The sequence below is a fragment of the Schistocerca gregaria genome, chromosome 3, assembly GCF_023897955.1.
Source record: "Schistocerca gregaria isolate iqSchGreg1 chromosome 3, iqSchGreg1.2, whole genome shotgun sequence".
Classification (NCBI taxonomy): Eukaryota; Metazoa; Arthropoda; class Insecta; order Orthoptera; family Acrididae; genus Schistocerca; species Schistocerca gregaria.
The window spans coordinates 698,273,062-698,561,419 of record NC_064922.1 but is presented as its reverse complement, the minus strand read 5'-3'; the positions used below and the strand labels follow the sequence as shown (position 1 = coordinate 698,561,419).

General features: G+C 40.2%; 1 protein-coding gene across 4 annotated transcripts; it reads right to left on the bottom strand.

Moving 5' to 3' along the window:
- Nucleotides 1-88,157: 88,157 nt before the first annotated feature.
- Nucleotides 88,158-268,499, bottom strand: LOC126354709 (cholinephosphotransferase 1). Of its 4 annotated transcripts, XR_007565376.1 has the most exons (10): nt 268,131-268,483; nt 267,909-268,056; nt 267,262-267,384; nt 238,341-238,444; nt 236,523-236,654; nt 199,137-199,295; nt 184,227-184,352; nt 115,414-115,546; nt 110,112-110,189; nt 93,445-93,509 (listed from the first exon to the last, which is right to left on the bottom strand). XR_007565376.1 is itself a non-coding variant. In XM_050004551.1 (9 exons), exons 1-9 carry the CDS (start codon nt 268,365-268,367, stop codon nt 93,418-93,420), a joined length of 1,254 nt encoding a protein of 417 aa, XP_049860508.1. In that variant the 5' UTR covers nt 268,368-268,499; the 3' UTR covers nt 88,158-93,417. The 4 variants fall into 4 exon arrangements, 3 of the variants coding, with proteins under 3 accessions (XP_049860508.1, XP_049860507.1, XP_049860510.1); XM_050004551.1 differs by lacking the exons at nt 110,112-110,189; nt 236,523-236,654 and adding an exon at nt 214,762-214,893 and having other exon boundaries at nt 88,158-93,509; nt 268,131-268,499; XM_050004550.1 differs by lacking the exon at nt 110,112-110,189 and having other exon boundaries at nt 88,158-93,509; nt 268,131-268,495.
- Nucleotides 268,500-288,358: the final 19,859 nt, after the last annotated feature.

Sequence of the window (288,358 nt, the reverse complement as noted above, 5' to 3'; positions counted from 1 at the left end):
GGACGATAACTAGTTTGGACAAGAAGAGAATAGAAGCTTTCGAAATGTGGTGCTACAGAAGAATACTGAAGATAAGGTGGATAGATCACGTAACTAATGAGGAGGTATTGAATAGGATTGGGGAGAAGAGAAGTTTGTGGCACAACTTGACTAGAAGAAGGGATCGGTTGGTAGGACATGTTTTGAGGCATCAAGGGATCACAAATTTAGCATTGGAGGGCAGCGTGGAGGGTAAAAATCGTAGAGGGAGACCGAGAGATGAGTACACTAAACAGATTCAGAAGGATGTAGGTTGCAGTAGGTACTGGGAGATGAAGCAGCTTGCACAGGATAGAGTAGCATGGAGAGCTGCATCAAACCAGTCTCAGGACTGAAGACAACAACAACAACAACAACGCCACGTAGCGCTCTGTATGAAAATCACTGGCTGTGCTGTGTGCAGTCTGTGGCTGGGTGGCATTGTTGTAATATTCGCTATTGTAGTGTTGGGCAGTTGGCTGTTAACAGCGCGTAGCGTTGCGCAGTTGGAGGTGGGCCGCCAGCAGTGGTGGATGTGGGGAGAGAAATGGCGGAGTTTTGAAATTTGTAAGACTGGATGTCATGAACTGCTATATATATTATGACTTTTGAACACTATTAAGGTAAATACATTGTTTGTTCTCTATCAAAATCTTTCATTTGCTAACTATGCCTATCAGTAGTTAGTGCCTTCAGTAGTTTGAATCTTTTATTTAACTGGCAGTAGTGGCGCTCGCTGTATTGCAGTAGCTTGAGTAACGAAGATTTTTGGTGAGGTAAGTGATTTGTGAAAGGTATAGGTTAATGTCAGTGAGGGCCATTCTTTTGTAGGGATTTTTGAAAGTCAGATTGCCTTGCGCTAAAAATATTGCGTGTCAGTTTAAGCACAGTCATGTATAATTTTTTTTAGCGGACGTTTCATATGTCGACCCTTAGCCGAGGATACCTCACTGGAATCTTCTGATTTTTTCTTGTAGTTTGTGTAATTAGTGCAGCCTTTATTTTTTGCTAGCGCTTAATTGTAGAGAGAATTTCCTTTGTAGTTGTAGTTTTTCATTCTTGTACAGTAAAACAGTTGTGGCATGCACGTAGATTTGCACCAAGTATTTCGCAGCTGCGCTTGCAATTAACGAGATATTATTTTCATTGCTATGTTAATGTGTTTTCTTATTTTGCTCTTCAAATTATGGTTTTCTGTGTTGTCGTGTGAAATATTGTGAGAATAATGGCGTGTGAAAAACGTAATACTAGGCTCCAAAGTAAACTGAGAAATGACAGTAAAGACGAAAGCAGTGTGTTAGCGCCACCGTGTAATGAATTAACTAATGTTCAAAGTAGTAATTTGGTAATTGTGCATGGGGAAATGGAACGGGCTGCAAATAATGATGTAGGCAGTGAAGCAATTAATGAACAGGGAAGCATTATCGATCGATCGGTCGGCAACAGCTTACCTCAGGAATCCAAAATGACAGGACACAATCTTGAAAATACTGTAGATTCAGGTTTTTTCTCAAATAAGACAAGACACATTTTCTGCTTTTCAAAATATGAATATTGCCGGTTCAAATGCATTGCCGAATAGCATTGAGGAACATGTTTCAGACACCAGTGCATTGTTATTACAATTAATGCAACAAATGGGACAAAAGCTTCAAAAGTTAGACACAATGGAACAAAATCTTCAAAAGTTAGACACAATGGAATAAAATCTTCAAAAGTTAGACACAATGGAACAACACCAGAGACAAACACAGCAACAGTTAGACACAATGGAACAAAATCAGAGACAAACACAGCAAAAGCTTCCAAAGTTAGTCACCACACTTGAACAAACACGTGAAGATTTAACTACTGAGTTACATAATATTGAATCGAAATGTCAAAAAGTCTGTAATGACGTAAAAACACAAATTTGTGAGCATTTTCAACCTATTTTTTCGCGGCATGAATATGCATTACAGAAACACGAAGCAGCCATAAAAGAACTGCAAACCTTTGTTCATGAAAATCATGAGACCTTGTGGGCTAAAATTGACTCAGTTGCATCTACTGATTCGGTTACGCTACTTGCAAAAACTCAGGAAAGCTTAAAGGACACAGTAGATACGATTTCAACACAAATGAACACTCTGAAACTTGGTTCAGAAAAACACACTGAGGAAATAAGTTCACTATCTAAGAAAGTAGCCTAACTTTCAGATCAGTTCACTAACTTATCTGCAAAGGTAGATGATGATCTGAATGACACAAGAGCTGTAGCCATCACTGGCACAGAAGAGTATAAACAAATTAAGAAATTCAAACAAAATCAGAATCAAATTAATACGCAACACCAAAGAGAAATCCGGGAAGTACAAGATCAGCTGACACAGGTAATACAAGAATTACGTATTTCAGAGGACACTCGCGCTCCAACACGGAAAGAGGAACTTAGAAATACGGAAAAGCCACAAAATAATAACACAAAGCATTTCGGAAATTATGAAAGAAATTGGCACGATGCACCGAATGTTGAGATGGAACCGCCGACACGACGTAACAATGACCGATATGCGACTCGCCGACGCGATGATTTGGACTATAAGCTGTTCATTACTACACGTAAATTCAAAACATTTAAGAATTCTGGCAACGACATTCATCCACAAGTGTGGCTTCGTCAATTCTCTCAATGTTTTCCACCCAACTGGTCATTGTTGTTGTTGTTGTTGTTGTCTTCAGTCCTGAGACTGGTTTGATGCAGCTCTCCATGCCACTCTATCCTGTGCAAGCTGCTTCATCTCCCAGTACCTACTGCAGCCTACATCCTTCTGAATCTGCTTAGTGTACTCATCTCTCGGTCTCCCTCTACGATTTTTACCCTCCACGCTGCCCTCCAATGCTAAATTTGTGATCCCTTGATGCCTCAAAACATGTCCTACCAACCGATCCCTTCTTCTAGTCAAGTTGTGCCACAAACTTCTCTTCTCCCCAATCCTATTCAATACCTCCTCATTAGTTACGTGATCTATCCACCTTATCTTCAGTATTCTTCTGTAGCACCACATTTCGAAAGCTTCTATTCTCTTCTTGTCCAAACTAGTTATCGTCCATGTTTCACTTCCATACATGGCTACACTCCAAACAAATACTTTCAGAAACGACTTCCTGATACATAAATCTATATTCGATGTTAACAAATTTCTCTTCTTCAGAAACGCTTTCCTTGCCATTGCCAGTCTACATTTTATATCCTCTCTACTTCGACCATCATCAGTTATTTTACTTCCTAAATAGCAAAACTCCTTTACTACTTTAAGTGTCTCATTTCCTAATCTAATTCCCTCAGCATCACCCGATTTAATTTGACTACATTCCATTATCCTCGTTTTGCTTTTGTTAATGTTCATCTTATATCCTCCTTTCAAGACACTGTCCATTCCGTTCAACTGCTCTTCCAAGTCCTTTGCCGTCTCTGACAGAATTACAATGTCATCGGCGAACCTCAAAGTTCTTACTTCGTCTCCATGAATTTTAATACCTACTCCAAATTTTTCTTTTGTTTCCTTTACTGCTTGCTCAATATACAGATTGAATAACATCGGGGAGAGGCTACAACCCTGTCTCACTCCTTTCCCAACCACTGCTTCCCTTTCATGCCCCTCGACTCTAATAACTGGCATCTGGTTTCTGTACAAATTGTAAATAGCCTTTCGCTCCCTGTATTTTACCCCTGCCAACTTTAGAATTGGAAAGAGAGTATTCCAGTCAACATTGTCAAAAGCTTTCTCTAAGTCTACAAATGCTAGAAACGTAGGTTTGCCTTTTCTTAATCTTTCTTCTAAGATAAGTCGTAAGGTCAGTATTGCCTCACGTGGTCCGATACTTCTACGGAATCCAAACTGATCCTCCCCGAGGTCCGCATCTACCAGTATTTCCATTCGTCTGTAAAGAATTCGCGTTAGTATTTTGCAGCTGTGACTTATTAAACTGATAGTTCGGTAATTTTCACATCTGTCAGCACCTGCTTTCTTTGGGATTGGAATTATTATATTCTTCTTGAAGTCTGAGGGTATTTCGCCTGTCTGATACATCTTGCTCACCAGCTGGTAGAGTTTTGTCATGACTGGCTCTCCCAAGGCCGTCAGTAGTTCTAATGGAATGTTGTCTACTCCGGGGGCCTTGTTTCGACTCAGGTCTTTCAGTGCTCTGTCAAACTCTTCACGCAGTATCGTATCTCCCATTTCGTCTTCATCTACATCCTCTTCTATTTCCATAATGTTGTCCTCAAGTACATCGCCCTTGTATAAACCTTCTATATACTCCTTCCACCTTTCTGCCTTCCCTTCTTTGCTTAGAACTGGGCTGCCATCTGAGCTCTTGATATTCATACACGTGGTTCTCTTCTCTCCAAAGGTCCCTTTAATTTTCCTGTAGGCAGTATCTATCTTACCCCTAGTGAGATAAGCTTCTACATACTTACATTTGTCCTCTAGCCATCCCTGTTTAGCCATTTTGCACTTCCTGTGGATCTCATTTTTGAGACGTTTGTATTCCTTTTTGCCTGCTTCATTTACTGCATTTTTATATTTTCTCCTTTCATCAATTAAATTCAATATTTCTTCTGTTACCCAAGGATTTCTAGCAGCCCTCGTCTTTGTACCTACTTTATCCTCTGCTGCCTTCACTACTACATCCCTCAGAGCTACACATTCTTCTTCTACTGTATTTCTTTCCCCTATTCCTGTCAATTGTTCCCTTATGCTCTCTCTGAAACTCTGTACAACCTCTGGTTCTTTCAGTTTATCCAGGTCCCATCTCCTTAATTTCCCACATTTTTGCAGTTTCTTCAGTTTTAATTTGCAGGTCATAACCAATAGATTGTGGTCAGAGTCCACATCTGCCCCTGGAAATGTCTTACAACTTAAAACCTGGTTCCTAAATCTCTGTCTTACCATTATATAATCTATCTGATACCTTTTAGTATCTCCAGGGTTCTTCCACGTATACAACTTTCTTTCATGATTCTTAAACCAAGTGTTAGCTATGATTAAGTTGTGCTCTGTGCAAAATTCTACTAGGCGGCTTCCTCTTTCATTTCTTAGCCCCAATCCATATTCACCTACTATGTTTCCTTCTCTCCCTTTTCCTGCACTCGAATTCCAGTCACCCATTACTATTAAATTTTCGTCTCCGTTCACTATCTGAATAATTTCTTTTATTTCATCGTACATTTCTTCAATTTCTTCATCATCTGCAGAGCTAGTTGGCATATAAACTTGTACTACTGTAGTAGGTGTGGGCTTCGTATCTATCTTGGCCACAATAATGCGTTCACTATGCTGTTTGTAGTAGCTTACCCGCATTCCTATTTTCCTATTCATTATTAAACCTACTCCTGCATTACCCCTATTGGATTTTGTGTTTATAACCCTGTGGTCACCTGACCAGAAGTCTTGTTCCTCCTGCCACCGCACTTCACTAATTCCCACTATATCTAACTTTAACCTATCCATTTCCCTTTTTAAATTTTCTAACCTACCTGCCCGATTAAGGGATCTGACATTCCACGCTCCGATCCATAGAACGCCAGTTTTCTTTCTCCTGATAACGACATCCTCCTGAGTAGTCCCCGCCCGGAGATCCGAATGGGGGACTATTTTACCTCCGGAATATGTTACCCAAGAGGATGCCATCATCATTTAATCATACAGTAAAGCTGCATGTCCTCGGGAAAAATTACGGCTGTAGTTTCCCCTTGCTTTGAGCCGTTCGCAGTACCAGCACAGCAAGGCCGTTTTGGTTAACGTTGCAAGGCCAGATCAGTCAATCATCCAGACTGTTGCCCCTGCAACTACTGAAAAGGCTGCTGCCCCTCTTCAGGAACCACACGTTTGTCTGGCCTCTCAACAGATACCCCTCCGTTGTGGTTGCACCTACGGTACGGCCATCTGTATCGCTGAGGCACGCAAGCCTCCCCACCAACGGCAAGGTCCATGGTTCATGGGGGGGTCATTAGAGCACAGATTAGAATTTATGTGTGGCTACTTACAGAACGAACCAACTGTAAGAATGCGATCGGTCATTCACGATTGCCACAGTGAAGGAGGATTTTACCATGCCTTCCTCTCAGCATATTGGTCTCAAGCCACACAAGACCGAGTAAAACATAGCATCATAATGATGAAACATTTCGAACAATCTGAATTTTCCAGTCTTGTGAAATATTTTGAATACATGTTGCACAAGAATCAGTACCTGTCAAACCCATACAGCCCCTCAGAACTCATCCGCATTTGCTTAATCAAACTACCTGAACATTTACGACATATTAATTTTGGCAGAACGTTGCAAAGATGACATTGAAGCTTTTCAGGGACTCTTACAAGAATTAGAAATTGACACTGGCAATCGCGGAACGCGAAAACAGGAACACAACAATTACAGGTCACATCCGTCGCAATCCCGCGATGAAAGAAATAATAACTGGACACAACAAGGCTATTCTCACAACGCAAATCGTGACCAAAGCAGACACCACCCGTATGACAATCACTGGCAGAGTAATAGTTACAGAGAAAGATCGTACTTCCGTAGTAATGAAGATGACAGAGATAACCATAGAAACAGACAATATGGGAACCAAAACAATTATTATCAAGGGAGACAGAATAACTTTAGACGGAACGGTCCAGCGCGCAGTTACGATTCAGGGAGAAATTCTCCACCACGTGACCGACAAGAAAGAAACTATGGAATCTACCGACATGACGACAGACGATATGATAGTAACGACAGATCTGAATTGCATCAGAACTGGCGGGATTCAAACAGGGCGGGGCCCTCTCTACAAGGTGAATTTGTCGAAGTTATGTCTCCAAATCCGAATAACGACACGTGCCAACAAAGAGACAATAGGCAATGACTCATACCGCTGGCAGCCACAAAACGTACTTCTGAAACTGACGACGCAGCTGCCGTAGCTAGTAATTACGTAAAAATAGAAGACATTAGGGACATCTTACTCCAGGAACACGACGTAAAACATAACAACATTGCATATCCTGTGATTCACATTACAGTAAATGACGTAAAATTTACGGCAGTACTTGACTCTGGCAGTCCCATTTCAGTAATTAGTGAAACAGGCTTTAGCAAATGCAACAAATCGAACGATTGCCCCCCAGACTTCCGTTACGTAAGATTAAATTACAAGGTGCAATCGTTGGAAAAAGTGTAGATGTACGCCAACAAACCGACTTAGAATTCTTTTGTGAAAGCCACAGCTTCGCTATGAACTTTCTTATTGTTCCACTATTGTCGACGGAATTTATATTGGGAGTAGACTTTTTGAATGAATACAAAGCAATCTTAAACTTTCACGATGCTGAAATAAGTTTAGAGAAAGAAGGTCAGTCAATAGCTTTGAAATTTGAAGATTGGCTCTCAAACCATGACGAGGAAATTAATCGGCTTTACCTTCTGTTAGACATCTGTTCGGAATTTTCGACGAAACTTGACATTAGCTATCACTTTGAATAAAATTCAAACAATTGAGCATTGTAATGACACTAATCCTCAGGGGGTACTCGCCTACTTTGTGTACCATGTGTTTGGCAAGCACAAGGAGCCCTAGCTAATGTGGTATTTGCTTATCCAACTTTACACATCGGTACCATATTTCTCTAACATAAAAATTACACAGCTATCTGATCATTTAACTGAGAGAGACAAACATGTCTTTTTTACTACATCAGTGACAGATGTTTACGCAATCACACAGTTGGATAATTTCACACTTATGAAATAGTATTTTGCCTGTACTTTGTGAACTGTTCATATTTTTTTGCAACCATTGTGATACTATGAGAGCTTTGAATGTCACATTTGGTATGGGATCGTGATTTTTAAAGTACGTTTGAGGTAGATGACACTATTGATATGAGCAGAGAGTTTTTTTAGGTTTTGAAATTATTGCAGAAAGCTACGACGTTTTTGAGATTTGGCTGAGGTGTTATGGTGTTATTATTACGACGACGATGTGTATTATGCTTTTGAGGTAAGTTTATGATCAAAAGCTGATGCTATATGAGGAATTTGATTATGCTATGTATTTATTATGATGAAATATTGAAGTGTCGCCGCAAGATTGACGTGTCGACGAATATGCACATGTGTAATAAGGTAAGGAATAAGGAGAAGTGGTTAGGGACTCTGATTTATGAAAAGGATGCTGGAAACCAAGAATCGTACTTTAAGAGTTATGAAATGTGTGCATATTCGTGAACGTATCACAATGCCGCCGAAAATGTTTTGGACACTGTTATATTTACAGGATTTTGTTTCTACACATTTGTAACACAAATTTTCGACCTGTGAAATATTTATATGAGACTGTCACTATAGCGGAAACTGCTGTCGTAAATATTTCGGTAAGAAAGGTAAGTGACCGTGATGTAATGTGTTGAGAGCGGCCAGGTGTGCCAGCCGCCCTGAGAAAAGCCGTTAGGTGGAGAAGAAAGAGGCCATTATCCTCGCTATTGACATTTCTTTGTAGAAAGCATCGCAAATATGACACGCTCAAACTTGAAAACATGATTACACTGTAGAGTTCTTAATTTATGATCTTTACTAAAATGAAATGATGAGAAACATTTCACATCTATTGTCTTGCTTGTTGAAAGATTGTTTACTGCATTATGAAATGCCATATGGCTAGTGAATGACGTTTCATGCCTTGATTTGCCTATTTTGTTTAATATCTAGTTTCTAGCTGCACTGCAGCATTGGTTAAAATAAAATTTTATAGATGTACTAATATAGATATTTTCTGTCTACAGATCTAGTAAATAATAATTTTGTGATATACTTCCAAAAAAATGAGGGAGCACAAAAAGACATTTCCCTTCACAAGAACTACATACATAATTTTCTTTTCCAGTACTTGGTAATTTATTTCATAGAATAAGTTTTTGTGGTGTATCACTTTAATGACGTAGATATTAAGATGTGAGCAGACATTTCCCTTATCTGCATTGTTGTCTTTAGTGTACTATTTTTTCTGCTTGAGCTTTATCATGTTTAGGTATAAGTTATTGCATTTTTTGCTACTGTTTGCCAGGCATAGTGCTACTGAATGTCACTTTGAATTACTCTGTTAAGCCAGTTTTACTACTGATTTATTTTTCTTGTTGCTGCTCATTGCCTCATATTAGTTGTATTTGCTTTCCTAATTTCTGTAATGCTGCTTGCTTTGCCAATTTGAATTTTTTGTCATTGCTGTTTGTGTTAATTTTCTTTGTGCTGCTGCATTGCCTCGTCCCTTAGTTTAGAATCTGAGCTCAGTAGATTTAAGTTAGCTAAGATGGGGGAGGCTATATAAGAGAACGAATTGTGATGAATTGGAAGAAATGCATTGAGAAGCTATAAGAAAATGGTTTGGCCAAAAAAAGTATTTTGAAAGAGGATATGAACAAAAAAATAGGATTTTCTTGGAAATAAATGATGAGGTAAGATAATGGAAAATAAATAGTGAGGTAAGAAATATGTGAACATATAAATACAAAAAGCATGCTTGGATAGGATTTTTTTAGTGGAAACAAATGTTGAAACAAGACGAAAGATCTACGGAATTAAGTTTTGGGTTGGACTGCAGTACCAAATGTTACACTGAAAACAAACCCTGTCCTTTCCTCCTGTGTTACTCTGCTATGTGTTTATGTACCCTTGCGTATTTGTCTTTTCCTGTATTTATATGTTTAGCTAATAAGATTTATGTTGTAGAATTTTTCTAATACTCAGCTACATTCACTATGATGAGGAATACTGTTATCCTCAAATATAATTTGCATTAACAATATGTTATTTACTTTGTAAAGATGTTTAGACATTATTTATTCTGTTTTGTTTTAATGCTCACATGTGAAGTTGATGTTTCAAAAGTTATTCTGACCTTTTATGTATTTACTTATGTCATAAATCCTGTACCACTGATGTATATGTTTATTTCTATTGTTTTATAAAGCCTGTGTTACTACAAATGTTATCTGTATTATTATGTTTTTAATTATGTATTTTGTACCTTTGTTATTGTATTCTTATGTTATAAAATTGTAATTGACACCAGTTCATCAAATTAAGTAACTTGTAAGTTACATTTCACTGCACACGTTTCTGTTGGTCATAGTATATGGACAATATGTGAGAAGTAGGGACTGTTAGTGTTTGGACGTGTGTTAATAAGTCAGCAAGGGACTGATTAACAGCATTGCTGGTTATAAGGACAATTCCAAAAACTTTGTGAGTGCACAAGTGGTGGTTATGGACTTGCTATATTATCTGCAAGACTCTTCAATGGTGATTGTGCGCCTGCACATTCAAACAGATGGATGCTGGCCATCTCTACAAGGACTACAGTGGGTCTGCATCTTTGATGACCCACCAATACCATTATTTCTACAACGACTACAGTGGGTCTACACCTTTGATGACTCACCAATACCATTATTTCTACAATGACTGCAGTGGGTCTGCACCTCTGGTGGCCCACCAATAACATAATCTCTATCAGGACTACAGTGGGTCTGCTCTGTGATGACCTACCTACCAATATTCTTCAAAACTTCGACTGACTCTGCTGTGGGTTTGCTCTGTTGTGGCCCATTACCAGTCTGCATGTCAAGAGTCAGCACTGTCTTTCCGTTGGAAGGACAACACTACTTCAAGATTGCATGGAAATCCACTACTTCCGTGTGCATTCTCTTTTACTGCTCAGACTTTGAGAAAAACACTGCAATTTTACTATTATGATGAATGATCAGGACAGTCTTTATGGACTGTGAGAAAATTTTAGCTTTTGACCAGTATTGTATCAATAAGTGTGCGCATTTGGTTTCTTTGTTATTGTAATTATGAATTTTTTTTTCAAATCTGTTTTGGCCACTGCCCAAAACAATTTGTAAATTTTTTTTTGGGGAGCATGGGGGCTATGTAAGTAGGTTGTTTAGGTTTTTATATTGGTAACGCCACGTAGCACTCTGTATGAAAATCACTGGTTGTGCTGTGTGCAGTCTGTGGCTGGGTGGCATTGTTGTAATATTCGTTTTGTAGTGTTGGGCAGTTGGCTGTTAACAGCCCGTAGCGTTGCGCAGTTGGAGGTGAGCTGCCAGCAGTGGTGGATGTGGGGAGAGAAATGGCGGAGTTTTGAAATTTCTAAAACTGGATGTCATGAATTGCTATATATATTATGACTTTTGAACACTATTAAGGTAAATGCATTGTTTGTTCTCTATCAAAATCTTTCATTTGCTAACAATGCCTATCAGTAGTTGTGCCTTCAGTAGTTTGAATCTTTTATTTAGCTGGCAGTAGTGGCGCTCGCTGTATTGCAGTAGCTTGAGTAACGAAGATTTTTGGTGAGGTAAGTGATTTGTGAAAGGTATAGGTTAATGTTAGTCAGGGCCATTCTTTTGTCAGATTGCGTTGCGCTAAAAATATTGTGTGTCAGTTTACAGCACTTTGAGAGAGGTGTGTGGGAACAGTGTAGTGGATCGTAGCACAGTACCACTTTGATTTGCTCGTTTCCAAGAAGGTTGTGTAAGCACTGAGGACAACCCAGGAAGTGGAGGCCATCAAATGCAACAGGCTATACGTCTCAAGTTCTTGTTAATGACGTTTTGAGAGAGTGTCGACGAAAAACGTGTGAGGAAATAGCATAATGAGGCCAGAATGTCCGTCACTTCAGTTTGTAGAATCATAACTGAGAAGTTAAAAGAAGAGAAAAATTTCCGCCAGATGGGTTCCGCATGATCGGAGTGAAAAGCAAAAATCAGGTCACAAAAGAATCACGGAAGATACGCTTCAACGTTATCTAACAAAAGCAGAATAGTTTCCGAAAAGGATTATTGCACTTGATGAACCTGTATACGAGGTTTTGAGCCCAAACTGAAGTCTCAGTCGTCACAATGGAAAAGTACCGACCCTCAAAGACGAAAAAAATTCCGCCGCCAACAATCAAAGATAAAACTGGTGATGATATTTGTGTATAACATGAATGGAATCGTAGCTACAAATAGAGTGCGTCTGTGATAGGCGCGTATTGCAAGCTATTTTTTTGCCATCGAAAATTAGTCAAAGGAGGTCTGTCTTGCTGACATCGGTGACCTCATTTTGCACGATTAATGCAATACCGCATACTGCCCTACCAGTGAGAGAAACGCTCGACAAATGTGAATGGGAAGTACATTTACCATGCATCATATAGTCCAGATATGAGCCCACTAGACTTTGATTTGTCTCCCAAATTGGAAGAACAGCTCAGTGGAAAACATTTTAATATGATTGATGAAGCTACCAGTGAGGTAAAGCGAGTAATCAGACAGCTCAACTATGAAGGTGCTCAATCCGGGATACTGAAGCAGCGAAAATGTGGGAAGCTGTCATAAGCAAGAAGGACATTATATTGAAGGTCTGTAAAGATATTTTGTAAAATAAATTATTTTTTCAATTCTATCTTACAGACGGAAAAATTTTTGAAATGACGCTCGTGTATAATGTATACATGTTTAGTCGTCCTGCTCTACCTAATACTCGTAGTTTTGAGTACGGGCTTCGGATAAGAATACCACTTTGACACTCGGCGTTTACTGTGCGACGATCACTAGTTAATGGCGGCTGGCTGTAACGGTGGCAGCTAACGGTATGAGCCGGCTGGCGATAAATGTAACTGGGTACGAACTGTGACAGGCACTACAACCGTGTAAGCTCACGAGAACTGGCCGAGCGTGTTTGCACATCCACATTTATCTCTGCCCAACAGTATAATCTAGCTTCTGCGATCTCATTTGTGGAAGCAGAAAGTAGTTCGAGGTATTGACGCCCTATGTGGTTCCCAATTTGGAGGTAATTACCCACTGACAGGTAAAATGAAAATTTCTGAGGGGTAAAAGCAAAAGGATTCGATTGTGTTTCGGTCACTAAACTAAAAAAAAAAGGTTCAAATGGCTCTAAGCACTATGGGACTTAACATCTGAGGTTAAGTCCCATAGTGCTCAAAGCCAACTTAACACCTGAGGTCATCAGTCCCCTAGACTTAGAACTACTTAAACCTAACTAACCCAAGGACATCACACACATCCATGCCCAAGGCAGGATTCGAACCTGCGACCGTAGCAGCAGCGCGGCTCCGGACTGAAGCACTAAACGAAATTATTTTTAAAAGATTGTTACTATTATTACCATTTCAAATAGTGTAATACTGATGAAATAAGTTACGAATAGTCTCATTTTTGGAAATACTAGCATTGACACTTGACACATTATGACAGACATTACAGCTTATGAATCGAATGTATGAACAGCTTCTTCCTACATAGTCCAATCACTACACACATACTTTGTACAACGTACATACAGAGGGTGGACAAAACTATGAAAACAAATACAACACATTACCGTGCCTCATACGGTGTAGGAAATCCGTTGGTATTCAAACAGCTTCCACTCATTTCGGAATCAATAAATATAGGTCCTGTATAGTTTGCAACGGAAGCTCATAGTATTCTTCCTACAAAACAGTGGCAAGTTCAGGTAAGGATGGCGGCCATAGTGACCACAGAGGTTCAACAATATTGAGATACGATGGCTGTGGTGTCCGGGGGAGATGCGATGATTCATACACGAGTTCATATAACCACTGCTGGATGATTCGAGCTGTTTAAACAGGGGCCCTGTCGTCTTGTAACGCAGCATCACCATTGTGGAACGAACATTGTACATGGGACGGACCTGATCAACCAAAATGGTCACACAATCCTTAGCAGTAATGCAATCATGCACAGTAGCCGTGAGCCCATGGAATATCACAGAATGGCTGCCCAAATCATCACCGAACTCCCGCGATATTTCACTCTTAGGATGGAAACTCGGCCAGGAGCTGGAAACAAAGTGAGACAAGACTCATCCGAACAAATGACCTTCTTTCTTTGCTCCAAAGTCCAATTTTTACGGCTTCGGCAAGACGTTTTCCTGTTACTGGTATTTGCATCACTGATGAGTCGTCTTTTAATTCCAGCTCGCCTTGCAATTCCCTGATTATGATGATTCCTTGTTGTTGTTTTGGTGCTGACAGGGTTCGCGAGTGCGACATTCAGTTCTACAGTAACTTCTGCAGTTGTCGTCCTCTAACTTTCCATCACGATCCTCTTCAATGACCGTCCATCACCATCACTCAAGACACACTTTCGTCCGCGTTGTGACTTAGTGGATGATGTTTTCCCGCTTTGCCTGTATGCGGTATAAATCTCTTGCAACAACAAACACTTCGGGTACCTTTGTTACGAAAGCCCTCGCCACACGAGCTCCAATGATTTCTCACGTTCGAATGCACTTAGTTCCGACATAATTCACTCAAAACTACACAGTACACGCTTCTGACCACAACTGACACTTGAAAAGTGCTGAGGTACTGTTCGTGGACAAATACGTGCTAAGACAAAAAAGGAAATCCTACGCAGTACGAAGTGGGACGGAAATCGGTAGGCGTAATGTACATGTACTTTGACAAACAAATAATTAAAAATTTCCAAAAACTGGATGATTTATTCAAGAGAAAGTGCTTCTCAAATTAACTGAGTTAATAAATCATTGGTCCACCTCTGGCCGTTCTGCAAGCAGTTTTTTTGGCTCGGATATCGTTGATGGAGTTGTTGGATGTCCTCATGAGTACTATCGTACCAAGTTCTGTCCAATTGGCGCGTTAGATCGTCAAAATCCGGAAGTGGTTGGAAGGCTCTGCCCATAATGCTCCAAATGTTCTCAATGTGGGAGAGATCCGGCGGCGTTACTGGCCAAGGTAGGGTTTGACAAGCACGAAGAGAGGCAGTAGAAACTCTTGCCGTGTGGGGGAAGGCGCTATGATGCTGAAAAGTCAGCTCAGGATGGGTTGCTGAAGGGAGACAAAACGGGCGTAGAATATCGTCGACGTATCGCTGTACTGTAAGGGTGCCGCGGATGTCGCCCAAAGGAGCGCTGCTATGAAATGAAGTGCCACCCCAGACCATCACTGTTAGGTGTCGAGCCGTACGGCAGGCGACAGTTAAGTTGGTATCCGACCGGTGTCTGAGGCGCTTCCAGGGACGTCTTCGTCAGTCATCCGGTCTCATTTCTAAGCGGGACTCATCTCTGAAGCCAATTGTGATCCAGTCAGTGTCGTACTCTGTAGGAGGGATAACTAAATTTGGTGGTCCGCTTTCACCTGTATTCGACGTTAAGTAGTTTTATTGTCTGTAATTTGATGAAACTGCATTCACAATATGCTAGTCTCTGGCAGTGTAATACACATCCTCAGTGGTATTTCGATGATTAATTGAATGAGTATCTCTTCACCCATACTTTGAAAAATCTCGCAAGTACCGAAATGGGGAACTCTGTCAAAGCGTTTCATCTGGAACTTCAAAGTTAACTAGTTCCACTATAGCAATACCTCTGCTACTTGTGGCATCAAAATCAGATGCATTTTCTTTTTTCAAGTAAGATCAGGCAACTAAACTCAGATGAAAATGCGTGATCTGGACTGCGTGAAAAAAAAATTAAATGAAATAAAAAATTAGAAAAGAGAAGCACCCAGAAGAGAAGATGAAAGCGAAATGAAAGGGGGTAGGTGATGTTATTTCAGTGTTTACAAAATCGGGTAAAATTTATTAAACCCTTGGCAGTATGAGCCCACTTACCAGTAAGACCCTCTGGCCTTGATACACGCACTGATTCGATCGGAAACGGTGTCATAAAGCTGTTGTAACCTCTCCTGAGGCAAGCTGACCTACAACTGTTGCAACTGGTCCTCGATATCCCAGTTAATGCAACCGGAACGGAAATGGCGTCCGAGTTGGTCTGACGCATATTCTATAAGGGACTTGCTGGACATCTTGCAGGCCACGAGAGAATTCTACATCACACATACGTGACAAGTGTAGACGAGCATTGTTCTGCTGTAAAAAGGCACCAACGTGCAATCGCGTGAGGGTAATATATGACGGCAGGATGTCCCTGATGTACCAACGTGCCGTCACAGTCCCTTCAGTCACTACAACACCTGCAGTCTTACTCGATGGCTCCCCGCAGCACGAAGCAGGGAGTGACACCGCTTTGTCTCTGCAGAACATTGGGAGAAAGAGTTCTCTCTCCAGGTTGTCGCCATACTCTCCGACGATGATCAACCAGAGTAGTGCAGAGCCGCCATTCATCACTATACACAGTACGGTGCCATTCATCAGCAGGCTATGCTTTCCGGTCACGGAATCACTTCAGAGGCAGTCGTTTGTGTTGCGCTGTTAACACCATACTAGGCGTGGAACAGTAATTCCCTAGCCCGGCTGCTGTAGTCTGCGACTAATGGTGTGACGATGCGGTATGACACAGAACATTGCTGGAAGGAGTCCATTACTTGTTCTCGGGTGGCAGGAGCAGTTGTGAAGCGTTCACGATGTACTTGTACTATGAGGCGACCCTCCGTTGCGGTAGTCATATGGGGTGGAGCCGAACATTGACGAAGAGTATGGGTGCTCTCACGTTCCCAAGAAATCCATCATCGGGCCATTGCTACATCCGAGCACCTCATAAAACTGGAGGCACGATTCAACCAGTGGGCCAAATAGAGACCCACACTGTAGCTCCTTTCAAACTGCGTCAGGTACAGATAACGCTGGCTGCATATCCGTTCAAAAAAATGTTCTAATGTGTGTGAAATCTTATGGGACTTAACTGCTAAGGTCATCAGTCCCTAAGCTTACACACTACTTAACCTAAATTATCCTAAGGACAAACACACACACCCATGCCCGAGGGAGGACTCGAACCTCCGCTCGGACAAGCACAGTCCATGACTGCAGCGCCTAAGACCGCGCGGCTCTGCATATCCGTGTCTTTCACAGTGATCACTCAGCATCTTCATGCTCCTTATATACCCTACCAATCCTGGTAACAGAACTACACATGAACAACACTAATGCACTACCTTGGCCGTTCCACCTGTCACAGAGAACCGTGTCAGGCAGTGCTGTTTTTTCGATAACACCGTACTTGATCGCCATTTTTAATTGATCGATCAGGGAGAATGGGATGAGCCTCAATGCCATTGCCTTTGATTTCGTTTTAAGGTCCTTTACATATTTATGGAAGGAAAAGTGTCGGTCCAAAATTAACCCCAGGAAAGCAATGAGACTCCATGATTTGTTCCTGTTTTGCAATTGTAACGTGTCTCGTAACGTTGGCCGTTTTTCACTGAACTAGACAGCACTTCGTTTTGCTGCATTTTAACTTTTCTTTGTATTTTCGGCGCCAGCGCTTTTGTCAGGTAGTGTGTGCAGGATCTGTTTTTAGTTTCACTTTCTATTCTATTAAATATTTTGATACATTCTGTTTCAAACAGTTTCACTTCAGATCTCAGTCAGCTTGTATCGGGAGCCTTCGGCTAAATAGCATATTTGCTTCAGCGATCGTTCGCCGACCTTCAATATCCTACAGTCCTCCTCCTCTGTCCGAACAGGCCTCGAAAGGTCCGGCGGTACCGACCGACCGCCGTGTCATCCTCAATACAGGCGTCACTCGATGTAGATTTGGAGGGATATGTGGTCATCACGCCGCTCTCACGGCCGTTGTCACTTTTCGTGACCGGAGCCGCTGCTTCTCAGTCAATTAGCTTCTCATGTGTCCTCAAGAGCTGACTGGACCCAGCTTGCCGACAACGCTCGGCAGCCCCCGACGGTTACTCGTCCAATAGCTACCCAAGCCCGACTGCGCTTAAGTTAGGTAATCTGACGGGAAGCGGAGTTAGCACTGTGGCAAGGCTGTTAGCCGAGATCCTACAGTACCGTAGCAATGAACTCCATTGTTCAGTATGAGAGATCAGTGTAGGCGGCAGCCGTATGAACGAAGCGCACTGTCGTCACATAAACGATGTTAGTGATTGATGTCTGTTCGATAATAACGGTTTCTTTATTATGCTACTGGACGAATGATACTGTGAAAATAGCGTGCGTTTACATTTGTCTCTTTTTCTGAAGATAGGGACATGAGTTACAGAACAATCCACGTCCCTCTTTTTGGTTACTTCTTACACCCAGCAATACCAAGGCTTGGTTTTCCAGTGGGGGCGGGTGGTACCTTATACCCACCTTAAAAAAATTAAATTCGTTAATTTTTGTTGAATGGTTATAACAACATACCTACATTGAAGCGCCAGAGAAACTGCTATAGGCATGCGTATTCAAATACAATGTAAACAGGCAGAATATGGCGCTGCGGTCGGCAACGTCTATATAAAACAACAAGTGTCTGGCGCAGTTGTTGGATCGGTTACTTCTGCTACAATGGCAGTTTATCAAGATTTAAGTGAGTTTGAACGTGGTGTTATAGTCGGTGCACGAGCGATAGGACACAGCATCTCCGAGGTAGCAATGAAGTGGGGATTTTCTCGTACGACGATTTCACGAGTGTACCGTGAATATCAGGAATCCGGCAAAACATGAAATCTCCGACATAGCTGCGGCCGGAAAAACAACCTGCAAGAGCGGAACCAACGACGGCTGAAGAGAATCCCTGAGCGTGGCAGAAGTGCATCCCGCCCACAAACTGCTGCAGATTTCAGTGCTGGGCCATCAACAAGTGTCAGCGTGCGAACCATTCAACGAAACATCATTGATATGGACTTGCGGAGCCGAAGGCCCACTCTTGTACCCTTGATAACTGCATGACACAAAGCTTTACACCTCGCCTGGGCCCGTCATCACCGACATTGGACCGTTGATGACTGGAAACACATTGCCTGATCGGACAAATCTCGTTTCACATTGTTTCGAGCGGATGGACGTGTACGGGTATGGAGACAGCCTCCTGAATTCACGATCCCTGCATGTCAAGCTGGTGGAGGCTCTGCAGTGGTGTGGGGCGTGTGCAGTTGTAGTGATATGAGACCCATGATACGTCTAGATACGCCCCTGATAAGTGAGGCGTACGTAAGCACCCTATCTGATCACCTGCATCCATTCATGTCCATTGTGCACTCCGACGGACTTGGGCAATTACAGCAAGATAATACGACACCCCACACGTCCAGAATTGCCGCAGAGGTGTTCCTGAGTTTAAACACTTCCACTGGCCACCAAACTTGACAGACATGAACATTATTGAGCATATCTGGGACGCCTTGCAACGAGCTGTTCGGAACAGATCACCACCCCCTCGTACTCTGTTACGGATTTGTGGATATCCCTGCAGGATGCATTGGTATCAATTCCCTCCAGCACTACTTCAGACATGATCCGTCCTGTTGAGGCAATACTGCGAGCACACGAGGGTGCTACACAATATTAGGCACGTATAGTAGTTTCTTTGCCTCGTCAGTGTATGTGTAAGTAGGGTCCGGAACCCGACAATGCCTTTTAGCACAATTTTAGCAATATCAACGCGCCTTCAGTATCGTCTACTAGCGATATTACAACACCACACAAAAAATTCAAAAAATGCAAATTTCATTCACTGTTGTTGACTTTATTCTCAACACACTTTTTAAAGAGATACTGATGTGTATGTAAGACCCTGATCCAGGAAATACTGAATACGAAATTCATTGGGGAAAGTGACATCCACTTCTGAGACGTAAATTTTTGGGTTAACTTTAACTGAAAATTTTAAAACAGATGTGGAAGCTGGCAGAAGAATACATTAACAGCAATAAATATTTTTCTCAAAATTTTAAAATAAAAAGTAAAAGTAGATGACAATATTTTCAAAAGGTAGGCATGAGGTACGCTCCCTCCCTCCCCTCCCCCCCCCCCTTCGTGTTGAGAGGGTTTATTCTTAAACCATCTTTTTTTCTTGCGCCTTTCTCTGTCAGTTTTGCGACCTCGAGGGTGACCTACGTCGCCGACACCTCTATTGTCAAGAGCTCAAGTTTCTTGTTGCCAATTGCACGCCTTTGAACTAGAGACGCCTGCCAAGCTATCTATCTATCTATCGACTAACAACTTATGAGAACTTATCAGGAAGAGCTCTTATTAATTAGCAGTGTGCCCGAGGAGCTACAATGTTACTGAAACGTACACAGTGCCTAAGCCAGTAATTGGAATCAAATCACAATTACATAGAAAGAAATACACATTAAAATCACTTCACTTCTGGCTTGGTCGCCACATACTCTCACTCTTGTCGTGGGAGCGCAGAATCGCAACAAAGGGAAGTGCACAAATTGAGAGAAATCACAGCTCGCCCGGAAAGACCGAAATGTTCATTTTTCTTGCGTGCTGTTCGAGAGTGGAACGCTAGAAAAGTGGCTTGAAGATGGTTCGATGAAATTAACTGTGAATTTCAGAGCAATCACGTAAATGTAGATGCAGATGTTTAAGTTTACTATTAAATGGCAATCATTCTACCCCATTTGATGCCGGCCGAAGTGGCCGCGCGGTTCTGGGCGCTGCAGTTTGCAACCGCGAGACCGCTACGGTCGCAGGTTCGAATCCTGCCTCGGGCATGGATGTGTGTGATGTCCTTAGGTTAGTTAGGTTTAAGTAGTTCTAAGTTCTAGGGGACTAATGACCTCAGAAGTTAAGTCCCATAGTGCTCAGAGCCATTTGAACCATTTGATGCTGAACAGATTTTATACTGATTCATGTAGTGCAAACTTACGGGACGTAGTACAGAAAAATCGCGTATCGTTCGTTTAACACACGAAGGAAATGAATTAATTACCTGCAACAGTGCGTGCCAGCTATTATTCTGCCGCGGCTGAGTGCCTTTCCCTACGACGACGCCAGACAGTTCATTCCCCTCCCCTCACCGCCCACGGCTGCGCCAGTCGTTACCGTCTGAGCCGGCAGTTCACCCGCCCTTATAACGATCGCCCTCTGTGACGTCGAGGTTGCCATGACAACCGGATGCGCCCAAGGTCAGGGTCCGACCACAGAGCCAATTCGGTGGTTTCTCCGCAGTAGGAAACAATAGGCACAGATCTCGTATGTGAAAGCTATGAGAATCTTCATAGAAATTTTTATTTTCGTCTGTTAGATGACGACGTGACTGCTTTTCGAACCCCCTACACAATTTCTCTTTCGTTTTCTTTCTTTATGTTGACTGTAGGCTCAGTATTTTCTCACATTTAAATGCTTTAATGTTGCGTCATGATTACTTAGCACAAATTGCGAATAACAATTTTATATCATGTTATCCTTGTAAGACCTGAAATGACAAAAATAGCTACCGATGTACCCTACGACTAGGTGAGGACTTAACAGTAATACTGCATTATATATACAGCTTTTCAGATAACACCAAATGCATGTTCGCTATCGTATTAGCGTACTTAAGTTATTATTTTCGTCTAGGAAAAGTAATGTACGTTCAGATTTCCATATCACTGATGCAGCTATCGTACACTAGTGTGTGCAAGTTAAGCGCAATCGCTAAAGTAGTAGAACGGAAAGAAACGAAGATTAGCGGCCAGTGTTAATTTCGTCCTGCCAATAAATCGCAGTTTTTGGTTTGCTTTCCCTATAACATTATTAAGTGATTGTTACAATTTAAGTTATTTGTAACTGCAAGCCCTAAACATTTTGTTGAGTCTACAGTCTTTAGATTTGTTTGATTTATTGTGTGAACGAAACTTAGTATATTCATTTTAGTACACACGTGGAAGACTTCACACTTTTCATTATTTAAAGTCACTTTCACCTTTTGCACCAAACAAATGTCTTTTCCAAACCGTTTTGCAATCGGTTTTGATCATTTGATGACTACAAGGTGGTAAATGAAGCATCATCTGTTAACAATCTAAGAGGGCTCCTCAGATTGTCTCCTAAATCGTTTATGTAGAGCAGGAACAGCAGAGGTCCTGTAACACTTCCTTGGGGAATACGAGATATTACTTCTGTTTTACTCGATGACGTTTCGTCAGACAGCAAATCGTGATCCAGTCGCACAACTGAGACGATACTCCATAGACATGCAATTTGATTAGATTGATCTTTCAAGTTTGTAACTAAGAAGAATGAAAATTTATGTAAAGCAATCATCTCTAAAAATTGCGCATAAAGTAGGCACACTTAGCGATGGAGTTGAAAATTAATGTCAAACTGAGACAGTTACTTGAAGCTGAATTTTAGAAACGTTTTGCCATCGCATTTATGGATTTTAATCAGGCCAATCATTTGTTGACTCTCGTTGCTTAATGGCATTTGACCGCGTGAGTTATTTGACTTCTCAGGTAGTGAGATGTTAATAGAAACATAATCGGACTTCGTTTAGGATGAACGCAGGTTCCTTGTAAAATAGCAGAAAATGTTTAACGGTCTACATCTACATGACTACTCTGCAATTCACATTTAAGTGCTTGGCAGAGGGTTCATCGAACCACAATCATACTATCTCTCTACTATTTCACTCCCGAAGAGCGAGCGGGAAAAACGCACACCTAAGCCTTTCTGTTCGAGCTCTGATTTCTCTTATTTTATTCTGATGATCATTCCTACCTCTGTGGGTTGGGCTCAACAAAATATTTTCGCATTCGGAAGAGAAAGTTGGTGACTGAAATTTCGTAAAAAGGTCTCGCCGAGACGAAAAACGTCTATGCTGTAATGACTTCCATCCCAACTCGTGTATCATATCTGCCACACTCTCTCCCCTATAACGTGATAATACAAAACGAGCTGCCCTTTTTTGCACCCTTTCGATGTCCTCCGTCAATCCCACCTGGTAAGGATCCCACACCGCGCAGCAATATTCTAACAGAGGACGAACGAGTGTAGTGTAAGCTGTCTCTTTAGTGGACTTGTTGCATCTTCTAAGTGTCCTGCCAATGAAACGCAACCTTTGGCTCGCCTTCCCGACAATATTATCTATGTGGTCCTTCCAACTGAAGTTGTTCGTAATTTTAACACCCAGGTACTTAGTTGAATTGACAGCCTTGAGAATTGTACTGTTTATCGAGTAATCGAATTCCAACGGATTTCTTTTGGAACTCATGTGGATCATCTCACACTTTTCGTTATTTAGCGTCAACTGCCACCTGACACACCATACAGCAATCTTTTCTAAATCGCTTTGCAACTGATACTGGTCTTCGGATGACCTTACTAGGCGGTAAATTACAGCATCATCTGCGAACAGTCTAAGAGAACTGCTCAGATTGTCACCCAGGTCATTTATATAGATCAGGAACAGTAGAGGTCCCAGGACGCTTCCCTGGGGAACACCTGATATCACTTCAGTTTTACTCGATGATTTGCCGTCTATTACTACGAACTGCGACCTTCCTGACAGGAAATCACGAATCCAGTCGCACAACTGAGACGATACCCCATAGCTCCGCAGCTTGATTAGAAGTCGCTTATGAGGAACGGTGTCAAAAGCTTTCCGTAAATCTAGAAATACGGAATCAACTTGAGATCCCCTGTCGATAGCGGCCATTACTTCGTGCGAATAAAGAGCTAGCTGCGTTGCACAAGAGCGATGTTTTCTGAAGCCATGCTGATTACGTGTCAATAGATCGTTCCCTTCGAGGTGATTCATAATGTTTGAATACAGTATATGCTCCAAAACCCTATTGCATAATGCACGATTGGAGCAAGATCGTTTCAATCGCTAAACAATCTGGTTTATACTGTCTTTAATTGCTGAACTGGCATTTTTACGGGATCAAAAGGCATGATTTTCATAAATAAGCTTCTTGAAAAATAGTTTAACAAGAATGCTAACTGCTATTCAGAAAACGTTTTGACATTGACTGAACAGTCGGGCGCATGAGATCAGAGACGGCGCAGAAGAACAATAACTGACTACAAGCGATGGGCACTTATGAAGACAATGGGATTAATGTTATTAAGATAGTCGTTGATTGCACAGTGGTGGCTCTTTGTCACACGCCGTATCTTTCACACAGTCTTACACATAGTATTTGTGTTCGATGGACGTATTATAAAGAAAAAATAGCTAACCCCTCAATGTCTTCGAGCCTTTCGGTGTTTCCTCACAGGTGTCGATATATAGAAGTGTCTTTACGTGTTGTACCGTTAGATATACGACGTCTTTCCTCGAGATTATGCAGCATTTCTGCTACGGTTTCACATCAATTAAACAAACCTGGGAACGTCTGCGCAGTGTTTTCTGTAGGCTATACACTCGAAATGGTTAGATAACCTAATTAATGAGGGTGTACTGAATAGAACTGGAGAGAAGAGGAATTTATGGCACAACTTGACTAGAAAAAGGGATCCGTTGGTAGGACATGTTCTGAGGTAACAAGGGATCACCTATTTAGTATTGGAGGGCAGCGTGGAGGGTAAAAATTTTAGAGGGAGACCAAGAGATTAATGCATTAAGCAGATACAGTAGGACGTAGGTTGTAGTAGTTACTTGGAGATGAAGAAGCTTGCACAGGATAGAGTAGCATCGAGAGCTGCATCAAACCAGTCTGTGGACTGAAGACCACAACAACATACACTCGACATCCGACCTGGTACGGATTTCACGCACCTGAGCAGTATTCTAAGGTGGAAGTACTTCTGTTAGTCAGCGATCTCTTCTGTAGACGAACTACTGTTTTCCAGTTCCTAGCGATGAACCGAAGTAGGCCCTATGCCCTTTTCTTAACTTGTAGCCGAGTTTACATCTTTACACATTGTTTTTAACAGATGTTTTATATTACACGACTGCCTTTAGTTCTCACTTTTAAATCGTAATGAAGACTTACAATTAGTAAAGGAAGGTAGCAGAGACGGACATACAACTGACAGTGGGGTAATAGTTATCGTGTACATTTTTGAAATTCTTCTGTCATGATGCTGATAAGAGTTCAACTAAGTCGCCGACTAATTCTAGAACATTAACTGAACCGATTAAATATACTTAGTTAAAATTTAGAACTGGCCCAACATTCGAATCCAGGTTACTGGCTTTAGTACATAATGCGCCACCTATTACGACATCCAAGAATTCTTCACTGAACGACTCAAACCTTTCAACCTGTCACGAGCTTCTTTTCAAACCTTCCTAATTCTGAAGAGACGCTGTAGTCAAGCACGTCCTAGAGAAATGATATTTGGGGTAGTATGACTTTGTAACTTGCTATATGTTTCCAAAAAAGTATAGGTGAGAAAAAAAGGAAGTGATGCGCTGCAGCGGAGATGCTGTTAGATCAAAGAGATGTCACTGTCACTTTTTTGTGACTGTCACTTTTTTTAAGTAGGCAGAAAGAGAGGAACTTGTAGTGTCTTGAGGAAGAGAGGACGCAAACATTTTTTCGCTCTTCCTATTCTAACAGTTTTGTAACAAGATTGGATTATGAGTTAATATGAAGAACATAGAAAGTAAATTACAGTTCCTCTCTGTTTATTTGACAAACAGTTCTCTCACTGCATCGACGTAAGAGGTGACTCGTTCAGCAGTTAGCATCTTATGCAAAGGCTGTATTCGAGACCACCATCGCAGCAGAAAGACTAAGAACATGTACTACTATATATTCTAGAAAGTTTATTTCAGATATGTTTGATGGTTTCTGTTCGGCGGTCGGCCATAAAAACATTTCGTTAATTTCTATTTATGACTTCACAGTAAAAAGTCATAAAATATTTTCAGTTCAAAAGCTCTAATTCATTATCCAGTCAGTAGTAAAAGACAGAATTAAATACAAGTCATAGACGCATCAGGGCTGTTACTAACAATGCTCTGAGTAGAGCATAGGCTGTGACTGTGAAACGCGCCCAGTCAAAATTTGTGTACTCAGTCTCATCCTCCTGTAACAGTGCAATGTACATGTGCATTGTATACTCAAATTCCAAACCTGACAGTAGTAGGACAGCAGTGGGCATTCTACATAGTGGGCGTTGCTGATAAGTACCAGGTTACCCATTTGGGTGACTTATATTCAAGATCACTCCCACTGCCTTCCTCTCTCATTCCACTTCCCCCCCTCCCCCGCCTCACACACACACACACACACACACATACACACACACACACACACACACCAGGAAACCAACAAGAGGAATTGATCAAGCCCCCCCCCCCCCCCCCTTCTCCTGTCTCACACACACACACCAGGAAACCAACAGGAGGAATTGATCAAGGTCACGCAGGGGAATCACCACAAGCCTTAGGCTATTGTGTCACTTGAAATAAAGATGGCGGTAAACCTCTCTCATCCAATGGGAGCCCAAAAAAATACGAAAAACTCCTCCCATGCCCCTGCACCAATGAGGAACAAACACCCCCTCCTCCTCTTCTGGCTCCCCATCTTTATCTTTTTTAATAGGTACATTTGAGTGGGTGGAAGTCACTCAGGAGCTGCGTCCACAGGGAGAGGATCAGCCTGTGTCTACTTCTTAATAGCAAATTACATCGGCCAAGGCCTATTTGTTAATAACATTTTAATATTTTGTGATTCAAAGCACGAGCAGACACCATTCCAAGTAGATATGTAAGTACCCTCGTTTTTCCGTATTTTCCATAATTTTACACATTTTATCCAGTTATATTAGTTCTGTACCATCGTCGCATCAACAGTGCATTGCATCACGTCAAGACATCATGCCATTGTCGCTCTGGGTCACATCAACGTCGTGATGCTCTCAGACAATCACAATGCAGTATGGATCCGATTTACTTATCATTGCTAAGCCACCACTTCATTACTAGGGTGGGTGACATCATAGTGCATTTTTTAGGAACGAGCACATAGGGAGAAATAATGATGTCATCATGTAAATGATGTCATAGCAAATTCTATAAGCACTACCGATTTCTAACCAAAGATAATCTATGTACAAGGAAATTCCAACTCTGATAAACTAATACTATCTCACTAGATTGTGTGACATCATAGTAAAATTCTGATGACTCCATCCAAAGATACCGTGTGTAGCAAAGTGCTACAAAAAATATGCAAATAAAGATAGCCGTTGACCAGTAAATGCAACAACCGCAGGAAAAGCATGTCACGTGTATGATAGCCGACGCCTCAAACTCTGACATGTGGGATGTAGCCCCAAAACCACCAATGGCTGAGAAAACTCCGGTCTAATCCTCTTCTGCCAGGTGTCTGACAAAAAAGCCATTGCTGCTATATCAATTCTGGCCAAAGGATCTACTGTTCGTGATAATAACGCCAAGCAGATCCCAATATTTTGGTGGAAATATCAAGGCCTGCTACAAATACACACCTACACTGCGAACAACCGCCCTCTTGCTGTTACTGGATAATGCAAATCGAAATGAGCCAACTGAGATGATGGTAGGGTTGGAACTCCTTGAGTGGCCGCGGCCGCCAAAGAATCCACAGCCGCCAACGAGAGAGCTACATCTGCCTGCCCAGCACTAAGCCAGACGATCTCCCCAGGCATGGTAGTGAAATATGCAGAATTATTGGTGTAATCGTCTCCAACCTGATGGCAAGCACAAAAAGAAACTCAGTCATTCAGGAAGGGGGCATAGCACCTAGGCAAACCAGTCAAAGCTCTCAGACACCTGCAGGCTCACCACAGCAAATCTGTGGATGCCATTGCAGATAAACCATGTCAACAGTTTAAGCGCCAAGCACTGTCCGTCCGTCCCACTTTCTCTCTAAACCACTGAGAAACAAGATCCGCTTCCTCCCCCCACCTTTAAAACTTGCGTAGGCAACCACAGCTGCAGCCAGGCAGCAATCCCAGGTGGAATGAAGACACGTAATTATAATTACAATATCTAAACAAAATGAGCTCTGCAGTGTTGTTAGTATATGCAACATAACTGTAAGTCTCGCATATTAACTACAGGAAAATCCGAGTATGGTCATCATTATTAGTGTAATTTCGACTGATCCACAGAATTCCAAAGACACACTCTGGACGGCTAGCACACTGTAGTACGTGGCGATGTTATAAGACTCGTAATACAATTCTGAAGACTCGTAATATAATTCTGCAAGAACATTAATTGTTGACGAGATTCTTCAGAGTTCCTTGGCAGAAAAAAAGACATGTAACTCTCGGCATGTTAGCGTACCACATCACTATAAGACTCGTAAATACACTGTCAGAAAAAAAAACATCCCTCTAGAGGTTACCACTTCACTACAGATTTATAGTTGCAAGAGTGTGTATGGAGTACTCATACATGAAATGATTACATTTATAACTCAATAGTCCAAGTGGTTCTGAGGTACCAACTATCGACCCATGCTGAAGTACCCGTATTAGTACGTGGGGCAATGCAGGTGCTGACTCTTGACATCAGGTCCATGGTACAACAGGCGATTACTGTCCTGGGATACGTTATGTCACTCCTTCTCAACTGATTCACATAGTTCTATGGGAGATGTTGGTTAAGGAGTTGCAAGAGTTGTTTCTAATCCCATCATAAACCACCGAAGTCGCTGCACATCTTGCAAAGCTCACTGAGCTCCACTGGCAGTGTGTGGGCGATCGTTATCCTTTCTGTTGTAAGAGTGGCAAAAGAACGTATCTAGCAACATTCTGCTAGTTAGCGTCTTCTCCAGATACACAACAGGTGAACGAGATCGCACCCCAGACCATAAGGGCAGAGTGGGCCCAGTGGCGTCTTGGACGAATATAATCTGTGAGACAGAGCTCACCAGGCCTATGTCGTATGTGCAAACGACAATCGCTTGCGTGGTGGTAGAATCTGCTCTCATCGCTGAAGGCCACAGAGCGCTACTCCATCTTCCAAAAGATCGCCTAACGGCACCAGTCAAGCCATGCATGTCGCTGCTATGGCGTGAGTAGAAGATGGGCTAGAGGTATGTCTGTGTCCATAATCCCACTGCTAATAACTGGTTCACAACATTTTGTGTTGTCATGTCTGGGCTCACAAGGTCTCTTACCCGTGCTGTCGTATCTGTACGATCTGCCACTGATGCCCTTACAGTACAACTATCCTGGTGGACGTCTGTGCTGCGTGGACGTCCTGCACCTCGTCTACGGGTGAGCATTTACGCCGGCCGCGGTGGTCTCGCGGTTCTAGGCGCGCAGTCCGGAACCGTACGACTGCTACGGTCGCAGGTTCGAATCCTGCCTCGGGCATGGATGTGTGTGATGTCCTTAGGTTAGTTAGGTTTAAGTAGTTCTAAGTTCAAGGGGACTAATGACCACAGGAGTTGAGTCCCATAGCGCTCAGAGCCATTTGAACCATTTTTTGAGCATTTACGTGGCCACTGATACCAGCCACTTTGCACAACTGACGCAGCATATCCATCTTGTGTGGCAATTCTCCAAAAGGACCATCGTGCCACTCGGAAGGCCACAATCTGACCCCTTTTAACCATGCTCAGTCGGCTGTATGAAGCAGGAGTGCATCTCCATGTCATGGTTACCTGCTTGCTTCAGACGTCTGCACTGCACTGAACCTTATGTCTGTGAATATTCCCTATTAAAGGGTAGCCACAGATGGCGCTCTGGTAGCTATGCCAATACGCTATCTGTTGGCAGACAATGGTGAACCCATTATCATTACATCTACTATCACCCAGGTGGCACACACTGTCATTGGATCAAAATTGTCGACGTCTTTCCTGGTGCACTAATTTTCTTTCTGGCAGTGTAGATGCAGAAACGATCCAAGGTATATATATCCTCGCCACACACAAATGAGGCTGAGTAATGGCCACAGCGCAGCAAAAAGCTGTTCCTATCTACAGTCAATGACTGACAAAGGTCACAGCACTCTCCTGCTATAAGACAACAAAATGCAACCTCAGAGAAGTGCAGAGTTTGTGCATCGTGTGCCAATAAACCGATTCTCTAAGGACTCAATTGCAGTTAACCTACCAACATGCAGGTTCAAGTTGCGACCAACACACACACACACACACACACACACACACACAGTGTGTGTGTGTGTGTGTGTGTGTGTGTGTGTGTGTGTGTGTGTGTGTGTGTGCAGTGCTGGGAAAAAATGGGCTGCATATACCTGATAACAAAGCACACTCTACCATATTTACAATGAGATGCTGCCCATCTCAGTCAGCACTACCAAGCCAGAGTGCCGACATTGACGCTGCGAACTTGCAGTCAGCCCTGGGAATACTGTAGTGAACAGACCACAACCGTGCATCACTTCCCATATATGCAGCCACCAGTCCCGGAGCCCACAGCCTCAAAATGCAGACACTGACTGACTGAAACAGCTTGGAAAACGGCCTAAGCAAACTGACCCAACTTTCTTGAACTTACAGGGGCGCCGTTTATGCTAAATACATAAATACACTGAGCTGTCAAATGTCATGGGATAACTGCTAATATCATGTCGGATCTCCTTTTGCCTGATGTTGTGCAGCAGCTCGACGTGGCATGGACTCAGCATAACACTGGCAATCCCATGACGAAGTACTGAGTCCTGTTGAACTACACTCATCCATAATTGCGAAAGTGTTGTCAGCACAGGGTTTTGTGCATTACTACTGAAGTCTCGATTATGTCCCATAAATGCTCGATGGGATTCATGTCAGGCGATCTGCATCACCAAATCATTTGCTTGAACTGTCCAAAATGTTCTTCAAACCAATTGTTAACAATTGCGGCCCGGTGACATGGCGCATTGTCATCCATAAAAATTACATCATTGTTTGGCAACATGAAGTCCATGAATGTCTGCAAATGGTCTCCAAGAGGTTCAGTTTGACTAGAGGACCCAGTCCATTTCATGTAAACATAGCTCACACCTTTATGGAGCCATAACCAGCTTACACAGTGCCTTGTTGACAACTTGCTTCCATGGCTTCACAGAAATGGTTCAAATGGCTCTGAGCACTATGGGACTTAACATCTGAGGTCATTAGTCCCCTAGAACTTAAAACAACTTAAACCTAACTAACCTAAGGACATCACACACATCCATGCCCGAGGCAGGATTCGAACCTGCGACCATAGCAGTCGCGCAGTTCCGGACTAAAGCGCCTAGAACTGCTCGGCTACCGCGTTCGGCATGGCTTGGCATCACACCCAGACCATACCAACTGAAGTCGGTACTCATATAACCAGGTCACGGTTTTCCAGTCGTCTAGGGTCCAATCGATATGGTCACTACCCAACGAGACGCACTTCAGGCGATATTGTGCTGTTGGCAAAGGCCCACGCATCGGTATATGTTGTCGTAACCCATTAACCCCAAATTTTGGCGCACTGTTTGAACAGATACATTCGTCAGCAGTGGGACAATGGCGGCGTCACCCAACTTTGCATTGTCGCCACATTTATTCAAGATGGCGGACCCAAAATCACTGCAATAAGTATGGCAACGTCGCAATGACGTTATGGTGGAAAGTTAAAAGTTTGGCGGGAAAATATGTTAATTACGTTACTTCCACTAACATAACCCCCTCCCCTACCCCAGAAAATGGTGGGAAGTTCAAATTTTGGCATGGCAATAGGGGCACTTGGGCTACCTCCACTAACCTAACAAAATGGCGGGAAAATAGGTCACTTGGGCTATCTTCATTAACCTAAGTCATCTGACAGCCACCTCTTCCTAGGAATTTGTGGGAAAAAGGACTCAGCCTGTGCTAGGCTGTTGAATAGAATGTGTATAAGAATTTATTTTGCATGCATTTGTTTATTTAAACAATTTGAGGCAGTAGATGCATCCAGCGTGCTCACCATGTGGTTTGGAGTCCAACTGACCTAGTGCACAGCACTGCTGCCAGAGGGCGCTACATCCATACCATGACATAAACCAATATGGTGGTCTGGAGGGGGGGGGGGGAGAAATGGCGGGAAAAGGAATCAGCCTCTGCTGGGCTGCTGGAGAAAGTATGTCGTGTACTTTACTTATTTTGGAACAATTTATTTAGGGATGCATTTCATTTAGTTCATTTATTGCTCTGATACAAAACACTCGTCCTGATGTGCTTGGGGGATAGCCTACAGACCTGCAATCTGCTCGTAAATTACCGAACTAATGCAGTACACTAATCTACAGACAGGCAAACAGCTCGAAAATTGCCGAAATAATACAGTACACTGATATGCAGACACAAAAACAAATCGAAAATTGTCAAAATAATGAATGTAAAACGCTCTGCAGAAACGATCATTACTCTTAAACTGTCCAAATAATGCAGTACACAGCATATAGACCTGCAAAGTACTCGTAAATTACTGAAATAATGCATAGCACAGCCTACAGACCTAGTCGCAAAATAGTGCGACATACACGCAAACAACTCGTAAATTGTCAAAGAATAATGCATGTAAAAGGCTCTGCAAACACGCTCACAACGCTTAAACAGCCGAAAATAAAGCAGTGCACCAACATTCAGTGGACGTAAAAAACGCTTTCGAACTATCCTCAACCGCGACGTATCAGCGAACTGCTCCAATGCACGTGTGCGTCGACGCCGTCGCGAGCCACCGTCAAACAGATGAACGCAGGGGCGCGAACTATTGCTCTCAGGCCGCTACTACATACAGCCAGTAGGTGAAAGTCGCGTCTATTTTCGGGTATACACTTAGAATTCTTCGAGTGTTATACTGACATTGACGACATACTGACATACTGTTATTGACGAAGCCGTCCAGGTAAAAATAAGCTTCGTCAGTAAACCAAATGCTGCCCACATGCATATCGCCGTCATCAATCCTGTGCACTATATCGTTAGCGAATGTCTCTCGTGCAGCAATGGTAGCGGCAATGAGGGGTTGCCGCGTTTGAATTTTGTATGGATAGAGGTGTAGAGGTGTAAACGATACGTGGACGTTGGCGTCATTTGGACCGCAGCTGCAACACGGCGAACGTAAACCCGAGGCCGCTGTTGGATCACCTGCTACACTAGCTGCGCGTTGCCCTCTGTGGTTGCCGTACGCAGTCGCCCTACCTTTCCAGCATGTTCATCCGTCACGTTCCCAGTCCGTTGAAATTTTTCAAACAGATCCTTTATTGTATCGCTTTTCGGTCTTTTGGTTACATTAAACCTCCGTTGAAAACTTCGTCTTGTTGCAACAACACTGTGTTCTAGGCGGAGGAATTCCAACACCAGAAAAATCCTATGTTCTAAGGAATAAACCATGTTGTCTACAGCACACTTGCACGTTGTGAACAGCACACGCTTACAGCAGAAAGACGACGTACAGAATGGCGCACCCACAGACTGCGTTGTCTTCTATATCTTTCACATCACTTGCAGCGCCATCTGTTGTTGAAAATTGTAACTACTGTAATTTCGAAAGTTTGTCCGACTGAAAATGTACTGTTGTCCTAAGCATATTGCAACAAACGGTGTATTTCTATCGCTGCTCGTTTAGTTTGTATTGCCGTTTCAAATATACCGGTCATTTTTGAAACACCCTGTAAATAGGAGCCAAGTTACCGTCTGGATGCGCACATGCTTACTGTTGCTGGCGTGATGCCTCACTACCCGCAGTAATGCATAAAAAATTTTTAATCTCCAGTGTATGGTAACGAGTAAACGACCAGAGAATACTGTAAGTCTCAGGCTGTAGCGGCATTGTAAGGTCGTTTTGCGAAGGAAGAAGCTATTGTAGTGTAGTTTTCTTGTGAAAACAATTTATTTGCAAAGATCTCTATGTTAACGCAATTGCCGGATAACTAGCCTCGGCAATATTTATTGCCCCCTTCAGAGCCAGAAAATTAGGCAGTAGTAGTCACATCATACAAAGCTAAGACCACTCTTACACATTAAGACTATACATTATGCAAAAGAACGTCGAGGCATTACTATGACATGCCATGTGTGCTATCATAATAGGCCCTAGACTTACAATTTTGAGTACGAATGGCACAGAAAGTTAGATGCATGCCACATCTTGTCTCTTCTTGGTATAATGTCATGGTGGCTGCGACAGAGTCGATGTGACATTATACCACCAATTGGCAATATGTAACGTGTATCTGTCGTGTATGTACTATTCATAGTCCAAGCTGTACATACTTTTATATTATGATAGCACACCTGGGATGTCATTGTAATCCCTCGACTTTCTTATTCATAATCCATAGTCTTAATGTGACACAGTGATTTAAGCATTGTATGATGTAACTACCACTGCTGAGTTTTCTAGCTCTGGAGATGGCAATAGATATCGCTGAAATTAGTTATCCAGTAATAGAGTTAACATAGTACATAAATTGGTTTTTTACAAGAAGACTACAGTAAAAAAATTATAGATCAACTTCTACACTGAATTATCATGTGAGGTAACCAAAAGTAATGTGTCCAGAGTGTCTGAGACGATTGTGTAAGTTTGTGAGAAGTTGGTAGAATGCCGTTGTGTTTGTGCTGTAATGAGGTATGAATAAAACAATGGTGTTCGCTAGTCTTCGACGTGAATGGAAATCGATGTATGGAAGCACCTTTTCATGTGGTCGATGAATCAAGTGGGGAGTAACTTGAAGGAGATTAATGTATGCTGAAGTTGTGGAAGGAGTTGCTGTGGATGAAAGTGGAAACTTTCGCTGATGTAGAAGCACCTCAGCTAGTATAGTGAGTAGATGTGTAAGGGGTTTTGCGTAAGAAGTTTTATAGAAGAACTGTAGAGTATTGGTGTGAGTGGTTTTGTGAGAAGATTTATAATGGAGGACAATTTATGGATTAATTCTGTCAGGAGTTGTGCGGGCTGCCAGTAAATACAAGTCGAGGGTTTTGGATCTGCATACCAGTGTTTAGTGTAGATATAAGTCTACCTCTTGTTCCACTTGTAGCCGGTGGTGGCCTGGTAGAGACGATGGTATGATAACTAATGAACATTAAGTAACGTGATTACAGGAGTAGACAAGTTCTCCATTCTCTGCAAGCGGTGAAATCTGTCATCCACCGAACTCTTGGCTGCCATCCTGACCATGGCTGGCACTGAACTTCTTTTCTTCTAGCACAGGTTCAGTTAACGGTTAACTCAAAAACTGAATTTGACAACATGGGATCCTACAAAGTAGAGAAAAGGCGTTGGTTCTGGTAAAATCATGGTGTATTGTATACTTCCAGTAGCACACAAAAGGAAGGTGAGGTAGTCTGAATTACAAGTACGACGGCACATTTATAAAAAGCAGTTCCCCTCTGTTCTTAATGCAGGTAAAAAATCCTACGCAGGAAATATTCAGCCGATAGTAAACACTAGAAATAGCTTGGTCCGGCACATGAACAACTTGGGAGTGGCAGGAGAGGAACCACGAAGAACACTGATAGCGGGAAGAAAGGTAACGAAAGCCCGGGCGGAGCACTTCGTTCAGTCATCTTAACTAGAGCCCGTCTATGGCGTACCGAACGATAACTGGTATAACAGTAAACTCCACTGACAGAAGTTACTATCATCTCGCGAGCGAAACGACCACGGCGGAAAACAGTGTATTAGGATTGATCTCCGACGTCAAGATGGTGACTGGTTCCGAACCTACGCACATCCGTTCCACTCAGCCTGTTAGTAACAACTGCGTTTCCTTAACGTCTCTCATGAGGAGCCGTCTCAGCTCATTATGCTTCGGCCGACGGGAATACGGGCGTGTAGCCAACCTAACCAGAGTGGCTGTTACCGTTAGCACCCCTGTATAGTGGTCAGAGCCCCTGGCTCAGAGGTTGGTCCTCTTACTGTGGCGGGAATTGTGCACAAACGGTGGGCCTTCGTTCGTCCCTTCCACAATGAGTAGCCTTGGCTTGGATTTGAAGCTTACGGCTGGCTAGCCTCAGCCGATTTTTGCCATCTTGTGGTGTTATAAAATTAATTAAATTTGGACCGTGAAAACTCTTCCGTCCCCACGAGCCTCTAGTCCGCTGGATAGGCAAGCCGACGGTAGTCTCAAGTCGTCGGAGGAAATTAATTTTAGATCGTGTGATTAAAGACTAGTTACATAGATTTTATAGATAATTATTTTATCGGCTAGGGCAACATATCAAATGAAATGTAATTCAAGGAGCAACTCGAATCTCAAGTCAAAATTACTGATTTCATTTAATCTGTGCATTCACCCTTTGTCACTGAGCTGGACATTGCGGCAGTGTAGGCTGGTGACAGGCTATGAAAAGTCTGCACTCTACACACTGTGTTTCTAAGCATTTAGCGAATATGTTGTAGTGTTTATGTTATGGCCGTAACGTAGCTATTTCTCATTTCTGGCTTTCTGTTCTCAAGAACTTCTTTTTCTCGTTTCTTCCTGGTAATAAGGTGTATATGCGTCAGCAGGAAGACCAACCTAGTTGTGATGGAATCGTTGAAATCACGAAAATATTGTGGTACACATCACATCTACAACATTGAGCGCCCGCATCACGTGGTCGTGCAGTAGCGTTCTCGCTTCCCACGCCCGGGTTCCCGGGTTCGATTCCCGGCGGGGTCAGGGATTTTCTCTGCCTCGTGATGGCTGGGTGTTGTGTGCTGTCCAGAGGTTAGTTAGGTTTAAGTAGTTCTAAGTTCTAGGGGACTGATGACCATAGCTGTTAAGTCCCATAGTGCTCAGAGCCATTTGAACCATTTTTGTACAACATTGAGCCCTTCAAAGAGTAACAGAACGGGTAGTGAGACAACAGGAAACAAGTGGCATTTTAGTAGAATAATTGGGTTTTGGTACTCAAAACTAATTCTGAACTTGAGAAACACAGTGTTGATCTAGGGGTGAAAATGAAACGAAAATGTTTGGTTTTACTTGTAGAAAAGGGGAATATGTTTTCTTGAACGGTCGTATGGAATTTTGAGTACGGTATGTAGGAGTATTGGTTTGACTGGCTCTTTTGAGATCTGTCATGTGAGATGGATATTTTGGTCTTGGAGTTCCATTCTCCTGTTGACTATCTTAAGATCGTGGTGATCATATATGTTTCGTGTTAAATAAATGTTATACAAGCACACAAGACGTGATACTGGCCGTGTTGTACTGGTTGTGACATTAACTGAATACCTGTAAGAGGATATCACAGAAGAGGTGAAGGCTTAGTGCAGCTGGACCTGGGTATGTCTAATGGAAAGACATGTTAAATTAATGTGGGCTAGAGCTCTATTTGATTAGTGATGGGCATGAATTAACTCTCCGTTTGCACGATGGAATTTCAGTTCTAGGTTTTTACCTTGTGTTGTCTAGTGAATCAGAGAGAATAGGTTGGGTTAGACACTGGTGATATTTTATGTAGTCCACACCAGATGAGTGTTTGAATCCTTACCAACTATTTGTTGGCCAATGTCACGAGATCGCACGAACTATGTATGTACATTGTTGGGAAATTTATTCAAGATGGTGGCTCTCCTTGAGGTTCTACTGCCTCCTCTCGATTGGGGGGGGGGGGGGGGTAGATGTGGCAACATCACATGACATCATCATCCCAAACTCCTTCCCCTTCCCTCCCCTCATTCAGTCCTCCCCCACCTTGTCATACTTCCCCCCTCCCCTCCCCATCTGGCCATCTGGAAATTGGTGGGAAAAAGACTCAGTATGTGTTGAGCTGCAGGAGAGGAAAGATGTAACGTAGTGTCTTCATTTATTTAATTAATTTATTTTTGGGAGTGGTATACTGCTGAACGATTTCCTAAATTTTTGGAGAGGAGACCGAACTGACAATTACCCTACAGCCTTTCTGCTTGAAATTCAGATATACATAACTGCTTAAAATTGGCAGGACGATAAAAAAACGTTTTCATGAAAAAATTGATCTCATGACAAGGAATGGATAGTAATTCCGAGCAATGTATTGCTTATTTATTTAAACATTAATTAATTTAATTAATCAAATTGCAGGGAAATGTGTTCAACTGATGAGATTTTGGTGTTGCATAGAAAGGAGTTTAATAAGTGTACTACCTATAACTATAAAGCTGAGGACTGTGTCCATAGCTTCATGCACGATGGTTGGAAAGATGAGATAGTGGATGAACATAGGGAAAATAATTTTCAGCAAAAAATGGTGATGCAGCAGGATGGACTGAGAATGTACTTCGAAACTCATAGAGACTACTTCCTGTGTTGAAACAGTTCGTGTCTTTTTGAAATGGCTGGTCAATCCACAGTTCAGGAGACAACTTTGTCCTACTTCACTACCACAGACTAAACGAAACAGAGGTGCTCACCTTGGTGTATGGGCTCAACTAAGGACGCTTGAAATCTGTTTTGTTCCCCTTTCGGGTCACGTGTGTGTATATGTTCTCCTTACTGTGTGTTCTAGTCCACAATATAACTCGAAATTGGTGGGGATTTGTCCTACAGTCGCTGCTGGAAGAATTGCTCCCATTGATCTACAAGTGTATAGCTATTGAGGAAGTTGTACCGAGATACATGGTAAGAAGGGATAAGACAGCAAACTATCACTGTAATGCAAGAAGAGTATCTTCCTACCGATCTACAAGCGAAATGGCTGCTGGGGAACTTGTACACAGATACACGTTCAGAAGGAATAGGCCAGTAAACTATGAATGAAGTGTAGGAAGGCCAATACACGCTACCACAACTGATGGAAAATGCTTTGCTTCTCCAATTACCTATCGAAATTGTTGTAAAAGAAAACACCATTCGTTAACAAAGCGTCATAATCCAACACACACACTGGTAATGGCACCGCAAATGCCGACCCCAAAAGATCTCACCAGGAGAGAGTCCCATCTTACCCCTTTTCCGATAAGTAACGACAGCAGATTGGGACTTCAAAATTTGCTTGATGATCGCGATACTGTGATCAGATTTTCTCCGTGTTGGAAGGTTATATCAGGCTCTATCCAGCCTGCCTGTTTCATTCTCATTAAGAATACTCAACAGAGAGACAAAGAGATATTTTTGTCCTTCATACCAGTACAAACCATGTATTGATATGCAAATGTATCTTGCATGATGATTAAGGAGGTTATTATTCCACTTTAACACAATATCTCTCCATTAATGGTACTTTGGTTGGCACGAGGAGTTGGCTATTGGTTTCTTTTAGTTATGGCGTGGCACTCAGACGGGCATGGGCAACAATTTATTCCCAAGAGCAGAGGGCGAGGAGTCGCCAGCATAGCTGCCTCGGATATCCGTGTGACAAGTACAACAGATGAGCTGGTGGCTCACTCTCTGAATCGCTCAGCCCTGGGGTGCAAAGTATGGACGGTCCTGTTATCGGGAGCGGTGTCGAGCTCTGACTGTGTCCTAAAACTTCCCGTCTTTGTGCGATCCTCAAGAGGTTGTAAATGGGCAGTAGGCTGCACACTAGGTCCGGCTCAGAAGTTTGATCAGATCAATGCTAGCGTGAGACCAATGAGCGAAGCGGATGCTCTTTAAACTTCAAGGCCGCGGTTCTGTCTGTAGATAAGATTGTGCGGTGGCCAGGGATCGCTTTCTCGCGTTAGGGCTGCTCCTGAATTCCACCTCTGCCTCTCTAGGCACACGACGCTTAAAGTTCATCAACCTGCGCACTGGACGCGGGAAGTCACGCACTCGTGATTGAAAAATGTCCTCACAACTAGCCTAAGTGAGGGGTGGGGCGGGGGGGGGGGGGGGGGGGGGCTTGGTGATGTCTTTTGGAGGAGGGTAATTCAAGCGATTTCAGAACGGTCAGAGCTGTCACCGTTTCCCAGGACGCGAGTTTCGCTGTAAAAATGTTTTACATGTAAAAATTAGGTAATTGTCTCAAGTAAACTTGTTGGAAGAGAGATGGAAACAGTTGCTATGTCGCCTGTCATTGGCAGCATTTAGAACATTCCGTCTGATTGTGAATTTAATAATTTTTGCCATCTTTTCCGCAGAGAACTAAGATTGTTGGCCATGATATGAGGAACAGAATTCATTCGGTGTGCAGGTCATGGCACATTTTGGAATAGGTGTCATCTGCAGTTGCTGTGTTCGTAGCTCATCTTCTGGCCTCTTACGGTTGGTAAGTTCAGGCAGCAAAGCAAGGCGAGATGCTAGTGATGAGGCAGTAATAAGTGCATATCAGTTAGTCCACTGGGGATTTTGTTTTAATGGATGCTGTGGCAGTCGCTGACCTAACCATGAATCAATTATTTGGGTTCCTTCCTGCATGTTCATAACTCCACCTGAACAACGCAATAATCATTTTCGAAGTAACCGTGTACTTAATTTAGGTGAGTGTCTTCATGAGTTAGTAACCAGACAATGTTCTTGCCCTCCTTGTGGACTTTGCTGTTTAATTTCTAGTTGCTGTGTAATTATATGAAGTTTAGGTTATGATTTCCACTCATCTTCTATGTGTGAGTGAGCTAGTTACTAAAATTTTTCATGTACTCTTTCTCCTGTGGAATACTTTGTAATAAAAGATAGTCTCAGTTACCGCTTTTTCACTTCAGTATTTATAGATGAACTCTCTGATCCCACATACAGCACTCTGAATTTCAGCAACAACCACACTCTCGACTCAGTTGTTAGGGACATCCTCCTCCTTATGTTTCCACAGCTTATTAAATACATCTGAGTCGTGGGGGACTAATCTGCATATCTAATGGGTTCACTCATTCCAGATCAGAGACAACATATCTATTTAGCCCTAGCTCAGTGAATTTTGCACAATGAATCACTTAGAAGAAGCAAACCATTTCTGGTCTAAATGTCTAAGAGTTTGATTTTCTGGTACAGCTTCTCGCAGTTTCTACCAATATATGACAACTAGCTTTAGTGCCCGCTGCTTCGTTTGCGCAGATGATGACCTGCACATTTTTCAATGTTTTTCTTTAATCGAATTTTTACGTTGTTCGCCAACTGCAGCACTTAAACTTTTGACGCTAATTAAAGTCATTGAAGCAGTGTCTCTTCCGAATGTAGTCTAACGAAAAAGCGATTACGGTAGCCAGAGTCCAAGGCTTTTGTTAATCTTGCCATTTGCGTTCTTGTGTGGTAATATTTCCATAGAAACTGTCATTCCCTAACACATTTCTTTACTTCTAACCAAGAGGCTAAACCTCAGTTTCATAGATTTAGCTTTAAAAAGTTTTTTAATGTACCCAAATTTTTTTTCTAAAAAATTATCTCCTATTTCACCCATTTCGCGGTTGAATTTCCAGAAGCAGTTAAACATGGGTTTTTTTACCTTATAACGGAGAAGCCAAATACAAATTTTCATATATATATGTAACTTTGAAAACGCTTTCACAATGAAATAATTTCATAAAACGTTTCAATCACCTTTTACTCCAAAGTCAAATACCAATTTTCATACATATTGCTTTAAAATTAATTCAGTAGTTCTTTAAGAATGATTTATTTTCAAAATAACTTTCGCCCACTATTTTACCCTCTTAGTTTTCAAAAATGCTGAAGCACGTATTTCTTTCTTTCTGACTGACAAACCAAATACCAATTTTTGTTTTCTAACTTCAAAATGGCCTTTCATCCCCTATTTCGCCCCCTTAGGAATGGAATGTCGAACAATCCCTTCTGAAACGACGCATGCATTGCTAAGATCCACGTCCTTTCCAAATTTCAGCTTTCCGTCCTTAGCGATTTGGGTTGGACGATGTTGAGTCAGTGACTCAGTCTGGCCCTGTTTCACCCGCTTAGGATTTGATTTTCCAAAACCAGTGAAACACGCATTTTTTCATTCTTAACCCAAAAGGTAAATATACTGATTTTCATAGATTTAGCTTCAAAAATGCTTTCATAATGAAATATTTCATAAAACATTTCATCCCTTACTCCCAAACACATTGGACCACGTATTTTTTATTTGTAACCGAGAAGTCAAATATCAGTTTTCATAGCTGTAGCTTTAAAAATCCTTTAGTAGTTCTTTAATAATGATTTCTTTTCAAAACAACTTTCACCCACTTTTCCACGCCCATAGGGGATAAATTTTCAAAAATGCTGAAACGCATATTTCTTTATTTCTGACTGAGAGAAAAAAGCCCATTTTCGGAGGTCTAGTTTCAAAACTGCGTTAATAGCGACATATTTTCAGAAACCTTTCATCCCCTATTCTCCCCCCCCCCCCCCACATAGGGGTGAATTTCGAAAAATCCCTTCTTAAATGACCCCTACAGTAAATGATCAGCACCCTCTGCAAATTCCAAGTTTCTATCCTTAGTGGTTTGGGGTGGTGCGATGATGAGTCAATGAGTCGGTCAGCTGGGGCATTACCTTTTATATATAGAGATTATCAAGTATTTACCTATCACATTCATGTAGCAGTGGGAGGACTCTGTGGCACATTCAGTTGCCAGGAGGGACAATTTCCAAACGACGTAGCAAATAGGTGACTGTGGTTCGCAGAACCACGGAAATTGGTACAACTATTTTGGACTATGGCCGTTTCCCCATTTCAGCCATCTCGGATTCTGACATCATTGATGACGTTGTGGATCGCCATCAGTGCCTTGTACAGTGGCAGCTGACGGCGGTACCAGCGGTGGTTGCAGTCAATGCTGTGCTTCATGATATGCCTGGAAGAGACCCTCTCCCGCGTGGTGTTTGTTTTGATAAAGACAGACGTGTTCTTATCCTATTCCTATGAAACATGATACTAACAAACATACAGCTGCATCAGTAGGCTATGGTAACTAGTTTGGAGGAGAAATTGTTTAAACTGTAATGTCAGAGGGGTGGGAAAAATTGTTTAACCATAGCACAAGTGGACATAGGGGAAATGTAGGCTCCCTTTTTTTGAACGGAAATAATATGACGCTGTATGACATACGTGTTGGCCAGTTTTTGGATTTATCTCAAACTTAAACTTAAGGTGGTAGTTTCTTAAACTACAATGTCAGAGGGGAAAACCTTGTAATTCTATAATTATAATAAGTGACTTGACTGCTATAAATAGCCATACACATCAGAGTGAACATTAGCTTGGAAAAAACATGTTAAGTAGGTCAGCAGACTGGTTACTTCCCGTTGTCCTAACCAGACTGGATCTTTGTCAGACAGGCTTGGACCTGGAGGGGAAACAAATCGCTTGTCTCAGGCGAGTGACGTCAGGGGAAAAAAAACCAGTGGATATTTTGAACTCTATGTTTAGTACTAGTGACCTACTTCCACTAACATGACGATGCACCATCTTGAATTTTCCGCGAATTTATGCATAGGGAAAAGGAACCCTACTTCCACAGCGACATCATAGGAGTGGAGGAGAAAAACTTGTAACACAGTTGGGTTATTTTTGAATTTTTGCCAACTTTCGAATTCCCTATCATTTTATACATAGGTGAATTGGCCTGTGTCAAAGGGATGGAGTACATCTGGCTACAGCGCTTAACGTCATAGGAGGCGGAAATGGTTCGGGAAATCTGATGACTCATTGATGACATCATCAGTACCTTCTTTGGTCCAGAACGCCATCAGCCTACATACTACTTCTTCTATATCATATATCTTGCCTGCCAAATGGAATAGTTTTGTCATGGTATTTTCTCTAGATGATGTCAACGATTCTGACGGAATGTCATCAACTACTGATACCTAGCCCGCCCGGTTAGCTGTACGGTCTAACGCAATGCTTTCAGGGCCAGAAGGCGTGCCGGTCCCCCTACACGAATCCGCCCGGCGGATTAGTGTCGAGGCCCGGTGTGCCGGCCAGCCTGTGTCTGGTTTTTAAGGCTCTTTTCCATCTCCCTCAGCGAATGCGGGCTGGTTCCCCATATTCCGCATCAGTTATGTCGGCAATTTCTGCACAAACACTGTCTCCAAGTACGCGTACATCATAATTACTCTGCCACGCAAACATTGGGTCACACTCGTCTGTTGTGAGACGTTCCCGAGGGTGTCCACTGGGGGCTGAACCGCACAATAACCCTGGGTTCGGTGTGGGACGGCGTTGGGGTGAGTGGACTGCTGCAGCCTGTTGTGGGTTTGTGAACCACTGAGGACTACGACGGGTACGATGCTTCTCCGTCGTCTCCAGGTCCCCAGATCCATACAATACAATACTGATGCCTTGTTTCGACTTACGTAGTTCACTGCTTTTTCAGATCAATTCACTTTCTCATGTGTTATCCGTGGATTTTGTTTATCTATCACTAGAGCTGCTGTTAGTATTAAGCCTTACAGTAAAAGATATTGACCAAAAGGGATTTAGTTGCAACATGAATTTACATTCAGATAAATAAACAATAGACAGTGTAAATAATTCATTTACTACAGTAGACGGGGCGCCTTTGTAGAGTGTGGAGTCATGTGTCGAAGGCAGTTGACATACAGCTTGTCCCAGGAGGAATGGTCAATATTCAGGAATATGACAGGATTATTCGAAGCAAAAAGTTCTAGTAAATATGGGCTCTAAATTATTTACTTTAAGAGCTAAGAGCACTTGGTCGGTAGAAGAGACATGTCTCACAATAGCGAAGATGAACAAGTGCTTGGGCTATGCATCTTGCAGGCGAAATTTACTTGACAGTGTCGAATTAACCTGGAGAGGACGATGTTAAATGTGAGTAGTATGGTCATCTTTTTTGTTTTGTACGTATGCTATTGCGGCAGTAGTGATTTTTGAACACGGAATGTTGTTCTCGACAATGTCTTTAAGTTACACGAGTATTCACTTGGAAACTGCTAAAACCCGAAATCAGCTGCAAGTGATATAAGCAACAGTCATCATATAACAGCCAAAGTGGAAAAGGTAGTTACCATTGAATAAATGTGTGGTTGTGACAACCAAGATGAATAGATTTTAGACCCCATGTTTAACGACTATTTTTCTTGCTTTGATTCATACTACCAACTCTCAAAATACGGAAAGCAAATAGCTTGCAGTAGAGAAGATTTGTTTAGCAGTATTGAAGCTGGAAGAAGTGCTCATAGCTCTTAACGTATGCACTTACGAGCCCATGTTTACTAGACTGTTTCTGCTTTGAATGATCGTTCCTCTGCTATCCATGAATACTGATCATTCCTCCTGGGACACCCGGTACAATTAAGCAGCTCTTTCCGTGCCAGAGATTAAGTTATAATCACGAAACAGAAAGCTGCTGTTGAATTGAGTCTGGCAAATGAGCTTTTCAGTTTGCAACACGCAAGATACAGGACAAAATAGGTACAACAACTATTGAAGAGAAGGGCCACCCAAATAATTCCGCCGATCTTAATGTGTGGCGTTCGGGTTGCAGACGGCTGATCTCAAAATTATTCGTAACTACGCTTCAGCTTTGGCCCCTGGTTACAGAAATGGGAATAAAATATGTTTTGTCTATTTATGAGATCAACACGACATTTGTATACTCCTTATCTTTCAAAAACAGGAGACACTCAAGATACAACTCAGCTACGAAAACGTATTTTTCCTGCCTCTGGCAAGAGATTTGACAACATCGCAGCATATACGAGTATTTGGCACTATTGTGTCCTTTGACTTATTCCTGGAGTGGTGTCGAACTATTATGCTATATTCACTTGATTCTGAGTGATTCTCACCTATCGGATGAGTACCCAAGTTTACGAGGGTCGTTCCGAAAGTTAAGCCTCCTATTTTTTTTGCTGGTGACTTTGGATGTCCGCGCCAAATGTCGATGGTGTAGTGCTAATTCTTGAACCTTCTTCTTGCATTTGCAGGTGGTTCCCTTGTTCTACAGTACTTGCCGCCAGCAGGGTACTGTTCCAAAATGGAGTCTGATGTACATTGCGTATAAAACAGTGATTGAGTTATTCACTGCTGGCGAAATAGCGCCGATTGAAATCCACCGACGCTTGTTAAAGGCGTATGGATACGACACAATAGACGTGAGCAATATGAGGAGATGAGTACGGCGTTTATCAAGGTGGTGAAAGTGTGTGCATGACAAGCTGCCACCCTGTCGACCGCTGCACAGCTGTCATCCCTCGCAATGAAGAGCACCTTGATAAACTCATCCGTGCTGATCGGCGGATAACGACCAGATAATCGCGTGCAAAGCTGAATGTTGGCTGACATGCCTTGGAAACAATGTTCGAACATCTTGATTATCGCAAAGTCTGTGCGAGATGGGTCCTGAGGATGCTTACAAAAGAACACAAAAACTCATCGAATGGAAATTTGTGGGGATCTGCTGAACCAATAAGGACCTGTAGGTGACACTTTTCTGAATACCATTGTCACTGGAGATAATAAGTGGTGTCACCACTATGAGCCAGGATCCAAAAGGCAGTCCATGGAATGGGAACATGCGAATTCTCTGTCAAAGAAGAACTTCAAGACACATCCGTTTGCAGGCAAAGTAATGTGCACAGTCTTCTGGGATAGCCCGGGTGTGGTTCTTTTGGATCTCCTGGAACCTAGAGGAACTGTCAATACAACATGCTACAAGAGGACACTGACTAAGCAGAACGACCGAATTTCCAGGGTAAGGCCAGCGAAGAAGACCAACTTTCACCTGCAACATGATAACGCCCGGTCCCACACCAGTTTTGCGACCACGCAACTCATTGCGAAATTCAGCTGGACTTCCATCTCTCTGGGCCTCTGAAGGATGGACTATATGCCGAATATTTTCAAGACTAAGATGCTATCGTCAGAGCTGTAAGAAAGTGGTGAGCCTCGACTGATCCCGATTTTTACAAGCGCGGCATGCAGGATCTGGTTCAGTGTTGGTAAACGTGGTGATTATGTGGAAAAATGACAGTCGGTGGCTGAAATACTGTTCTATTTAGCTGTGCTGTTGTGGTTTATGCGTCTCCTATAGTTTCCATGAATAAAAACAGGAGGCATTACTTTCGGAACGACCTAACATATATTCGCAGAATCATTACTGCTATCTGTGATGAAGGAAGAGCGTTATTACAGACTGCTCGTAGTAAACAAAACTTAACAGTATATTTTGACCCTCCGTCGTGAAAAGAACAATGGAGCAATGTGCGAACATTGAATTTTGTATCAAAGCGGGTAAGAGTGTCACAGAAACTTCTGAAATAATAGAATGTGTTTCTGGTAGTGAAGCAAAGAGTTTTAAAAACATTTTTAAGTAACGTGCAGGATTTCGTGAAGGCATAGAGACCATTGAAGGTGATCAACGTCCGCTGGCCGGAGTGGCCGAGTGGTTTTAGGCGCTACAGTCTGGAACCGCGCGACCGCTACGGCCGCAGGTTCGATTCCTGCCTCGGGCATGGATGTGTGTGATGTCCTTAGGTTAGTTAGGTTTTGTAGTTCTAAGATCTAGGGGACTGATGACCACAGCAGTTAAATCCCATAGTGCTCAGAGCCATTTGAACTATTTTTGAACGATCAACGTCCATGAGCGTCAGCGACAATTCGAGTCGAAGAAAATGTTCGAAAAATGGCTAAAATTCTTCGAAATGATCGTAGTGCATCTACCAAGTTAATTGAGGAGATCGCTTGAATTTCTAAAACAACTGTGCATCGTATTTTGACTGAAAATCTGGGCAAAAAGATCTGTTCTCGCTTTGTGCCCCACTCACACATGGACGGTCAAAAACATTTCACAGTGAACACTGCATAGACATGAAACAATCGGCCAATGGGGACCCAGACTTATTGTCACGCATCGTAACAGGTGATGAAACATCGTGTCTTCAGAATGAGCCACTTACGAAGCGCCAGAGTTCGGAATGGAAAGGTCCACAATCTCCAAAACCGACAGAAGTGTGAACGCAAAAATGTCGTGTCAAGACACTGCTAACAGTTTTCTTTGATTCCAAACGCATTATCCACAAACAATTCGCTCCAGAAGGTCAAATTGTGAATACACAGTAAGTACTACTTGGATGTTCTATCTCGTTCATGGGCGAGGATTGTTCGGGTGAGATCTGAGTACCACAACAAGGAACATGGTGTTTGTTGCAGAACAATGCTCCGGCGCTGAAAAGCAAGCTCGTACTCCATTTTTTGTCTCGTTGCACTTGACCACCCTTCTTATTCACCGGATTTGGTTTCGTGCGACTTCTGGCTATTTCCCAAACTGAGAATGGCGATGAAAGGACGGCGTTTAGACTCGATTTTCGATACCCAGAAGGCTATGACAACAGTCCAGAAGGCAATTCCAGTTGTTGACCATCAGAATTGTTTTGCGCAATTTTTTCAACACTTCCGCTTGTGTACTGACTCACGTGGAGACTCTTTTGAATTAAAAAAGTATGCACAGTACAAACAACCAATGACGTATGTTTTATTTCCCATTAGTTACCTTTCCTGTGGGACTGACAGCGTACAATTATAAAATTTGTTTTTCAGTCTAGGAAGCTCGTTTCAAACTGAAACTACAACCACTCTCGCTTTTTATGCTGCACACTATCCGTCTTCGCTGTCACTAGGGAAAACAGGGAGCTTAGAGGTAAAGTGTTCACTGAAGTGTCCCTTATCTTGTCTCAAAAAACATTTTTTTTCGAATATTTTACGCTCACCCCATAAATATTTTCTATTTGATTAGCATTACTTTGGAAAAAAATTCCAACTCGACAGGATGACTTTTCTAATAGGTCTTTTCTCATATATAACACATACGATTTGTAACATAAATATCAAATGACAGTAATCAATGTAGTACACCCAAAGAGATAACAGAAAAGCAAAGTACATGTAACTAAACTACGACAAGTGATCTTTGTTTTTGGTCTATATAACCGATAACATTATCAATGTTGGGCTCTCTCTGACTCTGTGAAGCTGATTAGACTCTTGTAATTGCGTTGGGTGTCAGCCTTTGTGTAAACGATTAGTATTATTGAAATAATAATCTATTTTTAAAAATATGTGTCGTGTTACTGATTTAATGTTACACTTCCCATCAGTACAATGATTTTCTGAATACGTGTAAATGTGGGCGTCTCTCATAAATGGTATCGATTCGTAACTTTAACGAAGTCATTGTTGAGTGCCATTTTGCTCAATTTGCGTTTTCTTGGTATTTCCTAAATAGAACCTGCAATATTTAGTGAAAGAAGTCTGATAACCTTTCAGATTAAATTCATTTCCGCAGATTATCATTTAGTGATTGCATGTATATACAGTTTCACAAAAGAGTGGGAACTACAGGATGTCTTCTACTATACAAGCCAAACAATAGACGTTAACCATGCTGACTAGAGCGACAAATTTTGTTTTGGAAATTTAAGATTTTATAGTTGGTTGTCAGTGTAAAAGTTATTGAAGACTGTATAAAATCAGTATCAAATACCTTTTTGCTTTTGAGGATGCGTTTACTATTCGCTTTCTTGTCATCCGGGTAGAGTCTACGATGTTCTTGAACAAAGCATGACACAAATTTCTTTTGTTCCTCATCTACAGTCAGTAGTCTGCGAACACAGTGCATTATTCAACACACCTTCTTATTCCTTAACTGTCCCTTTAGCGTCTAACAAGGAGAGGTCCCCAGCAGTGCAATCGACTATTTGAAACTATCTATACGGTGATGTAGGTTAAGATCCCAGGTATTACACACAGTAACCATTCACCCCGGTGGGCCCTCATTTTCGAGTAATTAACAAAAAATGTCGGAATTTTATGTGATACTCAATAGCACTGAAAGTTACATTACATTGTCTGACTGTGTGGTGTAATGAATAGGATAACGGCATCACATGCAGGATGTTGTGGGTGCGTATCTCGTCAGGTGCACAATTTTGATTTCTAAATCTTTATCGAAATTACTTCGATCATTATTCTTAATCAGTTAATTGGTTTAAATATAATTTTTTATTTCTATACCTTTGTCACATCATTTTCATCACCCTATGAATTTCACTTGTTTCTTCCTCCAATGGGAATTTTTGCGAATATGAATTTAATCATATTTATCTATTATAATATTCAATTATTTGAAAATTCCGATCTATCAGTCAAGAAACAAAAGACTAAATAATCTATTTATGTTTATGCAATGATGTGAAAAATGTATTTTTGTTACCAGACATTTTGAGCTTGGTACTCATCACACAAACATTTAAAACATGACCTAAATACTTATTGCACTATGGACGAAATAATGCAGATAAAATTTTAATGAAAGACGGGTTCATAACTAAAACAAAAGTCAAGCAAAATGAGAAATAGATCAAATGAATGCAATAATGTGGACGAAAAAACAGGGCGATAATACAAAGGAAATTAAGTCGAATTTAGTACATACAGTTAATTAAAAACATATGAACAAAAATTTCAAATGGAGAAAGACGATAGGAAGAAAAATGAGGGCAAATGAAAAAGTAGATATTATGATGAAAATTACGTGACAAAGGAATGGAATCAAAAAACTATATTTCAATCAATTAATTGAATAAAGATGACGAAAGTCATTTCGACAGAGATTTAAAAATAAAAAGTTTAGACACCGGACAGGATTTAACCCATAACCTATTGCATGCAAAGCTGTTATCCTATGCATTACACCACACAACCAGACTAAGTGATGAAACTTATCTAACGTTAGTCAGTGTCACACAAAATTCTGGTTCTTTTTTTTTCAATTATTCGCAGTGTGCTATTTGCTAGAATTGCGACTTTGATCTGTACATCTACTTCCATCATAAAAGAACGATAATGGACATAACTGTTCTGATAAATACTACAAATAATGACTAAATTTCCTTGTAGGAGCTTTCGAAATCGTGGACATTATTTTTCAGATCTTTTAAGATGCAGATACATCTCCACTGCACTGAAGCCACAGACTAGCAAACACGTACAATGAAAAGAGAGACATAGCTCGATGCATTTTTATTTTCAATCAATAGTTCAAGTTGTGATCTTAGACGAAACATTTTTAATCAATAAATTGCTCTTACCATCCATATTGTCTGCCTCCAGTAGCTGAAAAGTCAGCGTGACGAATTGTCAATCCTCTGGGCCTGGCTTCGATTCCAGGCTGGGTCGGGTAATTTTCTCTGCCCAGGGACTGTGTGTTGTGCTGTCCTCATCATCATCCTATCATCCTCATCGACTGCAGGTCGCCGAAGTGGCGTCAAATTGAAAGACCGGCACCTGGCGAGCGGTCTGTCCGATGGGGGGCCCTAGCCATACGATTGAATTAAGAAACCACCCATCTAGCTTGATGCATTGCTCCAGAATGGTATGTTTCCAATCTCCCCCCCCCCCCCCAAAGTGTCCTGCCAAAAGTGTTTTACAGAGCTCTGTGAGTTCACGGTACCAGGTCTTACTGCTGGTTTACCTAATTCACTTTCTCGTAAGTCTAACATTCCCCAATTTATAACTCATTCAAAAACAAACCCGCTATCATTTTGCTGTGAGAAAGTTACTGACATGGAGTGTCAGAACTTCTTGTCACACCATGGTACTTTACATTTAAATATACTTTTTAAAATAAGTTTATACATGTGATGACAGATTGGGGAATACAACACGTAATATGCATGCACCATTAAGACAGCCAGTGGTTGAGGCAGTTGTATCGCTGCAGAGAATCTGTACATGATCATAGTACCTCAGTAGGTTAATTCATTCTAAAGAGTATTCGTCTGCTCTCTACCAGTACCACCCCGTAATTCTGGAAGGCGAATGAGCTATTCAAAGTTCCCAAATGTAACAATAACTGGAGGTTTTTCTTCTTTTGGGTTCCTGACATTCAATGCTAGCAATAATTTTCCATCCCAGTGAACAGTAAGAAAGCCAGGGGTATCATTCCTAACTCCTTCAGACCACTCTCCACTCTTTTTCTGTCTGATACTATGAAGAGAAGATTTATTACTACAAAGGTCTTTAATATTGTGACCAAGTGCATTACTGTCAACGGAAGAATATACACGGATGAGGCAAAACGTTATGGCCACCTGCTTAATGCCCGTTTGTCCGTCTTTGAAACAAAATTTATCACTGATTCTGCATATCAGGGATCCTACAGTTTGTTGGTAGGTTTGTGGAGGTACATATGTGGCATTAGATGTCTACGCACAGGTCACGTAATTCGCGTAAATAACGGGCCACTGATTTGTGTTCGCGGTAATGGCGCCCGGTAGTGACCCAGAGGGGGTTCCATAGAATTTACATCAGGCGAATACGGTTGCCGAGCTCACTAGAATGTTCCTCAAACCACTGTAGTACGGTTCTGGCTCCGAGACACGGACAATTATACTTCTGGAAGAAGATATCGCAGTCGGAGAAGACATCAAGCATGAAAGGATGCGGGTGGTTCGCAGCTGTCAGCGTGTCTTCGATTACTAGCATAGGGCCCATGGAATCACAGGAGAAAGTCTGCCATAGGATAATACTGCTCCCACCAGCCTGCATCTATGGCGAGCTACACCTTTTGAGCCGCCATTCATCTCGATGACGGCTTTTGAGGAGACAACCAGTGTAGCAAAAAGGTAATCCACCCGAAGAGGTCGTTTCCTGATGGTTCCCAAAAATGGTTCAAATGACGCTGAGCACTATGGGACTTAACTTCTGAGGTCATCAGCCCCCTAGAACTTAGAACTACTTAAACCTAACTAACCTAAGGACATCACACACATCCATGCCCGAGGCAGGATTCGAAGCTGCGACCGTAGCGATCGCGCGGTTCCAGACTGTAGCGCCTAGAACGGCTCGGCCACTCCGACCGGCCTGATGGTTCCATGTCCAATGAAATTTTAAGTGACGATGTTGTTGAGTCAACATGTGGGCATGTAGGAGTGATGTGCTGCAGAGCTCCATGTTTAAACCGTACGATGAACGCTGTGCTCCAAAACACTTGTGGGTGCACAAGCATTGTGCTCTTTCGGCATAGATCCCACACATCACTATTTATATCCTACTTTACAGAGCAGACAAGCCTCATAACCCCATGTTCTGTGAAGAGTCGAGGTCGTCCAACCATTTAGCGCCTATTGGTACTTTCACTGCCCTTCTACCTCTTTCCATAGGTGCTCACGACAGTAGCATGTGAACATTCAACCAGCTTCCGTTTTAGAGATACCCGTTCACAGGCTCTGCGTAGAAATAACCTGCTCTTTGTGAAAGTCGCTTATCTCAATGAATTTCCCCATTTGCAGCCCATATCTTCGCTAGGGTGATCGTCCGTCCGAGACGCTGTGCTCACATACTTTTGTTACCGCGTCAACAGGCGGCATCCAACGTCGCGGTGATCATGTTTTCGCTCGTCAGTGTATTTACAGAACCTCTTACACTCAGTTCGTCTCTTTCTAATGTAGCCGCTAAATTTTCAGCATTATAATCTTCTATGCCTTGCAGCATTCTCCAATGACCTACTCTCAGAATACGTTCTAAAAACTCGCCATCGCCATCAGTTTCATCTGAGTTTGAAAATTCCTTATCTGATTCTTCAGATGATGAGAAGGAAAGTACAGCAGAGAACGTAAAAGTGGATGCTGTGATCTTTTGTTTCTCTTCTTCCAGTTTATTCTACCTCACATTTTCATCTATATCTGCAAGCATTCGGTCTACTCTGCAAGGTAGCCTTTACACTCTGGCTCATTCTGTCGAAGTAAAGACATTCTGCTTCTTCCAACTTGATAGTTTATTGTAGAAATAATTTTAAAACTTCTCAGCACGACGCTTAAACACATACACTTTCTTGAGGTTTTTCAATTTTTACCACTCCGAATGCAGGTTAACATTTTTTGTGAACAACGCTGAGTAGCTCTTGTCGGAACTCTTGCTTTCTCACAAAATACAGTACACTCGCGAAACACAAGATTAGCACTCTCACGAACGGTTAATTTTACTTTCAGTATGTTATAAAGTAAACTTCCAACTATTTGGTGGTAATCTGTGTCGAGTTTTTTGGTGTTTTATATCTCCTAGTAAAAACACACGTTTCCTGGCACTGCGTAACTGACGTGACAGCTTACATAGGGTCTAGAAAATACGTGCAACACGATCGCTAATAAACTACTGGCTACACCGCATGTGCATGTAATAAAAAGATGAGGTGACATCAGCAGGACACCGAATATTTGCGCTAAGTCGGCACGGTTACAGTGCTTCGATCACAATTTTTTTTTACACTGGTACGTTTTAGAGTCTTTCAAACGATAATGGCGGGTGAGCGCTCAAAAGAATTAAAGTCGAAAAATAAGGGAAACCCTCGCCAGCGGCTAAGTCCCGTTCAAGGTCACCCGCCTAGCGAGCAAACCAGAGGGCCAGCTTTTAAAAAAATAAATAAATAAATTCACGAGCGGTCTGGTGCGACCCATAACCACCTCAATCAGCCTTTTTTAAAAAAGGAAATAAGGAAAGGAGATAAGGATCTTTATTGTCTATAATAAATCATACAATCGCCGTTGATCTTTATTTTATAATTGCCATTACCAACTTTGGCCCATATAAAGAGGTACTCATCAGCATTTAATTTCTTCTTCTTTCTAGTACTCAAAACAGATGGCATGCTTGGAACTAGAGCTGTTGGTTCAAAGAGACGAGATTTTTACTTCTTGTGTGACAAAGCAACAATCAGGCAGATCAATAATCAGTAAAGGAGTCTTCAGAAAACTCCTCCCTCATGCTTCTTCTAGCTGCATTCATTCAGTATCCTGTAGATCTAAATGAGAAAGAAAAACTAAAAGATTTGCACACTTTATTAATAGCCTGTGAAATTTCTTTGTGAATGTTAGCATTTTGTAATCAGTATTATAATATTAAAGAAAATGTTATGTACTGATAATGTTAATAGCGTCACGTGATGCCACAGACGTGAATCGCTTCCGCTGAATAAGCTTCATTTTTGCACTACTCATAAGACATAAAACACAAAAATAGCTACGACAGTTACTGAAACGGACGGACACATGATAATTCCCACTGTTGTTTGAGTTGCTGTCGGTGCATATTATTCATAACTACACTCCATTGTCTTTTCCAATAAATAATCTGTATGATCCTCAATTAAGGTGTAGCACTGAGTTAACAAATGCGTTATTTGATTCCAGAAACGTGGTTCCACAAAGAATCTATAACGAATCTCACATTTAACATCAGAAATCATCTCTGTGTAACAATCTCTACAGTAATGAGGGCATACTATTGGCAGTGCCGCTTTGCGAAGGGGAAGATGCTTTAAGTTTCTGTTTCTACTCTCGCTAAAGGCCTAAACATTTGGTGTGCTTTTTAATTCTTCTCTTACCCAGCTATAAATATCCAGATCAAAAACACTTAAGTAAATCTTAAATTCACCATCTAAAGTCTTATCACAATATCTACGTTGTCATCGTTATATATAACGGTGAAAAATTTAAGAAATTGTGACATTGTACCCTTGTTAAAACTTGTATTTTTCTGCTTGTACCGGCATACACTTTAGTTTTATGTCAATATTCAGTTCGGTGGCATTGAACAATTTGTTAACTATATTTGCTTGTTCACTCTTGCTGCCAAGTTTATATATTTTCGAGGTAATCCCGAAATGCTTCTTGGGAAGGATACTCCACCTAGATTCAGACCATGTAGGGGTCAAAAGTGCGTAATATATTGCTCATGCGTGATGTTTTGGGCAAATATTGCAAATACGATTTATTAAATTACTCTTTTTTGTAAGGGTATTCTTGTTAAGTTGTAGTTCATTTGTGTTAGAACAGAGCACTTTTCTATTACGTTTCTCTTTCATTTTTGCATTATAACAGAAGAATATCAGACTGAAATTACATTAAGCATCAATATATTCCCTCATATTAACTAAAATCCTCTGATGATACTCAGGCAGTTTCTGAATTTCATGCCCATAGATGGCTAATGGTTTGCAGAAACGATGTCATCAATCCAAGCTCCTGGACAGATTCTATTGTAAAATAGTGAGATTGTAGACGGGTTGTCCTGTACAGTAAGAACCAATGCATGTCGCACTTCCCCTGGTCGGTGCGGCCACAAGGCGTTTCAGTTGTTGACAACAGTTAGCTGCGATGGACACGCCCCTGCGACGCAGTTCTTAACGCTAAACACATTATTTGTGCTACCAGATGCATAACGTTACATTTTGAGGACATATACTAGCCTTTGCTTCAGATATTACTTTCATTTTTGTGAAGTTAATGCACAGTGGTTCAAATTCCCTTCTGGCCATCCTGATTTAGATCTTTCGTTATTTCTTAAATCGCTCAAGGCAAGTGTTGAGATATTTCCTTTGAAACGGCACAATCGATTTCCTACCCCATCCTCCCAAATCGTAGCCATTATTTTCAATAGGCTGTAATCAACCAATAGGAAATGTGAATTCTATTTCTGTGTGAAGCAGCCTTCCTTAGGACAAAATCTTTTAGAATAACTCTAGCTTACTTTGCTTAAGGTCTTGGTTCGATTCACACATCAGACAAACATTTTTAACAAATACTAACAGATCCTCTTCATCTTTGGTAACGGCAGCTGAAAAACGTAGGGCGCCACCGTGGTTCCAAACCAACAGTGAACCATTCGTTACCTGCTGGAAGAGAGTCGGTGTAGGTTGGGGCATCACAGAGCCGGAAGTCGCGGCAAATTAAAACTGTCACCACTAAGCTCAGATGTGTGTGAATTCCTAAGAGACCAAACTGCTAAGGTCACTGGACCCTAGACGTCCACATTACTTAAACTCACTTACGCTAAGAACAACACACATACCCATTCCCAAAGGACGACTCGAAACTCCGACGGAAGGGGTCCGTGACATGGCGCCCCAAACCGCGCGTTCTTTTACACAAAAAAATTTTATTTTATTGAGTCACTCGTCATAGAAGGTCACAGGACACTTATTTCTTACGGCATTTGAATTCGAGATGTTGCAAGTATTGGTACTGGACTGGGATTCCAACGGTATCCTCTTTTGTTGGTTTGAGTCCTTTCCGACGTCACAGTTGCATCGCCTCGTTGTTTGCCCAAGATTGCACACTCTTCAGGATCTCCAGGAAAGGCGCGTATCATGATTCGAATCGTGGTCGGGCACAAATGATATCGTGTCATTTCAAGTTGTAGAATGCGAACGCCAAACTACAGGTGAACAACAATTATGATTTTTAACGCCTCTCCGTGCATTACCAACTATAAAAATCCGTGCTTGTTTCGAGTCCCTGCCAGACACAAAACTTTTCCTCATATCATTTTCGGGTTCAAACATGACACTTCTAGTTAGTGGTAAAAGAGAATCACAGTCAACGTACCTTTGTGTGTAGCCAATAACGATGGTATGTCCAGGATTGCCTCCCAGTCAGCACAAAACTTATCGTATTTCCAGTTCAGACATGTGGACGACTCGCTACTGGTAAAATAAACCGATATTTAACGTCTACTCGTGACTAGACAACAACAACAATAGATCCTGGGTTCGCATACTCGCAGGATAAAACTTTTTCATTTCGTAACCATCATCTCGCTGCTAGCCAAAAATTACGATATCCCACATTTGATTGTGATTAGTTAAGAGTTGCATTAAGCTCCAGATTCCCATCCAACATAAGGCTAAATTTACACTGCCCGCGATGCGATGCCGAGCCGAGCGGAGCGATGAAGCGCTGAAATCGCGTGACAATGGGCAGGCTTGGTTTAACAGTGGCAACAGAGCGGTGCCCGTTTAGACTGCAGGCTGGGCCGAGCGGTGTGATGACTCCGCTATAGTCGCAACCGAGTATGCGTTTCGCGCGAGTGTTTGGAGCGATTGCTTGTTTGCGCTTGCGTCTGAAGTAATTACTTGCTTGCGATGGACATCGAAGGACTAATTAACAGTGTGTGTGAACGCCCCGTATTGTGGGACCAGAAAAATAAATATTACCACAATAGGGATTTTGTTCGTCAAGAATGGAATGAAATAGCTGAAGATTGTGGAACAGACAGTAAGTACAAAAAAGTAAAATAAATGGCTACAAGACTCCAAGAAATAAGTAACACAAACAACTTCGTTTATTTTCTAATTTTAATTGTGTATAGATACTATTACAGTATTATGATAATGAAATGACGTTCACAATAGTTACAGTATTTGATAATTTGGACATGAAATATATTTGCGTTAATGACTGTTGACATAGTGTTTGAAGGCCTCTCTGACACCCCTCGCTCTTCTTGTAGCACTACTGTTTGCTCTGTCATTTTGGAATTTCACGTCTATATTTTCAGGCGAGGAACTGAAGAATAAATGGAAGGACCTACGTGACACTTTCCGCTCTGAACTAAAAAAAAAAAAAAACTCGTGCTGAACGTTCAGGAGACGAAGGTGGCATGCCGCCTTTCCAATCCAATTGGCCGTGGTACGAGCTAGTGACCTTCCTGACTGACATAATGACGCCCCGGAAGACGAAGACTAATAATGTTCATCACAGTAAAAGAACAGCATCGCAACACGAGGATGCACACGACGACGTACCATTTTCACCAGCTGTTACAGAGAGAGAGAGAGAGAGAGAGAGAGAGAGAGAGAGTTTCGTGTTTCACCTGATGAAACCAACCAAGCCAGTTCTTCAAGACTGTCTGTAAGTTCAGAGGGTAGCGTTTCGATGCCCCCTCCCTCACCCACCCACCCTGCACACAAACCAGAACAAGAGATCCAAGAAATCGGCAAACTGAGTTGCTAAATATAGAGAACCAAAAGTTGAAGCTAATTGAGCAACAAATGTCGAAATCAGAAACACAAGATGACAGCTATCATTTTGTAGTGAGTTTGCTGCCAGCAATGCGAAAACTATCACCAGCAGCTTAGTTGAGAGCCAGGATAAAAATTCAGCAGGTTCTTTTGGAAGAATTGAAACAATCAACCACTTCCACTGCACATTCGTTGATGTCACCCTATGCACCTGAAAATCCAGTTGAAATCGTAATTGCTGGAAATCCGCAGAATGAAATGGTCATTTCTGAAATTCAACCTGATGACATTGTTATTTCAAGCCAGCACGATTCTGAAAACTTTGATATTTAGGTGAGTGAACTGTGATGTATTTTACTTCTCATTGTCAACTATGTCAAAATTTATTAAAAGGAAGTTTGAATCTATCACAATTTGTAAATTTTTCATAATAAAATGATTGCTGTAAACTTAATATTGTACTTACCTGATGGTGATCATAACTTCCTCTTCAGGGGGTAATAACCATTCTGAAATTTGTGCTTTGCTCCTGTAATCTATTTGAAACAGACGACACTATATAATCAAATGTCTCTGTACTCATTCTGAAATAACTCCAAAATTTATCCTCATCTTTTCTCAAGTCACTGTACAAATGATGAAATTCTCCAAAGCCCTCCTCTCCTTGTTGATTTCATGCACCCATTCACGACTGCGTTGAATTCTCAGAGCACTGTTCTATAATAAAAAAGAATTTACTGTGTCGAGGAAACACGACATCCTGCCGAGACTGCTCAATTGCTGGCCAGATCGCGCGAGCGCGCTGTATCGTGTCCAATGAAGCTCCATCGCATCGCAGGCAGTGTAAACGTACACTAAAACTTGACGCCATGTCATTCCAAGTTTAAACTGCGCAGACTTGGTTCTTTGTGTTTGAAATTATTTTGAAGATATTTCGTTGCTAGTTGACAGGAACAACGGTTGTTGAATGAGGGTGGGGGTCCCCATCCAGTATGAAAATTTACGCTATGTAATTTCAAGTTGAAACTTGCATTCTGAAATGTCATTTACTGCAATAAATTTGAGTTTACAAGCGCTAAAGGCTGTGTCATCTCTAATTACGTATTTTCTGATATTTGCATTATCGTGGTATTATTTTGGATATGGATTGATAGCCATACCGAGCAGTTGCTTTAGGCATGAAGTTTGGCTCTTACAGTAACAATTTCGTATGATTATACGATTGCACCGCCCAGAGGGCAGACGATTTGCAAGACGGTTACATCGTGCGGGTACAATTCGGGCGAAACACTGTTCAGTTCGGTCGGATATCGTTGAGCATGATAGTACCAAGCGACAAATATTCTTTTGAAATTTAAAAGCGTTAGTTGTCTATTGTTAAATTATTGCTTTACTACACACCAATAATTAGTAAGTGAAGTCTAATAAAGCAGAAGTGCAAGGGGAAGTCAAATGAAAACGAGACTAATGGGGGATAAGTATGTACGTTTATTTCAAAAGTAATCCCCACAACTTTTAATACATTTATCCCACAGTGAGACAAGACCGTCAATGTCTACATGATAAATTATTTGCCATTACCTAAGGAGCCATGTTTGCACGCAGGCGTGCACCTTTCCGTCCGAAGCAAATTGACAGCCACAAGCGTCTTTCGCCCTGACTCAAAAAATATGGAAATCTCATGAGGATAAATTGGAACTACCTGGAAGATTTTTAAGAGACTCCCTGAGAAGCGTCTGCAGCGTACTCGTAATAACCTTGGCAACATGTGGTCTGGCTTATCCTGGGTCTCTTGAGACAGACTTTATGGCGATTTGCTTCTGACGAAGAGGTGCACGTCTGGATACATTCGTGGCACCGTACGCAGCTGCACAAATGTCTCCAGCATGATAATTGCATTAACAGTTATGGCGATTACTTTTGAAACAACATACAGTTTACCTACTTTTTTTCCATCTGCCTCGTCATCATTTGACTGCACCTAGTAGTAGTAACAACACTTCACTCACTACACACACAAACTGGTGATCTCTGGGTCACTTGCTGTACCGCAACTTCCCATTTGCTATCATGAAAAACTGAGTCAGCATCCCTCCATAATAAGTGAGATGTTAGTATAGTGCTATGCATAGCTTGGGATAAGTATTTATGGAAGAAAAAAACATAAAGTGAAGGTGTTGGTTGGTTGATTGGTTTGTGGGATGAAAGGGACCAGACTGCTACGGTCATCGATCCCTAGTGAAGGTGTTATGTGGAATGTTGGATATTTTATAATCATTATTATTATTATTATTATTGGTACAACATTTTGTTATCAAACCCCTACCCTGTTTTAACTAAGTAATCTTTCAATGTATAAAATGTATTACAAAACAGGTACTTTTTAGCTGCCTTTTTAAATAAGTGTATTTTTGCAATTTCTTTAATCACTTTTGGTAATTTATTGCACAGTTTTATTCCTTGGTAGAAAATGCTGTTTTGAGTTTTATAATTTTTTTTCTTGGTAAGTGGAATAATATGTAACTAAAAGACACTGCATGTCACACACTGATGATAGGATTCTAAGGGCATAATATGCCGATGACATTCTGTTTGCAAGTACCTTTGTGTGTTCACACCACTTCAACTGAGAATCAATATTCATTACCATAAATTTTGCATTTCTTACACACCCTATAGATGTGCCAACTACATTAATTTAACATTGTCATTTTTCCACTTCAAACTGAAATTCAGGGCATTAGTTTTCTTTATGTTCAATGTCACTTTATTGCTTATTGACCAATCATTAACTTCCTTGAGTGTTTCATTTGCTTTCTTGCAAGGAGTTCTCTTGTTTTCTCAGTGACTATAATATTGCTGTCATCAGCGAAGAGAATTTTTTCACCGTGAGTAACACTACTGGGAAAGTCATTGATGTGTATCGGGAACAGTATTGGTCCTAATATGCTACCTTGGGGAACCCCTTATATTAATGTATTTTGGTTCTGATAAGTGTTTTACTAAATGATTGGATCTATTTGTAGTACGTGTTATCTCTACTCTTTGTACTCTATCTGTTAGGTATGATCGAAACCAGTCATTACCTACCCCTCTTATTCCTAATGCTTCTAATTTATTTAATAGAATCTTATGGTTGACTGTATCAGACGCCTTAGAAAGATCCAAAAAGATGCCTGTAACACACTCATCTTTATCAAGAGCATCAAGTACAACTTTGGTGAATTCTACTATGGCTGACTTTTTTTTTTTTTTTTTTTTTTTTTTGATACTTCGGAAACCAAACTGTGATTCACTTAAAATATTGTATTTATTCAGGTAATTCATTAATCTTTCATAGTTGCTTGTATTATTTTTGGGAATGGTGACAGCAGGGAAATGGGCAGGTAATGTCCTATGTCTACTGCATTATCTTTCTTAAGCAAACATACAAATCTTGCCTGTTTTAACTGCTCTGGAAATGTCCCTGATGGGAAGGATTCATTTACTTTATTTGTTAAGGGGCTTGTATAATCCCTATGCATTGTTTCAGTACGCACATTGGTACTTCATCTAAGCCTACTGACTTTTTATTTTTTAGTTTTTGAACAGTTTTACTGACTTCATTCTCTGTGGTTGGAAGTAACAGCATTGTATTTAGTGCAACATTATTTAAAGGTGTTATATTTGTTTGGGGGAATTTTTGCTGTAACTTCCCTGCAATACTTGAAAGACGCTTGTTTATATAATTTGCTACGTGTTGTGAATCATTTATTACCTTATCCCCCTCCCTTAGCAGTGTGGTATTCTGTATTTGTTTGCCTCTCCCCATTATCTTTCTGTAACATCTCAGACTGCTTTGCTTTTATTCTTTGCATTATATATTATTTTGTCATTAAATGACTTTTTTGCAGCAATCAGCACCTTCCTATAGATCTTTTTGTAACTACAATACAAATTTAAGAATTCTGGATCATTGCGAATCTTTTTCATGGAACTGAGGTGTTTTAAGTGTTTGGGAGGAGTTCTTAATACCTGCTGTTATCCATGTATTTTTGTGAGATGTTGATACACACATGCATACTTTTGGAAACGTCTTTTCAAAGTTCAATTTAAACAATGAGCATAATTTAGAGAATTTCATATTCAAATTGGTTTCATAACACACTTTGTCCCAGCTTCGTTCTTCTAGTTCTTTTGAAAAATCTTTTATTTTTATTTCTGATAGATGTTTTTAGGCTTGCAGTTTAGGGAATGATGCGATGCCTGATTTTACTGTTGTTGTTTGACAGAGATGGTCTGATAGTATGAGATCTTTTACAGCTACATCACAGTTTTGCCTTGTCCATATTTATGGCCACATGGTCAGTTACTGGTGAACTCATTGTAATAACCCTTGTTGCACTATTGACCAATAGTGACATAACTTCTTGGTGATATAAAGCCCTATTAACTCAATAGCTGGTATTTACAAGTGTTTGTCTTCCTTCAATGTACTGAGGTCATGTCTTGATTTGAAATATGTTCCTTTTCTGATATAAATGCATGATCCTCCACCGCTTGAAGTAGTTCTGCAGTAAGAGTTCGCCATTTCACACAATGATAATACTACATGTTGGACTTCTGTATCTCTACACCAGTGCTCAGTAATACGAAATACTGTGCAGTTCAAAGATTGGAGCTCAACTTCTAATAGTTGTATTTTATTTTTTATTGATTGCATGTTTTGATGGAGGATTGTTAAGTCTGTGAAATGCCCTATGTTACTCTTTCCAATGGTTTGTTTTTCTGTATGACATCTGGTATATGTGATATTTGAGGTGTTAAAATCTGTCTGATTGTTTCAATATTGTTTAAAGTGCTGGAGATACCCTTTAGGCAGGGGAACCTGTTGTCTGGATTTATCCTAAAAAAGATCTACTTTTCCTACCTATGACAATAGGTATTTGACCATGTGTGGCCTGAGATCCACCCCCTATACTTTCATGAATCAGCTGTACCAATCTGCCCTTCCCAGTCCTGTTTAGGTGTAGGCCATGCTCATGAAGCCCTATCTGCTGATAGTCCAGACGGGCACCAGAGAAACATGAGCAAAGTTGGTTGTCCTCAGAGCCATCCCTAACCCCACATTGATTCGCCTCACAGCTCCATCAAGGTGTGGTCAATCAATACGCTGGAACAGCTCAACAAAGTGTACGTTGGTGCCATGAGTCCAGGTCACCAACTATGTCATATGCCCCATCCCTGTCCAAACCGTTTCCCACCCCACCCAATATCACTTGTTGCTGTGGTCTTCAGTCCGAATAATGGTTTGGTGCAACTCTCTGTGCTACTTTATCCTGTGCAAGGCTCTTCACCTCCAAACAACAACTTGTATAGTTCTGAATGTGCTTACTGTTTTCATCTATTGGCCTCCCTCTGCAATTTTTACACCCCATACCTCACCGTCTCAGATTGTGTCCTGTCAAACAATCACTTGCTCAAACAATCACTTGCTGCACTCATGTTGTGTCACAAATTTCTTTTCTCCCAAATTCTGCTCACTATCTCCTCATTAGTTACGTGATCTCTCATCTAATCCTCAGCATTCTTCTCTAGCAAGACATTTCAAGAGCTTCAATTCTCTTCTTGGCTAAACTGTTTATCATCCATGTTTCACTTCCATACATGGCTACATTCCATACTAATACTTACATAAAAGACTTCGTAGCACTTAAAAATATTACTTCAACGATAATAAATGTCTCTTCTTCCGAAATGGTTTTCTTGCCATTGCAAGTCTACATTCTATATTGTCTTCATTTCGGTCATCATCAGTTATTTTACACCCAAGTAACGGAACTTATCTACTACTTTAAGTGTCTTATTTCCTTATATAATTCCCTCAGCATCACCTGATTTAATAAGACTACATTCCATTATCATTATTTTGCTTTTATTGATGTTCATCTCATATCCTGCTTTCAAGACACTGTCCATTCTGTCCAACTGCTCTTCCAAGTAAGTCCTTTGTTCTCTCTGACAAAATTACAATATCAACAGCAAACCTCAAAGGTGTTATTTCTTCACCTGAGCTTCAATCCTACTCCAAATTTTTCTATGGTTTCCTTTACTGCTTGGTCAGTGTACAGACTGAATAATGTCAGTCTCACTGTCTTCTCAAGCACTGTTTCCCCTTCATGGCCCTCGATGCTGTGTGGTTTCTGTAGAAGTTGTAAAAAATGGTTCAAATAGCTCTGAGCACTATGGGACTCAACTGCTGAGGTCTTAAGTTCCCTAGAACTTAAAACTACTTAAACCCAGCTACCTAAGGACATCAGACACATCCATGCCCGAGGTAGGATTCGAACCTGCGACCGTAGCCGTCACGCAGTTCTGGACTGTAGCGCCTAAAACCACTTGGCCACTCCGACGGGTAGAAATTGTAAATAGCCTTTCACTCTCTGTATTTTATCCCTGCGACATTCAGAATTTCAGGGAGAGTATTCCAGTCAACACTATTAAAAATATGCTATAAATGCAGGTATGCCTTTCCTTAAGCCATCTTCTAAACCACATGGAAGAGTTTTGTCATGGCTGACTCTCCCAAGGCTGTGAGCAGTTCCCACAGAATGTCGTCTTTTGATAGAATGTCGTCTATCCCCAGAGCCTAGTTTTGACTTATCAGTGCTCTGTCAAATTATTCTTGCAGTATCACATCTCGCATCTCATCTTCATCTACGACCTCTTCCATTTCCATAACATTTTCTTCAACTCCATCTCCCTTGTATACACCCACTACATACTCCTTCCAGCTTTCAGCTTTCCCTTCTTTGCTCAGGACTGGTTTCCATCAGAATTATTGACATTCATATAGCTGCTTCTGTTTTCTCTAAAGTCCTCCTTAATAACCCCATAGGTGGTATCTATCTTTCCCCTAGTGAAATGTGCTTCTAAATCCTTACATTCGTCCTCTAGCCATTCCTGCATAGGCATTTTTCACTTACTGACAGACTCATTTTCAGACATTTGTATCTTCTTCTGCTTACTAAGGATTTCTGCTAGGCCTTGTCTTTTATCTGATTATCGCTGCCGTCACTATTTCATCTTCTGGTTCTCTCAATGTATCCAGATTTCATCTCCTTAATTTCCTACCTTTTTGCCATTTCTTTAGTTTTAATTTACAGTTCATAACATCTGGCCCTGGAAATTTCTTAAAATTTAAAATCTGGTTCCAAAATCTCTGCCTGACCAACAATCAATCTGAAACCTTCCGGTATCTCCAGGTTTCTTCCACGTGTACGACCTCCTTTCATGTTTCTTAAACCAAGTGTTACAAGCAATTGAATTATGCTATGTGCAAAATTCTACCAGGCAGCTTCCTCTTTCATTCCTTACCCCCAGTCCATATACCCCTAAAATTTTTCCTTCCCTTCTTTTTCCTACTATCGAGTTCTAGTCCCCTCTATCAGAATTAAATTTTCATCAACTAAGAGATCCGAATGGAGAACTATTTTACCTCGGTAATATTTTACCCAAGAGGATGCCATCATCATTTGACCACAAAGTAGAGCTGTATGCCCTCGGGAGAAATTACGGCTGTTGTTTCTGCTTACTTCAGCACAGTATCGGCACAGCAAGGCAGCCTTGGTGGATGTTACAATGCCAAACCAGGCAATCATATGGACTGTGACCCCTGCAACTATTGAAAAGCTGCTGTCCCTCTTCAGGAACCACACATTTGACTGGCCTCTCAACAGATACCCCTCCACAGAGGCTGCATCTGCAGAATGGATATCTGAATTGCTTCACTTAGGCACGAAAGCTACCCCATCAATGCAAAGATCCAGGGTCATGGGGGGTGGGGGCACTGCTCCTTATATTATCAAATACCAGTTACAAGTTCAATATATTTTCAAACTGACGCTATTGGAAACTAAAACCAATTCATTTTAGATAGCTAAAATCATTAAAACAACAAAACTCAATTAATTTACAAATATCACATATTCCATGGTAACAAACCTCTTTGGTTTCAAGGTGGAAGATGCTGCATGAACGATGAAGTATGGCTTAAAAATCTGTATGTTAAGCAACTAGCTTCAGATGCACAGGGCGAAGAAAAAAATGCTGCACTTAAGCGAGGTCAGCATGTGATTCCTCATCCCAGTTCAAGATGGAAGTGTATCTTAGGAAACCTAGTACCACTAATAGGGTTATTAGAATTGCCATTTTAAAAACAACTGGATGCAGTTTGGCCAAGAAGAGGTAGAATGGCAAAAGAACACACCCACAAGTTTACAGACCAATATCCCTAATGTCGGTTTGCTGCAGGATCCTTGAACAAATTCTCAGTTTGAATAAAATAATTTTTCTTGAGACCAAGACACATATGTCCATAAAGCAGTGTTGTTCTGGAAAGTAGTGCCCCATCGCAGACTGTAAAAGAAGATAAAAGTATGTTCACAGATATGTGAGGAGCTCGAAGATTTCATAAGTTATAGAACCCAGTAGTTGTCCTCAACAGCAAGTGTTCACCAGAGACAAGGGTCTTGTCAGGAGTGTCCAAAAGATGCTGATAGGTCCACTATTATCTATATTCATAAATGATTTGGTGGACAGTGTGGGCAGCAATCTGCAGTTGTTTGCTGATAATACTGCGGTGTACGGTAAGGTATCGAAGTTGAGTGACTGTAACAGGACACAAGATGACTTACACAAAATTTCAAGTAGGTGTAATGGATGGCAGCTAACTCCAAATGGATACAGTATTAGCAGTGTCCTGCTTTTAAGTATCTGGTTCTAATGTTGCAAAGCTATACAAGATGGAACTAGCATATGACGATTGTGGTAGGAAAGGCGAATGGTCAGCTTGGGTTTATTGGTAGAATTCCAGGAAAGTGTGATTCATCCTTAAAAGAGACAACATGTACAACAGCAGTGTGGCATATTCTTGAGTGCTGCTCAGGCATTTGGGATCCATGCTAGGTCAGATTAAAGGAAGACATCAAAGCAACTCAGAGGTGGGCTGATCTGATCTGTTACTGGCAGGTTCGAACATTATGCAAGTGTTACGGAAATACTGCAGGAACTCAAATGGGAATCCCTAGAGGGAAGGCAACATTTTTTTCGAGGAACACTATCAATGAAATTTAGAGAACTGGCATTTGAACCTGACTGTAGAATGATTCATTTGCCTCCAGTGTACATAGCACGTTAGGACCACAAAGACAATTTACAAGAAATCAGGGCTCATGCGGGGCATATAGACAGTTGTTTTACCCTCATACTATTTGCAAGTGGAAAAGGAAAGGAAATGACTAATAGTGGTACAGAATACCCTCCTCCTAATGCCGCAATGTAGACTGCGGAGTATTGATGTAGATGTAGAACTCTGCACTGTGCCAGAGATGTCGCATTAGCTCAGTGAGATGAGGCAATGATGTGGGGAATGTATACGCAGACTCATATCGAAGTTTGAGTCAGGTTCGTGGCAACCTCCCCCCAACCCCCCAGTTGAAGCATCAAACCGTATCCCGTTTACACCACCACAATGCAGTGTCTTGAACATTTTTTCTGTTACTGTTATCTTTATTTAAACATTAAGACATAACACAAACTTCTTACAGACTGAAACGACCACACTGTTTCATCCATGACTCAAATGATGCCAAAATAATATAATAGTGGATACAGTAACATCGTCTGTATCCAATGAGATACAAAAGTCACAACAGGCAGGCTGTGCTGGATTGCAAATTTTGTTATGCATAGTAATACACTCTGTATGTTCCACGTCCAAGCTTATTTTCACAGACCCAGTGCATACACTCACGAGCATTGTTCACTTTCGAGCAGGTGTTGGTTAGTTGGTTGTTTTGGGGAAGGAGACCAGACAGCGAGGTCATCAGTCTCATAAGATTAGGGAAGGTCGGGGAAGGAAGTCTGCCGTGCCCTTTGAAAGGAACCATCCCAGCATTTGCCTGGAGAAATTTAGGGAAATTACGGAAAACCTAAATCAGGATGGCCGGACGTGGGATTGAACCGTCGTCCTCCCGAATGCGAGTCCAGTGTCTAACCACTGCGCCACCTCGCTCGGTTTTGGAGCAGGTGTTCAAAGCAGCCACCATGCATCTGCAACGACTTTGTCACTTGCTGGATCATACTTTGCTGGACTCTACGCAACACACCTGCATTCACCATTGCCGAAGCGGCATGCACGCCAGCTATTAGGGTGTGTATCTGTATACAGTATTTTACTTGCCAAAACAATCTGTAGCTGAAGAATTGATTTCATATTTCAAAATTTACAAATGTTGCACAAAATACAACCTCACTCTAACAAAACAACAACAAAAACTTTGGAAAATGGCAGGAACTGCTAGAGCGCATACCTTCATGTGATTCTAAAATCAGTCACTAGGTGCAACACTTTCTCCTACTGCTGGAGTGTTGAGTGTTGCAGGAACTTCAACACCCCCCCCCCCCCCCCCCCTCCCACCTCCATGTGGCCACAAAACCTAAGGGTAGTCCACGTTGTGTAAAGAATGCCTGGCTTGAGCCGAGAAGTTTCAAGTGGTTTCTTCAAAATGCCCCATATATAAGTTGACAATGACTGGAGCAGACAGCTGAGAGCCCACTGATACTCCATCTATCTATTCACAGTACTTACCACCACATCAAAAAATAAGTGGTGGTCAGCTGTAGGTCATATTTATTATGTCAGTAGTATACAGGGTGATTAATTAAAGCTTGTTTCCACATGCTGGTAAAAACACCTGCTCAGAACAACATTGAATCTGAACATAATATTAATGGGTGGGGGGGGACCTTGAGGGGAAAAACGACACTGAATATTTCATCACTAGATGCACCTATAAGTAACAGAAAATGCAAACAGGAGATACAACTGTTCTTCAGTTTGTCTCAATGTGTGATTGCGTGTTGTAAATAAAGCTCTTCTACAAGAATGATGACTGCTCCAGTAGCTCTGCAGAAGTTTCAGACATGCAAGGGTATGAAAGAAGCTGATGGTCTGGTGTCTGCTATAGGTCTGGAGAAAATGATTACAAAACTAGAAAAGAAAGGTTCTTCCTAAGTGCAATGTGGCAGACAGAGGAAAACAACTGATCTGAGGTCAGTAGAATGTGTGGTCACAGCATCAGAGGAGGGGGTGAGCTGTGGTGTGCAAACGTGCAATGCATGGGAAACTGCCTGAATGTTGGACATGCCAGCAAGCACGGTGCGTGACATCCTATGAAACATCCACAAAAAATCACCCATTTTCAGGAAGCGCTTCCTGCTGATGTGCCAGCACAACAAATTTCGCTCTGGAATTTCTTGCTCTCATGGAGGTGGCCAATGACTGGCAACTGAAAAATATGTGGACAAATGAAGCCTATTTCCATCTCCAAGGATACGTCAATGTGCAGAAGAAGGGCAATGGAAAATCTGCACACACATAAACCGGTACCATTCTGCAAAGGTGACTGTGTGGTGCAGGTTGACATCATCATTTACTGTAGAGCCTTATTTTTTTTAAGAAGATGAGTCCTGCTGGTCCTGTTATCTGGACTATCACTGGTAAACACTGTAAGAGTCTTTTGCACACCAATGTCATTGCAACCCTTGAACAGCATGGACGTCCCATTATCCAGGAGAATGACAGCTCCTTCCTCTGGCTCACTAGCCAGAAAAGATACTCCTGCATTATCTGTCCTTGTTTATCTTCTGGATGTGTGAGATAGATAGCTTGTTGAAAACTCAAGGAGTCAGATGAGGATTGTAGTAGCACAATCACACCCTGCCTACCCACATGGCCTCAAGATCGAACATAATTTGCGTTGAATACAATGAATTCAATAGGTTAGCAAATTTTAGGGGCATATTCAAGGAGTATCACAGAGAAGTTGATTCAGTGTCCCCAGTATAGACCCATCAATGTTAACTACTCCAGAGTCACTATGCTTATACAAGCTTTTGCAAATCATGATACACAGGGTGAGCACGAAGTCTTGCCCTGATTATAACAATTTATCACAGAATAACTGTTTGACATAATAATTTACACTTGATGCTGTCACATAGGTTAGTGTTACTTGTTTTTTTTCTTCTTAAGACCACTTACGTTAGTAAACTTCAATGAGTGCTCCCTTGGTAGCTCAGAGAATGCCGAGGCGATATTCCAGTTCTCACCAGGTGTTTCATAACATGTGTTCAGTCACAGTAACCACAGCAGCTTGTATCCTAGCCTTCAGTTCACTGACATCAGCAGCTGCTGTGACAAAGACTCTGTCCTTGATACAGTCCCAGAAAAAAAGTCAAGGGGTGCAATGTCTAGAGTGGGGAGTAATGTTCGGATTGGTGGATTGGAAGGAACAGTCCAACACCCTGGCCACCCTGCTCTCCAGACATTACGCCCCTTGACTTTTTTTCTGGGGCTATTATCAAGGACAGAGTCTTCGTCACACCAGCTGCTGATGTCGAGGAACTGAAGGCTAGGATACAAGCTGCTGTGGATACTATCACAGTACACGTTATGAAACACCTGGTGGGAACTGGAATACCATCTCGACATTCTCTGAGCTACCAAGGGAGCACACATTGACGTTTACTAACGTAAGTGGTCTTAAAAACAAGTAGTAACACTAACCTATGTAACGGCATCAAATGTAACTTATTATGTTGAACGGTTATTCTGTTATAAATTTTTATAATCAGGGAAAGACTTTGTGTTCACCCTGTATATAATTCTGCATTTTCTTATTGACCAGCACAGTGCATGACTAGATTCCAACATTAGTCAAGTTACACAGTTTGCACTTACCACATCCTACCTAATGTAACCTACAGTAGAGTCAGTAAGTACTGCTCAGTGTGAATTTCAAATATACTCGTTGCTCATGTTGATTCTTAACATCCAATGTACTGCAGGATGAGCATTGGTAAGGATTGCCCCAGTGACTGTGGAGTTGACTGTAAGCCATAAGCATGACACACTATGGGAAGCCACTGAATGCCAAATAGTAACTCAGCAGATTCAGTATAGAGGCTGGGAGCTAGGCTGAGCTTCTATGCCTGTTTCATCAGCCTCATAGTGAACAGAATCAGTAAGTTGTAGCTATGGAAGCCTGCCCAAGTTGTAAACTGTGCAGTCATGCTTGACTGAGGACAACTTAAAAGCCTTGTAGAACCGAAGGACATGTGTTCAGTTTCCTCCCCACGATATATGGCTGAAGCACTTTTACATATTCTTGGTCATGCCTTCTGCTTTCAGATCATAAGAATGTGGCAGCCACATAAATTCCTTGTCAAAGGAGTGGCAGAAAAACCTCAGTGATTTTTTAAAATGAATGTTATGTAACCACATGGAGTATGGGTAGGCTAAAAGAGTATCAGAAGCTGGTCAAGAAGGTCTAGTGATGATGCACATTCTTCGGAACCAAGAGGTCATGGAATGAATTCTGGTCAAACCATGTAAACCTTTGTGTCTGCCTTTCACGTCTCCGTAATGTGGGGTTTTGCTAAGAATGACACTTGACTTGGATTCCGTGTTAAAAGTTAGGTCTCCTTCTCCCTTTAAGGCAACTAGGTAACTAGGGTACGATAAGGACAGATGAGTCACTGAATTAGTGAGCAACTGAAAGACACACAAGGCTGTTGTTGTTTTCAGCAACACAAATTATAATAATAACAATAATATTAATAAATAATAATAATAAGCCCACGATAGCAATTGTTTTCCACTGTCATATAACAGTAAAACATTCAACAGAAATTAAAAACTAACAATAAGGTTATGCCAAACAAAAAAGGTATACATACGCAAAAATCAATACTATACGGTTCACTGAAAAACACATCAATAGGCACTTATTTACTAACAGTAAAACAACAGAGAATTCTTCCGATATGATTCAAGCAAACTGAGTGCCAGTAGAGTTCACGAATCCTTTTTATGTAGCTATGTATTTATTCGATCATTCAGTCCCCACATGTACTGTACATATACCAGTTTTTTGAGTCATCGGTCTTCTGGCTGGTTCTATGTAGCCTTCCAGAAATTCCTCTATTGTGTCAGTCTCTTAATGTCAAAGTAACAGTTGAGCCCTATGTCCTCATTTATTGCTGTAAGTATTCCAATCTCTATCTTTCCCTACAGTTCTCTCTACATCTACATCATACTCCGCAAGCCACCTAAAATGGTGTCTGGTGGAGGGTACCTTCAGTATCACTATTTGATCCCTCCAACCCCGTTCCACTTGCGAATAGTGCAACGGAAGAACGACTGTTGGTAAGACGGTATTGGCTCTCATTTCTAGAATTTTCTCCTCGTGGTCAATACACAAGTTGGATCTTCTCTATAAGTCTTACCTAATAGGGATCCCAGACAGATGAACAATACTCAAGAATCAGGTGAACAAGCACCTTATAAGCCACTTCTTTTGTGGATGAGTTACATTTCCTTAAGATTCTTCTGATGAATCTGAGTCTGGTGTCTGCTTTTCCCAGTGTTGGTTTATATGGTCATTCCACTTAAGGTTGCTCTGGATCGTTATGCTTAGATATTTTACAGCAGACGCTGTCTCCAGCTGTTTGTCATCAATAGTGTAGCTATGTATGCTCAATATGTTACATTTATTTATGTTCAGGATCAACTACCAGAGCCTGCACCAATTATCAATTCTCTGCAGGTTGTTCTGCAAGTTCTTACTATCTACTGGCGTTGATACTTTGGTATAGACAACTGCATCATCTGCGAATAGCCTTAAAGAGCATCCAACACTTTCTACTAGATTATTTATATATATTGTAAACAGCAATGGTCCTATCATACGTCCCTGGATACTACCTTTACATCTATCGATTCTGTTCCGTTAACAGCGACGTGTTGAGTTCTACATCTACATCTACATCCATACTCCGCAAGCCACCTGACGGTGTGTGGCGGAGGGTACCCTGAGTACCTCTATCGGTTCTCCCTTCTATTCCAGTCTCGTATTATACAAGGAAAGAAGGATTGTCGGTATGCTTCTGTGTGGGCTCTAATCTCTCTGATTTTATCCTCATGGTCTCTTCGCGAGATATACGTAGGAGGGAGCAAGAAAGTCTTCAATCCAATTACAAGTCTGCTCTGATACTCTGTAAGCTCATATTTTTTCCATTAAATGGAAATGCGAGATGGTGTCAAATGCCTACTGAAATCAAGCAACACACAGCATGAACCTGAGCACTGTTCTCCAGTGCGCTGTGGATCTAATGTAAGAACAGGGCGAGCTGAGTTTTGCAGGATCTCTGTTTGCGGAATCCATGTTGATTTTTATAGAGGAGACATTCATTTTCTAAAGACATCATAATTCTTGAGCATGAAACATGTTCCATAACTTTACAACAGATTGATGCCAACGATATAAGTCTATAATTGTGTGGATATGTCTTATGGCTCTTCTTGAAAACGGGAATGACCTGTGCTTTTTTCCAGTCGTTAGGTAGTTTTCATTGCTCAAGCAATCAACAACACATTACTGCTAGGAGGAGAGCAAGTTCTTATGCATAATCTTGATAGAATTTTATAGGTATCTCATCTGGTCCTGATGCCTTTCCACTACTAAGCGATTGTAGCTGCTTTTCAATTCTGCCATTTCGATGTTTCACGATGATTGAGAAAAGGGACAGTGTTACAATCTTCACGGTGAAACAACTTTGGAAGATTGAATTAAGTATTTCGGGCTTCTCTCAGTTATCTTCTGTTTCGGAGCCGGTGTGGTCGCTGAGAGAATGAATACATGATTTTGACCCACTTACTGATTTTACATACGACCAAAATCTCTTAGGGTTTTTACTTAGGTCGGTTGACGTCGTCTTCCTTCAAAACCAATGAATACTTCTCTCATTGCTCTCCTTATGCTCATTTTCGCTTTGTTCAGCTTTTGTTTGTCAAGTAGGTTTTTACTTCTCTTGAATCTGAGATGAAGTGCTCTTTGTTTATATAGCACTTTTCTAATACGGCTATAAAATTATGATGGATCTTTCCCATCCCTTAAAACCTTACTTGGAACATAAATTTCTAGGGCATATTCAATGATACCTCTGAATTTTTTCAATTTGTTCTCCACATCTGTGTTCTCATCACTAAATATTTGATGTTGACTGAGAAGATATTCTGAAATTTGTATCCTGTCACCCTTGCTAAGGAAATATATCTTTCTACCTTTCTTAACAATCCTTGCAGGACCCATCGTTGTAGGTGCTGTCGCAGCCTTATGATCACTGGTATCTTCCTCTATGTTAACTAATTCGTTAAGTTCAGGTCTGCTTGTTGCCAGGAGGCCTAAGACGATACGCTTGTAAGTTGGTTCTCTATCTGCTCAAGGTAATTTTCGGGCAAGACATCCTGAACAATACCACACGAATCCCTGAATGACCAGTTTTGATGGTATTCACTCCCAATCTATTTCTGGTAAGTTGAAGTCACCCCCTATTACAACAGTATGATCAAGAAAATTAGTAATAATATTCTGCAAGTTCTGCCTCAAACGCTCTACAACTACAGATCCTGACCCAGGTGGTCTATAGAAGCATCCAGTCACCATTTTCCATGGTTCTTGACGCTCAGTTTCACCCACATTAATTCACATTTGGAATCCGTGATAACCTCGCTAGGTTTCATCGAATTTTTTTACTGCAATAAACACGCTGCCACCATTGGCGATTAACCTGTCCTTATGATAAACAGTCCAATCTGAACTTTATCGTTGTCATTGACGTCTGGTTTCAACCAGCTTTCCGTTCACAATACTATATGTGCATTATAACATTCAGTAAGGGATAATAATTCTGGGGCCTTTTGTTGGATGTTCCTGCTGTGTACTAAAATCATATTAATCTTTTCTATCTCTGATCTGCAAGGACCAAAATTTCTGAGGTCACTGTGGCTGATTTAACAGGTAAATCATCTTTGTCCCAAGGGAGAGGTTCTCTAACCTAAAAAAAGCCCCATGCGCACACCAAACGTACTCTGCCACCCTAGTGCACGCCTGACCTATTAAGGGGGAATCTATAATTCTGCATTCGATAGCAGAGGTCGAGAAATTTGCATCTGGTACCGTCGTACAGTCGTCTGAGCCTCTGGTTTAGACCTTCTACTCTGCTCCGCACCAAAGACTGCGATCAACCCTGGTTACTATGCTACAAATATACAGCTTAGCCTACAGACTGTGTGCATTGCTAGTTGCCAGCCGCCAAAAAAAGCCAAGGATGGCCTCATAAGCCGAGTGGCAGGCATCATTCGTGCCGACACGTGCCATTACATGCAGCCGGTTGCACCCAGTGCATTTGATAGCCAGTGGCAGGGCCGCCTCCACCACAGATGAGACCTCCCCGGCAAACATACCAAATACACACTGGATCTCTTTCCTGCCTTGATTGCTACTTCCCTGAGAGGCTCCATCACCTGCCTAACATTGGAGCTCCCATAGCACCTCATACCTGCTGCTAAGACATAGGGAGCCAGCCGCACGGCCTGCTCCCTCTTTCACCTAGTGACACGTGAACCCTCTAGTATCTGCCACTCACTCTGGAGTGAGGACGGATTAGTCAGATGTTGCGTATCAGAAGCCCCAGTGATGTCCGGATCACCAAAGGTTCCAGTGGCACCAGAGGTGTCGCAGGTTTCATCACTGCCGCCCTGACATCACAGCAACTTTGAGCATTAGCTAGAAGCTTGTTGACCATAGCAAACACATCTTCCAACTGTTTTCGGACAGCAGCCAACTCTCCTTGTGACCGCTCACAAAAAGCAGAGTCCCTAGCAGTATCGTGCTGTGAATAAAAAATATATATAATGTCTCAAACAGCACTACTGAGTTTGAAATGTATACAAGATATACAAAGGAGAGTAAGGTAACACTAAATGTTGCTGTGCAGATTTCTCACTGTGCTCTGAGATCCAAAGCTATTAAACAGAAATAAACATAGTAACATGGAAGTTATTCCCTGATGTGTTAACACATCCTATATCCTGTCTCCTCTTCGTTTTAGTGTTTTGCGTAAGTTCTTTATTTTCACTGATTCTGCAGAGAACCTTCCCACTCCTTTCTTATCAGTCCACCTGATTATTAACATCATGCTATAGCACCATATATTAAATGCTACGATTCTCTTCTGTTCTGGTTTTTGGATAGTCCATGATTCAATACTGTAGAATGCTACACTACAAATGCATATTCTTGGAAATTTCTTTTTCAAACTAAGAGTCAAATTTGATACTAGTAGACATTGCTGGTCATGAATGCTCACTTTGCCTGTGCTAACTGCTTTTTATGTCCTTGCTTTGTCCATCGTATGTTATTTTCCTTCCAAAGCAGCAGATTTCCTTAGCTTTGTCTACATTGTGGTCACCACTTTTTATGTTAAGTTTATTGCTATCTCATTAATTTTGTCCTTCTTTAGTTTACTCTCAATCCCCTGCATGTGTTCATCAGTTATCCAATTTTTCTTCTTCTTGTTATTTTCCCCTTCAGGGACATCCAAAGGGGGGATTAATCTGGAATCTTTTTGCCAATGACACTTTTTCAATTGCATGCCCCATGCCAGTGGATACACAGTGTGTCTTTACCGGAGTTGTTTCCATTTCCTTCTGCAGCCTTATAATGTTGTTCATGGTTCGTTCTTTCAACCCTTAGGAGCAGTTTACCACGCCAACATTCCATCACCTTCTCCAACAAGGTCATTGGCAGAACAAGAATGACTCTTTACACTGAGAGTCTTGAACTATCAATGACAATCTTTATTCAGAACGTAAACAGTGGCCAGACTTGAACCTGGAACCTACCAAGTTTTGATTGATATCAAATACACAATCTGATACTTGACTTACGCTAAAACCTCTGGCCATCAGGATTAAAATATCTGTCATACTAATCTCGATTTTGTCTTCCATTACACTGTCCCAGAAATTTATTGTCTATAGCATGATCCTCGTATCTCTGAATATTGTTACAGCACACGAAAATTTCGTGTGTGTATGTAGGTCAATGCACCAACTTCCTCTGTACCACTACTTATTCTAAATTAATACTGTACATAAGGCCAAAAAGTAGTAACCTTGATGTTGCCTGTAGTAAATGCAAACTATACTCAACACATTTGGTACATGACATCTTTGCCATCCCAACCTCCCTCTCTACGTACCTCACATGGTTAAGCAAAGTAAAGGTCTTTCATAGGCATTATAAAACTTTACAGTTAACATACTTCCTTCTTCTGGAGAAACAGGACTTTTATGGTGAAGAGTGTACAACGTTCTACATGAAATCGCTGCAAGTGACAGTTGTATAGATGGCAGAAACTATTAGTATTTTTCTTTCTTGACATATGTTATGAAACAAACTCTCTGTCAATTGTAGTCCTAGATGTATGATGGACCAGATCTCATTTCTGAATACAAAGAGACAAAGATTAGACTTACAAAATAAATTCAATTATCCTCTCTCTTTTTATAATGCTACTCACAAAAAGCCATTGCAGATACTGTTACAGTCTAGCATAGCATTTATGGCAAGTGCTATCTGCAATGGTTTGTTGAAGAGTCATTCCAGCATTTATGTGCAGTGTGGCTAGTTCCAAAATGAAACTGGAGGTTCTTGCACTAAAACACAATGAGTGAGTGGAACACACATCGGTATATGTGTGTGTTTTGTCTACTTCTGGCAAAGGCCACGCTGAACGAAAGCTCACTTTCTCACAGTCTTTTTGCTGTGCCTATCCACAACTCAGTATCTCTTCTACAAGGTATCAACTATCCTTTTCATAATACTGTAACATTCCATCTGGATTTTCCATTCTACAAAGTAATAATTATGATAAACTGATTACTGTAAACTTCGGATCCTTAAGGGCTATACTGAAGTGACTACAACAATATTCTCTAACAGACTGATGGCAATGTTCATCTACATCTACATCTACATTTATACTCCGCAAGCCACCCAACGATGTGTGGCGGAGGGCACTTTACCTGCCACTATCATTACCTCCCTTTTCTGTTCCAGTCGCGTATGGTTTGCGGGAAGAACGACTGTCTGAAAGCCTACGTGTGCACTCAAATCTCTATAATTTTAAATTAGTGATCTCCTCGGCAGGTATAAGTAGGGGGAAGCAATATATTCGATACCTCATTCAGAAACGCACCCTCTCGAAACCTGGCGAGCAAGCTACACCGCGACGCAGAGCGCCTCTTTTGCAGAGTCTGCTACTTGAGTTTGCTAAACATCTCTGTTAACGCTATCACGGTTACCAAAAAACCCTGCGACAAAATGTGCCACTCTTCTTTGGATCTTCTCTACCTCCTCTGTCAACCCGATCTGGTACGGATCCCACACTGATGAGCAATACTCAAGTATAGGTCAAGTGAGTGTTTTGTAAGCCACCTCCTTTGTTGATGGTATACATTTTCTAAGGACTCTCCAAATGAATCTCAACCTGGTATCCGCTTACCAACAATTAATTTTATGTGATCATTCCACTTCAAATCGCTTCGCACGCACACACCCAGATATTTTACAGAAGTAACCGCTACCAGTGTTTGTTCCGCTATCATATAATCATACAATAAAGGATCCTTCTTTCTATGTATTAGCAATACATTACATTTGTCTATGTTAAGGGTCAGTTGCCACTCCCTGCACCAAGTGCCTATCCGCTGCAGATCTTCCTGCATTTCGCTACAATTTTCTAATGCTGCTACTTCTCTGTATACTGCAGCAACATCCGCGAAAAGCCGCATGGAACTTCCGACACTATCTACTAGGTCACTTATATATATTGTGAAAAGCAGTGGTCCCATAACACTCCTTTGTGGCACGCCAGAGGTTAATTTAACGTCTGTAGACGTCTCTCCACTGATAACAACATGCTGTGATCTGTTTGCTAAACACTCTTCAATCCAGCCACACAGCTGGTCTGATATTCCGTACGCTCTTACTTTGTTTATCAGGCGACAGTGTGGAACTGCATAGAACGCCTTCCGGAGGTCAAGGAAAATAGCATCTACCTAGGAGTCAGTATCTAATATTTTCTTGGTCTCAAGAACAAATAAAGTGATTTGGGTCTCACACAATCGCTGTTTCCAGAATCCATGTTGATTCCTACAGAGTAGATTCTGGGTTTCCAAAAACGACATGATACTCGAGCAAAAAACATGTTCTAAAATTCAACAGCAGATTTACGTCAGAGATATAGGTCTATAGTTTTGCGCATCTGCTCGACAACCCTTCTTGAAGACTGGGACTACCCGTGCTCTTTTCCAATGATTTGGAATCTTCCGTTCCTCTAGAAACTTGTGGTACACGACTGTTAGAAGGGGGGCAAGTTCTTTCGCATACTCTGTGTAGAACCGAACTGGTATCCCGTCACGTCCAGTGGACTTTCCTCTATTGAGTGATTCCAGTTGCTTTTCTATTCCTTGGGCACTTATTTCGATGTCAGCCATTTTTTCGTTTGTGCGAGGATTTAGAGAAGGAACTGCAGTGCGGTCTTCCTCTGTGAAACAGCTTTGGAAAAAGATGTCAAGTATTTCAGCTTTACATGTGTCATCCTCTGTTTCAATGCCATCATCATCCCGGAGTGTCTGAATATGCTGTTTCAAGCCACTTACTGATTTAACGTAAAACCAGAACTTCCTAGGATTTTTTGTCAAGTCGGTACATAGAATTTTACTTTTGAATTGACTGAACGCTTCACACATGGCTTTCCTTACGCTAACTTTGACATCATTTAGCTTCTGTTTGTCTGAGAGGTTTTGGCTGCGTTTAAATTCGCAGTGAAGCTCTTTGCTTTTGCACTAGCTTCCTAACTTTGCTGTTGAACCACGGTGGGTTTTTCCCGTCCCTCACACGTTTACTCGGCATGTACCTGTCTAAAACGCATTTTACGATTGCCTTGAACTTTTTCCATAAACACTCAACATTGTCAGTGTCGGAATAGAAATTTTCATTTTGATCTGTTAGGTAGTCTGAAATCTGCCTTCTATTACTCTTGCTAAACAGATAAACCTTTCTCCCTTTCTTTATATTCCTATTAACTTCCATATTCAGGGATGCTGCAACGGCCTTATGATCACTGATTACATGTTCTGCACTTACAGAGTCGAAAAGTTCGGGTCTGTTTGTTATCAGTAGGTCCAAGATATTATCTCCACGAGTAGGTTCATTGCTCGAGGTAATTTTCGGATAGTGCACTCAGTTTAATGTCACTCGATGCTCTGTCCCTACCTCCCGTTCTAAACATCTGAATGTCCCAGTCTATATCTGGTAAATTAAAATCTCCACCTAAGACTATAATGTGCTGAGAAAATTTATGTGAAACGTATTCCAAATTTTCTCTCAGTTGTTCTGCCACTAATGCTGCTGAGTCGGGAAGTTGGTAAAAGGAGCCAATTATTAACCTAGCTCGGTTGTTGAGTGTAACCTCCACCCATAAAAATTCACGGGGACGATCCACTTCTGCTTCAATACAGGATAAACTACTACTAACAGCGACAAACACGCCACCACCGGTTGCATACAATCTATCCTTTCTAAACACCGTCTGTGCCTTTGTACAAATTTTGGCAGAATTTATCTCTAGGTTTCTGTACCTATAACGATTTCAGCTTCGGTGCTTTCTATCAGCACTTGAAGTTCCGGTACTTTACCAATGCAACTTTGACAGTTTGCAATTATAATACCCCAGAATGAGATTTTCACTCTGCAGCGGAGTGTGCGCTGATATGTAACTTCCTGGCAGATTAAAACTGTGTGCCTGACTGACACTCAAACTCGGGACCTTTGCCTTTCCCGGGCAAGTGCTCTACCAACTGAGCTACCGCTGCAGAGTGAAAATCTCATTCTGGAAACATCCCCCAGGCTGTGGCTAAGCCATGTCTCCGCAATATCCTTTCTTTCAGGAGTGCTAGTTCTGCAAGGTTCGCAGAAGAGCTTCTGTAAAGTTTGGAAGGTAGGAGACGGATACTGGCAGAAGTAAAGCTGTGAGTACCAGACGTGAGTCGTGTTTCGGTGCCCAGACTGAGGGGCAACCTCTGGAACAGGACAAGCAGCCATGTCTGGTCAAAGATCAGTATCAGCCTGAGACACAGCCTGAAACCAGTTCGTCAGACAAACTGGAGAGGCCTTCCGTTCAGCCCTCCGGAATGTCTTTCATCCCCAGCTACACCTCAAGATGACCTCCCACACTACCACAGGTGAGGGATCAGCCTCAATGTGGGCAGTATCCGGGGCAGCCACAGTCGTAGTCCAATCGGGGGATGTGTGGGATGAGCTGGCCGTCCCCGACAAACCCCCATCCGGACCCCCACAGTGATGCCCATTGGCAACAGCCCCAAGCTATGTGACCAAAGCCAACACTCCTGAACCTGGGAGCGAAGGGATGCCAACTCAGCCTCCATCCGAACACAGCAGTTGCAGTCCCTATCCATGCTAAAAACTGTTGCGCAAAGAACGTCTGAACTAATCTACAAAGAGCACAAACAAATCGACACAAAATTTAAACAGTTATTAAAATACAAGATTGCCTAGTAAATGTAGTAATGCTGCTACTTGCGCACTGCTGACACACTGCTCGGCAGCGGAAGGAGACTACGCGATTATACACTATTCAGGTACTAAAACGCAATGCTACAACTTTCAAATACTATAACACGCCCGAAATTTATGAACTAAACAATGCAAGTACCAAAAACACGCAACAAAATTAAGAATTAAACTATATAACAAATAAGTGAGCTATATAAAAAACAAAGATTCCAAGACTTGCCAAGCGGGAAAGCGCCGGTAGACAGGCACAATAAATAAAACACACAAACACACACACAGAATTTCTAGCTTTCGCAACCGACGGTTGCTTCTTCAGGAAAGAGGGAAGGAGAGGGAAAGACGAAAGGATGTGGGTTTTAAGGGAGAGGGTAAGGAGTCATTCCAATCCCGGGAGCGGAAAGACTTACCTTAGGGGGAAAAAAGGACAGGTGTACACTCGCACACACACACATATCCATCTGCACATACACAGACACAAGCAGACATTTGTAAAGGCAAAGAGTTTGGGCAGAGATGTCAGTTGAGGCGGAAGTACAGAGGCAAAGAAGTAGTTGAAAGACAGGTGAGGTATGAGTGGCGGCAACTTGAAATTAGCGGAGGTTGAGGCCTGGCGGATATCGACTGTCTACCGGCACTTTCCCGCTTGGTAAGTCTTGGAATCTTTGTTTTTTATATATATATTTCCCATATGGAAGTTGCTTTCTATTTTATTTAAAATAAGTGAGCTAGGCGTATTCGACTTTCTGTTGGCAGCTGCTTATCCAATGGCGGCAGAGAGCATACTGATACTGATGTTCTGGTGGTTGTGATGACTTTGTAATCAATATCCACGTATAGGAAACATGCAGCAGTCCTCAGTAGTTAGGAGGCCTCGGTCAGTTGAAAAAGTCTAACAGAAAGAAGAGGGTTCTGCTGCTATGTAGTTCACACAGTAGAGGTGTGGGCCAGCAGTTGTTTCATGCAACTGTTTCAGCATCACGATCAGCCTAATCTTAATGCGGTTGTTAGGTGCGTTAACATGGACTGGAAAAGGCACTGATAGCAGAGGGCATGCGCCACATTTCAGTGGTGCCAGTTGAGTCTACCAGCAGATGGGGTTTCATTAGGCATGGCCTGCACCTCAATAGGTTTGGGAAGGGAAGGCTGGCAAAGCTTGTAGGTGACAGTGTAGTGAGTGCTGGTGGCATCACTCATGGAAAAATTCCTGTAGTCCTTGGTGACAGAGCAGCATCTTTTTTAGATTGAAGTCAACTGATAGGTATACCTGTTTAAAGAAGTCCCTCTAACTAAGGGCTCACCTTCAGAGGATGTGATGTTTCCAAATAGAGAAGGAATTAGTATATTTCGTCAAAATATAAGAGGTATTAGAGGTAAAGTTAGTGAACTGCTTATAGATGTTGACTCTGAAATTATTGGTATATCGGAGCATCACTTAAATAATTTGACAATTCAGAGGCTTCTTTTATCAGGACACTGATTAGCTGGCTGTTTTTCAAGGAGTTCCTTGCAGGGCGGGGGAGTGGCCATATATGTAAATAACAGTATTCCGTTTGAGTCCATAGATATATCACGGCACTGCACTGAACAGATATTTGAATGTTGTGCTGGGGCAGTTGAATTCAGTGAAACTAAACTTCTAATTGTTGTTGTATATAGGTCCCCTAACTTCAGAGTATTTCTGCTCAAGCTAAAGAGGGTTCTTGATTCACTTTTTGGGAACTACCAGAAATTAGTTATATGTGGTGACTTAAATATTAATTTTGTATATGACGGTGCAAGAAAAATGATGTTGATAGATCTCCTTAATTCATATGATCTGTTGCAGGCTGTGTTTTTTTCAACTAGGGTGCAGGGGAACAGTAGCACAGCCACAGACAATATTTTTATTCATTCTTCATTATTAGATGGGCACTCTGTTGGTAAAAGCATGAATGGCCTCTCACACCATGTTGCGCAAATTTTAACACTAAAAGGCTTTTGTACTCAAACCAATGTCATAATTCATTACCAACTATGTAGGAATAGCAATAGAGAGTTTATTAAACCTCGTCAAGTAACAAGAGTGGCAGGAAGTTTATAGTGCTGATATATAGACTGGCAATGGCAAGGAAAGAGTTTCTGAAGAAGAGAAATTTGTTAACATCGAGTATAGATTTAAGTGCAAGGAAGTCGTTTCTGAAAGTATTTGTATGGAGTGTAGCCATGTATGGAAGTGAAACATGGACGATAAATAGTTTGGACAAGAAGAGAATAGAAGCTTTCGAAATGTGGTGCTACAGAAGAATGCTGAAGATTAGATGGGTAGATCACATACCTAATGATGAAGTATTGAATAGAATTGAGGAGGAGTGTGTGGCACAACTTCACAAGAAGAAGGGACTGGTTGGTAGGACATGCTCTGAGGCATCAAGGGATCACAAATTTAGCACTGAAGGGCAGCGTGGAGGGTAAAAATTGTAGAGGGAGACCAAGAGATGAATACACTAAGCAGATTCAGAAGGATGTGGGTTGCAGCAAGTACTGGGAGATGAAGAAGCTTGCACAGGATAGGGTAGCATGGAGAGCTGCATCAAACCAGTCTCAGGGCTGAAGACCACAACAACAGCAACATAGATTACAAATATAATGCTTTCCTTAACACATTTCTCTTGCTCTTTGAGAGTTGCTTTCCATTAAACATTCTAAAGGGAATACTAGCAGTAAAAGGCAGCCTGAGTGGCTGACTAATGGGATAAGGTTATCACGCAGAACAAAGTGGAAGTTATATCAAAATGTTTGAAATAGCCACAATCAAGCTACAGTAGCCCATTACAAACATTACTGTAAGGTGCTTATAAATGTTGTTATGAAGCAAAGAGCATATCGTATGCAAATGAATAGCTATTTCACGGGATTAAATTAAAACCATATTGTCAGTTGTGAAGGAAGTGTCTGGTCAGCCCACAAAGTCAACGATATGTCAGTTCATAGTAAAAATATTTCTCTTATTGATAAATCTGATATATGTACAGTATTTAACAATCATTTTTTTTTTTAGCACTGCTGGTCAATTGAACAAAAATTTGACTTCTACAGGGACTCATATAACTCTCTTGGCAAACACCTTTATGAGATTGATGTCTGAAATACTCCTCTGTGATACAGACCAAGGGGAGATTGAGTTAATAGTTAAATCACTGAAGACTAAAGACTCTCACGCTTATGATGGAGTGCCTAGCAGAATATTACAGTACTGTGCTGCACATGTTAGCCCTGTATTTAGCCATATTTGTAATTTTTCCTTTAGGAATGGTCAGTTTTCTGAACAATTAAAGTCCGCAGTAGTAAAGCTGCTTAATAAAAAGGGAGAAAGGAATAATGTAGACAATTTTAGACTTATTTCTATGCCATCAGTGTTTGCTAATTATTGAAAAGGCTGTATATGTAAGGATGATTGATCATTTCACATCACACGATTTGCTATCAAGTTTACAGTTCGGCTTTAGAAGTCGTTTAACAACTGAAAATGCTATATTCTCTTTCCTCTGTGAGGTACTAGTTGTGTTAAACAAAAGGTTTCAAACACTAGGCATAGTTTTTTATTTAACTAAGGCATTTGATTGTGTTGATGACAAAATACTGCTCCACAAGTTGTACCATTAAGGAACATGGGTTCACCTCTTACTTTGACAGACAGCAAAAGGTCATTATTCACAGGGTTGAGAACGGCTGTGATGTGGGGTCTGAGTGGGGTACAGTCAAGTGGGGGGTGCCCCAGGATCAGTCTTGGGGCCACTCCTGTTCCTTATTTATATAAATGATATGCCCTCTAGTATTACAGGTAACACTAAAATACACTCCTGGAAATGGAAAAAAGAACACATTGACACCGGTGTGTCAGACCCACCGTACTTGCTCCGGACACTGCGAGAGGGCTGTACAAGCAATGATCACACGCACTGCACAGCGGACACACCAACAACTGCGGTGTTGGCCGTCGAATGGCGCTAGCTGCGCAGCATTTGTGCACCGCCGCTGTCAGTGTCAGCCAGTTTGCCGTGGCATACGGAGCTCCATCGCAGTCTTTAACACTGGTAGCATGCCGCGACAGCGTGGACGTGAACCGAATGTGCAGTTGATGGACTTTGAGCGAGGGCGTATAGTGGGCATGCGGGAGGCCGGGTGGACGTACCGCCGAATTGCTCAACACGTGGGGCGTGAGGTCTCCACAGTACATCGATGTTGTCGCCAGTGGTCGGCGGAAGGTGCACATGCCCGTCGACCTGGGACCGGACCGCAGCCATGCACGAATGCACGCAAAGACCATAGGATCCTACGCAGTGCCGTAGGGGACCGCACCGCCACTTCCCAGCAAATTAGGGACACTGTTGCTCCTGGGGCATCGGCGAGGACCATTCGCAACCGTCTCCATGAAGCTGGGCTACAGTCCCGCACACCGTTAGGCCGTCTTCCGCTCACGCCCCAACATCGTGCAGCCCACCTCCAGTGGTGTCGCGACAGGCGTGAATGGAGGGACGAATGGAGACGTGTCGTCTTCAGCGATGAGAGTCGCTTCTGCCTTGGTGCCAATGATGGTCGTATGCGTGTTTGGCGCCGTGCAGGTGAGCGCCACAATCAGGACTGCATACGACTGAGGCACACAGGGCCAACACCCAGCATCATGGTGTGGGGAGCGATCTCCTACACTGGCCGTACACCTCTGGTGATCGTCGAGGGGACACTGAATAGTGCACGGTACATCCAAACCGTCATCGAACCCATCGTTCTACCATTCCTAGACCGGCAAGGGAACTTGCTGTTCCAACAGGACAATGCACGTCCGCATGTGTCCCGTGCCACCCAACGTGCTCTAGAAGGTGTAAGTCAACTACCCTGGTCAGCAAGATATCCGGATCTGTCCCCCATTGAGCATGTTTGGGACTGGATGAAGCGTCGTCTCACATGGTCTGCACGTCCAGCACGAACGCTGGTCCAACTGAGGTGCCAGGTGGAAATGGCATGGCAAGCCGTTCCACAGGACTACATCCAGCATCTCTACGATCGTCTCCATGGGAGAATAGCAGCCTGCATTGCTGAGAAAGGTGGATATACACTGTACTAGTGCCGACATTGTGCATGCTCTATTGCCTGTGTCTATGTGCCTGTGGTTCTGTCAGTGTGATCATGTGATGTATCTGACCCCAGGAATGTGCCAATAAAGTTTCCCCTTCCTGGGACAATGAATTCACGGTGTTCTTATTTCAATTTCCAGGAGTGTATTTCTGTTTGCTGATCACACTAGCTTGGTAGTAAAGGATGTTGCGTGCTACACTGGCTTGATTTCAAATAGTGCAGTTCATGATGTAAGTTCATGGCTTGTAGAAAATAAACTATATGGTATTATATTTTGGGTAACTCTTTCCATTCTAAAAGGATATTTTTGTCTTAGAAATGGGTGGTTCGGGCAGTAAGTGGTGTAAGTTACGAACCTCTTGTTGACCCCTGTTCATGAGTCTGGGTATTTTGACACTGGCCTGTCAATATATACCCTCCTTACTGTCATTTCTTGTTAACAATATTAACTTATTGCCAAGAATAAGCAGCTTTCACTCAGTTAATACTCAGCTGAAATCACACCTGCATTTGGATCAGACTTCCTTAACTCTTGTGCAGAAAGGTGTGCAATATATTTCTGCATCCATTTTCAGTAAGATACCACTAAAATTCAAAAATCTTAGCAGTAATCCAAGTGGTTTCAATTTTAAACTTAAGAGTTTCCCCATGGGTCACTCCTCCTATTCTGTCAAGGAGTTCCTTGAAAAATTAAGCTGATTCTTGTTGTATTGTTGACTGCATTTACTTAAACTTGTGGCTTGACTTTTTTTGGGTTCATACACATTTTATTTTTATCTGTTATTACTTTTATGTTGTAATTTTATGTACTGACATGTTCGACATGTAAATAAATAAAATAAATTACAGTACCTTACCAGGTTTAAGTAATTCAAAAACTGAAGAAACTTTCATTTGCATGACAATATGTTTCAACAATCTGTGCTTTCATCTTAATTTCTAGTTTTTTTATCTACCTGAATCAAAGCAACATTAATTTGTTAACATTGCACAGATTGTGGAATACATCACTTTGATATAAGATCCATGTTCCACTCCAGAAAGATGAGCAAAATAATATAAATACTTTTTTTAAACATTTTTCTGTTATGTATTTTCAGTTAATTCTCTACATTTGTGCACCGTATCAGTCATTCATTACACCGATGAAAAAAAAAGGATCAAATACCTGTGAATTTTATCAAAGAAAACTTCTGAAAACATTTTCTTCAACTGGTAGTTGACATTGTTTTTATTAAACTGTTACAAACATCACAAGCCAGCAATATTGTCACATATGCTTGATAACACAATAAAGGTATAAAATCACAAAATAAATAGTAGATACAAAATAAAATCTCTCTTGCAAAATTTCCTTAGATGAGAGGACAGAGCAATTGACATTTAAAAGGGAGCAAGCACAGTACATTTGTACATTACTGGTTGGGGATAAATAAATAAATAGGAAACAGGCAACTTATTAAAAAAAATTTCCAAATTGCCTATACAAATATTTTACTTTGCAATGTGTTTGTACAGCACTCTCTACAAACATGACATTGGGAAAAAGTCTTCATACGATAATTCTTACGGTAACTTACAAGAATTAACAAATAGTGAGGAATTTGTTTCTGTTAAGCTTCACACTGCAAAATGTCAAAGGAAGCCCAAGGCATTAAAAGACTGTAAAATGCAAAACTCAAACAGCAGGAAAGAGAAGCTGGTCCACACAAAGAAGACTAGTATGCAATGAACATAAAAGTCTTCGTGAATTATTCCCTTCATTTTTGTTTCCATAAGCAATTGCTAAAGACCTCTCTTTCCAAAGATTCAACTTTTATACATGTCTCCATACTTCTTAAAACATTATTTCCTACAACAGATAAATGCATCAGTGGTACACAAGGAAAGAAACCCTATATTTGTATATACTGGATAAAAATACCTTTTTCAATGTAAGTTTCATGACACTGCATTTGTAAACAATCAGCACATTCATTTGTGCTAGGAGGAGGAGGAGCAGAAATGATGAGTGCCTGACTTAATGCTCAAGTGGGTTGGTATTCAACTATACTAAGGGTAAGTTAAATTATTTTAAATTACTGCTTCTCTTTAATATACCAGTAATTAGGAATGGTAATTTACAAATATATCACCGCACAAAAAACATTCCATTGAAATCTGAGCCTGTAACACTTCATGAATGCATCACTGCTGAAGTTTAAAGAGCTGATTTACATTTTTATTACATAAAAATCTCAGAACATTTAATTTACAGAAGTTAAATCAAGAACACTTTTCGGAATGTTAAAATTGAGCTATAAATGAAGGTGACACGGATGGTAGAAGCCACGTGTTAATAATTAGATTCAGATGATACTGAGAAGTAGAAGGTGGAATACAAATAGTGGAAGGAGTAAAGGTAATCTAATCACTCATCATATAGTCGACACTGAACGACTGAGAGGTACAACACTACTGCAACAATCCACCTTGGTGACAGAATGCTACCATGGGTGTGTGTATATGTATGTTTTCACTAGTCAGTCAGCTCTGAAGATGGACACTGGGTGAAAGCTCAGAAACTATTTTGATCTTGTTAATGTCCATTCAACCACTCATGTTACCTGATCCCTATTTTGAAATATCTGTATCTCCAATACATGTGTCTGTTACCAAGAGTCCTACAATTGCTCCAGTACTTCTAAGTTAATGGAAGACAACATAGTTTCTGAACATATGTACAAAAAACTGTCTGATTTAAATTAGAGGCACGAAAAATGAGGCACGGAGAATGTGTGTGTATGTGTGTGTGTGTGTGTGTGTGTGTGAATGCTCACATGCGCTGCAGGTGTATGAATTGTATAAATCAAAAGTACAATTATCTGTTGCTTATATTCTATGTAATATCCACCAATGATTTGCCTTTCCTTACTGGTTTTATTATCTTGTTCCATGCTGCAGTTTTCATCACTGCAAAACACTTACTAAATACTGTTTCTTAGATCTTTAAACGGTTTCAATCTTTGCACACAGTAAACAACTCCAATAAATGCCAGCTCTTAACAAGCTGTTCAAAGTTCAATTCATGTCTTTACAAGTGTCTTCCCAATGTTTCATTGTCCTAGGATAACCTATTTTTCAAGTAGGCTCTCTCAAGTAGCAAAATTGTAACCATCATGTACATTGTGAACATAGATCATGGCTTGATGAAAGTGATACGAAATACTCTTGTGTTTTCTGACAAAATGATGCCCAGTTTAACGTTGTCTTTAACAATTTTCGTTTTTGTAAACTATAAATCTGGGGAAAGCTCACCAATTTCCATCAAATCACCACTGTGTGCAAGTATAAGCAGAAACTCAATCATTGACATAACAACACCCTTTCCTTATCTACAAATGTGTTGCTCTTTAGCAGGTGTGTTTCTCCGGTGCAAATGGAATTAAATAAGTGGAGACTGTTTTATTGAAGTTGACAGTGGGCTAGGGCTTGAACACATACAACTTCCTTTTGTGTAGCTGTTGTTCTAAGAAAAAGTTGAACTTTTGAAATATTTTTTAAATCGTTATGACACCATAGACTCCAGGGTTAAATATACCTTTCTCATTACAACATTCCGTCAACAGTTATTGTAGACAATGAAACTGCAAAGGTACAAAGGGGGATCAGGCTTGAACCTGGGACTTTTCCCCTTGTGGGCTAGTGCTCTTTTGACAGAGCTATCCAAGCACAATCCAACTTCACAGTTTTAAATTTACAAGTACCTCTTCTCATATATTTCACAGTTTTAATCTGCAAGGAAGTGTCAGATCAGTGCAGACACCATTGTAGAGTGAAAATTCATCTAGGAACTACTGACAGGTTTGCAGTGGTATAACCATGATCACTACAAAAGAAAGAAGGGTATGCTTGAGACTTTATGTACAAACATAAAATATGTGAGCGATAACACAAACCATATTCATCCATGAATTTATCACTGAGAGAAAAAAATGTATAACTGAAGCAGTAGTAGTGGTGGTAGTAGTAGTAGTAGTAGTAGTAGTAGTAGTAATTGGATTCTTGCAGTATACAGATTGCAGGTGAGAGTTGTATCATTTCTTTCTATGAAAAGGGAAGAAGGTGAGGGTTTTAAAATCTGATCAATGATGCCTTTGGACTGAGTACAAACTTAGATTTTGCAACGATGAAGAAGGAAATATATTGCACCATTGTCAAAGGAAGCATCCCAACAATTGTCTTGAATATTTTAAGACAACCACTGTAAACAAAATTTGGGTGGCTGGAGGGTTTGAATCCTGGTCCTCCCAAATGTGATTTTAGTGTCTTAACCATTCCAGCTCAGCTGGTTTTCTTGCAAAATTGAAATAATTAACTTTTCAGTTTTATCATACTTGGAACTTCAAAACTGATACAGGGTTATAAAGTAATGAAGCTGATGGAAATCACATTCACCAAGATCCTTTTTTTGCCTAGAGTTCGCAAATTCTTGTAGATTCCTGGTGTGTATGAAAGGCAGGGTGGTGGAGGTGAGGGAGAGTGGTGGGGAGGGGGAGGGACAGGTGGAGGAAGGGAGGGACAGAGGGGGAGGGAAGGACAGAGGGGGGGGAGAGACAGGGAGAGAGAGACAGAGGGAGGGAGGGAGGGAGGGAGGGAGGGAGGGAGGGAGGGAGGGAGGGAGGGAGGGAGGGAGGGAGGGAGGGAGGGAGGGAGGGAGATATCGTTTATGCAGCACTGCCTTTGCTTTACCCACCTATGACAAATAAGTATCCACTAATAAGTTCATACATTTTTTTTTTAATTTGCTGTAAAAATCTAACAAATGCAAGGTGAAACACCATAATCTGAGATAATTTTTTTTTCCTTTGTTAAGTACTAGCAAGCAGCAAGAACTCATTAAATAAAGGAAAATAGTCACTAGGCTTCCAAAGTGAGCCATCAAATGTATGTGATGTTATTTTCTAATAAAAGCATTCCCAGAGGATTTGATTGAGAATCTTCAAAGAATTTTGTGTTGTTACAGTGAGCATGACACATCAAAACAAATTACTAACTGGAATAAAAAAAGGTATAAACAGTAGGCACTTTGAAATGATATGTTTTAAATGTACACAATGTCTGTGTAAGTATACATAAAAATTTGTCTAAAACTTAATGCAAATTTTTGCAACTCTACTTCAATATAGACCTATATGCAACTGTGTTTAAGTCATTGAGAACCTCCTGAAGTAGACTAGGAATGGGAGAGGGGGCAGGCCAGGAGTTGTAGGAAAAAAGAGGAAAAACTACTTTGCAAAATGTGTGTCACTCAATCTGTGTATGCAGTTTACATTTTGTGAATGATTTAATGTAAAGTAAAATAAAGGTCATAATTTACAATATATTTTTCTGGATATTGTTATATAATGAAAGAATTAATGTTTCATTAATAAACTGTTATCTGGCAGCTTACAGAGTATTTACTTGGTTTACAAGTTTTAGTTAAAAAAGAAAAGTTGTTGAGCCTCAAAGATGACTACACCTTAAGTCTTTATATTATGCCTGTGTCCTTACAACTTCTTGCAGCTATTGAAGCTTATATAACAAAACAAGTCTTCTCAACTATCAGGAATATTATGATAAAGTGTTAAATAAATATAACCATACGGAAGTAACAAAACATTGACTGGATTTCTAAAAACAACACTGCTTTTTTGTGTACCACTGAAATACTTAACAATATTGAAATTTATTCCTAATGAGCAGAAGTTCATTTTGGGAAGAAATGCACAGGTTTTACCAAGCAAACTCAGTTTTATAAACCAATAAGCCGTATCTATTTTATATCTGACCATTTGTTGCTATCATATCATTACACAGAAAACAAATTCAGGATAAAAACAAACATGAAAGACTTCCACACATTTACACACAGCAAATGCAGACAACACACAGGTACTTAATGGGTTCATGCAATCCCCTAGATGTAAGTTTTTGGGCATTTTTAACAATGACAATTGTTTTCCCTTTGCATTCTGCAACTGCTATAAATAATGTACAATCATTGTTAAGTTGCCACTTTTGTGTATACAATGAGAACTATCCACACCATGAAACAGAAGCTTGAAACACCAAAGCAAAGGACTGGGGCAAATTGGAAAAAAAAACTCATCTTCCAATAAAAATGAGTTCTCAAATGCTGGCTATGTGCAACATCAGCAGCATTTGACATAAGGCACATGACCTTAGATATTTTAAAAATACTGAACCATCTATCTTAAAGACAAATATTCTTACCTTTTAGAGCAATCCTGGTAAGACTGCTATGAAAAAATTGCAATAGCCAATTTCTCTCTCATTACTGCCATGCATATTATGAGTCATTTAGCTGTCAAGTTATGTCACTGTTACACTGCGAAAGCAAGAAATTCCTGAAACTGCATGCTGTACTTGAGAACAAACCGTAACACGCACACACATTTCAAGAAGTCTAAATTTCAGGATATTGTATTATCTTGTGCATCTAATAGTGGGTGACTGTCATCGTCACTTGAGCAAGAATCATTTTCTTGAGGCGCCTCTGCTGATGCTGCAATAGAAATTAATAATACCACTAATCATTCACACACAACATTACAGGAGGCAATACACAATGAAACACATGAATGACACTCCTACAAGGTAAATGGTACAATTTCGACACAAGAGACGCATGCACACATGCAACACACTAATTACACTGCCAAATGCACCACATAAATACAAACACTTGTCTTTACAAACACATGCATGTGTCTATAAAAAAGTTACTCCAAAGAAGCCACACATGAATTGGATGTTTCCTTAAGCTACCTAAAAAAAAAAAAAAAAGAATTTATTCTGCGCATATACTATCTTCTAGTATTAAGGTACTTGAAGAACAGGTGTACTGTATTCTCGCACAGGTATGTGATAGATTTTATAAATGCACAGCATAAAGTTACTCCCACAACACATGATATCTTAGCAAATTATCACTCTACAAAAATTATTAAAAAGTTTACAGAAAGTTTTCACAATTTGTATTGATTGACAGCTAACTTGAAATGCAGACAAAGCAATACCAGTTTTACATATACCAACTTGACATAAGTAGCAAGATGTGTGTTCTCATGTCTGAATATGGTCAGTACTGACTGAAGTTAAAAACATGCTACATAAAAAATGATTTTGTAATTGTAATTCGTAAGCAACAGAATAAATTCAGCAGTACTCGTTTATTTGGTGTCCTGGTCAGTGGAAAACACTGCTGCCAACTCAGAAATCCTACCACCTGGTTACACGAGGATCAACAGAGCAGCTCATGATTTGCATCCGGCACTATTGACACAGCAATGATTTGACCAAGTAACATGGTCATGCGTACAGCATTGTATCAGTGTATACTCTAGGCTGAATTTTAACTGTCAGATCAGTATATAAGGATAAGCACCAATTGTGAATCATCGAGTTTGGGCTGTGCTGGTCTCCCAGCTGTGAAATGAAGAAATGTAGTGTCTATGAGTACATATTTGGATTCTCTTGGGATGGACTACTTTCACTGGTGATGGCTTTAGACTATCTACATCTACATGACTACTCTGCAATTCACATTTAAGTGCTTGGCAGAGGGTTCATCGAACCACATTCATACTATCTCTCTACAATTCCACTCCCGAACAGCGAGCGGGAAAACCGAACACCTAAACCTTTCTGTTCGAGCTCTGATTTCTCTTATTTTATTTTGATGATCATTCCTACCTATGTAGGTTGGGCTCCTCTGATTTCTCTTATTTTATTTTGATGATCATTCCTACCTATGTAGGTTGGGCTCAACAAAATATTTTCGCATTCGGAAGAGAAAGTTGGTGACTGAAATTTCGTAAAAAGGTCTCGCCGCGACGAAAAATGTCTATGCTGTAATGACTTCCATCCCAACTCATGTATCATATCTGCCACACTCTCTCCCCTATAACGCGATAATACAAAATGAGCTGCCCTTTTTTGCATCCTTTCGATGTCCTCCGTCAATCCCACCTGGTAAGGATCCCACACCGCGCCGCAATATTCTAACAGAGGACGAACGAGTGTAGTGTAAGCTGTCTTTTTAGTGGACTTGTTGCATCTTCTAAGTGTCCTGCCAATGAAACGCAACCTTTGGCTCGCCTTCCCGACAATATTATCTATGTGGTCCTTCCAACTGAAGTTGTTCGTAATTTTAACACCCAGGTACTTAGTTGAATTGACAGCCTTGAGAATTGTACTGTTTATCGAGTAATCGAATTCCAACGGATTTCTTTTGGAACTCATGTGGATCATCTCACACTTTTCGTTATTTAGCGTCAACTGCCACATGACACACCATACAGCAATCTTTTCTAAATCGCTTTGCAACTGATACTGGTCTTCGGATGACCTTACTAGACGCTAAATTACAGCATCATCTGCGAACAGTCTAAGAGAACTGCTCAGATTGTCACCTAGGTCATTTATATAGATCAGGAACAGTAGAGGTCCCAGGACGCTTCCCTGGGGAACACCTGATATCACTTCAGTTTTACTCAATGATTTGCCGTCTATTACTACGAACTGCGACCTTCCTGACAGGAAATCACGAATCCAGTCGCACAACTGAGACGATACCCCATAGCTCCGCAGCTTGATTAGAAGTCGCTTCTGAGGAACGGTATCAAAAGCTTTCCGGAAATCTAGAAATACGCAATCAACTTGAGATCCCCTGTCGATAGCGGCCATTACTTCGTGCGAATAAAGAGCTAGCTGCGTTGCACAAGAGCGATGTTTTCTGAAGCCATGCTGATTACTTGTCAATAGATCGTTCCCTTCGAGGTGATTCATAATGTTTGAATACAGTATATGCTCCAAAACCCTACTGCAAACCGACGTCAATGATATAGGTCTGTAGTTAAATGGATTACTCCTACTACCCTTCTTGAACACTGGTGCGACCTGCGCAATTTTCCAATCTGTAGGTACAGATCTATCGGTGAGCGAGCGGTTGTATATGAGTGCTAAATAGGGAGCTATAGTATCAGCATAATCTGAAAGGAACCTAATCGGTATACAATCTGGACCTGAAGACTTGCCCGTATCAAGCGATTTGAGTTGCTTCGCAACCCCTAAGGTATCTACTTCTAAGAAACTCATGCAGGCAGATGTTCGTGTTTCAAATTCTGGAATATTCCATTCGTCTTCCCTGGTGAAGGAATTTCGGAAAACTGCGTTCAATAACTCCGCTTTAGCGGCACAGTCGTCGATAACAGTACCATCGGCACTGCGCAGCGAAGGTATTGACTGCGTCTTGCCGCTTGTGTACTTTACATACGACCAGAATTTCTTCGGATTTTCTACCAAATTTCGAGACAATGTTTCGTTGTGGAACCTATTAAAGGCATCTCGCATCGAAGTACGTGCCAAATTTCGCGCGTCTGTAAATTTTAGCCCATTTTCGGGATTTCGCGTTCTTCTGAACTTCGCATGCTTTTTCCGTTGCCTCTGCAACGGCGTTCGGACCTTTTTTGTGTACCACGGGGGATCCGTTCCATCTCTTACCAATTTATGAGGTATGAATATCTCAATTGCTGTTGCTACTATATCTTTGAATTTGAGCCACATCTCGTCTACATTCGCATAGTCAGTTCGGAAGGAATGGAAATTTTCTTTTAGGAAGGCTTCTAGTGGCACTTTATCCGCTTTTTTAAATAAAATTATTTTGCGTTTGTTTCTGATGGATTTGGAAGAAATGGTATTGAGCCTAGCTACAATGACCTTGTGATCACTAATCCCTGTATCAGTCATGATGCTCTCTATCAGCTCTGGATTGTTTGTGGCCAAGAGGTCAAGTGTGTTTTCGCAACCATTTACAATTCGCGTGGGTTCGTGGACTAACTGCTCGAAATAATTTTCGGAGAATGCATTTAGGACAATCTCGGAAGACGTTTTCTGCCTACCACCGGTTTTGAACAAGTATTTTTGCCAACATACCAAGGGTAGGTTGAAGTCCCCACCAACTATAACCGTATGAGTGGGGTATTTATTTGTTACGAGACTCAAACTTTCTCTGAACTGTTCCGCAACTGTATCATCGGAGTCTGGGGGTCGGTAGAAGGAGCCAATTATTAACTTAATTCAGCTGTTAAGTATAACCTCCACCCATACCAATTCGCACAGAGTATCTACTTCGACTTCACTACAAGATAAACCACTACTGACAGACACAAACACTCCACCACCAATTCTGCCTAATCTATCTTTCCTGAACACCGTCTGAGACTTCGTAAAAATTTCTGCAGAACTTATTTCAGGCTTTAGCCAGCTTTCTGTGCCTATAACAATATCAGCTTCTGTGCTTTCTATTAGCGCTTGAAGCTCAGGGACTTTTCCAGCGCAACTACAACAATTTACAACTATAATTCCGACTATTCCTTGATCCAAGCACGTCCTGTAACGGCCAAGCACCCTTTGACATTGCAGCCCATCCCGCACTTTCCCGAGGCCTTCAAACCTAAAAAACCGCCCAGTCCACGCCACACAGCCTCCGCTACCTGTGTAGCCGCCAGCTGAGTGTAGTGAACTCCTGACCTATTCAGCGGAACCCGAAACCCCACCACCCTGTGGCGCAAGTCAAGGAATCTGCAGCCAATACGGTCGCAAAACCGTCTGAGCCTCTGATTCAGACCCTCCACCCGGCTCTGCACCAAAGGTCCGCAGTCGGTTCTGTCAACGATGCTGCAGATGGTGAGCTCTGCCTTCATCTCGTAAGCAAGACCGGCAGCCTTCACCAAATCAGATAGCCGCTGGAATCCAGAGAGAATTTCCTCAGATCCAAAGCGACACACGTCATTAGTGCCGACATGTACCACCACCTGCAGCTGGCTGCACCCTGTGCTCTTCAGGGCATCCGGAAGGACCCTTTCCACATCAGGAATGACTCCTCCCGGAATGCACACGGAGTGCACACTGGATTTCTTCCCCTCCTTAGCCGCCGTATCCCTAAGGGGCCCCATTACGCGCCTAACATTGGAGCTCCCAACTACCAGTAAGCCCACCCTCTGCGATTGCCCGGACCTTGAAGGCTGAGAATGATCTTCTGAAACAGGGCAGGCAGCTGCATCTGGCTCAGCCAGAGACAGTGCCTGAAACCGGTTTGTCAGACGCACCGGGGAGGCTTTCTGATCAGCCTCCGGGGACGCCTTTCGCTGCCTGCCACGTCTTGGAACGACCTCCCAATCAACCACAGGCGAGGGCTCAGCCCCACTGCGGGCAGCAACCAGTGGCAACCACAGCGGCAGACCGATCTGGGGACAGACGGGACGAGGTTGACATCCCCGTGATACCCAAGTCCGGCTCCCCACAGTGGTGCCCATTGGCAACAGCCTCAAGCTGCGCGACCGAAGTCAGCGCCGATTGCAGCTGTGAGCGAAGGGATGCCAAGTCAGCCCTCATCCGAACACAGCAATCGCAGTCCCTGTCCATTCTAATCTATGTTTAACAACAGTTACCGAAACACGAGTCCGTGCCTAGATAACGCAAGTGGAACACGCAAAGAATGTATCAACTAACCTGTACAAATGCCTAACGACTGCGCTACAATCTGCTGAATTTACGATTACAGTAACTAAAACTCGAAATTGCACCTCCTATACGAAACTCACACGCAATTTAAATAAGAATCTACGAAGTAAACACTAAGGCACGATGCTATAACCCTCAAATACTATAATACGCCTGAAATATATGAATTAAACAATGCAAGTACCCAAAAACACGCAAAGAAATTAATTAAACTATCTAACAAATAAGTAAGCTAGGGTTATACGACTTGCTGCTGCAGCTGCTTATCCAATGGCGGCAGGGAGCACAATGACTATGACACACAAAACTTTCTTGTAACCTCTTTGGAATAGATTATGTACCACTAATAAATACATGGCAGAGCATGGGCTACACTGACCTTGGAAAGACAATAATTACAATTGTGCTGTATTTATTGTTTGCAGAAATTCTACATTGGAAATAAATATTAAGCAACTATGTACAATGAGTTTGAAATTTATGAAGAGGTGCTAACAATATCCACAGCTCATATAACAGCAGAAAATGTTATTGCTGAAGCGCCATCCCACAGTACCTACACAAGTAATTCAACCACACGTGACTGTTGCTCAACATTCAGTAACTTCTACCGTTACTCATTTGATGAAGATGATTAATTAGAACATTGCCAATATCCACAGCAAATGTTTGAGATTCTTGTTTGAAATCCTTTATGTTTAGAGTACCAGTGAAAAACTGGTATCAGACACACAGCAGTAGCACCTTATAATGATGTCAGGCTGCATGGGTATAAAAATGATGATACAGAAAATATAAATGGCATGTAGTGATAATTTGTCAAATGTGTACTACATAATAAAATGCAACACTTAATTGTATATAACTAATTTTTAATCATGTTCCTTAATAGACTTTATGACTAAGAGTAATCATCACACACAAACGTTTCACTATTATACTTAGGAAACATGTGAATGCAATGAGTACTGTGATGTCCATAGATGTGTTCAGTGTGGTGTCTGTATGGTTGTGTTTGTGATTGTGTGTACCACCTCTAGTGAAACTAGCTCGGACGCTGGTATAAATAGTTTTCTGTTGCTTATTTCTATGTGCCACGTATCAGTTAGTTCTAAGTGACTGTTTGCCTTTTCTTTATTTTTCGTATTATTCCATCCAGGAATCTACATTTCCTTATGAATGCAATGAAGACAGATAAAGAAGCAAAGAATATACTTCCACTTTCTATTCCTACATTCTTTCTGACATCTATTTACTGATTGCCCCTTTACAGGTCATCCCAACCTTTGCTGATTCTTTCATATGTAGTGAGTTTGGCTTAGTCGTTAAACTTCTGTTCTGTGCTTGTTAGCTGGCAATTTAACTACAGGACCACACTTTTTAAAAATTGTAACAATAACATGTCTCAAAAGTTCAATGAAATCGGTCATTTATTTATGGTAGCTCAAATGCCTTCACCTTTCTCCCTGCATCAATCACATTCCAAAATAATCATTGACATATTTCGGGCTCTTTCAGTAATGTATCTCAAATAGCTTACTCTTACATCAGCAATATTTTTAAAAAATCAGAAAAAAAAATGTTCATACAAAATGTAAGACAGGCACACCAGACAGGTACACCAGTAAAATTTTAAATATTATATATAAGGCCTGCAATATGGATAGCGTCATTCTCTTTTTACTAGGCCTACGGCACTAACAGTTACAAATCTCTGCATCTGTACGTCTTTGCACTCATTGTCAGGAACAACGTTAGAGAAAGTATTGTCAGGGAAGCAATTATGAACACAATACCAGAAGTAAGACAAACATTTATTCCAAGGCACAAACTAGCAAGAACAGAAAACTTCCATGAAGTGAATGCCCTAAAGTTCCTTTCTCTGCTTGATCCACACCATTTAAAAATTTCTAAATAAAACTATAAAACTAGATGTCAAAAAACTATACCTTCATATATTCAATCTAATGGAGTTATACAGTATAGACAATATTGATTTTAGTAATTAAGACTGTGGCTGTACTCTTTCACTGTTATGAACAATATTGATTTTAGTACTTAATATTGTAGCTGTACCCTGGGTAACACAACACTTACATACATATGAAAGGTCTATTTCCTGTAAAATAATCACTGGAAAATAAATAAAGATTAGATTAAAAATTCTCATAACACAACATAAGAGGTGTTACTTATTTCTACATCTGCATTTTCTCCACGAAAACTTCCGTTTGATGTGTGATGGAATGTACCAAGTACAAAAACAATCCATTCTCATTATAAATGTTAATTCGCGATATGTGTAATATTCATACATGAAACTGCTCTGGAATGTAAGGCAGGTATTTACATAATTTGTTTTTTTTTTTTTCATTTTAGAATTTAAATTCTTATCACCCCCTTTAAAGAGAAATTAAGATTATATTATGCTTAAAAAAAAAAAAAAAAAAAAAAAAAAAAAAAAAAAAAAAAAAAAAAAAAAAAAAAAACTGGTCAGAACTTTGTGTTCCCATAAAACGACTCACATAAATTGTGGGGAACACACATTACTCTTGTCTGGCAAACATTCAGACTAACTTCTCCTTCTTCCCCATCCTCCAGCCTTTTGGGGGTCACATCTACCCTCTAGTCCACACCATAATAAAGGGCGAAGGACAACAAATATAGTACTGAAACAATTATTGAAAATTGTGGTATGAATTATATTTTAGTACATAATTTGTACTCTGATAATACATTTGACATGCTCATGCCAAAATTACAAAGACACTAGATTCTGAAAGGCTTACAACTGACTGCAAAATCACAATATTCAGAAAAAAAACCTTTTGTGCATATAATTACTCACAAAACCTTAACATTTATAAATTTGCATTGAATTCAAGGCAAACAACAGTATTTTGCAGAAATAAATAATCTTCCAACTCATAACAAATATAACATACAATAATACACTGATGTGCAGAACTCAAGGACAGAACTAACTTTTGCATCATGTGTCATTGCCAAGAAACAAAGATCGATGAAACTTGGAGAATACATAGAAAGAAGTGTTGCATTAGAGCACAGAAAATAAATGAAATAAATACCATGAGATGTAGATAAATGACACTTTCATTCAAAGACAATAATTACATTAAAGTCACAGTGTTTCATGATGGCCCCTGGAATTCACAAAAGGTGGGACATGATTCTTAATAGGGTGTGCGATCACTGCAGAAGTAATGCACATTATGCATCATGGTTCCATACTGGGCACAAGATTGATAAATGAGTTCTTGTGAGAGCTGCTGGATGGTCCTTGGTGCATGTGGATGTCTGCAAAATGTCTCCCCAACACACTCCACACATGCTCAAAGCAATTTAGGCGGGGGGGGGGGGGGCAGGGAATGGGTAAGTGAAACTAGTCATTTGCCAAATATCCTCTCATTCCAAGAACTCCTTCACCTACACAGTTTGCTGTGGTTGCACATTGAAATCCATAAAAATGAAGTCATAGCCAAAAGCATCCTGAAAAGATGCACGTGGGAAAATACTGTGTCACAGTAGCATTGAAGGGTAAGTGTACCGTGTTCAAATATTTGGAAGTTCGTACGCCTATGCAACATTATATGTGCCCTCAGGTAATGCACCCAGGAATATAGCTGAACATGATCACTTTGGTGGTCTCAATGTTATGGTATGGTGAGGTGTAATATTGCATGGACATAGTGACCCCCAAATCTGGTAAACTCACTGGTCAACAATATTGTGACATAGTACTCCTTCCCCATATGAGGCTCTCCAAGGATATATTTCACTGTAACTTCATTTTTATGGGGGGCAATGCACAACCACATTGAACTGCACAAGTGGAGTACTCTTTGAACAAGAGGATATTTAGTCAAGGGACTGGCCTGGCCTGCCTGTTCACATGATTTAAATTGCAGCAAGTGCTTGCAGGTTGCATTGGAGAGTTGTATTGCAGCATATCTACATGCAGCAATGACCATACAGCAGTCGTCAACTGCGTAGGTAGAGGAAGGGAATACCTTACCATAAGAATTCCCTATCAACCTTGTGGTCAGCCAAGAGCAAAATGCAGAAAATGCACTGCTGTATGTGGTGTTAACACACCATTTAGAACCATGTCCTGCAGTTTGGAATGCCCATAGGACCATTGTAAATCACAGTGAAGTCAGTGCCATTACTGATCTTAAGTAAAAGTGTCATTTGTGGGGTTCATCTTGCTGCATGTTTCTCACATTTAGCTTACATACTACACTGTAGCACTACTTTCTATGCACGGCCAAGTTTGAAACTGGTGCACAAGGGTATAAGTACATTGATAATAACTTAAAATGGTTGCAGAGAAAAGAAGCAGAAAAATGGTGAGCAAAAATTATGGAATAGAAAGAAATAATTATGAAGGAGCGAGGGAAGGAGGGTGTTGGGAAGGAGTGAGAGTTAGGGAGGAGAAAAGGGGACATGGAGAGAGGGAGTGGGGGGGGGGGGGGGGGGGGGGATAGAGAGAGAGAGAGAGAGAGAGAGAGAGAGAGAGAGAGAGAGAGAGAGAGAGAGAGAGAGAGAGAGAGATAGGGAGGGGAAGGGGAGGAGCCTTTGGTACAAATTAGTGAAAGACTGAAATAATGACAGAAAGGAGTGGAAAAGGGAGGCATTAGCTGACATGAAGGGATCACATCACAAGGAGAAAACTGCGAGATGGAGTTTTGCATACAGATGGGGTGCAGTTAAACAGTCGTGTATATATACAATGACCTACTGTTTGTCTGGTAAGACTGTGTAATGTACTGCTCACATTTGTTGTCGGCATCTGTAACACAATTATTTAACCACTGAAATCTGAGCACTTCACAGATTACACCTACAGTTTGCAGAAACTATTTAGAAAAGTACATTACATGAATTTGCAATTGCGAATAAGGACCACCATGAGCTGTACATGATTAGAAAAGTAGTCAACAAGGGAAGGTTGGTTTGATTGGTTTGAAGATAAATGACCTTTACCAGACAGGTTCTATTACAGATTGTCTCCCATTGATTTCCTCTGATCTACAATTTGACTCAACCAGCAGGGTAATTTCAGAACCTAAAATGGAATTTCAACTATGCTACAGTTTTCAACAAATGCATTTTCCCACAGATTAAACTCACATCATGAAGGGGGAAGAACTTACTATGATGAACTACTACTGAAAAGACTGCCAAATCATCAGGTGCAAATTCTGAAATTCACTGAGATACACAACTTTTTCTAGCTCTAATAAAACGTGTGTGTGTGTGGGGGGGGGGTTTAAGGATTTATATCACAAGCTAGCGCATTTTCTTTCTCTTTTGTGTGCACCTGTCCCTGTCGACGAATCAATGCTTCTGTTATTCATGATCTACTTTACTCCTAAATTATTTACATTCTATCAGAACTTTTCTACATAATTTCTCATGGTTTAGGTAAGACTGTCTATTGTTATCACACAGTTTTCAACTTTACCTGCAACTTTCTCTGCTTAATGATAAGTTATACATGTTATTGAAAACAAAGCATCAAATATTTTGAAGGATGGTATAGTACATTCCAGGAATGGTGGCAGTTCACGCATGTCGAGGCACGAATGGGGATTGCATTGTTGACGAAGTGACAGTTGCAGTATGTGCATGCTTTCTGCTTGAAGAAAGCATATATCTTGCTGATTATAACTCTCACTTGCTTATGTAGAATTTATAGCTTACAACCAAAATCAGCAATGACACTTCCGAACAAATAGAGATGAAATTGACTAAACAATTTACTGTCACTACATTTAACGCTCTCATTAGCTACGGCATTTACAGGAGAGTGCTCAGAACACTACTGAACACTCATTGCATGTCGGTGAATACATGACATAGGAGCGCATAACAAACCTAAACTCTGCTGCCATTATTTATGATTCCAACTACAGTACCCACCAAAACATGAAAAAAAATTCCATAAACAAGAGCTCTAAAATGCACTCCTTATGAGCAATGAGCACTTGTTATCTTCAGTACTATGAAACACAACTCTTCTACTGCAAGTTTTTTTACTTCATATATTGGGGAAAGGGGGGAGGTAAATGACATGGACCAAACAAGAAAAAAATGTTGATAGATATACGCTCTAAAATGCATCCTTAAGAGCTATGAACACTATTCAATAGTGAAGATGAACAAGACCTCATAGCTCTTAAGGTATGCATTTTAGGGTCTATGTTTACTGGCCATTTTTTTCTCATCTTGGTCCATGCTATCACCTCCCAAAATATGGAAAGCAAAGAGCTTGAAAAAGAAGAGATGTGTTTCACAGTATCGAAGATCAAGTGCTCGTAGCTCTTTAGGAATGCATTTTAGAGCCCATGTTTATTGGGCTTTTTTCTTGTTTTGGTGGATACTACCACTTTTCAAAGTATTCGATACCCTGTATATCCTACTGACAACATTCAACAGTCCCCATCCTGATGTACTACGATCACTTCATCTATCTGGCATGACAGTCTCATTCTTAAACTTTTCAATGATACCACATCACACGATCTACTCTCAACAAAGAGGTTTTGTTGGAATAACTATAAAAAAACTTGATTCTGGGATATTTCGCATTTACATAAAAAAATAAAATGATTCACTAGTTTCAGAGACTGCCTATCAAGCCACTGTCTGCATGTCTTACCTCTCCCTCTGTTTCTGTTTTCCCCCCTATGTCTTCATGAAATTGGGAAAAAAAGGGGAATATTTAAATTCAGATAACAATGGAACTATGAAGCACATTATTTCCTCTAAAATAGACTGCTGTCATTTAAGGCAAAATATTTAGCATTGTAAATATGAATTACACACACAAATAAATTTTAATTTTCCACAAAAAGATTACACTCCCAGTAGTATCATGGTTCAGCTGTTAACAAGAAAACAATGACTAACGAGTTTATCAGGCACTGATGAACATAAGATTTTCTTAAGGTAATTATTCTTAAAGGCAAAAGCTGGTTCGAACAGCAAAGAGCTTTTTAGTAATGTTCCTACTGAAGAGTGTTACACCTTTGCCAGCCAGTTATTCACATACTAAAAGAATTGTTACAGATCAAAGTTACAGTGTGATAGATAAAATTTTTGAATCAACCAGGGAAGGAACCACTGACCTTGGAAACTGTAAACTGACAATACTGTGTCAACCTACAACATGAAAATACTGCAGGATGTGCGTAGATGAAAAACTACTTTGTACAAATATTTTAGTGACCTAAATTAACATTCTATCGACTTTAAAATGATGTATATACACTGCTGTCAATATCAATAACCAAATATAGCATGTGACACAATAAATCATATCTTAACCTCTTATAGGCCCTCAACTAAAATGAAGGACGATCGAAGTGAGGAAAGGAAAAAGGGTGGATCTGAAGATACGTTATAAGATCACTCCAAAAAGAAAGTTCACATTAAAATGACACATTAATAGAGATACATAGGAGAGAAGAAGATAACAGAAATAAGGCAACCTTCACCAACAGCTGACACATGGAGCATTGCCCGATGTAACAGCATAGAAAATTTCACTACAGTCGAGATGGCATAAGAAGATCCATTGACAGCTCACAGTACTGTTGCTACCTTTACACTGTGAAACGCTTATGGCTGCAGGGAATAATAGCAGCTATCTACAGAGGTGTGACAGTACTGATGTGTTGCTATAGAGGTATTTACAGAATTGTATTATATTACTGACTGAGATAGGCAAGCTAAGCTGCCACGCCCTACCCACTGCAACTGTAAGGGATCAGCTTATGCCAACTCAACTATAGCTTTCAAGTGCAGAGTGGGACATGGTGTGTGGGTAAAAGAAACAGAAGTATGGGAAGTCAGGAGGGGACAGGTAGCTTTCAACAGTGGTTGAAAAATTAGAATTAAATAAAGAAACTGTTGGGGTACAGGATAACACAAATAATCACCTCAGCAAAAAGCTAGTGAAGTTACATTGCTGCTATTTATGTCTCTGCGCAATACACCAATCGACTGGAATATACCAATCAACTGAAATTTACATGTAAATAAAAGGAGTGGTTGCCATTCATGATTGTTTTGAATATGTTAGATATTAAGGCCATCAAGTTAAAAGAAAAAGGAATTTTTATGATGATTCTTTTTTTGTACGTTATAAAGTAGTTGTATGACTTACTGACGGATTTCTGTTTTGCCACTTAAATGTGTGTGATAACTATGTTTGTAGTTCTATCATTAAGTCAATGCCGCAGAATTAACACACACAAACAATTTTGAACTTCACTAACAAAAAAATTGAGTAATCCTTTTTATTCTGTAGAATATTTTATTTTGCACTGAAGTTTCTGTTGCAGGTTGAAGAAGGTGAGTGGAATAAGCAAATAATGAACAACAATGCTTAACAAACCAACATGTGTATTAACCTCCATTATAATGGGAACAAAAAGCATCTTGTACAAATGCCGAAGCAATTACAACAGACAATTTAACAAATCTGAATGTTCTCTTAACACTGGGATTAAATAAATACTGCAAAAATACTGGGGTAGCATTACAAGAGAACACTGCTGCTAAAACGGGAAAAATAACAAAATAAACTTCATAAAATTTAAGCTGTGCATCATGCTCAAAAATTTCTGGAGTGATTAACATATATATATTTATTTTTTGGCTAAATCGCACATTATAGAATTAAGTACATTATACTAATTTCTGAGTGGTGCACAGATTCAGTTCTGTAAGATCTTCAACTGACAGCTTCGAACTGAACAACTGCCACACTAACTTACTGTCTCAATTTAGGAAAGCCTTATCAAATTACAAATACACATATTCATCAAATGTCTCCCATGCACCTCTGAAGAGAAGATTTTACACTGAACTTTACAGAAGCTAAGAATGGCCTCTGGCAGTCTGCATTTGCCACTTATTTGGAGAAGCACACGATTGTAATGAATTTCAATGCTGTTCACTTCATATAATTAGTTTAAAAAGAGTAATTAAAATGAGAACTTTTTCAAATCAGTGCAAAAAATTCCTTTAAAAGAAGTAATGTGAAAAGGATATCAGGTATGTGAAACAAATCTCACATCTGAAACAGAAGTACAACATGGAAATTCATGCACTAAAGCAACCTGCACCACAAATTAAAAGGTGAACAGATGTTTAACACCATATTGCAATGGTAAAAACACACAGCAAAATGCAGAAGAGAAGAAATAATGTGAATGAAAGATAATAATGACAGCAAGAAAACATTTCTTAAGGATTAATGCCAACACTTGTGCTTACAGAATGACCAAAAGTACATACAAGAGACTACAACATTCAAAATTTAACTAGTTACAATTCCCTGGTAGTATTATCAGGGCATCATTTCAATGGGATTATCTCCATTTACACCAAGGAACACATGATAACCCCTAACGAACTAAATTTTACCAAAAGGAATTGAAGGAAAATTAGTGTTGAATGTCCTGTCATTAGAAAGGGAGCTCGACCTCAGATGGGGGAGGGTTTGCTATTAACATATCTCCTTTCTGATGGGAAAAAAAGCTTAAACTGCAAAATAATTTTTTTTACGGGAAGTAGATTTTGATTGTAACACCATATTACAAGGTACAAGCTAGGAATTGAGGCACAGTAAGTCTAGAACACATGACATACAAAAGTGCACAGTAGCAAAAGAGAGAGGCTGTTAATAAGAAGTAGTTGTTACTTAGCTCGCGCAAGGAACTATTTCAGTAACGAGGCAAAAGTTGGACAAGAGAACACCACTAAATAGTATTGTAAAAGACAAAGATTTAGAGGGAGGAGAGATATGAGAGCAACAAGGAAGAATTTGAAGAACAAAGTAAGGGGTATAGCACAAAGCAAAAGTAAACAGTAGAGGTCAGAGAAGAAGGGGGAGGGATACAGCTTGAGTGCTTGCTGTGTTTAAGTGATGTCTGCACCTGTCACAATAACATTCCACCTAATACCCAACTTCTATTATTCAGTGAAATCTGCCCTTTAAGCTGGTTACATGTCTTTCCTCTTCCACTGAACTCTGAACAATTTGAAATATGATCAATGTCTCTAGCTACACAATTAATCTGGATCTACTTCTATGTCTACATATGAGGGGCAGTCCAATAAAAACGAACACCTGCCACAACGGGACCATGGCATGGTTCCAGTCAAGACTAGTCACCATACATGTTAAGATGTTTATTGCCCTAGGAGACCAGATGACCAATTCCTATTTCGTAGAACACAGCCAGCTGCCGACGGATCCACAACCGAGCCCACTCCTGCACTTCATGGTCAGACTGAAACCAACATTCATGTATGTCTTTCTTTAGGTCACCAAAGATATGATAATCACACAGGGAAGATCCAGGCTGTACAAAGGATGTTGCAGTGTTTTCCAACAAAATCACTGAAGTGTAGCCTGCATTTGATTGGCAGTGTGGTGGTGGGTGTTATCATGCAACAGGACGATTTCGTCCAACAGCATTCTGACAGACCGAATGCAAATGGCAAAGTCAACAGTGAAAAGCTGTTCATACAAATTGTGGTAAGGCCATGATGACCTTCTTCAGTTGCTGGGGTTCTCTGCTCATCGAGTTGTTCTAGCATGGAACCACAACCAATGCACAATGCTATGAAGGCACTTTGGAGAAACTGCAATAAAGCCAAAATACCCGTGGACGCTGTCAGACAGAATCATCCTGTTGCATGAAAACGCCTGTCCCCACACAGCCAGTCGGACAAAGGCTATGCATCAGCTATTTGGTTGGGAAACACTACAACACCCTTCATACAGCCCGGGTCTTTCCTGTGAAATTTTCACATTTTTCGCAACCTGTAGGAAGACATGCATGGACGTCGAATTCAGTCGGATGAGGAAGTGCAAGACTGGGTACGGTAAGGATTGATCTTTGCATCCCCCAGTGGGATAAATGTCTTAATACATGTGGTGATTACTTTTGAATGGAACCATTTGACGGTCTTGTTGTGGTGGATGTTTGGTTTTGATTTGACTGTCCTTATACATACTCTGCAAACCACCATACAGTGCATGGTGGAATGTACCTTGTACTATATGTCGAACAACAGCCTAAAGGAAAGTTCTGTGTCAGTAATGCTGCTAGCGATGATGAGTTGAGGTTAGTGGAACCTATTTCTGAGACAAAGAAGAATGTAACAAGTGACATCTAATTAAGGAGTATGAGTTTGGTTCTGACAATGTTGGAAGAGTGGACAATCAGAAAATAAAGAAGAGAGACCCTGAAAGAAATTCTCTCAAATAAGAACGCAGACAAGTATGCTCTTGTGTCATAGTGCCCAAGGAAAAGTAAAACTGTGCTCACTTTATCAACCATGCCTTGAGACCCTGTGATATTTTTTGAACTTCTGAACATATGTGTAACTGAAGTAATCTGCATTCTGAAATTCAACGTCAGTTCACCTCAATTGTCATTAAGGAACTTTTTGGCAGATATTGTCTGGGAAATGATTAAATCTCAGATACAATGACAATTATCTACTCCCAAGTTGCAGTTGAAATAAGGAAGAATACCTGACTGTTACTTGGTGTTGAGGAAGAGGAAATGGTTGATCTTGAGAAGCCATCAGGCTCCAGAGGAAGCTGTCATGCCTGTGAAAGAGGAAGAGGCAAAAGTACATGGAAGAAGTGCTCAATGTAAGACATAGATGTTTGGAGGACATCGCAAAGACGTTTGTGTAATATGCTAGGAATCAATATAGCAGTCATGAAATAATGTCCATTATATTAAATAGAACACTGTAGACAATCAAATGTATAAATTATAATTAACATTTTGTCACATAAATTTAAGAATCATCTTTTAAAAATTATTTTCCTTATCCTAGATACATTTTAATAGTTCTGTGACATCTGTCATCCGCACTAATAATTGTACAACACAAACATATGCACCTAAAAACAGGGTTAATAGACTATACTGTCTCTTCACATGAATCAGCATGGTTCATAGTTATGACTTTCATCAACATGTTCCTACTTCATGACGACACTACTTCTTGCATATTTGGAGCCTCTTTTACATATCAGTTACACAGTTTTATTAATTACAGTGGATGCATCTGATATAAATACAAACAAGATAACATTCCCAGTTAATTACACACACTAAAAATGTGTTAGAAACAGATTATGGAGAGAAAAAAAAAGAATTCGCAAATCATTGAAAAGCTACCCTGCAGATACACTTATTGGCCACAAGGTCCTCCCATATATATAAAGGGACGAAAGATGGTGTGCGCACCCACTGTGTGTGTTGTGTGTGTGTGTGTGTGTGTGTGTGTGTGTGTGTGTGTGTGTGTTTATGATGGTTGGTCTGTGGAGAGTTCAACTGTGCGGTCATCAGTGCCCATACAAAGTCCCCAATTTTTTCACAGTCCAATCTAGCCAGTCATGAAGGATGATGATGAGGACAACACAAACATCCAGTCCCTGGGCAAAGAAAATCCCCAACCGGTAGGGAATCGAACCTAGGACCCTGTGATCTAGAGGTGGCAATGCTAGTCACTAGTGTGTGTGTGTGTGTGTGTGTGTGTGTGTGTGTGTGTGTGTGTGTTGGGATCAGCAAAGGATGTGTAGGCTGCCAATCAATCAAATTAAGGAGGATCTCTGGCACTACATAAGATCTTAATAATCATCTAGCAGACATCACATAACTGGTTAAGATAGAGGTTAAATTCCTCTCAGATCACATGCTTGCTTTATGGCAGAATATAAATAAAAATTAAAGTGTTGTGCACTGAGAATACTATCTCATAAATACTGGACAGAGAACATAGGTATGTGTCAAGGCTATGTCCAATACCCAGGGCAGTGAGGACTAAAGCACTGCTCCTATGAGCCTGAAATTATGTGCATCCTGAATGAATTACCTTCCTTGACCAAACATTGTTTGTGTACACAAACATATTGTGTGTACAACACTGACTGCAAACACCGATATTATGTGCAGGAATTAAACTTGCAAATGGTGAAATAATGGTTACAGTGAATAATATTGGACTACAGCAAGTGAACTCAAGAACATCGAATATCAATATACTCAGAGGAGGGAGGAAGGGAGAGGTGGAGGGAGGAAGGGGGAGGAGGGAGGGAAGGTGGAGGGAGGAAGGGGGAGGAGGGAGGGAAGGTGGAGGGAGGAAGGGGGAGGAGGGAGGGAAGGTGGAGGGAGGGAGGAAGGGGGAGGAGGGAGGGAAGGTGGAGGGAGGGAGGGAAGGTGGAGGGAGGGAGGGAGGGAGGGAGGGAGGGAGGGAAGGTGGAGGGAGGAAGGGGGTGGAGGGAGGGAGGAAGGGGGTGGAGGGAGGGAAGGTGGAGGGAGGGAGGGAGGGAGGAAGGGGGAGGAGGGAGGAAGGGGGAGGAGGGAGGAAGGGGGAGGAGGAAGGGGGAGGAGGGAGGAAGGGGGAGGAGGGAGGGAAGGTGGAGGGAGGTAGGGAAGGGGGAGGAGGGAGGGAAGGTGGAGGGGAGGTAGGGAAGGGGGGAGAGAGAGAGAGAGAGAGAGAGAGAGAGAGAGAGAGAGAGAGAGAGAGAGAGAGAGAGAGGGAGAGAGGGGGGAGAGAGAGAGAGAGAGAGAGAGAGAGAGAGAGAGAGAGAGAGAGAGAGAGAGAGCTGTAAAAGGCTCCTACAGAAGAATTACATCCAAAATTTGGCAGTTACCACTCCTTTCTGTATATGTATATGGTTCCGCACCTCTTCAAAAACATTTGGTGAAAAATGATGTACCCTTAGACAAGATTGTGTTCCATTCTGGATTTTCCACAAACCTAATTGCTCTAAACTATTCTTAACAATATCTTATGATCCTATTTGTATTTGTCTGTATCGACTACATTTACAACCCCCACCACCACACCCAACCTCCGCTGCTGCCCCAAACACACGTTTCTGAATTGTGTTACAATTTACTGATCCTTATCTGTGAACATGTTGAACATCATTTACTATTCCAATGAGAAATTGTTAAATGATATTTTTGTTTTGGATTCTGATGTTCTGTATTCTCATCTTTCTTGAAATACTCACTACAGTACAAATCAAAGTTTGCTATGATACAGATTAAGGAACTGAAACAACTCTAAATATAATCTATTTAATGCAGAATTGTGTAATGTTACTCATACTTCATTAGCCACAACTTTCTGCGGATTAAATAGTACTTGCATGGTACAGGACATCACCATAAATACAGAAATGAACATCTGCAGGGCCCCGTCTTAAATAAAAGTGTTTCAATACACATTGATAGTCTTAAGTGCAAAGCAAAAACACTTCAATTTTATAAAGAGAATACTGACATTGGAAACTGATGTAAAGTATTTGGAGACATTATTTTGTGAAAGTCACTTAACACAAAAATATTTCTTGCTTCAAAGCTCCAAATAATGGTATTAAAAAAAATTTACTCATGTTAGTTGCAAAGATGACAAATTTTGTTAACATGACAGTTTTGCAAAAATGAGAATTTTAAATTACTTTCAGCTTTTCTACCCCAAGTACTGATTGTGTTTTCTAAACAATAGGCTTGTCAAGAAGAATACTACAAGGCAATTATGTTGAATTAAACTTTCAGACAAACAAAACATTGACAATTTATTCTACAATAAAGAATGCTGTTATACCTGGCCTTGAACCATATATTCTTCATGACAACCTGAGCCTCCTTACAGTTAAGCCATGATGAGCAGAAACAGAGAAAATAAACTGAACAACCAACCAAAATAAGTATATACAGGTTGTAAAAAAATTGTGTGTACAAAGTTTTTGAGTGTTTAAATAAGAAAAAGAGGAACACTTTTTAATGTGACAGAAATGTTACAGGTAGACCATTTCCCGACTAGGGGTCCTTGAAGGCTTAGATGCTGGACTTACCTGTCTTGGAGATGGCAAAAATAGTAAGTCAACTCGCGAGTTCCAACATCAACAAAGACTGACTGTAAATAGGTGGGCTCATATTGCTCACAACCATCTGACTGGGCCTTATTTTCTGCCATACATGCACAGTGGAGGAAATCATCATAGCTTTCTGTGTGAAATACTACCAGAAATGTTGGAGAATGTAACACTAGCTGATCAGCAGTTAATCAACCATTGTGATTTCAGCACGACAGGCACCCACCACTTTTTGCAGTTGATGTCAGGCAACTGATACACATTCCAGAAGAAATGGTTGCCCCATAGCCTGAAGCCGAAACCATTATTTGTAAAATATTTGATTGTCTTGAGCTCATTAGAAAATCATCTGTATGCAGATGTTGGATGTGCATTAATGTGAACAGATGACATTTTAAAACAACATCTCTAAAACAATATTCATCACACAGCGGTTTGAACACTGTCACTGAACATCAATTGCGTCAGAACCTTCATGGCCCTGGTGGGGAAACCATGCACCTGTGACATTTCTGTTCACATAAAAAAGTGTTTCCCCTAACGTCTCCTCTAAACACGCTGCAATTTTGTACACACAGTTTTTCTGCACCCTGTATTCACCTTCACAGCAAATTCCTGTCAGTTACATTTATTAAAGCTGTATTTAATTCTGATTGGATACCTGCATTCATATCTTTCTCACTGAAAAGAACAATCAAATCACAAATCGTTTGTCAACACTGTCAGAAAACACAATCTCTCATTACACAGTTTCCATGTTATACACAAAAATAAATGGGGATATTATTTTATCATCATCTATAACCTGGAGAAAGAGTATCACCTTCTGATCTATTTCGTGGACCTGCATTACTGTGATTTTGAAACTGGAGACAGATGAGCAGATTGGAGAGTGATGGGTAGGGTGGCAGTATGAGCAGATACATCTACTAATTCTCATCACAGATTTATTCCAGGCATCAACTGAAAACACAGCTCATCACATGTGTGATCACTTTACTTCCAAATTTTATGAAAAATTTGGGCAAAGAAAAATTCAAAAAGAGTAACTACAAAATATTTAGGCACTCCAATTGAGAAAACAAGTCATCACAAAACCACATTGTGTGTTGTGCACGAGTGCTCTCTCTATTAACCGCTCTTAGTGTACCGACGACACGCACCACAAAATTGATCACCGAGTATATGACAAAGAATACTGTGAACTGATGTATTTGCATCAAGAGGTTACTACTAAATACATTCTTTATAAATAAATGTTCACAAAGATGATTCAACAAGACAGAACCTAACAAACCATTCTGTAGGGAACGTAGTCACACAAACAGGTACAGTAGTTTCATAAATATATTCAAATAAGTAGCAACAAAACTCCTGAAAATAATGGAAAAACAAAATAAAATTTATCGACTTATGATATTAACAGAATCACATTCCCACGCAGTATTATTTTCATTAAATATATAATAGCTCTAACACTAAAATACAAATGTAAGTACTATTTTCCCATGCTTATTGCAAGTTTCTTGAAATATATGAAAATTTTACACAAAAGTAATAAATATCACCAATACTAACAATATTATTACAAAGAAGAAAAACAATACAGATAAAAGACATTTGCCAGAGCTTAGTTCTGGACCATAATTTGAGCCTTTTTCTATTTAAATATTTTAAAAGACAGAGTCAATAAAAATATGTATCAGGCAGTGATATCTGATCAACAATTACAAAAATATAGATTATATAAATTTTTATGTATGTACATTAATATTCAAACCCGTCAAACTGTTTTAATTTTTCACTAATTTAAAATGTGGAAGTTTTGAGCTATTATTTTCTCATTAGTGTTGTGATTTCTTTACATGTCTACTTCTTGATGGTCTAGAAGTTCCACCACCAGTGTTGTGTATGTTTACATTACCCATACCATTTTTCTCCGGAGCAGGTACTGCAGTAACAGGGGATCTTATGGGTATCCTAAAAAGTTGTATCTTCAGGTGGTCACATATTTCTTGGCACACTTGCCTGGAGTACCTCAGTAAGTCAAATGTCACCCACAACTGTGAAAAAAAAAAACAGTGCAGTTACATAGACAAATATAACAATACCACCATAAACAAATGTAAATTTACATAATTTGCTCCCAATATCTAGAAGATCGATTATGCTTCAACTGGCTAAGTTTCAGGTAGTGGTAAATTTAAATGTTTCATTTACTATCAGTTTGGTGACAGGTAACCTATGACAATCAATACAGGCAACCTATGACAATCAATTTTGGGATGTAACAATTCATGACTCAGTAATAAGCCATATGATGTACAATAAAAAAATTACATAGCAGTTTATTTACTCCAGCAAGTTTCCAAATGGTATCAAAAGACTGCTTCATCCATCTCAGAGACACAGCGATAGGTATCAACAATGTAATGAAGAGATTGATTGCTTCTAAAAGTAAAGAAAGTTGCAGCCAGGTGTACATATGACATGTTAAGTTGCAGACTGGGACAATTAAAACAATTAAAAGAATATTACACATTAGCTTTCAGCCACAGAAAAAGACAGAACCACCACACACACACACACACACACACACACACACACACACACACACACACACACACACACACACACACACACACACACACACACACACACACACGGACCGGACCGGACCGGACCGGACCGAACTGCCAGATATGGTGGTCATATGTGCGGGAGGTGTGTTTGCTTGTATGAATGAATGAATCTGTGTGTGTTTCTTTTTCTGACAAAGGCGGCTGCTGAAAGTTAATGTGCAAATGTCTTTTAGCTCTGCCTGTCAGCTACTTACAGCATAATTTTATGGTAAGCAGGAATCTATCTTTTCCTGACACTGCAGATATTTCAACCTGGATTTTCCACTGTTTGATTTTACATTAGAATGGAACATACTTTAACAGCTTATGATTCATGAGAAGATTTATTAATCAGTAGGGAAATAGTAAAATTATTCATGCAGTTGGGCAAATGAATAGTTGTACAACATACCAATGTCTGTCAAGATTATCGTTACTGCAAGCATTTATCCACAAACTACAGAGAGGTTATATAGAACAAATTGGCCATCTTGCATCATCTGATTTTGTTCAGTGTTCCAGAGCTTTTTGCCTTAGATGTTAGAAGTTTCTCAAGTGACAATTTAATGTTTCATAACTTCTTTCATACAACTATAGTTTGTGTTCAGATGCAGATGCTGATTAAGATACTAACAATAACTTTAGGAATACGGCCAGTACATATGAGATTGGTATTTATTATCCTTGCCTATTAATTAAGATGAAATGAGAAAGCAATTTACCTTTTGGATGTTGCAACTGTTTTGTTAAATGTGATTACACTTGTATGGTTTTGCACCTTCAGTTATGATGTATATTACAAATAACACAAACCAGTGTCTTTTCTCTGATGTTATGGCAAATATTTGCAATTTGATTTTTGCAATGTGTAGCTGAACTCAGTCCAAACAAATAATGCTGATTACGTCTTTCATGCACTGTACGGTGTCAACGGAAACCTTCAGTTTGTTTCGCGTTACAACAAAATTATATTTAAAGTAGAATTTTACACTCATATTCAACAGAACAGTCTCGAATTTGGCCTAATGCGATATTTGTTTCATTGATGCGCATTGAGAGGTACAGCAAAATGCAAAACATATCAGACTCTCCAACAGTGACAACACTGTTCTCGCTTGCCCTGACTGCTACTGCCAAGTATGCAGCGCTGCTCAGTTACCGTTGGAGTACTGACTATTCCATGTGTTTTACTGTCCTTGTTAGCACATATTGATAAAATGAATATCACAGTAGATTAACTGGGGACTGCTCTATTGCATGAGTGCACAAAATTCCACTTTAAAAATAATTTTGATTGTAATGGGAAACAAACTGAAGTTATCCATTGACACTGGGTGTCGCATGAAAGATGTGATGTGCAGTATTTGTTTAGGCTGATTCCAGCTACACACTGCAAAAACAAAATAGCAAATATCTGACAAAACATCAGAGTAAGTGCGCCTGACACTCTTTGAAAGGACATCATACACAACTGTGGAGATAATTTTCTTTTGAATTCATGGTGCACTCAAGAGTCAAAAGGAGGCTGCTTATTGATGAAAGATATGGCAGGAGATAGATTTTTCTCAAATGGCACCTTCAATTTTGTACTACCCATTCATTTCATAACTGCACTCAGAGCTGAGCATCTTATATGACCCGTCAGTAACACCACTGTAATAGAATACACAACTGTTCAATCCATTTCCTAATCATTCTTACAGCAATGTTTGTTCTATGAACAATTCGATTACTACTAATTTTAGTCCAAATACACCGTACACTCTCAATCAAAATTATTGTTAGGCAGCTGGCTGGAATCGCACCTGTGGCTAACCCTCAGTCCTACTTAGAAATGCCAATGAATGCACGCTCTATGCATTCAAACAGCTATGGATACGATTTACTTTCATTCCAATTTATCCATAGTGAGGGTCCTCCAGGATATGGAACATGTCAGAAAAACAATAATACATGACAAATATTTACACAACTGAAACAAATAAGCTAATGTATCTTCCACAGGTCCCAAGTGATTCAAATTGGTGCTGAACACTATAGGACTTAACTTCTGAGGTCATCAGTCTCCTAGAACTTAGAACTACTTAAACCTAACTAACCTAAGGACATCACACACATCCATGCCCGGGGCAGGATTCGAACTTGTGGCCGTAGCGGTCGTGGGGTTCCAGACGTAGCGCCTAGAATCGCATGGCATCCAAAGTGGAATGATCACTTTTTTTTTTTTTTTTTAAATGAGCACTAAATGAAAGAACCATTTTACAAACACTAAAAGGATAATAAACATGTAATAGAACTACTACAAAACTTATTTACAATGATTACTGCACTGAAATGATGCAGAAGTTATATATAAGACTAAACAGCCAGGGGACAGCTCTCGCTGTTTGTGACTGGATACTGCAGCTAGAGTGAGAGGACTGGTTGAAATTTCATACAGTAGGACTCACATGAATACTCTCAAATTTCACAAGATCGTAGGTTCCCAGTATTTAACCTATTTTTCCAAAAGACAAAATTCCTGTCAATAACTTCATGCATTATAGTATCAGCATGCAAACATAAAAAACAACAAAAAATATGCCAAGCCGGTTTGGGAGAAGTGTTGGCATTGGAATGGTTGGCTATGCTTCAGCACTGAGCATTTGAGACTGGAGGGCGGATCCAAACATTCCCTAAACTCTTTGAAAGTACATTTTTGCAAAGTAGGAGACTGACATGTAGTGTTAACAAATCTGTAACTCCCTCAAACACTAATTGAAGTACCGGACAAAAAGGGATGATGAGCTATGTTTTAGAATTAAAATTCTTCTGTTATTTTAAATGTCATCACTCATATCATAATTACTTTTTGTTTGCAAAAGAAAGCTGTTTTCACATACCTTGAACTACAACAATTGTGGTTAGTGATTAGTGGTTCACACATTAAAAAAAAAAAAAAAAAAAAAAAAAAAAAAAAAAAAAAAAAAAACCAACCTATTTTCAGTTTCTCAAGCTTTATTTTTAATGACTGTTTCATAATGACATGTCATTATAAACTGCCACCAAACTGCTTTTTCTTCTTGTTTTTACAATCATATTTTGTTTATTATTGAAAGATAACAAAAAAATTGCTCAGCGGGTGCCCATTTTCACTTTGTAATGCACATTTTATCTAAATGTAACCAAGCCAAAAATGGGAAAGTTTTCTGATCCAACCAACACTATGTTCCGCCTTATCAACAAGAGACATTTGATACCTGCAAAAATATCCAGCAACTATCACCTGTAACAATTATTGACTGTAAAACCATTGTACCTTTTGAGGGTTCACTAGTAAATGTACACACACCTTCAAATAGCATTAATTTTCTTTTCTTTTCCTTCTTCTTCTTCTTCTCCAACTTTGATGTATCTGATAAAAATACGCAAATGTACAAGATCGGTATGCTAAATTATATAAATGTTGTTTCCTAAATATTAATTAAAAATGAGAAATTCTGACCGTTAATTACTGCTTTTCTTCTCCCCTCGAAAAGGAGGTTGTGAAATGTATCAAGTATGAATTTCTTATTAAGGCATGGACTTACGCTCTTTGTGAAAGACATACTTAGAAATTCCTTTCAGCCCTTGATATAAGAGGCCTGTCTAAAATGTATCCTACCTTCGGCCAGAAAAAATATTTTTAGTACCTGATGGGGTTGGGACCCTAATGCTCTTCAAAGTAGGCCCCTTGTGCAGAGCCCACCGATCCTTCCACTGCAGGAAACGCATCTGGAAGTCTTCTTTTGGAATGGTGTTCAGTTCCGTCGTCATGTTGTGCATTCTCTCTTCTCTACTCTCAAAACAGGATCCTATCAGTAGTGTTTTCAATTTTGGAAACAACCAGAAGTCGCAAGGAGCCATGTCTGGAGAGTAGGGAGGTTGGCGAATGGCTGTAATTACATGTTTGGCCAAGAAATTTTGGATCAAGTGGGATGAATGTGCGGGGTCATTGTCGTGGTGCAGTTGCCAGTTTTTCACCATACACATTGCGCCGAACTGGGTCACGGAGTTGTTGGAGAACATCTTGATAGTACTCCTTTGTCACTGTTTGTCCTTTCGTTGCGTATTCGTGTTGTACTTCGAAGAAGACAGTCAGCGTCACTTTGATTTTGCTTCGCACCTGCAGTACTTTCTTCGGCCTTGGAGACTCAAGATGCTTCCATTGCAATGACTCTTTTTGTTTCTGGGGCATACCCATACACCCACGACTCATCTCCAGTTATCAGGATCAATGTTGGTGGAGTCCGGAAGGTCATGTGCAATGTCAAAACAGAGGTATTTTTGTTCCGGCACTCACAAACGAATTTCGCAGCCACTCAAATCATCATGCAAAACTGCATGTGCAGAATCTGTAATCACTCCTTCCTCTAGAGCAATATCCCACCTGGTCAAACGACGATCTGCCATCACCAAATTTTTGCATCCTCTCAGCAACAGCTGCTCTCCGAGCAGTTTGGGGCCTGCCAGAAGGCTGGTCACTCTCTGCTGATGTGCAGCCAGTTTTGAATCGGTTGAACCACTCCTTAATTTGTGTTACAACCGTCACATCTTATCCAAACACCTGCTGAATCTTACGAATTGTTTCAATTTGAGAATCACCATGCTTTTGACAAAATTTGGTGCAGTACCTTTGCTCAACATGTTCAGTCATCGTGAGAGAATTGGTAATCTAATGAACACATTGTGTAGCCCCTCACTCGACGACAGACAGGCAGCGACTGACATGCTGGAAGGCTGGGACAAAATTCACGCATGTGCATAAAGGTCTCTTCCTTTACTGTGCACAGTGGCGCCACACTATTGTCTCCATTTTGCCTGGGAAAATTAAAGGTCAGATACTTTTTAGACAGACCTCATATAAGGATGTACCAACTGACAATGTGACAAAGCAGTAAAGATTAAAAACGATTAATGAAACAAAATGACTAATGTCGTAAAATGTTAAAATGTTTTCACGTTTAATAAAAATGTTTTTCTTCTGTTTGAAACAGCTGGTTAGTAATCTTAAGCGGCCACAACTGACACTATCTTGCCATTAAGAAGCCACTGATAACTGAGACAATGTGGTTTTCTTTACTGACAGTGTGGTAACGTGGTGCATTACACCAACTGAATTGTTGATGGCTCAGGAGGGGAAGTTGGGTCTTCATTGGCATTACTGGAGCAATGGCGTCCCAATCTTCTTTTTCTTTCTTTTTTTTTTTTTTAAAAAAAAAAAGACCTTAGAAATCAGAGGTTTCCTGAAAAATTCACAAAAATTTTCAAACTGTTTTTGGTAAAGGATTTAATAACAGCAGTCTGCAATATTATACATGATATTATATAATGCAGGAAGGATCACTTGCCCAGCTGGGGTTTGCTGACAGCATCATCCACAACTGTACACTGCAGTGTAATCTCTTGATTCTTTTGAATGTTACGAGTATCAAGTACTTTATTAAAAGGGGGACCTGTATACCAGTTGATGAGCAACTATGCTTACCATGGGTGTGTTTCCTCTTCTCATCATTATCGAACATCTTTTTATGTGAGGGTTTGCTTGACAGAATGTGTTTTGTTGACTTCAAATGTTCTAAATATTCAGTAATCACATCTGTTACCTATTTTCTGGTGAAGCTTATTACGTGCTACAGACCTGAGCTCATACTTTGGGAGTTTTCCTTTCCACAAGCACAAAAACATAATATAATCTTCATTTCTCTCGTGTCAATATGGCACAAACAATATGGAATGTGTATATTCTTAGAATATGGAGGGACTTCTGTGCTCTAAGCAATAACTGCCCTTAGTTAACACTTTTTGCTGTCCAATAATTGCCTGTAATTTACTGAATACATAAATGACATCTGCTCTGTAATTGTGGGTGTTTATTTTCCCTTGAAATGTTGAACAGCTACACACAAAAATACTGAGGTTGGTTAAAATCAAAACTTTTCATCAACATTGAAATAATTCCCTCATTTACAGAATGACTGGAAAGGAAACAAGTAGACTGCGTCCATTTCACCATCATTTAGCTAATTTCCTTGATTAGTAGATGTTTTAGTGTCTTCATACCACATCCTCTTCCATTATTGGATCTGAGCACAACAGGAACATGCAAACACTATATCTCATGTATTTTTTAGCTTTGTGCAGAATACATCAAAACTTAACTGCATTAGCAGTTTCTGAATAAAAGACGAATGGAAAATAATGGAAGAGCCAAAAATTTTAACTATATATTTGTAGCACTGCAGCAACCTGCAAATTCAGAAGTTATCTTAAGTGCACTAACATACAAGCATAACCCAAATACAAAAAGTGTGTGTGATATACCTATTTCTTTTCTAGACAGCTATACTACAAGCATACAGTTGTCTTCCCCACGCTGCCAGTGACAGCAATTCTTTTGTGATTTTCTACAGACAGGTAGTTCTTCCTAGGGTTTGAAAGACATTTAAGGATTAAAACTTTACACATATAATTCAGATCTGCCGATGGTCACAGATGACTGAAATTTATAATCTATGGATATTTAATTGTAGTCAGACTTGAAACAAAGAAGATTTATTTTGACTGATTTTCACATTACTATGGTATCTTTGCAAATTCTGTGCAACTCTCTCTTTCATAATATGGCTAAATTTGTCCCATGCTTTTCAAAAAAGCTACCAGTCACTAAGTTAGAAATTATCTTTGAATCCTGTTGTGTAGCCTTGTGGACCCTACCACAGTACAGGCTTTACAATAATGACAGATAAGGAAAGTTAAACATTATTTCAGCGACATGGTGGAGGTCTCTCAATAGGCAACCTACCAAACCCCATGACACTGTTGTTAGATTTAAAAAATAACTGAGCAAGTGGGAGTAGGACTCGCACTCTGAGGGTTCCGTACAAACTTATAAAGTTATACTGATAGTACATTCAACTCAGGAATCGAGAATCTGCGATTTTTGCCCTTATCAATATCAATACGGGTGTGATATCAGTGCAAGGAGTGTTTTAATTTTTTGTCTAATTCAGCAATTGCTGATGTAATTTTTCATTTATTTTCTTTGTTCTGAGATTTATTAACAACCTCTGATAATTAGCAACACCAATTATTTATTCCTATACTTGTACCATAAAACCTCATTTCTTGTCGTGACTTAGATAATGAGGTACGTACAGGTTTTAACGAGTGAATTTGCAAGTATCAATATGTTGTTGTTGCTGTTCTCTTCAGTCCTGAGACTGGTTTGATACAGCTCTCTAGGCTACCCTATCCTGTACAAGCTTCTTCACCTCCCAGTACCTACTGCGACCTACATCTTTCTGAATCTGCTTAGTGTATTCATCTCTTGGTCTCCCTCTACGATTTTTACCCTTTACGATTTTTACCCTCTACGATTTTTACCCTCCAATACTAAATTGGTGATCCCTTGATGCCTCAGAACATGTCCTACCAACCGATCCCTTCTTCTAGTCAAGTTATACCACAAACACCCCTTCTCCCCAGTTCTATTCAATACCTCCTCATCAGTTATGTGATCTACCCATCTAATCTTCAGCATTCTTCTGTAGCACCACATTTCGAAAGCTTCTATTCACTTCTTGTCCAAACTATTTATCATCCATGTTTCACTTCCATGGCTACAATCCGTACAAATACTTTCAGAAACAACTTCCTTGCACTAAAATCTATACTCAAAGTTAACAAATTTCTCTTCTTAAGACACGCTTTCCTTGCCATTGCCAGTCTACATTTTATATCTTCTCTACTTCGACCATCATCATTTATTTTGCTCCCCAAATAGCAAAACTCCTTTACTACTTTGTGTGTCTCATTTCCTAATCTAATTCCGTCAGCATCACCCGACTTAGTTCGACTACATTCCATTATCCTCGTTTTACTTTTGTTGATGTTCATCTTATATCCTCCTTTCAAGACACTGTCCATTCCGTTCAACGGCTCTTCCAAGTCCTTTGCTGTTTCTGACAGAATTACAATGTCATTGGCAAAGCTCAAAGTTTTTATTTCTTCTCCATGGATTTTAATACCTGCTCCGAATTTTTCCTTTGTTTCCTTTACTGCTTGGTCAATATACAGATTGAATACCATTGGGGAGAGGCTACAATCCTGTCTCACTTCCCAACCACTGCTTCCCTTTCATCCCTCTACTCTTATAACTGCTATCTGGTTTCTGTGTAAATTGTAAATAGCCTTTCACTCCCTGTATTTTACCCCTGCCACCTTCAGAATTTGAAAGAGAATATTCCAGTCAAAGTATCAATATATGTTACATAATATCAATATATGTTACATAAATGACTGTATGTTTTCACTGCATTGACTTAAAAGCTAAATTTTTTTACACCACTACAGGACTGTAGAGCTTATTACATGACAAATTTCAGCTTGATATAGCTACCTTTTTTCAAGCTGATTAAAAGTGGCAGCATTTTTACCCGTTATTCCAAAACATGAACAGGGATAAAATGCTCATTTGCAACCCACTTCTTAAATCAGACCACTCTCTCATTGCCAAATAACATATTACACAGAGTTCAGAGTTAAGTAATATTTTTTGAAGGACATGATACTTCCCTTTGACTGTTATCTTCATTTAAAAGTCAATGTAAACATTTATATATGCACAAATGCTGGTATTGCATGAGACCTCTTATTGGAAATTTGTTCAATACATCAAGCATTTGTACAATGGTGTGTCTTAATGCTATTTACTTCTGTGTTACATGAAACTGTCAATTACTAAGCAGAGTTATAGCTTGCTGTTGTCCCTAGTTCTCAGTTTATCGCAAATTCCTTTCACTTATGCTGCGCAATTCAAATGTCACATGACTGCTTGAATGTAGTCGATGCTACTGTCAACCACTGCAGCACATCGGGAAAGCTAGCTTCCATATGAAGCCTAATATTGTTGGTTCAGCCCTAATCGGCATGCAACATAAATTGCTGAACCTTCATCTGTAAATGTAAGTCAAGTCACATAATCTATCACACAACACCAAAATGTTTGCCTCAGCAGCAATAGTTTAATCTGAGAATGTAAGATGACCCTGTATTTTTTTGAATGACAAATTTTAGGATAAAACTCTTCTTCTAATCATGTAATTAAATAATTGATGTCCTGCCACTATACATTATGAACACTGACAGGACAGGATAGTTCACCATTTCTCAACAGTTAACAATAAAAATGCCTAACAGTGATAAACTTTCATTACATTTGGCACTTGCAGAGGACTGTAGGTAAGTCCAGCAGCATACAGGGTGTCTTAGTACCTCAGTAACTAGAAAAATGTCAGTAAGCTCTGTAATAACTGGCTATAGATGAAGGTACACATGTGAAATTTGTAGTCAAAATAATGCAGTTACTTCAAGAGCTGTGTGAAGGATGATTTGATACGACTCCAGTGTTTCTCTGCCACAATGAGACATTCTATGTGTAATCTTTTCTGTGTGACAATTCACTTTTGGTTGACACTGGCATAAATCCTCCTACCAGTCTCAACCACTGATGCACACAGGGATATGAAAAAGAGAACTGTATCTAACAGCAAGAGGGAGTACTGACCACGAAATTGTTCAGTATTATAAAAACTATTGTGTGGTGCTAAGAAAAGTTATTAAAAAGTCCAGAAGCATGTGTATCATGTCTGAGATCAGTAACTCTGATAATCAAATTAAAGCAATTTGGAATATTATTGAAAGGGAAACAGGGCAACCAAGAGCACAGGAAGACTTTAGTGCCATAAAACTGAATGACAAGTGTATTAACAAACAATCAGAAATTGGAAATATTTTCAATAATCACTTTTTAAATGTTGTGGAGAAAATAGGATCTAATGGAAGAGGCCATACCTGTGCAGTTTGAAACAACTGTATTTCCACCAACCTCTCCCTCTGAAATCAGTAAAATAATAAACTCACTGAAAAGTAAGAGCTCTTACGGAATTGATGGCAATTCCAGCAAGATACTTAAAGCTTGTTCCTCACAGATAAGTAGGATTCTCAGCCACGTATGTAATAGCTCTTTGGAGAAGGGTGTCTTCCCCGATAGACTGAAATATGCCATTGTAAAGCCATTGCATAAAAAGGAGGATACGTCGGATGTCAACAACTATCGCCCAACCTCTCTTCTGACAGCTCTATCAAAATTTTTTGAGAAAGTAATGTATTCAAGATTAGCCTCCCATATTTGTAAAAATAAAGTACTAACAAAATGTCAGTTTGGTTTTCAGAAAGGCTTTTCAACAGAAAATGCTATATACGCTTTCACTGACCAAATATTAAATGCTCTGAATAACCGGACATCACCCATTGGTATTTTTTGTGATCTCTCAAAGGCCTTTGATTGTGTGAATCATGGAATTCTTTTAGATAAGCTGAATCATTATGGTTTGAGGGGGGCAGTGCACAAATGGTTTAATTCATACTTAACTGGAAGAATGCAGAAAGTTGAAATAAGTGGTTCCTGTAATGTTAAAACAACAGCTGATTCCTCAAACTGGGGGGGCTATCAAGTACGGGGTCCCACAGGGTTCGGTCTTAGGTCCTTTACTGTTCTTGACATACATTAATTACTTACCATTCCATATTGATGAAGATGCAAAGTTAGTTCTTTTTGCTGATGATACAAGTGTAGCAATAACATCCAAAAACCAAGAACTAAGTGATGTAATTGTAAATGAAGTTTTTCACAAAATTATTAAGTGGTTCTCAGCAAATGGACACTCTTTAAATTTTGATAAAACACAGTAATAAATATAGACTTTGAACAGAAGTCTGTAGCTAAGGTAGAATTTTCAAAATTTTTAGGTGTGTCCATTGATGAGAGGTTAAACTGGAAGCAACACACTGATGGTCTGCTGAAACGTCTGAGTTCAGCTACATATGTTATTAGGGTTATTGCAAATTTTGGTGATAAGACTCTCAGTAAATTAGCTTACTATGCCTACTTTCATTCACTGCTTTCGTATGGCATCATATTCTGGAGTAATTCATCGTTGAGTAGAAAAGTATTCATTGCTCAAAAACGTGTAATCAGAATAATAGCTGGAGCCCACCCAAGGTCATCCTGCAGACATCTATTTAAGGATCTAGGGAGCCTCACAGTATATATATTCACTTATGAAATTTGTTGGTAATAATCCAACCCAGTTAAAAAATAATAGCAGTGTGCATAGCTATAACACCAGGAGGAAGGATGATCTTCACTATGCACGGTTAAATCTGACTTTGGCACAGAAAGGGGTAAATTATGCTGCCACAAAAGTCTTTGGTCACCTACCAAATAGCATCAAAAGCCTGACAGATAGTCAACCAACATTTAAAAATAAATTAAAAGAATTTCTAAATGACAACTCCTTCTACTCATTGGTCGAATTTTTAGATATAAATTAAGGGAGGGGAAAAAAACTAACTTAAAAATTAGTGTTATGCAATATTTTGTGTAATGTAATATCTTGTACAGACATCTTTGATTAACCTGACATGTTCCACATCATTACGAAGTGTCGTATTCGTGATCTATGGAACAAATATTAATCTAATCTAATCTGTTTTACCTACAGAAATATTCAGTTTCTTTGGACTGAAGTCTTTATTCCCCCAGATGTGTTACAAGTCTGTTCATTTTCCAGTTCATTTTCTCCGCTATTATCCTATATGGTACCTGGATCCCTGTGAGAAGCAAGCGTCCGATTCATACAGATATACTCTTTGTGACAAAAGGTGTTTGGATACCATGTTGTAATCGTAGTCTTCAGTTTAGTGACTCGTTTGACACAGCTCTTGATGCTAGTCCCTGTGCAAACCTCATCATCTCTGTATAACTGTTGCACCATAAATTTCAATGGTCTTATTCTCCCATTTTTACCCCTCACATTCCATTATGAAACTGACAGTTCCTTGATGCCTCATGATGTTTTCTGCCAACCAAACCCTTATTTTAGTCAAGTTGCACCACAAATTTCTTTTCTCTCCAATGTGATTTAGTACCTGTCCGTTAGTTATCTGATCAATGCATCATCTTCAGAACTACATTTCAAAGGCTTCTATTCTTTTCTTTTCTGAAATGTTTTACTATGTTTCACATCTGTAAAAGTCTATCAACAGAGAAATATTTTCAGAAAAGACACTTGGACACCACATGGACCATAAATAGACAACCACTGCACATTCACATCCTTACAAGTGTACATAAAATGCCTTAATATCATGAACTTGTCCTCTGACAGAATGAATCAATGGAGATAACTCACAAGAAGACTGGACCTATTTGCCATCAATGATTTTGTCCAAATTTATGATAATGCTGGGCTTGGTCAAAAATAAACCGATACAAGTGGGAGTTCTACATGGCCAATCATTTCTTCTCCTCTTTCCCTTTCCTCTTTAGCCATTCATGCATCTTTTCATCCTACATCTTTATACTATACACCTCTTTACTTCTGTATGCATCCTCTTTGGTTTGAAGCTGGCACAGTACCTACAGTAGAATATCTTTGGCTTCCCTCTGACAACCATGCCTCCATCCTTGCTACTTTCCCTGTTTTCCTTTCCCTGTTGCTTCATAACCTGGGTTGTGAGTAACTAAATCTACTTTCCCTTCTTCCCTTTCTCTCCCCTCTCTCCTCCCTGATGAAGGAACATTTATTCCGAAAGCTAGGAACTTAAATTTTCGGTTGTTTTTTGTGTTTCTATCGGCTGTACTGAGCTGAGGTAAGTACTGGCCAGCCCCTCTATCTCTTTGTTAGTAATTGTTTCACATCTTTATATGAGATTTTCCACTAATTAGTTAAATATAATAATAATAATAATAATAATAATAATAATAATAGCATTTTCAGCATGGGTTGGGAGAGGCATGAGCCATTTATATTAGTGTATTTTCCAGGCAGTAGTTGGCACAGCAGAAAGAGCACACAACAGTAATCCAAAGGTCATGGGTTCAATTCCCCATGTGTAATTTTATTCTTTATTTTCAATTTTTATGTTACTTAAATTGCAAATAAACTGAAAAAAATGTTCAATATATTGTATTTATTAGTATTGTCATGAAATGCATGAAAAGAAAGGGAAAAATAAATTTGGAATTGAAAACAATTTCCAAGAAAAGACTGTACTCATAGCATCCAGGACGACTCGGCAAATAACGTTCCAAGAAGGGATAGTAATGAAAGTGTACAGGACACTGTATCCTGTTCATTTCATTTTGACCTTAGATCAGCCCTTAGCAGAAACACATGAACAGTAGGTTCCCCTGTTTCTATGATATCACACCAACACACATAAATGAATCATCAACTGGTAAATAATAAAAGAATATAATTTTACATTTGAAGTTTTAGTGTATGGCTTACAATCACTTCTTGCAAATTTATTTGCAAGCCCAAATTTTCCTTTGACTTTGCTTTCATGTCTTTACTAGAAATTTTAATAAATACAATATACTGGACATTATCTCAGTTTATTTGCAGTATAAGTAATATAAAAATTTAAAATAAAAAGGAAGTTCCAACATAGGGTCTTGACCAGTGATCTTCATATTACTGTCCTGAAGTCTTTCTGCTGAGCCACCTGCTGCCTGGAAACTAAACTAAACTAACACTTTCATTTCTGGCCAAGCCCTGCACATAACACAAATTTGGACCAAACTGGTGATGATATGTAGGTTGGTTAGTTGGTTGGTTGGTTTAAAAGAGGGGGGAAGGAACCAAACTGTGAGGTCATTGGTCTCTTGTTCCTAATAAAACAATGCCACAAGTGAGAGAATAAAACAGATGAGACATTTAACACAAAACAGAAAGACCACAAGAACGAAGGAAAGGCAACAAACACTAAAAGGAACAAAAGAAAACAACACAGAGAGGCAAGAAAGAGTTAGAAGGGAGTAAAACAAGGAAGCAGATTACAGTGGCTGGCCGACCATGAAAATAAAAACGAAGAGCCAGCCACCCTGCAACGCATTAAAACCTAAAAGCACTAGGGTGGAGGACACAGAGGGACAACGGACATGCGCTAAAACTCAGACTGAATAATAAAACCCACTCTCATGGATGAAATGTAAAACCAAATCAGCTTATGAGGCATTGTCTGCTAAAATCAATGATAATGAGTCCGGCAACCAAGATAGAAGTCGCAGGGCAGCTAAAGAAGGACAGAGCTGAAGAATATGGGTCACTGTCAACAGGGCGCTGCACCGACATGGAGGTGGGTCTTCACAGTGCAGGAAGTAGCTGTGGGTCGCCTAGTCATGGCCAATGTGGTGCTGGCAGAGAACCACAGAGTTTCTGCGAGAGGCCCTCATTGAAGACTTCCACAAACTCGTGGTCCTCATAACGGCTCGCAGTTTGATGTGCTTAATGAGATTTTGCCATTCTATCTCCCAAAGCTGTAAAACCTTGCAGCATAATAACGAACGCAGGTCAGTTGCGGGGATGCCGATCTCCAAAAGTGGTTTCCGTGTAGCCTGTTTGGCCAGCCTGTCAACAAGTTCATTTCCTGGGATTCCGATGTGACCAGGGGTCCAGACGAACACCACTGAATGACTGGATCGTTCCAGGACATAGACAGACTCCTGGTTGGACGCTACCTGAGGATGACGAGGGTTGCACTGGTTGATAGTTTTCAGGCTGCTCAAGGAGTCAGTACATAAAAGAAAAGACTCCCCAGAGCATGAACGAAGATACTGAAGTGCACGAGAAATGGCCACCAACTCTGCAGTGAATACACTGCAGTCATCAAATAAGGAATGCTGTTCAATATGGTCACCGCAAAAGCAGGCAAAGCCAACATGACCATCAACGAATCAAGCCGACGGTGTAAACCACTTCAGAGCCCCGGAACATGTCAAGAATCGCGAGGAAGTGACAAGAGAAGAGCTGCCACGTTAACGGAGTCCTTATGGCCATGTGAAAGGTCCAGACGAAGCTGCGGCCGAGGTGTACGTGACAGACCGCAAGTAAAGGTGGTAAAGGGAAGGACTCCAGTTTGGAGAAAAGGGACCACACGTGAACCGCAATCGTTAGCCCCGACCTGGACTGCCAATGCGGGAGATGGACTGCTGCAGGTGGGGAAAAAAGGTGGTAATTTGGATGTTCAGGAGAATTACGAATGTGTGCAACGTAACTGCTGTGCAGTTCTGCATGTCTGATCTGCAATGGAGGGACCCCAGCCTCCACCAGGACACTGGCCACTAGACTGGTCCTAAACGCTCCTGTCGCTAGTTGAACCCCGCAGTGGTGCACGGGGTCGAGTAAATGCAATGCTGAGGGTGCTGCTGAACCATAAACCACACCCCCATAGTCAATTCGGGATTGGACAAGGGCTCTGTAGAGCCGCAGCAGCATAGAGCGATCTGCACCCCAACTGGTGTTGCTCAGGCAACGGAGGACATTGAGGTGCTACCAGCACTTCTGTTTAAGCTGACAAAGATGAGGAAGCCATGTCAAACGAGCATCGAAAACCAGTCCTAAGAATCAATGTGTCTCCACTATAGTGAGGGGATCATCACGAACATAAAGTTCTGGGTACGGTAGGACGGTACGACACCAACAGAAGTGCATGATACATGACTTTGCGGCTGAAAACTGGAAGCCATGGGCTAGAACCCATGACTGCACCTTGTGGGTGGCTCCCTGTAGGCGAAGCTCAGCAACACCAGTACTGGAGCAGCATTACGAAATGCAGGAGTCATCTGCATGCAGCGAAGGTGAGACGGAAGGCCCAACAGCTGCTACTAGACTGTTAATGGCCACTAAAAATACAGCACTCAATACAGAGGCCTGTGGACTCTATTCTCCTGGATATGAACAGAAGTATGGGAGGCACCAACTTGGACATGGAAAGTATGGAGCGACAGGAAGTTTTGGATAAAAATCAGGAGCGGGCCCTCGACATCCCACCCATACAATGTGGTAAGGATATGATGTCGCCAGGTGGTGTTGTATACTTTACGTAAGTCAAAAAAAATGGCAACCGTCTGGAAAAGGCTGTTTAGATGGCAGACTCAAGGGACACAAGTTTATCAGTGGCAGAGTGCCCCTGGCAGAAGCCGCCCCAACATGGAGCCAGTAGGCCGCGTGACTCTAGGACCCAACCCAACCGCCTACATGTGTTCCAGTAGCTTACAAAGAATGTTGGTGAGATTGATGGGCAGAACCAGATTCGGTTGAAGATGACGAGGAGATGTCGCTTGTAATTAGATGAGACATGTTTAATCATCTGACTGTGGACCCAATCAGGCCCAGGAGCTGTGTCCGGGCAATGTGCAAGGGCTCTGAGGAGCTCCCACTCTGTAAATGGGGCGTAATAGGATTCACTGTGGCGTGTAGTGAATCAGAGGACATTCCCTTCCAGCTACCATTTCAGAGTGAGAAAGGCTGGGGGGCAATTCTCCATTGCAGAGGCTGGAGCATAGTGCTCAGCTAAGTGCTCGGCAATTGCGTGTGTGTCGGTAGATAACGCGCCATTTATGTTAGCACTGTGAACACCTGTTGGGGTCTTGAACCTGAAAAGATGTGTGATCTTTGCCCAGACTTGGGAAGGTGACATATGGCAGCCAATGGTTGACTCGAATCTCTCCCAACACTCCTGCTTAAGTCATTTGATAAGTTGGCACTCCTTAATTTCTTCAGTGATTTCCGGCAACCACCAAGGGACTGCCTTACACCTTGGGCACCCTAAAGAGCGAGGAATAGCGTTTTCTGCCGCAGAAACAATTGTTGTAGTCACCTGCTCAACCATGACATCAGTGTTACTGTGTGGGGGAGATTGAACGGTGACAGCACAGGTGAAAGTTTCCCAGTCCGCCTTATTTAAAGCCCATCTGGGCAGGCGTCCGTGGGCCTGACGCTGGGGCAGTGACGGGAAGAAAGGGAAGTGGTCACTACTACACAAGTCGTCATGTGCTCTCCAGTGGATAGATGAAGAAGTCCTGAGCTGCAAATTGATAAATCAATGGCCAAGTAACTACCATGAGCCACACTGAAATGTGTGGCAGCCCTTGTATTTAAGAGGCAGAAGTCAAACTCTTCCCCATGAACCATGGACCTTGCTGTTGGTGGGGAGGTTTGAGTGCCTCAGCGATACAGATGGCCGTACCGTAGGTGCCACCACAACGGAGGGGTATCTGTTGAGAGGCCAGACAAACGTGTGGTTCCTGAAGAGGGGCAGCAGCCTTTTCAGTAGTTGCAGGGGCAACAGTCTGCATGACTGACAGACCTGGCCTTGCAACATTAACCAAAATGGCCTTGCTGTGCTGGTACTGCAAACGGCTGAAAGCAAGGGGAAACTACGGCCGTAATTTTTCCCGAGGGCATGCAGCTTTACTGTATGGATAAATGATGATGGCGTCCTCTTGGGTAAAATATTCCGGAGGTAAAATAGTCCCCCCTTCGGATCTCCGGGTGGGGACTACTCAAGAGAACGTCGTTATCAGGAAAAAGAAAACTGGCATTCTACGGATCGGAGCATGGAATGTCAGATCCCTTAATCGAGCAGATAGGTTAGAAAATTTAAAAAGGGAAATGGATAGGTTGAAGTTAGATATAATGGTGATTAGTGAAGTTCGATGGGAGGAGGAACAAGACTTTTGGTCAGGAGAATACAGGATTATAAACACAAAATCAAATAGAGGTAATGCAGGAGTAGGTTTAATAATGAATAAAAGAATAGGAGTGCGGGTAAGCTACTACAAACAGCATAGTGAATGCATTATTGTGGCCAAGATAGACACTAAGCCCACGCCTACTACAGTAGTACAACTTTATATGCCAACTAGCTCTGCAGATGATGAAGAAATTGATGAAATGTATGATGAGATAAAAAAATTATTCAGGTAGTGAAGGGAGAGAGAAATAAATAATAGGAAAAGGGAGAGAAGAAAACGTAGTAGGTGAATATGGATTGGGGCTAAGATATGAAAGAGGAAGCCGTCTGGTAGAGATTTGTGCAGAGCATAACTTAATCATAGCTAACACTTGGTTCAAGAATCATCAAAGAAGGTTGTATAAATAGAAGAATCCTGGAGATACTAGAAGGTATCAGACAGATTATATAATGGTAAGACAGAGATTTAGGAACCAGGTTTTAAATTGTAAGACATTTCCAGGGGCAGATGTGGACTCTGACCACAATCTATTGGTTATGAACTGTAGATTGAGGCTGAAGAAACTGCTAAAAGGTGGGAATTTAAGGAGATGGGACCTGGATAAACTGACTAAACCAAAGGTTGTACAGAGTTTCAGGGAGAGCATAAGGGAACAATGGACAGGAATGAGGGAAAGAAGTACGCAATAAGAAGAATGGGTAGCTCTGAGGGATGAAGTAGTGAAGGCAGCAGAGGATCAAGTAGGTAAAAAGACGAGGGCTAGTAGAACTCCTTGGGTAACAGAAGAAATATTGAACTTAATTGATGAAAGGAGAAAATATAAAAATGCAGCACCGCAAAAAGGAATACAGACATTTTAAAAATGAGATCGACAGGAAGTGCAAAACGGCTAAGCAGGGATGGCTAGAGGCCAAATGTAAGGATGTAGGGGCTTATCTCACTAGGGGTAAGATAGATACTGCCTACAGGAAAATTAAAGAGACCTTTGGAGAAAAGGGAACCACTTTTATGAATATCAAGAGCTCAGATGGAAACCCAGTTCTAAGCAAAGAAGGGAAAGCAGAAAGGTGGAAGGAGTATATCGAGGGTCTATACAAGGGCAATGTACTTGAGGTCAATATTATGGAAATGGAAGAAGATGTAGATGAAGATGAAATGGGAGGTACGATACAGCATGAAGAGTTTGACAGAGCACTGAAAGACCTGAGTCGAAACAAGGCCCCGGGAGCAGACAACATTCCATTAGAACTACTGACGGCCTTGGGAGAGCCAGTCCTGACGAAACTCTACCATCTGGTGAACAAGATGTATGAAACAGGCGAAATTCCCTCAGACTTCCAGAAGAATACAATAATTCCAATCCCAAACAAGGCAGGTGTTGACAGATGTGAAAATTACACACAAGTCACAGCTGCAAAGTACTAATGCGAATTCTTTACAGACGAATGGAAAAACTGGTAGAAGCCGAACTTGGGGAAGATCAGTTTGGATTCCGTAGAAATGTTTGAATATGTGAGGCAATACTGACCTTACGACTTATCTTAGAAGAAAGATTAAGGAATGGCAAACCTACGTTTCTAGCATTTGTAGACTTAGAGAAAGCTTTTGACAATGTTGGCTGGAATACTCTCTTTCAAATTCTAAAGGTGGCAGGTGTAAAATACAGAGAGCGAAAGGCTATTTACAATTTGTACAGAAACCAGATGGCAGTTATAAGATTCGAGGGGGCTTGAAAAGGAGGCAGTGGTTGGGAAGGGAGTGAAACAGGGTTGTAGCCTCTCCCCGATGTTATTCAATCTGTATATTGAGCAAGCAGCAAAGGAAACAAAAGAAAAATTCAGAGCAGGTATTAAAATCCATGGAGAAGAAATAAAAACTTTGAGGCTTGCCGATGACATTGTAATTCTGTCAGAAACAGCAAAGGACTTGGAAGAGCCGTTGAACGGAATGGACAGTGTCTTGAAAGGAGGATATAAGATGAACATCAACAAAAGTAAAACAAGGATAATGGAATGTAGTCGAACTAAGTCGGGTGATGCTGACGGAATTAGATTAGGAAATGAGACACATAAAGTAGTAAAGGAGTTTTGCTATTTGGGGTGCAAAATATCTGATGATGGTCAAAGTAGAGAAGATATAAAATGTAGACTGGCAATGGCAAGGAAAGTGTTTCTGAAGAAGAGAAATTTGTTAACATCGAGTATAGATTTAAGTGTCAGGAAGTCGTTTCTGAAAGTATTTGTATGGAGTGTGGCCATGTATGGAAGTGAAACATGGACGATAAATAGTTTGGACAAGAAGATAATAGAAGCTTTCGAAATGTGGTGCTACAGAAGAATGCTGAAGATTAGATGGGTTGATCACATAACTAATGATGAAATATTGAATAGAATTGAGGAGGAGTATGTGGCACAAGGGATCACAAATTTAGCATTGGAGGGCAGCATGGAGGGTAAAAATCATAGAGGGAGAGCAAGAGATGAATACACTAAGCAGATTCAGAAGGATGTGGGTTGCAGTAAGTACTGGGAGATGAAGAAGCTTGCACAGGATAGGGTAGCATGGAGAGCTGCATCAAACCAGTCTCTGGACAAGACCACAACAACAACAAGTCAAACTGAGACAGTAAAGTTTCGACATCTCTGCCTTGGGCAGTAAGCATAGTGCCACACCACAAGGGGTTATGGGCGTTAAAATCTCCCAAAAGTAGGAAAGGTTTAGGCAGTTGATCAATCAGTGGAGCTAATATATTCATGGGTACTGCACCATCTAGAGGAAGATATACATTGCAGACAGTTATTTCCTGCGTTGTCCTTATTCTGACAGCCACAGCTTCAAGAGGGGTTTGAAGGGGCACAGGTTCACTACAGTCCGAGTTTAGGACATACACGCAAGCTCCACCTGACACTCAATTATAATCGTTAAGGTTACTGTAATACCCCTTATAGCCACAGACGGCAGGGGTCTGCAATCCTGGAAACCAGGCTGCCTGGAGGGCAATGCAGATAGCAGGTGTAAAGATTAACAATTGCCGTAGCTCAGCCAGGCGGTAGAAAAAACCGCTGCAATTCAACTGGAGTATGACGTCATCCTGAGACTGTGAAGGCATGTAACATTCAATGAGGCAGTTAACACCTCAGAATCACTTGCTGCCACTGACTTATTGCTTGAGCAGTCTATATTCATTGTGTCTGAGGGTCTAGGGAGATCTAGGTCCTCAGCAGATGCCAGAATCTCCACCCCATCCTTAAATGCAGAATTTGTCGGTAGCATTGGTGTGGGTGCCACCTCAATTTCCTTGGTCTTATGGGTTTTCTTTTGGATTTATCTCACTGCTTTTTGGGTTTCCCTAGCTCGGAGGACTTCATTAGCTCAGTCTCCGGGACTGAGGATGAGCGTAAAGCCCTACGACCAGCTGCTTTTGAGCTCTTCAGCCACTGGCAGGTGTCTTCTTTCCCTCTAGCAGAATCCTGGGAAGGGGAAGGGAGTGATCCAAGGGACCCCTTCCTATTGAGAGAAGCCAAAGAAGGCTTATGCTTCTCTGGATTAGAAGTGGTGTCCCCTATGGTTGGGGAGGGGGGGGGGGGGGGTCTTTGCTACAGAAGTAGATGTGAGCAACAGGGAGGAAAACGCACCCCACCATCAAGGGGGCAGGTGTAGTCTTTCAGCTTTGAGAGGTGACTGGGGCTGACGGAGTAATGGTGCCAGAACCGTTATAGCAGCGGCGTAAAGATGATGTCATACATGCAGGATGCAAGTGTTCAAATTTTCTCTTAGCCTCAGCGTAGGTCAGTCGGTCCAGGGTCTTGTGCTCCATGATTTTCCTTTCTTTCTGGAGAATCCTGCAGTCTGACGAGCAAGGCGAATGGTGCTCTCCGCAGCTGACACAGGTGGGAGGTGGGGCACATGGAGTATTGGGATGTAGTGAGCATCCACAACCTCTACATGTGATGCTGGAAGTACAGTGGGAAGGCATATGACCGATCTTTCAGCACTTAAAGCACTGTATTGGGGGAGGGATATATGGTTTGACGTCACAGCGATAGACCATCACCTTCACCTTCTCGGGCAATGTATCAACCTCGAAGGCAAAGATAAAGGCACTGGTGGCAACCTGGTTATCCCCAGGAACCCGATGTACGTGCTGGAGGAAATGAACACCCTCCGCTCTAAATTGGCGGGCAGCTCGTCGTCAGACTGCAAAGGAAGGTCCCTGTGAAATATAATATCCTGGACCATATTACAGCTCTTATGAGGTGTGATGGTAACAGAAACATCCCCCAACTTGCCAAAAGCGAGTAATGCCCGTGACTAGGCAGACAATACTGTTTTTATCAAAACTGACCCAGAGCGCATTCTGGACATGCACCCCACCTCCCCAAACCTGTTCTCCAAATGATTCACAAAAACTGTGGCTTCATGGACATGAAAGATTCCCCATCAACTCTTGTACATACAAGGTACCGGGACGAATAAGCTTCGCTGTCATCCTTAGCCTGGCATTCCTCCCATGGTGTGGCCAGTGAGGGGAATGATTTGGGGTTGTATTTCTTAGCATTGAAGTTAGACTTTGACTGCTTGGATACTGCTGGTGATGGACGACCAGCAAGAGATGACGCACTACGCTTCATGGCATGTCATCTGCCCTGATGCCACCCACTCCGACCAGGGGCCTCCCCATGGGCGCCACCCAGCAGCAGAAAAGGACACCTGACAGGATGGTCATTGCCGGAAGTCCCGATGCCCCAGGAGTATGGGCATCTACTCCTTAGCATATGTGGGGAGTTAACAGTGCAGGCATCAGCAGAGTTCAAAATGGTTCAAATGGCTCTGAGCACTATGGGACTTAACATCTTAGGTCATCAGTCCCCTAGAACTTAGAACTACTTAAACCTAACTAACCTAAGGACATCACACACATCCATGCCCGAGGCAGGATTTGAACCTGCAACCGTAGCTGTCACACGGTTCCAGACTGTAGTGCCTAGAACCGCTCGGCCACCCCGGCTGGCATCAGTAGAGTAATCCCTGTGTGGTCAGGGGGCTAAAAGCAACAGGGTACATGGTGGCCCCACCACAACGGACTAGCTACCGTGCCGGATACTAGGTACAAATGAGCTAAGAAGTCCATTATTGTCGTCAACGCAGAAAGCAAAACTGCCCAGTGGATGGAGGAAAATGCACCCAGAAGGGTGACCTCGCCAACAGCTGGAGAATGAGCGGGAAATGCAGGTGCATGTTGACGAAGGATGCGAGAGGTCTCAGCGCAAGATGGACACAATGCACCACGTAAGGCGCCCTTCCCCAATTGGCTTGCTCTTTGGGAAAATGGACGTCAAACATGACAGGGGACCATCACATAAAGGCCGAAATATGTGAGACTCCTTTTAGTCACCTCTTACAATAGGCAGGAATACCTCGGGCCTATTCTAACTCCCGGACCCGCAGGAGGGACAATTAGGGAATGGCCTACAAAAAGCTATCATCAGAACATAAAACATCTTTGAGTAGAAACAGAATCAGTTATGAGTCTACTCAATAATGTATTTGGACTTAACAGACACGCACATCTAGTGATCTTTGCTTACACATTGTATTTTAAGGTCAGGTTCAAAACCATCTATGTAAGACATCATTGGAGTCTTGTCCCAAGCTTTCAGTCAACCACGTAAATATAACGTTTTTACTGTCCTGGTTTTCTCAGCTAAGCCCTCAAGCTTAGACTCTATTAACATTATACTACACAATTCCACCCTTGCAACCATGCTATGTTGCACCATCAAATCATGGTGTTTAACTGAAAAGGAAAGAAGTGTCTTTACAGTGAAAGTGACAACGGCAAGTGGTTGCATAGATTTGAAAGCCTTTTTTGCATCCACCCAAATAAAGATTCTGACAGTTCACTGTTGTGAAATTGTCATATCTCACCACAAACTGTGCAGTTCTTACTAGAGATGAATGGTTAATTAAAATGGCTAATGCAACACAATAGATATGGTCATGGTAAGTTACACCAGCATTATTGGCCCAGTTCATTAGCAGACCTGTCTTCCCAGACATGACTACTTACTAACACCTTTACACTGAATGTAACTGATTCAGTTTTGCATTTGTACATATAAGAAAACAGCATCAATTCGTGGAGGCAAAAACATTAATTTAATGTACCAAAGCAGTTATTCTCTCTGTATTCCGTTTACTTTAATTTCTTTTCTTTCCTTACACATGCACTTCGTTGTTGTTCCTAAAATTACTTGGGAATTAAGCTCTTAAGGCAAAGTGTAATTAGAAGCCAGTGTGATGCATATTTGAAGGCAATTGTGTTACTTCTAAACCACTTACTTTCATGAACCTTGTGCTTTTTACTTTATTTAATTGTATTTATTACCACAATAAAGTTTTTTATTTCATTTTGCAGCTTTTTTCACATAAAATGGATGACAGTTTTCAATCTGCTTGCTATCTTCTTCACCAAAAAATTATCACTCTGTTCATTACTAACAGGTTTCTCAATAACTATTTGTGGACTTGACTGTAGAAACTCAGTAGCATTTACGTTAAGTCACTGCTCATTAAGTGAATTTGAAAGTCAGCTATGTTACCAGAGTGTTTACTCAAACTTATGCTTGTCAGTTAAAATTATGATAGTAGTTAGCAAACAATATGATTAGTCCAGGTGCACTTCTATATGGCTAAGGAGGCCATGTGCAACTAGGGTGTGGCAAGTACTCTAAGAGTGGTATGACAGCCAGTGCTTCACAACATTATCGATTCATTTCCATGCGAAGCCAGCACAGCACACCCCCTCCCCCTTACAGTGAGACACTTATTCTCTATTCTCTGTATCAAGCAATATTCCATTATTAGCCAACACTGAAGTGAACAAAGAACGTATGATCAAACACAGGTGACATACATCCAAATGAAATTGTTGAGATTCACTAAACAGAATCGATATGTACAGGCTGAGCTCCATGAAGCACTCACTATTTGCCATATGCTTAGTTTCATTAGTAACTTGATCAATGCTATGGACATGGGAAGCATTACTTCCACTCCCCACATGTCTATGTGCTGTTGCATAACGATGACTTACTTCAATAGGATTCATTTGACAGATGTTTATTACAGATGAGTGACCATAATAAACTGCTCAAAAACTACTACTCCTCCTCCTTCCACTAACAAGTGATATTCCTCCTTGATAATGCATGTAGGAGAATACCAGTCTTCAGTATGCAAATATCCTTCAGTTATGGACCTACTCTCGTCTCTCTGTCATCAATCTTTCGATTGATTGGCATTTCTCCATTAGAGGCTAACTATTTCTTTTCAGCATAATCAGAAACCCCTACATTAAGTGTAGCTTGTACTAAACAGTCTTCCTTAGCGTACCTTCCTTTGTGTGATTTATGGTACACAGCTCATTTATTAACCACCACACACTGGTTACAAAGAACACAACTGCAATATTGAAACTAAGTCCAAGTGTAGTAGACTATGAACTGCAGGCGAGAATCCGGCCAATACAGTAACCATGGCGAAGTCCAACTCCATAGAGTGGTTGTCATACAAATAACAGCTGAACCACAGGATCTGAGCATTGGTCAGGAACAAGGCGCAAATGGTTCTCCGCTGGGCATACTGACACTCTTGTATCAGTAGAATATGACTGATGCCTCACAATCCTATGTGGTGCCGGGAGACATATTCCTAGCTTGTAGCACCACTTGCTGTGTGAATGTGGCGATTTACACCCAGCTGATGATGGGACCACACAAATCCTGTCACATGTATCAACAGCTGAAATGCTGGATACAACAGCTTGTAATATTATTTCTTGAGCACTTATCTGTTCACTTTATTATTCACATATGGGCCCAATAGGACCACCTGAGGTACAATCAATTAATGTTGCTTTTGATGGTTGGCCTTTCTTTGTGTCCAAATTTGTTTCATCCTTTCAGAATGAAGTCTTTTTCTTTCATCAGACCATGGTGTTCCAGTCCTTTTTCTAAATTCCCTCTGACCAACTTTCCAATCACATATCTTTTGTCCAAAAGATTTTCTACCTGTAACATCTGCCCGAGTTATACTAGCTACTTTAAGAATCTCCTTAACAGCAGCAATCCATTTAACTGGCTCAGTTTTGGCCTTAATTCTGTTTTTGTATAATTCTGCTATTTGTTTTGTCAACCTAGTGGGTGCCACTCATGATGTGCCCAAAGAATTCAAGTCTCTCTGTTTTCTCATGTCACCATGTACTTCTTTATGTTGTTCCATTTCCTTACTACTTCTCAGCCTGTAATTTTCTCGATCAGTAATTTTGAGGCCTAACATTTTCCTAATAATCAGTCTTTGTTTCTTTTGCATTTCTTCAATATCCCTCTTTCTATTTGAAATTAAAGTTTCTGCTCCATAAAGACATTTAGGTTTGATAACACTGCTATAATGCCTAAGTTTACTGAATTTGGAAAATGATTTTTTATTAGAAATATTTGGTGTTAATCTGAATGCAGGAGCCACTTTCTGACAGCGAACTTTGTTTGCATCTTTTGCCAGACCATTTTCTTGTACTATTTCTCCAAGTATTTGAATTGAGAAACTCCTTTTATTTTTATATATTTCATGTTCAAAAACTTTGGTGACTTTTTGCTGCTTGCATGTATTAGGTTTTTTTAATGATATTTGTAGTCCTACTTTTTCCGCAACTTCTTTAAGAATTTCAGTTTGTTTTTGAGCTGTGATAATATCCCTAGTTAAAATTGCCAGATCTGCAAAGACGAGGAAATCTACTCTAATATTACTTCTACCTAACTTGATTAATTGATCTATATTCTGACTCGACTTTTGCTCTTGTCATTCTGTAATTACCTTATCCGAAACACAGTTAAACAGTAATGGGAAAAGTCCATCTCCTGTATAACAGCAGTCTTTATATCAAATGGTTCAGGAAATTCTCCCGTGAATTTTACTTAAGAGCTAGTGTTGGTTAACATTTCCTTAATCAGTGTTGGAATTTTACTATCTACCCCTTGTTTGTTTATAATTTGGAAAAGAGATTCACAATCAACTGAGCCACAGGCCTTTTTAAAATCCACAAATGTACTTCAACATTTTTACTAGAAATCCTTTGGTGCCCAAGGATTAGTTTCGAATTAAGAATTTGTTCCAGACAGGATATGTTTGATCTAAAGGCTTCTAGGTATCCACCAGTTTTAGGTTCTAAATGTAACAATGGTTCTATCCCCTTTTTTATGCAATGGATAGATCAGGGAAATTTTCCAGTCCTCTGGTATTTTCTCAATTTGCCGGGATACGTCCTGTTAGTTGAGTGATCTCTCTTAGTGTTACGGCCAGCTAATTTTAGTAGTTCTGCAATTATGTTGTCTTCTCTGGATACTTTATTATTTTTAAGTCGCTTAATTTCTTCAGTTATTTCGATTTAGTCAAATTCCTTAGAGTTAGGTTTGGTGTTATTAGTTTGCTGTTGTCAAAATTTATATGCTGGTTCTGTACAGTTTAATAGCTTTTCAAAATAATTAGAAAGTACCTTAAAATTTATCTAGTTGTAAAGAGCCAAACTGCAATTTTCATTTTTGACACAAAGACCTTGAGGTTGGTAATTGGATGGTTTTGTTTTGGATGTTTTATAAAAGTTCATTGTATTGTTCTTTTGGAAGTCTTTTTTTTTTTTTTATTTCTAAAAGTTGGGCATTTTCGTAGCTTCTTTTAGTCTATCAGATTAATTTAGACGTTCCTTTTACTACAACTGGAAAGATGTTATAAATATTTTCAGTTTTGTTACTAATCAAGTTTTTAAATGTCCCATGCTTAGACTTAACTGCTGTTTCAAACTTCACATACCACGAAGGGTGTTTTTGTTTCTTTCAAAGAGGAATTAAATTTTGTAGTGTTTTGATGAACTTTTCTTTCAGATTTTGCCAATTGTTTGATTGTTTTTCGTCAAGTTCATTTGTTACAGTTGAGGTTATTTTAGCAGTGTCATATTTTGAGGTAACATTTTTTGTTTTGAAGAGTTTTTGACAAAGTTTGACTTTATCCGTGCTAAATAATGGTCAGAATCAATATTAGCCCCTCTCCGAACTTGGTCATTTAAAATTTCTTTGTAGTTAGGGTATGAAATTGCTACATGATCAATTTGAAAGTCCCCAATAAATGTATTGGGTGTCAGACAAGTTTTTTGTTCAGAAATGTTCTTTTTAAAATGTGCTGACATAATTTTAAGGTTAAACTTTTTCACATTTCAACAAGTCTTTGGCCACTTTGGTTTGTTTATTTATGCACAGGAAATACAGCCACTATTTACTTATATTTCTTGTCTTTTCCTAACTGAGAATAAAACCACCCATTAAAAATTTAACATTGTTTGAGGGAATTTTCGAGATGATGTTTTCTAACATTTCCCATGCTTCATTAGCTTTTTCAGGTTATTTACTGTAATCCTCAATAACTGGCAAATGGGCATTCATTAAATTGTATGCACATTTAAGAGAAATTGTCATTAGTCTATTATTAATGGGTTGTACCTCCGATATTGAATTTAAAATTTTTTGGAGACTGTAAAAGCAACTCTCAGATGTGGTGTATTATTGAGCATTCTTTTTAATTAGTTTTACTTTTAAAGAGACAATAATTGCAGAAATACATGGTGTTATTGTCCATCATTTGTGTTTCTTGAAGTGCCAAAATTTAGATCTTCTGTTCTTTTAATGTAACCCACAGTTTATGAAGTTTACTTGGTTGCAAAAGTGTTTGCATGTTAAGTGTTGCAAAAAATGTATTTGTTTAGGTTTTAAGTTGGCCAGAAGACTCCAACTTCCTCTGTTGAATCACACTGCATATTAACCTGGCTGCCCCAGAATATGAAAGACCAGTTGCACCAATAATACAGGGTGTTTCAAAAAGGACTTTACAACTTTTAAAATTCATATAAATTAATTCATAGTACCGGTGATTGCAGGGTCAATTTGTAGGGAATATATCAAGTTTCGTCTTGCGTAGTTTGCTAGTGCCAAATTGCACAGTAAGAAGCACTAGTGACAGTTGCTTTAAAAGATGGCAATCTTCACTGGACCCAAGCATGCTAGCTGTGTGTTTTGGTTTGAAGAACTGTAGTCGGCGATAACAGTTCAGCACGATTTCCGTAACAAGTACGCTAAAGATCCTTCTAGTAGGCCTACAACTTATGAGTGGCATAAATGTTTTGTAGAAACAGGGTGCTCAGTAAGACATAGGAAATCATCAGATCGTCCAAGCACATCTGATGACGTCGTTGAGTGAGAGAGACAACGTTCTGTCAACAGCCCTATGAAATTAACATGGCGTGCATCTCACGAACTGCAAATCCCACATATGACTGTTTGGATTGTGTTGAGAATCCATTTGCACTTGAAATCATACAGACTGACGGTCATACAAGCAATAAAAGACACTGATAAAATTGCTCGCAAGAACTTCTGTGAGGGTATGTTAAATCAATTACGTGAGGATGAACATAACTTGAACAAAATCATCTTTTCTGACAAGTCAACTTTTCACTGAAGTGGCAAGGTTAACACACACAACTGTAGGATTTGGGCCAGCGAAAATCAATATCAAACATTGCAACATGGTGATAGCCCTAAACTAAACGTTTTTTTATGTATTGAGCAAGAACACAGTGTATGTCCCCCTTTTTTTCCCATGAGAGAACCATCAATGGGATAGTGTACCTGGATATGTCACAAAATGAGGATGACCAAGAACAAAATGTTTAACTCATGCAAGATGGTGAACCACCCCACTACCTGGCTGACATCCGGAATTTTCTCAGTGACCGTTTTCCATGTCAATGGATTGGCTGTGATGTACAAATTGCATGGCCCCCACGCTCCCCAGACCTTACACCACTTGATGTTATTTTAGGGGGATTCATCAAGAATATTGTGTTTGTACCTGCTGTGCCGGCTTCTCTACCTGGACTTACAGCAAGAATTTGTGCCACCACTGAGCAAGTTACACTTGCAATGCTACAGCGAGTTTGGGAAGAAATTGACTTCCGGTGGGATGTGTGCAAGTTAACCGACGGAAGCCATATACAACATCTTTAGTTTAAGGTAAAAGAAAACTTGATGTGTTTCCCTATAAAATAACACTAAACCCAGCACTATATCTTCTTTCAATAAACTTACATATATTTTTCAAGTTGTAAAGTCCTTTTTTAAACACACTGTACTGTCAGTGGATTGACCACATGAGGTAATATTGTGATTATAAAATGCTCCATGATGATTGTACCTGGAATCAGGTAGGATTGAGTAGACTCACTGAGTGAACCCAGAATGTTAAGACTGGAAGGGTTAGTTCCAGAATATAAATTTCAGCCTCACCACTGAACAGACGTTGATCACTTTGCAGCCTGCTGCAAGACAGACACAAAGTGGATTTTGTTTTGTTTTGCCTTGGTCCACGACTGATTATTCTGTATTCACACTTGTTCACCATATATCTGATGGAACGTTCACTATCCACCACCTGGGACCCATCCAATAACCTAGGCAAGGTCGGCTTCGTAGACTTTTAGTTACAAAGTCTTGAAGCCTGTTCACTTTATCTTGAAGAGGTGACTTCAGCACTACACCTCAAATGCTTCCAGAGATTTCATTTTCGTATTTCCTACTGTCCATGTTTCACAGCCATGCTAAGCTACCCTCCAAATGGCACATTTTCCCTCACTGCAATATTTATCTTGCTTGAAAAGCCTTTTTTTTTTATTCATGAACATTGTTTTTACTTCTGATTTTTTGTTACACTGTACATTTTTTAGGTGACTTTAAACAACAATCATACTTTATAAAATGCATGGCACAGAGCTGTATTAATCTTTATTATTACTACCATTTTTCGAAATACATCATCTTCTCAGTGTGTGTGTGTGTGTGTGTGTGTGTGTGTGTGTGTGTGTGTGATAAAACTATTATCTGACAGTGCAAATACAATATCACAACTTTTGTTACGATAGCTCCACATTAATTACAACAGAAGGAAATACAAAGAAAAGAAGCAGCAATTGAATAAAATGAAAATCTTGAGCACAAATAATCGTCACAACAGTGACTGTTACTTTGTAATGACAAGTAAGTTATAACCTATAAAACACAACAGAACATTTAATTTCATAGTGTTTCCATGTTTACTTGTAGATCACAAGAAACTTCTTGCATCTGCAACAGTTTTAGTTCTGTACATGTGAAGAATCACCATCCATGTACAAAGTCAGCCATCTAGCATCTGCGGGTACGTTGGAAAAAGTGGCAATTGAGTTCAAGCAGCCTCCATCTACTGCTGACAGCTGCCAATGAACAGCCATCAGCAGGCCATGCAGCTAAGTGCAGCAACGGTAAGAGGGAGGCTGAGCTGGTGCTGTCGTCAACATTGGGACTCATCTGCTCATCAATTAAAAATATAAATGATTCGTCATTTTCAGAATGGTAATGACACTGCAGTAGGGAATATTATTGTTAAACAATTTTGGGTTGTTATTAAGAACAATGATTTGACTGAGGGGACTTTTGGTGCGTCGAGGACACACTGTTATACACTAACTAGCGACCCTGCCCGACTTTACATGGGTAGCACTGAGTATCTGCAACTGGAAAACTTGCTTGGTGTAGCATATTTTACCTCTGGGCCATTGATTAGAGCTATAAAAAAATTCCAGAAAACAACATTAAGTAACTGAATACCTCCATTTTCATATAATTTATGCAACGTAAGCAGTGCCTCGCAGGAAAGTTGTCTGGAGGCAAAGATGGGAGCACATTGTGATATAAGTAACAAGTTCGCAACCAACGTAAATTTTGCATGCGAATCACGGGTGTATGTGTGTGCGAGTAATTCAATATGTATTGTTGGCTGGCTGAGGTGGCGCAAATAAAAGAAAAGAAGAAAAACACACACGCTATACATGTTTAGCTCATGTTACAGCACTACTCTTGTGCAACTTAGTATGCACAGTAATTGGATGGATAAAAAAATGTACTCACCAAGTGGTGACATGAAAACACAAACATAAAATAAGAATATACTGAGCAACCTTTCAGAGCTAATGGCTCCTACTTCTGGTAAAAATGGTTGAAGGGGAAGAAAGAGGAGCAAAGGAAATGGACTGGAAAGGTTACGGAAAAGGGGTATGTTTTGGAGAAGTCACACAGAACTGCGGGTCAGGGGGGAGACTTACTGGACAGGAGGAGAAGGAAAGACTGATAGTTGTCGCAGGACCGATTGCAAAGTTGCTGAAGCAATTTTTCAGAAAACATTTTACCTGCTAGCTTAAAACTTAAAACACCACATATTTTTGAATTGCACTTTTTACTATGCGCCTGTTCTCATATGATTGCAGAGCCAAAAAAATATTTGATTGTAAGTCTCTAATCACAGCCCCATGATGAAGTGAATAGCTTTTCATTACTGGTAGTATTTACTATGGTACATCAAAGCTGAGTAATTCACTGACCTTTGATCAAAGAATTTGCAGTGAATGAAGATGCTAATGTGAGGGAAGCAGAACCTGGCAGTCTGAAACTGTCGTCATATTTCTAAATGCGTATCTATGCATCAATGAAAGTTGAACGCTAGGTAAAAAGTCAGAGTGAAAGAAAGTAACCCAGTAGGTTATCAATCCCACAACCTCTTGGTTTCCAGCCACACACTCTACCGCTAGACTACCACATCAGATGTGAATTAGATCCCACTTGTTGCGTTCTCAAGGCTTTGCTGCTTTCTCAATTTAAGGTGGCTGTTCTCTAGGTTGAACTGGCACTGTACTGAAAATTCAAATTTATCATAATTCACACATTTTGTATGAAATATTTATAAATTACAAACAAAGACCTTCCTTGTGAATGTGTATCTATTGGTCAAAACAGGATCAAAATCTCTACAGCAGTTCCTGCGTTTACCCTGCATATACAGATGGACATGTGAGCAAGTCACTTCAGTTTTCACATATAGAGATATGATTTTCAGGGATTTAGTTTTAAAACTATTGGATAAAAATTGAGGCAGACATACTTAAAATGTTGAAAGAATTACAAGAACAAACAGAAAGTGACAAAAGAGAAATGAGAAAGGATAATAGAGATCTAAAAAATGATAATAAAGTTTCAACACAGGACATAACTGAAATAATAAATGATAATGAAAGTGATATTCAGGCTGTAGGACAAGACCTTCCTGGTAACAGAACAGACAGCAGGACTTAGTGTTCAACTTGATATGCATGGCCACACACATGATGAACACACCTGTAGATTTATCTAATTTACAGGTAAATTTGTTCACAGGGAATGAGGATGGTAGTGAAAATTTTAGACAAAAAGTGTATGATAATATATACATGGGCAGAAAAGAGTTTATGAACCTCCAGTATGTTTATGTTAGTCATAAACTGCAATCGTAAGTACATTTACAATCTGTGATCCCTGTTTCTTGTCAGAATGGTCATTAAACTAGAAGTTCACTTTCGAGTTTACATTCTGTGTATGAGAGTGACTATATAAAATTAGACATTTGATGACTCAATGTTTGTGAGAAAATATACACTGTGTCACCCAGAATTGGAAAGTAAAAAAAATAAAAGCAAAAAATGAAAGCAATGTGAGGCAGCTGACTGCACACTCTATAAGGCGTACATGCAAATCCACGGAAAGGAGAGTGAACTTCAAACATCAGCAAGGCACAGTAGCAATGGCTGTCTACACCTCCTGTGGAGGCCTGCTCATGCTTTGAAGTCCCAGCCTGGTAATACCTTGGAACTCAACGAGAAAAGGAGCCCTGGCACCAACTGCCACATCCAGAAACAGAAAAAGAGAGAATCTTTGATATATGGACAATTCTGTCATAACATGTTTCAATGCCAGCTTGTGTTATAAGCCTTAGCACAGCAGTCTGTATACCCAAAATTGTGTGTATATGAAAGAAACAGAATATAGAAGAGTTTCTTGAAAGTGGATACATTATTTCAGAGAGAGTTGGAGTAGCTGTGCATCCTCTTACAGCTCTTAACCCCTCTGCAAATGGAAATGAAGTCACGCGTCCCAATTCAGTGGCACTGCTTAGCAAGTCTACTGCATCAAGAAACTACGAAAAGGCAACCTTCTAAGTTTAAAGAAGGTAACATTTATTATGAACAGCATCAGGTTGACAGGTCATAAATGAAGTTGTTTGGACCAGTTCCACCACAAAAACACTATTTTTTTACTTCAGCACTGTACACTTAAATGGGCTATCATTTTGTATTAACGGGATTTAGGATACAGATTACGCCGTAATGTGGTGTTCCATATTTGTTTCCCATCAGTGATAGCATATTGTAAATAAAATTTTATTTACCATATGATCTTGTTTAACACGTTTTAAGCATATGTTATGTGTTTACAGATGTGCTGTAGTATGGTGGTGTATACTCAAAATTAACTATTGTTTTTATGACACACTAGGTGTGATAAATAATCATGTTTTTGTAGATTATAATTCGTGATAGGTTCTAAGAACAAAAATCTATTATGCTATTAATGCTATGTAAGAGTGCCATTATTAGAGTAGCTGGCAGAGCGAACCTAAGCAAGCACATTTGCTTTCAGACTGCTTTCAGTGAGCTCTGACATGTTTACCTCTGAGCTGCTGTTGCTTCATTTATCAGCTGACCCACTGCTGTTAATAAGAAACATTGATCTTAGATTCTAGAGGTTCCGTACATATTATGTTTGCCAGTTACAGCTAATTACAAATTTGATGGGTGTACTGCATTCAAATACTTCTGATGAAGATATGAAACTGTTTGTAAAAGCAAGAACTATGTCCTCTGTTGGTGTAAATGTTCATTTTAAATAAATGTTTGTAACAACTACTGTAGTTTGTGTATATGTAATGGTTTGCTGATGGACGTTGTATACGAAGCTGAGACACTTAACTCCATTTTCAAATGTTCCTTTACAAAGAAAAACCCAGGAGAACTACCCCAATTTAATCCTCATACAACTGAAATGATGAGCAAAATAAGCATTAGTGTCAGTCGCGTTGAGAAACAGCTGGAATCATTAAAATTGAACAAAGCTCTAGGGTCCAATAGAATCCCTTCAGTTTCTACACTGAATTTGTGGCTGAGTTAGCACCTCTTATAACTATAACCAATCATAGATCCCTTGAACAACAACCTTTGCTGTATTCTTGGAAAAAAGCACAGGTCACACCCATCTTTAAGAAGGGTAGCAGAAGCAATCAACGAACTACCATCCAACAGCCTTAATATTCATTTGTTGTAGAATCTTGTAACATATTTTGAGCTCAAAGGTCTAGAACAGAATGACCTCCTCCATGCCAACCAGCACGGATCTCAAAAACATCAATCACATGAAACCTAATGCGAAATTTTCTCACACCAAATACTGAAAGCTTTGGATCAAGGCAGTCAGATAGATCCAGTATTTCTTGACTTCCGAAAAGAATTCTACTTAGTACCACATCTACACTTATTGTCAAAAGTATGATCATGTGGGGTATCAAGTGAAATTTGTGACTGGATTGAGGACCTTTTGGTAGGGAGCACACAGCATGTTATCTTGACTGGAGAGTTTTCGTCAGATGCAGAATTACCTACAGATGTACCAAAGAGAAGTGTGTTGGGACCCTTGCTGTTCATGTTGTATATTCACAACCTTGCAGTGCAGTAACCTCATACTGTTTGCAGATGATGCTGTTATCTGTGTTGACATATTGTCTGAAAGAATGTGCTTAAATATTCAGCCACATCTTGATAAGATTTCAAATTGTTGCAAAGATTGGCAACTTGCTTTAAATGTTAGAAAATGTTAAACTGTGCACTTCACAAAATGACAATACGTAGTAGCCTCTGATCATAATATCAATGAGTCACTGTTGGAATTGGTCAATTCATAGAGTACCTGGGTGTAACACTTTGTAAAGATATGAAATGGAATGATCACATACACTCAGTCAAGTGTAAAGCAGGTGGTAGACTTTGGTTTATGGTAGACTACTGGGGAAATGCTATCAGTCTATGAAGGAGATTGCTTACAAATCATTCAAGCAACCGGTTATAGACTACTACTCAAGTTTGTGGGACCCACATCAGATGGGACTAACAGGCGATGCTGAAAATATACAGAGAAGGGGAGCATGAATGGTCACACGTTTGTGGCTGAGAAAGGCTATTAACAATGCTTCAAGAACCGGCTTTAAATTATGACTATGAATATACTACATCTCTTACATAGTGTACACAAAGGGATCGTGAGAATATGGTTAGAATAATTACAGCATGCACAGAGGCCTTCAATCAATCATTCTTCCCCCACTCCATAGATGAATGGAACAGGAAGAAATCCTGTCACTGGTACAATGGGACGTACTCTCTGCCAAGCTCATCATGTTCGTTTGCAGAGTATAGATGTAGATGTATATGCAGTCACCGGCTGAAGGTTATTTCTCATTGCAACTTTGACAGATTCACAAATAGTATTATACTGGCACATGAGTTCGCAAGTTTAATAAAAGTAATAGATACTCATAACAGAGACTTTAGTCATCAATAGCATATTCTCCTTCACTATTTACAACAGTCTGCCAACAGTGGGTAACTTTTTGATTCCACAACTGTAGAAATTGTGTGGTTTTGAGGCAAAGAACTTGTTGAGAATTATTCGGCACACTTTTTCATCCAGAAATGAAGTTCCTTGAAAGCTGGTTGATAAAAAAGAGGAAGAGGTGAAAATCCGAGGGTGCAAGATCAGGTGAATAAGGTTGGTGAGGAAATGACTTTCCAATTCAACTACTGTATAGTATTTTTTGTCAGTCTAGTAGAATGCGAGCAGGCGTTATGATGGAGTAGCACCACTTCACACAATCTTCCTGGTCGTCGTTCTTGGATTGCATCTGTAAGACTTCTGTGATGGTTACACCTCAGGGGAGCAATTTGTAGTATACCACACCTTTGCTGTTCAACCAGATGCGTACCACTATTCTTTTGTGGATGCATGCAGATCTTTGTATGAGGAGTTGTTGCTTTGTTTGGCTTCAACCACAACTTTCTTTTTCTTATGTTAGCACAAAGACACCATATCTTATCATCAGTAATGATATAGGATAGGAATGGTCTGTGTTATTCAGGAGACAATGGATGATGAACAAGCAGACACACAATTGATAAATTGTAGCAAAAATGTGAGATAGGCTTCCATCCAGTCACTCGTTGACCAGTCTGGTGTGGCAATAGATGACAGCAAAAGTTTTAAATTTCATGTTTAAGAAATCATTCAAGTAAGAGGACAGTACAAACATACAATTGTTTGACTGCTGCACAGATTCTCGCATACAGTACATAGAAATGGACAATCCTGGCACAAAGAAATAACCGAGACAGTTGAAAACAAATCGCTAGGTCCACATGGAATCCAACTGTTTCACAGAGAGTATTCGGTAACACCCAGCCCCTTACTTAGCTTGAATTTATCCCAAATATCTCACACAGTGCATAGTCTCAAGAGAATGGAAAAGTGCAGGTGACTCCAGTATATAAGAAGGGTAAAAGAATGGAACCACATTATCATGAGCCAATGTCTTTAACATCAGTCTACTACAGGATTCTTGAACACACTATGATTTTGAATATAATAAATTTTCTTGAGGCAGAAAAGCTTCTGTTCATGAATCAGCACAGTTTTGGAAGGCACTGTTTGTGTGAAATTCAGCCTGACCTTTTCTCACATGATATACTGCAAACTATGGGTTAAGGGCAACAGGCAGATTCCATATTCCTAGATTGCTGGGAAGTGTTTGACAAGGTGCACCACTGCAGACTGCTGATTAAGGTCTGAGCCTATGGATTAAGTTCTCAGATATGTGAGTGGCTCAAAGACTTTAAGTAACAGAACCCAGTACACACTGTCCTAACATTAAGTGTTCATCACAGATAAGGGTACCATCAGAAGTGCCCTAGAAAACTGAAGGGACTGCTCTTATGCCTGGTATACATAAAAGATCTGACAGACAGGGTGAACAGCAATTCATGGCTGTTTGCTGATGAAACTGCGGTGTATGGGAAGGTGTCATTGTCGACTGTCTGCAGGAGAACACATGACAACTTAAACAGAATTTCTAGTTGGTGTGATGAACAGTAGCTTGTTCTGAATGTAGAAAAATGTAGTATACTACAGGCGAGTGGAGAAACAATCCTGTAATGTCAGAATACAGCATTAGTAGTGACTGCTTGACACAGTCACATCGCTTAAATAACCAGGCATAACATTGCAAAGCAGTATGAAAGGGATTGAACACATAAGGTTGGAAGGAAGTCTACTTCATTTTATAGGGTGAATTTTGGTGAAGTGTAGCTCATCTGTACAGCAGACAGCGTATGAAGTGCTAGTGCGATCAGTTCTCGATTCTGATGAAGCGTTTGGGATCCTCATCAAGTCAGATTAAATGAATACATTGAATCAATTCAGAAGCGAGATGCTAGATTTGTTAACGGTACATTCAATCAGAATGCAAGTATTACAGAGGCGTTTTGTGAACGCAAATGGGCATATCTGGCGGGAAGACAACACTTTTTTTGTGAGGCGTTATTGTGGAAATTAAAAGAACCAGAATTTGAGGCTGACTGCAGAACAATTCTCCTGCTGCAAGTACACATTCCGCATAAGAACCATGAAGGTGGGATGAGAGAACTTACGGCTTGTATGGAGGCTTTTAGACAGTTGTTTTTCCTTGCTCTATTTTTTAATGGAACAGGAATGGAAATGACTACTACTGGTACATGGTATCATCCATCATGCAATGTACAATGGCTTGTGCAATATGCACACAAATGTAGTATTATGAAGTACATTAAAAGAACTACACACACAATGATCCTCAACATAAAGTTAACAGCATGTGCAACAACAAAATGTAAAGGAATCATCTGCATTTTTAGTTGGTCATTTACTGGACATTAGTTTCAGGTTGGATGGGTGTACACGTCTTTAGGGTTTATCTTCCCAACTTCAGTTCCAATTATCCTACATTTGCCCTTTCTTCCTTCCTTTCTCTGCCACCCTATCCAAAAACAACCTTAGTCCCTCTTTCTCATACTTACATCCTCACTGTGAGGACCTTTCTTATAACTGTTACGCTATGAATTTTAACTGAACACACAACAACACAAGTTATGCTCACCTCTGGAATCATGATGTGAGTAGGTTAAGAGATATGTAGGGCACAATGTACTCCCAAGAAAAATAAGATCTAGGAGAACTGTTATAAATATGTGATTCTTGAGTTTCTCCCGGCGTATTTGATAATCAGAATATCCACGGGTGTACTGCCGGTCTATAGTGTCCAACGGGCACAATATTTCGGCGATCAAACATGTCGCCATCATCAGGTGAACTGACGGACTGAGCTCCTGTGAACTTGCCGGCACAGAGATCTGGACGCTATGGTTGCTCTGAGGGAACTGGGTTCGGTCGCGGCGGCGGCCGATTTTAATACCCTCCGCCCACTGCGCACTGAACTTTTTAGGTATGTCTTGACTTCCACGTATTTCTTTTTAATGGAGAATACTACGAACAAACGGAGGGAGTCGCCATGGGTAGCCCACTCCCACCGGTGGTAGTGAATTTGTACATAGAGAACTTCGAGGAGGAAGCCCTGTCGTCATCCGAATGGAAACCTACTTGCTTTTTCCGTTACGTGAACGACACGTTAGTCATCTGGCCACATGGTATGGATAAACTCCTTGACTTCCTTACATATCTGAACTCCATACACCCCAACATCAAATTCACTATGGAGACTGAAACGGAGGGTCTTGGTCAAGAGAAGGGCTGACGGCACTCTAGGTCATTGGGTGTATCGGAAGACAACGCACACTGATCTGTATTTGCACGCAGACAGCTACCACCACCCTTCACACAAGAATGGGGTACTTAAAACTCTAGTACATAGGGCGCGCAATCTCTCTGATGCACAGTGTCTAACCCAGGAATTGGAACATCTGACAACTGTATTTCGAACAAATGGGTACTCAAGAGTGGCAAATTCAACGTGCTCTCCGCCCAACCACTGCATCACAACCTGTTAAGATGGATGAAGTCACAAGGGAGGAGGTAGGCACTGCCTTTATTCCATACATAGGCGCACTCTCGGGGAAAATCGCGCGCATTCTGAAGAAACACCGGGTCAGAACTGTGTTTCGTCCTCCGAATAAAAACTGTGTACTGGTGGGGAGTGCCAAAGATGACCTCGGTTTGAGGAAGGCCGGCGTGTACCAGATTCCGTGTCAATGTGGCAAGTCGTATATTGGTCAGACGATGCGTACCGTCGAGGATCGATGCCGTGAGCACCAGAGGCACACTTGACTGATGTATCCAAGCAAGTCGGCAGTCGCTGAACATTGTTTGTCGGAAAATCATGCTATGGAGTATGACCGCACGAGGATTCTGGTACAGACGTCGAGATACTGGGACAGCGTTGTTAGAGAGCCCATCGAAATTCGGACCAATGACGACCTCATAAAGTGTGACTGTGGCTATAATCTTAGCAAGGCTTGGGAACCAGTGATTGGGTTACTCAAGAGTAAATCAGGCAAGCGTATAGTTGTGACAACCACAGCGGACAGAGCCCTCACACCGACGTCATCTCAAACGCCGTCGCAATCTGTTCCACCGCGCGACCGTGGCGCGGGGCGCGGACGGCGGAGGGAGTGCGCCGCGGGCGGAGGGTATTTAAATTGGCCGCCGCGACTGAACCCAGTTCCCTCTGAGCAGCCATAGCGTCCGGATTTCCATGCATGCACGTTCACAGGAGCTCAGTCCATCAGTTCACCTGATGATGGCGACATGTTTGATCGCCAAAATATTGTGCTCATTGGACACTATAGACCGGATGTCCACCCGTGGATATTTTGTTATAAACATGTTTGGTGCTAATTCTTACAATGTAAGTAATGGACACCTCTGAAACTGTAATATGAGCAAGTTAGGAGATTTATAGACGGTAACACACTACATAGTAAAATATGAAAAATTAAGGGTAATAGAATAATTACGAATTATTGTGTAATGATGAGTAGTATTTCATACGAACAATTATTTACAAAGGAAACGAGAGGGGCCATTAGGTCAAAAGATCTCAGAGGATAAAATGAAATGTGTCAGGATAATGTTTTATACATAGCATATGTTATTTCATTATTTACGGGATGACTGTTTGTGAAATGTCCTATCAGCCATAATGTTGGAAAATGGGTTACAACTAACCGTCTACCACTCTGTTAGGTTGGGTGGTTTGTTCATTTGGGAAAGGGGATCAAACAGCGAGGTCATCGGTACCATCAGATTAGGGAAGGATGGAGAAGGAAGTCGGCCGTACCCTTTGAAAGAGGCCATCCCGGAATCTGCCTGAAGCAATTTAGGCAAATCACAGAAAACCTAAGATGGCTGTATGCAGGTTTGAACCCTGTCTCACTCCCTTCCCAACCACTGCTTCCCTTTCATGCCCCTCGACTCTTATAACTGCCATCTGGTTTCTGTACAAATTGTAAATAGCCTTTCGCTCCCTATATTTTACCCCTGCCACCTTTAGAATTTGAAAGAGAGTATTCGAGTCAACATTTTCAAAAGCTTTCTCTAAGTCCACAAATGCTAGAAATGTAGGTTTGCCTTTCCTTAATCTATTTTCTAAGATAAGTCATAGGGTCAGTATTGCCTCACATGTTCCAACATTTCTGTGGAATCCAAAATGATCTTTGCCGAGGTCGGCTTCTAGCAGCTTTTCCATTCGTCTGTAAGGAATTTGCGTTAGTATTTTGCAGCTGTGACTTATTAAACTGATAGTTTGGTAATTTTCACATCTGTCAACACCTGCTTTCTTTGGGATTGGGATGATTATATTCTTCTTGAAGTCAGAGTATTTCGCCTGTCTCATACATCTTGCTCACCAGATGGTAGAGTTTTGTCAGGACTGGCTCTACCAAGGCCATCAGTAGTTCCAATGGAATGTTGTCTACTCCAAGGGCCTTGTTTCGACTTAGGTCTTCCAGCGCTGTCAAACTCTTCACACAGTATCATATCCCCCATTTCATCTTCATCTACATCCTCTTCCATTTCCATAATATTGTCCTCTAGTACATCGCCCTTGTATAGACCCTCTATATACTGCTTTCCCTTCTTTGCTTAGAACTGGGTTTCCATATGAGCTCTTGACATTCATACAGGTGGCTCTCTTTTGTCCAAAGGTCTCTTTAATTTTCTAGTAGGCAGTATCTATCTTACCCCTAGTACGACAAGCCTCTACATCCTTACATTTGGCCTCTAGCCATACCTGCTTAGCCATTTTGCACTTCCTGTTGATCTCATTTTTGAGACTTTGTATTCCCTTTTGCCTGCTTCATAAATACAGTAAAGCTGCATGCTCTCGGGGAAAAAATACGGCTGCAGTTTCCCCTTGCTTTCAGCTGTTCGCAGTACCAGCACAGCAAGGCCATTTTGGTTAGTGTTGCAAAGCCCGATCAGTCAATCGTCCACACTGTTGCTCCTTCAACTACTGAAAAGGCTGCTGCCCTCTTCAGGAACCACACGTTTGTCTGGCCTCTCAACAGATACCCCTCCGTTGTGGTTGCACCTGCGGTACGGCGATTTGTATCGCTGAGGCACGCAAGCCTCCCCACCAATGGCAAGGTCCATTGTTCATGGGGGTGGGGCTGGGGGGGTGGGGGTAACGTTACGCGTTAGGTAATGTTTTTCTTGTGTATGTTTTAGTCAGCTGGAAGCTGGCAAGATCAATTTTTAAAGTACTGATACTAGGTTCATGTGTCGAATGAGCATTATGCAGCCATGCCTTACTTAACTTCATGTGGCACACATTCTACGAATCAAGTCATACTTTAGTCTCGACACAGTGTTTTTCTGGAGTAAAGGATTACAGTTATTAGTAGCACAAGGAATTTCAGGATTCTTCCTATAAATAATAGAATTAATAGTATGTTTAGACAGATAATGTGCAAGTAGGTACAAGCATGACCTATGCAAAGCTACAGACATGTCATTAATAATAAATGATGTCTGCAATCCACACAAAAGTGTACAAGGCTAGTAAAGTAGTCAGGAATGCACTATTTAGTAAGTTGATGTTGCCTTTGTAGAGAATAAATTTTTATGTGAACTTAGAGGGAACAGTTTTATAACAAGATAATGGAACATGTATCTAGAGAACATACAGTGCAAAAAGTAATTAATATTCCTAAGTTAAATATACTTAACAGCTGAATGTAGAATTGCTTTATTGGATTAATACATCTCAAGCAGATATGGTGCTATAATAATAATGGCGTGTGACGAGGGCCTCCCTTCGGGTAGATTGCTCGCCTGGTGCAAGTCTTTCGATTTGACGCCACTTCAATGACTTGCGCGTCGATGAGGATGAAATGATGATGATTAGGACAACACAACACCCAGTCCCTGAGCGGAGAAAATCTCCAACCCAGCCGGAAATCGAACCCAGGTCCTTAGGATTGACAGTCTGTCACGCTGACCACTCAGCTACCCGGGGCGGACAGATATGGTGCTCATTGTACCCCACATATACTGGACACTGAATATATAGCTAGCACATGTTGTGCATATTCAACATAAAACTTATTATATTAAATAAATACAGCAAGCGCAAATAGCACTTAATACAATTTAAAAATACTTCACTATTTGAGTATGTATTAACTGAGCACAGGTAGTGCATGGTAGTTTTTGAATAAAAGATACGTTGTCTCAACTTACATGGGAATTAAAAATTCCCCATTGTCTTCGATTTATGAACTGTACCTAAGATGAAGATCATACAGTGCCAATTCATGCTAGTATATCTCCGAAGTCTACAACAGAATTAAATAGGTCAGTGTTTGATAATGATACTAAAAAGCTATTAACTATGGACAAAATATATTAAGCAAATAAGGCGCGAATAACTTCAGCCAATTCTTGTTGAAACCAATTTTAACTTTTGCATTTAAAAATTCCCAAGCTACAAATATATTATTGTTTGAACATTTTCTTATTCAAGTAACATGTAAAACTTGATTCGAACAGCATAAAGAGCACTATCAATAGTTGCTACTGCATAAGTTTTAAGCTATTACATATAGCAGTCTTAAGACTAATGTCACTCGGCTCGAAGTGAGTGTATGTAATGTTTCATGTTTTACAACTGAAATGCCATTGTCTTTTCCCACCTAAGCGACATTAAGTAAATTGGAGTTATTTACTTTTTAAGTATTATGTGGCACTGTGAAAGTTCCATTAAAGCATTATGTCTTGTTCACAGCGTTACATGGGCAATGCTCAAGTTCCTGACAAGGTGCTCCAGTGATGATCTACCAATGCAAAAAGAGGCAGTGCAGATCACTATATGATGTTGGGCAGTAGCCAGCACCCAGAAGACATACTGGAGGACATTGTCATGAATTACTTTGAAATAAGATTGTGAACTGGGAGTAAATGAGAATAATATTGAGTGTACCACTTCTGTATTCTATGTACTTCAATATACATTGAAGATGTGTGAAGTTTATACAGTTATTTCTTTCTTATCTATGAATCACATCGAGGTATACAGATACAAATTTGAATTTTTCTCAACGGCAAATTTATTCAAAGTGACAGTTTATGCAAATCCTCATACTGTAAGACAATCACTACATGGAAAGAAAATAATTGCTTCTGTATGACTGCAATTTTGCACATCATACATATGGTTTGTATTATTTTTAGGTTTTTTATCATGCTCCCACAATGTAGTTTGTATAGTATTTTACGTACTGTAAGACGCACCTGAATTTTTGAGCAATTCCAACAACACCTAGCATTAATAAAATTCAGGAATATTTATGAGGATATTGTGAAGACTAGCGTAAAACGTTATCCTTGAAAAGTGACTCAAAATATATTAGGAATTATCACTTGTAGAATTAGCCAGTAGTTTTGTTGCATGAATTTAACTATTACTTCACACTGCCAGAAGGTAACATCAACTATTACTTGAGTTAATATGAATCAAGAGATAATTTTGGAACATAATGCTAATGATAATCTTTGGGAGTTATTGATATAGAAAAAGATGTTTGCCTGTTTTACAGTTATGATATGATCTGGCTGACCAGTTTTAAAAGCTACAAAATTATATCCTGGTCTCCCCTCAATTGGAAAACAAATTTGCTGCTGAGTTATAATTCATCCGAAGATTAATAATCAAGTATTGGTTAATATCAAGAGGTACATAAAACTGAGGAAACTCTAATGAATGTGGGTTTTTGATGTAGGGGCACACAATTACAATCATCCAATTAACCCTTAACCCGAAACATCTCTGAAATGTGCGGAATTAGAAACATGCGGTCTCTCAGACCACCAAATATTTTATATCACAGAACTCCACATAAGTTGACAGAAATCAACTAAATAGCTGGTTAATTCATGTTATAAGTAAATTTAATACTTTTCAGCCCATATAAACACTTTGTTGTTTAAAATATATAAAATAAACACGAAATATCACAAGTATGTGCAGTCATTCAGTGTCAGATTTCGCATGATTTTCACCACTGTTGTACCAGACAATATATTCCTAAATATAAATAAAATATTGCAGAGAATGTAAAAAAAAGGTAATAATCAAATGAACTGAAATATTAAATCACATATCTTTTGCACAGTCGGCAGGTATCTTTCTGCTGCATTCCAGGCAAACTGGGTGACCACATTTGATGCACTTATATGCTGTTTTCCTCTTCTTGGACACAGGACACTTCATACACATTTTCCTTTTGTCCATTCTGTCACTTGGTATGCCTTCACTGGATTGCTAAGTGTCTCCCAGAACTTTGTGTATCATTTCCTTGGTATTTCCAGGTAAATTTTGAATTCCCAGGTGTCTTCTTAGATGTGGCTCAATCAGATCCATGGCCAGACTTTTGGTAAATTTGAGATGAGTTAACATGAGGTTTCCTCTGTAGCACAAATAAAGAACAACACTGTTCATACAACTGACGTCACAAGCGTGTAAAAGATTGACATTGGCCAGCGCCTTGTACATATGTTTGATAAATAATTGGCACATTTCATGTTGAGCTAATCTAGTCCATAATCCGTTGTATTGTAGAAACAAACAATTTCTGGCTTTTTTTTATGGTATCATTTTCAATGGAATGATGCATTGAAGACACAAGAATTACTGCCTTGTTTCTCCTAGGAACAAATGAAACCAGTGTTGTATTCTCAGTAAATCCATATAATACTGACTCAACTGGCCTACTTTTATCAACCAAAAACACTTGGGTAATTTTGTGTTTGTTCTTTCTGACTGTTCCTACTTATGTTAGTCCTCTCTTGCTCAGCTCACTAATGAGTTCTAGAGATGTTAAACCAGTTGTCAGCGGTAATGTTTCTGTTACTTCCTTCTATTGGTCTGCACAGATGTAAAACAGCCTGAGCTGGTTTGGCACGCTTTTACTTTTCTTCTGTCAGGCCACATCCATCACTATCTTTCCCTGAATATATGTAGGCATTGAAGAGGTAAGCGCTTCCAGAGTCTGCCAGGCACATAATTTTTATGCCGTATTTGGCTGGTTTGCTAGGCATATAAATGCGAGAAGGACATTTTCCCCTGAACGGTACTAACATTTTATCCACTGTAACATTGCCTTTTACACAGTATTACCGCTGAGAACTGAAAATTAAGTTCTCAAAAATGTTTGATTTGCAGTTGCGCAATCTGATTTCTTTCTTTCGTCTCTGGTAGTCGCGTAGTCAAGTCTCAGGCTACTTTGAAGTATTTCAAAGCACTTTGCCGACATTATCACCACAAATATAAGACGACCGGTTGGATCCTTTTCGAAAAGAGAGAACACATTTTCATGAGACGATCTGAATACTGATATCATCATTAGAAGGTCTATGAAAGCTTTGACTTCAACGTTGTCAGTATCTCTGTAATTGGACAGATTAGTTGTTTCCTGAAACTTTGCCCTTATTGTATTCAGTTTCATGTCTGTACGTAAAACTATTTCATCTATCATGTCATCATCAAATAAATTCTCCCATATTTGCGATTTAGTAGGACTTTGTCCCAAACTTCGACTTTTGGCTGTTAGGCCAGACATTCCTCCTTTCAGAATGTTGTGCTCTGATGATGTTCTTGTTGTAACAGGCTCAGAACATTCCCACTGGAAAATATTTTTACCATAAAAGTACTGTGTTTGCTGTGAGGTATTATCTGTAGTATACACCGCTCCAGGATCTTCTTCCATAAAACATTTTCTTTACTAGTATCACTCTATGTTTCATGGTGACTATCACCTATCACGAAATCTGGATCATCACCAGAATTGTCAAATGTGTCGTCATCGATCCCATTTTCCTCTTCATCTACATCCCGTAACTACGCTTGCACCCGAGCTTCCAAATCTGGATCAAGCTTCCAAATCTGGATTAGCTGCAGGTATGTTACTCTTCTTAGGAAGTCGATTCATGTTATGCCTGAAATACGGCATAAATTCACACATAGAAGAAGACACTATAAAATAACAGCCACTGAAAGCAGAATATGTCGTAATTAGAAACGTATGGTCTATTGGACTTACCAAATTCTTGTACGTAATGCGAAACATGCGGTATCTCAGGCACACAACTTCGCACACTTCTCTAAACAATACACTGTATGTCTTCACTGACAAAGTGAACTGCTGATTGTTGACTGCTGCTTTACACACGGTAAGTACTGCAGCGTAGATGCTGGGAAAGTGTAGCCTCACTTTTTTGCAGTGCTGCCACACTACATCTACATGGATACTCTGCAAGTCACATTTAAGTGCCTGGCAGAGGGTTCATTGAACCACCTTCACAATTCTCTATTATTCCAATCTCGTATAGCACGCAGAAAGAATGAACACCTATATCTTTTTGTACGAGTTCTACTTCCCTTATTTTATCTTGGTGATCATTCCTCCCTATGTAAGTTTGTGTCAACAAAATATTTTCGCATTCAGAGGAGAGAGTTGGTGATTGGAATTCCGTGAGAAGATTCCATCGCAAAGAAAAATGCCTTTCTTTTAATTATGTCCATCCCAAATCCTGTATAATTTCTGTGACACTCTCTCCCATATTTTGCGATAATACAAAACGTGCTGCCTTTCTTTGAACCTTTTCGATGTACTCCGTCAGTCCTAGCTGGTAAAGTTCCCACACCGTGCAACAGTATTCTAGAAGAGGACAGACAACCGCAGTGTAGGCAGTCTCCTTAGTAGGTGTGGCACATTAAGTGTCCTGCCAATAAAACACAGTCTTTGGTTAGCCTTCACCACAACATTTTCTGTGTGTTCCTTCCAATTGTGTGTTCCTTCTTAATTGTAATACCTAGGTATTTAGTTAAATTTACGGCTTTTACATTAAACTGATTTATCGCGTAACCGAAGTTAATGAGTCCCTTTTAGCACTCATGTGGATGACCTCCCACTTTTCGTTATTTAAGGTCAACTGCCATTTTTCGCACCATTCCAAAATTTCTCCTAAATCGTTTTCATCTTCTGATGGCTTTATTAGTCGATAAACGACAGCGTCATCTGCAAACAACCAAAGACAGCTGCTCAGATTGTCCCCCAAATCGTTTATATAGATAAGGAACAGCAAAGAGACTATAACACTATCTTGGGGAACACCAGAAATCACTTCTCTTTTACTTGATGACTTTCCATCAATTAATAAAAACTGTGACATCTCTGACAGAAAATCACAAATCCAGTCACATAACTGAGACAATATTCCATGAGCACACAATTTCACTACGAGCCGCTTGTGTGTTACTATGTCAAAAGCCTTACTGAAATCCAGAAATACGGAATCGATCTGAAATCCCTTGCCAATAGCACTCAGCACTTCATGTGAGTAATGAGCTAGTTGTGTTTCACAAGAACGATGTTTTCTAAACCCATGCTGACTGTGTGTCAAAGGACTGTTTTCTTCGAGGTAATTCATAATGTCCGAACACATATATGTTACAAAATCCTGCCGCATATCGATGTTACCGATGTGGGCCTGTAATTTAGTGGATTACTCCTACTATCTTTCTTGAATGTTGGTGTGACCTGTGCAACTTTCCAGTCTTTGGGTACGGATCTTTCATCGAGTGAATGGTTGTATATGATTAGTAAGTATGAAGATAATGCATCAGCATACTCTGAAAGGAACCTAACTGGTATACAGTCTGGACCAGAAGACTTGCTTTCATTAAGTGATTTAAGTTTCTTCACTACTCTGAGGATATTTACTTCTACGTTACTCATGTTGGCAGCTGTTCTCGATTCGAATTCTGGAATATTACCTTCGTCTGCTTTTGTGAGGGAATTTCGGAAGGCTGTATTTAGTAACTCTGCTTTGGCGGCACTGTCTTTGATAGTATCTCCATTGCTATCGTGCACAGAAGGCACAGATTGTTTCTTGCAGCTAACATACTTCACATACGACTAGAATCTCTTTGGATTTTCTGCCAGGTTTCAAGATGAAGTTTCGTTGTGGAAACTGTTATAGGCATCTCGCATTGAAGTCCGCGCTAAATTTCGAGCTTCTGTAAAAGATTGCCAATCTTGGGGATTTTGCGTCTGTTTAAATTTGGCATGTTTGTTTCATTGTTTCTGCAACAGTGTTCTAACCCGTTTTGTGTACCAAGGTGGATCAGCTCCGTCGTTTGTTAATTTATTTTGTATAAATCTCTCAATTGCTGCTGATACTACTACTCTGAATTTAAGCCACATCTGGTCTACACTTACACTATTAATTAGGAATGAGTGGAGACTGTCTCTCAGGAAGTTGTCAAGTGAGTTTTTATCTGCTTTTTTGAATAGATATATTTTTCGCTTATTTTTCGAGGGTTTGGGGATTACAATATTCAATCTTGCTACGACAACCCTGTGTTCACTAATCCCTGAATCGGTTTTGATGCTCGTTATTAACCCAGGATTATTTGTTGCTAAGAGGTCAAGTGTGTTTTCACAACCATTTACTATTCACTTGGGCTCATGAACTAACTGTTCGAAATAATTTTCAAAGAATGCGTTTAACACAATTTCAAATGATATTTTATGCGTATCTCTGGAATTAAACATGTACTTTCGTCAACATATCGAAGGTAAATTAAAGTCACTGCCAACTATTATCGTATGAGTTGGGTAAGTGTTTAAAATCAAACTCAAGTTTTCTTTGAATCTTTCAGCAACTGTATTATCTGAATTGGGAGGTCAGTAAAAGGATCCTAATTATTATTTTATTCCGTTTGCCAACAATGACCTCTGCCCGTACTAACCCACAGGAAGTATTTACTTCAATTTTGCAACAAGTTAAACTACTTCTGACAGCAACGAACGTGCCACCGCCAACCGTGTTTAGCCTATCCTTTCGGAACACCGTAAGGGTTCTTTGCAAAAATTTCAGCTGAGCTTATATCTGGCTTTAGCCAGCTTTCAGCGCCTATAACGATTTGGGCATCAGCGCTTTCTATAATCGCTTAGAGCTCTGGTACTTTCCCCATCACAGCTACGACAATTTACAACTGTTATACCAATGGTTCCTGTATCTACATTTTTCCTGTGTTCAGACTGCACCCTTTGTGACTAAAGCCCTTCTTGTGTTTCCCTGAGACCCTCTAATCTAAAAAACCGCTCAGTCCAAGCCACACAGCCCCTGCTACCAGTGTAGTTGTCTCCTGCATATAGTGAACACCTGACCTATGCAGCGGAGCCTGAAACCAACCACCCTTTGGAGCAAGTCGAATCTGCAGCCTACATGGTCGCAGAACTGCTTGAGCCTCTGATTCAGACCCTCCACTCGGCTTTATACCAGAGGTCTGCAATCGGTCCTGTCGACTATGCTGCAAATGGTCAGCTCTGCTTTCATCTTGCTAGACTGGCAGCCTTTATCACTTCTATTAGCCGCTTGAAATCAGAAAGAATCTCTTCTGATCTAATGTGACATACATCATTGGTACCAACGTGAGCCACTGCCTGCGTCTGGTTGCACCCTGCGCTCTTGACGGCATCCAGGAGGACCATTACCACAACTGGAATGACTCCACCCAGTATGCACACTGAGTGCACCATTGGATTTCTTACCCTTCTTGTCAGCCGAAGTCCCTAAGGGGCCCCATAACGTGCCTAACATTGGAGCTCCCAACTACCAATAATCCCACCCTCTGCGATTGCCCGGAACTTGCAGGCTGAGTGGTTTCCTTTGAAACAGGATAGGTGACAGCATCTGGCTCAGCAACAGAGAGAGCCACAGACAGAACCTGGAACCTGTTTGTCAGACAAACTGGGGAAGCCTTACGTGCGGTCACCTACGAAGTCTTTCTCTGCCTGCTTCACCCCGGGGCGACCTCCCACTCGATCAAACATGAGGGGTCAGTCTCAGTGCGAGCAGTAACTGGGTTGGCCACCTGTGAGGACCAATCGGAGGACTCGGACGTGCTGGATGCCTGTTGGATCTCCACGGCCGACCCACAACAGTGCTGCCCATCCACTGCAGTCTCAAGCTGTGTAACCGAAGCCATCACAGCCTGAAGCTGAGAGTGAAGTGTCACCAACTCAGCTCACATCCACACACAACAATCGCAGTCCCTGTCCATACTAAAGACCATGGAAAACTAAACCATGCAGATAAAAGGACTATCGGCATGTGCTGTGCAACTCTACAGTAGAACCTGCCAAAAAGGAATGAACTGTGTCTAGTAATATGCAGCTATTCAAAAACCGAACTACTGAAGCACTCAGGTGAAACTAAATAATTTGACCCTGATTTGGAACTTTTAATATGTCACAAAATCAGATTACTTTCCAATGCAAACAAAAACATGAAAAATGAAGTTATACTACATATACCCTTTGAGTTATTTTTTGTTGGCTATTTTATGAAATGTTAGTGTCAACATATTTTATAGAAAATTCCTGCTTTGAAAGAAAAAATAAACTTATTATGGGTCCAACAAGAACCCCCCCCCCCCCCCCCGGCATCCAAGTTAGAAAAAAAAGGCTTGGGCGCCCTGGGGTTAAAGCACGCAGTTGATATAATAAAATTAGCTCCTGGTTAGGACTCGTAAATGACACAAATGCGGTTACTTGCCTGTTGCTGTATCTGTCTTGGTCAGCTACTGCTGCTGCCTGACACTCGGCATTCAAAATAAACAAGGGATCTGAGAGACCAATGTTTCGGGTTAAGCGTTAATGTAAACTACTTGAATACAGCCTTATCCAACATGTCTGAAAACCAGAATTGTGTCATGAACACTTCAGGTACTTATCATACATGGTTTCAAACAGTTCCCTTTAGGTCCATAAAGGTAGTTCTCTTTTAGTTAGTATATTGTATGTATTCTTAGGTTTTACTCCAAATTTGAATATCATACATATGGTTTGAAGCTCCCTTTAGTGTGAATTCATGTTGGGTTTCACCCATCATCTATTTGTTTCATTTCTCTCTCATATACACTTTAAATGGTTTCTTTATTGAAACATCAAGAGGTTGCAATCATGAAGTTAGTCTTCCTGGAATATCAGCAAGCTCTATTTTGCTGTCTCAATTTCTTTCTCACAGAATTTTTCAAATGACAACTAAACTGATCTAGCGCAAGAAGAGATCTCTTACCAAATAAAGCACCTTTCCTTCTTGCCCACACTCTGTTAATCCATAAATTCACATCAGCCTCATCCATCCAACCCTTGCCATGTATGTGAACAAAATCACCTGGCGGTATTTCAGTAGGTTAAGTTTAGCATCGTCAGCACAACGTGAAAGGACAACGGTGTAATGCATTCTTTCATGTCGACTTGTTTTTACAGTTACAGTTTTAGAACCTAACATGGCAATTGTTCTGTTACATTGCACATCAAATGTCAGAGGAGTTTCGTCCACATCTGCTGCCTGGCTTAGTTCCACACTGATTGTCTTTCGATGTTGAATAATAAAGCACTTGAAAGATAATATTTTCTCCTCATACTCTTGTGGCATTTTCTGAGATATTTTGGTTTTGGTTCAAATGACACTTCATAAGCCTGTAGCGCCAACCAACTCACCATTAAAGCCTCTTAAGTTCCAATGTAGCACTAGCTCAAGAGCATCTATTTGAATCATTTTTTCATTAATTCCAATGCCATTTTGACAGTGTCTTTGAATCCATTTTGATACATCATCTGGTTTTGGCCACTTTGCATTCAGTTCTCTATTTACACATTTAGTCTTCCTTATTTCTTTTTTTTTTTTTTATCCAGTTGTTCTTTGGCAGCTCGTCAGTCACAAATGGTTTTTCTCTGTTAGTGGAGGGCCCACGAATGGTTTTTTTCTGTTGGTGGAGGTCCGAAATACACTCAGCTGCTCTGTTTACACGCTCTTCAGTATATTCTATTCCTTTCAATTTACAGCCCACATCATATACCTTTTTTCCACTACGAAAATAGCTACCAACAAAAATATTAACTGTTACTGATAATACAAATATTTTCAATTCAAGTTCACTGGCACCATAGGTTGCAATGAAGTATCATAGGCTAAACGCTGTTCTGGGTTTATAACGGCGGGGCAGGAGAGAGAGAGTTTTAGCAAGCTTGTGAATCCCCTGGAACTCATGTTTGTCGCATCAGTGCACTGCTGCTGCCAGTTGAATCCAATGTTGCCAAATAGGGATAGGTTTCCCGCAGCATCAAACATATAGCCATTTTTAAGACTGGCAGGAATTTTAATCAAACACTGGACATTTTTATATTAATTCTGAGTATACAACACACCTACATTTCGGAGGCAATTTTTTGAAGAAAAAAGTGTATCAAATAGTTTGTAAAATATGGTATTATTTTTCAACTTCTTTGACATTCATGCCTCATGTATGGTTTGATCTTCATTAGATTATTTTGAAATGAATATTATTGCACAAAGGGGCATACATATGTTGCGCCAACATGACAATGTGTGGTTGGTGATACACTTCTCTTACATACTCATCACTTTTGCCCGTGGCTTTTGTGTAATTTGGTTTCCGGTCCACTTTCTTCGTAATGCTAGTATCACATATTGAGTTGCTTTGTATATTTTATAATTAATTTGAAACTATCATAACAAGAGAGTTGTTGTATTTGCATTTCCAAAGAATACCCTGTGTAGAATCTAATGTGTTAAGAACTGCATTTAGTATCTCAGTACTATCGACTTCCATGATCGATCAATCAATCATCTTTGCTATCCGCTTTTTTCTATATGCTCATTTCGCCACATCAATCATCAATAGCTATTTACCTTATGAATGCATGAATGCCAGAAGTGGAGGTATCTGTCTAGTAAGAAAGTTTATGAATGCATTTCAACAGCTTAACAGAATTATAGATTTGAATGTATTCTCTCTTTTTCCCTTTTCATACCATCTGCAGAACACAATGACACTATCAGAATAAAGTATATTTTCAATCATAATTATTTATGAACAGTTCTGAAGATACAATGGTGAAACAAAATAATTTTTGAAGTCCAACCGATTGGCAATTCAAGTATTTTTTATCATGTACAGCACCCTGCAACACATGCATGTAATGGTAACAGCATGTATGTGAGTAGAGGAAGAACAGTACTGTGATCACATTTTTTTTAGTCCCTCATGCAACTATATTTAAAAAATAAAAGGACAGGCTACCGGTTTATAAATAGAAATTCGTCCACAATTCGTCCATGGAATAGGAGTTGCCTATAGAAAAAGATTTGGGACTAGATTTAAAACCTGTCTGACATTTTACGATATTGGGCAAATTATCAAAAAATTTTGTTGCTGCGTATTGAACTCTGTTCTGAACCACTGACAGCTTTAATAACGGGTAATGAAGGTCATTTTTCCCCTAGTGTTGTGGGTATGAATGTAACTGTTCTCCTCAAATTATGATGGATTATTTATGGAAAATTTCATTAACATATATGGTGTAGTTGAAATGCGTAACTCCTTGCAGAAGTCTGGGTAGATCCCATTATATGTGGATTGGTTATCTATTGTTTCCACATTGACACGATTTTTGTTTTAAGTCCAGTACTGCCATACCTTAATAGTACGGTGAAGCAGTAATGCGTTAGCGTATGTCAATGCAGATCTTCTGCTGTGTTGGTCAAGACTTGAATTGTCAGTTCAGGTCAGTATGGCTGTGAAGTTACACATGACAGTATCTGTACTTAAAATGTCAAGTAAAAGAGAAAGTGCATCTACTGAGGGAAAGAATTGTGTACAGAAGTATTATTCATTAGAAACAAAGACAGAAGTTTTGGATCACTATGAGAAAGGTGAGTATATTGTTGATATTCAGCATGCTTTGGAACTCAGTGAATTTACTGTAAGAACTGTTCGTCACAACATGGACTCATTCTGAAAAACTGCTCACTGTTAAAAATCTCACTCTGAGGCGGTGGGGAAAAAAAAAGGAAAAGTGCTAAGCTGTTGGACTGAGCACCACAACCAACAGCATAAGCCCCTCTCTGGGGGCACTATTCAACCTAAAGCCAAGAGCTTGTAAACAAATTTAGTGAAAGAAGACGACAATCCTGTACCTTCCAGGGTGGTTTGATCACTTCAAGCATCATCTTGGCTTTCAGAGCAACATTAAAATGACGAGAGAGGTAGCTGTGGCAGACGAAGTTGAGCCAAGGAATTTAAGAAGAGGTTTAAAATAATTGTAACAGGAAAATGGTTATACTTTAAAGTATATTTTCAATCCTGGTAAAACTGACTTATTTTAGAAAAAAAATCACAATCGCATATTCATTTCTATTGAAGAAAAAGCAGCACCTTGATTTAATGCTGCCAAAGATCGACGCACCCTTCTTTTTAGAGGAAATGCTGCAGGGAATTCAAATTAAAATCATCATATTACTCTCAAAATCCTAGGGTGCTAAACAGTTATGACAAAAGCTGGCTGGGAGTTCACTAGACATGGCATAATCGTTTAGTACATTTCAGTGTTAAATTCTGAATCATATAAATTCTGCATTTAATTGAGTTTCAGGAAGATGATGGTTATTTTCGGTAAAAATACTAAGACCCTCAGCTATTTTAAACTTTTATGTAATTAAATGACAACCTAATTCAACATTTTACATTTATGCGAACCCGGTATGCACAGTGATTCTGTCAAACATAACTATTGCATATAACGAGTTCATCTGTACCAACATAATGGTTGTGGATGAACACCAGAAGTTATTGTTAGTGCTTGCTTTTTTGCAATCAGAATTTTCTTTCTAAGTGGTGTGTGCCTCAAAAAATTATTAAATAAGGCATTATTGAGAGGAAATATGCACAATATTTCAGGAGGTTGATGCATTTGTTTCCAAGACTAGTCATTATATGAAGAGCAAACGTAGCTGAACTTAATTGTTTGAGAAGCTCAGTAACATGCTTCTTCCAACTCAAGTTTTCATCAGTATGTACACCTAAAAATTTGGAGCAAATTACCCTATTTACTGACTCCCGTTCAGGTGCTACATCAGCTGTTGTTATGACTATTTATTTTTTTTTTTGTACAGAATTGAACATTATGTGTTTTCTCAAAACTTATGGAGAGACAATTGCCAGAGAACCTCATTATTCTTTAGAAAACACCATTGCTTTCTCTCTAATGGGACTTCTTATAACATTAGTATCATCTCAGAAGTACCATTCCTGCTTGATGACTTTAATGAAAGGTCATTCACATATATAAGGAACAGAAGTGAACCTTGTGAGACTCCCTTTGCAATCTTCCCCCAGTCACTGAAATTTGCTACTCTTTCAACACTGTCCGAGTTCTTTAGCACATCTTTTTGTATTCCATTTATTAAGTCTGATTCAAACCAGTTGTGTGTAAGGTCACCAATTTCATAAAACTTATGATTTCTTACATGGATGTCTGAAAGAAAAAACACTTCTGGCAACCCACAGCTGTATGAAAAACTTTGAAACTAATTTGCTGACTGTGAATTCCTTGACAAAAGCTGTATTATGTATAGAACTACTACCTGACAGTGACATATGGTGATGAATTTAGTGGACTACAATAATAGATGTAGACAACGTAACATGTGGAAATTTGTGTAGGTCCGAGGAGCATGCAAGGGTAGCCGAAGTGGTTAAGGTGACCACTTGCGATAAGTGTGAAATTTGTGTTTGAGTCCTAGTCTGGCACAAATTTTTATGTGTCATTATTTGGTACCAGATCTATACCAGCTGATATCAATAAAGTTACAGTCAGAAAATTCATTTCGACATATTAAGTTTCTCTAAAAAGGGAAGGGTGGATGACAATGCTCAGCTATATGGCTCAAACTGTATGAGTAGAAACATGTAGATGCCCCTTTCAAGTTCCTAAGAGTAACTCAACTGAGTGGGTGGTAGGAAAATAGGAAACACTCGCTAAAGATTTTCGAACATAATATGTGAGAGTTTTTAGCATCATCAAGTCAGTGGTGTAACATAGTGGTCAAGCTCACCAACTGTCAATTCAATGGCTCGTGTGCGAGCATGCTGCTACCACCACGACTTTTTTTTTCCATTTTATTTTATTCCTTGCAATGTTAAACTATTAATTATAAAATTTAAATATATTTAGAGAGTCCAATTTGTATATGTAAAATAACATATTCAATTTAGTTTTAACTAAATAATTTCAAGAAATGTATTTAAACAGGAATTTTCTTAAATGACACATTTCTGACACTTTGTAATTTCAACTGTTCTTCAATAGCAATGTTCTGTTTTCATCACACACCCCTTTCTCCTTTTCCTTTATTCTCTTTTGCACATTCAGAGCACATGGATCTGGAAGCTGTATCAAATCCCCTATAGGTGGCCCTTACTATACCTGTTTTCCGACATTTTGTAATGGTCTCTGTTGTTTGGTAACAGCATCTTACCACATATTTGCGATGATTTTCCACAAAAATTAATATTTTATCAGGAACTGGAAACTGAACAAGAATTTTCTACCAGTAAGGTGAATGTTTAAAATGTAAAATTAATAACTTTGGACAAATATTTAAAAAAATTCTCCATTGCTCTTTGGCTTTTTCAATTTATAAAACAGTTGTTTGATTACCGACAATCATCTTGTGTCTGTTGATCTGGTAGCATCAGCTACCTGTCAAGTAATTAGAGAGCATATTGTTCAAATTATGAATGACTAGGGACAGAAAGTTGGCTGAAACCAGACGTAAATAGTAATGAAATCCTAAACTCAGATTCGAATGTATACCGCAGAGACAGGCTGGACAGTGAAGGGGGAGGCGTGTTTATAGCAATAAGAAGTGCAATAGTATCGAGGGAAATTGACGGAGATCCGCAATGTGAAATGATTTGGGCGAAGGTCACGGATAAAGCAGGCTCAGACATGGTAATTTGATGTCTCTATAGGCCCCTGGGCTCAGCAGCTGTTGTGGCTGAGCACCTGAAGGATAATTTGGAAAATATTTCGAGTAGATTTCCCCACAATGTTATAGTTCTGGGTGGAGATTTTAATTTGCCAGATATAGACTGGGAGACTCAAACGTTCATAATGGGTGGCAGGGACAAAGAATCCAGTGAAATTTTTTAAAGTGCTTTATCTGAAAACTACCTTGAGCAGTTAAACAGAGAACCGACTCGTGGCGATAACATATTAGACCTTCTGGTGACAAACAGACCCGAACTATTTGAAACAGTTAACGCAGAACAGGGAATCAGCGATCATAAAGCGGTTACGGCATTGATGATTTCAGCCATAAATAGAAATATTAAAAAAAGGTAGGAAGATTTTTCTGTTTAGCAAAAGTGACAAAAAGCAGATTACAGAGTACCTGACTCCTCAACACAAAAGTTTTGTCTCAAGTACAGATAGTGTTGAGGATCAGTGGACACAGATCAAAACCATCGTACAATATGCGTTAGACGAGTTTGTGCCAAGCAAGATCGTAAGAGATGGAAAAGAGCCACCGTGGTACAACAACCGAGTTAGAAAACTGCTGCAGAAGCAAAGGGAACTTCACAGCAAACATAAACATAGCCAAAGCCTTGCAGACAAACAAAAACTATGCGAAGAGAAATGTAGAGTGAGGAGGGCTCTGCGAGAAGTGTTCAATGAATTCGAAAGTAAAGTTCTATGTACTGACTTGGCAGAAAATCCTAGGAACTTTTGGTCTTATGTCAAAGCGGTAGGTGGATCAAAACAAAATGTCCAGACACACTGTGACCAAAATGGTACTGAAACAGAGGATGACAGACTAAAGGCCGAAATACTAAATGTGTTTTTCCAAAGCTGTTTCACAGAGGAAGACTGAACTGTAGTTCCTTCTCTAGATTGTCCAACAGATGACAAAATGGTAGATATCGAAATAGACGACAGAGGGATAGAGAAACAATTAAAATCGCTCAAAAGAGAAAAGGCCTCTGGACCTGATGGGATACCAGTTCGATTTTACACAGAGTACGCGAAGGAACTTGCCCCCCTTCTTGCAGTGGTGTACCGCAGGTCTCTAAAAGAGCGTAGCGTTCCAAAGGATTGGAAAAGGGCACAGGTCATCCCCGTTTTCAAGAGGGGACGTCAAACAGATGTGCAGAACTATAGACCTATATCTCTAACGTCGATCAGTTGTAGAATTTTGGAACACTCATTATGACTTTTCTGGAGACTAGAAATCTACTCTGTAGGAATCAGCATGGGTTTTGAAAAAGACGGTCGTGTGAAACCCAGCTCGAGCTGTTCATCCATGAGACTCACAGGGCCAAAGACACGGGTTCACAGGTAGATGCTGTGTTTCTCGACTTCCGCAAGGCGTTCGATACAGTTCCCCACAGTCATTTAACGAACAAAGTAAGAGCATATGGACTATCAGACCAATTGTGTGATTGGATTGAGGAGTTCCTAGATAACAGAACGCAGCATGTCATTTCCAATGGAGAGAAGTCTTCCGAAGTAAGAATGATTTCAGGTGTGCCGCAGGGGAGTGTCATAGGACCGTTGCTATTCACAATATACATAAATGACCTGGTGGATGACATCGGAAGTTCACTGAGGCTTTTTGCAGATGATGCATCGAGAGGTTGTAACAATTGAAAATTGTACTGAAATTCAGGAGGACCTGCAGTGAATTGAGATGATAGATAAACTCCAGTGGAAGACTCTGCAGGAGAGACGCTCATTAGCTCGGTACGGGCTTTTGTTAAAGTTTCGAGAACATACCTTCACAGAAGAGTAAAGAGTATATTGCTCACTCCCATGTATATCTCGCGAAGAGACCATGAGGATAAAATCAGAGAGATTAGAGCCCACACAGAAGCATACCGACAATCCTTCTTTCCAAGAACAATACGAGACTGGAATAGAAGGGAGAACCGATAGAGGTACTCAGGGTACCCTCCTCCATACTTCGTCAGGTCTCAAAATCTGGTGAAAGTTTCCTAGAGTGGATCTGTAAACTAGTAAGGAAGTTCTCTTCTGCAACAACTCGCAAGCAAATGCTTTAGATTCTGATCTACATTTTGGGTCCTAATTTTACATACAGTATAACCTCACTTTTACGTTACCGGAAATAATGTTTTCCCACTGTTTACGACATTTATTATCATTCCCATCAAATTTATTATGTCCACAATGTTGATTTGCACCCAATTTTGTGTCAACATATTGACATTATTTACGCATTAGGAAAAAATGTTCCTGGACAAAAAAATGACACTGGCAGGATGTTGGCTGTCCAGTAGTGTTTACAAATATTATATGGTTAAGTTTCTTAACACCAGGGCATTCTACTCAGCAGATTTGAACCAGAAAACATGTAAAAGTTGGAACAACTTGTGCCGTATTTCCCACTGCTGCCAAGTTCTACTTGGCTGATGGGAGTAACCAGGTTCGTTCAAATAAATAACTAACTAGTGCAGTATTTCATTATTTAAATAATGAATGACAGCTGCTGGTTTTCGAAAACATTGATTGTGACGTCTGAAATGGAGTAAAATGTTTTGACTTCACAGACAGTTATCAGTTCCAGTTACATCAGCAGTTTTTACTAGAAAATAAACATTTATTAGTTAATAAACAAGTCCCTAACAAATGTTTTGATGCCCTTTATGTACATATGTCATTCATAAAGTGCAAAAAGGCAAAGAGGTATCCTATATATAACTTTTACCGCTTAAAATGTTATTTCCTACATTTTACATTTTCCTCACATTTTACACCATTTTTTGAAGCCCCTTGAAAATTGTAGAAGTGGGGTTTGACTGTATGTTGCAACTCCTCCTTTCTTCATGTTAACTACACACAAAAATGATGTTCGTCACGGAACCCCAGAAGTGTTTTACCACCAGACAAAATTGCCGTACAACGAGTGGAGGAAGGTGTGAAAAGAGACAATATAATACGGACAATACCCATTGTCTAATGAGTGAGAAAATGGAAAAATGAAGTATTGCTATGTTTAAATACGAAGACGCTGTCCAGTGTGTGAAGCATTCACATGAACAATTTATTCTGATTTTTGTTTTCAACACTAAAAGTAATGTTAGTGGAGCATGGGTTTCAGATGAAAGTTAAATGTTGCGTATTTCACGACAGACTGACATTTAAATAAATGAATACCTCTAATAAATCAATACCTCACGGATCACATCCCTGTAATAGACCTAGATGCATGCCCTGTGCCATACATTCTCCTATCACCACCAACTCAAGTCTGGTCACAAACATCACCTACCCCATCAAAGATTGGTTGGTTGGATTAAAAGAGGGGGGAAGGGACCAAATATGTCATCAGTCCCTTGTTCCGAATAAAACAATGCCACAAGTGTGAGAATAAAACAGACAAGACTGACAACTCATAACTGAATGAAAGGAAAAACACAAGAACGGTTAAGGGCAACAAAGATGTAAATGGATAAAAGGGGACAAGAAAGCCAAAGAAACGCAAGCAATGGGTTAAAGACATTAAAACAACAACATTAAAATAACAAAGCAGATTACCATGGCTGGCTGACCATGAGGAAAAAGAGAGAGAGAGAGAGAGAGAGAGAGAGAGAGAGAGAGAGAGAGAAGCCAGCCACTCTGCAACACATTAAAACCTCCACCTAGAAGCACTAGGGTGGAGGGCACAGAGGGACAAAGAACATGCACTACAACTTAAATAAAATGATAAAACCTACCATCACGAATAAAACGTAAAACTAAATCAGCCAATGAGGCGTTGTCAGATAATATTAGCGGCAACGAGTTGGGTAACCCAAGATTTTGTCGCTGGGCAATCAAAGTGGGACACTGCACCAGCATATGGGCCACTGTCAACCGGGCACTGTACTGACACTCAGACGAGTCTTCACGGCGCAGAAGGTAACCGTGGACCCGACATGCGTGACTAGTGACTAATGCGGGGCCAGCAGAGAACAGCTGATTCCCTGTGAGAGCCCCGCAAGCAAGACTTCCACACTTTCGCAGCCTCCTTAATGACATGCAGTTTGTTGTGTGTACTGTTGTGCCATTCTGTCTCCCATAGCTGAAAAACCCTGCAGCATAACTCAGAATGCAGGTCAGGTTCAGATATGCCCATCTCCAGAAGCGGTTTCCGCGTAGCCTGTTTGGCCAGCCTGTCGGCAAGTTTGATTCCTGGTATGCCGACATGTCCTGGGGTTCACACAAACACCACTCACGACAGAACCAGTCCAGGGTATAGATGGACTCCTGGATGGACACCACCATAGGATGGCGGGGTATCTCTGCTCGATAGCTTGTAGGCTGCTCAAGGAGTCAGTACACAGAAGCAACGATTCACCGGGGCATGAACGTATATACTGAAGTGCACGAGATATGGCCACCACCTCTGCAGTGAATACACTGCAGCCATCGGGCAAGGAATGATGTTCAAAATGGCCTCTGTAGATGTAGGCAAAGCCAACATGACCATCAGCCATCAAGCCGTAGGTGTAAACCACTTCAGAGCCCCTGAACACCTAAAGAATCGAGAGGAAGTGACAGTGGAGAGCAGCAGGAGTAACTGAGTCCTTAGGGTAATGCAAAAAGTCCAAATGAATCTGTGGTCAAGGTGTACACCATGGAGGTGCACACGGATTGACCTGGATGGGAGGTGATACAAGGAAGGACTCTAGTTCAGACAGAAGGGATCGCATGCCAACCGCAATCATTAGCCCTGACCTGGGCCGCCTATGTGAGAGATGAACTGCCGCGGGTGGAAAAAGGGGACAGTAATTTGGATGCTCGGGAGAACTACTAATGTGTACAACGTAACTGGTGAGCAGTTGTGAATGTCGGATCTCCGGCCTCCACCAGGACACTGGTCACCAGACTCAATCTGAAAGCTCCCATCGCTAGGCGAACACCACAGTGGTGCACTGGGTTGAAACATAAATCAGACTCCCATAGTCAAGGCGGGATTGAACAAGGCTTTGTAGAGCTGCAGCTGAGTAGAGTTATCTGCACCCCAATTGGTGTTGCTCAGGCAGAGGAGGGCATTGAGGTGCTGCCAGCACTTCCGCTTAAGCTGACGAAGGTGAGGTAGCCACGTCAATCGGGTGTTGAAAACCAGTCCTAAGAATCGATATGTCTCCACAACAGTCGGGGGATCATCATGAAGGTAAAGTTCTGGTTCCCGATGAACGGTACAATGCCAACAGAAATGATACATGACTTAACGGCCGAAAACTGATTGCCGTGGGCGAGAGCCCATGACTACGCCTTATGGATGGCTCCCTGTGGCGTCGCTCAGCAACACCAGTACTGGTGGAGCAGTACGAAATGCAGAAGCCATCTACATACAGAGGGGGGGAGACAGATAGCCCTACAGCTGCTGTGAGACCGTTAATGGCCACTAAAAATAGTGATACACTCAATATAGAGCCCTGCAGGACCCCATTCTCCAGAGTACATAGGGAACTATGGCAGGCACCAAGTTGGACGCGGAAGGTACGGAGCGACAGGAAATTCTGGATAAAAGTCGGGAGCGGTCCTCGGAGACTCCACCCATATAATGTGGCAAGGATATGATGTCGTCAGTTTGTGTTGTATGCTTTATGTAAGTAAAAAAAGATGGCACCATGTGTTGCCGCCTGGAAAAGGCTGTTTGGATGGCAGACTCAAGGGACACAGTTGTAGAGCACCCCTGGCAGAAGCCGCCCTGACGTGGGGCCAGAAGGCACTTGTAGTCAGACAAGAGATGTTTAATCATCTGACTAGATCCGATCCGGCCCAGGAGCTGTGTCGGGGCAATGTGAAAGAGTGGTGAGGATGGTGGTGGTTAGTGTTTAACGTCCCGTCGACAACGAGGTCATTAGAGACGAAGCGCAAGCTCGGGTTAGGGAAGGATTGGGAAGGAAATCGGCAGTGCTCTGTCAAAGGAACCACCCCGGCATTTGCCTGTAACGATTTAGGGAAATCACGGAAAATCTAAATTAGGATGGCCGGAGACGGGATTGAACCATCGTCCTCCCGAATGCGAGTCCAGTGTGCTAACCACTGCGCCAAGTAGCTCGGTAGTGGTGAGGAGCTCCCACTATGTAAATGGGGCATCATAGGGTTCACTGTGGCATGTAGTGAATGAGAGGACTTTCTTTTCTTTTCCATCCGCTGTTTGTGAGTGTGAAAGGCTGTGGGGTAGTTCTCCGATGCAGACTCTCGAGATTAGTGCTCAGAAAAGTGCTCGGAAATTGCATTTGCATTGGTACATAGCACGCCATTGATGGTACTTCTGGAGACACTTGTTGGGGCCTGGTACCCAAAAAATAATTTTGTGGAAAGAGGTACAATCTTCGTCCAGACTTTGGAAGGTGATGTATGGCACCCAATGGTTGACACATACCTCTCCCAACACTCCTGTTTCCATTATTTTATAAGGTGGAGTACCTGGGCACAGAGCCACTTAAAGGGTATAAGATGTCCTAGGGAAGAGTGTCACTTATGCCGCTGTAGAGCTCACCAACGCTCTGCAATTGCCTCAGCTACTTCCGTCAAGCACCAAGAGACTGTCTTTCGATGGGGCACCCTTTAGGGATCGCGCTTCCTGCTGGAGAAACAAATGTGGTAGTCACCTGCTCAACCATCACATTGATGTTACCATGTGGGGCAGAGTCAACGATAACATCAGAGGTGAAAGTTTCCCAGTCCGCCTTGTTTAAAGCCCGTCTGGGCAGGTGTCCATGGGCCCGAAGCCGGGGCAGCGACAGGAAAATGGGGAAGTCGTCACTACCACACAGGTCTTCATGTGCTCGCTGGTGGATAGATGGGAGAAGTTCTGGGCTGCAAATAGATAAATCAACGGCCGAGTAACTACCATGAGCCACACTGATATGTGTTGCAGCCCCAGTATTTAAGACACAGAAGTCGAACTGAGGCAGTAAAGTTTCGACATCTTTGCCTCAGCCAGCAAGCACAGTGTCACCTCACAAGGGGCTATGGGTGATAAAATCTCCCAAAAGTAGGAAGGGTTTAGGGAGTTGATAAATCAGTACAGCTAATACAATCAGGAGTACTGCACCATCTGGAAGAAGATATACACTGCAGAGAGTTATTTCCTGCATCGTCTGTATTCTGACCACCACAGCTTCAAGAGGGGTTTGAAGGGGCACAGTTCACTACAGACTGTGTTTAGGAGACAAACGCAAACTCCACCTGATGCTCGATTATAACTGCTATGGAGAGCAGGGGTCTGCATTGTCGAAAACCAGGTTTCCTGGATGGCAATGCAAAAAGCAGGTAAATGTAAATGTCTTGTGACTAGGGCCTCCCATTGGGTAGACAGTTCGCCGGGTGCAAGTCTTTCGATTTGATGCCACTTCGGCGAGTTGCGTGGCGATGGGGATGAAATGACGATGATTAGGACAATAGAACACCCAGTCGCTGAGCGGAGAAAATCTCCGACCCAGCCGGGATTCGAACCTGGGCCTTAGGGCCAACATTCTGTCACGCTGACCACTCAGCTACTGGAGGTGGGGCGCCTGCAGTATTGGGATGCGATGGCTGTCCAGAATCTCAACAGGTGGGCTGGAAGTACAGTGGGAAGGCATACGGCCAAACTTCCAGCACTGCATAGGGGGAGGGATATATGGTTTGACATCACAGCGATAGACCATCATCTTGACCTTGGGCAATATATCAACGTCGAAGGCCAAGATAAAGGCGCCGGTGGCAACCTGGTTATCCCCCGGAAACCGATGGATGTGCTGGACAAAATGAACACCCTCCGCTCTAAATTGGTGGGCAGCTCGTCGTCAGACTGCAAAGGGAAGTCCCTGTGGAATATAGTACCCTGGACCATATTAAAGCTCTTATGAGGTGGGATGGTAACAGAAACATCCCCCAACTTGCCACAAGCAAGTAATGCCTGTGACTGGGCAGACGACGCTTTTTTTATCAAAACTGACCCAGAGCGCATTTTGGACAAGCACCCCATCTCCCCAAACTTGTTCTGCAAATGATCCACAAAAAACTGTGGCTTCATGGACATGAAAGATTCCCCATCAACTATCGTACATACAAGGTACCAGGGCGAATAAGCTTCACTGCCATCCTTAGCCTGGCAATCTTCCCATGGTGTGGACTGGGAGGGGAATGACTTGGGAGTCATATTTCTTACCATTTAAGTTAGACTTTGCCCACTTTGAGACTGCTGGTGGCAGACCACCAGCATGAGATGATGCACTACGCTTCATGGCGCGTCATCTGCCCTGACATCTACTTCTTGGCATATGTGGGGAGTTAACGGCGCAGACATCAGCAGAGCGATCCCTGTGTTTTCAGGGGGCTACAACCAACAGGGTGCATCATGGTCTCACCCCAATGGACTGGCTACCGTGCTGGATATAAAGTAAGAAGTAGTCCACGGTCATAGTCGGCACAGAAAGTGCATGGTACCCAGGAAGGTGTCCTCGACCAAGAGATGGAGAATGGGCGGGACTGCAATGCAAAGACGAGAAAGTGGGCTACAGATCTCAATGCACGATGGACATGAAGCACCATGTAAAGCACCCTTCCCCAATTGGCTCACTCTTTGGGAAAATTTTGAGAAATGGAGGTCAAACCCTACAGGGGACCTTCACACAAAGGCCAAAATGTGCAAAACTCCTTTTAGTCACCTCTTACGACAGGCAGGAATACCTTGGGTCTATTCTTACCCCCAGACCCGCAGGGGGACCCCATCAAAGGGAGGGCTGCCTGTGACCAACAAGCTAAGCTGCAACCACTGTGCTGCTGGCCAAGAAACAACTGGACCCTCCGTTTGCTGGGCACGCTGTCCATCATGACACTCACCATTTCAATTATGCTTCACAGCCTGTGCCGTATGGATCCTTCCCATAAACACCTGCTTTTCTTAACTGCACACATGAGAACTCTCCCTGCAATACATCCTACATGCCCGTAACCCTACTGGCCTCAACCTTCGTTTATCATTGTTCTCACCCATCTAGCAACTTCCCTTTTCCCATTCCAGCATTACACAGCTGTTCCACCAGCACCCCCAGTCTTTTTACTTCTCTCCTTTTTCACAACCCCCCCTCTCTCCCCTGCCCTTCATCTAACCTCCCAACTGCCCTAACCTCTCTCCACCTGGTCACTGCATGCTCCCCAGCAGCACTTCGCCATCCCCCACCCCTACCCTGGTATCCTTCCCCTGTCCCATTGTCCTTATTTCCTCCACCCAGTTGCCTCTCCCATCATGCACTGCTGTTGCTGCTCATAGTCTGGCTTCAGCTCCCAGAGACTGTGGTCGTGTGGTCCTGTCTGTGTGTGTGTGTGCGTGTGTGTGTGTGTGTGTGTGTGTGTGTGTGTGTGTGTGTGTGTAGGGGTCTATTTTTGACAAAGTCCTTGTTGGCCAAAAGCTGATTTTGTGACAGTCTTTCTGTTACGCCTATCTATGACTCAGCATCTCCACTATACGGTGATTAGCAACTATCCTTTTCATAAAATTGTTACATTCCATCCCAGATTTTCCATTGTTTGAATACCTCTAAAGTAAATTCATTAGCAAATTTTGAAAAGGACCTGAACTATTATGTAGCACCATTATGAAATCTTGATCGCCAAGATGATGAGATTTAAGGAGTTGAAAACAATATAGTCTTATGAACATCCCACCTTAAGAAATGAGAGGAATAAAAAGACAACAATCAGAAGAAATAATTGTGAATACTTAAGCAAAATCCTTTTTGGAGTCTTAACTACTGCAAAACCCAGTTTGTTGTTAGAGGCTAAAGATTTTTGTTGTTCACATCAATTAACAACCAAAACTGGAACATGTTGCTCACAGTGGATCTACAAAGGTTACAACCTTCAATTCACAATCTAAATTCTAGAATGAATCATGACTTTTTAGGAGTAAATCACATTGCAGATGTATTAAACCAGACAGCAGATATTTGGATACTTACCAAACACAGCCATAACACTATATATTCACGAATGAAAAAATTGAAATACTGGTTGAGAAACAGCATGGCCGGCCCAACCAGTGCTGTATCTAAATACTCCATTTCATTCTTCGTCATATGAGCAACCTAAGGAAGAAATGAGCATGATATAAGTATGATTCTTCAGAGTTACAGAAAATTACAATTCACATTTAATGCCAAGATCTGAAACTGAAGATACATGCGTAGCAGTTAGCTAATTCTATTACCGAAAACACATTCCAAATTTTAAAATGTTCCATTCTTTTACCACCATATTTTTTTGTAAAACAGTAAACCTAACCTACTGGAATTTCTATTAAATCACAATGATAACAAAAAAGTTGATGTTCTCAATGCTCAAGGTGAGAAGCTTGCTAGACAAAGAAGTCACAGAATATACGGATAGGCTGAATACCCTGTCAACTTATTCAACTCTGGCTCTTAATAATGTAGGAAGCGCATATGATAGGACATAAAATTTTAAGTGTTTTGCAACAACTTTACTCTTATTTGTTAGAACATAGATTATGTCCTATGCTACAATAACTTCATGCTCTGTTGTCTGCATATAAATGTTGTGTACTGAAATTTGTACACCAAATGCACTTCACAACCACTCTCTGAGCATCCCCTAAGCACAAATGACTAGACTTCAATTTGTCTAACACATCAGGAAGAGGTGACAACGGCCGAACAGCTTACTGCAAGTTACTTCAGCTGCTATTTTTTTCCCCTCAACACATGCCCTGCCCCTCAACAGTGAGGTGAGAGCTTAAGGGGAACAGGGAATGAGAACATCTATGTTGTTTCCCTAAATTTCATGTTGTCCCATTAGAGGTAAGAAATGGAATGAGTACATGTTGAATGCTGAAGGTTGCGTACATTATAAATTGAGATGCGGCTGTTGCCTCAGTGCAGTAATGGTTTTATTGCTACCAGCCATAGTTAAGTGAATATGAATAGTCTGAAAACTGTGGCACTGTGGTTGCTTCATATTCCTCGACTCATTCTTCCTTACTGAAGTATGCAAGTTATATAAGGCAAGCTGTGACTTCTTATGACCAATTATCAGGATCAGATGCCCTCTAACATAGCTGGGTTTTACGAGACTATGGAAAAAAATTAAGTGATGCCGTGTACACAATTGCAAACAAGCTTCTTTAGAGGAAAAGTGATCTGTGGAAAAATTTCACTGCTACAGTCCCCCCCCCCCCTCCCCCCCCCCCACACACACACAAATAAAAGCAAAAAAGTTCGTCCAATGCAAATAACATGGTTGTACTTTTGTTTATTTCCCCTCCAGTAAGAGAAAACGTGTATTCCATCAAACGAAATACCGGCACATAGCAACATCACTATTATCAACAAGCCCTCTATTTGTGTACTCTTTTGATCATGCCAGCTTGGGTTTATGCGCTAATAGAGTTGTGTAGCTTATCATTCATTTCTGTAGCTTTTTCAAAGACTGTTGTAAATTTATTTTAAAAATTAATCACTATTTAGAGAATACATTTCATACTTATTCCCATACTGTCATTACAGAATTGATATTGGAGAGAGAGAGAGAGAGAGAGAGAGAGAGAGAGAGAGAGAGAGAGAGAGAGAGGGGGGGGGGGGGGGGGGGTTCATTATTAAAATAAAGTTATAGCAGCCTTTGAAAGCTAGGCATATACTAGGTGCATTCAATAAGTAATGTAACACATTTTCTTCCCCTCTATGCAGGCTTGTTTTATTGGGACTCCACTAAGCCATATTATTCCTCCCTCTTTTGGCTACAAAACCCGACTTTTCAATAAATTCTCCATTCAGGTGCAGAAGACCTAGCCTTGGTACAAATTGTCAGTCATCACATCAGTCTGCATCTATACACCATAGGTGTACGAGACTTGAAAACAGATCTTTGGGACCATAAAGCTCCATTTGATTAAAGTACTTATGCCTGGGTTTCAGGTAAGATTCCTCATTTTGTTTGATGCTCAGGTGCTATTCCAACATTGTTGGAGAGCCTCTGCAATGTGGTTTGAGTTTAGCGGGAATACAAAGTGGTCTGAGGCACGAATTATCCCTCCAACAGCACTGAAAAGACAATGGTACGGAGGAAGCTAAATAATTTCATTCCCATGGCTTTTAGCAATCTCTTCAATTACGTATGTCTGAAATTGTGGTTTCTTTTGTACCACTCACTATTTGTTCAAATGCACTTTTTATTGTATCAGCCACAGAATAATATAGCCTTTTTTTATTGCCATACTTGGTGTCGTATTGTGAGCTATAGAATTATATGCAGCATTATCCATAACGATCACTGATGGACTCGTCAGATTCGTCATGAGTGATGCGTCAAACCACTTTTGAGAAGCTACATTGTGCGTCTCTTTGTAGTAATCACCTGTCTTTTTAGAATGAAACATTAACAAGCAGTTTGGCACAAAACCATCTGATGTAGCTGCATAATAATTCACTTTCCTTTTCCAAAAGGTCATGTCATTTTCTCCTTCAGCATTTTGTCAATCCAGCCCATACATAATGGAAGGCTAGCATCAATCCATGTTTCATTTAGATAGAATGTATTTGCAAATGCCACAACCGTAATCCTGCTCAGAAATCTACACACTGCTATGCAACAACATCTGTGCTTTCTGTTTATATTCTATGTCTGTTAAACACCGAATAGATGAAGCCTTTTTCTTTGAGTGCCATGTGCAACGAAAATTTGCTTCGCTTAACAAGATTGTCTTTCTGAAGTGATGGGAGTAATTTAGAGTAGGAGGTTCCCTTCTCTTCTAATATCTATGCATGATGATGATGATGATGATGATTATTATTATTATTGTGGTTAGTGTCTTTATCGAAATCATCCAAAGCTGTAACTTGCTTCTTTTTGACCACTTCTTCCCTGGTGTGTATGCAGTGCCGCTCTCGCCACAATCTATACTGCACTGTTCTTTCCCTATCAATACAACAATGTTCTTGCTTATTTTCAATGCTGCTGCAATCCTCTTATTAACATGAGCACCAGGTAATTGTTGGCCTGTCTGTGCAGCACACTTTTCTTTCTCCATTTCACTTCAAATGTTGGGTTGGCACTACTTGTTGCACTGGACTTTATTTGAAGCAAAACAGAGGCAAATAAACACTAAAAACAACAAAAATGAAAAACTACAAGCTGAGCTATTTAGACAAACAACGAAATGACAGCACTGGATGCACGCGAGGCCCTCACTGGCACATTTCAGACATGCACGTATCTGGTTTGCAAAGCAGACCCACAACTGATTCTATGGAAGATGAAGGCAAAAGGACAATAAGTTACAGACTTCTCAAAAGTCAAAGAGGGCAGAGAGGATGTTGAAAGTACAAACAAATAAAAAGAAAACATTAAGAATTTATTGGAAGGGTAATTAGAACTTTAAGGAAATGAAAAGGGAACAGAAGATTAAAATGGAGGAGCGTCATGAATGCAGTTGAGGGCATGCTGAGGTACAGCATGTGGCAGCAGGCATTCTTTTCACATGCGCTGTAATGTACACCCCAGTGCTAAAAAATCATTGCAGTGGAACTACCATTTTAAGTTTTCTGATTTTACATTTCTCATGATTCTACACCCTGAATTCATAGGCCCTGCGAAAAACCCATAAATTCAATGTTAAAAATTCCCTGACTTTACATTCCTTCCTAATAAGGTTTACCTCGATTCTAAGTTCTTACTCGACACCTCACAAGACATTTTTCCTTTTCTTCCTATTGGTGTTTGATGTGACTGAACAAATTATAAATGGCTCAAAAGACATATGGTTCACACCATCGGTGGTGGCAGAATTAAGGGAATATTTTAGACTGCTGTGGAGAGGAAAGGTGTGAGAGGGGAGATGCTGACATAGTCCACAATCGGTATCGTCAACACAACTTGCAGCATTTAGAGTCACCGTGCAATTATGACATAACTACTGACAGACTGCATTGGTAAAGGAAAAAGAAGACAGTTGATGCAAAGTGTTTCGGACTGAACCACTATGTTACGAAGAGACCCAGCCACTGCCTTTTCTTGTGCGACTTGTAACTCAGTCTCATCTTTTTGCATGTATTTCCAATGTACTATATTCAGCAACACTAGCAACCATCAACCTTTTAAATTCAAACACTGTGTCTCAAAGAATATGCTCAGTCATAATTGACAGATATCACCCATCTCCGGCTACTGGACTCTTGTTGACTGGTGGCTTGTTAAGTCATCCAAGAGCAAGCGCACCCACCACACCACTCTAACACACATGTAAAACGAGCTCACCTACTGGATGTGTGGATAGTGGTCATTCAGTGATGGGAGTGCACGTAGGGCTGAAAGCATTTTGTGGAGTGCTGAAAATATGCTTTTTGTGCAGATCATGTGTTATGACAGAGATACCACACAGAAATAGAACAAGGGTTTTGCGATAGCACATTTTTAAGACTCGTGTTCAAATCTGACATGACACAGTTTAACAACTACATACACTACTCATGTATACACTTTTCACCACACACAAACATACACACCACACTCTGTAGATTGTAAAGATTGGCAGTAGTAATAGAGGGGCACTTCTTTCAAATTTACATTTTACACAGTGCACAGAAATTCAGTGAGCTGGCTTCTTTGAAGCTTGTAACATCAGTTAGGGAAGCAAACTTATTTTTTCACGTGTCTCTTTCTCTCATCAAGCGCAAAGTAACACTTTAACGGTGGCGCAAGCGTATGAACTGTAGCTCATAAGAGAAGCATCAAACAATAACAGCAATGGTGACAAAGCACGTCACAAAGAAGATAGCTGTATTTATGCTTATGGGTTAACCACTTAGCTGCTGCGATGTTTTCAGTTTAATTAAATATGTTCATCAATTTTTCCTTTTTTCTGGATGAGCACAAAGGATAATCTCTCAAAAACACGTGATTTTAATGTATAACTTGTAGTCGTAGGATGTCAGAAAACAGCTCGATTACCTTGTACCCAAGTATCAGTTTCAATATTTTGATGGGTTTTTACTTGCAGTTACACATCCGTGATTTTTAAGAACTAATGAAATTCATTATCACAAATTGTTGTATGAACATTGTCTTGTACATTTAATTTGCTTCACTTAGACTGTGTACAAAGTGTTGGAGAGGATTGCGATTTTTAATCATTTACGACAATTACATGTGTTTTTATTCATGTTTTTTTTAGTTTTTCCTCAATTCTGCTTTTCCCTCAATTTTGTGTTTTTCAAGCCTGGACCGCATGAAAATGTAAAATAGGGGTTGCACTGTAATCTGATGTCCTGAGATGAGGGACGTCCTACCCAAGGTGCTTCCCACCCCTTCTAAAGTGGTGTTCTGTCACCCACTCAATCTCCACAACATCCTAATCCATCCCTCTGTCACTCCCAAACCCAACCCCTTGCCACAGCGATCATGTCCTTGTGGAAGCCACTGGTGCAAGACCTGCCCAATCCACCCATCCCACACTTCCTATTCCAGTCCTGTCACAGGCTTAGTCTATCCTATTAGGGGCCGGGCCACCTCTGAAAGCAGAAACGTCATATACAAGCTCTACTGCAATCACTGCACAGCCTTTTATATTGAAATGACTACCAACCAGCTGTTCACCAGGGATGAACAGCGACCACCAATCTGTGGCCAAGAACAAAGTAGACCACCCTGTGGTACAACATGTATCTGAACATAACATGCTTGATGTCAATGGCTGTTTCACTACTAGAGCCAACTGGATCCTCCCCTCCACCACCAGCTTTTCTGAACTGTGTGGATGGAAGTTATCTTTGTAACACATTCTCCGCTCCTAAAAAATATCCCCGCCCTAACTTACAGTAACATACTAACTCAGCCAGACAGCACTCCATATTGCTACTTCCACTGTTTGTGACAATCTCATTCTGGTCCAAGCTGCCGTAGATGGCGGTCTCTTATGCAAGAGCTCTGCTTGCTTGTGTGAATGAAAATGTGTGTGTTTCTTTTACTGACTTTACAGCTTTGGCTGAAAGCTAATGTGTGAGTGTCTCGTTATTGAGCCTGCCTGCAACTTAACAAGTCATCTTTATCCAGAATGAAATTTTCACACTGCAGCCGAGTGTGCACTGGTATGAAACTTCCTGGCACATTAAAACTGTGTGAAGGACTGAGACTCAAACTCAGGATCTTTGCCTTTCGCGTACAAGTGCTCTACCATCTGAGCATGGCTCACGACCTGCCATCACAGTTTCAATTCTGCCAGTTCGCAGAGGAGCTTCTGTGAAGTTTGGAAAGTAGGAGACAAGGTACTGGCAGAATTGAAGCTGTGAGGGCAGGTCGAGAGTTGTGCTTTGGTAACTCAGATGGTAACTGTCATTCTCAATGGACAGAAGTCTTCTGAAGTAAGAGTGATTTCAGGTGTGCCGCAGGGGAGTGTCATAGGACTGTTGCTATTCACAATATACATAAATGACCTGCAGTCCAATATACATAAATGGATAACATCGGAAGTTCACCGAGGCTTTCTGCGGATGATGCTGTGGTATATCTAGAGGTTGTAACAATGGAAAATTGTACTGAAATGCAGGATGATCTGCAAAGAATTGACGCATGGTGCAGGAAATGGCAATTGAATCTCAATGTAGACAAGTGTAAAGTGCTGCAAATACATAGAAAGTAAGATCCTTTACCATTTAGTTACAATATAGCAGGTCAGCAACTGGAAGCAGTTAATTCCATGAATTATCTGGTAGTAGGCATTAGGAGTGATCTAAAATGGAATGACCATATAAAGTTGATCGTCGGTAAAGCGGATGCCAGACTGAGATTCACTGGAAGAATCCTATGGAAATGCAATCCATAAACAAAGGAAGTAGGTTACAGTACACTTGTTCGCCCACTGCTTGAATATTGCTCACCAGTGTGAGATCCGTACCAGATAGGGTTGATAGAAGACAGAGAGAAGATCCAATGGAGCACAGCGTGCTTCGTTACAGGACCATATAGTAATCGCGAAAACGTTACGGAGATGAGAGATAAACTCCAGTGGAAGACTCTGCAGGAGACACTCAGTAGCTCGGTACGGGCTTTTGTTAAAGTTTCGAGAACATACCTTCACTGAGGAGCCAAGCAGTATATTGCTCCCTCCTACGTATATCTCGCGAAGAGACCATGAGGATAAAATCGGAGAGATTAGAGCCCACACTGAGGCATACCGACAATCTTTCTTTCCACAAACAATGCAAGACTGGAATAGAAAGGAGAACCAATAGAGGTACTCAAAGTACCCTCCGCCACACACCATCAGGTGGCTTGCGGAGTATGGATGTAGATGTGGATGTAGATGTAAAGCACTTGCCCACGAAAGGCAAAGATCTCGAGTTCGGGTCTAGGTCTGGCACACAGTTTTAATCTGCCACGAAGTTTCAAGTCATCTTTATGGTAATAATCAAAGTCCACTTTCGCCACAGGAAATACTCGGTAGAGTGTAAGAGTCATCAGAGTTTTAATATGACAATACCAATGTGCACTAAACAAGTTAAAATAGTAAATAAATGAATATTGTTAAGTTACCGATGACGTACAAATAGTATGAAGTTTTAGTAAGTATGCAAGAGATTTTGGCTGCCCACCAACCTAGTCAGTTAGTGGCAGGATGTAACCCCAGTCCATGCTTCTGTGATAGTTTTACCACATTCTCGAATTTCATTAAATTTTGAGCTGAATTGCTCCAGACTATTTAACATTAACTGTTTAATGGTTCTCATTAATAAACTTATCACAATGGCACCCCAGGACTTATTTGAAATAGATTAGCTACCCACATTTTAACTTATAATCACAGGCCACCTGCTTGCTTATTCTACAGTACCCGATGTGCTACAAGAACTTTTCAAGGGGCAAATAAGCAAGAGATTAGCAGAAAATGAGTAGCAGGAAGTCCTACACGCTGATTTATTACGATAATCCAGGAAAGAGTTAACTTAACTTGCAGAGTCTCAAGTGGGAAGGTATGATCAGTTGCAATGAATGTCATCTATATAACTTCCTATGAACCAGTGGCTAAATTGAGAAACTTTTCTGAGGGTCTGGTACCATAGGAGGCTCTTACAAGTAGATAAGCCCATAGAAGAGGATATTTTTTAAAATATTCTTCAATTGAACTGCCATAACCACACATATATGAGGTAATCACATTTACCACATCCTCGGATATTTCTACTCGGTACACAAATCCAATACGGAAATATTGGAAACTTACATGGCACATAACATGCACATATAAAGTGCAGATATCTAATCTCTATTACAGCATGCTGGTTTTTCAGAGCTTACAGTGGGTGATTTTTAACACATTACATATCCTACAACCCACATCTGTGACTGAGGTCACTAACACATGCTTGTGTCCAGAATGAGATTTTCACTCTGCAGCGGAGTGTGCGCTGATATGAAACTTCCTGGCAGATTAAAACTGTGTGCCCGACACAGTTTTAATCTGCCAGGAAGTTTCACATGCTTGTGTGGTGGTGCTCGACACGGGTAAGGCGGTTTGAATACAGGTGGTGAAAAAAATTTTCACTGACAATATTTAGCCAGGAAAGGGAGGATAGGTTGTGGTGTAAAGTTCCTGATCACATTACTTTGTACCAATGCCCTGGTTTAAATACCAAACCACTCCTCAGTGTCTCATTAAGTGAGGACATGTGACACTGCTGTTGGTGACCATCCGTCGGATGGGGACATTAAGCTTGGTGGCTCCCTTGGGCTATTTGCGAGGAGCAAGCTATGTGCTGGTGCCAGGTTTCACCCTCTCCCTTCTCTCATTGTCGTTGTCGTCGTCATCATCCAATCAAAAATTAAAATGGAAGGATTCCAAGGCAGTGTAGCTAAAAAGACTGGTTCAAAATTGTCTGAAGACAGAAAGAAGAAACGTAGTGAACAGATGAAAGCAAAGGAAAAAAAGAAAAGAACACAGAACTGAAATTGGATCTTGGTCCTCAGATGACCTATTCGCAGCAAAAAATCACAAACCCTGTGGGTGTGATTATGGTGACCATTAATGGCAATCTGGAAGGATGACATTCTAGTACCACTAAGCAAAAAAAATCACAAACCCTGTGGATGTGATTACTGTGACCATTAATGGCAATCTGGAATGATGAAATTCTAGTACCACTAAGTATCTGGTACTGCTCTTCAACAAGAATGGCCCTACATTTATAGGCAAGATCAGCAACTCAAGCTTTGCATCACGACAATAGTCACTAGTAATCAACTAAAAAGCAGAAGTTCACTCTTTGGCTTCCAATCACCTAACAATTGTTCTGACTTCCCCAGATTTCATCTCTTGCTTTTATTCTTCCTTCATTTCTTCCAAAAACTAAATGTGCCCTCTGCAAGCCTGATTTGCAGCTACCCTGCACATAGTTGCATTATCAAACAAGTATGCTGGAAGTCCAAAAGCATGCCTCTCTCAAATAAAGCAGTGTTTCATTCTAGTCACTAGATATTTCAGATCAAGTTGACAGTTGATGGTTGGAGTGATGACATCACAGTTACTGATAGTCTGCGTAAACCAGTTACACTAGCCACTGATGCATCGTCTCTATGGATTGTGATAACCCCTTCAGCATCAACTAAGGCCTGAAGATGGTGAACTGAAGTGCCATAACTGGTAGCCACACAATAAATAAGATCGTAAGAATAGCTGTAAGCATTTAATTTTCTTATGCAAGTCAGCAAAACCTGCTGCAGGAGCAATTTAAAAACAGAAACGTTTTTGCATCAGAAGTAAAGCTAGTTCTACATGCTGGGATAATGAATGCTAGGGAAGCCGTAAGTGAACATTGAGGAAACATAAGTAACACTGAAGCCTGCAAAACTACATCACAACTTACAGTTAATACTAGGATGCTGAAATCGAAGAGGAAGGTGCGGTCTGAGAACTTATACAAACACACAACAATGTCAAATACCAAGGGAGATAACTCAGTGGGGACACTGGAATTGCATTCATGGAGATACTGTTTCAAATCCACCCAGTTATCCTGATTTAAGTTTATCAGGGTTTCCATAAATCCCTCAAGGAAAACGCCAGGGCACAGACGATTTCCCACCCCAATCTGAGCTTGCGGTCCACTTCTAATGACTAGTTGCTGATGGAGCAGCAAACAGTTTTTCACAATAATTATCTGAAAAATGATACTTTAAAGGTTTTTCCCATGATTTATGTTGACACAGGCACTGTTCGTACCATGAAGACAGTTGATTATGTGAATTCGTTATAGGCAAGCTTAAAGCAAGAAAGTGAGACTGGGTGGAAAAATTTTATTACAATGATAGAGTCTGTAGTTAGGCAGTACAATAACTTCATAGAAATCCATGCTGAGAAGGGCACCACTCAAAAACTTCACAGTTACAATATGGGTCTTGGTGCTTTTGGAGCTATTCAGAGATGCAACTGTATTTCTGGAATGTTAGTGCTATCTGATTATTTCACTTGTTTAGCTGCAGGTGCAAAATCTGAAAAGTCATTGTAACAAATAGCGTGGTTCATAATTTTCTCTAACACAAAGCCAATGCAAATTGCCCCTCATTCCAAAACAAAAATTTCAGTGCCACATGCATTTGTTTGTGTTGTACAGCTTTTATATTACTGTCTGTTAACTCTAGATAATATGAGTGCTGAAAAAACTGTTGTCTCCATATCACAGAAGAGAAAGTTGAAACTCAGGTGTCACACAGAACAACAAATGGAGAGTTATGGTCACAACGAGAGCACAGATTGTGCTAGAACTTGCAGTTTGGTTCACTGCAGGTTGATCTGCTCAACATAAGTTTACTTGCCCCAAATATTTAAACTTGAAGACACCATGCCCAAGAGTGGGGACACCTGGGGTAGTTTGAGTGAGCAAAATCTATGTGCAAAGCTCTTCAGCTCAGTAGAGAAATGAAAGTACATACAGGCATCAATAATGTAGACTGCAAATACAGTCTGAATGGGAAAATGCCCATCTTCTACCAACATTATTTTAGTCTCTGAGAATCATGCGATTTGCAAAATATGCACGTCTTCATAAGCTTTAAGAAGAATGAAAAGCACATATGTGTATAATTACAGACCTTTTATGAATAGCTTGGATGTACATATGATGCTAGAGTGAAAAGTCAATGCCAAGGATGGAAGGGAAACCATGTTTAGACCAAATGCAGAAAAATAGTCTCCATTAAGAGTGTAATGACAACTAATTGTTGCTGGATGATTTTGCTGTAAACAGAAAACTCACCATAAACAGTACCATTTGCCCAAACAAGAACATCCATAATAAAGAGCCATGGAAATCTCTGTATGGGGATACAATTAATCAGATACATCATGCACTTATTCAATGATGTTATGGTGAGAGGAGGTGCAGATGTTGCTTCAGACAACTGCATAGTGTTGGTCAAGTATAGACAAGAGGATGTCAACAACAATCTATAACCACACAGAAAAGGATAGGAAGTAATGTGAACACAATTGTCACCAGATAGAGGGAACAAGACGAATTCCAAAGAGAAATGGATAAAGGGAGGAGATCGACTGTCACTGAGGAGGAAGCTATTTTCGAAGTGCAATGGAAATTAACGGAACAGACAATATGACAAACGCTGGAATCCAAGCTGCAACTGAGTTATACGAGGTGAATGGTATGAGAATGACTGAAAAGGCTACTGAGGAATGGAACAGTGTAAGGAACACGAGGGAAAAAATGCTCCAGCAAGAACTTGAGCTGCCAGACAAAATTATGACAAAATGAGATTTAAGCAAAAATTACTTGCAGAGGGAAACGAGAGAAATGGAGACAAATAGAATGAAAGGCACTGAGAAATGCAGAATGAAAAGGATATTATAATAATGTTTAAAGAAATAAAAAAGAGAAAATAACCATTACTATACCAATACATAAGAAGGGTGATAAAACAATTTGCAATAGCCGTATAGGTATAGCATTGGCAATTGCTGCCTGCACAATTCTTGCTAGGCTACTGGACAAAGAAATTATGACCATATGCAGAAGCCATGGTTGTGGAATACCAATGTGATTTCAGGAAGAAAGGAGCGAGAACAGATCAGATGTTACCCCTTATATTGTTAATGGAAAAGTGTCACAAATTTAAATAATGGTACATCAAACTATATGTGGACTTCGAAATACAGCATATGACAGTGTCAATAGGAAAGGCCCCTCCAACATTATGGGAGTTGCAGATGTCAACAAAACTGTATGTCTCTCTTGAAGCGACCTATTCAGCTCCAATACAGTACTGCACTATAAAGCGACCTATTCAGCTCCAATACAGTACTACACTATAATATAATTCTAAAAACTCGTGAAAATGACTAAGCAATGCCAACTGCAAAATAAAAGCTAATGGAAAACATTCCAACAATTTCCTGTTCTTTCAAAGACTTAACCAAGAAGATTCTTTATTGGACGACACAGCCATATTCAGAAGGAACAGAGAATATCTGCTGTAAAACTGTGTAGGTCTGGAACATGAAGTGGTTGCACTTAGCCTCATCATGTGTGTGTGAGAGAGAGGGGGGGGGGGGGGGGGGATTAAAAAACAGAACACCAGAAACAAAACAAGGTGGAGAAGTGTTGAGCAGTTTGAAAGGTATGAAAGAGTAAATCAGTTTAAGTACTTGAGTGGAATGGTTAGGGACGACAATATGGTACTAACAGAGATAAATGCGAGAACAGCTGCAGGTAACAACTACTATTACAGCTTCCTTAAAATGCTGCAGTCCTGCATCATTTCAAGGCAGTTGAAGATGAAAGTTTATAAAATGAGTGTAAAACCTGTAGTTATGTATTGTCATGAAATGTGGGCAGTAACGCAAAGAGTCAGAAGTGCTTTGGATGCATGGGAATGCAAAGTAATGTGGAAGATATAGGTGCAGTATGTAATAATGGTGCTTGGAGAATTACGACCAATTCAGAACTGTATGAAATCCAGAAGAATCCACTAATAATGTAGATGTACAGGCATCAAGATTACTGTGGTTGGGACATGTGCAGGGAACGGAAAAACTGCGAGTACCAAAGAAAGTGCTATTTGCAAAGCCAGAGAGTAGCTGCTCAGTGAGAGACCAAGATTGTGATGGCTGGATGATGCAGTCACACATCTGAGAAGATCAGAAGTATGGAGATAGAGAATGCTGATGAAGTTAAGAGATGAATGGAGGTGACAGTTGACTGACAAGACGCAAGTCCTTCATGAGCTGTAGTGCCTGGAAAGAGGAGATATCATGGAAGAGAAACCTGAAATTTAGATGTCACATATAATAACAGACGCAAAGTTACAGTCACAAAAAGAGCAATGAGTGTGTCAGAACTTGCAGTTTGGTCCACCCCTGGTTGCCCTGCCCCTCTCAACAGAAGTTTACCTGCCCTGCAAGTCACACTCCAGCATGCTGTCCCTAAGAGCAGGCATGCTGGAGCAAGTACAAGTGAGCAAAATCACCTATTTACAAACTTCTTCAGCTCAGTACAGAAATGAAAATAAATACAGGCATGAGTAAAGTAAGGTAGGAAGCCCACCAGCTAACGGCAGTATTGTAGGTCTCTGAGAATCACGTGATTTGTAAAATATTTATGTCTTCATGGAGTTCATGAGCAGAGTGATGGCACAGATGTGCAGAATTATGGAACTCTCTCAGTAGCATTAATTCTTTTGTAGTATTAGGTAATAAAGGTGTCCTCAACTCAAAAGTTGGTTTGAATACCATAATGATTTACTAGGCATGGTCCTACTGAAAATGGCATATCATCGTCTTCCTCTAACCTTTGAGCAGACTTGCACAGGCAGTTATGAGGAGACCTACACTTTAATGTGGTCTCTGACCACTGGGCAACTTAGCATTTTTCATATTAGCAAATCATTGCCAGAAGTGAAAGAATCAGTAAGTGATACATAATCCTAAAACCAAGTGATGATTCAATCTTTGACCTTTGAGTTTTGCTTCAAGACACTTACCCAGAGAATACCTAACCACATGTTGTGGAATTAAGGAACAGATTTTGTGCTAAGAGCCCATGTCCATGGTTTTTTTTTTTTTCCTTTGCTTTTGTTTTTCTTCCATGAAACCTTTGGTATAGTTCTGTATCACTTTGCAGTGAAAAAAATACATATTAACAGAGCATGATAACACAAGTGTAATTAGACTAAACACTTCCAGATTAAAAGAACCTGGTACATTATTCTTAATGGAGACACAATATCAGGAAGAAAATAAATCCTTTGTACCTCAAGAAATGATTGGGTCAAGCCTATTCTACTATCCCACCTGATCAGGCAGACATTTTTAACTTTCCAAAGCTGTTCACAAATGACCCAGTTGTAAATAGGGAGGTTGCACAATCAGGCAATAGTTACGAATGCAGGAAGAATAATTCTAAAATGCCCAGGACAAAAACTGCTCCTTTATAAAAAAATAAATGTAGGAAAGGCACACAAACATGAAAAAATTCAATACTGTTTAACTACACAATCAACAACCAGACATTGTAATCAGTCACAAGTGTCAGGTAGCAAGGAGCATATGTCCAGAGTGATGGAACGATCACATACATCTAGCCATGGAAATGCTTATGTCAGAGTAATCTGAAGGAACTGCAATCATGCTTGGAAACCCATTATTCAATCAATTCATTATTTTTCTATTAGTCTGGTACTTTTACTAAGTTGGGTTAAGTTGAAGTGTCCCCCACCCCCTGGGTAATTGAGAGAGAGAGAGAGAGAGAGAGAGAGAGAGAGAGAGAGAGAGAGAGAGAGAGAGAGAGAGAGAGAGAGAGAGACTTTCAGAAATGCAGAACATAATTAAGTTAAAAAGAGAAAATTAAATAACTTACCACTAATCTGTTTGTCACTTTCGCTGCCACCATACCAAATGCAAGTATATATAGTGCTGGATGTTGCTCATATACATTTTCTGCACTCTTCCTGTATATGATATATGCAGGTAGAATTACAAGGCTAAAAGGTATGACTGGTGATAGTACACTTGTGCCCTGCATAAAGAGTAGAATTAAGATTATTAGCTGTACGTATCACACAATCTGCAAAGGTTAAAAACTCTGAGACTACATAATTATAACTGATAGTCTATGCTCTACATAATGGGAAAATGAACAGATTATGTCTACTTATTAATATTTTGCAAGTGAAATTTGGAAGACAAATTTTATCTTTTTATCAAGTGAAAATTTGCATTACTTGTTCTATTTGCTTTTAATGGTATATGTACAAGTAATTAAGAAAAATGTTATTTGTACCCTTATATTTTGATTTAGTTTCTTACTGCAAGTGAAGGGAACCAACGTATCATGTACATAAGTGTTGAAAACATTACATTGTTAATGTCACAATTACTGTAAAAATGGACTGTAATCATTACTATACTGGCTAAACAAAAAATTAATTTATTTTTTTCATGTAAGGAACATTTAATCCAGTATACTATTTAAAAAAAAGAAAATCAAGTATGTAATATATTTCTTATCTTTTAATTGTTACCAAAATGAATCTTCCTACTTCTTAACCAGTGAAAAGCGTATAGAAATAAGCACCAACTTGCACGAAAAGCAGAAGCATATTCTGTTAGTGGCTGTAGCCAAAGCTGGGTTTGGTCATATCTTACTGTTACTTTGGAAAAAAAAAAGTAAGTCACAAACCTTAAATTCTACAATGCTGTCTATAATTGAATGAATTTTCTGTATTGGCTGAAAATGGGAAGACATACTTTGTATGTCCCAAGCACATCATGCACAACCACATTTACAACTAAAGCATCAAGCATGCATGGTCCTAATCACTATTAAATTTGGTTTGGTTTGGTTGGATATATTTTGTTAATAATATTCAGCCTTTTGTCAAAATATTTTTATTTTATACTTATTGTTAATGCATTTCGGAATTACAACTCCATTTTCAAGGACTGCATACAGATAATGAGTGTTACATCTGCTTTAATTTTTCACCTAACATGATCAGAACAACAAAGTTGTTTAGTTTTACAAGAAAACAGTCAAAAGTGGAATTAACCCTGGCAATACCAACTTTATACCCACATTCTGTACATACTATAATCTAATCACATTCTTTACATTCTAAAATGAAACATTTTTGTTTTTAATTAATTGTTCTATGTGATTCTATATATGTTTTAAATTTTTTAGTTAAAATTAATCAAAAAATTTGTCTAATCGAGGTGGCCATTACGTTCTCCAAGTTGTAGATGCAACTTTGCACAACGAATGTCTTATTCAATTAATAACAACACTGTGGTAATATAAAGCATCTAGACATCAAATGTGTGTGTGTGTGTGCATAGCTACATTTGTTTTAACTATGAAAGGAGTATTCTTGGACAGAAAATCAAGCTGAACTTGTGCTATGGAAAGTCATGGAGCTACAGGTAGATGTTATTTGTATACTAGTGAAAGCCGGTCAAAACAGAAAAGTATAACAAAGTGGACAAAACAATAATAATCTGCAAAAATGTAAGAGATACACATGCAGTAAACATAGGGAGGAGACAGCTATATGTTCGAAGTATGAATTTGATTCCAAAGAGCATGATTAATTTTCTGAGAAACAATATTATGTACACTATTTGAATTTTAACTCAAATGTTTCGAGGGTTCTATAACAACTTTTACTACTCATTTAAAGAGATACTGTTTACCATGGCTAAACAAACTTAAATGTCTCTGTAAGTGGAAAAACGTGTTTTTGAAGACCATACTAAAAGATGTTTTCAAGTTCTGAACCCCATTTACGCATCATTCTAAAAGTAAGTTAATGAAAATGAACAACAATTAATAAAATTTAATTTCATTTGTGTTCATAATGTACCATCCCTGGAGCTGACAGAAAGGTTTACACAATTATTCTACTTCATTTTTATTGCCCTGGGAAAGTACAATAATGTCATCTACATATCAAAAATAAATTATTCTGCTAATACATGGTTTGAACAAAGAGTCACGTTTTCTAAATGATAAATATAAATGACAGCGAAGAAACCAGGGAGACTTGACCCCCGCAGCTACAAAATGTGGTTGTACATAAAGTTTTTTGTTAAACTAAAAATAACTGTAGACTGGAAGTGGCACATGCTGAAATGGTTATATGTCAAAATGTAATACGACAGAAAAACCACGGCAGATTTACATTACAAATCATTTTATTATTATTATTATTGTTTACATTTTATGGCCTTCACTGGACCACTCTAGCAAACTTTATACAAAGCATTTTTGAGTTTCCTGTCAGCCCAGTACTACTTCATTCTCTTGGATCTCATCCTTCTTTCTTCATCGGAAATCACCCTTCCTATTGTCTGATTGTTGAATCTCGTTTGCAGTCTGGTTTGTTTGTCTGTGAGTTTCCTGATTTTGTCAGTTTTGTTTCTTAGGTCTCCCAATGTAATCTGAAGCTCATCCATATCTTCCTTGATTTCTGTAATCCACTTAATGTTGCGCTTACTATTCAACAATTGTTCTATTATTTTCCTGATGATCCTGTTCCTGCTGTTCTGATTAGATGTCTGAAAAATGAAATTCATTTCTTCCTGATTGTACTCATTACCGATTCTATTTCCTTGTAGACTGTTTTATTTGTAGCTACTCTCCAGTGTCAATCTTTCTGGTACGATTTGTTGATGCAAGTTCTGGTGAATCTTCTCTCTATTTTGAGTATTTTGTCTATTTGTGCAGTATCAATTGTTTTGAAGATGGTTTCACTTGCGTATATTATTTCTGGTTGAGTGAGTGTTTTAATTTTGTTGCTATTGACAGTTTTTTGTTGTTGTAGGTGTTCTTGGTGATATATTGTGCTCTAGTAAATTTGTTTATTCTGTAACGCCGTGTTGGCTTTTCACTGAGGTTATATGTTATGATTTCTCCCAGATATTTAAATTTATCTACAATATTGATTTCTTGGTTTCCTATGGCAATTTTGTTTATGAGTGGTGGGTCAGTTAACATGATGACTGTATTTCCAAAGGATACTGCAAGGTCAATTTTCTATGCTATTTCCTGTAGTGAGATAACGTGTTTGGTTTCCTGAATACTGTTGGACAAGAGAGCAAGGTCATCAGCAAATCCTAGACAATTCAAACTCATGTTGTCTTTGGGTCTTCCAATTTGGATGCTCTTTGGGTTAGTCTTGTGCCATTCACTCATTATGTATTCTAAAGCACAGTTGGACAGCAGAGGTGCCAAAGCACAGTTGGACAGCAGAGGTGCTAAGCAATTTCCTTGTCTTAAACTTGTTTTTATTGTGAATGGCTCAGAGAGTTCCCCCCTGAACTTGACTTTTGATATAGTGTTGGTTAAGGTGAATTGTATCAATATGATTAATTTGTATGCAGCTCAAAATTTCTTAAGATTTTTAACATTGAAGGTTTACAGATACAGTCATATGTTTTTTTAAAGTCCACGAAGGTTATTACAAAAGTTTATTTAGTTTCTTGTAATATACTATGGCTAATTTTAAAGTGATGATCTGTTCTGCACAGTTTCTCCAAGGTCTGAAGCCTCCTTGGTGTTCACCCAACTCTTCCTCTAGCTGCTCTTTGATCCTCTTATTCTAGGATTCTGGAGAAAATTTTGTATCTGCAGTCTAAGAGAGAGATACATCTGTAATCATCTGGGTTGCTTTGATCTCTTTTTTGTGGAGTGTGTGGATTATGGCTGTGGTCAAATGTTCGGGAAACTTTTCTGTTATCCAGATTTTTGTTAGGACTGTTTGTAAGGATGTTTCAACTGTATCACTGGCATATTTCCACATTTCTGCAAAAACTTGGTCTTCTCCGCAAGCCTTATAATTTTTCATCTCTCTGGGTGCTATTTCCGCCTATTGGATTGTTGGAGGATTTATGAGATCATTTTATTTAAGAGAATGCAAATTTTGATCGTTTCACATCATTTATAACATCTAACAGAAAAGACGCTCTGGAAATTAGTAAGCCTAGAGCTAAAAAAACATTTAAAAACAGTAATTTAGGTAAAGATATAAGTGTGATGCTTCGCTTCCGTGGAATGTACACAGCATCACCTCACTTATTTCTGAGTACTAACGAAGAATATAGTATTGATGTGAATGACACAACAAAAAACAAAATTCTATGTTTCATTTCAAGAATATCAACCATGTCTAATAGGTCTTCCTTTCTGCTGCACTTAGTTTGTTGGCCAATGGAATGCGAGGAACATTTCTTACGACAGTAAGGTCATGCAGTTGTGTCCCCAAAATTATAAAACATTTTATTTGCTGCACAATATGCTGTTAAATTCTTATGATTTCATCTTATATCACACAGTGATGGCTATTTCTGAGGAAGAGGAGTCCCCTTCTTTCTTTGATGCATCTTTCCTTTAATTCTAAGCTGAGAATTCTTCTTTATGTTTTTAATCTTGTCTTTTCTTTCTGTCATTGAGCACTGGACATAAAAGATTCATCTCAAAAATAAATGAAGTAAAAATACTACTGCTTTTGCTTGTAGACAATGGAAGTGAGAAACGGGTTATAATGTGTACTACTGCAACCAGACATGATGACCAGGTTCAGCATTCCTCATGTTATGAACAAAGGAACTTACTGTTACATACAGTGAAGCTATTTTGAGGCGGGGGGAAAGAAACAAAAATACAAATTTTTGAGAATTCCTGCATTTCCCACTTCCCGTCTTCAATTATGTTTCAACACAAGTTTTATGAGGTCCGTAAACTCTTTACTTGAGGCTTAAATTATTGAAATTTTTGTTAATGATTTCTAATTTGGCTTAACTTGGACACTGACGTACAAATTTACAATAGCAAAGGGTGATAATGTAGCTCTACTGGGTACCTGCAAGTCCTCAAATGGCTGAGTAAACTCTCTGTTGGCTGCTGCTTTCACTAGTGTATGTATGCCTTCTTTAGGATATTTAACAGGTTCCTGATAACTGGAATACCGGGCTCTTTCTATAATTTACAACTAATCTAATAGAGAAATCATCTTTATGCAGTACCATTTGGGCTCTTAAAACTCGTACTTGTGGATTCAGCAAGATTATGTCCACAGATTCTTGCACAGTGAATAGGAAACTACTGCTCTTCACTGATTCTTTGCCCTATTTTTGTGAGGAATCTTTCTTAATTTATCTAATGATTTTTTTTAGGAAAAAAATGCTTGTGTTTTCTGTACATAATCACCTACCTTCATTATAACAGCAACATAGCCTTTATCAGCGTTAACAGCTATGACCTTATTTTCTTTCAATTTTTGACTGGTATTGCTCCATAAATGTCACACACTGTTGCCTTTGGTCTTCTTCCAGTGCTTTTGTCAGAGCTAAGTTGGCCTTGTCAGTCACTATTGTCCATTTTGTGGAGTGTTTATGCCAAATTTTGCAGCTTGTTTTTTGGTCTAACTTGTGCATTATATTACGATTGAGGCCTTTCTAAAACAGATTTCATCCTTCTAAAAGTCAATGACTGTTGTGTTGATGGCTGGAGACAAACTTGAATGTGGGTGGTTTTGCGAGCACTGTTGAAGGATTTTTTTTTTTTCTTTCTTCTTCTGTGTTTCAAGTTAACAGATTTTTGAGATGGATTTCTTCTATTTCTTTGTCACTTTATCATTAGTCATGTTCGTATTTGATCTTATGTGTACACATGCATAGTTGAAGTAGTTGTCTCTCTCTCTCTCTCTCTCTCTCTCTCTCTCTCTCTCTCTCTCTCTCTCTCACACACACACACACACACACACACACACACACACACACACACACTTAAATCATACACAGAAAGAAAACACCTACACCTAGAACTATTTAACTATCTACAACTTCCTCCGTCTCACTACACAAAAACTAGCAGCACAGGGCAGTGAGCTTCCCAATGGCTCAACATGATCTTGGTGATAATGATCAAACAAAATGCTGCTAATAATGGATAAGTAGCATCTGCTATCATCTACATCGTCATGATTACTCTGCAATTCACAATTAAAGAGCCTGGCAGAGGGTTTGTTGAACAACTTTCAACTAACTTCTCTACCATTCCCATGCAGGAAAAACGAACACTTAAAATCTTTCCATGTGAGCTCCGATTCCTATTTTTATTATGATGATCATTTCTCCCTATGTAAGTGGGCACCAACAAAATATTTTCACACTTGTAGGAGAAAGTTTGAGATTGAAAATTCATGAGAAGATCCTGCCTCAGCAAAAAGTGTCTTCATTTTAATGATTGTCATCCCAATTTGCCTATTGCATCCACATGACACACAATCCCCTACTTCATAATAATACTAAATGAGCTTCCATTCTTTGGACTTTTTCAACACCCTCCTTCAATCCTATCTTATATAGGTACCCTATCGTGCAACAAAAGATATGGGCAAGCGTAGAGTAGGCAGTCTCGCTACTAGAACTGCTGCATTGTTTAAGTGTTTTGTCAATAAAACACAGTCTTTGTTTCACTTTTACATCCCCTCCATAATAACATAGAAAACAAAATAAACAGGAATGAACCAACACACCTGTTACCAAAAGACAATAAACCACAAAATATTTAAGAACTTCTTACAGAACTGCTAAACTTTTCAAAAGATTTGGCATTAAAATAAGCTATTACACAAACAATAAAATAGCTCAAGTTCTTCCTCATGGTTACAACAAACTTGACAAACGTAAGCAACAAGATCACTAGCTCAAACCATCCTAGCTGTTACATACGTGATTTATTGGTTCTGAACAGTAGACTAAATCTGAAGAAACTGCAATAGATAGGGATTTAAGGAGATGGGAACTGGATAAAGTGAAAGAACCAGAGGTTGTACAGTGTTTCAGACAGAGCATCAGAGAACGATTGACAATAATAATTGGGGAGGGGGGTATAGTAGAAGAAGAATGGATAGCTTTCAGAGATGATATAGTGAAGGCAGCAGAGGATCAGGTACAAAGATTTTGGCTAGTAGAAATCCTTGGGTAACAGAAGAGAAACTGAATTTAATTGCTTAAAGGAATAAATATAAAACTGCAGCAAATGAAGCAGGCAAAAACGAATACAAACGTCTCAAAAACGAGATCAACAGGAAGTGCAAAATGGCTAAGCAAGAACGGCTAGACGACAAATGTAAGGATGTAGAGGCATATCACTATTGCTGAAATGAAAGTGCATATGCGGAAGTTTTTCAGTAATGCACATGATATACTTTATGCAGTCAAAAACAGGTAATATCTTAAAATACTTAATTTGCCTTATTAATCTCACTTGTGACAGTTTTTCTTGCAAAGCTAGTAGCTGTATCATTCTGTTCTGTTAGGAAAAAACTGAAACAACCACAACAACCGTTATGTCTATAAAGTCCTTGAAGAATGACGTTGTAGCTCTTAAAGTCACTGGACAATAATTATAAAAGAAAAGTACTCAAGACTGAATATTATTAGTACAATATATCCCTAACCTACAAGTTACTGTTGTGACAATGTCTATTAATAACAAAACATTTAAGGGCCCAAAAATCTCACGTCACAGCATCACTCCATGAGAGGAACAAAATGTAGCTGCATTGTATTGACTTCAGTCATTTCACAGAAACCCCACTAACTTACAAAATTTCATCTCCTCTAGATTAAGAGGTATTTCAACATTAAACTTAGCTTACTGGAATAAATTTAACTAAATTCACATACTAACTTCCAGCAGAACCTCACATATTCTATCATTTGCAATTCTGACTTGTAGGAACATTATACAGTAATGCAGCATTAATTATCTTGTGTTATTACTTTCAGAAGACAAATTACCCTAGGTTATAGAGGTAAAAGTTTCTTTTTCCAAAGACGATAAATTCATTTGCAAAAATACTGAAAGATGGAAGCCACAATTTTGTGAAAAGAAAATGTTGTATGGCATTAAATATAACAAATACCAACATTTTTTTAAACATAATTTCTGTACTCATGTTCTATTTCATGCAGCATCAAAATATAGGTAAAATTCACTGCTATTTCATCTTTATAATGATACCTAACTACTGTCTTTGAGACATAAATATCAAAAGACAGCACTCTAACTACTAGGGAAGAATTTAATTAAGTGCAATTATTTTGTCAAACAATGGGGGTAACAGTACTGAAAGGAAAGATTGCTACTCGCCACACACAGGTGTCAAGTCACAGACAGGTACAATGAAAAATAATGCTAGAAATGTTCAGCTTTACTTTAGGATTACACACACACACACACACACACACACACACACACACACACACACACACACACACACACACAGAGAGAGAGAGAGTTGATGACAGTTGTGGTCTAAAGCTGAAGATTTGAACATTTCTAGCATTCTTTTTTATTGTACCTTTCTGTGAGTCAATGCCTTCTCTGCGAGGTGACTAGGAATCTACACTTTCAATATTGTTGCAAGATACTTTGTGACATAGCATGGAGTGTCAAGCTACCCCACTTCAATTCTCCCAATATCTGAAGTAATATAGTCTATCAATACAGACTGTGTGTTTGCTACAACAAAGCAAGTAACACAATAGCAAAACTTCTAACACAATAATCCCTCTATTAAACAAAATTAGCTGTTCCAGCTACTCGGGTGTCATAAGAAGGCCTTATCTGAGTAGGGAGTAATCTCTTTTAGCTAAACCTAGTACTGATTCTGTCAACATTGTAAACAGTTAACTCCCAGGACTGAAATACCTACTTAACGGGGATATAATCACACTGGCTTCAAACTGAACTAATATAAAGTTCTCAAGTTTCCAGCATAGTTACAGTGGCAGGGAAGCATGATATTGCAACTAGATTCACTTTCATTTTTATCAGAAGAAAATGAGAATATATTTTTGACATGTCATACTTTTCAGAATGAAGGTAGGTAGGTAGATAAGTAGGAAGATTCCAAGTTTAACATTATATCAGTGTTACAGTCGTTATAAACAGAGCACAAGCTTGGACTGAGGGAAGTCAGAAAGACAACTGACTGAGCACTTGCAATGGAACTATTTAAGTGTTCACTTTAAGTGCTTCAAGAGAATCACAGAAAACCTAAATTTGGGTGGACAGACAGGGATCTGAACAGTCATCCTCCTAAATAAAAGCCCAGTGTCTTACCAGTGAGCCACCTCGCTAAAATTTTTTTCTTTCCGATTCATAGCTTGATGGTTCACATAATCATGCAGCAATCTGGCTATAAAATCACAGATCATGTTGTCATGTTTATGAGGTCTGTTCAAAAAATTCTGGAACATTCATAACTACATGCCAATGATGCACTGGAGTGACATGCGGTTTGCTTCCCTCCACACATCTGTGTTTAATGTGTAACTGCCAGAAGCTTCATTGTTGTATGTCTATTAGTTATTCAGTGCTGTATTGAGTAGAACATTGTGTCTCACAGTTTATGTGAATTTCGAGATGGCAGAGTGAGAGGAGCAATGTGTCTGCTTTGAATTTGGCATGAAACTCAAGAAAACCTTTACAGTGAAACACCAAATGATGCAGGAAGCTTAAAGTGATGAGTGCTTAAGCCGTACTGATATTACAAATGGTCCACATGGTTTAAAAATGGCCAGATTGAAGTTAAAGATGACCTTCGTTCAGGACGCTCTTCGATGCCTACCAATGAAGCTCATGTCACGAATGTCAATAAACTTGTGTGTGCCAATAGAAGACTTCACTGTTCAAAGAATACGTTGTGTTGCCGCCAAGTTTGTCCCACAGCTCCTGAATAAAGACCAGAAAGACCTTTGCCTTGCAATCTGCGAAGAGCTTTCGATCATGCAAATGAGAACGAGATGTTCCCAGACTCATAACTGATGACGAGACTGAGGTTCGATCTTCACAATACGTTGGGAAAGGTTCTCCAAGACCAAAAAAGGTTCTTCAGGTCAGGTCAAATGTCAAAGCCATGCAGATAGTTTTCTCTGACTTTGGAGGATTAGTTCAGGATGAATTTATGCCATAGGGACAAGTCATTAATCAACGGTACTATCAGGTCATGCTGTGATGCCTGTGAGAAGGGAACGGGCTGAAACACAGCGAGACAATTCATGGCTCTTGCAGCACAATAACACACCAACATATTCATTCCTGTTGGCATGTGACTATAGCACAAAAAACAAAATCACTGTGCTGTCTTACCCTCTGTAATCTCCAGACCTGGTCCCTAAAGACTTCCTTTATTTCCAAAGTTGAAAACCCCGTTGAAAGGACAAAGATTTTCTGTGACAGATGAGACAAAAAAACTGAAGACTGTGCTTCCTGCAATCTAGCAAGAAGAGTACCAAGGCTGCTTTCCTATGTGGAAACTGTAATGGGAGTGGTGTATCAATTGTGGAAGAAAGTATTTCAAAGGAGACCATGCACAATGAGTAAAAGGTATGCATAGAAAAGTGTTGACAGTAAAGCTCCAGAATTTTTTAATAGACCTCTTAATAGTGCTCACATAGTACTGCCTTCAGCAACTAAAAGAGTCAATAATTAAGCAATCCAAAATATCCAGCAGGAACAGTTTGTATTTAACATTTGCATTCTATGCTTTCTTGAGGTAGAGAATGAGCATAAGCAGATGGGAGCTATGAAACGTGACAAGCAGCACAGACAAAACAAAAAAGGCCAATCAAAGGAAAATTTAATAAGGACACAATTAAAAGAAGTGTAGCAAGAAGCATGACAAAGGAAAATCTGGGAGGAAGTACTGTTGATTCAGGATGGCCACATGAAGCAACCTGTACTGGTGGACTAGTATGCACATAGGACATATGGAAAAATCTCAGGTCTGTGGAGGAATCCAGTTAGGAATATTTTACGAATAATACTATGTTTTTGCTGCTGTATCTATTAACCATGTTAATATAGCATAACAAAACACTGTTATACATCTGTCGTGTGTATATTCAGTCATACTGAAATGACAGGCTTATGGGGCAAAAACCGAACAGTGCCATGACAGAAATCATTTTAAGTCTGGTTGAGTAATAAGTTCAACAATGGAACACGGCAAAAGAAGCAAGGGTTTAAAACATTCTGGAATTCTGCACTGATTCTAAATCAGAAAAGGCAGAATTTCAATCTTCTCTTGCATGTATGACAATGATTTGATTACGATACCAAATTTAATCAAAGAAAATAAATATTTAGTTAATTGAATGTTCTTTGGTCTAATGTAACAATACAGAAGAAAGAACAGTATTAGATAAATTTCATTAGTAAGAAGACCACTCAATCTATAATGAAAACAAGTAAAATAAATTTGAAGTAGGAGGTAAGACCGAACAAGACATAATACAGAGACAAGAAAATTTCGTGAAAACGAGAACACTAAAAACAACATGAAATTGACATTTTTAGTGTAATAACGCAAAATCTGCAATTTCTATGAAAAAACATGGAATTTGTCATTTTCACGTGTAAAAATATTATAAATCTGAGGACTACAGTTCACTAATATTCATAACTAATAATTATTGAACACTGAAATTGCATTTTGTCTTCTTTTTTCTCAAGACAGACGTTCACGTGTAATCTTAAAATCACATTCCATTTCCCATGTAATAAACTATGACATGGCATCAAAAATAGATGTGAAATTGGCAAAAAGTAAAACTGAATTTGGCCAAAAAAATAACACAAAATTTGGCATAAAATAAAATGATTTTTCCCTGTCCTTAAATATAACCATATTACCTTAATTTCATGCAACAAATACTTGAAAATTTATTAATTAGGTGTGACATTTCGATGGAAGTATGGCCAGTTCCTTAAGGTAGCCAAAGAGAAGCAATGGCTATAGAAATAAAATACAGCTATGCTGTAGACCTGAGTAAGACTAAAGGACACTTTATTCTATTACTGATGCTTAGCAACAATGTGGCAAATAGGTCACAGGTTTGGTACTTATTTTATCTCTAGAAAAAGTTGTTCTTTATATCACTACAACTACTGGGGAGTACGAGTATGAAAAGGAGTAATACTGAGACTCCGAGAAAAAACAGAACTCTTAATTCACTGTGATGATCCTACACTGTGGCAACAGGAACTACAAAAATTCACAAGTCAAAAAAGGGTAACAATTACAACATCAATGAAAATTCCACCTCTACCACTCTGGCCTGTGGTAGCACAAACACCAACATTCAATATAGTAAGAGGAAAAACTGCATACTGAAAACAATACAATTTCACAGATTTGGAATGGAAACAGTAAGTGGGCACTATACACATGCATAAGATAATTTTGAAATGTTTCCATATCAGTGAAGCTACAGCCATTGTGTGTAGCCAGTAACAAGCCATTTACAGAAAATTGTTACATAAAACTAGTGAGAGTAAAAAGACCGATGACACTAGCGCAGAGGAGAGTACTGAAATACAAGTTTCTGACCAAATCCTTGTTACAGCCATGCATTTACATACTTGCTGCAAACTGTTGTATTTGTGAAGATGTGTCTCAATGTGTTATCAGCTTATCAGCTTTGATTATAGATAAAACTGCAGAGTTGGTGGGGCCACCCTGCATTTCATACACTGCTGGGACACTGCAGCTAATGGAACAGCATATTATTATTAGGCACAATATTCTGAGAAATGAAATACAGAACAGAAATTATCAGCACAGCCAAAGCACTGACATCAATATTCAATGCAGGTTTTTAATTTGTTACAGCAAGAAGAAAACTATTGTAAAAAGCTTGACAAACCAACTTACGGCTACAGTACAGTCACTCGTTCCACAACCATATGTTATTATGGTTACCACTCGAGAATGAGATAATGCTGCAGCCATGAGAACTGCCACAGACATTGGAACCAACCAAAGTTCCATATTTATCCAAGGAAGCTGTATTGCAATCAAAATTATTCATCACATTTATCAGACAGCTCCTCAATGCAGCAAATACTTAACAGACCATTAATGAGAGGCAAATCAGACCAGTGGAGCTAACATCAAGCTGCATCAGAACTATGTCGAATAAGAGTTCCAAGAATCAACAATCACAAAATAATTAAGGTATTGATAAACTGAAATCATTTTGCATTAACAGAAACGTTGCAAGTAAACATAATTTTGGGAAAAGTAAAATCTGCTTCATCCTGCAACCTGTTGCAGTCTAGGAAATGAAGAATGAAATAAACAAGATTATTGAAATGGATCAAAACCATTAAGCAGCAAACGTTTTTATAATTAACAATAATGCAATATGAAACATGAAATGGCGACAAATGACATTCACTTGTTCGGTACAGGTAAGATGACATGTAAAACATCACAAATAACTAGTTACTACCTGCTTAGAATGAATTGATGTAAAGTTACATGATGATATGAAGTTTCTTTTTGTTTTAGTTTCATGTGGTTCATGCTAGTGCACATAGTCACCAATGCAAAACATGCCAAAAGTAAATATGTAAATTTACTACTGCCAAGCCTAGCATAACCAGCAGCTGTTAGACAGCATTAACTTTAGAGTTTAACTGATGGGCCTGTGTGTATACAATGACTGGTACCTACTTAAGCAACCTCCCCAGATCTTCTATAAGAATGAATTATCCACTGGCAAAACAAAATTTATTGTAAATCAGTGTTAAAAATGTAACATCAAAGACTTCACAACTCCTTTGCCTGTTGAGCACTGTGACACACAAATTTTGAGTTCTATGGTGAAATTTTAATTTTGTTCTATAAATGAGTTTGGCTCTCAAACTGAGTTTAACACTAATTTGCATAGGTGCTTTAGCCCAACCGATAAGCCGTGCGATCGAAAGTACTACTTTGTGGGCAGGAAGGCATGCCGGCACTGGCACAAATCCACCCAGCAGATCAGTGTCAAGGTCCTGTGTGCCGGCCAGTCTGTGGACAGTTTTTAAGGTGGTTTTCCATCTACCTCGGCGACTGCAGGCTGATTCCCCTTGTTCCACCTCAGATACACTATGTCGGTGATTGCTGCGCAAACACTTTCTCCATGTACACGTACACGATAATTACTCTACCACACAAACATTGGGGTTACACTCATCTGGTGTCAGATGCACCCAGGGGAGGGGATCCACTGGGGGCCAAACCGTACAATAACCCTGAGTTCACTGTGGGGTGGCGGTGGGGTGAATGGACTGCTGTAGCCTGTTGTGGGGTTGTGATCCACTGAGGGCTACGGCAGGTACGAAGCCTCTTCATCGTTCCTAGGTCCACAGTTCAATACAATAGGTGCTTTGGTAACAATCTTCACTATTGCCTCCTTCCCTCTTTCACATTTCGTCCCAATATTGTCACTGTTCATCTCACTTCGCTGTCTTCCTTTAATCTCTTCAAAACACTTGAATATTTCATACTGATTAGATTTTATGAATGTTATTATAAGCCAGTTTGACAACATTTTTAACCTGTCTTCAACAGTGTTACTTCTATTAATCTTTGTTGTCTGGCCCTGTAATTAGACGGCTGCTTCAGAATAATGTGCCCTGACAACTCTCGTCTCCACAACACAGTTATAATTATCTTCTTCTTTTTCATCACTACTAATATTTGTCAACATACAAAATGGAAACTGTAAGGTCTCCAATTTGGAGAAAGAAATTTAAGACGTGCACTATTATTTTTCCACAATCCACACAGTACTTTCTAACTTTCTCTATATTTAGATAATGACCACAGACACTTATAAGCAGCAAAAAGGGTTTAGTGATTATACATGCTTCACACAGAAGCTCTGCACCTTCAGCTTTTACAGCTATTTATCAATAAATAGCATTGAATGTAATATAATGTAGTAGTGTAGTTACAGGTGGTTATATTACCACATAAACAACTGTCAAATATTTTTAATTTGTTGATTTCCAACTATAAAACATTAGTCAGCTCTTCCCTAGAATGGTGTTCAACTTAATATCTGGAAGTTTTGTTTTGTAACAACATCCCAACGACTTTGCAATGAAGAGATCCTTTTCTAATAACCATTTTCATTCATCTATTAGGCCATAAGGTTGAATGAATCAAATGTATTAATCTTTCTAATTCTCATATAACATTTCCTTAACTCAACTGCACTTTCCTAAAACCATTAAATTTTTTTATGTCAAACCACTTAACATTATTATTCCACGGTATTATAATGATGTAAAGCCCTACATTAAATGTAAATAATGACAGAGGTTACATGTGCACTTTCTTTTAATCATTCTTAGGTGGCTGTACATAACTTGTCACTTTATATTAAAGGTTATCTATTTTTTCAACTACTGTTTAATCCACATTATTTGAGTAAGGTGTGTAGGCACAATGAGCACCATATAAGAATCACACAGTTGTGTGCACCAACCCAAACATAATATAATCATAACAATGGTTATTTTCTGTAATAAGACATGAACAAAGGAAAAAAGTGAGAGACAGGAGGAACACAAGCTGCAGACAACATGGAAGTGTTCTCAATACAAGCAACCAATAAATATTTGCTGAACTTACAGCAACTGTTGAGCCGTTTTTTCCAACTCCCCCCTTTTGAAAGACAAGGAAGAACTGTGTGAAAAGATGCAAGTAGCCACAAAAAAATGCAGCACTTACAAAGTGACACACTCTTCCCCCTGTCCAAGGAATCTAATGAAAGAAAATATAAAACTGATAAGACTTTCATTTTTGTTTTGTTGTTGTTTTATGATGCTGGTTCTGAAAAACAAGTAATGTTAGTAAATGAGAAGTACAGAATACAGCCAAACACCAGTGAGATACCTACGAAGAAGGCAGGTTAAGAATAATTAAGTACAATGATTTTTCATAATTTAAAGCCAAAACTGCTGCTACCACATATTACCACCAGCTGCTGAATTGTGGAACAGAGTTCATAGTAAAATCCTGCATTCTTTCAACACCACACAATAAACAATGAGTACACACACACACACACACACACACACACACACACACACACACACACACACACACACACACATATATATATATATATATTTATATATATATTAAAAACAAAGATTCCAAGACTTACCAAGCGGGAAAGTGCCGGCAGACAGGCACATGAACAAAACACACAAACACACACACAGAATTACTAGCTTTCGCAACCGATGGTTGCTTCTTCAGGAAGGAGAGGGAAAGACGAAAGGATGTGGGTTTTAAGGGAGAGGGTAAGGAGTCATTCCAATCCCTGGAGCGGAAAGACTTCCCTTAGGGGAAAAAAAAGGACAGGTGTGTACCTGTCCTTTTTTTTCCCCTAAGGGAAGTCTTTCCGCTCCCGGGATTGGAATGACTCCTTACCCTCTCCCTTAAAACCCACATCCTTTCGTCTTTCCCTCTCCTTCCTGAAGAAGCAACCATCGGTTGCGAAAGCTAGTAATTCTGTATGTGTGTTTGTGTGTTTTGTTCATGTGCCTGTCTGCCGGCACTTTCCCGCTTATTTTCAAACTATTTGAAACCCTGACAACCACTAATGGCATACTTAATTCTGCAGATGATTCAGACTCTCAAATAAAAAATCAGAAAAACATGTTCACCGTACTACCCCTGCAAATAATCTCACATCACGTAATCAAGTATGGATTACCTTACGAATACAAGATTTCTTAAATTACCAGCACTTATATTTAATGATTCTTTTTAAGCATAACAACATGTCATGATTAAGGCCAGTAGACAATGTTAGATGAACATGAAGAGTAAATAAGTCATGGTTTCACTGAAGCAATGACATCATAGGTTGAAAAAGGGATACCATAGAGAATCTACACCACTGCCGCTGCCTGGAGATGAGAACCTAATGCTTAAAACTTTTAAAAGCAGTAGGTGGGAAGGGGGAGGGGGTGGGGGGTGGGGGAGAGAGGGAGAGAGAGAGGGAGAGAGAGAGAGAGAGAGAGAGAGAGAGAGAGAGAGAGAGAGAGAGAGAGAGAGAGAGAAGTATTTTGTGTATCTCTTAATGGGTCAACTTAAAATCATAAATCACACTTAACTCTCCTAATTTTTAAAAAAAATTTTCCTTTTTGGTCTGCACTGAAGATGTTGGAATATAAAATGACCACGGGTAGAGTCTACGACACTGTTGAACAGCATAGCAATAATGACAGTCAGGGTCGTCGTATGGTACAGCTTTTGTAACATGTCAATGACAAACGATGACGAGCACCACTGAAATCCTCTGGTCAGGAGCATGGGGGAGGCACGAAGAACACAAAGAATCAGGAACTATAACATGGTAGCAGCATGGTGAGTCAGCAGTTTCTTGCCAAGGCACTGGCACCTTCAAATTCATAAAGTAGCAATGATATTATGAGAAGGAAGTTGCTACTCACCATATAGCAGAGATGCTGAGTTGCAGATAGGCACAACAAAAAGATTTTCTCACTTAAAGCTTTTGGCCAATGGCCTTTGTCAACAGCAGACACACACACACACACACACACACACACACACACACACACACACACACACACACACACACACGCAAACTCAACTCTCACAATTTTTTGTCGTGTCTATCTGCGACTCAGCATCTCCGCTATATGGTGGGTAGCAACTTTCGTTCTCATAATATTGTTTCATTCCATCTGGGATTTTCCATTGTTTGATTAAAGTAGGAATGAATTATTTTATGACACAGTGTTACTATCATGTGGTAGTCCCCTTTCCAAGCTAAACAATTCCATTATGAAATTGTTTCTGAAGAAGTATAATGTAAAGGCTGTTCTTAAGTAAGAGTACTTCAGTCCTTATCAGAAGAAAAAGCTGTCAAAAATCAGATAAGTAGCAGCTCATGAATCAGTGTACCGATCACACACTTTAACTTAGCTACTGAGTGGAGAATACTATGAGCAGAAGCTTGTAGTCAGCTCTTAAGAACATTGGCTATTGGGAAAAGCCTTGCCTCTGAAAGCAGCCAGCTTACAAAAGAAAAACACGTATAATGTGTTAATGCACCACTAAAGTACCAGATACAGCCTCCTCGTTTCACACCAAAAACAAATCAACACAATATTCGCAATGACTACTTACTGCAATGGTGCAAAATACTGTTAGATAACTAAGATTAGCACCAACTGTACACATTCTGGAGTGGCACAAAGTCATCAGATTTGCACCAACCGGAGATGGGCCTAGTTGAAGTGTGTGAGCTGTACTTTATTCTAGATGAAATCACTAATGGGCAAAGCAGACACATACTGAATATTTCAATGGGATCTTTGGAGAGCAAGTGAAATTTATGCTTCTGTTGACGTTCTTTGTTGAGGAAAGTGACGATGCCATGTTTTATGATGTGGGCTGAGATAGAAGTAAAATATGAACGACTATAGATGATGCTTAGAGGTCAAAGCTTCTTATATGACAATTCCATTTTTCAATCTGATATCTAGGTTTTATAGTTTAAAACACGACTACATATTTCTACGAGTTTGTGAAGCATTAAAAGAGAAATACTCATAAATGAACAAGTTTGTATCTTTCATTAAAATAATCTTTGGAATAATCTCTGTCAACAATACAAAAGTTCATACTAATTTACTACCTCTCCTCATCATCACTAGGTGGGATATTTGGTTGAAAACAGCAATACTTATCTAATAAATTTCAGTCTATATGACTATTTATTTTAGAGTTTTCTGAATGATTTTCAGCTATATGAAATGATACACAACTATCAGTAAACAAAAACTGCAAGATGTGAAAATGTGGACACTACTTCCTGAAAACAATCATAAGAAAACTGGAGGAGCAAAAAACACAGTGAATCTTTTGATAGATGATGATAATGAACATGAAGGTATCTGGAAACAGAAGATCGAGCAAAGCTTAGTCCAAATTATCAAACAATGGAAACTCCTGGTAGGAATATCATTAATGCAGAAAAAGACAGCCACAGCCTTCATCAGTAAAAGAGAGACACACACCATTCATTTACACATGCAAGCCCACCTCATGCACACACTACTGTCGACTCCAGCATATCAGCATTCTGACCTGAGATGCTGGAGTTGAAGGTCATATGTGCCTTAGGTGTGCTTGCTTGTATGTACGAATGGTGTGTGTGTCTCTCTCTTTTACTGATGAAGGCTGTGACCGAATGCTTCATGTAGGCGTCTTAATTGTGGGTATCTGCAACCTAATGAGTCTTCTTTACGGTAAGTAGCAATCTGTCCCTTCCTAAACTATTCATAACTCCAACTATTATGATGAGGACATGGCAATAAACAAAAATGTATGGATAAATGAAAGATAATTTGCTTGAGAATGAGTAATAGTACTAGTGGTATGCTGCTGCAAACAATCATGTCATTTAAATAGTGATGTATAACATGATTATGGAAAGGATAGTTGCCATGCTGAATTGCAGATAGGCACAATAAGAAAGACTGTTGGAAACTGAGCTTTCAGTCCACAAGGCCCGGTTGAAATTACATAACAGACAGACAGACACACACACACACACACACACACACACACACACACACACACACACACACAAAAGGACAGTGTTTAGCAGCTAAAGCCAGAATGCAAGCAGCAGTGCATGATGACAGAAGCAAGCAGATGGTGGAGACCAGGAGAAGTCTGGGGGTTGGGGAGGGATAGCAGGATAGGGGTAGGGGACAGTTAAGTGCTGCTGCACTGTGGAAAGTTAATTGGGAGCAATTTGGGGGCAATAGGTGTGGATTGCAGTTGGATGGAGCAGTGAACTGAGTCAGGCAGCAGGGTTCATCATTGATCTTTGGTTGAATCTGATTGGTAGGGTGCACTCCTCCCACAGTGGTATTCTGCCTACCACCGAACCTACACAATATCCTTGTCCATCATTATACAATCCCTGTTCCCAATCCCTTTCCTCATGGCTCACATCCCTGTAATAAACCTGGACACAAGACTTGTCCCATACTTCCTTCCATCACCACTTACTCCAGTCCAATCACTAAAATCACTTATCCCTTCAAACTAAGCTGCAACCACTGTGCTGATTCTTTGTGGGCATGACAATCCATAAGCTGTCTGCCCGCATGAATGACTGTGACCAATAAACAGCTGGCCCACCTAGTTGCTGAACATGCCACAAAACACGACACACTTAATTTCAATGATTGCTTCACAGCCTATGCCATCTGGATCCTTCACATCAACAACATTCCTGTAATCCTCTTAGCCTCAACCATCTTTAGTCACTGTCCTCACCCATGTAGCCCCTTCACTGCTTCCATTCCAGCACTACACAGCCCTGTATTCCACCACCACACCTTTAGTCTTTATTTCTCACCTTTTCTGCTACTCCCCCGCCCCTCCGTCTAACCTCCCAAATGCACCTAGCTGCCCTGCCCTCTCTCCAACTATCCCCTTACCCCTACCCTGATATCTCTATCCGTCCCCACTCTAGCCTCCTCCTTACCCCCACCCCATCATGCACTGATGCAGTCTGGCTTCAGCTGGCAGAGGCTATGGTCGAGCGCACGTGTGTGTGTGTGTGTGTGTGTGTGTGTGTGTGTGTGTGTGTAATTTTGACAAAGGCCTTATTGGCCAAAGCTCACTTTCAGTAAGTCTTTTTGTTGAGCCTATCTGCAATTCAACATCTCCACTACATGGCGAGTTGCCACTATCCTTTTCATAATATTGTTCCATTCCACCCTGGATTTTCCATTGTTTTATTATGTGTAACATAATTATGTAGTGGTGAGCTGCAAAGTGGCAACATGCTAAATCAATGTAGGGGCAAGCTGGTGTGGCCTTGAGCGCTGCTGCTGAAGTGTCTAGGTTCCAAATAAGGTCTGATTGAAGAAAGATACAGAAGAAATTAAAGAGGTGTGCTGCTAGGTTGTGTAAGTAACTAGGTGGTTCAAAGAACACAGGAATGTTATTTATATATTTACTTACTTATTTACATGTCTAATTTCGTAGCACCAAATTGAGAAGCAAATCTCCAAGGTCATGGAACGTGTCAGTACATGAATGTACGGCATAAAAGTAATAGCAGATAAAATAACAATATGAGAGAAAGAAAGTTGATACTCACCATATAGCGGAGATGCTGAGTCGCAGAAAGGCACAACAAAAAATTGTAAGAGGTAGGTGTGTGTGTGTTTGTTGACAAAGGCCATTGGCCAAAAGCTTTAAGTGAGAAAATCTTTTTGTTGTGCCTATCTGCAACTCAGCATTTCTGCTATATGGTGAGTAGCAACTTTCCTTCTCATAGTATCATTGCTACTTTATGAATTTGAAGGTGCCAGTGCCTCGGCAATAAACTGCTGACTCGCCATGCTGCTACCACATTATAGTTCCTGATTCTTTGTGTTCCTTGTGCCTCCCACATGCTCCTGACCAGAGGACTCCAGTGGTGTTTGTCACTGACATGTTACAAAAGCTGTACCATACAACGACCCAGGAATATCATTATTGCTATGCTGTTCAACAATGTCGCAGACTGTACCTCTGGTCATTTTAAATTCCAGCATCTTGGGTGCGGACCAAAAAGGAATTTTTTTTTAAAAAATTAGAAGAGTTACCATATTTACTCGAATCTAAGCCGCACTTTTTTCCCGGTTTTTGTAATCCAAAAACCCGCCTGCGGCTTAGAATCGAGTGCATAGTAAGCGGAAGTTCTGAAAAATGTTGGTAGGTGCCGCCACAACTAACTTCTGCCGTCTAATATATGTAGCGCTACACAGGCATGCTTTGCAGGCACGAAGATAAATACTGGCGCCAAAACTTCTGCGTTAGTAAATAAATTAAAAGAAAAGGTAGAAGAATGTAAACATTATGCCATGTATTCTTTCGTGTTTGCCGCTATCTCATTTAAATCCTGTCTGCCTAATTAACTACGAAACTAGAGTGAGACAACAGCTAGAAGAAGATACATATCATGTCATGTTTATATTCGTATTATTCTTATGCTGAATAGTGATACAGACAGAAATCAAGCACGGCAACTGACTAGATTTTTAAATCTGACTAATTTATGTGCAGAATGTAATGTGCCAAAGAGGCGTCTGCAAAGATTTTCAAACAGAGAAAAAATTTCCCTACTCTCGTTCAGAACATCTTCTATCATACACAGTCTATTATTTGGTTCTTGTTGATCATTATGAAAGAAATCAGCAGTGTAAGTAACAACAAATAGCAGTCTTGCCATTGTTTCACTTATGAGACAATTCCTCTCTCTTCTTTTTATTGTAAGCCGCGGTAGCGCGCACAAAAGCAAGACATACCGCGAGCGGCGACAGGTCGTAAGCATTCATTATCAGAATGCGACAAACAATGCACAACGCATTAAAATAATGCAGTTTCAGCTTAAAGTGAAGTGAAAAACACCAATAACAAAGAGAACAACACTTATCAGATCAAAGCAAAATAAGCAATCGATTCAAACCAAACGAAGCACGTGAAAAAGGAAGGGTACCCTACAAATAAGGACGGAGCGCCTGACACATAGCAATAGCTACTTGGTAAAGATTAACTGTTAAGCTTACGACTCAAACCAAACTACTGTAGCTTTATCTTCATCTAATAGACCTAAATTGTCTCTCATGTTACAATGGACCAACTTTGTTTCGATTTGGAGGTGTGGTCTAAAACTTTTCTCTCCCCTTGAATTTCGAGTCTCAAATTTCAGGTGTGGCTTAGATTCGGGAAAATTTTTTTTCTTGATTTCGAGTCTCATATTACAGGTGCGGCATGGATTCGAGTGCGGCTTCGATTCGAGTAAATACGGTAAGTGTGATTTATGATTTCAAGTTGATCCATTAAGAGATAAACACAATACTTTCCTGTTTGAAAGTAAATAATTTGTGGAGTAAAGCAAACAACGCTCCAAATAGGGCCCTCAGCACCTTCTCTCCTACCCTCCGTCTAAACTGCAACACTTCACTGTCCTCCGCTCCCACCATACTACCCCTCCCCATCCCAGCCTCCTCCTTACCCACACCCAGTCACCACTCCCATCATGCACCAGTGGCTCCTGCTGCTCGCAGTGTAGTTTCAGCTCTCTGAGACTGCTCATGTGTGTAAGTTGCACTTGCACACACAGAGTGCGCTTGTGTGTGTGTGTGTGTGTGTGTGTGTGTGTGTGTACTGCTGACAACGGCCTTAATGGCGGAACGCTATGATTGGGTGAATCTTTTTATTGTGCCTATAGCAGCTCAGCATCTCCGCTATATGGTGAGTAGCAACTTTCCTTCTCCCATATTGTTACATTCCATCCCGGATTTTCCACTGTTTAATTTTAGCAGATAAAATATTTATGAACCCAAAAAAAGTCAAGCCATAAGTTTAAGTAATCAAATCAAAAATATAACATACGAATTAGCTTAATTTTTCAAAGAAATCCTCAAACGAATAGAAGGAGTGAACCATGAGCAAACTCTTCAGTTTCAATTTCAAAGCACGTGGATTACTGCCACGATTTTGGAATTCTAGTGGTAGCTTACTGAAAATGGATGCAGCACTATGCTGCACATCTTTCTGCACAAGAGCTAGGACGTCAGATCCAAATGCAGATTGGATTTCGGCCAAGTACTAACTGAGTGAAAGCTGCTAATTCTTGGGAATAAGCTGATATAAAAATGACAGTAAAGAAAATCTGTATCAAGAGGGCAATGTCAAAATACACAGACTAGTGAACACAGGTAAACAACAGGTTCGTGAACTAACACCACTTATTGCCGGAGCTGCCTGTTTATAAGCCAAAAACATTCTTTTAGAACGGGAAGAGTTACCTCAAAACATAATACCATACAACATAAGCGAATTAAAATAAGCAAAGTAGACTAATTTTCGTACTGAACAATCACTTACTTCAGATACTATTCGAATAGTAAAAATGGCAGCATTAAGTCTCTGAACACGATCCTGAATGTGGCCTTTCCATGACAGTTTGCTCAATACCTGAACACTTAGAAATTTGAAGTGTTCAGTTTCACTAATCATATACCCATTCTGTGACATTAAAATGTATGGTTTTGCTGAACTGTGTGTTAGAAACTGTAAAAACTCTTTCAAATTCTGAAGGTGGCAGGGGTAAAATACAGGGAGCGAAAGGCTATTTACAATTTGTACAGTAACCAGATGGCAATTATATAAGAGTTGAGGGACATGAAAGGAAAGCTGTGGTTGGGAAGGGAATGAGACAGGGTTGTAGCCTCTCTCCGATGTTATTCGATCTGTATATTGAGCAAGCAGTAAAGGAAACAAAAGAAAAATTCGGAGTAAGAATTAAAATCCAAGGAGAAGAAATAAAAACTTTGAGGTTCGCTGATGACATCATAATTCTGTCAGAGACAGCAACGGACTTGGAAGAGCAGTTGAATGGAATGGACAGTGCCTTGAAAGAAGGATATAAGATGAACATCAAAAAAAGCAAAATGAGGATAATGAAATGCTATGATTGTCGAATGTAGTCGAATTAAATCGGGTGATCCTGCGGGAATTAGATTAAGAAATGAGACGCTTAAAGTAGTAAATGAGTATTGCTATTTGGGGAGAAAAATAACTGATGATGGTTGAAGTAGAGATGATATAAAATGTATACTGGCAATGGCAAGGAAAGCGTTTCTGAAGAAGAGAAATTTGTTAATATCGAGTATACATTTAAGTGTCAGGAAGTCATTTCTGAAAGTATCTGTATGGAGTATAGCCATGTATGGAAGCGAAACATGGACGATAAATAGTTTAGTAAAAAAGAGAATAGAAGCTTTCAAAATGTGGTGCTACAGAAGAATGCTGAAGATTAGATGGGTAGATCACATAACTAATGAGGAGGTATTGAATAGAATTGGAGAGAAGAGAAATTTGTGGCACAACTTGACTAGAAGAAGGGATTGGTTGGTAGGACATATTCTGAGGCATCAAGGGATCACCAATCTAGTATTGGAGGGCAGCATGGAGGGTAAAAATTGTAGAGGGAGACCAAGAGATGAATACACAAAACAGATTCAGAAGGATGTAGGTTGCAGTTGGTACTGGGAGATGAAGAAGCTTGCTCTGGACTGAAGCACACACACACACACACACACACACACACACACACACACACACACACACACACACACACACAGAGAGAGAGAGAGAGAGAGAGAGTTATTTAGTGTTAATTTATTTTCTTCAAGCCATGAAGTTATGTCATGAACTGCATTATTTGGAACAGAGTCAATGTTGCCTTTACTACCAAGCTAGTGTCATCAGCAAACAGAATTTTTTTTTTTTAAATTACTTGTAATACTAGAGGGCAAATCATTTATATAAATAAGGAACAGAAATGGCTCCAGCACTGATCCCTGGGGCACTCCCTATTTGACCGTACCCCATGCCACAGCCATTCTCAGCGCGGTGAATAATGACCTTTTGCTGTCTGTTGTTAAAATAAGAGGTGAACCAATTGTGAGCTCCTCCCCATACTCCATAATGATCAACTTCTTGAGCAACACTTTGTGATCAACACAATCAAACATCTGAGTTACATCAAAAAATATGCCCAGCATTTGAAACCTTTTATTTAATGCATCCTGTACCTCAGAGAACAGAGAATATAATTTTCGGTTGTTAAATGACTCCTAAATCCGAACTGCACGTTTGATAGCAAATTATGTGTTATAAAATGATCAATTATCCTTCCTTACACAGCCTTTTCAATAACTTTAGCAAACACTTAAGGCATAGAAATAGGTCTAAGATTGTCTACATTATCACTTTCTCAATTTTAATAAAGCAGCTTTACTACTTAGTACTTTAAATGTTGAGGAAACTGACCACTCTTAAAGGAAATATTAGAAATATGGCTAAGTACAGGGTTAAGATGTGCAGCACTGTACTTTAATATTCTGCTAGGCACTCCACCATACCCATGGGAGTCCTTAGTCTCCAGTGATTTAATTATAGACTTAATTCCCCCCTTGTAAGTATCACAGAGGAGTACTTTAGATATGTCTCAAAAAGGCAATTTCCAGGAGTGTTATATCATTCCCTGAAGAAATTAAGTTTTTATTTAACTCACCAGCAATGCTCAGAAAATGATTGTTATGTTCCGTACATATACCTGACTTACCAGTAACAGAAATATTTTTACTATGAACTGACTTTATATCGCTGACCTTGTGCTGCTGACTAGTCACTTCCTTCACAACTGACCACATGGTTTTAATTTTATCCTGTGAATTAGCTATTCTATTTGCATACCACATACTCTTTGCCTTTCTAATAACATTTTAAGCAACTTACAATACTGTTTGTAATGGGCTACTGTAGCTTGATTGTGATTTCTTCTAACATTTTGATATAATTCGTACTTTGTTCTACAAAATAACCTTATCCTACTAGTCAGCCACCCCGGCTGCCTTTTACTGCTAGTTCCCTGTTTAGAATATTCTAATGGAAAACAACTCTCAAAGAGCATGAGAAATCTGTTAAGGAAAGCATTATATTTGTCCTCTATCAGCATATGAACATCCTGCCACTCTTGTTAATTAATGGGATTTAAAAAACCCTCTACTGCCATTGGATTAGCTTTCCTACGCAGTTTGTAATTGTATGTGAAATTTGTTTGAGTAAAAATGCATTCTAGAGCATCATGGTCTGAAAGACTATTCGCCCTTTTACTAACAACAGAATGCCCATCCAGAAATGATGGATGATTAAAAATACTGTGCTGCTGTTCCCCCGCTCCCTAGTTGGAAAAAACAGTCTGCATTAGATCATTTGAATTTAAGAGATCTACAAATATCTTTTCTCTTGCACATTCATATACAAAATTAATACTGAACGGTCACCACATGTATCTAATTTCTGGTATTTCCTATAAAGTGATAAACGAGAACCCTCTCTAGCTTAAGCAGAAATGCTCTGAAGTCAGAGTTAGGTGACCTATAAAAACAACAACATTTACGAGTTTAGTTTCACTAAATTCAACTGCCCCTGCACTACATTCAAATACGTGTTCAGTGCAATGCCATGATATGTCTATAGGCTCAAACGGAATACTGTTTTTTTACATATATGGCCACTCCCTCACCCAGCAAGGAACTCCCTGAAAAACATCCAGCTAATCTATATCCTGGTAAAGGAAGCCTCTGAATCGTCAAATTATCTAAGTGGTGCTCTGTTATACCAAAAATGTCAGAGTAAATATTTATAAGCAGTTCACTAACTTTATCTCTAATACTTTTTATATTTTGATGAACTATGTTAATTCCTTCTCTACTTGGATACCTGACCTCCTCTGAAGGTGAACCCTTAGTTAGAGGGACTTACTTTAAGCAGGTATACCTATCAGCTGACTTCAATCTAAAAAAGATGCTGCTGTAACACCAACTACTACAGGAATTTTTCCTGTGAGTGTTCCCACCCCCAACCACTACACCATCACCTATAAGCTTTGTCAGCCTCCCCTTCCCACACCTATTGAGGTGCAGGCCATGCCTAGTGAAATCTGATCTACTCATAGACTCAACAGGCATCACTGAAGTGTGACCCATGCCTTCTGCCATCAGGGCCTTCTCCAGCCCCAGGTCAACATGCCTAAAAACTGCATTAAGATGAAGCCGATCATTATGCTGAAACATTAGTGCACAAGTTTTGAGTATCTATCTTTACCAGGTCACCACCTACTTCATATTTCCTGTCCCTATAAAGACTATTCCCTGCTCTACCCATAATCACTACCCGATTCTGTTCCGTACAATTCCTACATAACTCCCCTATGATGTCAGTCACCTGACCCAACCCTGCACTAGGCTTCACAATGCTGGTGAGTTGGTACTCACACCCCGACACTTGCTGCAACTGCTGGCCCACATCTCTACTGTGTGAACTACCTAGCAGCACAACCTTTTTCTTTCTGTTAAACTTGGGCCTCCTAATTGCTAAGGACTGCTACACCTGCACCTACAGCTACAGCTACAAGAGTCTCCTCTTCACTCAACTCTGACGGTCAAATCTATTGCATATATGCAAAGTAAAACTATCTGAATACCTTCTCCTAACTCCCTTCTTGCCAACTGCCAGTTCCCATTCCCCAGCACCCTTCATCCTCCTCAACCTATCTAGTTCCTCCTTTGCGTATTGTAACTACATCTGAAGGCCAAAGATCTTACGCTCCTGCTTGTCTATCAACTTATTTCTACTATAGATTCTAGATTCCCAGGAGAGGATCTAGGTAGAATGCACACTGGCTACCTCACCCAATGAAAATATTTTGAATGAATCCCACACCGTAACCCACTACTCAACAACCCTCGACAAAGCCCACACTTCTCACTCAAGGTAAAATTTCACTGTTACTGAACAAAATAAACTAAATGTCTGTGTTACCCAAGTAAGAGTTCTGAGTATGTTCAAAGAATTTACAAGAAGTTTTTGAAAACAAAGACATCTTTAGGTGAAATGTTGCTATCAATTTTAAAACAGCAGTATTCAAAACCGTTCCATAATAAAATTTGCAGAAGGGTCTTTAAGGAGGAGGTAACAGACCTCATGAAGAGACATCATCTAAACGTGAAAGTAGTGTCCAATGCACCCACAGCGCTGCCAAAGGTGCATTATAATTAATGACACATACGAACAACCAGGCAAACAGCATTATTAGCTGTTTCAAAACTGTTCACAGATGAAGAAATATCACAAAACTGTCACTTCATTAAAATTTTAATATTAAATGCAGCTAGAGTTTAAGACAGTCAGCAATTGCAGTGAAGTTTGACAGCTAACCCCCGAAGTGAGTAAAGGTAATGTGAAACAACAATGGACAGCCCAAGATGAAATAACAATATGGGAAGGACAGAATGCTACTTAGCACACAGGTGACACATTAAGTCATAGATATACACTATAAAAAAGAATGCCAGAAATATTTCAGCTTTCAAGCGAACTCCTCTTTGAGAAGTAAAACACACAAGCACTGTCGTCTTTGGGTGCTGAGGCCTGCTTTAGTGCTCAAAGATGTAATAAAAAAGAATGCCAGAAATATTTCAGCTTTCAAGCGAACTCCTCTTTGAGAAGTAAAACACACAAGCACTGTCGTCTTTGGGTGCTGAGGCCTGCTTTAGTGCTCAAAGATGTAACTGTACATTTGTCTCTGTGTGTGTGTGTGTGGGGGGGGGGGGGGGGGGGTTCATCGTCTTCCAATAAAGGACAAAGTTTGAAAGCTGAAATATTCCTAGAATTCTTTTTCACTTTGCCTGTGCCTGACTTGACGCATCCTTCATAATGTTGTTAAATGTAACGTGGATAAATGAACACCAAGTCTCAATACTTTTCAACTGTACAATAGCTGACCAATCACAGGAGCCGGTCAGAAGCAGGAAGTGTACTCTGTGACATCTCCATTATAGAACCACAAAAACAATCAATTACTGACAGAATAATTTAACTGTATAGATAAAAAAAAATCTACTCACCGAGTGGCGGCAGAACACACACATAACAGACTGTTGTAATTTGTTAGCTTTTGGAATCAGTGGCTCCTCCTTCAGGCAGGAGGGTTGAAGGGGAAGGATGAAGGAAAAGGACTGTAGAGATCTAGGAAAAGGGGTAGAGTTTGGGAAAGTCGCCCAGAACCATGGATCAGGGGAGACTTACCATACAGGATGAGAAAGAGAGACTAATTGTTGGGGACTGCACTGAACGAGATTTGAAAAGATCTCCCAATCCCCAATTCTGGGAGACTTTCCCGAAATCTACCCCTTCTCCTACACCTCTCCAGTCCTTTTCCTTCACCCTTCTTCCTTCACCTTCAACACTTATGCCTGAAGACATAGCCAGTGACTCTGAAAGCTTGCAAATTACAACATTCTTATGTGCAAGCTCTGCCACCACTTGGTGATTCTATTTTTTTTATCTATCCACTACAGAACTAACAACTTTTAATTATTTTATTCAGTGCATTTTAATAGAAATCACATGAGATGTCCTAATTACAGTAGTAGCGTGATAGACGAATGTTAGTAAGACACATTTTTAGCAACAAGGTTCGGTTCATTACTTTGCTGTAATGTGTGTCCACAGTTTCTATAAATTTTTTTACACGTTTCATCTTGCTTTCTTATGCTTGAAAATGGTTTAATGCCAAAATTGTAATTTTAAAATAAAATTCCAACAGCTGAAAGCAACAGACCATCATTTAAAAAACTCAGTCCATTCTGCTGTGGCTGTTAACACAAATGAACACTTTTTAGGATTTGTTTGTTTAACAACACATGACAGCATGACTAACAATAAATAACTTGGAACTTCACCTCGAGGCAATATTACATACCAATCTGAAGCAGAGTGGACGATGAAAGACAGTGGCAACTGTGGGTTTATCACACATTTTCATCCAAGTTCACTTTCATGCTAGCCGGGGTTGAAAGTAGAGTAGGACATAGATGAAAGCACAACAGCAGACAATGACTATGCTACAGTGGAATAGAACTAGCAGTGTAAGTATCGAACTGCCAACACTTACTTTTACTTATTAACAAAAGCCACTAACTATTAAAGATACAGACATCATTTACCATGTCACAGTAATATGCAAAAATAAAAGTGTTGTTTATAATATGGAACTGTCATCCTCAAACATACGCAAAGATGTAAGATCTGTAAGTCAATGTTTGAACACTATGTGCAAGGTTAACAGAAGCAAAAAGTCATTGTTCACACAAGGTCCTGCTAACATGTCAGTACTGGGTTGAGTTCCAAATGACAACATTATCCACTTTGTTACTTCGCGAAGTGTGTTGATCTGTAATAAGTTACACATAATTGATATCATGTAACAAAATTTTAAATTAATCATGATTTGGAGAATTTTGTGTTATCAGTGGAATGTGTTTGAACTTTTATGGACTCTTAGGCGTGATGCGATACCTAATAAATACAAATTTCATAATTAGTTTATTTACTTGCATTATAGTTTACCACAATCCGCAGCAAAAGCCACCTACTTGTATAAATTAATATCCAGGCTACCAAGATCAATGTAGCTGACACCAAATAGTAAACGGCAAGGAATTGTTTATGGAAGTGACTGAGTAAGGAAAATGCAGACTTTTCTTTCTTATTCTGTGTTGATTGTATTTCTTATTCTGTGTTGATTGTAGTGGAACTATTACTACGGTAACAGGTTTAACTTTAAGGGACATTGCAAAATGTGCCTAGAATGTTTTTAAGTGCAACAAACACAGAAACCTCACTGCTACGTTGGCATATGCCTGATTAACATTTGTTGGATGACTCCCAAAGACTTAACTGACAAAGGAGGTTACCAACAAAACACGTGTCACCAGGTCTTGAATATTAATCTTCAGTTTGGTAAATCTGACGAATTAAAGTAGAATTGGGGCTAAAGACTATTTAAAGGAGGATTATACACTTCATCATTCATTTTGTTAATCAATGCAAACACAGTAGATCACAGGAATGTTCAACAAAATCCAATGAAATATGTTATAAAATGGCATCGGTCAACACCTACCGCACAATTCCCATGAAGGTAAATACATAAAAATTAATGTTGTTACTAAATCAAACACACACACACACACACACACACACACACACACACACACACACACACACAATCACTAGAGAAAAGTTTTCTGTCACAAACATGACCTATTTTCATGTGAAAATATGAAGGTAAGTCAAAAATTATGTGGACTCTTAATACAAAACTTTATTTACTTCAAAAATTTACACATTGTTTTTCAAATGCACTTGGTCCAGCAGTCCACAGGCTTATCAATTCCGGCCGAAAAGAAGGTTTTTGGTTGGTTGCAAAGTCACTGATACACCACCTCCTTCATCTGTATGTCCAAGGAAAATCAATGACCTCACAAAGTGTCTTTCAGCGGCCCAAACAAATGAAAGTCTGATGGAACAACATCTGGACTGTAAGGTGGATGCTCCAGCACGTCAAAATCTGATTTCTGAATGGGTGAAATAAGCTGTGTGACGATGGGCATTACTGTGCAATAGCTAACATTTTTCATGACACAAGACCTTGTTGTTTGCTGCAAACTGCTGGTTAAGTTTGTAAGTCACCAGTGCACAGTAACATTCTTTGTTGGTGGTTTTTCCCTTCTCCATGTAATCTTCCAGTACATGCCCTTTTGCATCCCAAAACATGTTTAGCATAACCTTTCCCACCGATGCCGCAGACCTGAATTTTTTCTTCACTGGTGATTCGCGATGCTTCTACTCCATACTATGGCATTTTGATTCTAGCTCACAGTGATGAGCCCATATTTCATCACATGCCACTATTCCTTCCAAAAATGACTTGTCTTCTCTTCTGTAAGGATCGAGCAAGTGTTGGCACGTCTCAAGACATTTTGAGTTTGCCATTTTAGTGAGTTGTTGTGACATGCATCACATACAAATTTTATTGAAGCCGAGTTCATCATGGACGATGGTATAAGCAGAACCATGACTGATGTTCAATGCAAACACTAAGCCATCGATAGTAACCCGCCTATTTGTCAAAACCATTAATTGAGCCTGCACCACTTTGTCAGCCATTGTGGTCATTGACGGGCACCCTGCTTCCTGTTTGTCCATCACCTTTGTCCGGCCGCCTCTGAACTTCTCAATCCACTCAAAAACCTTTGTCCATTGTAATGTACTGTTCTCAGAGTGTAACAGTCTATGATTAATTTCAGCAACTTTCACTTCCTCTGAGCAAAGAAATATCACTGCCCTTATTTCTTCTTTTGTGCAAACTGCTAGTGGGGGTGGATATGCTTATGCTGTCACTACCAGCTCATTTGCTGCGATGAATGTCAAATGAGACACACGTCCCCATAATAGTACCAACTCAAGCATGTGTTCGCGGGATGCAGAATGCCTACTGCAATAAGTTTTTTTAAAAATGTCTCGATAATTCTTAACTTACCCTCATATTTCAGACATGTTAACATAATCCTTCATGACAATATAACGAAAAAAGAATTTGGAAAACACATTTCATAGTAATTTCATAAACAGAACAGAAGCTTTTAATGTTCCAAGAAATATGCGCAAATTCGTTGTTTTAAATCAGTATTTAAAATACCTGAAAGGTGAAACTAAATGGTTAAATTGTACTTTTCCATAAATTTATCCCATTCACACATGGCATAATACGCTAGTGCTAACCTATTTATGCACCTGGAAGTCCTTGTCTTCAACCAAAATAAATAAGTATATGAAAGCCAGAATGATAACATGCCCGCCCCCCCACCCCCCCCCCCCCCCCAATCTCAGATACGAGTTTAACATTACACTGACAATGAGATCATTGGGGAAAGAGCACAAGGTGATCTTTGGGGGGGATTGTCTCTTGATTGTGAATCCAGTGTGACAACCACTGCACCACCTTGCTCACTGTTTTTGACATAAAACATAGAACAAGAGAGGAAGAACAATACTTATGAGTCGTACAAATACTCTCACTGCACAATTGGTAAATGGGGGGGGGGGGGGGGGGGAGGAAGAGTTCAAAAATACAATCTGTGGACTGTCTGCCATGAGTAAACAAGTAACACAGTAAAGGTATTTGAGGGAATACCAATTTGATCAATAGTTGTTAATGGAACACACAAAAGTGCCAGATGTGACTGCTGATCAAGTACTGCCTGAAGAATTTGTTGTTCCTCCCCCCCCCCCCCCCCCATCTCACTCACCCTTGCATGCGCACGTGCCCACACACACACACACACACACACACACACACACACACAGTGATGCTGTGGGAAGTAAAATTATGCAATATAACAATAGTGTACTGGCAGAAGGTTTAAAACCAGTGCTGCACTCGTATTTATTTGCTGATATGAGACCACAACAGCTTCACCAAGAAGTTGGTATTCACCCCTTGCCTATTACAGTAACCATTACAGATGAAAATATGAAAGCAACCATTGTTTAGGACACATTTAGTAGTACAAACTACACAATTTTCTTTTTTAGTAGGAGCAAGTGCTTAAGCAATGCATTTACTTCAGGTTGTTAAGTGAAAATTAAAAAACTGATGAAAAAGCCAACCCAAAGCAAAGGAGGATTAACTGCCACCTCAATATAAATCAACTGACTTCAATCATGTATTAGTATAAATAAAAATTGATTTTTAGTCCTCTGCAACTTTGAGAAAACTGGATAAACTAAAAAGTAATGCACATGTTGAGGTAGTTAAATTCATTAGGTACATGGCAGATGTTTAACTCTGCACAATGCAGTTCAGTATTTAAAATACTTAAATTTACCTGAAATTACACTTATCTGGCAACATAAACATATGAATACTTTAGTACTGTACTGAGTAATTTACGTTCATCAAATTTTATTTTTTGAAAACGTCATCATTGTTGCAAAACTCCATGTAGCACTTGGAAAGTGGCACACTCCAGTAACTTTTGATACTGAACCCAATAGTTCTGCAGTATCAGCATCTCAAATAAACATGGTTTTCAATGCTAGTTAGTAAAATTTGAAATTGGTATTGAAGACATCATAAGACTGACACTTTTTTTGTTGTCCTTATTTAAAAGACAAGGGAAGCTGAACATGTTAGCAGTACAATGTTTTGTCATTACACTGAAACAGGAACATGGTCTCTGCTCTCTGTATTGCACTAAGCATGAATAATGTTACACTGACCTGTTTTGAAATGGCTGAACATCTATTTGGGTGGTTGGTTGAATTGCAGGGGAGGGGGGGGGGGGGGGGGTGGCTAAACAGTAATATCATTGTTCCCTTTCAAAGGAACCATCCCAGCATTTGCCTGAAGTGATTTGGGGAAGTAACGAAAAATCTAAATCAAATCTAAATCCGAATGTCCAGATGCAGGTTTGAACTGTCTTCCTCCCAAATGCGAGTTCAGTGTGCTAACCACTGCGCCACCTCATCACTTGGTCACAAATGATCACAGCACACCAGTGTCTAAACAAAAGTCAATCCGTGTTTGTTTGATGGACCAATTTGGTATCATAGAGATAAATGCTGTGCCTGGTCAGTAACATTTCAACTTTCTCGTGGACATAATACAATGCTTTTCTTCTGCCTATCCATTGATGGAGGTTGGTGATCACACAATGTATTTTTATTCTATGGACTGTATTATGTAGTAGTTGATTGGCACTTGGTAATCTGTCCACCACTTAATTTGATCTAACCAAGATATTCTTTTTGATCACTTTCTTCTTTTACCCCAATTTTTTCCTTGTATTATCAACTGTAAAAGCATATATTTGGTACTTGATATTCCTGGGTTCAAATTAATGATGATGTAAATAAAACAGAAAGAAACTTCCACATGGGAAAAATATATTAAAAATAAAGATTCCAAGACTTACCAAGCGGGAAAGCGCCGGCAGACAGGCACATGAACAAAACACACAAACACACACACAGAATTACAAGCTTTCGCAACTGGCAGTTGCTTCGTCAGGAAGGAAGGAAGGAGAGGGAAAAATGAAAGGGTGTGGGTTTTAAGGGAGAGGGTAAGGAGTCATTCCAATCCCGGGAGCGGAAAGACTTCCCTTAGGGGAAAAAAAGGACAGGTGTACACTCGCACACACACACACACACACACACACATATCCATCCGCACATACACAGACACAAGCAGACATATTTCAAATATGTCTGCTTGTGTCTGTGTATGTGCGGATGGATATGTGTGTGTGTGTGTGTGTGTGTGTGTGTGTGTGTGTGTGTGTGTGTGCGAGTGTACACCTGTCCTTTTTTTCCCCTAAGGGAAGTCTTTCCGCTCCCGGGATTGGAATGACTCCTTACCCTCTCCCTTAAAACCCACACCCTTTCATTTTTCCCTCTCCTTCCTTCCTTCCTGACGAAGCAACTGCCAGTTGCGAAAGCTTGTAATTCTGTGTGTGTGTTTGTGTGTTTTGTTCATGTGCCTGTCTGCCGGCGCTTTCCCGCTTGGTAAGTCTTGGAATCTTTATTTTTAATGTACTTGATATTCCATAAGATATGTCCGTGGTAGTGAGCGTTTCTTCTTTTAAACATTGTTAAAATTTCTCGCTGTTTTATGTATTCTTTGCAATACTTGGCAGTGTTCGTTACTGTTGCTGTCAATAGTATTGTATGCATTTTGCAGAAAATGCACATTTTAAAGGCCTCAGTGTTCCTCACTGTCATCATACATAAGTGTCAGAACCATATGGAAGTTCAGACCAAATGTAACATCTTACCTAACAAATTTAGCTCACTAGGTCTGTATCTGAGAAAATTTTCTGAAATTTAATGAAGGCATTATGGGAGTTCTCTATGTGACATTTTATTTCCATGTATGGCTTGCAATCTTCATAGACCCACGTCCCAGGACACTTAAACTTGTCTACTCTTTGTATTAAGGAGCCACTGAACTGTAGATTTGCATTTGTAAAGGAATTGGGCTGTTTTGTAAAACAACTTTTTGGTGGTAAAATTAAGACCAAGACCTACTATGTTGACAGATTATTCAAGGTCGTACAAGTAATTCGCAATCAATACTGTGTCATCAGCATGGGGAATGTTACAGGCAAAGACTACATTAATGTTTATGCCTTTTTTTGTATCACTAGGTGCTTCCTGAAAAATACTTTCTGAGTACGAACTGAATAACAGGAATGCACCCTTGTTGGAATTTTCTACGGATAATAAACAAGTTGCTGACCTCGTCATCAAAGGTAACATGTGCTCTCCGACTCCAATGTAAATTCTCTATACAGCAGATGTGTGTCTGATCTATATCCATTCTTTTGGGAATTTCCATAAACTTATCATTATGTACTCTATGAAAGGCATTTTATAATCAATAAAATGTTGGCTTACCTTTGTATACTGATCATAACAATTTTGCACTAGAACTCTCAAACATCACCTGAAGAATTTTTTTGTACCGTTCTGGAGAACTGTGACTGTCGGTGTACTATTAATACTGAGGAATTAATCAAATTTTCGTCACACCTAACAGTTGCATTAAGGTTTAAGAGATTAATTATTGTAACTTATTGTGTTAACAAGTGGATGAAAAGTAAAGTCAAAGACACTGTAAGAGAACTCTGTGTAAAAGGAATCACTATTCAATTAAAAACTATTCCATTTTTGCTGGATGTTTTCTGATTATGAACTTGTCATTTTGAAACAACATTTTGTGCATTACCTTTTAGTTTTTCCATTAACTGTCACCCATTAATCTTTTACTGTATCTAACTGTATTTTTCATAGTTAGAAATCAGTGAAAGATGGAGAGAACCTACAATTCATAATCTAAGCATGTTTTTTCCTTGACTTACGGCAACTGTTGAGCCATTTTTGCCTACACCGCCAGTAAAAATGACTACAAAGTTCTTGTAGAGTGTTACAGACGCAACAATAATGGTCGAGAATCCTAGTAAATACTTCATTTCATAACTAGTGTAAGGGATCTGTAAAAAGAGTTCACATGATCACATGAAATGGAAAAATGTAAAAACAAAAATACATCAAATAGATTTTGTCACAGGCATGAAATGGATGTGTTATTTAATGTAACAAATGTAACAAACACAATGGCCACAAGTGTAAAAAAATGGACAATGTGACAACCAAATTTCATGAATCTGTACAACTATTAAACTGTAAGTCTCCTCATTCATCTCTCGCGTCTGTGTGTGTGTGTGTGTGTGTGTGTGTGTGTGTGTGTGTGTGTGTGTGTGTGTGTGTTTTTTTGTGTGTGTTTTTGTGTGTGTGTGTGTGTGTGTGTGTGTGAAAATACAATTATCTAAAAATAAATTGTGCGTCTACATTCAAAGCTCACAAGAATAATCACAACAAAATCATTTACTGCACACACACACACACACACACACACTCACACACACACACACACACACACGCACAGACTAATGCAAGGAATTCAAGTTACAATGTTTTTCATATCTGAATATCTTATTAACCAAAATCCTTGGACAGGACATCACCTGGCTACAGTCGAAACATAACAATGCTGAAACAAACATTATAAACAAAATTAAGTACAAAGGAAATTTCTTGAAACAATTCATACCAAAATTAAAGATGATTAACAGGAAAGACGAAACTGAAAAAATATTAAAACTATAACAAAAGTTATTAAAGAGACTGTTATAAGCACAAAATATAAAGCATTAAAGTATGCTCATTTCCTGAAAGTGTGTCTATAAATAAAGAAAATTACTTTCTGTGGGGTGTGGGCATAGAAAAACCATTAAAGAATTAACATATAAAATACTTTAGCAACCATCTCCAAAACGCTTTAGAAACTATCCCCCCCCCCCCCCCCCCCCCCCAAAAAAAAAGATGATTTTCAGATGTACAAAAGTATTTATGGTTTTGTTCCAACAAATTCTACAGCATTTTGTGGCCACTGTAATTGAAAGTGAAAATCTTCTGGGTGATTAGGCCAACCGGGCACACCAGAAGTCTTGTGACCGAGATCCTGGCGAAGAGGTTGAAACATCACGTACTGAAGCAGTAGAAGTTTGCAAGAGAAACTTGATGTGGACAAATCACTCACAAGACCAAACTTTCAATACGGAAACTGTCAGAATAACTGCCAACTGAGGAAAGATAATTCAGTATATCATACATCACAACAATTTACACATTAGGGCTATTCACAACTTCCCAAGAAACATCATCACGTCTGATGAACAAGATGCTAACTGAGGTATGAATTAATTTTGTTAATAAAATAATTCACATAAAAGTAAGACAAACAGTACTATGAAAATGTACAAAATGGAAGCTCATTAAAACTGTTTCAAGAAGTCGAACTAAATAATTTTAAGCTTGCACATTTGCAAAAATTTGCACTTAATGATAAAAATAAACATAAATGACATTACATCTAACTTGTTTGTTTATGTGTGTGTGTGTGTGTGTGTGTGTGTGTGTGTGTGTGTGTGTGTGTGTGTGTGTGTGTGTTTGATTATGATACGATAAAATGAAGTTAATGTAAAACAATTGTGGCATGGCAACAAGTTTAACAGCTGACTATATACAATTCTTCTAGAAAAATGTGTGTAAGCTGTTTACAGACACTAAACTAAAAACATAAGTATAACTAAGCTACAATGTTTCACTGAATTTACCTGTGTCATCCACACACTTGGCCCAAATATTGAAGAAATTAAATGAATGAGTATGATAGTAAATTGTGCTTCGGTTACATCAACTTTGCCAAATCGTAGAGTACCTGGAAAATAGCAGATGCATAAATTAATTATTTTTCAAACTTTAAAAAATAATATGATGAATCTATGCAAGGGTTGTGATGTCTAAAAATTTCCAAAACAAATAAATTCTGTTTTTCTTTTTAAATTGACTTAATTTTTAAAAAAATTATACAAACAAAAAGTGGCAGAAATGATTTAAAAATGGATTTGATGTTATCACTTTGGGGAGAGACAAAGTGAAAGCAACTGCATGAGAAATGAGCCCCCCTCCCCCCTCCCAAAAAAAACTAATAATAATAATAATAATAATAATAATAATAATAATAATAATCTTGTGCATCAAGTGAAACGGATGCTGCAAGATCACCTTCAGTAGGTTTCTGCATGGGTGGAATGAAGGGCCTTTACTTATTTAATTTTTTAGACAAGAAAAGAAAAGATATTACTGAATTGAGTACATTCTACTAGCTAAGAGATATTGATGCAAGAGAAAGAAATTGTAGTATTGTAGGCTAAGCACACGTAATGGAATTCTGTAACTTACACAAAATGAAAATAAATAACACTTTTTTTAGTTAACGTGGCATTAATAAGTTTGTGAGGGTTGTCTTAGGGTCTATGGAAAGTTGTCATCAATGCAATTATTGAGAACTATCCATTATAAGATAGGGATGAGCCCCAATATTCAAAAAAATTTCAAAACAAATGCCACACTTGTCCAATCATCATTTAAAATAGAGGGCAGATCTCCAATCAACCATTTAACTTACCCTTGATCAGTATACAAACAATTTTCAATTAAAATATGGGACCATATTATAATAACACTGTAAGTGTAGCATTCTGGAGGCTCTTCATGACACGGGAGGTAGCTACAAGGTTAACAAGGGTTTTCGCTTTGTGCAGGACACTCTGGAGTTTTTGAAAAACTTAAGGTCAGCGGTGATGGTGGAAAATCGTTTTTTCAATTCTCTACATCAAAAGATTGCCTACAAAACATTTTTTACAATATAATATGGAATCCAAAGTTAATAATGTTCGAGTTATTAGCATTATTGTGTTTTCTTGCTATAGCTCAGTCGCCTCTCATTCTCATAACTAGCATAACAAGTTGGTGTCCAAGCGGCTCAGGCATTAGACTACCAAACCACTTAACTCCATGTTCAATTTTTGGTCATAGCTTTATTTTGATCTGATTTTTTCTCAGTGTGTTTGGTAATATTCTGATAACCAGAATGCTTTTTTTTTCGTTTTTTGAAATAACATGTCAGGAGGTGTGGTTAATAATCAAATACGTACATGTAATGCATTTACTTTGATCATGATACATAGTACAAAAATACTGAATAAAGTTACACACTCCTACATTGGGCAATATTCAATCACTGTGACTGTGCTTCCAACAGTGTTCCTGTGTTTGCGAGAATCCAACAGAACATTTGGTCCATGGGTCTTCTCAAGGGGTTGAAGGTCTCCAGACAGAAACATTTTCATCACACACTAAAATCGGGGAAGTTGACCTCCCAACTGTACCAATCATATTTGGATCACATTGTGACACTTTATGTGCAGCAAAATAAATTGTGCCTGATACTAAATTCATAGGAAGGGCAAATTGACATGACATGCGACGATAGGATGTTCATGGACAATACTGTTCAACCAAATGAACTGTGAAAGTGATACCACAATAATCTATCTCTCTTTCTCAATCACACGAGGTTTACTTTTTCCAACAGTAAAGAATTTCATTGCGCGACTTCAAACTAATGCAGCATCACAGCACAGCAAAGTATTAAAAGTTACGGCAGATGCTATAAAAATTCATATGTACATATATAATCATGTCTTTCAAGATATGGTTTTATGCACTTGGTATGCGTTCCACGGATCGGAGTGTGGAATGTCAGATCCCTTAATCGGGTAGGTAGGTTAGAAAATTTAAAAAGGGAAATGGATAGGTTGAAGTTAGATATGGTGGGAATTAGTGAAGTTCGGTGGCAGGAGGAACAAGACATCTGGTCAGGTGACTACAGGGTTATAAACACAAAATCAAATAGCGGTGATGCAGGAGTAGGTTTAATAATGAATAGGAAAATAGGAATGTGAGTAAGCTACTACAAACAGTATAGTGAACGCATTATTGTGGCCAAGATAGATACGAAGCCCACACCTACTACAGTAGTACAAGTTTATATGCCAACTAGCTCTGCAGATGACGAAGAAATTGAAGAAATGTATGACGAAATAAAAGAAATTATTCAGATAGTGAAGGGAGACGAAAATTTAATAGTTATGGCTGACTGGAATTTGAGTGTAGGAAAAGGGAGAGAAGGAAACGTAGTAGGTGAATATGGATTAGGGCTAAGAAATGAAAGAGGAAGGGCCTGGTAGAATTTTGCACAGAGCATAACTTAATCATAGGTAACACTTAGTTTAAGGATCATGAAAGAAGGTTGTATACATGGAAGAACCCTGGAGATACTAAAAGGTATCAGATAGATTATATAATGGTAAGACAGAGATTTAGGAACCAGGTTTTAAATTTTAAGACATTTCCAGGGACAGATGTGGACTCTGACCACAATCTATTGGTTATGAACTGTAGATTAAAATTCAAGAAACTGCAAAAAGGAGGGAATTTAAGGAGATGGGACCTGGATAAACTGAAAGAACCAGAAGTTGTACAGAATTTCAGGGAGAGCATAAGGGAACAATTGACAGGAATGGGGGAAAGAAATACCGTAGAAGAAGAATGGGTAGCTTTGAGGGATGGAGTGGGGAAGGCAGCAGAGGATCAAGTAGGTAAGAAGACTAGGGCTAGTAGAAATCCTTGGGTAACAGAAGAAATATTGAATTTAATTGATGAAAGGAGAAAATATAAAAATGCAATAAATGAAGCAGGCAAAAAGGAATACAAACATTTCAAAAATGAGATCGACAGGAAGTGCAAAATGGCTAAGCATGGATGGCTAGAGGACAAATGTAAGGATGTAGAGGCTTATTTCACTAGGGGTAAGATAGACACTGCCTACAGGAAAATTAAAGAGACCTTCGAAGAAAAGAGAACCACTTGTATGAATATCAAGAGCTCAGATCGAAATCAGTTCTAAACAAAGAAGTAAAAGCAGAAAGGTGGGAAGAGTGTATAGAGGGTCTATACAAGAGCGATGTACTTGAGGGCAGTATTATGGAGATGGAAGAGGATGTAGATGAAGATGAAATGGGAGATACAATACTGGATGAAGAGTTTGACAGAGCACTGAAAGGCCTACGGTGGAACAACGTCCCAGGAGTAGACAACATTTCATTGGAACTACTGACGGCCTTGGGAGAGCCAGTCCTGACACAACTCTACCATCTGGTGAGAAAGATGTATGAAACAGGAGAAATACCCTCAGACTTCAAGAAGAATATAATAATTCCAATCCCAAAGAAAGCAGGTGTTGATAGATGTGAAAATTACCGAGCAGTCAGTTTAATAAGCCACAGCTGCAAAATACTAACACGAATTCTTTACAGACAAATGGAAAAACTAGTAGAAGCCGACCTCGGGGAAGATCAGTTTGGATTCCGTAGAAATACTGGAACACGTGAGGCAATACTGACCTTACGACTTATCTTAGAAGAAAGATTAAGGAAAGGCAAAACCTATGTTTCTAGCATTTGTAGACTTAGAGAAAGCTTTTGACAATGTTGACTGGAATACTCTCTTTCAAATTTTAAAGGTGGCAGGGGTAAAATACAGGGACCGAAAGGCTATTTACAATTTGTACAGAAACCAGATGGCAATTAGAGTCGAGGGGCATGAAAGGGAAGCAGCCGTTGGGAAGGGAGTAAGACAGGGTTGTAGCCTCTCCCCGATATTATTCAATCCGTATATTGAGCAAGCAGTAAAGGAAACAAAAGAAAAATTCGGAGTAGGTATTAAAGTCCATGGAGAAGAAATAAAAACTTTGAGGCTTGCCGATGACATTGTAATTCTGTCAGAAACAGCAAAGGACTTTGAAGAGCCGTTGAACGGAATGGACAGAGTCTTGAAAGGAGGATATAAGATGAACATCAACAAAAGCAAAACGAGGACAATGGAATGTAGTCTAAATAAGTCGGGTGATACTGAGGGAATTAGATTAGGAAATGAGACACTTAAAGTAGTAAAGGAGTTTTGCTATTTGGGGAGCAAAATAACTGATGATTGTCGAAGTAGTGAGGATATAAAATGTAGACTGGCAATGGCAAGGAAAGCATTTCTGAAGAAGAGAAATTTGTTAACATCGAGTATACATTTAAGTGTCAGGAAGTCATTTCTGAAAGCATTTGTATGGAGTGTATCCATGTATGGAAGTGAAACATGGACAATAAATAGTTTGGACAAGAAGAGAATAGAAGCTTTCAAATTGTGGTGCTACAGAAGAATGCTGAAGATTAGATGGGTAGATCACATAACTAATGAGGAAGTATTGAATAGGATTGGGGAGAAGAGAAGTTTGTGGCACAACTTGACCAGAAGAAGGGATCGGTTGGTAGGACATGTTCTGAGGCATCAAGGGATCACCAATTTAGTATTGGAGGGCAGCGTGGAGGGTAAAAATCGTAGAGGGAGACCAAGAGATGAATGCACTAAGCTGATTCAGAAGAATATAGGTTGCAGTAAGTACTGGGAGATGATGAAGCTTGCACAGAATATATAAGCATGGAGAGCTGCATCAAACCAGTCTCAGGACTGAAGACCACAACAACAACATGCATCCATATTGACATCTGATTGCTCTGCTTTTAGCAACGTGAATCAGATACGTCTTCCACAGTTAATGAATCAGAAAACATGTCAATACAGTGAGATTTTGTTTGAGTTTTGCGCATGGCATGAGAAATATTTATGTTTTGCCTGTTTCTATAACTTTCACCCCACGGATTGCAAAAATACTTATGAATAGCTGAACAGTAAGGTTTACACAACAATATACTTCAGTGTATTACTATATATCATGATGAAAAGAACTGCAAATAAATTATAGACACTTATTTGATTATTAATCACATCTCCCAATGTTTTACTGGAAAAGGGGGCAAAGAAAAGTATTCAAATTATCAGAGTATTATTATCAGATACACATGGAAGAGGTGGAGGGGAGAACCACAACCACTCCACTAGATGCAACAATGATGGGTACCAATACTGCAAAATGAAAACACAAAAATGGTTATACTCCTTATGCTATAAACTTTGGATGCCACATTATATTTATGCACACAGTTTGTTTTCTGACAATCTTTCGATGAAAAGCATTGAAAATACAATTTTCTGTCACCAACTTTGACCTCAATTTTTTTGAGAACTACTTAGTGTCTAGCAAAAAGCCGAAACACAATTCTCTTTACTTTGAATATGGAATGTCTCTGCAAAACTCTTTCAAAACTGGTGACAAAAATATCAGACCCTCCCCTTGTAAGGGCAATGAAGCTAAGTTAAAATTTTGTCATTTTATCGTAGTGACCAGATTCAAGTACACCACAATCAGATTGTCAGTTTGACTGTCCAAAGTTTGGTTTTTCGCTTAGTTCCAACCACCGTCTTTACCACAGCTGCCCTATTCAGAAGGGTCCCAGCATCACAAGCCTGCTTGGATCCTGTTACAGGAAAAGAGTGAACACATACGCAGTAGCAGGGACCACAACAACAACTTAAGAAAGATAGAAACAACAGAAAGGAATAATGAGTCAATGGAATAACAGCCAATTACATATTCAGCAAAAGGACACTGCTAACAAGCGGAGAGGAGAGCCCTTAATTACATCATCATGAGGATTAAGGGAACCAACCAGGGTAACTCCACACTCAGTCTAGACTTCCATTCTATAAAGCTGTTAGTACACATAAAGTATGGTAAAAATCTCGATAGGTCACTTTGTGAGCGGACAAATGGAGGGGTTGCTCACCAACCCACTATGCAGATTTGTCAAAAGTCTCTTACCCTTTCAACCATATGTATTAGGTATCACCAAGCTGACCTGAAATTAAGTGACAGTACTGACTGGAGCCTTGAGAGCTCTACTGACATGAGATCAGTATCAGTCTAATGGCGTTAATGCTAAGCTGAGTTTCAGAAGCAAAGAGATCTAGACACAGACTGCTGTGAAATAGCTCTGTCATGGTTCACATTGTTCATATACCTTGCCAACTTATTTGGGCACCGACAAGTTGCAGCATCACAATTTGTGGAGGTCCTACTGCCATGAGTAAGTTCCTGGGACACCATTATTCTGGCTCAAGAAAAAGAATGTTGTAATAGCAGATAGGAAACTTTGGCAATGACTTCAGACAATGAGGTACAACTAATTAATTCTGTTGTGCACTTTACAATATAAAGATCGGTTAAACAGGTAGTAACATTGACCTTTTATTTAGAGTCCAAAGATAGATGAATGAAGTTGGAACAAGAGTTACATCATATCAAGGACAGGTGAAAAATGAAGATCAAATAGAACTAAAATCAGGTTGCGTTGCACTACGCAGGGACACAGCAGGGTCATACTTTACAAGAAGGCTTTGCTGAAAACAAGAAACATAAAAGAAGTATCACAGATATCGAAGAACAGCCTGTTTTAAAAACGAAGAAGATATGCCATGAAAACTATTCGAGTGTGCGCACCAATGTTAGTTACTGTATTAACCTGACTATACGACGACCCTCAATAGAAGATGTTGAACATTATTTTTTTACTTGAAAGCTTAAGAATTTTTTATTTTTAACGTATTCTGGCTAATCAACATTGCAAATCGTTTTGTTGATAAAGTATCCACCCAAAAAAGTTGACATTATACCATGTATGGTATCACTATTTTTAATCACTGCCACCTTTGATATTATCATCTTCATTTGTAAGCCTACTGGCATGTCTTCTTCCCTGACATTCCTCCCACAACAAGTGATCTTCTGAACCACCCATAGAATTGACCATGTAGCAGTTTTTGAATACTTTCGTAACAGATTCACTTGAGATTCTATCCCTATGAACGAAGGATCACCAGCTTAACATGGATACTGACGGTTTGTTTAACTCCCCCCTGGAGTGAGGGCATGGTCTCCTCGACAAAGCCATTCATGGTAAGGCTGCCACAGGTGAGCCTTTAAATACTTACTCAAAACATTTATTACTTAAAGTTTGCGAGGTCATGTCACAAAATCTGTGTTGTCCTTGCTATCAGATCTTTAACTTCCTGAGTGAGATGTTTCCTGAGAGAATACAGCAACGACACTTCTTCTACCTTCTATTAATCAAAGAACCTGGTATTCTGTTCCAAACAATTTTCAGCTACACTTGTATCAGGTCATATGTCATCCATCCCTTTCCTTGGCATCAAAGCGTAAGTGCCACAGGGAGTGGCATAATATTCCTGCAAAGAAATGTGTGTGTGTGTTTATGGGGGGGGGGGGGGGGTTCCTTCTGTCTGCTAGTGCATTCAGCATTACTATTAATCAATTATTCAGGCCTTTTCACTGCCAGAACTTCTTACAGGAAACTTTCAACAGTTCTCACATTGACTGTAACATCTAACAGCATATCAAAATATACAGGCATCTGATCCACACTGCCCATATATGGCCCAGCAGATAATGAAGCCATTTCCTTTGACTGATTATCTGCAACACTGATGGTGACCCATTCTCAGTTTCATGTTGGTTATGTAATAAGCTTCCAGGGGCAACAAAATGTGGTTTTCAGTACTCCATGTGATTATTCACTGAATTTAAAAATATAGACCTGTGTAGTAATCTACAACTTAACACGAGCAATCTTATGCTAATGGTTAAAACACAATAATTCAGTATTAAAGTTATAAACAGTGCACATGTTGTGAGGCAGCAGAACCCATGTGCACAAATTACTTAGATTATATTTATCAATTATTTGAGAATTAGAGCACTTAGCCACTTCAATCAATTTTCACACGTAATTTCAAACTCTTTTTGAAATTTTTGTCACTGACACACCCCAAACAATGGTGTAAGGAAACAAGTTCGTCGCTTATTGCAGTTTTGCTATTCAAACAGTAAAACTTCACCATCAGGCACTACATTTTAATTTATTACTTCTTTACGACTAACTCCATTCACAACATATTTGCAGACAATACCCACATATACCACTGAATGTATCTGCAGAATTATATACGTGTACAACAACTAGTTCATGAGATGCGGCATCATAAATATGGGTGTTCGATTCTTTAAAGTATTGGGTGTGAAGTGGTTAATATAAGATGCTGATAAGCATGGCTTGTCACTGCACTAGCATTGTTCTGTGCCATAGCATAAGGCCTGCCCTCTTAATAATCTTCATGCACCAGCCAGTACTTGTTTGGAATTCCGCAACGCATGCACTTGGAAAATTCCTCTTTACCTCCAGTGCCTTCATTCAGGTATTTTCTCAAATAGTAGGTACAGTTTCACAATGTTTCTCTTACATGTACAGAAAAACTTGCTCTTCCAGTTCATTAATCTTCTTTGCTTTGGTCCCCTAAAAGTACAGCATGTATAAATGGTGTTCTTTAAATTTTCTCTATCTGATACCACATACGAACATTTACTTCTATGACACTAAATTTTCCTTCTGGTGCACTGCTGTTTGTGGCCTCAGCTTCATGAATTATCGTTAACTTAAAATTAGCATCACACAGTCTACATGAACCAATCCTGAACTCAAACTCTTAAAGAGTCACTAGGCAGGGATGTAATTTGCACCCATATCAACTGCTGCAATTTAACAGTTCATACAATGCTCACTGTATAAACAAATTGAATGATAACAGTATTTTGTCCTCTTGGCTCCCTACAACGGAGCTGGCAGAAATCGTTCCATTTCAATTGTTGTCCACCTCGAAAATCAGAAGTGCTGTAGAGAAATAGTAACTTTACGCCCATTGATGAAGCTCATTTTTCATTTTTTGTGGCGCATTTTAAACGCTCTGTGAGAACATATTTTTGTTTGCATTAATTTGTCTCCTGTAGAAGCGTATACCATTGTTGAGTATTTATTCAATTTAGAAGTCAATAAAATTCTGACTACAAATACGAGGGTCGGTCAAAAAGTAATGCCTCCCATTTTTTTTCTACTTAAAAAAATTAAGTTAAGTGAAAAAATTTGAATTTGGCGCCATTCCTCAAACCTTCTTCTGCAATCCACTGCAGTAGTAACTTTCTGTCAACAGGTGGCAGCACAGCAGAAGTTTGTAAGATGGCCGACATCGATGTTCGTTTGAGACAGCGTTGTGTGATTGAATTCTTGAATGCAGAAGGTGAAACGCCCATACGCATTCATGAAAGACTGAAGAAGGTGTATGGTGTTGTGACAGTGGATGTCAGCACTGTTAGACGATGGGTTCGTCGTCGTAAGGAAGCTGAAGGGCAAACACCGTTGACTGACGAAAAGCGGAGCGGCAGGCCGGTGAGTGCAGTGACTCCACACAACATTCAGCAAGTTGATGACATCATTCGTGGTGACCGTCGGGTGACTGCAGATGAAGTGTGTCGCATTATTTCTCTTAGTAAAGGCAGTGTGATCACGATTATTAAACAATTGGGGTACTCAAAAGTTTGTGCACGGTGGGTTCCAAGAATGTTAACCGATCAGAATAAAGAGGCAAGGAAAACAATAGCCTCCCAACACTTGCAGCGCTTCCGTTTGGAGGGAGACGAGTTTCTGAAAAAAATTGTGACCGGGGACAAAACACGGATGCATTTTTTTGAACCCGAATCAAAGAGGCAGTCAATGGAGTGGCGTCACACAAGCTCGCCGAGGAAGAAAAAATTCAAAACTGTGCGATCGGCAGGGAAAGTTATGGCAACAGTTTTCTGGGATACAGAGGGTGTGATTCTGGTTGATTTTTTGGAGCAGGGATGCACAATAAATTCTGTTCAATACGTCACAACCCTCAAAAAACTTAAAGCACGTCTTCAGCGAGTTCGCCCAACAAAATCAATGGCAGATGTTCTTCTTTTGCATGACAATGCAAGACCACACACCAGTCGTCACACCTCTGACGAGATTGTCAAAATTGGATGGGAAGTTTTGCCTCATCCCCCATACAGCCCTGACCTGGCACCATCAGACTTCCATCTGTTCGGGCCACTAAAAGAAGCTCATCGTGGGATTCATTTTGAAGATGAGGAGGCCATCAAAACATCCGTGCGTCAATGGCTTAGGAAGCAGAGCTGTGATTTTTACCGTGCTGGGATACATGCCCTTGTTCATAGATGGACCAAAACTGTAGAGATGGGCGGAGATTACATTGAAAAATGACAAAATGATCCTCAATGTTGTGGTTTTCAACCTATGTAATTGCATTTAAATTTCCTGACAATTAAACGTAGAAAAAAAAAAAATAGGAGGCATTACTTTTTGACTGACCCTCGTAGATTCAGGAGAACTGTGGTTTAAACATGGTCCAATGTTTATAAAAAGTCAAGGTAAGCGACACACTGCTCTAGTTGGAAGCACAAGCAGTATACATTCCCATGGATGACAGCACAATAAAATTTGCTGCCTGCTCACCACTCCCCTCCCCACATTTGTTCTAGTGCTTGGCCAAGATTGTGTCTATTCCCCACCAACTTTTACGAATTCTTCAGATTAAACCTGCATGTGACCTCTGTTGCCAAACTTCATCTATAAATGTAAGACAAACCCTATATTAATCTGTTATGAAGACTACAGCATCAATAGTTTAATTTGAGAGTGTAAGATGATCCTGTATGATGAATTTGGGAAAAAGCCTCAGCTCATAGTTGGGTAAATATGGTTGTTAGTGTTTAGTGTTTTAGGTCATCGGTGTCCTTGTGTGGAATAAAGATAGATGAGAGTGGTGAAAAATCTATTCAAAAAGACAAAGATCAATTTTAAAACAAACCTCTATCAATCAACAAGAAAACATCAAAGAGATCAGGGGATCCATAAAAGATCATCCATAAACTACGAAAGTACATCACAGAATGAAATCAATATAAATTACCAACACACAAACATTTTAAAGGGGTCAGAGTACCGTGGCTGGGTGACTACCTAGAAATGATAGATGATTAAACCCCTCCACGATGCACTAAAAATCTCACACCCAATATTTTGGGAAGGATTCCTGACAACACACAAAACCTTATAACTTGAACCATACTTGTCTAATTGTCATTTAAAATAGAGGACAGGTTCCGGGGGACATCCAGGTCTGCCCCTGTGGTGTCAAAACTATCTCAGTTAAATTATGCTGTATGTAGATTCATTTTCCATATCATTGACAAATTAGTGGGTCCTTCCTTGTAAGACAAAGGCATGTGCTAAGAGGTAATGTTCCACTCTAAACCTTGTAACAGCCACTTCCTCAGCTTGTCGTGGTCAGGTGGAGGTACACCAAGGTCACTGAAGGTTTCATAGACTATAGTTTACTTTCCTCACTTTCAGCCACTGAGCTTCCCATCAACGCACGGTCTTCCAGGTCATGTATGTGGTGACTGCCTGTAGTGGGATGCACAGCAATTGGAAGGCTAAAAGAAGCTAGCCCCGTTGGCATCCACATCAGAAAGTTCATTACCTCAGAAATATTGCACCATCACATCTGCTGGGTGCAACTGACCAATAGTAAGAAGGGCAGTTTGGGAGTTGGAGCAGATAAGAAATTTCTGTGTCATCTGCTCCAGTGCCCTATGGATAGCAAACAACTTTCACAGTAAACTAAAAAGTGCTCTGGGAGCAGTTTACTAAGGACATATTTGGCGAACATGGCAGCACCACTGATAAACCCTCCTGCTTAGATTTATCAGTGTAAACACAAATTAAATTAGGGTGGAGGTATAAAATCTCATAGAATTTAGTTTTAAAAATTTAATTTGGGGTATAACCCTTCCTGTATCCATTCTATAATTAAGCTTCTTTAGAAGCCAGGGGGGGATCCCATATTCCATCCCTGGCTTCGGATCTTAATTCCACCCACCTATAATATCTCAAGGCTCTGCTTCGCATGGATCCCAAAAGGTCTTGTTGCCCTTGGGTGGTTATGGAACAAACATTCCAGTGGCAATTAGGCAATGGAGATGGATGATGGAAATTATGGGATAGACAGAGCCCTGTACACTAAGCATACCATTAGGAGATGTTGAACTGACTGTGGAGGCTCACCAGCCTCTGCACCCAAGCAAGAAACTGGACTTGTTTGATAAATCCCTGTCGACAGCCTAATATTACTGTGGTAAACTGCATGAAACATTTTATTGCACAAAGGCCTTGCTGACCCATAAATCTGGCATCCACATCCAAACCAGGACTGCAAGGAGGGTTATAAAACTGGAGCAAGTGTGCACTGTTTGCTCCCCAAAAACCTATAACTAACACATTTTAGAATATTTGAAGACTTGAGGTATCTTAATTTCATATATCCATGGGGCAATAGCCATATTAGTCCTTAATCAAAAGTGAGGTACTGATATTTCACCTTTTCCTTAAATGTTAGAAAGGTATCCCCCAATAAAATGAGCAGGAGCAACTGATATCAACAAAAAACAGTTTCCTCCATAGAGAACTTGAAACCTGTGATGTTTTCCCATTACTTAAACTGCCTGATCATCAAACACAACTGTCAAGAAGCTGTTGCAAGGTTGGAGGACACATAGAAGATGGACAAGCCATCCACAAATAAGGAATAATACTGTTTATCGTGTTGGTGATCATCATTAAACTTAAAGCACTCTCTTGAAGGACAGTATTCTGCTTAAAAGGTTCAGATGTGATATACCTGATCATGTAACTAAAATAACTTTTGATAGCAAGGACTGTATGAAAGTGGGGAGACATCCTCAGGAGTCTCATTTGTAGAGCTACAACATAATATTATGCCTCCACATAGTGTCACAAGCCTTTTTCAAATCAAAAAATTCACCAATAAGGCATTGTTACATAGGAAAGCTTTCTGAATTGCTGCTTCTAGCAGGGTTAGATTAAGTGACACCACCTGCAATCACTCTGAGAGGGACTCAGTAGTCACCTAGTTTTGAGAGCCCAAGTGAGGCATTGGATAGCCATATAATCCAGTGTCTTTCCCACCTAGCTACTGAGACTGACGTTATGATAACTAGGACTGGCCATAATGTTCATATGAAATTCAGCCATGTCCGGGTGATGTCTCTCATCATTGTTAAAAGGCATCCATGCTCTAGTAAAACTGCTATTGGCAGTTGTGAGTGTGGCAGGAAATATTCAAAATGGTTTCCCATACTTTACTTGCAGTTTTGTATCAACTGATGGAGTTCAGGAACTCATTAAACTCTTCTTACTCCAACTGCTATCCTCAACTTTGGCCTCACCACTTGAAAAGTTACAACATTCTCATCCACAGGGCACTGAATGACACATTGTCTAGCCACCTTCCTGTCCCTGATTGCAGAATTACACATCATTCCACAATATGTCAGAGTGGTATTGTGGTGGTGGTGGTGGTGGTGGTGGTGGTGGTAGGCAGGGGGCAAACAGTGAGGTCATCAGTGCCACGATTTAAGGTGGCAGAAACTAAAACTAACGGTGGTTGGTAGGTTTAAAAGAGGGGGAAAGAGACCAAACTATGAGGTCATCAGTCCTTTGTTCCTAATAAAACAAGGCCATAAGTGCGAAAATAAGACAGACAACACATATGACACAAAACGGAAAGAAAGGAAAACCACAAGAACGAAGGAAAGGCAACTACCACTAAAAGGAACAAAAGAGGACAAGAAAACACCAGACAGACGCTAGAAACAGAAGAGAGTAAAACAAGAAAGCAGATTACAGTGGCAGGAAAATCCAGCCACTCTGCAACACATTAAAACCTCCACCCTAAGAACACTAGGATGGAGGACACAGAGGGACATGCGCTACAACTTAGAGACATCAAATGATAATACACACCCTCACAAATAAAACGTAAAACTAAATCAGCCAATAAGGCGTTGTCAGATAAAATGAGAGGCAAAAAGTCCGGTAACCCAAGATTTCACCGCTGGGCAGTCAATGTGGGGCAGTGCACCAGGATATGGGCCACTGTCAACCAGGTGCCGCAGTGAAAACTCAGACGGGTCTGCACAGTGCAAGAGGTAACACTGGCCAATGCGGAGGCGGCAGAGGACGACTGATTCCCTGTGAGAGGCCCGTATGGAAGACTTCCACACATTTGTATTCTCCTTAATGACATGCAGTTTGTTTTGTGTACTGTTATGCCTTCCATCTCCCAAAGCCGAAAAACCCTGCAGCGTAAGTCAGAACGCAGGTCAAGTTCAGAGATGCCCATCTCCAGAAGCAGTTTCCACTTAGCCTGTATGGCTAGCCTGTCTACAAGTTCATTTCCTGGGATTCCAACATGTCCTGTGGTCCACACAAACACCACTGAACAACGGGAGCGGTCCAGGGCATAGATGGACACCACCAAAGGATGGCCACCAAGCCTGCTCAAAGAGTCAGTACACACGAGAAACAATTCCTCGCGGCATGAACATACACTCCTGGAAATGGAAAAAAGAACACATTGACACCGGTGTGTCAGACCCACCATACTTGCTCCGGACACTGCGAGAGGGCTGTACAAGCAATGATCACACGCACGGCACAGCGGACACACCAGGAACCGCGGTGTTGGCCGTCGAATGGCGCTAGCTGCGCAGCATTTGCGCACCGCCGCCGTCAGTGTCAGCCAGTTTGCCGTGGCATACGGAGCTCCATCGCAGTCTTTAACACTGGTAGCATGCCGCAACAGCGTGGAAGTGAACCGTATGTGCAGTTGACGGACCTTGAGCGTGGGCGTATAGTGGGCATGCAGGAGGCCGGGTGGACGTACCGCCGAATTGCTCAACACGTGGGGCGTGAGGTCTCCACAGTACATCGATGTTGTCGCCAGTGGTCAGCGGAAGGTGCATGTGCCCGTCGACCTGGGACCGGACCGCAGCGACGCACGGATGCACGCCAAGACCGTAGGATCCTACGCAGTGCCGTAGGGGACCGCACCGCCACTTCCCAGCAAATTAGGGACACTGTTGCTCCTGGGGTATCGGCTTGGACCATTCGCAACCGTCTCCATGAAGCTGGGATACGGTCCCGCACACTGTTAGACCGACTTCCGCTCATGCCCCAACATCGTGCAGCCCGCCTCCAGTGGTGTCGCGACAGGCGTGAATAGAGGGATGAATGGAGACGTGTCGTCTTCAGCGATGAGAGTCACTTCTGCCTTGGTGCCCATGATGGTCGTATGCGTGTTTGGCGCCGTGCAGGTGAGCGCCACAATCAGGACTGCATACGACCGAGGCACACAGGGCCAACACCCGGCATCATGGTGTGGGGAGCGATCTCCTACACTGGCCGTACACCTCTGGTGATCATCGAGGGGACACTGAATAGTGCACGGTACATCCAAACCGTCATCGAACCCATCGTTCGACCATTCCTAGACCGGCAAGGAAACTTGCTGTTCCAACAGGACAATGCATGTCCGCATGTATCCCGTGCCACCCAACATGCTCTAGAAGCTGTAAGTCAACTACCCTGGCCAGCAAGATCTCTGGATCTGTCCCCCATTGAGCATGTTTGGGACTGGATGAAGCGCCGTCTCACGCGGTCTGCACATCTAGCACGAACGCTGGTCCAACTGAGGCGCCAGGTGGAAATGGCATGGCAAGCCGTTCCACAGGACTACATCCAGCATCTCTACGATGGTCTCCATGGGAGAACAGCAGCCTGCATTGCTGCGAAAGGTGGATATACACTGTACTAGTGCCGACATTGTGCATGCTCTGTTGCCTGTGTCTATGTGCCTGTGGTTCTGTCAGTGTGATCATGTGATGTATCTGACCCCAGGAATGTGTCAAAGTTTCCCCTTCCTGGGACAATGAATTCACGGTCTTCTTATTTCAATTTCCACGAGTGTATATACTCAAGTGCACAAGATATGGCCATCAGCTCTGCAGTAAAAACACTGCAGCCTTCAGGCAATGAATGCTGTTCATTATGGCCTCTGTGGACAAAGGCGAAGCCAACATTACCATCAGCCATTGAGCATCAGTGTAAACCACTTCAGAGCCCTGGAACACTTCAAGAATCGAGAGGAAGTGACAGTGGAAAGCAGCAGGGTTAACAGAGTCCTTAGGGCCACGCAAAGGGTCCAGGCGAAGCTTCGGCATACAACTACAGCACGGAGGTGTATGTAAATGGATCTTGAGAAAAGGTGGTGAAGGGAAAGACTCCAGTTCAGATAGAAGCAAACAGATGCGAACTGCAATCGTTAGCCCTGAACTGGGCTGCCTATGTGGGATGTGAATCACCATGGTTGGGAAAAGAAGACTGTAAATAGGATGTTCAGAAAAGCTATGAATGTGTGCAACATAACTGTTGAGCAGTTGTGCACATCTGATCTCCAATGGAGGGACTCCATCATCCACCAGTACACTGCTCACCGGCCTCGTCTTAAAAGCTCCTGTCGCTAGTCATACTTCACAATGGTGCAATAGGTCGAGCAAACACAATGCTGAGTGTGCCATCGATCCATAAATCACATTCCCATAGTCAAGGTGGAATTGAACAAGGGCTCTGTAGAGCAGCAGCAGCGTAGAGCAATCAGCATCCTAGTTGGTGCTGCTCAGGCAGTGGAGGGCATTGAGGTGCTGCCAACACTTCCGTTCAAGTTGACGAAGATGTGGAAACTAGTGTCGAAAACCTGACCTAAGAATCTATTTGTCTCCACTACAGTGAGTGGATCGTCATTAAGGTAAAGTGCTGGTTCTGGATGAATGATATGACACCAACAACAACACACGTCTTCAAGGCGGAAAACTGGAAGCCATGAGCTAAAGCCCATGACTGCGCCCTGTGGATGGCTCCCTGTACGTGATGCTCAGCAACACCAGTACTGGTGGGGCAGAACAAAATATGGAAGTCATCTGCATACAGAGAAGGTGAGTGTGAGGGCCCGACAGCTGCTGCGAGACCGTTAATGGCCAAAAATAGAGAGACACTCAATACAGAGCCCTGCGGGACTCCATTCTCCTGGATATGGATGGAACTATGGGAGGCGCCGACATGGACACAGAAAGTTCAGAGTGACAGGAAGTTTTGGATAAAATCAGGAGCGGGTCCTGGAGACCCCGCTCATACAATGTGGCAAGGATATGATGTCGGCAGGTCGTGTTGTATACTTTAAGTAAGTCAAAAAAGATGGCAACCAGGTGGTGCCATCTGGAAAAGGCTGTTCAGATGGCACACTCAAGGGAGACAAGATTATCAGTGGTAGAGTGACCCTGGCGGAAGCCGCCTGACATGGAGCCAGTAGGCCACATGACACCAGTACCCAACCCAACTGCCGACAAACCATATGTTCCCAGCAGCTTACAAAGAATGTTGGTGAGGCTGATGGGTCGATAGCTATCCAGATCAAGCAGGTTTTGACCAGGTTTGAGCACCAGAACGATGGTGCTCTCCCACCATTGCAATGGAAAGACGCCATCACACCAGTTGAAGATGAGATGCTTGTAGTCAGATGAGAGATATTTAATCATCTGAAAGGGGATCCGATCTGGCCCAGGAGCTGTGTCAGGGCAATGTGCAAGGGCACTGAGGAGCTCCCACTTTGTAAATGGGGCATTACAGGATTCACTGTGGCATGTAGTGAATGAGAGGACTTTCCCTTCCAGCCGCCGTTTGAGAGTGCGAAAGGCTGGGGTGTAATTCTCCTACGCAGAGGCTCGAGCAAAGTGCTCGGCAATCGCGTTTGCATCAGTAGATAACACCTGTTGGGGTCTGGTACCAGAAAAAACGTTTGATCTTCACCCAGACTTGGGAAGGTGACATATGGCACCCACTGGTTGAGATGTACTTCTTCCAAAACTCCTGCTTCCATCGTTTGATACGGTGGCGAACGCGGGCATGGAGCCGTTTAAAGGCTATGAGGTGCCCCATTGAAGGGTGCTGCTGTAGACCTCGCTGATGCTCCTTAATTGCTTCAGCGACTGCTGGCAACCACTAAGGGACTGCCTTATGCGAGGGGCACCCTAAAGAGCAAGGGATTGCATTTTCTGCTGCAGGAACAATTGTTGTAATCACCTGCTCAACCATCACATTGATGTTACTGTGTGGAGGAGATTCAATAATGACAGCAGAGATGAAAGTTTCCCAGTTCGTCTTGCTTAAAGCCCATGTGGGCAGGGATTTACTACCTGAGCCTCCATTTTATTCTGTTACTTGCTCCTGTGAATGGGAATGCATTACACAGATATTGGTGTCTCTAGCGTCCATCTAGAAAAGGTAATGATTTTACTATTTTATATTTCTAATTTTTACTGAGTTTAACTAAGGCAATGTTGGCCTGATATATTTGATAATGCCTTTTGGTTACACTAACTACAGGAGTCTTCTAAGACATACCAAATTAAAGTATGTGCTCCTTCAGTATTTGATCTGTTTATATATGCTTTTAGGTTATCCAAGTCTGCACAACGTGATCGTGATTCTTAAATAGGTGTATTTGTTCTCTGTTTACTATGTAGATAGCCTGAAGATGCCTAAGTAAGGCGAAATGCATCATTGAAAAATACAAAATTAAAATGGCAACCAAGACTGTTTTTAACCAATACTGTTGCAAACTCTTCTTGTGTGGTATCTCAGTGTGTCACGTAAACTTGACTACCGTAACCCACATGGTACAGAATTGTGGCCAAATAAATAACAATCCATGCCTAAGAGGTGTGGGCAAGGAAGAGGAGGGTATTTAGTTTACGGGAGCAGCCTATCTTCAGATGACTGATATGGGGCAACCAACTAAGCTTGTTCTCAAAAAGAAGACCCAATAAATGGAACTGGTTGATGATGGTCAGATGTTGGACATCGTAGTACAGCTTCGGATAAGCATAGATCGTAGTACAGTGACAAAAATGTTTCACCCTTGATTTAAGGGGGGAGAATTGAAAACCATGTGAGTGTGACCATGTGAAAGTGTGGCAGATGGCACCCTGGAGCTGTTAGTCCACAGAGACAACTGAGTGGGAACTAGCCCAGATACAGAAATCATCCACATACAGAGCAGCATTCACCAATGGTAGCCAGGAGTCCATTAACAGTGTAAGGAAAAGAAGGATGCTTAATATGGAGCCCTGTAGAACACATTTCTCCTGGGTCCACAGAGAGCTGAGAACGGTGTCAATCCAAACTCTGAACAACCATTGGGGCAGAAACTGGCGAATAAAAATCAGGTGGGATCCCGAAGACCCCACTCAGAGTGTAAGAAAGATGTGATGGTGCCAAGTCACATCGTACGCCTTACGAAGATTGAAGAAAACTGTGATAAGGTGGTGACACTAACAGAAGGTCTGCCAGAATGTGGTTTCCAAACAAAGCAGGTGATCAATTGGAGACTGTACTCCCATAAGCCACACTGGTACAGAGACACAAGGTCCCGAGATTCGAGGACCCAAGAGAGCTGTCAAGCCACTATCTGTTCAAATAACTTGCAGGGGATATTGCTCAGACTGATCAGCCAATAAGTACTGAAGGACAATGCGTCCTTATTGGGCTTAAGGATAGGGACCACAATACTGTCACTCCAATGGGGGAGGGGGGGGGGAGGGAGGGGGAGGTGGAGACCTCAGCACCAAATAAGCTTAAACACCCAGAGGAGATAATGTAATTGTGGAGGATTGAGGTTTTGAAGCAACTGGTTATGGATGGCATCAGGACCATGAGCTGAATTGTGGGAAAAGGAAAGGGCCAGAACAAGTTTCCATTCAGTAAACGATTAAGTGTAGGATTCCGCATGACAATGGGCGAAACATAAACGGGAAGCTTCAGCCTACTGTTTCTGGAGGAGGAAAGCACCTGGAGAGAAGGCTGACACAAAATAAGTTGCAAGGTTTTCTGCAAGAACTAATGAATCTTTACAAGCAGACGGCCTTTGGCAACCTTGGAGAGTGTGGAGCATAGCCTACACCAGTGACCTAGTGATGAGACAAAGCATTCCCAATATCCCACTTCCTCAGATCAAGTAATGGGCTTTGGCACAAACATGTTAAAGGAAATAAGACTGGTTGAGGACGGGTGCCATTTACGGCAGTACACGACTCGACTGTGATCACAGATGATGATAGCAATGCCTGTGCTGCACAATGGGATTGGCCGGCAGTGCAAATAACTGTATCAAACACGTCACAGATGACTTCATCAATGAAACCTGACAAAGTGGGGATACACATGACCTGGGAGGTATTTAGAGGCCAATTGGCACGATGGTAAGTCCAGCGGAGTAACCTGGCCACTGGGAGGTGGGAGGGGCATGGAATGATCAAATGGAAGTGACCATTATTGCAGAGCTCATTGTGAGTTGACCAGTATAATGAAGGGAGAGGCCAGGGGGCATTGAGTAAAAGATCAATGGCAGAGAAAGTGCCCTAAGTGGCACTCAAGTGGATAGGGGAATTGTCAGTAAGAAGGCACAGCTTGTGGTCTGCAAGAAACTGTTCTATGAGGAGACACTGACTAGATGAAAATACACTGCCCAAAAAGAGGTGATGGGCATTAGAATCCCAAGGAGGAGAAAGGGAGGGGGGAGCTGCTGAAGTTGGGAAGTTAGAACAGTGGGCTTAGATGGCATGTTATGAGGGAGCTAGAGGTTGTGAATGGTGACTGCAGATTCCAGGTAGACCTGGACAGCAACACTTCCAATGTAGCACCAAGGGGGATCAATGCCCAACTGGACCAACATGCAAAAGCCACCAGAAGCCGTCACAGGGCCTACCTGGTTCCGACAAAGCAAGAAACCCACAAAGGGTCAGTGAGTGAGCATCAATAAAATGATACTCCTGGAGAATGACACAAGCTGCAGAATAAAAGGAAATAAGGGATTGCAACTCCAGAAAGTGACGGCACTACCTGTCACAACTGCACTGAATAAGCATGGAACAGAGATCCAAATCTGATGCCAATAGTCAAAAGCCAGTCACGTCGCCAAGTCACCATCTGTCACCAACAAGTACAGGGTGACACTCAGGTTGCAAGGTAGGTCAGCATCTCTGAAGCACCAGAGGGGCCTCATTCAGGGGTTTATGTTTCTTCTTCTTCTTTTTTGTATGTAGAGTAGGGCAGGGTGTGGAGAAAGAGCATGCTTCTGCAAGATCTGGATCTGAGAGACATTGGGCAACCTTGGAGCACAAGGGCTGTGGGTCCCGTGACCAACTTGTGGCAGCAAACCTATGATCTGGAAAACAATGGAAAGAGTGTCCCCGATCACTGGCAGGTGCCAAAGAAGATGGACGCTTCTCCAGCTAGGTAATGGGAGAAGCACCCATAGGGTGCCATGGGAACCAACAAAAGGGAACATGAGAGGGATTGGGATAACGAGGAGAGGGAAAGGACGAACAGAGGCAACATTAGTTGTCACAAACACAGGGCGAAGACTGTCACATTTTTAACAAGCCTCAGTGTAGGACAAATGATCATGAGAGGACAATGTGTGCCAGAAACATCGAAAAACCTCATGGATGGCTGGTTGGTTGGTTTTGGGGTTTGATGGGGGCCAAACATCGAGGTCATCAGTCCCCAGTTCCAAACAGACATACTTGTAAAAGGCCTATACAGTAAAAGCGTAACTTCTGCACCCAGAGGGAAGGAACACCAAGGGGTACAGAGCTAAAATGAACACCGCAGTAACACAAAATAGAGGACACTTAAAAGGAACAGAGCAAATAGTTGACTAGAGTAAAACAGACTACAGTGGTTGATGGATCAGGTAAAAGGTCAACCACTCAACGACAAACTAAGAAGCTCCAGCTGGAAAGCATTGATAGAGGTGCCAACACAATTTGTTTCCATTAAAGACACTATTTTGGTATCCACGTCACAGTTAAAAGTCACTGGAGTGGGTGTAGCATGAGAAATCATGCAAGAGCGCCCACACTAGAGCGAGTTATAAAACCCAGCTGCACGGATAAAACTTTGAACTGAGTCAGCTGTAGATGCATCGTCACCGACAATTAAAGGAAGTGCAGCTGGTAAATTAAAGGACTGCCACAAGGGGGCTAGAAGGGGGCAGTCCATCAGAAGGTGGACCACTGTCAGCCCTGCATCACAGCGACACTTGAGCAGGTTCTCATGATGAAGGAGATAGCTGTGGATCAACCGCGTATGTCCAATTTGGAGATGGCAGAGAACATCTGAGTCCCTACGTGTGCTCTTCAAGGATGAGTTCCAGACGGCTGCAGACGACTTGACCATGCGGAGTTTATTTGGCATGTTCAAAACAGACCATTCAGAGCTCTATAGACATCACGGACCTTGCCATGTAGGACTGACCAGAGGTCTCTTTCCACGAGACCAAGCTCCAAGGGTGGCGAAGTGGTGGCCTGCTTGGCCAACCAATCGACACGTTCGTTTCCTGGAATGCCGATATGGCCTGGTGTCCACACAAACATCGCTGAACGACCACACTTCGCGAGAGCAAAAGCAGTATCTTTAACACCGCGCACCAAAAGGTCCTGAGAAAAAAACTGGTCGAGTGCTTGCAATCCACTCAGGGAGTCACTGCAGAGATGACTCCTCAGGGTAGGGGGAAAGGTGAGCAAGTGCGGGATAAAGAGCAACCAGCTCCGCAGTGAAAACACTGCTCCCACAAGGCAGGGAATGCTGCTCAACGTAGTCACTGTGGACGAAAGCAAACCCACTGTGTAGACTACATCTGCATCGCGAAATGAGGCAAGAAGAGCCAGGAATTGTTGACGAAGACTGGCAGGTGGAACGGAGGACTTGGAGTCGCAGGACAAATCCAAGCAAAGCCACAAGTGAGGGAGGGACCAAGGAGGAGTAGAAGAAGAAGGCTGGAAGGATGGAGGAAGGGGGAAGGACTCAAGTGATGAGAGACGGGGACCAACACGGACCATGATCAGGAGACCCGACCTAGACCGCCGTCGTAGGGAGGGGAGTGCGGAAGAGGGGTAAAAGGAGCCTGCGGTTTGGGTGGTCGGGCTAGGCATGGACACGGGTGATGTATGATGCAAGCAACTGTTGTCGACAGAATCTTAGGAGAGGGATTCCAGCTTCTACAAGAAGGCTAGTCACCAGACTAGTGCGGAAGGCCCCTGTCGCCAGTCTGACGCCACAATGGAGAATCGGGTCGAGGATCTGCAACGTTGAAGGTGCTCCGGAGTCGTACACCACGCACCCATAGTGGAGGCGGGACTGGACTAAGGCTTTATAGAGCTGTAGGAGGGTTGTTCGTGCAGCCCCCCAAACGGTGTGGCTGAGGCAGCGAAGGATGTTGAGGTGCCGCCAGCACCGTTGCTTAAGCTCGCGAAGATGAGGTGTACGAGTGAGCCGAGCATCAAACAGCATGCCAAGGAAGTAATGTGTCTCCTCAATACAAAGGAGTTCACTGGCAAGGTAGAGCTCTGCATGGAGGTGGACCATTCGACGACGACAGAAATGCATCACTCGGGTCTTAGAAACTGAGAACTAAAAACCGTGGTTGGATGCCCAAAAATGTGCCTTACGGATAGCTCCCTGCAGTTGCCGTTCAGTGACACTGATGCTTGGGGAACTGTAATAAAGACAAAAGTCATCGGCATATAGAGAGGAACAGACGAATGAGCCCACCGCAGCCGCAAGACCATTAATCGCCACCAAAAAGAGGGGAACACTGAGAACTGAGACCTGCAGGACACCGTTCTAAATATGAGCAGAGCTAAAATATGTGCCAACTCTAACCCGAAAGGAGCGATTGGAGAGAAAATACCATAGAAAAATCTGAAGAGGACCCCGTAAGCCCCATTCGTGCAGCATAGTAAGGTATGACGACGCCTGGTGGTATCGTACGCCTTCCGAAGATCAAAGAAAACAGCAACTAGATGTTCTTGCCAGGTAAAAGCTGTACGAATAGCCGACTCTAGCGAGACTAAATTGTCGAACGCTGAGCGGCCCTGATGGAAGCCCCCCCCTGCTGCTGGACCAGGAGGCCCTGAGCTTCGAGGATCCACATGAGCCGCCTACTCACCATTCATTCCAGAAGTTTGCACATAACGTTGGTAAGGCTGATAGGGCGATAGCTATCAACCACCGGCAGATCAGCACCAGGCTTCAGCACTGGGATGGTAACACTAGCCTGCCAACGAGTTGGGAAAACGCCCTCCATCCAGATGCGGTTAAACAGGGTGAGTAATTCACCTCGACAGTGCGCCGAGAGATGGCGAAGAAACTGGTTGTGAATTCGATCTGGGCCTGGAGAGGTATCGGGGCAAGTTATAAGGGCACTTTGGAACTACCATTCACTAAACAGGGCATTGTATCGTTCCCAACAGTGCGTGCGAAACGACAACTGCGTACGCTCAGCCTGCTCTTTAGTGGCGCGCAATTCTGTGCTGTAGCCTGTTGTCGCGGAACTATGAGTTAAGTACTCTGCCAGATGTTCTGCGATGGCGATTGGGTCAGTACATAGTGTACACCGAAGAGAAAGGCAAGGGACAGATGCATGAGGGTGAAAGCCAAAAATGCGCCAAACCCGCGACCACACCTGAAATGGGGAGTGCAAGAACCTATGGTGCTAACATATCGTTCCCACCAGTCCTGTTTGCTCCGCCGGATTAACCGCTGAGCCCACAGCCGTTTAAAGGCAACCAGATTCTCTAGGGAAGGATGACGCCAATGTCGTTTGCAGGGCTCGCCGGCGGTATCGAATAGCTTCTGCAATCTCTAGTGTCCACCAAGGGACTGACTTACGTCTTAGGGCACTTTAATAACAGGGGACAGTTGTCTCAGCAGCAGAAACAATGGCCATAGTGACCTCGTCCACAGCCAAATCAATGTCACCAGGAAGCGGAGCAATGGCCATAGCAGCTGAGGTGTAGGCTGCCCAATCAGCTCCACGTAGAGACCATCGTGGCAGCTGGTCAGGGGATTGGGATTGAAGGAGAGAAACCAGGATAGGAAAGTGGTCGCCACCACAGAGGTCATCGTGAACCCTCCAACAGAGGTATGGTGAAAGACCTGGGCTACTAAGAGAGAGGTCAATGGCTGAGTATGTGCCATGAGACAAGCTAATATATGTGGGAGCACCAGTGTTAAGGAGGCAAACTTCCTGCTGTGCCAAGAGAGCCTCAATGTTCCTACCCTGGCCCAAGACTGAGGCCCACCCCAAAAGGGTGGTGGGCATTAAAGTCCTCCAAAACGAAGAATGGCCGCGGGAGCTGGGCGAACAAGGCAGCTAGGTCAGCAAGAGGGCAACATCATCCGGGGGAAGGTAGAGGGAACAGACAGTAAGCTACAGCCACAGCCTCAAGAGCCGTGTGAAGTGGCACTGGGGCACTAGGAACAGTGGCCAGAATATAAACACAGGCACCGCCAGACAACCTGCCGTATTCTACGCGGGAGGGAGGGGGTCTGCCGAACAGGAGACCAGGTTTCCTGCAGGGCCAGACAAGTGGCAGGGATGCGACACAAAAGCTGTTTCAACTCAGCAAGGTGGTGGAAATAATCACGGCAATTCCATCGAAGGATAATGGTATCCGACTGAAGACATGAAAGAACTTGGGGGGGGAATAGGTCACATCTTAGAAGCACTCGCTGCCACCATTTGCGAAGTAGCCCGATCCACTTCTACAGGAGCTGCGGGTCGAGTAACGTCTACCTCCTGAGGGGACGGTAGATGCTCTACATCATCTTCAGGTACAGTGGTGAAGTCCTTTTCCGTCTGTATGTCCTTCTCCTTTTGCATTTTCTTCTTTTTGGTAGGGTCCCGTTTATCCTTCGGTCAGGCTGGGTGGGCTTTTCCGACCCAGGCGCATGGACCAAGGAAGACCTGGAAGCCCTATGGCCCTCAGGTAGTGGCTTCTTCAGCCACTGGCTGACATCTGGAGAGGCAGTAACCATGGTATGGATGGCTGGATCTTTCAAATTCATATCAAATCAATTAACCATAACTTGACTTTCTACAGGAGGGTGTCCTCCTCAAATGGCAGAATGAAAGCACTGGCATTGATGTGATTGTTCTGAACAAAATGAACACTACTGTTCCAAATTGGCCCAGAGATCCTCATCAGTTCAAAGGATGACTGCCCTATGAAAAATGACTCCATGAACCATATTCAAAGACTGGAGGGGAATGGACACCAGGATGTCAACAAGATAGCACAGGCATGAAAGACAGCAGACTGGGCAGAAATAGCTTTGATCAACAGTGAACCCAACCACATCTACTCATAGAGTCCACTTCGCCAAATGTGTTTTTGGTAATTGCTGTGCAAAATAACAGCTTGATGGCGGTGAAAGTGCACACATCAGTCCTAGGGCAGACCAGGTAGTGGAGAAAGGGTTTCACCTCAAGTCGGTGAGCCTAACCACCTTTTGATGGGGTAGGCAGGGAAGGCTCATGGATCACAAGAAGTAGCATTAAAAGATCCATTGCCAAATAAAGAGATGGTCGTAGAAGAACGGCCTGTGCTTTAAAGCGCATTTTCTTTCATAAGCAAAGTGTCTGCCCTGATGGAACACCATGGAGAACATAGATGCCGTGTACAGGAAAATTAAAATATGTTTAGGGGAAATGAGAAACACCTTACATGGCAAACCATTACCAAGTAAAGCAGAGAAGGCTGCAAGATGGAAGGAATACATAAAAGACTACATAAAAGTAGTGAACTTGCAAGTTCATATTACATTCAGGGAAGAGGATACAGATGACGATGAGAGGGTAGATATGCTACGTTGATAAAAATTTGATAGAGGAAGCCCAATCAAGGCTCCTGGAGTACATAATATTCCTCGGAATTATTAGATCTTAGAAAAACCAACCTAATGTGCAAGTTTTATGAGAAAGTGAAATACCCTCACCAGACTTCAAGACGAATGCAATGAGCCCAACATCAAAGAAGGAACGCACATACACATACAAAAATTCCCAAACCACTCAATAAGTTATGGTTGCAAAATAATAACAGGAATTATCCACAGAAGAATGGAAAGACATATAAATCAATCTGGAGTAATTCTGGGCTCTCGACAGATGTAGGAAAATGTGAGGCAATACTTACCATACAGTGTAACTTAGAAGAAAGAGACAAAAATATCAAACAGAACAAAACAAACAATAGAATGCAGATACAATGCACTCATCTGTTTAGTCTGTCACTTGTAACACCACTTGTTCTCATCTGAATTACAAAATAGTGGCTGTATTAATGCCTGAGTGCATATTCGCATTTGTGATGTTCATTTGAAAATGAGGAATGCTCCAAATTGTTACTGATGTACGTAAACAAATTGACACCCCTAAGCAGTACCATGATTACAGTCACATGAAGGCCACAGACTCACCCTTCATTAAAGTACCTGACTGAAAAAAGAGAAACTTACAAATGTTTAGAAAGAGTAGTAATGAAATTTTAATTACTACCTCAAAAAAAGTAAGTTACAATATTAATTTTTTGTTTCTTTGCAAGTACATGTCTGTATTACTGACACACAGTAAAATCTCCAGGCCACAGTACTATAGCACGCGGCTAAAAGAATCAAACCAAAACAGCACAGCCCACTGATAAGCTTGAATGTCATGCAGTAACATATTTTCAGCAGCAGTGGAAATGTTGCAGCAACACTGGGCCAATTCAGAAGAGTTTGCCATATGGATTAGTCTGCTATGGCTGCAATATTTTCCTGCTGCTACCAAAACAACAAATTATCCATCACACTCCCCTTTGTTAAGGGGCTACATAATTTTATGTGACACTCACAATAGCATACTTTGGTACTGTGGCACCAGAACTCAAATACATACGAGCACTGCAGAAATGTATCTGCAAAGAAACAAAGAATTAATAGTGTAACTTAATGTTTTTGAGGAGACAATTAAAACTTCATCATCATTCAATTTGCTAATTTAGAAAAAGTTTTTGATGCACACTGGAATACATTATGAGATTGTGAGAGTTCCAGGGATAAACTACTGTAAGTGAAAGGTTATTTGCAGTTTGTGCAGAAATGAAAGCCATTATAAGAGTCAAAGGACATGAGAGGGAGTCACTAGTTGAGATAGCAGTCAGGCAAGACTGTAGCCTATCCTCCATTTTATTCATTGTGTAAATGAGCATGCTGTGAAGGTAACCAAAGAGACATTTAATGTGGTACTATATGGTGTTTTTTGTTCACCATTATTACTAATGCAACATTATTAAAAAATACTGAAGTATTCACTATAGCATGATCGCAAAATAATTCTGACATTGTTCAGTTAACTTCAAATTTCACCAGCAATTTAGAACAGAAACAGGTGCCCTCTCATTCAACGACTTCATAGCCGAGTATGTAGAAACTCTGAGATCTGAAAGTATTAAAAGCATCAGGAGAACCGATATTTATTGGATACTGTACCCTATTTATGAACATTGGTTCAAAATTATGTGAATTGCAATAACTGATATCCACAGTTGTATAGACACCTTGTATAGAAATAAACTTATCAAATATGAAGCAGGCTAAAAATAAAAGTATGTTTTACAAATGCAATTTACAACAGCCATTATTACTGACACTTGAAAACACTGAACAACTTTCAAGATAAACTGCAATACAACTGACCACAAATTAATTGACGAGATATTCCAAATAATGTTGCAATTTACAGGCTTAACAGTTTTGTCGGTCGCAAATGAACAGTAAATTGTGAACCTGTTGCTTCAGTTAACTGTATTTCAAATTTACTTTCCTACAACATTCTACAAGTGTGCCAATGTTTGTAAGTGTACATGCACAACTAATTTCTTACCTAAAAATGAAAACACTGTTCAAGCCGAATTACTATAAAGCTTACCTGAGACATATGTCTGCCAATGGGCACAGTAGAATAGTGTCATTGCACAGAAACACTGGAAGAACATCCATGCTGGATAGTAACCCAACTGCACTGCTATGCACGCTGACAAGGCCACAAAAACTGAAAATTATACAACGCTCTATAAGAATGTTTAAGTTTACAGCAAACTTAAAGTGGTGATGATTGTTGTAAACTGATAAAATGTGCTTCATTTGTAGTAATTTTCCACGAAACGTTGAATTGGTCTCAAATTTATATGCAATAAGATTCATTTGTAGAAACAATATACTATTCTTTGAACTTAGTAATTACATCACTACATGATACCGAAATTTATGTTGTAAACAAACATAAATGTCATCCTGCAGAACAAAACACGTGCAACAGTAGATAAACACGAGGTTCAGCAATTTCCGAATCCTACTAAGATCCTCGGTGATTACCACAAACGTACTGGAAATAAATAAATAAAAACCTGTCATCTCATGTAAACTTTATAAAATTTGTATATTGTCATTAGTGAATTAGGTGCTTCTGGCACGCATGACAGGAACAAATGAAGTAGGTCAATATTTATTTCAAAATAAATAATCAATTTGAACCACAAAATATCATTGGAAAGCTCTTTGCGAGCTAGTTCTTACCAGTTGAAATTGAATCACAACCATGATCAAACAGTTCTCCTAACGGGCTTGAGGTATTTGTCCGCCTAGCTTGTTTACCATCAATTGCATCTAAACTTTGGTACACGAAGAGTCCAAGAGCACATATAAAACAGGCCCATCTGGGTGCCTGAAAAAGTTTCAATGACATTACAAACCGACACGAACAACCTAAAGTTTACCTTCGTTGGCCCATAATATTACCTCGGTCTTCGCATCTGCACTGTAATATATAAGGATGAGAGTTGTTAGTATATTCACAATAAGACCCGACACAGTGATGAGGTTGGGTGCAAGCCAAATTGGCAGTTTGCTGACCAACCAATTCCACCAAGGTTGTAATAATGGATCTAAAAGACTTGCACTAGAACAGCTGTATTTATGATCGCTGAGACGTTTAAGCTGTCCAGCTGACAACAACTTTTCTTTATAAAATAACATGTTGCCATGTAGTAACTCACTCAACACACATTTCACGTCAAACTTAAATAAATCTTGAACCGTTGCTAAACACACACCTCACGCGACACATCTCTACGCGCTGCAAGCCAAAGCTCTTGGGCTGAGAGATATATTAAAACTCGTACAATATATATATATATATATATATATATATATATATATATATATATATATATATATGGGTCGACTTTGACTTATTTTTTCGATGAAACATCTACTCCGTCAAAATGCGCTCGGAATACAATAGCAATCAGCAATTCTTGGAGAAAATAAATATTATAGTACAGTAACAAGAACAATGAACCTACTAAAATTATTGTGTTAAAATACATCGACCTGCTGATTCAGTCATACACTGATATGTCCGTTCGTATTGTATGGATGTAAACTTTCATCCAGGAGCTGCAAATGAAGTAACAAGAGTGACTTAGAGGGTTTAAACAACTTAAGCGTGAAAAGAGAGATTCACTGGCTACCAACGAAAACCTATGACAAGAGTTCAAACACCAGCAATAGAACCAACAATGCCGTAGCAACAACAATAATATTAAAATTCAGAGACAATCGAATCAAACAGGATCAATATGTGAAAAAAAATTGAACATTCCCACGTAAAAGTCACATGTTGAGAAGTGGACTCACAGAGCAGCACAATATCATAAGAGCAAGGCCCATGTTACGATAGGGAAACACAGACCGACAAAAGCGTTCCTAGCAGCCTGCCAGTAAACTTCGAATTCAGTAAAATCACAGCACGATAGTCTGTATGATTACTTTTCAAAATACGGTTACCAGTTGATAATACTTTTCATTTATACTTTACAGGTTGGTCTGGTAGTCTGTTGGTAAAATACACCATTTTATTTGTAAAACCCAATATTACAATTTCGACTATGTGATAGTTATCAAGTGAAAATTATGTTCCTGATTATGACCTTCCTGTGTCTATTGCACTTCTCGAGTTTCATTGTGAATATGTGGTTCGTATACTGCTTAATTTTTGTTCTCATATTGGGAGGGGTAAATAATTCCATATTTATTATTGTTTCATATGAAATAGAAGCTGATTTCACCACGTGATAGTCTGTGGATCTGTTTCTTAATGTATACAAATCCGTATATCTACTACACGATTTAAATGTATTGTAAGTGTATTGCTTGTATTCTACTTTATTTTTGTCACCATCCGTTTTTGTATTCCTGCGTTTAATGGGGGGCACAAAAATTTTCATTGATTTCTGCTAGAATGTGCTGTTTGTAGTAATCTGATTAAGAAAAGGCAAACCTACGTTTCTAGCATTTGTAGACTTAGAGAAAGCTTTTGACAATGTTGACTGGAATACTCTCTTTCAAATTTTAAAGGTGGCAGGGGTAAAATACAGGGAGCGAAAGGCTATTTACAATTTGTACAGAAACCAGATGGCAATTAGAGTCGAGGGGCATGAAAGGGAAGCAGCCGTTGGGAAGGGAGTAAGACAGGGTTGTAGCCTCTCCCCGATATTATTCAATCTGTATATTGAGCAAGCAGTAAAGGAAACAAAAGAAAAATTCGGAGTAGGTATTAAAGTCCATGGAGAAGAAATAAAAACATTGAGGTTCGCCGATGACATTGAAATTCTGTCAGAGACAGCAAAGGACTTAGAAGAGCAGCTGAATGGAATGGACAGTGTCTTGAAAGGAGGATATAAGATGAACATCAACAAAAGCAAAACGACGATAATGGAATGTAGTCGAATTAAGTCAGGTGATGCTGAGGGAATTAGATTATTAAATGAGACACTTAAAGTAGTAAAGGAGTTATCCTATTTGGGGAGCAAAATAACTGATGATAGTCGAAGTAGAGAGGATATAAAATGTAGACTGGCAATGGCAAGGAAAGCCTTTCTGGAGAAGAGAAATTTGTTAACATCGAGTATAGATTTAAGTGTCAGGAAGCCGTTTCTGAAAGTATTGGTATGGAATGTAGCCGTGTATGGAAGTGAAACATGGACGATAAATAGTTTGGAGAAGAAGAGAATAGAAGCTTTCGAAATGTGGTGCTACAGAAGAATGCTGAAGATTAGATAGGTAGATCACATAATTAATGAGGACGTATTGAATAGAATTGGGGAGAAGAGGAGTTTGTGGCACAACTTGACCAGAAGAAGGGACCAGTTGGTAGGACATGTTCTGAGGCATCAAGGGATCACCAATTTAGTATTGGAGGGCAGCGTGGAGGGTAAAAATAGTAGAGGGAGACCAAGAGATGAATGCACTAAGCAGATTCAGAAGAATGTAGGTTGCAGTAAGTACTGGGAGATGAAGAAGCTTGCACAGAATACATAAGCATGGAGAGCTGCATCAAAACAGTCTCAGGACGGAAGACAACAACAACGACAACTGTCCCCTGGTGGAGATGAACGGGAATCTTAGTGAAGATTGTTCATCTTGTCGATTTAGGCACTTGGATTTGATCAGCCAATTCTCCACAGACGTAGCACACATGAAAGGGGTGGACAATATTGTCGCCGACTACCTTTCCAGAATTAATTCTGTCAGTTTGCCTCAAACTAGATGAAAACGATGAGGAACTTCAACATTAGTTAGAGAACATTATGAGTCTAAAATTGGAACGTTGGCAGATGACTGGCCCAGTAAGAACATAGTGTGACATATCGCAAGGATGCATCTGACTGTTCATACCCAAAATACACTACACAGACTGGCTCATCCAGAAATATAACCATCCATCAGAATGGTTACAGAATGTTTTGTATGGCCCAATATAAAAAACGACTGCAAACTCTGGACACTGGCATGAGTAGAACGCCAAAGGAGCAAAATAGGACAGTTATCCAGCACAAATTTATGCAAGTCTGACATTCTAGCTGGTCACGTAAAGCATGTACATCTGAATTTGGTTTTCCTCCTATTGGGGATGATTTAGATTTTTCTTGTCAGCTATTGACAGAGTGTCAGGATAGGTGTGTGCCACTCTATTTCTCGACATCACAGCAGAAGCAACAGCAGAAGCATTTACAGAGATGTGGATTGTTAGCTTTGAATGCCCAACAGCTGTCATAACGATTCAGAGTCAATAGTTTGAGTCGGCCCTGCTCTCAAACCTTTGTAAAATGTGTGGATCGATTCGCTTTAGACCCACCTCTACCACTCCCAAAGCAACTAATTGGTAGAGTGGTAGCATCACACATTAAAAGCTGTGTTAATGGGGGTGGGGTCTTTTTAGGCGTGAGATCCGCTTTCACGGAGGACTTACAAGCCACCTTCTCGGAAATTCTGTATTGACATGCACTAAACCTACCTACAGATTCTGTCGAATCAGAGCAGCCTTACTTGATTCTGCAGACTTGCCAGAACTGTTACAATGTGTGGAACTGCACATTGTCAATATTCAAACTTCTCCCCTGCAACCTCTCAGTTCTCCATGAGAGTTTGTACATTAAGAACTGAAATATAGTGATTCTGTAATGTTGCATGATGATACAGTGAAGCTGTCGCTCCATCAGCCACATTCTAGGCCACACAAAGAGCTACACTGAGGAGATCACACATTCAACATTATCCTGCATGGAAGACCATCAGCAGTTTCAGTATGTCAGCTGAAACTGGCATGGGTACTGCTACACAGAGTTTGGGCACAAAACTGATTAGCTATGACATTTTACAGGAAGAGTTATAGCAGCAACACCACACACGACATCAGCTGTCTGCCTCAGACCAACCGACTACAACACATGATGTGACACAATCACACTGGTGCAGACCACTAGCTTCTTTTGAGGACTAGTTCGAAGAATAGGTCAAAGTATAATGCTATAACCAGAACAAATACTCCTGCTGATGGAAAAGTCACAAATAATACTGTTATATGGGGAATTGTGCATATAGCACAATGTCCCCATTTTACAGGATTCGACTGTGATGCATGACTAATCAGACTCTTAGTTCCTTTTCCTAAAAGTTTTCTAGCTCTTAAAAGAAATACTGTAGCAAATGGAATAATATTGAATCTGTGACCCTTCTGTACCAAGTTCATTAATTGGTCTGTCTATTAGATTTTCAGTCACCAGCCTATCTAGACTAAGAAATGGTTAAGTTTGAGGAAAGCAAAAGAAGTAAATTTGGCCTACTTTCCTGCTGCTCCCTAAGATAACTTCACAAACAAATATAATTTTTCAGGATATGATTTTGAGAAAGACACAGGAATCTTTTAGTCTTTTAGCTGTGCACTACATACATACATACATAGGTTTGATCTAGACAGGCCATGAATTTTTGTCACTTTTCGTAAAAAAAAGAAGAAAAAAGTTGGCCATGGGGAATTCTATGTTTGCATTTTGTATAACCAACAAATTAAATGCTGAATTATACTAATAGCATAATACACACATTTAAATTTATTAAAAGACTTTGTTTGTAATTTTTCCTTAACAAATGATCTCTCAAAAGTCAGAGGTAGTGAGGGTATGGTCACTCTACACTCTATATTGTCATTCAGTACTTTATGTAACCCTGCTTCAGTGTTACTGAGCCACATAAGCAATTTTCTTTTCAAAACTCTTTGTACCTTACTGAATTTCATTAACAACTAAAGGAATTTTATCTGTACTTTACTCAAAGCTTATTTATTAGCTTTCAGTTTATTTTTTACCACAGAGAGAGTAAGAATATTAAAATCGTTAAATTTGCCTGAAAATATCTACTTCAGTGCTTAAGCAAAATTTGACTTCAGCACATCTGTTACTTAAATCATACAGTACTTTTACCTTCACTTTAAAAGTCAGTTGACAACAATTATTGTCAGACATTTATTAAAGGATAAAAATTAGTACTTTTATATACTGAATAAAGCACTCGAAATGTTTCATAATCGAACACCGGGAAAGGACCACATAGGTTAATGATTAGGAATAAAATACAGGCTTAATCAGATTTATATTTAACAAATAATTACTAAAAATGGTAGATTTGAATTAATGGCTCCCAATTCTGCACTTATAATTGTACAGTTCATATCCTGTTGGCGCCTACATGTTGAGGCAGACAGCAATGGCGACTACACTACCCGTGGCATGGCACACAAGTTGCTTGAAGTCTGGGTTAATTAATTCTTATTGATGTTGTTTTAACGTACATAACATAGACCAATAACTTGTACCAAAGCCATAATTACACTCTTGGAAATGGAAAAAAGAACACATTGACACCAGTGTGTCAGACGCACCATACTTGCTTCGGACACTGCGAGAGGGCTGTACAAGCAATGATCACACGCACGGCACAGCGGACACACCAGGAACCGCGGTGTTGGCCGTCGAATGGCGCTAGCTGCGCAGTATTTGTGCACCGCCGCCGTCAGTGTCAGCCAGTTTGCCGTGGCATACGGAGCTCCATCGCAGTCTTTAACACTGGTAGCATGCCGCGACAGCGTGGAAGTGAACCGTATGTGCAGTTGACGGACTTTGAGCGAGGGCGTATAGTGGGCATGGGGGAGGCCAGGTGGACGTACCGCCGAATTGCTTAACACGTGGGGAGGGGGGGGGGGGGTGCGTGAGGTCTCCACAGTACATCGATGTTGTCGCCAGTGGTCGGCGGAAGGTGCACCTGCCCGTCGACCTGGGACCGGACCGCAGAGACGCACGGATGCACGCCAAGACCGTAGGATTCTACGCAGTGCCGTAGGGGACCGCACCGCCACTTCCCAGCAAATTAGGGACACTGTTGCTCCTGGGGTATCGGCGAGGACCATTCGCAACCGTCTCCATGAAGCTGGGCTACGGTCCCGCACACCGTTAGGCCGTCTTCCGCTCACGCCCCAACATCGTGCAGCCCGCCTCCAGTGGTGTCGCGACAAGCGTGAATGGAGGGACGAATGGAGACGTGTCGTCTTCAGCGATGAGAGTCGCTTCTGCTTTGGTGCCAATGATGGTCGTATGCGTGTTTGGCGCCGTGTAGGTGAGCGCCACAATCAGGACTGCATACGACCGAGGCACACAGGGCCAACACCCGGCATCATGGTGTGGGGAGCGATCTCCTACACTGGCCGTACACCTCTGGTGATCGTCGAGGGGACACTGAATAGTGCACAGTACATCCAAACCGTCATCGAACCCATCGTTCCACCATTCCTAGACTGGCAAGGGAACTTGCTGTTCCAACAGGACAATGCACGTCTGCATGTATCCCATGCCACCCAACGTGCTCTAGAAGGTGTAAGTCAACTACCCTGGCCAGCAAGATCTCCGGATCTGTCCCCCATTGAGCATGTTTTGGACTGGATGAAGCGTCGTCTCACGCGGTCTGCACGTCCAGCACGAACGCTGGTCCAACTGAGGCGCCAGGTGGAAATGGCATGGCAAGCCGTTCCACAGGACTACATCCAGCATCTCTACGATGGTCTCCATGGGAGAATAGCAGCCTGCATTGCTGCGAAAGGTGGATATACACTGTACTAGCGCCGACATTGTGCATACTCTGTTGCCTGTGTCTATGTGCCTGTGGTTCTGTCAGTGTGATCATGTGATGTATCTAACTCCAGGAATGTGTCAATAAAGTTTCCCCTTCCTGGGACAATGAATTCACGGTGTTCTTATTTCAATTTCCAGGAGTGTATTTAGCAGTCGTCATCCGATGCAAGTGTGCAACAATTTCTAGGCAACGCATCGCCTGCTCCATCCTAGGGTTGTCTCTTTCACTGTTGCCTTCAGACTGTGTCTTCTCGTTCCCATTCACTCTACAGGTAGCGTGCCAAAAACCCAAGCCATCTTTTGAACTTCCCTCAATAACTTCCATACATTAGAAAAGCACTCCGTGTTTTACATAACACATATCCTGCTCTTTGTTCCTAAGTGTGTACCATTTTATATGAATGACAAATTGCAAAAACATATAAAATTACACTCACAAACATGTTCATTTAATTAATGTATGACAAAATATTATTTAGTAAATCATACATATAACAAATACACTAGCAAAGCATTCCAGCATGAAATAGATCATACTTTTGAAACAGTCTTTGTGTATCACAGTTATATTATGACAAATTTTAAATGCAAAATTATTTTTAGGTTTAGATGTCTGAATAATCATGTTATGTATGCCCGATTCTATTAGGTGCCCTAACAGGTAAACATAATTGAAACATGCAAGAAAAGTTTTGTTCCTCTTTTCATGAGCTTTTAACTATTATGACCAAGAAAACATTTTCTAACTCTTATACAAATTATACAGACATTATACACTGAAATTCCCTTACAAAATTTATCATAAAATCACACTTTACCTAGAAAACACTTTTTCACAAATTACACAAAATTTTAAGTATTATTGAAGAAGGTTACTGCCTTCAGTATGGGTACTATGGCAGTCATTTAGTTCCTCTGTACATTATCGCATAAACTTCACATAAACTTCCCTTTTTGGCTGCCTTTTAATGAGATTAGAAGCAACCCATTTTCCAGTTTACCTAATTATACACTGTATAACTCTGTCTGTCGGCTGCTTTTTTTACCCTGACATATTTGGGCAGTCTTTTGGGTCTGATGTTGATGCTATAGCACAGTACAAGAAATACTGCAACATATTAAAGACTGTAATTCGAACATCAAAGCAAATATATTATAAGGTAAAGATAGTCATATCAGATAACAAAATAAAGACAATATGGGATACAGTGAAGGAGCAGACAGGCAAAACCAGACATGCATTAAGAGTAAACGATACATTGGTGATAGGTGTGTATTGTGTTGCAGAATTTTTCAACAGACATTCCATAACCGTTACTAAAAAGATGGGGTTGTCAGGTTCTGTAGATGCTAGTATGGAATACCTCAGACCAGACATTTCAAGTAATTTCCATAAAATGAATTTGACCTCACTATCCCAGCAGAAATAATATCCATCACAAAATCTCTAAAATCAAAAACTTCTAGTGGGTATGATGAAATATCAACAAAGTTAATTAAAGAATATGATTCTGAGTTAAGTAACATATTAAGCTATCTGTGTAACAAGTCGTTTATCAATAGAATATTTCCTGGGTGGTTGAAATATGCTGAAGTTAAGCCACTGCTTAAGAAGGGAGATTTCCGTCAAATTTCACTTTTGCCAGCATTCTCAAAAATTTTAGAGAAAGTAATGTAAATTGGCTTTATAACCACCTTATCTCAAATAACATACTGTCAAAGTCGCAGTTGGGATTTCTAAAGGGTTCTGATATTGAGAAGGCTAACTACACTTTGTGATCTGTCAAAGGCATTTGACTGTGTATAACACAATATCCTTTTAAGTAAATTAGAATATTATGATGTAACAGGAAGTGCTGCAAAATAATTCAAATATTATATCTCTGGCAGAAAACAAAGGGTGTTATTAGGAAATAAACATGTATTCAGCTATCAGGCATCATCCAGCTGGGAACTAATTACATGTGGGCTCTCACAAGGTTCCATTTTAGGGCCCTTACTTTTCTTGTATATATCAATGACCTTTCATCAGTAACATTATCAGATGCCAAGTTCGTTTTGTTTGCCGATTATACAAACATTGCAATAAATAGGGTATCAAGGATTGTCTTAGAAAAATCGGCTATTAAAATATTTGTGGGCATTAATCACTGGTTTCTAGCCAATTCTTTGTCGCTAAACTTTGAAAAAAGACACATCTACATACCTACATCTCCATATATATTCCACTAGCTACCAGGCGGTGTGTGGCGGAGGGCACAGTTAGCATCATATGCTGTTCAGAACTTGTAAGGGGTGTCCCATGAGTGCCTAACATACCATGAAAAGGAAATAGAAGAAGTGGATAGTTTTAAATTCTTGGGATTACAGCTTGGCAATAAATTCAACTGGGAGGAACACACCACAGAAATGCTGAAGTATCTTAACAAATCTCTATTTGCACTGTGAATTGTGTGATATAGTGGATATAAAAATGAAAAAGCTGGCATACTGTACTTACTTTCATTCCATAATGTGATATGGGATTATTTTTTGGGGTAATTCATCAAGCCAAGCTAAAGTTTTCCAGGCACAAAAACGTGCAGTAAGAGTTATAAGTGGTGTGAACTCAAGAACATCCCGCAGAAGCCTGTTTACTTGGGATACTAACTGCTGCTTCCCACTATATTTATTCCTTAAGAAAATTTGTCATTAGAAATATATCACTTTTTCAAACCAACAACTCAGTTCATGGAATCAATTCTAGGAATAAGAATAATCTTCACAAGGATTTAAAGTCACTTACTCTTGTACATAAATGTGTGCATTATTCAGGAACACACGATCACACGTTTTCAATAACTTGCCAACAGCCATAAAAAGCTTAACAACCAAGAGAAGCTTGAAGGATTTATTGGTGGCCAATTCCTTCTACTCCACTGATGAATTTCTCAGTATTACCAACTGATATATATATATATATATATATATATATATATATATATATATATATATATATAACTTCTACACCATTTCAGTGCAGTAATGTGTTCCTTGTAAACAAGTGTGTGTGTGTGTGTGTGTGTGTGTGTGTGTGTGTGCGTGTGTGTGTGTGTAAGTGCAATCTAACTTTTGCACCATTTCATTGCAGTAAATTGTTCATTGTAAATAAGTAATGTAATAATTCTATTAGATGTCTATTACCTCATTTACAAAAATACTTTTTTATTTTAAATTCAGTGCATTAGTGTTTGTAAAACGATTCTTTCATATACTGATCATTTAAAAAAATGACGATCGTTCCACTTGGGACCTGTGGAAGGTACGTTAGCTTATTTGTTTCAGATGTAAATATTTGTCATGTATTATTGTTTCTGTGACATGTTCCACATCCTGGAGGACCTCCTCAATATGGATCAATTGAAATGAAATTAAATCTAATATGATCTAAATTATACGTTTTTATTCTTCTTAGCTCCATTATTTCACTGAACAGTCATCTAAGTGACACATTTGTTTCATTTATTCCAGCGGCCGACAGGTGCGTGTGTGTTTGTCCTTAGGATAATTTAGGTTAAGTAGTGTGTAAGCTTAGGGACTGATGACCATAGCAGTTAAGTCCCATAAGATTTCACACATACATTTATTAGAAATTCTTTTAAAACATGCGTTTCATTGATTTATTTTTTCGTCCAGTCGCGCCTACAGTTCTGATTCCTTGCACAGACATTACGACTACACCTGGTTTGCCTTTTATTTAGTGCTAAAAGGATTGAGACAAAGCATTAATTTGAGAGCCAGTGTCCTGTAACGCTCTAATTTTGTAGCCACAAATTTATGTCGGAATTATTGCTTGTTTCGTTACTTACACCTCTATATCCTCTTGTTCTTCCATGAAATGGAGTTCATTTCTTTAAATTCCGTGTCAAACGGTTCTTTCTTCTCAGTGATAACAAATTTTTTCAAGATCTTCATTTTTTGTTTGTTGCTAACCGTTTCGTCCGGTTGTTCCCTTTTCTTTGGCTCTGTTACGTCTTCTGGGTTCTGTATTGAAATTATTCCTTCTGCACATGGGTTGTCTTCTATTGTTTTTCTTTTTTCTTGAACAACTTCATGTTTCAATCTCGTTTCGGCAATTTCTCGCACGGAATGTTTTCACTTTCTTGCATTATTGTTTTTGTAAGGTAGAGATATTCTGTGAGCTTCTTTTCTTCCAATTCTGAAACAACTGATGGAAAGATATCTTCATTGTCATTTAAGTCAGCACCTCCAGTATCATTGTCAGGTTGCAACATGCAAACCGTTCTTAATTTGTTTGATTACTCTATGTCACTGCTAGTCTCACAGTACATGCACTTGTGAATTCGTTCGATGGTGACGAGTTCCTCTTGCTTATCTTCATTAGCAGTCAGATTATTTTTCGTAAGCTTTAGTTCATCTTCATACGAACTGTCTTCCTCATATTCCCTGACGTCGTCAGCTTGCACTTAATATACGTTGTAATCTTTGTGGATTTTTATCAATCGCACAATTTCATTTTCTTTTAAGTCAGGCTTATGAATGATAGAAACATTTTTGCAGATTCGTCTGCAAGGAATAAGTCTCCACTGACGTGTCAATTTTTACTTTCCATTTCGCATCCACTCACGACCTCTTCATTTATCCTAATGTCAGCTACAAGCGTCCTCTGCGCGGTGCATTTGGATTCATTTGGGGTGGCAGGTCGAGAATTCTGTGCGCCTCCATTAAATTCATCTTTCTCCTCCACATCGTTGCTACTTCTAGCAACATTTTCGGTCCTCGTAACGCTGTCTTCCTTTTTATTTACTGCAAATAGTCTTACCATTGCCCCTGATCTTTTTACGTCAAGTGAATCACCGTCTGCTTGCTTACTTCCTGAATCAGCTGATTGCGGTCTCAGTTCAGTGACCAGCTCTTGTACCGCTACACTCTGTTCATCATAGAATAAATCTCATGTACACATTACACTACGTATTCTTCCGTGTTTGCTGGAACCTCATTGGAGTTCGTTTCACGTGGATCAGAAGCCAAGTTATCTTGAGTATAGTCAAGTATGATAATAAGGGTGCGTTTTATGCTGTACATTAAACGTACATCGGCTCATCGATGACACAGGGCAACAGATTTACCAACTCATTTAACTTGGACAGCACTGGCCAGGAGAGTGATCCAAATAAACTGCAGTGATGTGAACAGTTGCCGTAAAGGAGTAAAAAGAGATGAGTAGAGAGCAATGTAGTTTTGAACGTCCTTTAATTTTTAAACAGAAGGAAATTATAAATGGGAAAACTCAGGCAATACGCTTCTTAGGTGAACTGACAGAAAACATGACATGCCCTCTATCTAAGCTAACATAGCATTGTAATTAAACACAAGATTGACAAAAAATTTCTGACTTTAACAAGGGTAATTTGTCCGCATTAGCTGTGCATGGTGTAAAAGCATACTGCTGATTTCCCATATAGTTTAATATTAAGGCCACTGAAGGTATTGTAGTCAATCGTCTGGTATTCTCTGTACTCCTTCCATATTGGAGTCTGAGGAATACACTTAAGTACTGCTACATTCATAACGAGGCGATCAGCAGCAGAATCCCAAGTCACTAAAAAATCCATATCATCTTTCAAGACGCTTTCTTTCGCTATCGCCCGGCAGTGACTTGTCGGAAAACTTCGCGCATTAGTTCCAGTACCTTTGGGAGCTTAAAATCTTATTATTTCTCCTGACAAATCCCTTAACTTGGCTCTAGATCAGTTCTGTAGTGTTTAGGTAGGAGTAGTACGGTGACAACTGTAAAAACGAAGCATTTGTACAACGTGCTCGATGTAAAAATGTAACATTTGTACAGTGTGCTTGACGCTGTGAAAATTATTGTTTTCCATGTTTCTACGGTGCTGGCTTGTGAGACCACAGCTGTCCTACAAACCAATGGGAATATTGAAATAAGGAGGATCTGAATTTTCATTGTTCACCAAAAAATGATTGTGTAATGTTTTCTTAACTTCAGCAACCTTTAACAATCTGTTACAAAGTATCGATACTTAATAATTTATAATTGCCATGAGATTAATTTTTAATTACAATGAGAATCGGAATTTTGTTTGCGATATGTAATTAGAAACTAGAAGACGTGCTTTTTTCTTGAAAAATTGTATTTAAATAGGAGTTAATTAACTTACATCTGATGAATTTCACATTTAAATGATCTAGCTATTCAAACCGAAAAAAAATATGGGGTATAACGAGACTCGAACTGCAGCTACAAAGGCACACATAAATATTGTTCTACAACGGTATCCATTACGCCACACATTTGATTTAAGTGTCATTCACTATTTATTACATAATGTTTCTCAAAAAAGTCAGTTGATTTTACTCTGTAAGCTTGTGAAAAACATTATGAATAATTTATTTTTCACCAGTAACGGTCTTCTGCGCATACGTTTCACTGTGAAGCAGGAAATGGTGTAATCCTTTTTCACAGACAGTCAGAGCACAAGTAGCGTTTATGGAGACTGTGACTGTACATGATTTTTGAAATAAAAATTACACAGCTAAAGTATGACTAAGAAAAACATTGATGGCTGTTAATACATCAGAATGTCTTAAAGTTTCATTTACAATGACACAGTAATAAGGTATCTAATAGGTAAGCTGGATCTGCTTCCAAGAGCTGAATAACACCAACATACGAGAGTTATGGCTGCTGAGCAATCATCGTGTTTGTCTTTGTTTACATCAGATTTATTCTTATGATGAACAAAGTATATAGATGTTATTCTTCCTACATCTGTTCGCCGCAGTTGCTCCTCAGTGCACGAAACGTGCTTATTCGTAGCCAATGGTATTCACGCTCTGTACCACCTGTCGTGGCACACCTACTGCCCACTGTCGCACCCTCACTAATAACAGCGTGTCAGTACTTCTATGCTTGTGTAGAGAATTATTCCGGCGCTTTATCTACTGTATCTTGTTCCGCATCCATTCGACCCTTAATGTTCATGTTTATTAGTTTTCCTCTTCTCTATTCGAATTATTTCGTGGTCTATTACCCCTTCCGCAATTGTTAGAGGAAAATCTTCCTCTACCTCTTTCTCTCTGAATAGTATTAGCCTGATACTGGTTATCATTCTGCTCGACATTCTTGTTATTTCAGTTGCTCCTATTGTTGTCGTTGTTGTGATTTTCTCACCAGTGATTGTCGTCAATCACTTTTTCGAAAAATTAAGATGACGTTCGATGGTTACAACTCATATATCTCTTGGAATCTTCTGGTAATTTCCTCCAGAGTTCCCAAATAATTTCTGAATGACTTCTACGATTCCTTAAGTAAGGCAGCTGCCTACACCATGACTCGCAAAATTTTTTCGTTGTCCTTCAGCCTTTACTTTCGAACATTCTAAACATTATAATTTCACGCCAACGACTGTTTTGTATTTGCTTGGACCTATATTCCTCCAAAAACTTTTGTCTAAATTCACTGTACGTCATTGCTTCAGTACTTAGGTTAATCCCCCATCTTTTAGCACCTCCTTTCTTATTACAATGTTTTATTTTTCCATATCTGTAAGGTTTTCAGGAAATAACATTTCACCGTTCTTTATAAAGTTCACAGGGGATAATGCACCATGCTTTCGATAAGGTTCGAAATTTTCTTCGGCCTCAAGTACCTTGTTATATGCTGTTCTGTCTGCAACATAAGTATGTAAAAAATTCTTGGTTTTCTTGATGCGAAAAGAAAACCGAGAATGTTTTATATATCAGTGCCATCACGAAAGACTTCGTTCTCATGCAACATAAGTACTATTACACTTGAATTTCTTTCTATGTCACTAACTTTCTCCTGTATACTGAAAGTATTACTACAACACTTCTTGTCGCAATGTTTTACTTTCTTCTCTAAAATTTTATCAGCCTCTTGAATAGTTATTCTCATTTGAGACGTCTGTTTTTTGTTCGCTTTAATCATTACTGTCTGTTCCTGGGATAGCTTCTCTTCAACCTTAGATTTCACCACAGGTTCAAACTGTTCTTGTATTTTCTCTATTTCAGTTTCAAACCTATCATTATCAACAATTTTTGCTTGAATTACACTAATGCTTTCATTTAAATATTTTACATCTTTCTTTATAGTAATGAGTTCTTCAGTTAGGAAACCTATTTTGTTGTTTTTTTCCAACTTGTGGTTATTACATTATTTTCAATTTTCTTACTCAATTTTGTGGTCCCTTTATCCTGTTCCTGATTAATTTTAGTCAGTTTTTCGTTTATACTTTTTGTGTTATTGTTTTGGGCCATTAGCTATATATTCATACTGCATAGTAATTCATACAAATCCATCGACAGTTACCTATTTTGCCCAGGGCTAATTTCTACCCTTTTGTTTTCCTCCTCTGAATCTGCTTTTTCCTTCTTAATTCGAGATGGGCTTAACAGCATAAAATTTCATCCTTAAGATCCACATTCTCTAATTGAGCAAAATTGGTTCCTCTTTGTCCTGTTCTTTATCACTGTTTACAGGAGTATCCTCACTTCTATCCTCCTGTTTTACTTCATGATACTGCATATATTTTCCTTTTGCCATTTTCAATAATTGTTTAAACCACATATATTACAATTTTAACTTTTTTCTATCTTCCTCCTTACTTCTATAAAAATTCCTGCCCCTGAAACATTTGTACTTCTTTCAAAGAATCCTACCTATCTGTGATTGTATATTTGGTTAGTAAAGTAAAGGGACTAAATTGCATGGCCATCAGTCCCTATCTGTGATACGCACAACTATTATTATTATTATTTTCGTATCCAGGACAGTACAATAAAATTGTTTACAAAATAAAACATATCTGCAATATATACACAGGATTTTATACAAGTCAAATTGGCAGTCTTGATTCCTGGAACATTTGCTGTGACCATGTCATCAAGCGGAAAAGATTCGGGCAACTTTGAGCAGAGCAAAAGGTGTGTCTCATCTCGAGGTTCTCCGAATTCGCAAGTTGCATCTCCAGAAAAGTACCCCATCATTTCCAGTTTTGTTAGCACAGTGTCACTCCAGTCTGCTTTCTGTTCAGAGTCTTCCACATCTGATAGGGTAGTTGGAAACCAGCAGGAGGCTCTTCCTTTCGGTTTCTGCTATTATTTCCAATATTTTGTCCCACCACAGCTCAATTCATTGAGTGGAAGGTGAAGATGTAATTGCATCAGCTGTCTGCAGGAAACTCTTTCTGGACAGCCTTGAACATGGTGATTCATTTCCAAACATGGGGTGCCTGGGATCGTTTCCTGTTCTTCATATCAACATGCTTGGTGTGTGCAGTTTTGTCAGACTGGTGTTGAGTATTCAGCTGTGGAGAAACATAAAGCTAGGGCAGATGTGAGTACGAAATTTGGTTGATCTCCCCATGAGCTATTAGTGAGCCTGCACATTATATTATTTCGGCTGCAGACTTCGAGCTTTGTTTTCTCACAGTTATCATTGAAAGTGAGTGTTCGGTCTAGCTTTACTCTGAGGTAGGGGTGAAAGTATGTTGTAATTGCATTCCCCTCCAAATTATATCCAGTTTTCTTCTAGCTTGTCAGTTAATCAAGTGAAACGTTCACACCTGTGTTTTGGATGGGTTAGGCTGTAGGTGGTTGTTGTCACAGAAATTTGTCAGGTCTAAGAAGGCTGCAGTCAGTTTCATTTCCATGTCATCACATGTATGTCCTTGGGTTTCAACTGCTGTATTGTCAGCATAGATGAAAGATTTTATATCTGTCATCACAGGTTGTTATGTACAATAGTACTAGGATACTTCTGAATTCTTTAATATTATAAAACGTTCTGTCACTAGGCGCCATGTATAACACTATGTTTCAACAGAACAAATAGTCCAACTAATGGAAAAGCCGCAAATAACATTACACAAGGAGCTGTGCATATGGTACAACGTTTACCCTTTTACAGCATTTGATCATGATGTATGTCTAATGCATATGGAATTCAGACTATTAGTTCATTTTCCTAAGAATTTTCTACCTGTTAAAAGAAACACAGGAAAAATGGAATAAAACTGAATCTGCTACCTTTTTGTACCAAGTTTATTAAGAGGTTTGTCTATTGGATTTACAGTCTCCGGCATATGGTTGAGTTTGAGAAAAGCAGAAGAAGTAAATTTGGCCTAATTTACTGCTGTTCCCTAAGATAACTTCACAAATAAATATAATATAATTATATATATATATATAATTAATAAATAAATATAATAATAAATATAATGTTCCAGGATATGGGTTTCAGAAAGACACAGGAATCTTTTAGCTGTTCTATGTTTGCGTTTTGTATAATCGAAAAATTAAATATGTGAATGTTCTAACAGCTTAATACACACATTTAAATTTATTAATACACTTTGTTTATATCTTTTTCTTAACAAATGATCTGCCAAAAGCCAGAGGTAGTGAGGGTATAGGCACTCTATATTGTCATTTAGTATTTTATGAAACCTTGCTTCAGTGTTACTGAGCCACATAAGCGATTTTCTTTTCAAAACTCTTTTTACTTTAGTGAATTTCATTAATAACTGAAGGAATTTTATATGTACTTTACTCAAAACTTATTTATTCATTTTACTTTATTTATTGCCACAAAGAGAGTAAGAATATTAAAATCGTTAAATTTGCCTGAAAATATCTCCTTCTGTGCTTAAGCAAAATTTGACTTCAGCACGTCTGTTACTTAAATCATATAGTACTTTAACTGTCACTTTAAAAGCCAGTTGACAACAATTATTTTCAGACATTTATTAAAGGATGAAAACTAGTACTTTCCTATAGTGAGCAATGCACTTGAAATTTTTTTTGTAGCAGGTTTACTCAGAATAATCATACAACAGGAAAGGAACATATGAAGGTGAATCAAATATTATGTTTAACACAACAATTATTAAAAGAAAGTTAATTTTGAATTAATGGTTCATGTATCTGAAATTCGAATTATACTGTTCATAGCCTGTTGGCCATAGGCCTTAGGTGTGGAGAATAGTGAAAGCAGCTACATTATCCATGGTACAGCGTACAAGTTTCTTGAAGCATGGGCTAATTAATTCTTCTTGACTTCGTTTTAATGTACATACCACAGCCCAACAACTTGTAACAAAGCCATAATAATTAGCAGTCAACATATCATGCTATTGCCTAACAATTTCCAGGCAAGGCATCACCTGTTCCATATGAATGTTGCCTCTATCGCTGCTGCCTACAGACTGTGTCTTCTCATTCAACTCGCTCTGTAAGTAGTGTACCAAAAATCCAAGCAACGTTTTATGCTTCCCACAATAACTTCCATACAGTACGAAACATTCCATGTTTCATGTAACACATATCATATACATTGTCCCTAAGCACTTACCATTTTGTGCAATTTATATATCTGTTTTTTACATACCACATATCCTATACATTGTCCCTAAGCGTGTACCATTTTATACAAATGACAACATGTGCAAATATATAAAATTACACACACAAATACTGTTTAGTAAATTATACATTTCATATATTTCTTTATGTAGCTTTCAAACATTGATTAGGAAAGCTTTCTAACATCATATATATCATACTTTTCAGATGGTACTTGCATATCACTGTAATATTATGACAAAGTTTGAATCCAAATAATTTTTATAAATTTAGATGTCTGAGTAACAGTGTTATAAAATGATTATTATTCAGAGTGCGGAACTGTGCCATATATATTAACAGTCAATATGCTAAAAATTTGTTTCTTTAAATTAATTATTGTCAAACTGGTGAAGTGAACTTTTTAAGCATATCACAACTGCTATCATTGTTGTTCCTTTATTTTCTCTTATAGGTATATTTCGTTCTACTATTGAAAATGTAACTACTTTGTACTTGTGTATAACTTAAAATTATTTCGACATTTCATGTTATAATGTAGAGAATACAGAATCTTACGGGAATAATCAGCTAGGTGATGTCACTGGCTTTGCCACAGCTGATGTTTCTGTTACCATGACTGTCAAACTTTAAATTGTCTGTGAAGTTACATAATATTCAGTGTTTTCCTTTCTTGGCATAGTAGTTGGATTGCAGCATTGTTGAACTTGTGTATTTATTTTTTGTTTGTCTTTGTACATTTTATTTTTCCACTAATGTGTCTCACAGTGTATGATGGAAAATCTACACGTACAGTAGTGCATCCCCATTCCCCTCGCACTTTGCATTGTGAGAGGGGGGGGGGGGTGGTATGTAGCTACAACCGTAACAATAATAGGAATATTCAAATATAATCAAACTGATCAAGACTGATATATGGAAAAAGAAATCTTTCCACATAAAAGTCTGGGAAATGGACTGTCGTGAGAAGAGGTCTGAGTTTAGTGTGGTGTGTAACACAAAAGACTGTTATTGTTTCTATTAAGCCATATGAAAACACTAGTTTATGTGTACCAAATAGTGTGTTCGATTACCATTAGTTCCAGTCTACTATAACAGATAATTACATTGTCAACTAGATGTACACAAGTTGTCAGTATGAGCAGCAATCAAACGAGTGTCAAGTAAAACAACAACACCAATTTAAAAATGTCATTCCAATAGATCAGCAGTGAGGTAATCCTCCAGGTTGTAGAACGTGTCAGAAAACAAGACTAGGTAGACAATTTTCTGATGTACCATCCTTAGACTCCAAGTGAAATCGTCCTTATGGATGTGGAAGAAATCAAAAACTGAAATATATTTTTATTTATAAGCTAATAGCAAAATTATCACAAAACATTTAAATGTTCAATACAGTAAGGTGCATACGAGAATTTTAGGCTACTGTAGGCAAGCATTGTGAGACAGAAAAATTAAATAACAACACTTATTTGCAATGATCACATTACTGTGTTGAATTTTTACAAAAGTGAAATTGTAAGCAATACTTACACTATTGGATATTACTTGTAACATATTTAAATCAGACGGATTTACTAAGAAGTACATCAATGGAGTAGAAGGAGCACGCCACCAGTAGAGCCTTAAGGCTCCTTGTAAATTTAACTTTATTAGTCCTTAAATGTTTTATGGCTGCTGGCAAGTTACTGAAAATGGGTGTTCATGAATAATGGACACTGGTATCTACTAAAGTAAATGACTTTATCTCTTTGTAGAGATTATTGTTATTTAGGAAATTTATTCAATGAACTAACCTTTTGATCTGAGAAAGAGACATATTTTAATGACAAATTCTGTTATGGAATAAATATATTAGGAAGCAATAATTAGTGTCTCTAATTCTCCAAACAGACTTCTGCAGGCTGTTCTTGAGTTCACACCACAAATAATTATTTTGGACTGTAAAAACCCTTGCTTAACTTTATGAGTTACCAAAACAAATGATCCCATAAGACATCATCATGAACTGAGTGCAAGCATAGTATTTTAGATTTTTATTTTTATATTACTTATCTCTGACAACATTCACATTCCAAACAGAGATTTGTTTTGGCACAG

Bases quoted from the DNA above. Each gene is read 5' to 3' on its own strand.
- LOC126354709 (XM_050004551.1), bottom strand. From the start codon at position 268,367: ATGTTATTTTATAAAGAAAAGTTGTTGTCAGCTGGACAGCTTAAACGT. The intron at 238,445-267,261 runs GTAAGCTTTATA...GCTATTTTCCAG, and splicing joins TTGGCAGACATATGTCTCAG to GTACTCTACGATTTGGCAAA. The intron at 93,510-115,413 runs GTATGGGTAATG...TTTCTATTGCAG, and splicing joins ACCTGCTCCGGAGAAAAATG to CATCAGCAGAGGCGCCTCAA.